Raw genomic sequence first — 232,533 nt, forward strand, 5'->3', positions numbered from 1 at the left:
TATACTACATTGAGAAAAATGAACTAATGACTCCTTATCAGAGTGGGTTTAGAAGAGGGCGGAGTACTTTAGATCCACTGCTGTGCCTGGAGTCTGAAGTCAGGAAAGCCCAAGCGAACAAGGAGTGTGTTGTAGCTGTATTCTTTGATGTGGAAAAAGCTTACGATATGATGTGGAAGGAAGGATTATTAATAAAACTGGACATTATGGGTCTGGGAGGTAATGTATATAATTGGATTATGGATTTTTTGTTTGGCCGTGCCATCAGAGTCCGAGTTGGCAAGTCATATTCTCGAAGGCATGAAGTTGAAAATGGAACCCCGCAGGGGAGTGTCATCAGTCCTCTTTTATTTTCTATCATGATCAATGATATATATACACAAGTAGGATCTGATATTGGTAAGTCACTTTTTGCAGATGATGGAGCTATTTGGAAAAGGGGCAGAAATGTAAAATATATTGTAGCTAAGATTCAGGAAGCCATTAGGGAAATTGAAAGCTGGTCTCTGACATGGGGGTTTAGATTGTCGGTGGAAAAAACTGAAACTTTATTTTTTACGAGGAAAAGGATGAGTGAGGAGGTTAGGTTAAAACTTTATGGACAAGATCTAAAGAAAGTGAAGACATTTACATTTCTGGGAATATGGTTGGACGAGAGAGTCACATGGAGTACTCACATTGATAAAGTCGTAGATAAATGTAAAAGGGTTTTAAATGTTATGAGGTGCTTGGCAGGCACTAAGTGGGGGGCTGATAAAGCTGCTTTGAGGAACGTATACACGGCCTTAATTAGATCAGCCATAGAATACGGACTAATAGTGTATGGGTCAGCTGCATACTCTTCTCTTCAAAAATTAGATAGGGATATGCTGTGGGGCAGTAAGATCTACACCAGTGTCGGCACTTCAGGTAGAGGTCGGAGAAGTACCTATTTCTTTGAGGAGAAAGCAGTTAATTGTTAATTACTGGGCAAATCTACAGGGTCATAAAGATACTCACCCTACTAAACAAACTGTACAAACAAGTTGGGAAAGTAACAAAATAAAAAAAGAAAGTTTTAGTTTTTGTGTTTCGGAAATATGTAAGGAATTCAAAGTTAAGGAATGGAATATTAGTCCGACGGTGTTGTTATCAGCTGTTCCACCATGGTTGCTACCTCAACCTATAGTAGATTTATCACTATTGAAACGGGTACATTCAATGAAAAACAAATTCAATGTACAGGCTTATGTGAACACTGTTCTACATGAACAATATGGGCACTTTATAAAAATATTTACTGATGGATCCAAAAATCCAGAAAATGGTCTAACGAGTTGTGCATTTTATGTTCCTGAGTTAAAAGTCAAAGTGGGAAAGCGTACAAGTGATCACATTGCAGTATATACAGTAGAGATGATGGCTATCTCTCTAGCACTTCAGTGGGTAGAGGAAATACAGCCAATGCGAGTGGTCATTTGCTCTGACTCCAGTGCAGCTCTGGAGAGTATAAACAACTTCTCTTCAGAATGTCGTCAGGATATTTTACATTAAATTTTACAAAGCATGTTTAGGTTAGTTCATCTGGGAATTGTTGTTCAATTTGTGTGGGTTCCAGCGCATGTGGGCATTAGAGGGAATGAAGTAGTGGATCAACTGGCAAAATGTAGTTTGAAAGCAAACCAGATTGATATTATGGTACCCATCAGTAGAGCAGAAGTCAAATCTTTTACTAAAGTGGTTATCAAGCAACAATGGCAAAAACTATGGGACAGTAACACCAAAGGAAGACATTTATATCAGATACAAAGGGAAGTAGGAACAGGAAGCACTTGGGGGAGTAGTAGAAGAGAGCAGAGCATCAACAGCAGGATAAAATTGGGACACTCTGGACTAAACTCATCACTGCATCTGATTGGAAAACATCCAAATGGCAATTGTGATGGTTGCCAACAACCAGAGACAATACATCATGTATTTTTTAGCTGCCCGGACTATAAAAGACAAAGATTCATTCTGAAAACTGCACTGGAACAACTCAACATCAAGGACATGGATTTCAAGGCAATATTTGAAAGTAAATCAAGAAATGAAGCAAACAAGCTGATCTTCAAATTCCTCAAAAGCACTGGTCTGAGGACAAGGATTTAGTATGAACATGTAATAACTCAACAGTAGGTGGCGATATAGTCTCCAAGTGGAAGCGATTCGCCATTAAATAAAAGAAGAAGAAGAAGAAGAACCGCTTCTGAAAACCAACGAAGAATAAGTGGAGGCAGATCTGCCCGCCAATTTCGAAGGATGTAAACATAACAACCTCTTTCGTCGGAAAGTCGGAGTGTGCTATGAAGGAAGAAGCGTCATATTTGACATCTTAACAGCGCGAATTAATCGTCGTCAACAATGAATTCCAGTGGAAAAGGTAGCGAACTAAACATATATTTATTAGAGTTGCAAACTAACCGCTATATTGTTTTTGCGAAATGTCAAATGTTGTTGGTAATCCTAGCAAGTAAAGTGACCTAATCCGAGACTGCTAGCATGGCTATGCTAACTCGCTTTAAAGCTAATATATTAAAAATATAGCCATTTTGAACGTGCAGTAAAACCAAAGAGTTTTCAACAACATGTAACGTCACTGTAAGCTTGTTGTGTTTAACGTTAAACGTTGTCACCAAAACGTGTACACTTGTGTATAGATTATGTTATTGTGTATACAGATCTAGGAAATCAAAAAGTCATTAAACAAACGTTAACAATCGTATCCTTTACAGGATCTGGCGATTCATCCCAACTTGTTGCCAGGTAATGTACCTTTAGGACGTTTTGCTTGGTTCATTCAAAGCATTACACAAATATCTGTTTTATAAAGATATAGTGGAGTAAAGGCTTCTGCAGCAGAACAATATGTCAACCTCCCTGTGTGTGTTGCTTAAGAAATATTTTAAATGCCAAATATATATACTTCATAATAGAAGTAGTAACTGCAGTCATATGTTTTTTGTCAGTGCTTTAATATATGTGATATTTTGGATAATTATTACTACTGCATTAGTGTTTGTGTTGCATTTCACTGCCCTAGATGTTATCATTTTTGTAATTTAAACTACTTTATTCCATGCTGTTGAGACGTTTAATCTTATTTCTGGTCCTACAGCAGTGACGGGGATTCCATCAAAGTGTTTGTGCGAGTACGACCTTTGACCTATAAGACTGGGCTGACCACAGATGGAGACCAGAAGCTTTGTCTCACAGTTACTTCAGCCAACACCATCCGCCTGCTATCAAAACCAGAACCACGAACATTCACTTATGATCATGTTGCTGACATGGAAATATCTCAGGTTGGGAGCACACAGTTTTTATATCGTTTGTCAGCCTGGAACGTAGGGCTGCAATTATACAATTATTGTTATTATCCATCAATGTGCCAATTATATTCTATGCTAATTATTGTGAATGCTATGTACAGCATTCCCCTATAGTTCTTCTGTTTCTTTAATCTTATTCTTCCTTTTCTTATTATTTCACCAAATAGTTTGGCTCTCAATAACTTTAGCATACTTTCAGCTACAGAAACCATTAAAATATTAAAAATATTCAGCCTGTTCAGCACATGATAAGAAGCGTTGAACTTTTTCTAAATATGTTATACTTTTTGAAATATTCAGCTTTTTAAACTCTTTTTTTAACATGGAACTCAATGGGAGGAACCTTCAAATCCTCTTTTACATACACCGTGCGCCAAATGCTACTCCTTCCACATACTTTCAGCTAAAGACTTCATTCCAACTTTAAAATGATCACAAGACATCCAACTTGTTCTTCAGAATGTTGATACCTTTTAAAGTTTTTGAGATATTCAACTTAGTTTGGAGCTTGGTAAAAAGGCCTTCTTTAGATTTTAACATTATAGTGTGTATTGCGCAGCTCGTTAAGGGTTAAAGTACGTGATGTCACAGCTAGAGTGGAGGAGAGCTTGAAATTCGCCTTAAATGTTTGTTTTTTTTAAACCTGCCATAATTCCCGAACCCTACACTCCTGGGACATAATGTTATGCTTGAATTGTAGGAAAACCTCTCTTATGTTGAAAAATAAAAACATTTTAACCTGTTTAGCCCTGAGCCTGTTTTTCAGGTCTCAGGCTCGAAAATGACATTTCCAGAACAAATGACCATATCTTCACTTCTAAAAGGGGTAAATTAATAATCTTTTTTCACAAAGCAATGATAAACCTATGAGTTCGATGTAGAAAAGTCAGAATTTTTATTTTAAAGCCAATTCAGATTGAACATAGTAAAAAAATGTAAATTATAGTGTCCGTCCAAAAAAAAAAAAACATTACTTATAGTGAAAACATTTAATTTAGCTGACGCTTTTATCCAAAGCGACTTACAATAAGTACATTCGACCAGGAAGATACAACCTTTAAGAAAACAGAATCGTATAAGTACATCAGGTTTCATAGAGCCAAATATTTCAAGTGCTACTCAACTGGCTATAGATAAGCCAGTCCTTTATTAGTACATAAGTGCTCTGTTAGCAGTTCTTTGTTAGTAATTCTATCGCTCGAAGTGGAGTCGAAAGAGATGAGTTTTCAGTCTGCGCCGCAAGATGTGTAAGCTATCTGCTGTCCTGATTTCAATGGGGAGCTCATTATACCATTTTGGAGCCAGGATAGCAAACCCACATGTTTTTGCTGATGGGAACTTGGGTCCCCCTCGCAGTGCGGGTGCAGCAAGTCGTTTGGCTGATGCAGAGCGAAGTGCACGTGCTGCGGTGTACGGTTTAACCATGTCCTGGATGTAGGACGGGCCAGATCCATTCGCAGCATGGTATGCAAGTACCAGTGTCTTGAAGTGGATTCTAGCAGTTACTGGAAGCCAGTGAAGGAAGCGGAGGATCGGCGTGGTGTGGGACATTTTTGGAAGGTTGAAGACCAGACGAGCCGCTGCATTCTGGATGAGCTGCAGAGGTCGGATGGCACATGCAGGTAGACCAGCCAGGAGGGAGTTGCAGTAGTCTAGGCGTGAGATGACGAGAGCCTGGACCAGAACCTGTGTTGCTTTCTGGGTCAGCTGGGGACGTATCCTCCTGATGTTGTAAAGTGTGTATCTGCAGCAGCGGGTTGTAGCAGCGATGTTTGCAGTGAAGGACAGTTTGTTATCTAGGATCACACCCAGATTCCTTGCAGTCTGAATCGGGGAAACAACAGAGGTGCCGATGTTGATTGTTAGGTCAAGAGTGGGGCAATCTTTTCCCGGAAGGAAAAGCAGTTCATTCTTGTCAAGGTTGAGCTTGAGGTGATGAGCAGACATCCACTGAGAGATGTCAGCTAGACAAGCAGAGATGTGTGCGACGACCTGGGTCTCTGAGCGGGGAAAGGACAGAATTAATTGGGTGTCGTCAGTGTAGCAGTGGTATGAAAAACCATACGGGCTAATGACTGATCCGAGCGAGTTTGTGTACAAGGAGAAGAGGAGGGGACCAAGAACAGAGCCCTGAGGGACCCTGTAGTTAATTGACAAGGGTCGAAATCGGACCCTCTCCAAGTTACCCTGTAGGTACGGTCTTTGAGGTATGAGAGGAGGAGGGAAAGTGCAGTGCCTGAAACTCCAAGTTTTTGGAGAGTGCTAAGGAGGATCTCATGGTTCATCGTGTTGAATGCAGCAGACAGGTCCAAAAGGATGATGACAGAGGAGAGGGATGCTGCTTTGGCAGTGTGCAGTTCCTCAGAGACAGCAAGGAGAGCAGTTTCTGTGGAGTGACCTGCCTTGAAACCAGAGTGGTGTGGATCCAGAAGGTTGTTCTGATGGAGATAACAGGAGAGTTGTTTAAAGACAGTGTGTTCAAGTGTTTTAGACAGGAACGGGAGGAGAGAGACAGGCCTGTAGTTTATAACATCAGACGGGTTGAGAGTGGGTTTCTTTAGGAGAGGGTTTACTCTTGCCTCCTTGAGACTGTTTGGAAAGTGACCAGAAGTTAGAGAAGTATTGATGAAATGGGTGACAAACGGTAGAATATCAGGAGCGATAGTCAGGGGTAGACATTAAGGGTAAAATGCCACTGGCCCTCCGGGCCGGTTGAATTGTGTTATCACTGGCCCCACCATTGTAACCACTGGCCCGGAGCATTCGTCCAAAAAAAATCGACTAATAATGAAGAAAATTAAAACATTTGTTGCAATAGTAATTTATGCACTAACTACATTACTACTTGTACTACAACATTTGAATAATCAGTTCTTCCTCATTTTCCTAAATTTTTTCATATTTGGTTTATTAAAATAATAATATTGTGGTCATTGTTAAAAAAAATCTGCTATTATTATGAGTATTATTATTTGTATAATGCGCTTTCTTCCTTCCTGTCATTAGGAGTTAGAAATGTAATGGCTATGTAGTAGATTAGATTACAACCTTCATTATCCTAAACTGCTGGGACATTTCCCTATAGCCAATACCTTTTATATTTTCTACTCTTCACTTACTTGTCAGCATAGGTCGGCATTGATGTACAGAGCCGACAGAAGACCTTGTTTATATTGACATCATATTGAGAGGTGCAGCCAGTGACGCGTCATAAAACCAGGAAGTAAGCCGCTGGTTCCCTCGTCAAAAAAAGCAATGGGATTTCTCCACAGGGTTTTGGAAAATAGCTGGAAATAAGGTCTGTGGAAAACAAACCTGTTTGATAAATCCACGTTTTGTTCAGCCGGATAATCTCCACATGTCTACCCTGCTTTTATAATTTTCGAATCATAAATCTAATCAATAGATTAGATTATAAAAGGGTTTTAGGACGCGTCACTCACTGCACCACTAGAAGCCAACTCCATCGATCAAGCTGTCTGAAACGTTCTCTCCCTCTTCTTCTCATGCTCCCTGTCACTCTCCTTTAACTCCCCCGGTGACTTTCTTTATTTGAAGATAGTTTTTTGCCCGGCGCTTGGCCGGTTACCGCTGGTATTAAAAACATTTTGGCGAATGGTTAGAAGGAGCGCGCTCCCGCTCACGAGAGCCTGCTCGTGCTGCGCTCCGCAGCAAACACCTGTTCGTTTTTCACCCAACAACGACAAGCGACTCACGAAACGCTATGGTGTAGCGTTAATAAACGAAACAATTTAACAAAATTGCTAGTCAAAATACCAAACCACAGGAAACATTTTTTTTTTAAACAATATTTTTAGTGGCCCGAGCGGGCAAGTGGAAAGTACGTTATGCTGGCCCGGGGTGTCTAAATAGTGCTTCCGGGCCAGCGGGCCATTTATAATGTCGAGCCCTGCGTTTGAAGGGATAGGGTCCAGAGGACAGGTGGTAGGATGGGCAGAGGTAATGAGGGTAAGAACCTCACTTGGAGAGAGAGGGGAGAAGGAGGTTAGTGTGTGGGTGAAGGGAGGGTCTGGTGACCCAGCAGGTGACCCAGCAGTGAGTAAAGGTGAGTCAGAAAAAGAAGAGCGAATATCATCAACTTTTTTTTCAAAGTAGTTAACAAAGTCGCTTGACAGAAGGGAGGAGGGGGAAGGGGCTTTGGGGGGGTCCAAATGGGTAGAAAAGATGGAAAATTGTTTTTTGGGATTGGAATAGGAAGATTGGATCTTATCTTGAAAGAAAGTGCTTTTTGCCTGAGAGATCGAAGCAGAGAAAGAGGAGAGGAGAGCCTGATAGGTTAGGAGGTCGTCATGGTGTTTGGATTTCCACTGTTTCCGCTCTGCTGCCCGAAGGATGGTTCTATTAGCACGCAGTGCATCATTTAGCCAGGGGGCAGGAGGGAACTGACGAGCCTGCCGAGATGTGAGAGGACAGAGAGAGTCCAGAGAGGATTAGAGAGGAGAGTTTCTGCAGCAGAAGTTGGAACGAGTCAGAGGAAGGGAGGGCTGAGAGCACCGATGAGGCAAAGGTAGAGGGGGAGAGGGAACGGAGGTTACGGCGGACAGGTGCAGAATTAGAAGAGATTAGTTTTTTATGTTTGGAAAGGGGTAGAGAGAATGAAATGAAGAAGTGATCGGATGTGTGGAGCGGGTTTACAGAGAGGTTAGAAGTAGTGCAGTTCCTTGAGAATAATAGATCAAGGACATTGCCAGCTTTATGAGTTGGTGGGGATGGAGACAGTGAGAAGGCAAAGGTGGTTAACAGAGATGTTAGTTCAGATATCTTCCCTGTCTGGAGGTTGAAGTCTCCGAGAAGTAGAGCGGGAGGGCCAGTTTCAGGGATGTGTGAGAGGAGATTATCTAATTCCTCCAAGAAGTCCCCCAAGGCGCCTGGTGGACGATAGAGAACAACAATGGTTAATTGTATAGGATGGGTTAATGTGACGGCATGGAATTCAAAGGTGGAAGGAGTGAAGTTAGGTAGCTTGAAGAGGGAAAAGCTCCAGTTGGGAGAGAGCAGGAGACCAGTGCCACCTCCTCTGCCAGAGGGTCTGGGTGTATGGGAGAAGGAATATGCTGTGGAGAGAGCTGCTGGGGTGGATGTGTTGGATGGTGTAATCCACGTCTCAGTGAGAGCAAGGAAATCCAGCGACTGCAGGGAAGCGTAGCCAGAAATGATGTCAGCTTTAAGAACAGCTGACTGGCAGTTCCACAGGCCACCTGCAACTAGCTGTTGGATCTCAGTGGAGCATGTGGGATAGACGAGAGCAGGCCGGTTATATAAATTAGGAGATACACGGGGCCAGTGATAATTGCGAGAAGACACATGAACAGGAATGGAGAAAATACACATGATTATAGCATGAGGGGCTAGAAAAACAAAGAAAATAAAAATACTAGAGGTACTTAGCTCAATCAAAGTAGGATGTGACTCCCGCAGGACTCCAATGTCTTTGTCAGTCTTCGCCTGTCTGACGCTGAAGCTGACGCTCCAGGAAAGAGAGGAAAAACCACCCTTGAATGATGGGATGGTAGATTAAAAGCTTTAGGAATCCAAACTATAACATATACAAGTACCCTGTATCAAGATTGATGCAAAACAATTGAAATTTGACCTTTCTAGAGAGATTTAGAAGAAAAACCCCACCTCTGGGGTCATTTGGGTGCATTTTCCTTATCTCTGGAACCCATCGATCGATTTTGATGATTGACATCTCTTTTTAATCGTTAGAGCCAATAGAATTGAGGGGAAGTTCCTAAAATCCATCTAAACATTACCCATTGGTGAATAGAGTGATGCGTAGCCAGAATGCCCAAAACCGGAAGCTGTCATACACTCGTAGCTATTATAGCAGCTAATATGAAATCTCAGTTTTTGCCATAAATATGACAATGGATTATCAGTAATCATTTCAAAGTGACACAGACACATTGGATTAACCTATGGATTAACCTTCAGCGGCGTTTTTATCGTTTGAATGCCATAATACACAAGAAAGCAGACTGAGACGCCCCTCAGGGTCCTGACATGCTTCACGCGTTGACATTTTACCGATAGCAGCTACCGTTTTTAAACTATAGTTAGAAATGTAAGAGGTCTATTTTTCATTCGAATGATGGAAAGACTCTCCTTTCACTTGACATCACCATGGTAACCTTTGATCTCTGGGCTCACACAAAGGTGTTTGATAATGTCGTTACCATGGTAACCTTTGATCTCTGGGCTCACATGCAGGTGTTTGATAATGTCTTCACCTCAAACACAAACACACAGACTGGAGTTTAACAGACTGTCTCAGCCTATTATTTTCTGTCTGATGGAGACTTCATACTGACTTCAACATGTTCCACATATTTTATACATTATTGGTGACGTATGGTTTTAGTTCAAAAGTTTGCAGTTAAAATATTCTGCTGCTTTTCAAAGCGTTTTTACTTTCTTTTCTCTTCTTAATACACATTCATTCACTACTACTTACATTTAATATCTAACTCCTTCAGCCTACTTTCAGCTACAGAAACCATTAAATTATTAAATTATTCAGCTATTATAGGACATTGAGGCTATACATGTTGTTGTTTATACCTTTTTAAAATCTTTCTTTTAAATATTAAGCTTCTTCACTATTTTTCCTACTCTTCCAGTTTAACATTTCACTTTCAAGTTTTCAACAAAGTTATTGCAATGCATTTGAGCTGTAACAATTTTGATTCAAATCATTTCACTTTTTTGCATTTCTCTGCTAAGTTCAGCAACAAACTTACTTGATTTTTGTAGCTAAAAGCAGCTACAGAGACCATTCAACTAATAACATATTCAGCTTTTTCTGCATTTTCAGCTAAATTCAGCTACAAATGTACACAGTTTACAGCATTCACAGTCATTTTCAGCAGGAAATGCATTTTCTAGTTAATGACGTGTTTGTCTATAACATGCCAGGAAAAAGGTGCATATAGTTGTATCTTAAAATGTCTTGTTTTGTCAGGCTAAAACCAAAATAGATTCAGTTCAATAGGATATCAAAAAGAAAGCAGGAAATCTCCATATTTGAGAGGCTGAAAACTGCATTTTCTGCAACTTTTGCACAAAAAATGAACTTCAATTGGATTTTAAAAATAGTTCCATATTATTTGTCTGTTGATTGACTAATAAATGCAACTTTAGTAGGATTAATTATGTATGACTCATCAAGATTGTGTGTTTAATCTTTATGTCGTTCTTTAACAGGAGTCCGTATTCTCCAGCGTGGCCAAGAATATTGTTGAATCTTGCGTAAATGGATACAATGGAACTATATTTGCCTAGTAAGTGGTTTTAACGTTGTTTATGATAACTAAAAATCTAAAATATTTTAGGGCACTTTGTCTTGGTCTTCGTGGTGTTGGGCTTCCTGTGTAACATTTAATTCCTTATCAATTTCTCTTTTGCTTCTGCAGCGGACAAACAGGCTCAGGAAAAACATTCACCATGCTTGGTGAGAATTAAATATATCATATACATCTACATATAATATCTACATGTTCTCTTAAATCCAGCAAGAGAATAATTGAAAATGACTCTATTTTTGTCTTCTGCTCTTGTCTTCTGCTCTAGGACCATCTGAGTTAGACAACTTCACAGATGAATTAAGGGGTGTTATTCCTCGATGTTTTGAGTACCTGTTCTTTCTCATCAACAGAGAGGTGGAAAGGGTGAGCTTTACATTTTCATTGCCACGAAGGTGTTATTAACCAATTTTTGCTTTTCTAATAAAGTTGGTTCTTTGTTTGTTCTTTTTTCCTAAAAGTCTGGCCAGTCCAAGAGTTTCCTTTGCAAATGTTCATTTATTGAGATCTACAATGAACAAATTTACGACCTTCTGGACACAGCCTCAGCTAGCCTGTTCCTCCGGGAGAACATCAAGAAAGGTTTGTTTGTTGAGGGAGCCGTAGAGAAGTTCGTCAACTCAGCCGCTGAAGCCTACCAGGTATACACTCTGCATGTTGTGACTCCAAAGGTTATTGTGGTTTATAATACATGTTTAGTTGAGATCACAAGAAATTGATAATTAAATGTGGGTGCCAATTCTTTCTGTTTCAAACCATTTAGGTGCTGTCTACGGGCTGGAGAAATAGACGAGTGGCCTCCACCTCCATGAACAGAGAGTCTTCCAGATCTCACGCAGTGTTCACCATGATATTGGAGTCTAAAGAGTCAATCAATGAAGTGGTGAACATTCGTATGTCTCAGTTGAACCTGGTAGACCTGGCAGGGTCTGAGAGGCAGAAAGACACAAACACAGAAGGATCCAGACTAAAGGTGAAGCTTTGTCCATGAATCCAGTCTCAAGCTGAAGTGCTAAACTATGATTGTTGCTGTTTCTAACTGCCTATACCTGCATTTCTTCTCTTTCAGGAGGCCAGCAGCATCAATCGCTCCCTCATGTGCCTCGGTCAGGTGATCATGGCCCTGGTTGATGTGTCCAATGGGAAGAACCGTCACATCTGCTACAGAGAATCTAAACTCACCTTCTTGCTGAGGGTGAGTAGCTCTAAATACTTAATATACCTTTGGTGTGGCTTTGGCACAGTACTTGTTATATCGCTGTGTATCAATGTGGAGTCAACTTCCATAGTATTATGTCCAGTGGCATGACTCAATTGCATTTATTGTGTAAAATACAAGTTTATATGATGGGAGTATTCCACTGAAATCACTATTGTAAAAGATTTTGCATAAATAAGGGTTGCATTGTGAATTGTTTTAAATGTAAACAAAGTTCAACTCTTGTGCTCTTCCAGTATTTGACTTTCCTCCACATTCATTTATTTTCTTTCCACTTTAATAGAATATAAAACGTTATAATACTGCACTAAAATATGTTATTGCACCATATCAATTGAAAATATATTCTCTGTAACAATTATTATTGTTTTTCAGGACTCTCTTGGAGGAAATGCAAAGACCTACATTATAGCCAATGTTCATCCGGGTTCAAAGTGTTTTGGAGAAACTCTGTCCACCTTGCAGTTTGCCCAGAGGGCCAAGTTGATCAAGAACAAGGTATTGTCATTCAACAAAATGTATATTGTATTACAACAAAGTTGACTTGAAGTTCTGGTTATTTCCAATAGCACTTTGTAATCTCATCCTTGTGCTTTTATTCTGTTTATTCAGGCAGTCATCAATGAAGACACACAGGGAAATGTGAGGCAGTTACTTGCTGAGGTGAAGAAGCTGAAAGAGCTGCTTGCACAGGCAGTAACTTCTCCAGGAGGGGACTATGGGAGAGATGTAGCGCCAGGAGGACCCGGACTCCCCATAGGTAACAACACGAGTACCAAACACATGTTAACCATAACACCCTCTAATAACATTGTCTTTAAACAATTAGCAAACATTTAAATGTCAGTCACTTACATGTTATACAGTTATTTGGTCAAAATCATAGAAAATCATAAATAAATAAAAAGTGTTCTGTTATGTTGCAAAAGTATAAATGAGCTTTTCCCATCAAATGCTTCCATAGATATTCAACCCGAGGGCTCATACAAAGCAAAGTTCATGGCTGCAGCTCGTCTCTGGAAGAAGTGCGAAGACGAAAGGAGGGTATGAAAATAATTATGTTTTTTGGATGGTTATTTAATTTTGTAAAGGCTGCTGTGAGGAAATACTTTTCGTGCATGAAATCTTACAGAAATGTTTGACTTCACTCAGATGCTGCTCAACAAAGTGGCTCAGCTTGAGGAGGCCTGGACTCATAAAGACAAGTTCATCCATTCCAGCCGAATGATCGTCAAGTTCAGAGAGGACCACATCTATCGCCTTGAGAAAAAACTGAAGGCGGAACCAGGCTTAGTTTCAGACAAGGAGTCTCAGGTCGTGATTGACCAGCTGAAAGACGAGATAAATATATTGAGAGATCAGGTACACCATTTAAACACTGCCTTACCCACTGCTGATGTGTGTATGTGTATGGATGTGGTTCAGATGTACAAAACATTTAAATATTGACATGATTTATTTTCTCGAGAATCCAACATCATGCTTATCCTAAAAGACCCAATAGAGTTACATTAGATCCTTTGTATATACTTTTATTTTTTTAAATAATGGCCATTAAATCCCAACATTTAACAACACAGTGTTTTCCCATGCACACATCTCTGCTTTTAGGTTGAACATCACCCAAAGATGACTCGTTATGTAGCGGAGAACTTTGCTCTCAGAGAGGAGAACCGTCAACTCCGTTCTCTTCCGTCAGTGGTGAACGCTGAAGAGGCTGCAGCCCAAGTTACTGCGGATCTGGAAGATCATTTCCAAAGGGCTATGGAGACAGAAAGACGTACAGAGGGTAAGATCATTATCAGCAGGAGAGAACAGGTCAAGTTAACGTGTTGTATCCATTTCCTGAACCACTGTCGCTCCACAACTCCAGGAGCCTCTTCGACCCCTGTGGCTGTAGACAGTGCCTCGGCTGCTGCCATTGAGAAGCTGAAGGCTCAGCTGCTCCAGAAACAGACTGACCTCACAGGCGCCCTTCAGGCCTATGAGGAGTACAAAGAAGTGACCAAGTAAGGATGTTTACTGTAGGCACACAGCGTTCAACTCTAATTTCCTAGCCTTTTTTCTTTGTCAACATCTAATGTATGTAGGAGTTTTAATTAAAAAAAGAAAAGCCTATTACTTCCCCTGACTTAAACTTAAAATATATTGTATTCATATATTTGGAGTGACAATCCATCCCTGAATGTAATATCAACTGGGTTTGATTGGTGACTGTATTGTAAGTGTTCATGCAATGTGTTAAAAGACTTAAAGTAACTTTAGATTAGAGGGTAAAATGTTTTTTGATTGGTGCTTTTGCGTTCTAGGAAGCAGATGTCTCAGCTGCAGTCTGAGAAAAGGTACCTCGACAAGTCCAACAGGCATTTGGAAAACATTTTGGAAGCCACGAACGCTTACAAGAAAAAGGAGGTGTCTGAGCTGAACAGAATTCACGTTGAAACCATAAAGGTGAGGGGACGTGGACATTTGTATTTAGATCACAGAGGCAACGTTTTCTTCTAAAATCTGTCATTGTTGTCTTGCTGACAATCACTTTGTTTTTTACCTTCAATATCTAATATACCAGATTCTCACCACGCCCACCAAAGCATACAACCTGCGGACTCGTCTCGTGCCTTTCTCTAGCCCGGAGCACCTTAATGGGTCAGACCACGGCACGGACGACCTCTGGTCAGAGCCGCCTCCTGCAGAAATGGCTGAGATGGCTGTGACTGAGGAACTGTGTCAAGTGCAGGTACGACAGTGTGGTTTATCCCGTAGATGTGTGTATAAAAACATATTCTCCATTGTCTCATACTTTCTTTAATGTCTCACCAGGAGCAAGCTAGCCACTTCCAGACACAGTTTAATGAGGAAGAGCTGAAGAACAGCAAGCTGCAGCAGCAGATTGCAAAACTTGAGGAGCAGATCACTGTGATGTCACAAGAGTCTGACCACAAGGATGAGGTAGAATCTTCTCATGTTCATTTACAGCTTTCTCATATAAATGTAAGGCTGTGTAAAAACTATATCTGTTTGATATTTCCCATGTTGCCCATTTGTTCCCCTTTACGCATTATGCAGCTGCTTTCTACTGAGCGAGCTAACAGGAACACAGATCAGCTCAACCGACAAGAAACTGCGAACGAGCTGCAACAGAGCCTTCAGTCTGAACAGCAGGCCGCAGAAGGTAAGGATCTCATGCTCCTCTTGTGTTGGAAGTGTTTGTCAGATGGAGGTGATGACTCTTTGTTTCCTCTGGTTTCAGTACTGAGGACTGAGATCCGCGATCTACGTCTGGTGCTGCAGTCGTCTGACAAGGAGCTGGCTGCTGTGAGGAGCGAGCTGAGAGAGGGTCACAGCGAGCAGCAGAGAGAGACGACTCAGCTCTCCAGCAGTCTGATCAGCACTCAGCTCCAACTTGACAAAATCCAGTAAGCATTATTTTATTACCTTTGCACTATGTCCTCCTTGATCTGATGTGTTTAAGTGACCACAAATGCAATGTGTTAACAGGCTGGAGTGGGAGCAGCTTCTGGAGCAGCATCGGACACTGCAGGATTCATTTGACCAGCTCCAAGCTGAGGCCAAGTTTGATGCGGATCAGGCCCAACAGCAGCTGCAGGACAAGCAGCAGGAGATCGATCAACTGAAGGCACAGCTCACGGTTAGTAAACTCTCCAAAAAATCGAAACAATAGGCGCTTTCACACCGGAGTACTTTTCCCAGGAATAGTTCCGATAGTTCCTGGGATTTTGCGTTCACACCAAAAAGATCTGGAACTAGAACTTTTTTTTTGAACACCTTTTCACCCCCTTTTCAGTCCCTGCTAGAGAGCAGGGACTTTCCTGGGAGAAAAAGGTTCCCATTTCTCATTGGCTGGGCGAATTGCAAACCACGCCCCGTAAACTCGGAAAAGTTTTGTGAAGCCGCCATTGTATTTGCTGGCATTAGCATTATTAGCATTAGCATTAGCCCAGCGCACCAACGAACGGAGAGAGACTAACTTATGGCAACACAAAAGAAAACATGGGAGGGGTGGAGATGAGGAGGTTTCGGCGTTCTGGCGATTTACTCGGAAGGCTTCAGCCAGTCCCCAACTCCGGGGACTTCACTCCGGGGACTTCCGGCCGGGGACTTCAGGCGGCAGTATACGCCGTGAAGTTGTTTGCGGCCTGCCAGTAAACCCGAAGAAGAAGAAGAAGTGACGTCAGCGGCTCATTTGCCTAATCCTCCCTCAGGGACTTATTCCGGTGTAAACGCGATCTGCTCTTTGGTTCTTCTTTAGTTCTTCTGAACTAAGTACTGGGAACTAAGTACGGCAAAGTACTTGGTGTGAAAGCGCCTTATCGTTTCTTTCTCCTGATATCTCTGTCTAAACTTCCTTTTGTTTTATTTCTGTTGTAGAAGCTGAATAGTTCTCTGCAGATGGAGCAAGAGCACACAAGCATCCTGATCTCCCAGTTAACAGAAAACAAAGAGAGCACATCAAAGTGAGTTTGTCCACAGCTTTCTCTTTTTTAGAGTTGTTTAATGCGTGTAACAATTCTAAATATTTTAAATTACTCTTTTTAACACAAGCAACCTTGGTGTTTCCCTTCAGAGAACTTATTGAAACGATGGAGCAAAATACACTGCTGAGAAAGCAAGTCTCAGACCTGACCGTACAGAATCAACAGCAGGTCATTCCTAAGAACAGCCTGCATGTTTTCAAAATAAAATTCAATATATGTAACTATTGTAGCAGTATTTGCTAAACCTGGTTATGTGATTTTTGGTTTGAAGGCATCCAAAATTGTCGATCTTGAGCAAAACTCCAACTCTGCCAACGAAACGATAAAAGGCTTGGAACAGAAGACTGAACAGGACAAAGTAAGCCTGAGTGAACTATTATCCAATTCCTTCCAGAAATAATGACATTGTTTAAAGCTACCCTTCTGAATCCTACCTGTGTATTTTGACAGGATGTTGTTGTGGATCTGATCAACCAAACCAGAGACCTACGCAGTGAGCTGAGCCAGAAGGACCAGACCATTGTTCACCTGTGTGAAGACATCAATGATATCACAGTAATTACCCCCCACCTATTCTACCCTTTATTTGATTTGAATAACTTCACTGTTTTTGCTTTGTTACCTATTCCTTTTGCTCTTCCACCTCTTATTGTAAATATGTTTAATGTTTGTTGAGCTTGCTGATGATAACAATGTCATTGGTCTTTCAGGCCAAGTACAATGTTGCCTGCTTTGAAAGGGAGGATCTCCAGGGGCAAAACTCTAAGATTCAGGCAGAAATCTGTGACCTGAAAGAAAATGTAGAGAGACGAGTGGCATCCAACAAAATAGAGGTACGTTTGATCATTTTTGTGTGATTTGTTTGGTATATTTACTGCAAGGGATGAATACTTTGACATGTTCAGCAAATGGAAAACAATAGGTACTGTATATAAAGCGTATGTGATTGTCCTCAGGTGGAGGTGTTGCAGGAGGAGGTGGTTTATGCCACTGAGGAGGTTGAGAGACTCACTAAGGTCTTAAAGGAGCAAAACAGCCTCCTCCAGGAGCAAACGGCCCAGAAGGACATCATGATGCAGAAGGTCACTTTTTCTAAATAATCTCAACACAGAGCAAAGACATAACTACTACGGTCAAACAAATCTAAAATATGTTCTTTTGTACCAGTTACAAAAACAGCAGGAGACAGTTGAAAGGACGATCAGAAATGGACATTTCAAGCCTCTAGTTGATCTGACAGGCACGCCTAAATCATTACCTCGGGTAAGACTTGCTTTTAGCTTTTTAGTCCTTAATTCTTCATTTAAAAATAAAACATGTGGTAAGCTTCCAGTCAGAAATGCAACTAAAAAGAAATACGTTTGTTCTGTTTCTCAGACACCCCGCACTCCAGGGAGTTTCAGCAGAGACCTGAACCACGTACTGGAGAGCCAGGAGAGGGAGCTGGAGAATCGACGCTCCTCCATGATGACCATGGAGGTACTTTTAGCAGAGCTGAACGCGGAGAGGACGGCCAAGAATGACGAGATCCAAAGGCTTAAGGTATATCTTTGTTCAAATGTTTAATACATCTATAGCCATTTATTACTGGACTGATGTACAGTGGGGCAAAAAAGTATTTAGTCAGCCACCAATTGTGCAAGTTCTCCCACTTAAAAAGATGAGAGAGAGGCCTGTAATTTTCATCCTAGGTATACCTCAACTATGAGAGACAGAATGAGAAGAAAAAAAATCCAGAAAATTACATTGTCTGATTTTTAAAGAATTTATTTGCAAATGATGGTGGAAAATAAGTATTTGGTCAATAACAAAAGTTCATCTCAATACTTTGTTATATACCCTTTGTTGGCAATGACAGAGGTCAAACGTTTTCTGTAAGTCTTCACAAGGTTTTCACACACTGTTGCTGGTATTTTGGCCCATTCCTCCATGCAGATCTCCTCTAGAGCAGTGATGTTTTGGGGCTGTCACTGGGCAACACGGACTTTCAACTCCCTCCAAAGATTTTCTATGGGGTTGAGATCTGGAGACTGGCTAGGCCACTCCAGGACCTTGAAATGCTTCTTACGAAGCCACTCCTTCGTTGCCCGGGCGGTGTGTTTGGGATCATTGTCATGCTGAAAGACCCAGCCACGTTTCATCTTCAATGCCCTTGCTGATGGAAGGAGGTTGTCACTCAAAATCTCACGATACATGGCCCCATTCATTCTTTCCTTTACACGGATCAGTCGTCCTGGTCCCTTTGCAGAAAAACAGCCCCAAAGCATGATGTTTCCACCCCCATGTTTCCCAGTAGGTATGGTGTTCTTTGGATGCAACTCAGCATTCTTTCTCCTCCAAACACGTCTAGTTGAGTTTTTACCAAAAAGTTCTATTTTGGTTTCATCTGACCATATGACATTCTCCCAATCCTCTTCTGGATCATTTAAATGCTCTCTAGGCTCTAGCAAACTTCAGACGGGCCTGGACATGTACTGGCTTAAGCAGGGGGACACGTCTGGCACTGCAGAATTTTTGCTCACCGTTCTTGTGATCATTTTCACCCCGCAGGGTGAGATCTTGCGTGGAGCCCCAGATCGAGGGAGATTATCAGTGGTCTTGTATGTCTTCCATTTTCTAATAATTGCTCCCACCGTTGATTTCTTCACACCAAGCTGCTTACCTATTGCAGATTCAGTCTTCCCAGCCTGGTGCAGGTCTACAATTTTGTTTCTGGTGTCCTTTGACAGCTCTTTGGTCTTGGCCATAGTGGAGTTTGGAGTGTGACTGTTTGAGGTTGTGGACAGGTGTCTTTTATACTGATAACGAGTTCAAACAGGTGCCATTAATACAGTTAACAAGTGGAGGACAGAGGAGGCTCTTAAAGAAGAAGTTACAGGTCTGTGAGAGCCAGAAATCTTGTTTGTTTGTAGGTGACCAAATACTTATTTTACCGAGGAATTTACCAATTAATTCTTTAAAAATCAGACAATGTGATTTCCTGGATTCTTTCCCCCCATTCTGTCTCTCATAGTTGAAGTGTACCTAGGATGAAAATTACAGGTCTCTCATCTTTTTAAGTGGGAGAACTTGCACAATTGGTGGCTGACTAAATACTTTTTTGCCCCACTGTATTTATTCCGCAAGGTTACAGCAGACTTGACTAGTATAGAGTCTTTTTCTCCACTTACATTAAATGTTTACATACAAAATAAAAGTAATTAATACATTTAATAGCCTTATGGTCCTTATGGACTTTGAAGTCCTTCAAATATGAAAATACATTGTTTCTGTCCTCAGATGCAGCTGACTGAGAAAGAGATGGTCCGGCTTCAGATCCAGGCTTTACTTGACCAGTTCTACAACAAGGAGAACCAGCTGATTCACAATGGGAATAACAAAAGGTGAGTTTATTTCTCCAGTCATTCAGCCATACACTGCCCTGAAATGCACCATATCATTTATTGTTAATGGCATAAGTAGATTAATATTGTTATCTTGTAATTTTTCAGCGATGAGTTGAATGATGCCTTCAAAAAAACTATGATTAAAGAGCTACAGGAGGAGAGAGCAGATAAGGTTTGTATTTATCTGCTGGTTTTATTTGATCTCTGTATTGAATCCTCCGATTTTAATTTGTTCCTCTCATTCATTTACAGAGCAACATAATGCAGCAGCTGTCTGAAACTCAAAAAAGGTAAGGACCTGTGCTTTAGTCAAGTAAATAAATCAGCTTTTTCATGTTATAACATTCCTTTATTTATGCTTGATGTTTCACAAGCTCTGTCTGGTTTCTTTTTATAAGACTGCAAGCTCAGGAGTCGTTGTTGGGCCAGTCTCAAACCTGCGTCCAGGAGCTGACCAATGAGCTGAGGAACCGCTGTCTAGAGTTGAGAGATGTGGGCCAGAGGACACAGGAAGATGAGAAATGTGTCCAGGTCAGAGTCTGAGTATATGAGTTTTATCTTTCCCTAAAGAAAATTCTGCATTCTGTTTTTTCAAGTATGATTAAATGGACTACTGGCAACCTAGTCAGAAGCTGAAATCTTTCCCCAGAGGAACTATCAGTTCCTGGCTGTGATTTGTTACTCTAGTCTAGAGAAGTTCATTCCAGGCCAAGTTTGTGGACAGTGTAGAATTATACTCCTTTATCTAAGAGCTGCTAAACATAACACTGATAATAACGGCCTACAAATGAAACTTATTAAAAGATATTCAGCGGGTAAAATAAAGGGTGTTGAGATCTCCATATCAGGTTGAATAATTAAAACGACAGTTAGTTATAATCAAATATAATCAATTATATTCTTGTATAACCCACAATGAAAATGCTTCATATTGTAGGTTTTTCTATATTTACAGTATAAACAAAACACAAGTGGTTTGTTAAATTGAGTGTAAGGCTTATAATGATTTATGGGTGTCACTGAAGGGAGAAGGCAGTTTCTTCCCTCTCCTCTCACAGCAGTACACAGGGAGGGGGGCTCCTGACTTAAGGAGAGAAACTAAGAGGCCCCAAAAAGGTGGTTATGTCATAGCCGAGAATAATATTTTGCAAGTCCTGTAGAGTAGGGGTCATGTCCTTTTTACACAAACATGGAAAGGTGTGTCTTATGGCATAGCCATAGAATGTCTGGTCATGTCCAGTCCTGTACATCAGAGGCCATGCCCAGTTTCCACAAATTTGGGTATGGAGGAGGTGTCTTTAGGTTTTTATATCCTTTTGTTGAACATAAAGACACTGGCTTTTTGGGAGCAAGCAGAGAGAGAGGGGGGTTCCCCTGGTATACTCTCTCCCAGTAGGCTCTGTCCCTCAGAGCTGGGTTTTTGCTCTCGGTAAGGTTCTCTCGACCTGGGTAACCATTGCTTAAATCTCTTTGTATTGAATGCTGAGCTAATGGTACCTGAATCCCATTCTTAAATGTGTCAGGATCTTAGAACTAATGGTACCTGAATCCCATTTTTAAATGTGTCAGGATCTTAGAACTAATTAGAGAACCTTCGCCACCACAAGGAAATTCCTTTTGAATTTCGTCGGAAGACTTTAATGTGTGAACTATGAATTAAGGTTTTAGATTAGAAAATGACCCCAGCATGATATGTTTAGTATGATTATAATGTTGTAAGAGAGAAGGTAAAAACCCTGTATTAGTTTGGACCTATTTTTCTTCAAATAAACTGATCCCACTTTGGGACAACTTAAAAGACATCTGCGCTCTCCTCTCCTGCTTCAAAGGTAAGATTGCACCCTGCCACACTCACACTTAGGTAGGGTCACACCTCATTTACTGATATCAAAATCCTTCGGGATCGCTTAAACAGATTTAAGAGAGTTGTCTGAATTGAAACAGCAGTTAATTGAACCTGGTTCTTCGGGGAGTTAATAGAGGTGAGATCTTGCTGACGTTGGTGGATCTTAGCCAACCAGTAAACTTACATAGACTCAATAACTTCGGTTAGGTCAATTAGTAGGTCAGAGTAATTTCCCGGAATAAATTATCAGGACCTCACCAACTCTTACAAGGGAAAATTGGGAAAACAATTCTCTAACATTATCATTATTTATTTTACAGGAGAATGAGCTTCTCCGTAAGCAGAATGTCAAGCTTTCAGAGGAGAATGGAAAACTTGTCGGACATAAGAACCACAAACAGAGGATTGAATATCTGGTGAATCTGAAGAAGGACAACACCAAACTTCAAGAGGTAAAAACATGTCTGCTGTCATCAAATAACGTTTTGTTTTTTGGTTAAAACACCACATTAATAAATGTTCTTTATGTTTCTTTTGTTTTTAAGGAAAATGAAAAACTCAAAACGGAGATGATGTTACGCAACACGGACAACGGTGGATGTCTGCCACTGGAGATAACCTAAATCCCTGGTTCATTTATTGTTTAAAATTACAGGATTTAGCATCTTTACCTGTAAAATGTTTTGGTTTTAATGGTTTCGGGTACAAAACATTTTTAAATTCATGTTTTCTGTTTCACTCAGGGAATATGCAATTGTAACTTTGCTCAGGAAATTATTTCATATTAGTTCACCCCTTTTTTTTTTGCCTGGAGGCCTACTGTACCTTTTTAATTTCATTGATCTGCTGTTACAGTAGCATGGACATATCAACTGTGACAAGACATATCAACTGTGACACAACTTCAATTATTCAAGCTCCCTCTGTCCCCGTAGGTTTCTATGGATGTCAATTATTACACTTAAACACGCTTCTCCGACTATATTGAAATTACAACAATGCTGAATTTAGTGTCAATGTGAAAACTGGACATTTGTGTTTTTATCATTTTTAGGTGCGTATGTCTTGCACTGTGATTCGAGTGACCTGATTTGTATCCATGGTAGCCTATATGGTTGGTTGTATTTTTTTACCATCACACTGAGCTATATATGCATAGTTTTTCTTTTAGCATAATAAACTTGTCCTTCAATTGTAATGCTATAATTAAAACAATTGTATTCAGATCTTGTAGTATTATTTCCTGAACTGTTATAGACTGTTTTACATGTATATGTTAGCAGTGATGGAAAGTATATTTATTGAAGTACTGTACTTTGGTAGAAAGAGAGAGCAGCTATGAGTTAATTTCCTTCGATTCTGTTGCTTTATCAACATTTTGAATGCAGGACTTTTACTCTTATATTTTTTATACTCCTACCCAGTGTTCAAATAAGTACTACAAGTAAAAGTCGTGATAAAAATTCCACTTTAGTAAAAGAACAAAATAATTAGAATCAAAATATACTTAAAGCACAAAAGGTACTCATTCTGCACAAGGACCCCTTTCAGAAAAATATAAAGTACTGTTTTATCAATTACATGTACTTGATGTAACAACAGTGATAGTACTTTTTAAGCACATTGGAACTTTTCCAAGTATTTTATTATGATTTATTTTTATTTTATACATGTAAAAACATTTTAGCATTGTAGTTTTCATATAATTTTCAATTTGCAGTGCAACCGCCAGGAGGCGATGTGTGGAACATATTCCTCACGTTCCAATCCTCACGCGCCCTAATCTCGCGGGCAGCAGGGAAGCAGGTGCATTTTGGAGAGACTCAATAGAAATATGCAATAACTAGACACCTGCAAAATGAAGAAAGTATTCACCGCAGAACAAATTTCGGATTGGTTCACCTCAGGAGCGACGTTTGCTAACATTAAACTCACGGAGGAAGTGGTTGAAGCGTCGTCGAAAGAGACCAGGTGAGAGAAACGTGCAAAGTTAACATTAGCTTAAAATTGGCTAACACCATGCTCGTTAGCATAGTGCTGGAATCCCACCTGAATTATTTCTATAACGCTAAGGCCGGTTACAAAATAAAATTCCATTCTTCGTCGTTTGGTTTATCGTATCCAAAACCCTGGATGGTTAAACTTTTTGAAAATGCAATTGTTTCGGCACCCTGCATGTGCGGAGTTTTAGCTATCATTTGATAACGATTAGCAAGCAGCATCAGTCTGAACTAGGGGAAGAAGGTCACTGGCCTGAAAGCAAGCTAATCCTAAATGGTAAAGTTAATGACTAAACTCTTCAAGCGTTCTTTGTGGATTCCACATAGACAGTAAATATAAAGGGCTACAACTTGCTTTAGATTGAGTGTTTCACCGTAAAAGAGGAGAACTGACTGGCCTAGACCACATGGGTCAAACTCAACGCCCCGGGCCAGATCAGGCCCGTGGTGGATTTCATTTCGGCCCGCAGGATAATTTCTAATTACTATTAGATCTGGCCCGCCGGTATATTGCATTAGAAATTGATGCAACTGATTATTTAATGTGTAATGTTGTTTTTATACGCAATAATTTAAGCTTTGTTAGTTCCAGGTTTAATATGTGCAATAAGTTCATTTCAATAAGTTTTGCAATAATTATTGAACCAGTCCGGCCCTCGAATAGTACCGACTTTTTAATTTTGGCCCGCTGTGTATTTCATTTTGACACCCCTGTAGACTATGAAATAAACTTGACTGAGGTTTCCAAAGTTGATAAGTGATTCTTTAATATCATTTTTAGCGTTATTCTTTTAATACAGCCCACATTTTAAAACCATCGATGAAGTGATGTAACCAAATTGAACATAAAATAAAGGCTTTCTGGTATGGGCTCAGAACAGTCTAATAATACACACATGCACACAGAAGGATTCACACTTGTATTTCATGATCCGCAAAAGGATTCACACTTATGTTGTTCAATGCACACACAAATGTGTTCCGTTTCATATACATGTAAATAAAATCCAAACACAGAACAGAGTTTTACATATGTATTTTTGATCCACACATATTTGTTTTCCGTTTAAATCCCCTGAACCTGCAAACACAACCGCTTTCTGTGCACGGATCGCTGTGCATTCGTGTGTGGGTTTTTTGAGACTCCCCTGACGCTCACCCGATTCGTACTTTTAATTTCTCTCATCTATAGCCAATCAGATATCTCCTCCACTCTAAGCCAATCACATGAGCGCGCCCCCACGAGGGTATGATTTATTGTATCCGGTAACAGGGTGTCCGCGGGGTCTTAAAAAGTATTAAAAGTTGATAAATCAATTTAGCGAAAATGAAGGCTATTAAAAAGTATTAAACGGCATTTTCCAAGGTATTAAGAAGTCCCACAGCAACGACTACATGAAACACCCTTTAATTTACTGAAACGACATGTCGGGAAACCCCCTCAAGGCGGCCCCATGCATAGCGCGCCGTAAAATGCTGCTTTTTATTTTAAGGTTCGTTGCCTTGCTCCGCTCTGTGGGGGGGGGGATCCCAAGGTGGGTAGACCGGCATACGCAACGCTCTGAGGGTCCAACGGCTCCGTGTGTAAGCCCTATATGATCATTTTCTTATAATGATGAAATAGCCCGCCTCCCTCTCCCCACGTCTCCTGCTGCTGCTGGGCTGTCAGAAGAGGGGGAGGAAAAGAGAGGCAGGCACCGTTTATTAAATATTATTATACAGAGAACAGAGTCGTTATCAATTTGTTTTAAAGCTCAATAAATAACAAGGAAGACCTCTGATCGGCACTTTTCTAATTTTGTACGGAAGATTTAAACTTTAACAGACATGTTGACCGGCGAATTTTTTTTTTAACGGAAACTCTGCCGCACGGTTCCCTCGTCCCTTGGAAGGGGCGGAGAGGTGGGTGTTTTTCATCTGCTGGTGGACTACCTGAGAGATATACAGCAGGAGAACACGCCGTCCACCGCGGAGAATAAACAGAAGGGCAACCATGCTCCGGGGTCTTCTTCGCTGCTTTTGGTGTATTTTGTGGCAGCAGCAGCGCCACTTACAGGCCTGGCATATGTACTACAGCGTTTCCAGCATTTCCAGCGGTCTAGTGTGAACGGACACGTTAATGAATCGAATGCGTGTGAACCAGGGCTCGAGCTTAAGGACGTCCCGTCGTCCCGGGGCCGAAAAAAATAGTGTCGGGGAGGATAAAAAAATATTTTGGGACGAGAGATGAACGGCGATGAAAATGAAACTGACTGCACGTTTTGTGTAGCACACAGTTATTAAACCTCCTTGTCAACATAAACGCACAAAACATTTAGCAACCCGCGAAATACACACACACACACACACACACACACACACACACACACACACACACACACACACACACACACACACACACACACACACACACACACACACAGTACGTAGCTACAGCTGTGCCGCTGGCTGTCAGCCAGTGCCCATGAATTCCTGGCCCGCAAATGTGCGTGTCTAGCTATGTACTGAGTGTGTGCAGCGCCATTTATCTATTATATGGCTCTGAGTGTGTGTATTTCACGGGTTGAGTGATGTACAATGACAATGGCATCCCGTGGAGGAATTCTGAAATGTTTTACCGTTACATCACAAAAACGCACAGAGGAACCAGACCCTGGAGCCCCGGCCTCTTTATTTACTTACTCCCCTTCATCCCCTATGGGATGTAATAACAAGGCTGAGATGAGAACCCTCCATCGTATTTAGTCCTTAGCAATATGCTGCGCCTCTCCCCATGTAGGGGTGGGTACCGAGCCCCGGTATTAAACGGTCCCCGGGCCGGAATTATTAAAGACAGTGGTAACGTTAAGCTCCGAAGTTATCTGACTTTTTATCGGTACTGGAGACATTTAAAAAATATATATCATATGTATTATTGCTACATAAACATTATATGGCAGTTTTAGTTTCGCCAACTCCGTTTCTAATATGCAATAAGACTACAACATGCGTCTATGATGTATTTTCGATCTTTCTAATCCAGACGAGATCTCTCTCTCCCGTCTGTGTGCGAGGGGGCGGGGCAGTTTGTGAAGGTCTCCTGACTGTGTTACAGACTGTCATCCTGGTTAGTGGTTACTCTGGGTTCTGTCTTCAGGACAGAGTGTTGGATTTTTTTGTTAATTGGATGGGACTTGCTTGGATTCAATATTAGAGTAATTTTCTCGTTTGTGTGTTTGTTTAAATATATTTGGCCTTTGTTTATGTGATTGACTGATTTACTCAAATAAAAAGGTTGATGAATTATCATCTAATGCAGGGGGGTGGGGAACCTCTGGCCCCCGGGCCGTATACGGCCCACGAGACCATTTGCTACGGCCCTCAAGGCAATTTATAAACACACGCAAAAAAGAAAAAAATTAAAGAGATCTAGACCGCAAAAAAATTAAACAGGCAAGTGCCTGTTTTTCCTGGCCAAGGTCAGGGTCCTTGAACACAACACGAGCCTAACGTGTCGTCACGTGGTATATGTCTCGTCTGACAGGGGAGCATGGCAGGGGAGCACCAGAACGTCGCTTCGGCACTTCCAAAAAGTGCAGTACCCATAAGGAGCCGTACACATGCCGCAGTTTCTGCGTGGCTGTGTCTTCAGTTGTAAGCCCAGTGGCGATCTGTTCATCTGTCATACTGATCATACAGTCAATAACTTTGTTGTTATTAGCATCTGGTTAGCTAGCTATGCTAACGAATATAAGAAGCTTTTTCTCCAACCAGTGAGGTAAAGGCATATCTTTATATGATCATTATAGTTCTAAAAAACAAGAGAATAAAGTAAACAGGTATAAAATACTATAATGACAGTGAATAAAAGTTGTTATTAATAAACAAGAATACAGTTTGAAAGGGGAGTTATTTGTAAAATATCTATAAAGAAAAATACATCTGCTTCCAGTTCTGTTTCATATGGATGTTGAGAGATGTATCCATAGATCTCCTAATGTTGCTCTCAAAGTGCACCAGATTGATGCTTTTAACTTCAACATTTAAAAAAAAATCTTCCCGGGGAGGTGAGGGCCCCCCTAGAGGAGGTTAGGTCTCCCCCCCACTTAAATCATGTCAACATGGATAGGAAACGAAATACATTTGCACATATCTTGTGTCCAATATCTTTCTGTTTTGGTGGTCATGCCACAACCGTGCACGTGAATGCATGCACGAGTCATGGTGAGATATCTGGATTCAGAGGTTGCTTTTTCTTTGCACGGCATGAAAGAAAGGCGAAATGAATGGGCTGTGATTTTAGTATTTTTAAGCAGAGGTCAATAATTTGTACGGCCCTCGGAGGATGTTTAAAACATTGAAATGGCCCTTGAGAGGAAAAAGGTTCCCCACCCCTGATCTAATGATTTGTATGATGTTTTATTTATGTTAAAGCTCACTTTGAATGATTCTAGCTAATGATAATGTAGAAAAACTCATATTTTAAATTTCGGGACGGTCCACATTAATTTAGGGACGGGTTAGATTGTATTTCGGGACGGTCCCGGGAGGATAGTGAAAAAAGTTAGTCGAGAGCCCTGAGTAGTAGAAGAGAGCAGAGCATTAACAGCAGGATAAAATTGGGACACTCATCACTGCATCTGATTGGAAAACATCCAAATGGCAATTTTGATGGTTGCCAACAACCAGAGACATACATCATGTATTTTTTAGCTGCCCGGATTATAACAGACAAAGATTCATTCTGAAAACTGCACTGGAACAACTCAACATCAAGGACATGGATTTCAAGGCAATATACGAAAGTAAATCAAGAAATGAAGCAAACAAGCTGATCTTCAAATTCCTCAAAAGCACTGGTCTGAGGACAAGGATTTAATATGAACATTTAATAACTCAACAGTAGGTGGCGATATATGCTCCAAGTGGAAGCGATTCGCCATTAAAGAAGAAGAAGAAGAAGAAGGTGATCATGCAGAGCTGCGTGTCTCCGTCAGACTCAGCTGCTGATCTGATTTCTCTCTCGCGTCCGGTTATACTTCACTCTTGTTTATTTCCATATCGATCAGATCCAGCTCTCCTGATCGGCCTTTATAGAGATCACCGATCAAACTATTTAGAGTGAATATCGGCCGATAATGACCGGCGGGGCTCCCCCCGTTGACAGTTCACTGTCTCGCACTGGCTTCGTAGTCCACTGATCGATTAGGCTAAGCTAACCTGTAGCTGCTCCCTCCACACTCACAACAACTTCATACAGACATAAATAAAGCAGCTGTATTCGCCATACAGGAAACACACATTTAAAACGGTTTTGCCTGCCGTTTTTGTGTACACAAGCATTCATTAACGGTTCGGAAGGTGGCGCTGTACCTTAATAATATAAAGGCTTGTATTTGCGTGCATTTCCTGTTTGGAAAGTGGCAGTGTACTGAGAGTGGAGGTGTCCTGAGATTAGCGCCTGCAGGCGGGCTGGGCTCCATGGACCTGTCAGCTCCGGACTGCACAAAATGCGTACATGAAGCGCTACGTCATGAACGCAAGAAATCTACCCTCGTGGGAGCGCGCTCATGTGATTGGCTTAGAATTGAGGAGACATCTGATTGGCTATAGATAGAAACAATTACAAGTATGAATCGGCTGACCGTCAGGGGAGTCTAAAAAAACCCACACACGAATGCACAGCGATCCATGCACAGAAAGCGGTTTGTGTTTGCAGGTTCAGGGGATTTAAACGGAAAACAAATATGTGTGGATCAAAAATACACATTTAAAATGTTTTTCTGTTTTTGGATTTTATTTAAATGTATATGAAATGGAACACATTTGTGTGTGCATTGAAAAACACAAGTGTGGATCCGGAAATACAAGTGTGAATCCTTTTGCGGATCATGAAATACAAGTGTGAGTGTGTATTATGAGACTGTTCTGAGCCCATATTCTGGTGCTTTATCCTGGCTTTTGTAGACTGTACGGAATGTATCACAAATGTATTTGTTCTAAGTTTAATAACAGCAAAATCAATTTGAACTATTAAGATTATTTTATAACCGGTAGTAGTTACCTAAAACTTTGGAATTTGCCCAAAATAACAATACTGAGGATATGGCCTTCTGGCAAATATGGGAGAGTCACAGGTTGATTAACAAGTTACAAGATAACAAAATAATCTATATAAAACTACTAAAAACTAGTCATTCTATTGAGAAAGGATTAAAAAGAGCAGGGGAAAAACTAGTTATTTTAATTTAAAAAGTGTAATACATTGTCCACTCGGCCTAATGTCTTCATTATTTGGTATCAAGCTACAACTAATACAAACGATCAAGTTTTTGCATATTTTCTCTCACAGTGTAGTGCTGCATGGTGCCTTGGGCCTGAGAGAAACTGGGTAGTTATATGGAAGGTCCCAGTCCCTGTTGGACCCTGCGAACAAACTGGAGTGCCGCATGGCCCTATCCACGCATCCCGAGATTGTTTGGATCTCCTCCCTTTGGTTGTCTCCACAGTTTGGGACTGTGGGTGTGACAAAGCCCTGCTTCATTATATAGCGGCCGGTCCATGCCTCCATTGGTCGGTTCTGTGCTGGCTTCACTGAGAGGTCATCCTCTTCATCATGTTCCATCTGGCTCAAGAAGTTGCTCAGAACCTGCTTGAAGACACATGCCAATTCCCAGGGCATGATGTTGTTAGTAGCAAGCACCTCACGAAACCTGTGGAAAACAATACAATTAATGAAACACTTGTTAAAGGCAAAAGAAAATCCACAGTGGGATTACTAGGGTTTGTTCATCAAAGTTAGCTGTAGGTGGCACCATTTCTGAATTAATACAAACTGCAGAAAAAGAGACTCAACAAAAATAACTTGTTAAGCGCCAATCAGACCTTAAACTGTGTACACAATGTAGAAAACTGGAAATATTAAAATTGTATTTTATTCATGTGAGGAAACGTACTTAAGATCTTTGTGGATCAATGTGCAGACCGTTTTAATCTGATATTTTACATATTTCAGTGGGGAAGATACTTTATTTTATGCTGAAGTCACACTCTTCACGTATGTCATAATTTATTCATAAATTGAAAATGTGCATTTTATGTTCCACATTTTCTATTGGATCTAATATCATATAATTTGACCAGGAGTCTCATGTTTTCACAAATGATATTACTAGGACAACAGCACAGCTTTTTACGTTATTCCACATTTCTTCCTAAATGTGATTCTTTGGTAAAGTGGTTATGCAAGCACTCTGTAGTGACCCAGTAGTGAATGTAATGGGAAATGAATAAGTAGGTCACAGTGTTCAACCATGTGGAACAATATTTTTTATATCATTATGGCTAACAGAGATAATGAGTGGCAGTCTGTCTCCAGTCAGGCTAACGGGGCATCCTTCACCTTCACATGTTCACACCATACTTCGCCTGCCTCTGTGACAGTACATAATGGCTTTCTTGGCAGCCTACCCTGCCTCCCTTTCCCTTTGGGCCTTTACTGCTTTGCCTGCTGTCAAGCCTTGTGTTGATGCAGAAGCAGCTAGCCACTGTTGACAATGCATTGCAAGGCCTGTACAAGCACCTGGAGAGCACAGTGGCTGCGTGGATGGGTGGGATCTGGGCACACAGAAACTCCAGCTGGTGTAACTCTGATGTGGGGATGAGGGTCCGTAACCTGGGGTATTTCTGAAACCAATGGAGACCCAGGGCGCTGTGGGACAACCTGTGCTCGCGCTCCAGCTCCCTTGCCAGATGCTCACGTTCCTCCACATGCCAAAGGAGCTCCCTGATCAACATGCGACTGGGTATGACCCCCGACACTTCATCCTGAGCCTTCACCCTCGATTCATTGGACCATTTCATCCAGCCGAACAGGGGCATGGCAGTCACTGGAGGTTGTCCTGAAAAACTGGGGAAACAAAACGTTTTTGTTGTCTTCCCCACAGCACTTTTCTAAACTTATTTTGAATATATTGGAATATGTTTCTGCAAATGTAAGTGCTTATTTCTCTAAATTACACTTACAGATAAAAAGAAATCTGACTATGAAAAAGTGAGGCAGTTAGCAAAACACTTAACCTGTTAAGCCCCAAGGTCCCCGCCGGTGGGGACCCTGTTTTTTTTTTCCAGGACACTGTGTCTCAGGGGATCTTAATATTTAAGAGCCTATTAATGTGTTATACCAGATTAACGGAAATAATCTCAGCTAACTGATAGGGCTGTACCCGAATATTCGAATATTCGTTTGTTGGCCAACTATTCGGGTTTCAATTTCATTATTCGGATATTATTATTTTTATTATTTTTCAATTATTTTTTTATTTTTTTCTTCTAAATGTATGCTATTAATAAAGGCGGATTGCCATATTCTTATACTATATTTATACTTTTGAATTGCACTGTTAAAATGCGGAAATATATAAAATCTCAGCCTGTGCTCCTGACATCGCGTTCACTCAGTCACTAACGCAAACCGCTCGCTTCACCTCGTTTCACCCACAAAATGCCAAAGACTTAAGCTGTGTGGGACCATTTTAAATTGGACGACGGTAAAAAGAATATGTGCCAAATATGCGATAAGAAACTGGCCTACCACGGTGGCACAACAACTCAGAAAAGTCACCTGGATGCTGTAAGTAGTAGCCTAGCTTAGCTTAGCTGTTGTCAAGTTGCCATGATGAAGCTGCTTTATCTGCCATTTAAACAGTAACGTTACACATGATAAAAACGTGCACTTACTTTGCTTGGAAAATAGTTGCAAGCAAGCTACCGAATTGATTTTTTATATTAGTTTTTTTAATTTTATCCAAATAGTGAAAATAGTAGGAGTAATGTGGGAACATCTGGGGCAATGGCATAAAGTTGAGTAGCTCAGCCTAATAATAACTTGTGCAACGCATGCCGGCCTTCAACAATACAGCAGACCCTACAGTTACCCTACAGAGGACACATTTAGTTTTAATGTTTGCGAGTACTGAGACAATAAATAAATATAAATCGTAATAGTATGCTCTTTCTGCGCTTCTGCTTAACAGCGTGTTGTCAGGTGTCTCGGATTCGGAGCGTGTTATGAAACCTTTTCAACAAAAAAAAAAAATACAAAAAAAAAATACAAATCTCTCCGCACCGAATATTCGAATATTCGCTGCTGATTACTACCGAATATACGGAACCCGAAAAATGGTATTCGGGACAGCCCTACTAACTGACGATATAAACCATTCTTACCAAAACAAAACACAAGTCTCATAAGAAGCATCTAAATGACCCCTTAGCGAAAAATGCTAACGGACATTGGCACAGAACTCAAGATAAAAGTACCCTTATTACTTATCGTAGCTGCACATACAAGATATCCGATTAAAGCTGAGGTTCCACAGATTATTTAGGTATATAGTATCATCACTGAATGATCCGAACTTGCGACAGGGGAAGCAAACACAGACATCACAACACGTACCTTTACGTATCTTCTAGGGCAGGGGTGCCCACACTTTTTTGGCTGGTGAGCTACTTTTGAAATGACCAGCTAACCGAGGTCTACCAACCAAAAATAAAATCCCAAATTGCAAGGGTTGCTGAATAACACGTTTTATTTTTACATGGGATAACTACAATAGGGCTGCAACAAACGACTAATTTGATTATCGATTAATCTATAGATTAATGAAACGATTAATCGACTATTCGGACTACTGCTGTGTGCCTTGCACAATTTCTCAAACGCTCTTATTTAGCCATCAACTTTTAGATTTAGTTTGAGGTTGTTTTAGGCATGTGGAAACTAACAATGAAGACAATAAAGATGAATACTTGATTCAAAAATACATATATTATTAAATTAACTGAACAAATTGTGAACAAAATTAACATTGCTTTTTATTTGAATTAAATAAATAATATTTCACATCAAAAGAAACAACAATGTTTTAACAAATCGTATTAAATAATGTGATGACAGAACTGTAAACAGAATAGCTGAAACTTTAACAAAATAAATAACTCAGTTACTAAGTCTAATCATTAACCCATGTTTGTATAATGTAGTTAACTCCGTGTGTTGCTGCTAGCATACATAACACCTGACGTGGAAACGTTACTCGTGGATGGGGCTACAGAGCTACGAGAAAGACAGTCGAACCCGGTGCATTCCTCCGTCTGAATGTGGTGCACTTTTGCTAAATGTTTAGACAAATTGCTCGTGTTACCGCCCTTACATGCTAAACACTGTTGGTGACGAGCATTGTCCACCTCAAGACGGGTAACATATAACCACACCTTGGAGCGCTTCTCTCCACCATCTCCTCCGTGTGTTGCTGCATGTAGGAGCTGCGTGTGTGTAAACTGCCCCGCCCCCTTGCAAACAGACGGGGGAGAGAGAGATCTCTTCTGGATTGGAAAGATAGAAAATACACCGACCATAGACGCATTTGTTTGTCTTTTTGCATGTTAGAAACGAGTTGGCGACACTAAGACTAAGAGATAATGTTTGTGTAGCAATAATACATGACCTTTCTCTTTCTCAACTCGCTACTCGGAGGGAAGTCGCTGTCATATGCCTTGTGAACACTCCGATAATGCCTCTCCACGTTACCTTTCTTTGGCAGAGCGACGCTTGCTTTACAAATAAGGCAAATAACCTTTGAATGTGACATCACAAAAAAAGATTCTCCCTCCCATTCTGTGTGGAAGTGGTATGTCTTTAGCTTTTTGCTCGTTCCCGCACTCATTTTGTTGTTTGTCTCTCCCGGCACTTGACTGATTTTGTATCGCTTTGCATTCTGGGTTAACAGACTGGAAAGCAATAGGTCGCTTTTTCTGTCAATCAAGTAAACTCCTGAATTAAGTGGCAGGGAGGCCAAGGGAGGAGGAATCAAAAGCTGTTTTGTCTATTTTAACGGAGCTGGATTTTTTTTTTTTATGAATGACTCGCGATCTACCAGCATTGCCCCCGCGGTCGACCGGTCGACCGCGGTCGACGTACTGGGCACCTCTGTTCTAGGGAGATTGTCTCACCGTAGCGGTTAATCTGATCAAAAGACGTGTTCAATGGCATTAAAACGATAAAGAACGCGGCTGAATCGGTTAATCAATAGGTTGATAAACTTTCTGGGCAATAATTTGAATTATTTATAATCCATAATTCCATTTTTATGTAAAAATCGCAGAGTAAAAGTTAGCTGCTAGTAGTAGCCACCAGAGTGGCTGCTGCTTCCGGTCTTGGCAATGCAGCAGCCTAACACACACACATGACCAAATAAGGACTATGTGGGAGTTCCCCTCGATTCCATTGGCTCTGACGGTTAGAAAGAGATGTCACATGTCAAAATCCAGCAAGGGGAGCCAGAGATATAAAAAATCCACCCAAATGGCCCCAGAAGAGGGTTTTTTTGTGCTAAATCTGTCTAAAAAGGTCAAATATCACTTGTTTTGCATCAATCTTGATACAGGGTACTTATTATATGTTGTACTTTGGATTCCTAAAGCTTTTAGTCTACTAACCCATCATCCAATATAGTTTTCACTATAAGTACAAAACATGTTTTGGACGGGCACTATAATTTACAGTTTTTTTACCATGTTCAATCTGAATTTTCTTTAAAATAAAAAAACCTCTATATTGAATCTGACTTTTCTACATCCAACTGACAGGTTTATCATTACTTTGAGAAAAAAGATTATTAATTTAACCCTTTTTAGAAGGGAAGATATGGTCATTTGTTCTGGGAATGTCATTTTCGAGCCTGAAACCTGAAAAACAGGCTCAGGGTTTAACAGGTTAAGAGTGAAAAGTGGAAAAACATATAATGACCCAAAAAGTTAAAATCTACATATTTTATTTCTTGGAAAAATAAATAAATGTTTCCAATACTATTTCTGATGTCTTGCACTTTAAACTTCAAAAAGTATACACTGAGAAATGTGTGAGAATATCGCAGCATAACTTTTTTGAGTAAGCCAATTTTAATTCTTACTGTGTAGCCCTATTATAATAAAAAAAAAAAAATAAGGTTGAAAGTGTAAGATGACCACCCCGTTGCCAAGCTGTTCCCTGCCTGAAGGGTGCTCTGATTGCCTTCTTTTGAAGTCAAACTTGAAAAAGTAAAATGTCCCAGGTGCGTGCATTCAGCTTTTTCTCTCAGACTGATGGATCCAATACAGCTAACCACCTGGGATTCAGATGGCTCAAACTGCCTGCAGGGTCAGGGGTCAGCCTCAATGAATACAATGTCTATAAGCAGCATTTGATTTCAGAACGTAAAGAGTTGTCAGTCTTCCAGCATGTACAGGAAGCAATTTTCAAATGAATATCATTTAAAGCATTTAAAAGAAAAATATCTATACTTACAAGTGAGAACTGGACCGCTGATGCTTTTATGAGATGTTCAGAAATTGGCCAAAGATGAGCTTTTCACAGAGTACTGCCTGCAGCTCGTTGTCTCCATGTGTCAGTCCTTGTGAACTAAATTCCTTCACTCGCTGCAAACTATGTACCGTGGTGTCAAATGCCATCAAAGAAGCACATCACTTGTGTGTCGGCAGCAATCCTTCAATGTCTTGGTTGTTGGAAGCGGTTCCCTTTTCGTGTTATTGTCTTGTCCCTATCGTACCTCCCACTGCTCCTGTCAAGCAGACTTTTTTCCAGGAGAGTTTTAGTCACACACGGCTAACTGGCTGTCACCTCTCCTCTCCTTTCCCTCCACTCTCCTCTGTGCTGTGTGCAGCTTTGTTGTAAGGTCAGCTGCTTTGTAGCTTGCATGAAATGTGTGCATTGGAGAGAAAGGAAGAGGACACGAGTGCATGTGTGTGCACAAGCCGTGGGGGGTTTGTATTTGAGCTCTTCTTAGTACTGTCAGGGTTTGTGCCTGCTGTTGCGATAAAGTCCTCCCCCCACTACAATACAGTGTGAGGGAGAGACAACTGGGAATGCTCTCTGGGCTCCAGTGCTGTGGCCCCGGTCGAGCTGACCAGAGGGAAAGACAAAAGAGGGCAGAGATTAAAATGAGCAAACTTTAAAATGTGACCAAGTAAGGGGAAGGTTAGAGCTTTACCCCCCTTACCCACTGTGAACCTACATTTTAAGTTTACTTTTAATGATGACCTGCTTATTATTCAAATGAGTGATTATTAAAACATCTTCATATCTGATATTTGCTTTTGTTAACTGCCTGTATGGCAAACAGCTTTAATTGCTGCACTACTTAGCATTTGCATCAACAAGGGGAGGCTGTGGCTCAGTGGGATTGTGCGCTGAATTTAGTGCGCTGAACTTTGAATCACGGGATAGCAAGTTTGAGTCCCACTGCAGTCAGCATGTCGTTGTGTCCCTGGGCAAGACACTTCACCCCAAATTGCTCCTGTGGGGATTGTCCACAGTACTGAATGTATGTAAGTCACTTTGGATAAAAGCGTCTAACAAGTGACATGTAAGGCAAGGCAAGTTTATTTATATAGCACTTTTCTGTACGCGACAATTCAAAGTGCTTTACAAAACAAATTAAAATACTTTTTAGGAATAAATACATTATAAACACATTATACAATTTTACAACAGACATTACAAAGCAAAGATAATACAATAATAAAAATAAACACCACAGGTATACAATACATGTTTAAAAGGCATACTGTAGTTCGAATATGAGCATCTCAATTAAAAGCAGCGGCAAAGAGATATGTTTTTAGTCTCGATTTAAAAATAGTAAAGGTTTCTGCGGACATGCATGATTTGGGTAGTTTATTCCAGAGTGTCGGGGCATAACAGCTAAATGCTGCCTCCATGTTTTGTTGTTACTCTCTGAACCGATAGCAGACCCGTCCCAGAAGACCTGAGGCACCTTGATGGCTCGTAATTATGCAGGAGTTCAACAATATACTTTGGTCCTAAGCCATGTAATGATTTAAAAACTAGCAATAGTACTTTAAAATCAATTCTTTGGCCGACTGGAAGCCAATGTAGAGATTTCAGAACCGGACTGATGTGATCCACTCTTTTAGTGTTAGTGAGGACACGTGCAGCAGCTTTCTGATGGATTTTTTTGTCAACCTTGTGAATACACTATTGCAGTAGTCGAGTCTACTGAAAATAAAAGCATAGACAAGCTTTTCTAAGTCCTGTTGTGACATTAGTTTTTGAATCCTCTATATATTATTCAGGTGATAATAAGCAGAACTAATGACTGTTGTAATGTGGCTGTTGTCCTTCTTTACTCCAAAAACAATGGTCTCAGTTTTTTGTTTGTTCAGTTGGAGAAAGAGTCATCCAGTCAGTGATGTGCTCAATGCACTTGCTCAGTGTTCTAATCGGAGAACAGTCTCCTGGTGTGATTTTAAAATAAATCTGGTGGCGTCTGCATAGATGTGATAACTTAGATCGCTCTTTTTAATAATTTCAGCAAGAGGTAGCATATAAATATTAAAAAGCAAAGGTCCTAAGATGGAGCCTTGAAGAACCCCGCATGACATATTTGTCAAAGTTGATGTGTAGTTGCCTATTGAGACAAAGTTTTTTCTGTCCTTTAAGTAGGTACTAAACCAATTTAGAGCTGTTCCTGAAACTCCCACCCAGTTTTTTAGACGGTCTAGCAATATGTTGTGGTCAACTGTGTCAAATGCAGCGCTGAGATCTAATAATACTAAAACTGATATTCTGCCACTGTCTGTGTTTTAAATGAATATCATTTAAGACCTTTACAAGTGCAGTTTCAGTGCTGTGGTTAGGTCTAAAGCCTAACTGAAACACATCAAAACCGTCAATTAAAAACATGAAATGACTCAACTGTTGGAAAAACAACTTTTTCCAATCAATTTGCTTAAAAAAGGAAGGTTTGATATTGGACTGTAATTATTCATTATGGTTGTGTCCAAGTTATGCTTTTTTAGGGGCGGTTTGATTACTGCAGTTTTCATGGCCTGTGGAAATACACCCGAGTGGAGAGACTTGTTTACTATGTGTAGTATATCTGAGGCCATACAGGGAAAAACTGTTTTGAAAAATCCTGTCGGAATAATATCGAGGCTACAGGAGGAGGATTTCAGATGTTGAATAATGTCTTCCAGGTCATTAGCATTTATCAGACGGAATTGTGTCATGATGTCTGGATTGACTTTAGGTGAACACAGGGACAAAACATTGGCTGTACGTGATACAGAGGCACTGACTGCCTGTCTAATTTGCATGATTTTGTCAGTGAAGAAGGAAGCAAAATCATTGCAGGCCCTGGTGGATAGAAATTCTGAAGCTACTGAACTTACAATGTAATGTAACAAAAGTAGCTACTGATATCACAGCTGGCACATTCTAGCATATGCACAGCGCTACACATTATTACATTCAGACATAACACGACACCAATGTTTGTGTTCTCACATTTTTTGTTTCAGTCCATCAAACGTTCCTGATGAAGGCAGCCTGCAAAATGGAAACTCTAATGGAGGCCGGCTCCAGAGACCAGAATATGCACGGGGTAAGTATATAACTTACTTCGATTTTTTTCATACTCGCTTTCACTGCTACATATACAAGAACCTACGTTTTGCCCTAAACTGTTTAACTCTGTTTGCTGCAAACTCACTTCTGTATCCTTAGGTACGGCTACTCCTCCACTTGCCAGCTACGAGTACCCAAGCTTGCCCATAACCAAAAACAGACAGAAGGTATAATGTACCATTCATACAACACATACCCCCAACCCTATAGCCTGATGGTCTGAAAGTACACTCTCGTTCTCCTGTATTATTTTCTCTTTTTGTTCTGTTGGGACTGACATGAATTAAAGTCCTCAGGACATTGGTGCACTTACTGGAGCTATTACTGTTTTCTCAAGATGAACTCAATGTCATTTAATGTTGCAGAACAGCTAACTTTAAATTCACTTGTTTAAATGTTTTTTCTGTGTCGTTCAAGCTGTCATTTGTCTCCTTAATGCAAATTATAAAGTGTTGACTGTCTGTAACTAATCAGCTTAGCACACCCATCTGCTCTACAATTTCATTTCAACTTGTTTTTTAAATGTGCGTGTGTGTTTGCTTCCAGCTGGTTTCCCTCATAGAAAACAACTCTGTGGTGATCATACGAGGAGCCACAGGCAGTGGCAAGACCACCCAGGTGCCACAGTTCATTCTGGACCACTACAATAACAGAAAATCTGCCTGCAACATTGTGGTCACCCAACCACGCAAGATTGGTGCCACCAGTATTGCCCGATGGGTAGCCAAACAGCGGAAGTGTACCCTGGGTAGTCTGGTTGGATATCAGGTTAGTGCAACTTTTAAACAGAATCAGATTAACTTAAACTGTGCCATACACCATACATACATGAACCTCTACATAACACCCGTACTAAAATTCTGTTTTAATAAAAAAAGGTGAAAAAAGAAAGGATTTTAACAGATTAAATACCTGGACTCATTAGACCTCTTTCAAAACTAAAAGAGAGTTGTAGAATGCTTATGTTAACAAGCCCTTTTTGCATTGTTGCCAGGATGTCTGGCTGTGTTATACAGAGCTCTGAAACAGCATGTTTAATAATAACTGTTGTAGACTTTGGATCATTGTTAACACTTAGTGTTAGTAAGAGGTGTAATTCTCCAGATATGCAGAATAATAAAACAGGATTGTCTTCATTTGCATACTTAAAAGATGCTGTTTAGATGTTTGCCTCATTGTCTAATATATCTTATTTGCTTTAATCAAAAACATCTTCCATGTTCCCTTTTCCTATTTCCTTTTGCGAAAGTCCTGCAGTCACTGAATGTAAAGTTCTCTTGGCAATCAAAAAAGTATTTTCCTAAGTTCATGCACAGAGTAACACTCACGGGTAATTTTTCCAACAACAACCAAAATGATGGCATTGTCGATGTATATTTTTAAAAATCATGGAAAAAGTTCAAGCCTAAGCTACTATAGAGGAAGCATACTATGGCTTCTCATGTTCCTCTTCTCAAGCAGTAGATTACAACAGTGCATGAACATTGTACAAAACACCAAAAGGTGATGGTATTTCACTGCACTGAGCTAATGTTTTCTGATGATGCAATACAAGTATCCATAATGATTTACAGTTTTATAAATAACATTTGTTATATCTGTTTTTCAGGTTGGACTGGAAAAGATGGCTACTGAGCACACCCGGCTCATCTACATGACTACAGGAGTGCTGCTGCAAAAGCTGGTTGTAGCCAAACGCCTCACAGAGTTCTCCCACATCTTTGTCGACGAGGTGCTTAAATATGTTGTTTTTGTAATTATGCTTCTGTCACATTATTTCATTTGGTTTTCCCATTCTAGTGAAAGCACTATCTCAGGAACACTGTGAGAGGATTTCTTCAAATGTTGCACAAATCTTCCCTTGGGCTCAAGTTTGAACTAATTAATGAACTAATAAGAATGTGGGTGTCCAAAAATTGAGGTCACCAAGACCTCACAAAACACCATCAATCAAGAAACCACTTAATGACACTTTCACACATATATTTAATAAGATAAAAGTATGAAGTGATTACATTTAGGACAGACATAGATGTTCACTTCAATTTGACTTTTTGGCACGCAACCCTTTCCAAGTGGTAACTCTAGTTTTTAGTTAATGATAAAAATGCAATTCCCTCATGATGCGCCGTGTTTAGTTCAAGTTTACCTCTCTATTTAGTGTGCCTTAGTTTTCAATGTTCTTGTGATGGTTTTTGGTTCTGCTGTGGTTTCATCAATATTATGTTTCCGTTAAGTTTCAGGTTTCATTAGTTCTATTATATATTCATTGATCCTTGACAGTTTGGTGCAAATTGAGCCATTTAACTACTCTGCCTTTGCCCAAGGTTCATGAGCGCACTGAGGATATGGACTTTCTCCTGCTGGTTTTGAGAAAACTCCTTCATTCCAACTCTTGTTATGTCAAGGTAATTTCAAGATCAAGTTAAATCCCCCTTTCTGTCCTCTTTTTGTCCCGTTGAACCATCATAGGCCCTGTGCTTTTTTCAGATCATCCTCATGTCAGCCACCATTAACTGCAAACAGTTTTCTGACTACTTTGGCTCCCCAATTCGTGGCAAAATGAACCCAGCCTTCGTGTTTGAGGTGGAGGGGGCACCATACGCCATTGAGGAGTTTTATCGGGATGACCTTGAACAACTGTTTAAATACAGGGTAGGTAGATGGGAAATGTTTGCAGATGCTAGCGTTATTATTGACGGCGTGTAGTTGATGGGAGAATTTTGTGTGTGTCTCTGTATCAGGTAAATGAGTCGACAAATCTGGATGACCCTTACATTTCAGTGGAGATGTACAATCTTGCCATCAGTCTCATCCAGAGCTTTGATGAGTTGGAGGGCAAAGGTTCCAGGTAAAGCCAAAATATTTTGTCACACCTGACAGCTTTAAAAATCGGGAGACACATAAAGTAAAAATCTTGTTTGTTTGAGCAGAACAGCAGAGAACAAAGGGAAGATGACTTCCTCAGAGCGGGGCAGTGTGTTGGTGTTTCTCCCTGGTTTAGGTGAGATAAGCTACATGCAGGAGGCCTTGGCCAAGCTGGTCCACAAAAGGTGAGTTATGATTATGTTTAATCTGTCTCTGTAGCTAATACAGGGATGCAAACTTGTCACCTTTCGGATAGGTAGTTTGTGTGATTCGTGTTATCGTGTTATAACAGCACTGTGGCACAGACTGGACAGCTGGTGAACGGCTGTTAAAACGGCTGTTAAAACGGCTGCTCAGGTGTTCAGAGCAGAGCTCCCTGTGGAGCGGCAGAGCGTGATGTGCACTGAAAAGTTTTTCTGTCGCAATATTATTTAAGGAATCGTTGAGCTAGCTAACTAGCATACATTGTCACTATCTGCTATCGTTAGCTTTAGCCTTAGTTTTCTAATAGTTTTTTTCATAGGCTATAAACAGAGGTCGTATAGTATAGATATTGTACTAGAGTAAAAGTAGAATTACTCAGATCTTGTACTAGAGTAAAAGTAGAAGTACACACATCTTGTACTTGAGTTAAAGTAGCAGTACCAGAGTGTAAGAATACTCTGTTACAAGTAAAAGTCCTGCTTTCAAAATGTTACTCAAGTAAAAGTACAAAAGTATTATTATCAAAATGTACTTAAAGTAGCGAAAGCAGTCATTGTGCAGATTGCTCCATTTCAGAATAATATATATGATATGTTTTATAATGATTGATCATTAATGTGTTATCAAAGCTGGTAAAGGTGCAGCTAGTTTGAATGACTTTGTATACTGGTGGAACTAAAGTCTGATTTAACACTTGATTATGTTTCACATTATTAATCCAGATCGGCTAAGTATTAAATACATGTAGTGGAGTAAAAAGTACACAATTTACCTCTGAACTGTAGTGGAGTAGAAGTACTAAGTAGCTAAACATTGAAATACTTAAAGTGGACCTATTATGCTATATTGGAAAAATATATTGTAGGGCCATACCTATACAAAACATGTCAGTGAAGTTTTTTTGCTTAAAATACAGTTCGCCCATTGTAGCTGTGAAGCTGACAATTGAGCGGCCCGACCAAGCAAGGAGGCAGAGGCAGAACGTCCAAATACAACCCGGTGTGGGCATTTATTCATCATTGACTCATGCAGGGTGTCCGCGGGGTCTTAAAAAGTATTAAAAGTTGATAAATCAATTTAGTGAAAATTAAGGCTATTAAAAAGTATTAAACGGCATTTTCCAAGGTATTAAGAAGGTCCACAGCAACGACAACATGAAACATTGAAACACCCTTTAATTTACTGAAACGACATGTCGGGAAACCCCCCAAGGCGGCCTCATGCATAGCGCGCGCCGTAAAATGCTGCTTATTATTTTAAGTTTCGTTGCCTTGCTCCGCTCTGTGGGGGGTGGGGGGGGAAACTAAGCGACTACGGTAACGGGTCCCACGGTGGGTAGACTGGCATACGCAACGCTCTGGGGGTCCAACGGCTCCGTGTGTAAGCCCTATATGATCATTTTCTGATAACGATGAAATAGCCCGCCTCCCTCTCCCCGCGTCTCCTGCTGCTGCTGGGCTGTCAGAAGAGGGGGAGGAAAAGAGGCAGGCACCGTTTATTAAATATTCTTATATTATTATACAGAGAACAGAGTCGTTATCAATTTGTTTGAAAGCTCAATAAATAACAAAGAAGACCTCTGACCGGCACTTTTCTAATTTTGTACGGAAGATTTAAACTTTAACGGACATGTTGACCGGCGGAACATTTTTTTTACGGAAACTGCCGCACGGTCCCCTTGTTCCTTGGAAGAGGCGGTGAGGTGGGTGTTTTTCATCTGCTGTGGACTACCGGAGAGATATACAGCAGGAGAACACGCCGTCCACCGCGGAGAATAAACAGAAGGGCAACCATGCTCCGGGGTCTTCTTCGCTGCTTTTGGTGTATTTCGGGAGGCAGCAGCGCCACTTAAAGGCCTCGTTTCCAGCATTTCCAGCGGTCTAGTGTGAACGGACACGTTAATGAATCGAATGCGTGTGAACGGAAGCCTTTTTTGCGCTTGCGTATGCGTCCTCGTGGGGCCGGGGTCTAAGCCAAACTATATCCGGTCACAGAGATCTGCTATTTTAAAGTAAAGTCAACACATATCGACCCTAAATATAGTCTATATTAAGAACGAAAAAAATCATAACATATATATCCTTTTTTGTAAACATATGACAAATTTGTGAGGGTGATGACGTCAGAGCATCGTCCTATGTGCCAGGGCTTAGCCCCGGACAGCCCCAGCCCAATTTAACCCCTGGGTATTTGAGAGGGTGCTCCTATATGGCATTACCCCGCTGAAGCTCACCAAAGTTTAACATATTTCATAGTTCAAAGTTTTTGTCAATTGTTTTGTTTATTGGTCAAATACTGGTTTCTAATGGTTTCTGAGGAGTTTTACTGGAATGAAAGAACACAGAGTCTACAGAAGCAAAAAAGCAGCATACTGCATTAAACCTGACCTTCACAGAGAGGTTGAAGTTCATGTGGAAAGGAGGCTTCAGTAGTCTGTCTGCACTCTGTTTAGTTTTGCTATCTTACTATCAATATAGTAAATGTGAGGTAAAGTGTGTAGCCAATGTAACCGGTTAGAACTCAAAGTTGGAATGAGGTCTTAAAATGTATGGAAAGGGTCTTAAAAAAGGTCTTAAAAGGTATTAAATTTGACTTCAGGATTCCTGCATATACCCTGTCATGATTCACAGCCTAAATATTGCTGTCCACCTGAACACAGTCAGCCGCCACAAGGATCTCACAACGCTAACAGGAAAACAGAACCTAAATACACCCAGGACTAATCAAACCAACAAGACACAGGTGAGGGGGGAGGAGACAACACACATGGTGAACACAATCACAATCACCAGCAACAGACAAGACGGGAGGGGGAACACTTTTCAAAAATAAAACAGGAAACAGAGACGGACAAACCAAAACATAGACAGATCGTGACAAACAGTTGAATAAATTACATGTATATTCACATTCTTCCTGTGCAATGTTTTATGGTAGAACACATCAATATACTTTGCCAAATATGAAGCTATATTATCCGTAATGGAGGCCGAGATCTATGGCCCCAGAGATCACCTCCGTTACAGTAGCCATGCCTCATACTGCTCAAACCCCACTTTTGCAGCCTTGTTAGAGAAATGCGGATTTTGGGTCCTTAGCTTGAAAAAAAAGAAAAGAAGAGGAGGCGGAGCTAATGCCTGATAAGAATTCTACCGGAGATAAAGTTAAATTCTGCTGTGATAAAACGCCATCCTGTTCTAAACCACATCAAAGATTATTTCTGAAACAGCATGGAGCTCAAATGCTTTTTCTCTTGCGGGTTTATCACAAGGTGAGTTCCTTTTTTTATTTTCTGCTTTTTAAACATGTGCTCTACAGTACAGGTTAGCTCTGAGTGTTAGCGAGGCTTGCTAATGTAACCAAAGACGAGATTACGTCCAAAACACGTCAGGCATTGGTTCTGATAGCAATTTTCTGTGGGTCCGCTGCCGATTTGATGTCAGATCGGCAGCAAATCTGTATCCGCTCGTTGTAAACCCGTTTTTAAAAGATTTTATTTTCTGACGCTGCATGAGTTCCCCGACGCACCGGGGACACATATTTATGTATAAAAGACATCACAAAGTGCATTTTGCATGATAGCTCCCCTTTTAAGTATAGCACAAGTATCTCAAAATTGTACCCAAGTATAGTACTAAATATCATGGAGTGTGGACTGCTACTTGGAGAGGTCCCAGGTTCACCTCCTGGGCCCTGCCGTGGTGCCCTTGAGCAATGCACCGGACACCCTCCCATAACGTTTCTGTTATTACCACTGCTGTTTCAGTTGTTCTGACTGCTAAAATCCTCTGTTATTCCTCATTTTAAAGCCAATATTCCGTGGGGGGGGGGGGTCGGGGATCTCGGATCCTTGTCCCCTTTTTCATACCTGATGAGTTTGCATCCCTGTAATACCTATTGCTTTTGTCTCGTTAACTTTCTATACTTTCTATATGTGATGAACCTTTACTCTTACAATGAATGACTTTCTCTTCAGATTGCAGGTTTATCCTCTGCACTCCTCTGTGACTCTAGAGGAGCAGAACTGCGTGTTTCTGTCACCTGTCCCTGGATACAGAAAGGTAAGAAAAAAACCATTTATCTTATTGGTCTTATGTGTTTCTGGTAAGTGCCAGTACAATTATCTCTTCATCTTTACAGGTCATCCTTTCCACCAACATTGCTGAGAGTTCGGTGACTGTCCCAGATGTCAAATACGGTGAGTTTTCTTGTCCTCAACTAGGATTTATGTATTGGCTGAATGTGTGATTAATAACAATAATATCTAAAATGTGATTGCTGCATTTTATTTGTCATCACAGTCATTGATTTCTGCCTGGTCCGTCACATGGTCTGCGATCAAGATACCAACTATCAGTCTCTGCGCCTCGCCTGGGCATCCAAAACCAACTGCAACCAGCGTCGAGGTACAGTATACCTACAGCTCAGAAGTGTACCTCTCATTTCTGTCCTTCAACACTTTGAACTCTTTCCTCTCTCTGTCAGGTAGGGCAGGTCGAGTGTCAAAGGGCTACTGCTACCCGCCTTGTGACCAAAGAGTTCTTTAAGAATGAAATCCCAGACTACATGATCCCTGAGATGCTGGTAAGAGAACGTACACATGACAGAGTTTTTGTATTCTTTATTTGATTCGACCCCTATAAGACAGCTAATCTGCGCTACTCTTTGCCTTACTCTCAGCTCGCCCGCTGTCCAACATCATGCTGAAGGTGAAGCTGCTGGACATGGGAGATCCCCGCTCCATCCTCTCCACGGCACTCTCACCCCCCAACCTTGGTGACATAGTGAGGACAGTCCTGCAGCTCAAAGAGGTCAACATGCAGATTTATCATTCTTCTCTTAGAGAGCCATTACTGTTAAGTCAAGTACTTATGAATGTGTGGCTGTAAGGATGTATTAGAGCGAACTGCTGACTACCCAGCTCTGTCACACAGTATTAGACCAGGAGTTCTCTCTAACGGGAGCTTTGTGTCAGCCAGAGTCTGCATAAATATGTAACGTGAGAGTAATGAAAGGCAGTGCTGTGTCAGTGTACTGTCTTTCAAAATTAGTTGACAAAAAAAATCAAAATCAATGACAGAAACGTAGATAAAAGTTGTTTTGATCGAAAAAACTTTCAAATGTATTTATCAAAAGAGGTAACTTTAAAAGATGTTATTGTTTTTTCAACTAATGCTGTCAAAATTATCGCGTTAACGGTGATAATTAATTTTTTGAATGAATTGCGTTAAAATATTTAACGCATTTAACGCATGTGCAGAATGGCCCGCCCCATACATCCCACCAGTGGCAGCGCCTGGGGTAGGCTACACCCATACCAAGAAATGGCTTAGTCCCACCATGAAAAATGATGTTAAAGTAAGCAAAATAAAGTCCGCCAACTCGCGCCGAGAATTGCACAGACAGCAGTTAGTAAGATTGATTTCAGTAGCCACTTCTCTGGAAATACCGAAGACCAGAAACGGTTTTGAAAACTTTTGTCACGTAGTGATCGTCTTCTCAATAGAACATCTTTGATAATGTCTTCTGTGTCTTCCGCAGGTTATCTGCGTGATCTGAAATGCGTACCGTCACTTGTGTCACAAAGCGCATTTGCGTACCGACGTACTTGTGAAGCTTTTCCAGAAGGCGGTTAGATCACCGGACGACAGAGTCGGTCTCCGTGTGCACAGACAGGGCTGCTGTTAACGTCGGTCTGTACAACGGAATTGTGCCAAAACTACGCCAACCGGCTGCGGAGGGAGACTCCCCCCCCCCCCCCCCCCCCCCCCCCCCTTCACTGGAGAACTGCGCTAAAACAGCTGATCACAACGTTCACACTCTGTGGTCACGAAGTACTCCACTAGCCCCCCCCCCCGTCGACTTTCCTGAAGTACTCCCCCGTTGATAGAAATCAACACCTAATGAATTAAGACCCCACGGTTTGATAGGTGTGTGGGCTGTCTTTCATTTTGACACACAGAAAAATGTTAGAATCAGTGATGCAAATTAGTCGCTTTTCGGTGGTGACGCTGATTTGGGTGACTTGTGTAATTCGTAGAGAACCGAAGAGTTTTCGTTTTTGGGGGGGGGGGGGGGGGGTCAGTCCGCCCGTCAGTCAACCGTCAACTTCTCACTTCAAAAAAGAAGAAGAAATCTAGATCACAAAATAATTAAACAAGCGAGTGCCTGTTTTTCCTGGCCAAGGACAGGTTCCTTGAACACAACACGAGCGTAACGTGTCTTCACGTGGTATATGTCTCGTCTGAAAGGAGTGTAGACTAGAGTGCTGACGGAGAGCACCGGAACGCCGCTCCAGCCCTTCAGATGTTGCAGTAGCCATAAGGAGCCGTACACATGCCGCAGTGTTTGCGTGGCTGTGTCTTTAGTTGTAAGCACAGTGGCGATCTGTTGTTATTAGCATCTTGTTAGCTAGCTATGCTAACGAATTTAAAGAGCTTTTCTACAACCAGGCTCAAATAACCTCAGCTCAGTAAGGTTAAGGCACACCTTGATATAATCATTATAGTTATTAATGAGACATTAGAGACTAAATGAAAAACAGATATAAAATACTGTATGACAGTAACAAAAAAGTTGTTAAAAATAACAAGAATAGAGTTTAAAAGGGGAGTGATTTGTAAAATATCCAAAAAGAAAAATCTGCTTACAGTTCTGTTTCAAATGGGTGTCGAAATATGTATCCATAGATCTCCTCATGTTGCTCTCATACTGCACAAGATTGATGCTTTTAACTTCAATATTTAAAAAAAAATCTTCCCGGGGGAGCATGCCCCCGGACCCCCCTAGAGGAGGTAAGGTCCCCCCCACTTAATGTGCACATGGATAGAATACTAAATTAGTGGTGCACGATAATTCCGATATTAGGAATTATGATGTCATCCCGATAAACCCGATAAAAGTATTAATAGCCCCGATAATATACAATATATTCTTTGGGTTAAAAAAAAGAAAAAATACTGCGGTGTGGGTGGATTGGGATGAGGGGCGCTTGTTTTTCACTCGGGTCCTCCCGTTTTGCCAGTACTGTGGTATTAGTGGTTTAGGAAGAGGGGAATTTTTCACAAATCCAGCGCTCCCTAACTCATGCCTGGCTTTGACGTAAATGGTGTGCGGCCGTGAAGCCAGGACAGTAAACAAACATGTCGTTGGTAGTATGGGACTATTTCAAAGTTTCAGAGTTAGATAGTTCGCTTGCTATTTGTATTAACAAATGCAATGCAGAAGTTCCACGAGGAGGGAAAAAGGCAACAGGTACATTTAATATATATATATTATATTATTATCGGGTATCGGTCTTGAGAACAGGAAGTTATCGGTATCGGTATCGGTTTCAAAAAACCAATATCGTGCATCCCTATACTAAATACATTTGCAAACATCATGAGTCCATATATTTTTGTTGTGGTGGTCATGCCACACCGTGCACGTGCATGCATACGCGAGTCATGGTAAGATATCTGGATTAAGAGGTTGCTTTTTCTTTGCACAGCATGAAAGAAAGGCCAAATGAATGGGCTGTGATTTTAGTTTTTTTAAGCAGAGGTTGAGTTCAATAATTTGTACGGCCCTCTGACGATGTTGTAAAAATTGAAAGGAAAAAGGTTCCCCACCCCTGGTGTAAATAATAATAAAAACCCTTGATTTATAACTTAACATCTCTGTCTCCTATTGATCTGAGTATATTATAAAGAATAGCCAGTTAATTGAAGCATTATAGCACAGGCCATTGTCAGATGGTATATTAAGCTGTTTTTTTTCTGCTTCGAATAGTTCTCTCTTTCTTCACCATATCTGTGTTTGCATCACTGTATAATAAACACACATACTGTATGTGAAATGGATTTATCCGCCTTCTTTCATTTATCTTTCTATTCCCACAACAATATACATAAAGAAATGGCATATTTTGGACATAGTTCGAATGGTGATTAATCATGATTAATTAATTTTAAAGTTGTGATTAATCTGATTAAAAATGTTAATCGTTTGACAGCCCTAATTTGAACATAACCTGATATTCTTGTACAAGGAGCTTGGACAAGCCTCAAACTGCCAACCGTAGTCCTCGTCATTACAAAACTGTTGGACCATCTCTTTCTGACAATCTGAGGCTAGACAACCTGCAATTTGGCAAATGTATAACCATGAAATGTGATTTAATATAGCAAGTCAACTTTACAATGCATTCTAAAACAAAAAAAGTCATTAAGTATCAGCCTTTTTTATGTCTAAATCCAAGCAAAGGACAAACTATTATTCTGAGATGAGGTTTTCGTGGTTGATTGGAGGTATAAATAATATAGCTGGGTGTTTCCCTCTCTAGATTGGTGCACTATCTTCGAAAAGTGATGGCACGGGTCGAAATGACGATGGCGAGCTAACGTTCCTGGGCCGAGTGCTGGCCCACCTGCCTGTGGACCTGTGCCTGGGGAAGATGATTGTCCTGGGACACGTCTTCGGCTGCCTGGACGAGTGCCTCATCATAGGTCAGTCTGTTATTATGCTACTGGAAGAGACCTCCGTTTTGGCAAATGCATGTCATGACAGCAATCTTGCTAATGGGTTTGTGAACATAACAGCAAACCATAAATAATGAGGTTGTGCTTTTCATGGGCTGTTTGCAATAACAACAACAACTTCTCTTATGCTCAGCTGCCTCGCACTCTCAGAAGAGTTTCTTTGCCATACCATCCATGCAGCAGCTGGCCGGCCACAGGTGAGTCACATCCATCAGCTGAGTCACTGACTGCCAGTCTGTCAGTCTGGATCACTTTCATGTTCCACCAAAGTGGCATTAGGTATTTTTCAACTCTATTAGTCCAATATTTTCTTGTCTAATGGGGACAACAAAGGCAATGAAAGTTGTCTGAAAACATTATAGAAAATACATATTTTCTTAAAACCTGCTTTTCACAGTAAGATAACTGAATGTTTTGGCAAATCGGAGCACAAACATACTGTATGTTCTTGCAGTTCCCATGTAGATGCCTACAAGGCCCAGGCTGCAGACCTGCAACTTGTTTTCATCAATCTCCTTACAGTCTGCAAACAGATATTTGCTCTGTGTAATGTATGTTTTTTTTCTGAACAATGAATAATATTTGTTATTCTAGGAGCAAGTTGGCCTTTGCGCAAGGCGCGCAAAGTGATTCTATAAGTTTCGTCAATGCCTTCAAGGTAATGTGCTTGTTGGCAGGTCAGCAGCAAGTCCAACCACGTTCAATGGATTTACATATTTGCCTGATGGCTGCTGTTTATAAAACCCTTTCCTGTTTTTTCTTTCTGTCAGGCATGGCACTCATCCAAAAACAAAGGACAGCTGAGACATCCAAAGGTGAAGAACACAACACCAAACATCAGCTCTGAATCAACAAATACGGAACAAAAGACGCTAGTTTATTTTCCTTTTGTGCTACTGTTGTTGTACAGAGCCAACCTTTGACAATAAGTCAATCATCCTAAATGATTTTAAAGATTAGTATCGTCGTACAGTTAATTGCCCTGACCTATTTAGTAATACATATACATAGCACTGTACAAAGGAAACTTATCACGCTTCAGCTGACAGTACTGCTAAACGCTGTGTGAGCATTGTCTCTTTTAAGATGGTTGGACAAAAGCCTATGTTAACATTTCAACTATTTACTCAAGCTTTTATTTTGGCTGTGAGAATCAGTGGCGCACTCTCTTTTGTTCTGGGTTTATCCTTGAAGTTAATGTTTTCTGTGCCCCTGCTACTTCTACTTAGGATGAGCTGGACTGGGGAAAGGAGAACTTCATTCAGATCAAGAGGATCAAGGAGGTACAGAGATCAGGCCGAGAGATGGGTCATATTACAGGAAGTCTTTGTCATCGCCATCACATTTTTGTTTGGTACAGTCAGGCTGTAAATATATATCAAACAAGGAAGGCATTATTGACAGATGATACTTGGTGTATACATTCCATGTCAGATCAGTTAATAATGCCTTTTGGAGCACAGTTGACTGTTTAACGTGTCAACTTCCAGTCTGAAGGAATTGACATTTAAAAATGGAGCTGTGTAATGTGGCGCAGACCTCAGAAGTAATTTACTGTCCAGGTTGCAGAGCTGTACGAGGACCTGAAGAAGCGTGTCTCCCAGTTCAACATACATGTGCCGCAGAGCCCTCAAACCTTGGATTACACCGGCGCACACAGGCAGAAGTTCATTCTTCAGGTAAGAGTCAGTGATACCCATTGTATGAAGCCTCTTTGCTAATGTGCAAAGAACACTATCACCTGGCTTTTGTCTGCAGTGGGAAAGTGTACAATCACCATTCATTCCAGGTACCGATAACTCTGCAGAGGTGATGAGTCGTGTGGTGCAGTGGTTTGTGTGTTGGTGTTCGGGTCAGGTTCAAACCCCACTGCAGTCAGTCGTTGTGTCCCTGGGCAAGACACTTCATCCCGAATTGCTCCTGCGGGGATTGCCCACAGTATTGAGTATGTAAGTCGCTTTGGATAAAAGCGTCTAACAAGTGACATGACATGTAATGTCTTTATCAGTTCCAGTTTATATTGGCAGTCATGAAAACATTACAGTCGGGTGCACTGGCTTACTTTCTCCCGTGTAGTATTCATCTACAACTCAATGTCAGTTTGTTTTAGGTTGCACTTCTCTTTTTCTTAGGTGGTCATTGCTGGTGCCCACTACCCTCACTACTTTGTCCAGGGAGAAATAGATGAAGACCTGGCCTCCAGAGAGTTGAGTGGTTTCAACCCCAGAACAACAGTGATGGTATGACCCATAGTGTTAAAATAATAGTTTTTTGTTCTAAACTATATTATAATTGTTATCAATTGACCCCTTTGTTGGTGTGTTATCACTATCAAATCCCTTATGGCTTTTTTATGTTCTTTAGCCTTATTATGTAGGAAAATTGGATAAACTAACACCCGAATTCCTGTTGTTTTTAGGTGAGGAACCTCCCTTCATACTCTTTCCTGTACTACAAGCAGCTGCAGTCTCTGTTCCGCCTGTGTGGACAGGTCAAAGCCATTTCCTTTGACAGCTCCAGGTAATAAAAGCCACTATAGCAAATCAGACATTATCTACTCCTCTTTTCAAAGAAACATTGAAATATGCATGGTCATTATTCCTATGTTTGTTTTCTCAGAGCATATGTGGAGTTCTACAGGACGTCCCAAGACTCGGGGGTGCTGCCTGAGGTGTCTCTGGCCCTCCTCCTGGCACAGCAGAGTGCTCCCTTTGAGCTGTCTGTCTTCCCCATCGAACAAATAGAGATCTTGGCTGAGGGTAGAAGCATAACTCACATGAAAGCTGCACGGTAAGGCACTATTCAAACATTAAACAAGTCTTTCTGTATGCGATTGAAATCAGTTGCTGCAAGAGCAGAGATGTTTTCCTGTCTGTATTTTGCAGCTGAAAAGTCAGTGCCCCTGCATTGGTCACTGCCCCTGTGCTTAGCCTTAATATAATGTGACATCCTCACACTCTGCATGACTCTGCAGCGATCACATGGACTCACAGAGGGGAGGTTTGAGGCAGAGGCAGCACCATCTTCTTCCCATCTCCCCCTGAGAGGGGCTTCACATTATTAGCTATCTAACAATAATACAGCTAACTGAGAACAAGACTGCAGTCATTTCTTTGATGCATGTTCACGACTTGCCATAAAACTCATCAGGATCATTTAGTGTGAGTGGATCATCTTACCAGTGATTTGTTAGAAAGCTTGTTGTTTTCTTATGCTTAATGATCAGATCTGAGTAAAGTTAATGTTGATCACACTAGTGCACAATAGTTAGGTAGATAGCAAATGTTTACAAAAAGACTTCTGTTAACACAATCCACAACATGACAGTCTTTTCACTTTAATATTCATAATTACATTTACATTGTTTGTTCAGGATATCGTTATACCCCAAGCACTGGCCAAGCAAATCTGTGATATATAAGGTTAAACATATAATTAATAAAAAACAAAACTATAAAGTCCGTTTCTCTATGTGCTGCTGCTGTGCAGGGTGAATGTCGACTTCCAGAACCAGACTGTCTGCCCGGTGGGATTGGTTTCTGGGTCCGTTGACCCTGAAAAGTTACCCCCCAACCACTTGTTTGTGGTCAACGTCACAGAGGTTAGTCCTTTACATTTAACTTGGTCAAACAGGTCACCTTTATTTGTTTTTCTTTTCTTTGTCTTAAACTGAATGAATGAGGGGTGTTGAAATGAATAGTTTCCAAGATGCATCATGATGTAATCAATTTGTGAGACCAGGGAAGACACACAGCCCTAGAATGAATGTATCCTCTTGTCACTGTCTGTGCTTCAGGTGGTGGAGGTGGGTCATTTCTGGGGCTTCCAGGCAGATGAAGCCAGCCTGGCCAAGCAGCGCCGCCTGACAGCAGAGATAAACTCCTGCACGCTGCAGCCGGTGACTGTGTCTCTGTACCCCAACCTGCTGTGCCTGGCTCCCTACTCTGAGAGCAATGAGCAGAACATGTACTACCGAGCCAAGATCCTGCACAGGCGCGGCACCACAGTGGAGGTGAACGTCACTCACTCGCTGCATCTCAGTTGTCAAGATGTAGTGCACCCATTCATCTTTCTCAAAACAAGTCTCCTTTACTTATCCCCTTTCTTACTTTCAATGTTTTAACTCTTTCCCATATGATTATGTCATAGTAGAAGATAACTAATGTTAAGTGATGCTGATCAAGGGGTGACCAAGGTGCAACAACTAACCGACTTAATAGATTAAAATCGATGACCAAATTAGTTGCCAACTAATTCACTCGTCGATTCGTTGGTGACGTCATCACGTGTGTTTTACGCGCAGTTAAGCTCCAACGTTATCGGTCTTTTTATCGGTACTGGAGACATTTAAAACGTATGTCTATGTATTATTGCTACCTAAACATTATATCGCAGTCTTAGTGTCGCCAACTCCGTTTCTAATAAGCAATAATACAACAAAATGCGTCTGATGTAATTTCGATCTTTCCAATCCAGACGAAAGATCTCTCCCTCCCCCGTCTGTGTGTGAGGGGGCGGGGCAGTTTACACACACGCAGCACATACATGCACGCAACACACACACGGCCGTTAAGAGTAGCCTACCATTAAAGGACCGGATCGATAAGCAATATAAGAGTAATAGTACAGTTAAAACCTTAATGATCCGATTAATCGATTATCAAATGAGTCGTTTGTTGCAGCCCTAAACTCAAGCTTATTTGATCTAGAATATTTAATATTACCGAGTTTGATATTGCCTTTTGTCCAGCGCCGGCACCTTTGTGCCACCAAATGTAGACTTGAAATGCCCTCCAGAAAAACGCGGGCTAAAATCCTTGATTATGCGATTAAACATGTGGGGTTTTAATGTGATTTTATGCGGTGAAATTGCGGGAAGTTGCGAAAAAGAATTGATTTTTTTTTTTAAATATTGGGCTGTCTTATTTATTCTCTCTCACACACAACCTGCCACTAACGTTAAACCCCTTTCCTATTCAATTAAACACATTCAATGTTTATTTATTGTAAAAGCAATTTGGCTATTTTAATCACACTCTCCCTCTCTCGCGCACACACACACACACACACACACACACACACACACACACACACACACACACACACACACACACACTTCTCCGTCTCATTCTGTTTTCATTTACTCGTTCGTTATCAGACCAGCTTCAATCTTGTAGGCTACTCACCTCGTTTCTTGTAGCCCTCGAAAGGGTTTTGGAGGTTGATCCCTCGGTGAACGTGAGTTGTTTGGCTTTCTTGTCCGCAGCAGCAGAAAGCATTTTCGAATGTTTGAATGAATCAAAGTGGGTCGTCACCGTCGATTTTGTTAGAGACTTATGCTCCAACACACGGTTGCACGGGGTGCAGAATAGTTTCCCCCCACTTTCATGAAAGACATCGGGGTACTGCTTTGCCCGGTCTTTAGCAGAAATGTTCGTGTTGTGAGTTCCACACGTTCACTCTACAGTGTTGTTTACCTTCTGTGATGCGCGAGCTGATGACGTCGCGTCATCATCATCACTACTTCACGTCAAGACGAGTTAACTTTTTGTTCCCTCAACTTTGTGTGGAAAAATGCGGGGATTATGCGGCCTTTTGATAAATATGCGGCCTTTTACAAATCTGCGCCATTTTGCTGATTATGCGGTAAATTCTGCGATCGTATAAAAACTGATTAAGTATGGACATTCACACTTTTATATGTTTAATTTACGAAGGAAAATACATTATTTAAAACAAAAGCAGAGGGACAGAGTAAATGTATTTTTAATAGAAACAAATAAAAGTCAAACATTTGTCCATTGTCTGGTTTAGTCATCTGTCAGTATTTTGTATTCATGCAGACAAGTAATTAGTATTTTATTTAAAATCTTAAAAACATATAAAGGGCTCGTTGTCACCAGAAATGAAGGCTTGTGACTTTAGAACTGACCTCAGTGTCGACCTTTGAGAGTGTTAAATAGAAGGTAGTGTCTGCAGTATGTGATAGCCGTTTCAGATGTTACTTTAGGTACCAGATTACAGGCTCTGTTGTTATCCTGCAGGTGTTCTTCTTGGACTTTGGCAACACTGGGGTTGTTTCCTGCAGCGGCCTCAGGGAACTACCTGCTAATCTTCAGTCTCACCCATTCCAGGTAGCAATATTACGAGTGGTCAGATCATTTATTCACAATTACCTGTTCCGATGTCCTGGCTGTGAACTAGCAGTAACACACACACACACACACACACACACACACACACACACACACACACACACACACACACACACACACACACACACACACACACTCACACTCTGCTCCCCGTCTCAGGCTCAGGAGTTCCAAGTTACTGCGATGCGTCCGTCAGCTCAGTCCATCATCCTGGGGAACCAGTGGAGCAGCCGAGCACGCGACCGCTTCATCACGCTGGTGAAGGGCCGCTCGCTCGTCGTGTCGCTGTACTCCATCCTGCACGGGGTCATGCGTGTACAGCTGCTCATCGACACAGAGACCTCCAACACCAGCGCTGTGGACGTCTTGGTGGAAGAAGAACATGCCATGAAGGCCGAGGAGAGCTTCGATTCAAAGGTGACACAACAGTTGGGAGCTAAGGTTCTCTCTAATGAAATGTATTAGAAAGCAATGAATCATAACAAGCTCTACTTAAAGACATATCTCAGCTAAACAACGTTTGGGACTATTAACTATTTCTTTTAGTTTTTGTCAAATTGTAATTTTACTTAGTCATTACTTTTATTTGAAGTAATGTGTCAAATGTCGTTTTTTAAATTTGATTACATTTGATCGAAGTGTTTTCTCTTTAGAGAGAGAAAGCAGTTGGTTTAGTCATAAATTAACATCACTTACATTTCACTGCTCCCACAGGGACACACCTACAAGTGTTCCTCTTTCTACTTGCAGTACTGATTGTTCCTAGCAGATGTTGTGTTTGGACGCTGTGAGCAACGTTGTGATGAAAATAAAAGCATGAATCATTGAGTTAGTTGGGTTTTTAGGACCAACCTAACTGTAAATCACTACGAGAAACACCAATGTTTCGAGAACCATGCTAGCCACGATACAGAAAGATCCAATAGCTTTGTGCCCTTTTCATTTTAGATGTCTTATTTGTGTGTTACAGCAAAACCATGAGATAATAATGTCCCTGTACAAAGACATGGAGAGAGGAACGTATGTCCCCAACGCTGCCAGCAGCTCCTGGAAAGATCGCAAAAAAGAGGAGAAGGAGATCATTGACGACCTGCTCACCCACTTCGCCAAGGGCCGCCATTCCAAGACCAAGGCACGATACACTGCACGATACACTGCACGATACACTGCACGATACACTGCACTGCATCATGCAGAATATTTTCAGGATATATTTGCACTAAAATATAAAAAATGTTTTTTGTATTTCAGGATATATTTGCACCTTTCAAAAACACTATTACAGGTACTTTAGAAATAAGTACAATCCATTAAGAGAAATATTTCAGATTAAAATGTTTTTTCAGGAGAGATAAAAAAAAAAAGGACAAAGATTTTTAGTTTCCAAGATGCTGTTTTTTGAGATGATGACGGCATCACTCCTGCAACTCTCAGTTCGTCCTGCAGATGGAGCCTCTTCAGTGACTCAGTTCCTGTGCTGTGTTCATTCGGGGCACACCCATTCTGTCTGACAAGCTGAACAATGACAATAGGGAGACTGTAACAATAATCCATGCATGAATAAGTCACATGATGTGTCTGACTGCCGCCTCATTTCTACACCACAGGTTAATCTGCACGGTCCACACAGTCCCAATAAGATAAGCTTCTACAGCTTGAGCCACAGAACCAGCTACAAGTAAGCAATTATATGGCGGCCAAATGAATTGAGGGTAGAGATTGGACAATATATGATGTGATATTAGCAACATTCACAATACGAGTAGATGCTGGATAATGTTTATTATTGGGATAATCATGAATAACCTCCCAAGTGACATTAAGCTTGATATCTTGGGTGTGTAAAAAAGGGTCTGATATTTTAATAATGTAGGGTACCATTATGATTTATAATTCCAAATATTTTGCCAGAATAGTTGTGATATGAATCGTGTGTGTGTGCTCGCTCCTGCAGGACAGTGTGTATTGAGAGAAGCAGCATCAACTCGTTGGCCCTAAATGACAGCCCTCACTACAAACATCAGAGGATGCTGGTGGCTGGGAGTGTGTCAGTCAACGCCGCAGGTACCGGATATAGCATTTCACAACAGCTTAAAGCAAGGGTGTCCAAACGACGGCCCGGGGGCCAAATTCGGCCCACGGTCCATTTGGAAATGGCCCTCAGCTAATTAAAAAAGTATAATGAAGTATGGCCCACAAATGAACTTGTGCTTGTCATATATTATACTTCTTAAATATGTATGTACAAATATATTACACCGTAGTATTCATGTATTAAAAAGCCCACTTTTCAAAATAAATTCTGTCAATTAAAGTTGGGAAAAATGTCAAATAACTCTTAGTTGATTAAAAAAAGCCCAATAACTTATTGCCATAACAAGCTTGAAATCTACCCTTCATATTTCCTCTTTTTGTAAGCAATCTGAAGCTCCTGTTTTAAGGAATGAGCTGCTAACACGTCTTATAACTAAATAAAGTAAACCCCTTTTGAGAGCTGGGACTTTGGCTGTTGTGTTTCTTAAAGCATTTTCAAGTATCAAGCATCATTTGCCTAAATTTGATTCATTTTGCTCATTTATCACTGAACTTGTGTCCCAGCCCTTCGTATAATTTTCTGTTTGTGGCCTTCAGCGAAAAAGGTTTGGACACCCCTGGCTTAAAGCTCCACTAATCAATATTTTTTAATAATTGTATCACATGATTATATGAGAGGAGTCGCTTGACGTGACAAACACAAAGTATCAACCAAAATCAGCCGACCCTCTCGCTTTTTTAGTCTATTCTCATATTTAGAAAATGACTAGAGAAAGCAGCTTATATTTATGATAAACCCACTTTACACTACATGCCTAGCACCGGACAGCAAACCAAGTTAGCAACTAGCTGGTGATCATAATGGAGCAACAGAGGCTCGTTTATCTTTTTCTTATGTATGAATATTAGACATGAAGTTGTCTGGTCTCCAAAAAAGCCAAAATACACATAAACGCTCATGTTGATCTGTTTTGGCTGAATGTGAAAACATGCTAATGTATTTATCAAATCAGCTTTATATGTAATCTTATGGTATGACCGCTTTTTTTTTCATTCTAAATGTCGATGTCAACTGTTGCAGCTTTAAATGTGTCTCTGTGTTGCAGGGACACGTATTCTACTGAGAGAAACCACCATGATGCCAGACGTCCCCGGACTGCCTGCGCTCCTCACCATGCTCTTCACACCCATCATGGAACTACGGTAGGTCAGACACAGATTTATTATTGCAGGCCTCATAATCCAAATCCAATGTTTACACCCCCTTCCCCCTTTTATTGGTAGCACTGATGAAGAGAGGACCTGCTACACCGGCGCCCTCTGTGGCTTGGGCTGGTACGGCCAGAAACAGGAGGGCATCCTAGCGGAGCATGACATCGAACTCGCCTTCGATGTCAAATTTGATGTTGAAGACATCACTGAGGTACAGCTGTGTATTGACTGAGTGGAATGCTATTTGTTTGTTATGCATTGGTTAAGTGATTAGTACCCATTTATATTTGTTCAAACTTTTTTACTTCATCTTCTGCCACATGATGTAGAATTTTCTTTAGTTTATTACTGATTGATTAGTTTCTTTCTTTCTTTTTAAGATAAATGCTTTGCGAATGGCTGTGAACCGCCTCGTCTGTGAAGGGCCCAATGGCACCATTAAGCTGGGGCCCGATAGGATCAGCCAGCTGCAGGAGGACTGCCGGGACCGCCTCATAAGGTCAATCACAGACACCCACAGAAATCAAGTGTGAAGTTCATCAATGTGAAAGCACGTATTGATCTGTGTTGATGTTATGTAATGCAGGCTGTTCACCAAGTCGCCTCCAAGAGAAGAAGGCCCTCAAGTGTTCTTCCAGAAACCAGATAAATGGAACCAGGTAAGGCACACGACAGAGCTCCTGAATCGAATTGTTTTTGTCCTCTTCTTGTCAGTCTTGTGAGCAGAATTTACCTACTTTTTTTGAAGTGTTTGTTTATTGAACCTTTAGGTGGATCCTGCTCTGAAGATGGACATCGTGGAGCCTGAAGGAGGAAAGACCAGAGGAGTCCTCTTCCAGCTGCATTCTGTCACTCTGCTCAACAGCTGAATAGTTGCTGTTCTCCTTCCATTTGTGTTCAAACAGAACTGATTCCTATGTTGTGCTTTTGACAGTTGCCTGGAATTTGTATATACTTATGTTCAGAGGAGTATATCTTTTTTTTAAGTTCAAATGAGTTTGCCTTTCATCTGCACAGGAAAATCCTCAATCCTCACTGAGTTGGAGTTGTAATCCCCCGTTTAAATACGTGTCAAGCTGCTAATAAGAAATGTAAAGCTCATTCATGTGAAAGCTCCTGTATAGCGCTTTGTTACAGCCCTTCAGCAGAGGTCTATTAAAAAGAGTTGTGTGCAACAGATGAGGCTTGTCAATCAGTGTTCATTCAAACATAGCCTCATTGTGACCTAAGACTCAAGTTAAATATATCCACACACACACACACACACACACACACACACACACACACTAAACTCCTACTACAAGGTGAACTAGTGTCTGCGCCAGATTTCATTGGCTGGTATTTTTAACTCATTCCAGGTCTCCTATCCATCCAAAGTGTTATCACATCCAACTCAGCCATGGTTTCACACACAACTCATCTTCACCCCCTTGAAGGCCTCCAATGAATGTGAACTCATCAGTAAAGTGGCCAGGAGATGTTTTACATCAAGGTACATTTATTTTTCTTATTCTTGTAATTAAATACATAGTGTAAGTGCAAATAGTTAAAGAGTCCAGGGTCTAAAGAACTACAGAGTATAGTCGAACATAGTACAAAGTTGGACAGTTATTCAAACAAGCTAAATATCACCAGATACTCCTTGTCTTCATAGTAGTTGTACAACAGTACCTTAAACATGAGTGTGTGTTGTTCCTATGGTTATACAAAAGCAAAAACCCTACGATTACCACATCTAAGACGCATATTGTTAAATTATGTTGTGCTTGGAAACACCAAAGGAAATCATTTTTGCTATTTATATATATGGACATATACTGAGAAGCCCTGTCTGCTAACTCAGAAACATGAAGCAGTTTTTAACATTGGCATCAGAGCACGTCTGTGGGCATTTAGCTTCTTTTGTGCCAGACCATACAGTTTGCCGGAGGCACTGCAAAGCAAAAATGTAGCGTGATTTTAAAAACTGCACAAAAGATATCAAATATTATTTACCCAAGGCTCGACTTCATGCACTTTAATAATAAGCAACACAAAAAAAGTCAGTTTCTTTTTTTGTTTTCGAGTTGTGTACTTGTCTACCTAGAAACAGGATATGTACGTGTGACTGTTAGTGTTAAGACCGCTATAGACAGGGTGACGGTTTCTCCAGTGGATGCTTTTAGAGAACACCAAGATGACGTAGCACTATGCCCCACAGATGACGACCAGGCTCTTCAACAGTGACCGAGCTGCCTGACTCCGAGCTGACTGTCAGCTTCATGGTGAGACAGACACTTCTACTCCTCCTTCCTCTTGGCCCCGGGGATCTTCGCTTGGATCCTACACAAAGAAAATAAGCCTTAATACCACATGTCAAACAAGGTGTTTATTATACTGCCTGCTGTTTTTGTACTCTCTTTTTATGGTAGTCCATTGAACTGGGTGTCAAGTTTGACTAAAATAGGAACATTGACAGTAGTCAGTCCTTAAAAAACTACAGGCAGACATTTTGGCATCTGTTAACCCTTTAAAAGCTCATTTTAAGTTGATCGGTTAACACGGTTAAATGATAAACCAGTCCCTTTTTGTATTAAACTGATCACCTTATCCACCATGACAACCTTAGCATCAGTAGCCTTTTTTATTTATCGTAAACAGACTTCATAGTGGACGCTGTTCATTCATGAGCACAATTGTAAAATATGAAATAACTTGTATCAATGCAATATTGGAAACCTGATAGCTTCCGATTACAACTGCACTCTTATCTGCTGGCCAATGAGGGGAGGCGAGTGAAGTCACAAAGGGAAGTCAGTGGTACATTTGATTACTTGTCTCACTTTATTTGTGTACAGGGTGCTCTGATTGATTTCTTATGCCTTGTAGCTACATGTGTTGGTATATCGTAAGTGAAGAAAATGTCTTAATGGCAAACACTCACTTTCCCACCACAGAGTTGACCTGGGTCCGTATTAATCCCACATACTGATCGATCTGTGCCTGAAAACAAAAGGAAAGGGACAAGTGTAAATACAGGACAACATTTAGTTAAATAGGGTTGACTTCAGTTATCATAAAGCTCAAATTCTTACCTGATGCTTCTCATAGACCACAGGCATGGTGAACATGGAGACCACAGCTATAGAGGCATGGGGAGAGAAATGTTAAAGTATTCTGACCTACAGTGGGGCAAGGTGGCCTCCAGCGCACACCCTGACACTTATCTAATGTAAACTGGAAAAGTAAACAGATAACGCGCACGTTCAGCAGTGCAGTAAACACTTTCAATGAAGTACATTTGATCTGGCATAATAATAAGGACATGCTGTACTTCTCACTAATGACATATTGTATAATACAAAATAGCTCTGTAGATTATTAAACTAAGTAACAAAAGGCCCAAAGACGAATGATTGTGTGTCGAGATGACCTCACCTAGGATGAGCAGTGTCAGGCCGTTGAAGAGAGCGCCCACGTAGGTCAGCAGCCACATCAGAACAGCAAACTGAAAGGAAATACCACATTTATTCTTTGTAAGCTGCATTTCTAATCGTATAAACCACCAGATTGTTTCATGAAACACGTTAATAAAGGGTAGCAGAGCTGATGTAACACTGGGATGCAGTTTGAGGCAAACCTTCAAGGAGTCGATCAGGTCTTGCACGAGGAACAGCCTGCGGAGCTCCTTCATACAGGTGTTGGAGTACAGCAGGATTTTGTCAGCATATTTACTAATCTGGTCCTGGGAGAGAGCAATTTCCATCTCCAGGTAGGATCTGGCAATAAATACAGGGTTGGGAATATAAACCTTTCAGTGAGTATATAGACTTATTCGTGAAATCCAACAATCTCCCACTCTACTCACTTGAAAGGATGTCCCTCATCGGTCTTCTGCACAGCCTGCAGCACAGACTTGTAGATCCTGAAGCTGATGGAGGCAGAGAGCGCTGCCAGGGCCAAGTACGCCCCGACGCTGACCATGCTGAACTGGGTCAGGGAGAAGAGGAGCAGGAGCACGCTGCTGAACACGGCCCCCGACTGCTTCACATTCCTCCAGTAGAGGAGGTCAATCGCTGGAAGGGAAGGACAGAAGAAGGAGAAACAGGGTTAGGACCAGGCGTTACCTGACCTGCCACAAGAAGGCCCGGTTATCCACAGGAGTATCTGTTCCTAAGTGGATTCTGCGCACTACACACCACACATTTGGGTCAAATATCTGGAAGCTCTTCACAACTTGATGTCCTCAGAGATCCTCAGCTGTCACGTGATCCTGATTTAACCCAGCTTCCTAACCTAGCTTTTCATTCGGTTATATCGAGCTGTGAACGTAGCGATAAGTGACAATTTGTCGGTTCAGTTACTTTACTCCTATATATAGAGCGACCTCTGAAGAAGATAATAGCTGACTCTCCCTTGTCGAGCAAGTGGTGCCTCTCTCCGCTGCAACACTCCGGAAAAGAAAGACCTCTTATTTACGTCTGACGTGTACTTATGGTCGGTGGCATCTGGTCTGGTCTCAAACATATACAAACATCTATGCAACCAGGAAGAAGAAACCGTATTACACCAGGGTTACTTACTGCAGAATTAATGATTGACCTATAGCGCTGTGAAGGCAGTCTCAGACATAGAAGCACTATCAGCAGTTTACAGATAACGGTTCAATGTGACCTGCAGCTCTGTGGTCAGTGAGGAAGGATGACAAAGCTTCTATGCAGTGTCTCAGTAATGCAGTGAAATGATCCCGTGTCACTTGTACAGGAACAAAGAGTTAAGCTACACAACATGCCTGCCGCAGGCGCTCGTGCATCTTACTGCACCATTTTCCTTTATATTCTAACATCTTCTTTCTCCGGGTGGCGGGGCCTGTAATTCAAAGCCTCTGACAGAGATGAGAGAGTGAAGTGATAACTGAGGATTAGCCCAGTGTACCATTACAGCCGACACGGTGCTCCTCTGGCATTCGTCTGTGTCGGCTGGAAACATGGGCCCGTTTCCATGAGAACTGTCGGCTGCTGGTTTTACCTCTGTGTGTATGACAGCACTATCAGTTAACCATTCATGTGTTTTTACCAACACCTGGAAATCCTTTGTGTAGTGTAAGGAGGCGAGGAGAGGCAGTATGTTAATGTGAACTTGTGTGCTCGTGAAGAATAGAGATTCACAGCTGAGGTCTCTTGGGGTTTTACTTTTCCTCTCTAAGCTGTCCGCCTGCCTGTCTAATTTTAGCCGTGGAGCTGTGAGCAGCATAGTGATGACCGCCATCTTTACTCTCCACTAAAAGGCATCTATGGATGCCAAAAAGGCTAAAAGCCGGGTGTCAGAAGAGCAGACATTGTGACTAAGAAAATCTCTGCCGCCCACAAACTATCCTCCCTGTACTGTGAAATAACACGTATGATCTGTGTTGTCTTAAGAAAACAATAGTGACTTACAGTACCTATCAACCCCTTGCTCCGCCCCCGCCCCCCCCCCCCCATCAAATCAAAGACTCATTCAGAAATGGTGAGGCAAAAAATCCTTATGCTGTACATTCACCACTCCCCACAGATGCCATTGTTTCTGCCATCACTGACAAAATGTCCATGTGATAATCAATCACACACACACACACACACACACACACACACACACACACACACACACACACACACACACACACACACACACACACACACACACACACACACACACACACACACACACACACACACACACACACACACACACACACACACACACACACACACACACACACACACACACACACACACACACACACACACAGCTCTGCTACAGAGACAGGTGTTGGTGCCTGGTGATGTGCTGCAGACTGAGAAAGCTTTATCTAGTGCAGTAGAAGCATGTACTGACCTGCGGCTCCCATGGCTGAACAGGGAAAGAGGCAGCTGCTTTATCCACAGACAAAAGGAGAGCAGTGGAAGGGGAGTCCCCCCTGCACAGGGGAGGAGGGGCCACAGCCACACCAGCAAATCAGCATCGGCCTGCGCAGGGGGACTGAGGAGGGGGGGTGGCGTCTACGGGGTGCGGTTGCCAAAGAATCACATTGCAATCCTGCACACATACACTAACACACACATGCAAACTCTCTCTCTCTCTCTGAGCTCTTTTATGCTCAGGCTTTAAAGCGCAGCCCCGCTGACAGAGAATGCCAGCCAGCGACTAAAATAAAAGACAGTGAATCAAAATGAAAAAAGTCCTTTTTAATTAGCAGTTTAGACCTTCAGTAGCTAAAGATGAGGCAATTACAGTCACATTGTGTGCTAATCACCCGCACAGACTGTAATCATTATTTTACTCCTCCATTAAAATGCTTTAGTGGCGAGGAACTGCTGAGCACCTGCCTGATGCAGTTACCATAGTTACCATGCTCCATTTTCTCTCCACCGCTCGCTGAGAGATGATGAGAGGCAGGAAGGGAGGGGCTGCAAGTGGAGGGGACAGGGAGGGAGGGAGGGAAAGAGCCTCCCTTCGGGAACAAGGCAAAATTCATTTGCTCCAAGTCTGGGGAATCAGCAGCACATAATGTGTCTACAGGCCGACAGAGGAACACAGCCTCTCCCTTTATTGTGCAGCACAAAAGGACAATGGCAGGTTCAACACAAAGCCAGTTAGTTGTCAAGTCTGTCTCAAGAAAATAAGAAAGACTGTGTCTATAAAGGGTTGAGTCACATTACAGCCTCGGAGCTTTACAGATTTCAGTAGAGTAAAAGATGAGAATAAAAATGCCTTTTAATGAGTGCAGCTGGTTCACATTAGGTGACAGTTGGCGTGAAAATTGATGATCTTTATATTAATGCACGCTCCAAATATAGAACATTTAGTTTTGACAGTAGCAACAACTGAACTGCATGGGTGACAGTTAAATCTTAGGATGTTGAACTAGAGTACAGAGGAGAAGCTCTGTTTCTCTATTTGACTCTTGCCTCTGGTATTAAACACATTGGCCTACACCGAGTAAAAACCAGAGCAAATGATAACCAGCAGTGACAATAATATGATTCCCCCTCCCTCTTTTCTGTAGTGAAACTAGTTTAGCCTGACCTCATTAGATTACTGAAGAAGACATCCTCGTGGCCTCGAAGCAGCCGTCAGAGTGAAACACGTAAAAAGCCTTCTGCTGTGTACAGATGAGATTCAGGTCTCAGACTTGGAACTGTAACTCATGGACGATACGTTTAGATTCGGAGGCCTCGTGACGATTATGTTTCCGTCTGTTTTGTTAGTAGGATTTCGTTATTGTAGGAATTTCTGATTTGATGCGTAGTAATCTGCCAGAGCTAATGTAGACAGAGATAACTCAGCAAAGAGAGCTTGTCCAACAGAAACCAACCAATGGGGACAGTTAACAGAAACTCTGAAAAATGTCAAGCATTACCCTGAGTGGATTTTAAGGTTTGATTCTTCTTTCAGACCTCTCTATATCATGAAACGCATTTGAATACATTAAACAACACAAACAGTGAGTAAGTCCTGCACTATGCCAGATAACAATCAAACTTTGTTTTTGAACGGCCGGAATATTAACGAAACGAAAACATACAATATGGTTAAACTGGTTCTGTAGCTGCTTTATTTTTTTTATAAAGTAAAACATATATTCTTTATCTTGTAATCTGTGTCGCTTTGTGACACATTATTCCATATATTAAAGAATATATATGTATTTGATAAAGGTAGTCACTTGATTAGGAGACACACACAGTCCGGGTTTGGCATCAGAAACCGGACTGCTGTGTCATCTTGAGTCCTGTTTAATGTTTCTACATTTTAAAGTTGTCTGCATCATTGTTTAAGAAATATTTGTAAGAAAATAATGATAATGTCATGGTCCAGAAAATCCCATTGTGTTACTTAGATAATACAGAACCACTTTTTTTTGGTGGATTGTGTAGCATGAGTTCAGCCTGAGGAGAGAAGCTGCTAGCTTGTTGGCAGTGAGTCAGTACTGTGCATGTGCAATGAGAATGACTAAACATAAAAATGCCTTCAGCTTCAAGCTAACATTCTACTGCAGCAAATAAATCAATTCTTATCCTTTGCTGTGCCTACTGACTCAGCTTGATTTGATGCGTCTGTATGTATATGATCCCATCAGATAGAATCATGTTACCCAGTCTCAGACAAATCAAATGGAAAATGCATGACTCAGTAGAATAATGCCAAATGGAGGTTTGTCAGAAAGGTTATTCTTACAGAGCTGCACATCCACGATCAGTGACTGTTGCGGCCTGTGTTGAGACAATAAGCGGACCAATGTGTTGCATTTGTACTGCTGAGCTAAACCTAAAAAGATGGCAGATAATAAACCACAGCCTTTGTGGCGGAAAGGACGCCATTTTCTGCGAGGGCCCCTCTACGAGCCCTCCGTGCTACGGAAACACACGGAGGATGCTCTCCTCCGGCCCGCTCTGCAAGGTGCCATGGCAGCCGAGGAGATAGGGCTGATGTAATCAGGATGGGTGTGCCCTGGTTACCATGGAGACAGTCTGTCACTGCCGTCCTGATACCCCGACTGCCTCGCTACACAAAAACAGAGCATACGCCATAAAAAAACAGCTCCCCTGCGCGGGTGCAGAGCGGGGAGGGCGATGACAATGACACGCCTTAGTCCACAGCACAACGCTGGCATCCATATTAACATGCACCCAAAACAGATGGTTCTAAGCACACTGGTGGGTATGCACTTACTTTCCAAAACACCCACCAGCGTCTCTCGCCCCACCCTTCTTTTTTTTTATTGTCTCACACACATCCAGCAATAAAAATAATTTGTCATCAGGGCGTGACCTGGTGGAGGTGCATAATAACCATGATGTTACATTTCCAAATACACATTTAGATGACATGATGTACACATGCAAAGCACACACAAACACACACGCGTTCAAGAATACACTGCTACAGTGTCATGAATATTTAACCCACATGCGGAGATCTCTCACAAACACAGACGGACTCATGGGTAAATCACAGTAAACACATCAGTACCCTGGCCCTTCCAGCCGCTCCAGGCGCTCTCCTTCTTCGTTACGTCTGCAGTGGCCTGCATGCTGGTGATCAGTTATGTCCCTGTTCTCTTTTTCTCTCTCTATATGGTCTCCGTGTTCTTCTTTGTCTCCCTCTTCAGTAGCACCGACTCACTCACTCATCCCAGAAAGGCATGAATGGTCGCAAAAAAAGGATGCTGGAGATAGGTTGAGATGACAGAGGGAGGAAGGGAGGGAGGGAGGAAGGAAAGGTTTCCAAGGTGCAGCCGGCTCGTGGAGCTCACAGACTGATGCTGTGGAGCAGCGTTGGCTAGAAAAGAAGGAGCGGGGAAAGTGCGTATGTGTGTATGTGCGTATGTGCGTGCGTGCGTGCTGGGGGAGGGGGTTCAAATTGTAAACACCACACCACAGTCGCTGCTGCAGCAAACCATCCATGCAATGATTAAGAGCCTCAGGGGGTGAGAGGGTGCGTGGTGATGGTCGGAGTCTAAGCTCTTGTTCTTTAAAGGGAAGGTAAAGTAGCTTTCACAATAAAAGCTCTAACAGCATCCAACAGACTGGTGATAGCCGGGTACAAGCAGTGGGAGGGTTACCCCACATACGCTTGTCATATACCTTCAAGCATGCCGCTGTGGCTTCCCTAATAGCTTGTTAGGTTTTTTCATAATAGATCCTTATTTATTAATGTTGCAATTAAGGAAATAGGCTTTGAATATGGCATGTTAGCGCATTCTGTACAACTTCAAAAGAACCGTTTTAATAATCCAATGTCATGTTTCACAGTTGAAAATAGCCAGACTTGCGGCCATGTTGCTAAGGAAAGATATGGAACACTTCCAGCTTTGTGGTTCTTTGTTTTTGCACAGGATACTGTTTAAGGTTGTAGCCAAAGATTGAAATAGATGTTTCCACTATGACTCACTGTTAATTGAAGAGACAAAGTGCTTGTACTTTAATTATTCATATTGAGAGACCCCGGTCATTACAGCACAATATTCATGGTTTAGTACTCTCAGGGTGTGTTGGTGATTTATGATGTTCTGTTTTTTAATTCAAACTGATCTGTAAAAAGACCGGGCAGTGTAAGATGCTTAAAAAAAGAATAACAAAAAAAATCTGCACAATCACTGTTTTGTCAGCACTGAGCAGAACGATTCCTTTATAGCTTACGTCATTTTTCAATCCAATCAAAGCCAATAATCCTGTCCTCTAGCACCCCCACCCTCAGCCCCCGGCAGGCAGCCACACCTCACACCTTCTGCTCACTGCAGCCATGACAGACTTCAATGCCAAAAGCAACCAAGATAAACGACAGAAAAAAAGATTTCCCTGAACCAGACTGAACACGCTCTCCCATCACTGTTGCTATGGCAACTGGCATGGGAGAGCTCGGATTGATAAAAACAATATTGCATGGTCTTCAACATAGCATCCATAACAAAGGCACAGTGCGCCCTCTAGTGGTGGAGAAAATACAGATGACCTGCTTTTTACAGTTTCCAGAAGCTTCTCACAGTCGGAGTAAACAAATCAAGGAATGCCTCTTTATTTACGATGTAATCACACCAGCTCTAAATCATTTACATTTTAAATGTGTAACTGAATCAATCATCACATTCTCCTTGACCAGTAGATGTTAGTTTTAGGAAACCAAAATCAAGCAACATGTTCTCAGCTCGAAAACAAAGTCAAATGCGAGAGAAGCCCCCGCAGCCCCTCAGTAGGAGTGTACCCCAGTTTTGAAATCATAGTATTATGTAAACCCTCTGTCTACAAGGGCAGAGACAACAGACAGTACTAGTCAAAATATGAAAATGTGCACAGCATAGACTCCTGCTGACTACGACTAGCCTGTCTGACCACGTGTTATGTAAGGAACCTGTCAAGATGCAGAACGCAGTTTTTTCCCAACATATGCAATTTGATTAATCATGCTTTGAGTTTTTTTATGAAAACACAGAATAATGTTGAAGGGTTAGATATGTTGGCAGTTGAGCTTCAGTCGTCATGCATTGTGGTAAATGTGATTCAATGCATCATCACCCTGCTTATTTCTCTCTCAAATGTACCACCAGGTGGAAGCAGACTTCAGGAAAGTACAACATTTAGTTCCCACCCACCCAGGAGCAGAAACCCCAGAACATCCCATCTCTCTGAGCAATGCTGTTTACCTTCTCAGCCCTGTCAACAAAACAAGGTCAATGCACACCATGCAGGTAGCTACCGGGAGGTAAACAAACACTACCAGCGTCAGTAATTAGATTAGAAAATATGCTTTCAAACTGTTTTTAGCCCCTTATATAATGGGAAAGGTTTAAATGCCATGCGATTGCTGTTCCATTTGAGCATGAAGGCACATCAGCATACGCAACGCTACCTGTTCCACAGCACTATTTCTGGAAAGCCAATACTGGAGATTTTAAGCCAAGGTGAAACCACTGCAACAATGAAAAGATTACAGACACATTTTGTAAAATCCTTTTTCTTAGAAGCATTACCAATATGTAAAAAGTGCTTTAGAAAATCAAGATAATTCCGACTGACCTTTTTGTTTATTGAAGCCCTGCAGGGGAGGTGAGGCGGCGGGCTTCCCCAGGTCTCCTTTGCCCTGGTCGCTGTGCATGTCGTCCTGGGGGGGCTTCTCTGTTCTCACCTCTGGGGGCACGGCAGCAGTGGGTGGCTTGGGCTTGCTGGGGCGATCCTCCTCTGTTTTCACTGGGGTCTTCACTTTTTCAGGGATCAGGGGCTCGGCAGCTACAGCCTCAGCCGGACTGCGGGGAGGGGCGGCACGAGGCACCAGGGGGGAGGGGGGGCTGGCTCCCTGTTTGGGGCCACTGAAGCCCTGCTCTCTCTTCGGGCTCTCTTCAGACGCAGACTCAATGAACAGATCACTGTCGAGCTCTGCCTCTCTCTCCTCCCTCAGAATGCTGTAGCTAGTGGGTGGAGCGTGGTTGCCTGCTTGGCCGAAAGCACCCTTAGCGACCGGGGGATTGTCGAAGGGGTTGTTAGGCTGGCTGACAGGGCTCTTGCTTTTAGGCGGCTGGGAAAATGGGTTGCTCGCGGCCTTTGGAGGCTCCTCAGACACCAGCTCTATCTCTGAGTCTCCAGACTCTGCGCTGCTGCCATCGTGCTCCCTGCTGCCGGCTTTAGTGCTGGGGCTGTTTTTGGAAGCAGTCATGTCATGGGAAGGAAAATCTTTCTCTGTTCAAAAGGAAATGCAGAGGGGACTTTCAGATCTTCATTCACATTACACATTCAGACATACGCATAAAACTTCAAGCTATTCTATGTAACTTTTAAGAAGAAATAACACAATCTTCCTATCACAAATCAAATGTTTACTTTCTCAATTCAGTGTTCCTGTTCCAACCTCACAAAGTTAGCTTATGATGACCAATAATAATAACTTTAAATAGTTGTTGTATAACGGCCAATACTTAGTCAGTTTGCCAGATGTATGACGCTACTTTTGCTACTATTTGGCAAGTAGTTGTAAAGTAGAACTGATTCTATTCATCTTAAAAATGGCATCAATTTAATCTAAATGAAATAGTTTCTTGATTTATAAGGTTTTTAATTCACTTAATTAGACAAACACATGCATTTTAATCGGATCACTCTATCCATAAACAGCTTCCTAATTTGAGCTGATACTGCAAACTTAAATTACATAAACAATTATGGGGCACTTTATCTACCTCACCAACTTCTATGTGACAGGTGTTTGTGTGTATGCTGGGCCTACGTGTTGGTGAGGCGTTGGGAGTGGAAGCAGGGCTGTCGTCCTCGGGCTCAGACAGCGTCACAGTGGGAACCCCCTGTAAGCCCACACTGAGGACGTTTTCACGCTCAGACGCGCTGACCGGGGGGGCTTTCTGCTGCGGCTCTGCTGCGGCGATTGGGGGCTGGGACTCGGTCAGCGTGATCTTCACCGGGCTGGCCGTCTGCGGGGTGCCACCAAGGTTTCGGTAGGAGCGGTAGTCTGACAGCTCCTCATCAGATGGCTCCTCGACGTAGGGGAAAGACTGGGAGCCCAGTGCTGACCCTAGGTTCTCCTCTTCTTCCTCGTCATCTCTTCCAAGGTTTTTATCCATGTAGCTGACCAATGAATCGCGACCAGATGAGCCCGTGTCCACCAGGCTTTGCTGGTCGCGGCGTTCATCTCCGTGGGTGATGTCCATGTAGTTGTAGGACTCCGTCTTATCAGAGCCGAACATAGACTTTGGCATGTCATCAGCCAGGCTGGAGGTCATCTTGGTGTTGGAGCTGAAGCTGTAGTTGTCGCTGGAGAAGGGGTCCAGGTCAGAGGAGCCGGGGGAGGGCTTGGTGGGCTTTAGGTCATCAGACAGGTAGGAGGCTTCTCGACTCTGATTTGACGTCAGGGAAGTGTAGACATCACCGTCATCATTCATAGGCTTCCTGAACAGGCCAGTCATGGGGTCATCTACAGAGAACAACAGGAACATATCAAATCAGTGAGGTTACACACAGGGAACTGATAAGAAAGAACAACAGTTACACGATCAAATAAAAATCATCCAGTTGAAGAAGTCTATGCTTCACATACACTGCTGCCAGGGAGAGGGGCTGTGGGGGGTGGGGGGGGGGGGGGGGGTGCTCGGCTGTGAAGTTCAGTGAGGCAGCAGTAACAGAGGGTTCTTGTACCCAGTGTGGGACAAAGGGGGATTGTTCAGACCCCAAAAAAACACAGTGCCACAACCAGAGTCTGTTCTAAGGCCTGCAGGCAAAGAGTTTTCTGTAGTCTCATCTCTGCTCTGTACTCCCTTACCCTGCATCTCCCCAGACAAATGAGTGTAACAAAGACAAACAGACACATACTATATTAACAAACTACTGCATGAGCAGGCTAGCCTCTTTAAAGTGTAAATGGCTTAAGCTAGGCTACTCTATGTGGACAAACCTCTTCCATGATGAATGTATAAAATAGATATTCTAAAACACATCTCGCTGAATACAGTATGCAACACTCTAATAAATACAATTACTGTGACGCAACAATAGTGCTAATTGTGTTTAAATCTGAAGTAAGGATTCAAAACCTGCAGTTGTTAGCTCTGAATTTGTATGTGCTCTGCTGTAACATATCGCTCAACCTCTCACTGAATAATTTGTTACAGTTCTGCAGGGAGGCGTAAAGGATGCTCAGATTACATATGACTTGCAAAACAGGAAGAGGCGGACTTTATAGGAATGTTGCTCTAAATAAATCGAGGTCAAGTATTCAGATGTTTGGCTTCATGTCTTTAAGTCATTCAACTCCACTAACAAATACACACTGTCTCATGTTTATACATAAGTACACAATAATAAACACAAACTATGAAGTACAGCACCACCCATCTGATGCTTATGTTTTTGTTGTGCTGTGTACAAGTCAGAGTTTATACTAACACGTACGGAGCTCCTCCTCCTGCTCTCTAGTCCTTCTTTCTCAGGGCAGCGGTGGTGCTATTTATAGGCTGAGTCCAGCTGCTGGGCTGGATGGGGGGGGACGATTACAAAAAAATCAGCCTCAGGGTTAGCTCTGGAGGATGCGGACTGACTGACAGAAGACCCAACAGGTCAGGACGTCCCTTCCCTTCCTTCACTTCCTCTAAAAAGCCCCACCACCCTTTCCTTCTGCTGTCCTTCCTTCTGCTGTCCTTCCTTCTGCTGCTGCCACAGTCATTAACAATACATCATACCGCAGTACAATGGCGTAAACACTACACACCCATGCTGGGACTAAGGGGGAGGGCTGACGTGACATGTAGGAAAAGCAAAGCAGGCTCTTGAGCTTCAGATTATTTTGTATCTTATAGACTTAAATGTTTTGTAGGTTAACATCCCAGCTGTTTGCAGTATGGACGGACACATCTGTGGGGCCAAGTTCAGTTCAGGGACACGAACGCCCTTGATGTACTGCTGTTGGAAGCAATGTTAATCCTCTTAGCGTGCTATCATCGTATAGGTCCCAACAGCCATCACCCTGGCAACACCATCATAATCTTACATTCACTGTCACTTATTCAAAGTAAAAATACCAACTGTTGTGGGAAGCACTCAGGCCACTACAAACAGCTGTGAATAGCCAGCAAGACCGCACACCCCCTCCCTTTATATCAACCTATTCAACATACCAACAGATAAAGTCAGCAGCGGTTGCGTAAGGCATCTGTAACCTAAAGAGGCCGGGGCTCGAGGGCAGCCGTTCTGGGCAGCTACTTGCTGAAGTTGGTGTGCAGAGATTAAGGGCGTTTTGAATCTGCTGATATAGCCTATGGCACCCAGACTCTAAGAAAATACCCAGAAGGCTGAAAAAAATGGTCTGCTGCACTCAGATGGGATTGGACATGACAACAGAGGAATTCTCAACTCACACTGTAGCCACAAAACATAATCATGTCACTGAAAGGATGGTGCAGTTGAATAAATAAGTCCTGGTGGATGTGCTGCGAAGGGGCAGTCCTTTTGTTGTCCTCTGTGCAGCCCCGAAACTAATGCAGCCTGACAATCTGTTCTAAGCCAAGGCATAGGCTCCTAATTATCAGGCTACAGACAGAAACATGCGAGCAAAGACAATATCTAATATATAAAGAGCCAGGGTTACAAAATGAATACATTAGCACTTTGAAATGAAAGGTTTACTGAGCTGCATGTGGGGCTCAGTGTGCGGCAGGGTTTACTCCCTTGAAGACCCTCACTGATCCTCTGCAGTTATGCAATGTGGAATAAAATGAATAAACCAATAAGAACAGAAAGGGATGTTAAAGAAAATATGCGCAAACAGCTGTGCATGGTAGTCTCGATAGGCTTTATTCTCATTGTTGTTTAATTTATCCATGATTGTTTTAACTCAACCATAATCCTTTAGTCTGTATAACATGGCCATCAAAACTAGACACATAAAAACATGATGTCTACTAATGTTTTGCTTTTCCAAATATCCCAAAAAGAGTTATATTTGGCAAATAACAGCAGTGTATCCTCTCATTTGAGGGTCAGGAGGAGTCAAGTGCAAGGACAGAGAACATATTTAGTTTGCCCAATTAAAATAAGCACCAGCACAGCCAGAGTGCTTACATTGAAGGAACAGTCGGGATAACACAATAAAACCCCAAGGCTAATTTCCATTGAGTGTATAGCTGCTGACTTCTCAAGGAACTGTTTTGGTCCGTCATTCATTTCATCACTAGCTCAACTTAACTTTGAAACATCTGTTAATGTACTGCTCTGTAACGATTCAGCCACTCTGTCCCTGACCCTCTCCACTGTGGTGTTATCTTTCAAGAGTTCTCTTTCTCTCCATGACCTTGTGGAAATCAATCCATCAACACGCCTACTGTGCTCTTCTTTCAAAGCTGTCTGTTTCTTTAATGGTAATTCATAGGCTCAGCATTATTATTTTAGGTATACATTGCCCTGTTTATTGGAAACTGTGCTGTCCTGTGTTCGGAATGGTAATAACAGAAATGGCTTTGTAGATAATAAGACAATAAGGCGTACATAAACCTTGGAGGAAGCCTTCCAGGAGAGAAAAAAAACACAAAAAACACCCAGTATTAACACAGGCTTGACCAAAAGTAAAAATGTTCATTCTCCTGTTATTTTTTGTAGACATGTTTTGGGCATTTTTGTTTTATTGGACAGTGACAGTCTGGAGAGAGACAGGTCAGGCAGGGGAGAAAGAGAGACGGGATGACATGCGAAAGGCACAGAATGGAATCAAACCCGAGCCGCTGCGGTAAGGACTCGCCCTTGATACATGGGGTGCCCCATTTGTTACAATTCATTCTGACGTGTTCCTATAAATATGTGGTTTGAAAGTACTTTGAAGTCCATATTGTGTTCTGTAAGAGTTGTATAATATAAGATTCCTATATCAATTCCCTTACTTAGTTTGCCGGAAACACCACTTCGAACGGGTGATGGTCTCCAGCTTTAAAAGCTTTGGTTATTACGTTTAAGTTTGTAATGTATTGATTACAATATCCTTGGCTGCAGGCATGCATGAATACTAGACACTTACTATCCCTCTTTAAAGAAGAAGATAATGGAGAGCACAAAAACAGTCTATACTAAGAGAGGAGTTGCAACAAAACTACTAGCAGGGGTCGATAGGAGAACAGCTGTGGCTCAGGGCTCAACAGCCCTGAGCTGCATTGATCCAAGACAATGAGGACCTACAATTACTGTAAGCAACGTCACTGTATCCACTACTCCTAAAAATTCATTTTAAGGCCACACAGGACAAATGTGTTCCAGCAGCTTTTACTGAAGATAAATAAATGTGCAGGCAGTTTAAATGAAAGCTAATCTGCCCCCATTCAGACACTGAAGCGTTGGTACGTACTGTACCTGTCTTTCACTGTATTGATCGTATTTCCCTTGCTTGGATAGAGCTTTAAGGATGAATGGAGAGGATGTGGGAGGATCCAGACTGTCCGCATGCTGTCTGCTTGGGGTAAAAGCTGTCAATTCAGTGTGACTTTGGATCGGCATTTTACTTTCTAGATGCAGACAGAATGTGGCATTAAAGAGTAACGACACGGCACGATACACAGGCTTCAATATAAAACACAAAAAAGATAAATGGACTTCCCTTTTTAAAAGCATCGACGCTGATGGGGGGGTCTAATCCCGTGAGCAGTTTTGCAATACTCCGTTCAGGGATTACTCCGGGCACGGGCTAGACATCTGGACTGGGGCAGTACGATCGTAAACATAACCTCATATTTCATACCGGCTTTGAATCGTTTTCAGGGTAAACACAGGGGATCAAAAGACATCATGATTTATGATTTATTGATATAATGAAAGCACTAATGCTTTATTGTCCCCTGCAGTGGAGCGTTTTGGGCCTGGTCTGTCATTCCTTTATCTGTCCTTTTATAACTCAGCATTAGCTAATTGCTTCTGGAGACAGATGAAGATAAAAGAGATTGGAAACCTGGCAGGTAACACAAGAGATGAGCTCTCTAAATCACTCTGGAAAGCAGACACGCTGTACAACCTTTAAGCCTTATTTAATTATGTAAGGTGCTGGACAACACATTTAAATAGCTTACATGCAGAGACACTGACTCACACCTGGGAGCTGACATCACAGAGCGTTTGTCAGAGGCAGATCATACGTGATCAAAGATTTATTAAAGACGGTTCTTCGCATTTGCTGTTTTTTCCCTTAGACTCCATCCATTTATCATTGCCTCGTCTCTCTCTCTTGCCATTAGGCTGCCCCCCCTCCCCCTCCTCCTCCATCCCTGTATTATCTTGCATCTTTATCATCTAGTCTGAAAAGACCTAGCACTGCTTGGCCCCCTGGGAAAAGAAGCTAAAGGCCGAAATGCACAGCGCTGGCTTATGCAGTCCAGCGGAGTCCACTAAGTGCTTTCTCTATCTGACAGATATGGAAAAGGCCAAGCCAGACATATGCTGTCTCATCCTTGTCGATGATGATACGCTGAAAAGTCCAGGACACCTTTCAGGCACTGGATTACGGAAGTAGGTTTATTATGACTGTTGCCCTGTCAGCAAGTGACAGTGATAATGGACTTTAAGGAGGAAAACCTTGTTGGAGAAAGTAAAAGGAATTTTAAAATGAGGTTTCACTGTTTTTATAATATCCATTTAGTTGTTTTCTTCTATGCCAGACAGCAGGGGAGGCAATAAGAATAAGGGATTTTAATAATACACTAAGACCTCATCATGATGCAGCAATATCTGCCACAGATGTATTTCGAATGCCTCTTAAAACCTTCACAGGATTGGAAACTGTGAGTCCATTGCACTGTGTTGTCCAAGGCTAAGGCTCTGTCCTGTGGTAATTGAATACAGCTGAAATCAGCATGATCCGCGTCCAGCGGGTAGATTACTGTTGTGAACATGATTCAGGACAGGCATGGGTCAATTACGTAGAGATGCAATTCTAGACATCTTGAAGGGATACTATTTCACAGTTAGCACTTTTTACTGCCTTCAGTGAAAATAGATATATTTATTTACGTTTCTTAAACTTAAAATAGTATTATGCGATTATCTAGATAGAAGCGCAGCAGAGAAGGAAAGTTTGTTATAGAGGGAGTGAGTGTCTTTGACAAAGATCAGAATAGACTCTCACATGTCTGGTAGAGGAACTGTCTGCCCTGCTAGATGTGATGAGATCTGCACTGTTCTCACCAAGAACTCAAGTGACACAGGAAATAATTTCACTGGTATGGAGACAGTTCAGCTGGAGTCCGACTAATACAAGACAGCTTTTCTTTCCATTTGTGGAAATCAAAATATATTCTGTGTTTGTACCTACACAAGCTGGACCTTGTCTGGCACACTGTTGTAAAAGTAGAGCATGTGCATTGTTTTCTTTTCTAGAAAGCATGGCAAAGCATTGACTAAGCAGTTCATTTGCTCACATACTGTATTTAACACATTGTGCTTGAAGTGAATAGCATTTAGCTTTTCAAAGTTGTGTTTGCAAAGCCTTTTTTCAACACTTTTCAATCTACATATTTTGATTATACTTTCACGCTAAATACTTTGCTTCAAAGGATTAAAGTCTAAATCATGCATTCAAAAATGCTCTTGTACTTAACGGATTTATAAAAAAAAAACATGTATTTTTTTCTTTTGCGGACCAGCACTAGCCAGATAAATGAGAATGTCTGAGCAGCAAAAAGAGAAAACTAGGCAGCTTTTCTTTTTTTTAAACATCATCTCATGAATTTTTCAGTGAATTCGTGAATGAAAGTACAGGGCTCTAGTTTTGCGAGCCAAGCTAATATTGAGTCCTGCTCCTTCAGGATTAAAAATAGCAACATTAGCCAAGCTGTGAGGAGAGTGACGGACTTAGGTCTGCATGATGTTTCCACAAAATACACTACCTTCAGCATCCAATAATATAGGTATACCATCAACAATAACAAAACAGGAATGTATGAATCCTGTCACCATGCAGGTAACTTGTTAATACAGCTAGGATGCTTTTTATATGTATCATCCCTCTACCCCAACACTATCAAGAATGCAAGTCTATTATTATACAGGCCTACATGTGGGAGCTGGTACACAGTGAACATCCATAGGCCTTAAAGTTCAACAGGCTATTTGTTAATGCATGTTGCATCCCATCTGAATCCTCCCTACAGACTCTCACCAACCAGAGAACCGTGTGTACTATTGGGGGAAACAACAGGAACAATTCATTAGGTCTCATGGCTATCTGAATAGTTTTGAAGACGTCCTATATCATTCCCTTCACCATCACTGCCGTGACAACTGCTTCACAACAATCACCCTATCTATGTCGCTTGTATCTTTTGTGTTTTCAAGCCCAGAAGTTTTAACTCGTCCGATAGACAGGCCTTCTGTCGTAACGCTCGGTCTGTGACAAATGGACTCGGCTGCATGTCTATTTACACCCTATATACCGGGGTTTTGTTAGCTAAAAGCTTGCGAAATTAAACATAACGGGGCTGAAATAGGCTACTATTAGTCACTTATTATTGATACTTAACGACAATAACAGTTTGCTTTACCTGTAGAGGCAGTTTCCATAGCAACGGGAGGCCTTTTCCCGTCGTCCTGGTGGAAAGGATGAAATTGTTGATCCAGGTCGCCCGCCACCTCGCCGCCTCTCGGCTTGAATTCGTCACGTAGGTCGTCGAACCGGGTCGGTGTGTTCCCACAGAGGCCATTCCTCTCATAGTCATCTCCAAACCACCTCCCATCTGAGCCTAGCTCCTCACCGGGCTGAGCAGACATGCTTTTTCTTCCTGTTATTGGACAAAATATATACTAGCTACAAAGCTGCTTCTTCTTCTTCTCCGTCTCTGCCGGCTGTTCCTGTAAATGAGCGGCGGTGTCCCTTTGCGCTAGAATGGCTGACGGAGACACAGTTAAAAATGCAGCTCTTAGCTGGCTGGGGTCTGTCAACTGAGAGAGCCTGCTTAAACTGTTTGTAGACGCCACAGAGGAGACGGTGCGGTCGGTCGGGGAGCAAAGAGGAGAGGAGCGAGGGTGATTGTTTTAGTTCACTGATCCAACGGTGACGTCATGGTGTCCGCTAGGCTTCAGGGTTGGCACTTTAGTTGGGACAGAGTCAAATATGAAAAAGGGTATTTTCGGTATATGTTTTCCGTCTGTGTCAAGTGTTTGACATTGATGGAGTGGATGTCTTCAAAAATGATGCTTGGTGTTGTAAAACAGACTACACTCATCCTACGTAAAGATAGTAGAAAGTATACGCATTGCCCAAAGAGAGCAGAAAGATAGCGCAAATGACAGGTCAATTACACGAAATCATGATGTAAAAACAAACAGAATTCCAAATGTTTTATAAAAGTGTGCTTACAAAGTGGATGTATGGTTGTGTGAACATGTAGCTTGCAGTGTGGCGCCATCACGTGGAAGCTCAACATATGATCTGGATCTGGACAAGCCAAAGTTTCAACATGGCTCCCTAGCAACCAGACGCTCCTGCCTGGACACAGACTGATGCCAAACAAAGCTGATGGGCCAGAGTTTGAGATTGTCTCAGTTTAAGTCTATAGATATTATGTAATTCTTCGGCAGGAAATAGTGTTCGTTTTGTCTGACTTGCAAGGTTGAGTTTTGAATAATATTTGTTCGCATTTACTGAGTTAACAACATATGCGTCTATCGTTAGCTAGCTGGTAAAGTAGCCTAACTTTAGAGGCTAGCATAGTTAGCATGAATGTTTGTTTTTTACTATCCTAATTTATTTGTTAGCATTTGCCCTATTAATATAACGGAATTAGTTTTTTGTTGTTGTTTCAAATAGACTACTAGAATAAAGCTTCATATATGAATCACAAAATCAAATTAAATACTTAATTTGGAGTAGTCTCAGCTGCAGTACATACAGCAGAAAAGTTATGATACAGAGTGAGAAACAAAAGAATCGCGGTGATGAGGAGGAGGTCAAAGAACTGGTGAGTATCAAATGCACTATTTGGCTAAAGTAATAAACAATAACCAGTTGTATTACTAAAACATTAGTTCATAATCTGAAATGTTAAAATGCAACACTTCTTCCTTTTTACTTAATCAATTTCCCTTTACTTTTTTCTTCTTCTCAAAAGTGCATGGCCAATGGGGTGTGCTATGAAAAAATTCGACAAGAAGGAAGCAATGTAAGCTCCCTGGAGATCTTCTTCTCTGGTTTTCCTCGCATGGTTGGACTTTCCTTCTTCCCAAGGCTCTGCCAGCTGACCATAGTGGGCCAGGATATAAAACACATTGAAGGACTTGAGCGCTGTCCTCTGCTTCGGGAGCTCTGGGTAGTCCAGTGCGACCTGACAGTAAGTTTGTTTTGCTTGTCACCTTTCTAATAATCACTACTGGCACTGCTGAAACAATCAAATGATATGTAATGTCTCAAATTACAGTCCACCAACGTTTTTATAGTAGTTTTCACTACGTAGTGTTTGTTGCAGGGGTAATTAAACCTTACAATTAGTAAACACAGAGTCTCCCCTCAGGCATTTAATGGCAACACATTTTACATTACGTTTTAGTGAATTTTACAACAAATGTCATGTACATACAATAATGTGTTCCATCTTCTTATTTTGCAGGGAATATCTGGACTACAGAATTGTGTACAACTAAAGAAAATCTACATTTATGATAATCATATCTGTGAAATAAATAATTTAGAATTGCTGATCAACCTAGAAGTGTTGTGGCTAAACCACAACTGCATAACTCAAATACAGGTTTGTACAAAACACTATGAGTTGTCTGTCTGTCTGTGCTCTATCGTGCTGTCATGTTTATCTGGCATGTGTGGTTGTTTGTTTTTCTATAGGGCTTGGACATGCTTCAAAACCTCAAAGAATTAAACCTAGCTGACAACGATATTGAAAAGATTGGTACGTTTTTAAATTCCTCTACAGTTTCTTTGCCATGTTTAATTGAGATTCCTTGAGCTGTTTGAAAGAAATATTAATGAAATCATTTTAAACTTCTTTTTTAAGGGCATAGCCTTGATCCCAACGTTGGCCTTCAGAATCTTAATCTGTCCGGAAACAACATCAGCTCCTTTAAAGTAAGACTAAACACAGAATTATGCTTTTGGAATGTCTTTATAAAAAAGGTGTCCCACATATTTCAGAATCTTATTAAAATCCTGGGTCTGAAAAGGGTTATTCCAAATTCTTCAAATGTCGGGGTCAGTTCAGATTTTTAATCAATACCACAATGGGCTGGCTGTGCAAGACCTTCAATAAGGTATTGAGCAGGATCGTTTCAATGTATGTTATTCAGGATTCAATGATATACATTCATGGCTACATCTAATCAAAAATACATTTTCAAAGACTATTTGGATGTTTGTGATATGCGGGTTTGTGGACATACTGTAGCTCATTCAGTCATGTTCAAGGTTATACCGATGGAAACGTTTTATGACTAGCTTTGATTTGATGATCAACAACTCAAACATCTATCTGCAAACCACCTTTGGCCCTACCCAGCTTTGCTATAAGGAATGCAATTATTCACAGCACAGCGCCCACTATATTGCAACTACTGCGGAATCAAAGAAAACAAATTTGAAGGCCTATAACCTGAAGAGAAAGAACCCTATTAATAACTATCCCGTGTGTTATGTTGCTGTTATCTGTGTATCAGGAGCTGACCCTGCTTGCCCGCTTACCCAATCTGAGAGAACTAGCCCTGAAGGACCCCACTTCAACTCCAAACCCAGTGTGTCTGCTGTGTAACTACGCCACACATGTCCTTTACTACATGCCTGGCCTCCAGCTGCTTGACACCTATGACGTCTCGAGTAAGCAAGTCAAGGATGCAGCTGAGGTACTGAGAACATGAGTTACTTTTCTGAGTTTTTTTGACTCTTGAGAGGATACTAACTCTCTTGATTCATGTACATTGTTGTTGTTATTTCTTCTGTATGGTTAGTTCTTCAGCAGAGTTACAAATCATTCTTCAAATGTGTCATTTATTTAGATTTCAAGACACTAGTTTTAGGTGTCTTATGCATCACATATGGTCCTTTCCCTTTAAGTTAGCTTCAGACATTTAATTTATTTGGAAACCTTATTGACATATTGTTTAACATAAAGTTAGGTTCTTGAGGTTTGCAAAATTGCCATCTATCAAAAAGGTATGTCAAATGTTGTTTATTTGTTGTATCAATGCCTTTGTTTACTTTTAGGCCACAGTAATGAAAAAAATGATGTACTACAACATGCGTGTACATACTGCTCAGAGAAACCTGGCAGAGATCCGGCTGAGTCTAATGGAGAGGAAGAAAACCATGTTACAGTTACCCAAAGATTGCATCAGAACACTCAATCACGCCCTCAAGAGTGTATGTACAATCCATGAAACATGCCACAAACTATTTATCAGCTGTAACAAAAAGATGTATTCTGCTCTTATCTCTATCTTCATATTGCTGTGTTTGTACAATAATAAGAAAGATGTTTTATACTTACCTAGCTTGAACGTGAGTTGCCGGCTAGTTGCAAGAAGTCCGCCTGCACCATGGAGGACGGATCCACTCACCTGGTTGAAGGTTCAATCGACAGAAGTGACATAACCACTGACATCAGTCCGGCTATGCAGCACAAAATACTCAGCAAGATTGAAGCACTGAGGGAGAGACTACAGCTATGGGCCAGGAGGCTGCAGGAGTCCGTATATATTTGAATAAAATACAAAGAGAATCTGACAGTGCTTTGCAGAATAAGGGTTCATACTGTACAGTACATATTCCTACATCCGACATTAAAAAAATCTCTCCGCTGTATTCAGGATTGAAGCCTGGTACGAGCGGGTTTGGACGCAAGCCACAAGCATGATGGAATATACAGTCCAGTTTCTGCTGATGGAGCTGGAAAGTGTTGGAAATATTCGTTTGGAAGAAGGCTGCTCTACTGACGCTTGGTACGTACTTACTTTATTATAATCAAAATGAATAACAACCATCATCAAAGTTAACATTTACAGACTACAATTCAATAAACTTCCCTTACATCCTAGTTTATTATATTCTTCACCCAACAGGTTTACTTCCTGTTGCGACCTCCTGCATTCCCGCTTTTCTCCTTCAGACTTCAAGGTTCACAGCATCACTGGCATTAAGGTCAACAGAATCATCCGCATCCACAACAGTGCTTTGAGGCTTCGCTTTGAGGACAAACTTCACACCCTTTTAGCCAGCGAAGAGTCTGCTCTCTCTTCACAGTAAGTATACTGTACTGAAGTCTGATGATGGTTGACACATTTTTACTAATTATTCACAGGCATTCTTACTATTGTGATCATTCTAACAGTAATTGGACCATGCATTATTCAAATTTGATTCTAATTTCAAACTTTTTAAGCAGGAATTCCAAACGTCGGCTGGATCACTTGTTCTACGTAGCAGACTGTGAAAACTATAGCGAGAAAGAAGACAGTTTGTGCATCGTAGAGGAAGGCTTCAGAACATCCGAACAGAATGAGGTGTGTATATCATCTTTGGCTTGTTTCACACAAACACCAAATCATGCTGACTCTTATCATGTTGACTTTAAACTAGGCGTTGGAAAAAGATGGTGCCATACCTTTATCCAACAGCTTGAGTGTGGCTGAACAGCCCAGAATTGAACACACTCTACGACAGGCCAGCCAAGATTCAAAGCTCAATGCGGACCCGATCCCCTTCAGGCACGGTGAGTTTGATTTTGAAGTCTGTCTGTAAAATAGTACTGGAAGATTTGGGCCGTCCACAACAGCCTCCCCCTGTATGTGACTTTTTGTTTTGTTGCTTACATGCTTATGTTTTTTGCCTTTAGGTCAGATTATCGTCTCCAAAGTGTTTGTGGGCCACAGCACGCCTCTCCGAGAGGGAGACCCGTTAGACAGAAGCAGATATCCAAGATTGATTTCTGTGTATCGCAATGTGGACGCTAAGCACAGAACTGCAGTCAGTCAAGGTATACGCTCTATTAAATATTAGGTGTTCAAGTATTTGTGAAATGTCATTGCAAATCTATGTGTTTTTCATTCAGAGAGACCTCGCTCCACTAAAACACACACTGGTCCCGAGTGCAGTCCCAGGCGAAGACAGTGGTACGTGTTCGACCATGAGCTTGTCCTGCCCGAGTACATCATCTACTTTGAATATATCAGCGCGGTGGGTCATTGTTTATTTTCAACATACTGTACTTTCGTTTTCAACATAAGTCTCGCTGAGGTGTCATGTGATCAAAATTCAGTAGCTACAATTCAATTGCTTTTTCAACCAAAACGTACAGACCTTAAACACAATTTGTTTTTGTTGTGTCTTCCCTAGTTTCATTCTTGATTTACAAATCATTTATTTTATTTGTGTTAGTATATTTCAATTAAGTTTTAAAAACTATTAGAAGTCAATGATTACATTCCTACTAACCAATTGGCATGCTTTAACCCTGTTGATATGTTGTTACTAGGATCAAGAACAACCACACAGCACAGGCAGAGATGAAACTCCGTCCAACGATATAGTCCTAGACAGGGAAGTCCTCAACATGGAGCCTGTGCTGCCGCCGCAGCCCAAGCTGTTGAGCTTGGATGACAAAATTCTGCTTAACGTGGCCAGAGCTAACGTTCTCAGTCAAATCACTGCAAGTATTCTCTCCTTTCAAATAACACACATTGAGTTTGGAAGTCTTTTCGTACACTCCTGATAATCTTCAAAATGTTTAACCTCCAGGTGCTGAACCTTCATGGCAACAGTCTGAGTCAAATAAAGGAGATCTCCCACCTCACAGCTCTACGGCATCTTACCATCAGCTTTAATGAGTTCACACACCTAGATGACATTTCTCACATGGTAAACATTATATTATGGAGGGTTATCTAATTAGTGTCTGAAGTCATAAAAAACAGCATTTCATGGTAACTTACCTCTGTAATATTGGATGGGATTGGTTAGTGGTTTGGCACATATTTTATAGCAGCTGTGTAGGAGAGCATAGCAAAAGGTGGACACATTTAACATCTATTTTCTCTGTGATCTACATCACAGCCCCACCTTGAGTTTTTGGACGCGAGCTACAATCGCCTTGTGACTCTCGAAGGGCTGAAGAGGTTGGGACAGCTCAAACAGCTCGACCTGCGCTGGAACAAGTTGACCAAGGCCAGAGAGGACACGGCTGTGCTGAGGAAACACACACCCGCTCTGCTGAGACTGGACACCAGATACAACCCATGGAACCGGGTGCGTGCAGTTTTCAAAAATAAATCTAATAAAACATGCTTTGGATTCTAGATTGAAGGCTTTATTGTCAGGTGCACATTAGCTGCAGTGTAGATATGGCAAGTCACAGGCTCCTCCAACAGTGCAACATGTATAGGACATAGAACAAATAAAACAGAATGCAACAGAATGTTTTGAGATGTGTAAGTAAATACACAAGGTAGAATTAAAACTGTTGTCTTCTTTCAGCCCGAAGCAGTCAGAATGACCATACTGGGCCGCCTCACGACCCTCACACACCTGGACGACATGATGGTGGCAGAGGAGGAGGCTGCTTGTGCTGTTCAGATGGCTGCTGGAGCCAAAGTCACCCAGGTTTATGAGTATTACCATTCTACAATGAAGGACCAAAGTACAGTATGTGGATATCTTCCGGTTAAAACAGGCTTCACTGTAATTCAATCAGACCTTTTGACACTCTGCTTGCAGGCATCTCTTCTGGCCCTCTCGCGTACCAGCGGCGATCGTCCCCGCAGTCTCAGCCTGCTGTCAACAGCCCAGCTCCTGTGTTCTCTCAGTCCTGCTCCATCGGGCCTCAACCGAGAGCTGGAGCCAGACTGGACTGCAAAAGTGAGCATGCTTTTTGAATGGCACTGAAACATACTTTAATTACATTACCAAATACAATTGTAGTACACTTTTCTCAACAATAATATATGTTTGTATCCGTTATATTGAGCAGATCACTTCCCTGAACTTTGACAACCAGAGGATTTCCAAACTGATCAATCTGAATAAGCTGGTCAACCTTCGCTGGGCTTCCTTTAATGATAATGACATTTCTAAAGTGGAGGGTCTGGAAAGCTGCTTGAACCTGGAGGAGCTTTCCCTCAACAACAACAACATAAGCACACTCAATGGTAAGTCACATCCTTAACTTGTCAATGACGTTGGAATAACAACATCAAGGAAAACCTAAAAACAATAAATAATACGTTCTTTCTATCTTTACCTTCTGTTTTTTAGGGATATCAAAACTGCATTGCCTTAATAAACTGAGTGTAGATGGGAATCAGCTGTCTAGTCTGGAGCCTTTAGTCCTAGAACAGCTGCCCAACTTGTCTTTCCTGTCTGTGGAGAACAACTCTATCAGTTCCCTGCATGGGATCCAGAGAGTCCGCTCCCTACTCGAGCTCTACATCGGCAACAACCAGATTTGTACATCACGAGACATCTACTTTCTAAAGGCAAGTGGGAAAGAAATAAGGACAGTAAGATTTCAATTCCATACTTGTTTTCTGAGCTTGAACTCTTCTCTTTGTCTCCTCAGGGATTGACGAACCTCATCATTCTGGACCTTTATGGGAATCCTTTACTGGAAAAGCTGGAAAACTATCGCATTTATGTGGTGTTCCACCTACCCTCCTTAAAAGCTCTAGATGGCGTTGCAGTGGTAAAAACTGACAACAACATCTACCAGTCAAACCTTTCAGATATTGAAGTGATGATGGTTTATCAAGTGTTTTGTGTTTGCTGTTGTTCCCTCCAGGAGGTAACTGAGTGTGAAAGTGCAAAGGATATGTTTGGAGGAAGACTCAACCCTGACATGGTGGGAGAGAAGCTGGGCCACTCAAACTACACAGACATCACCTACCTCACCCTGCAGTCCTGCTCCATCAGGTAATATCTTAGGTATACAGACGGATGAACACAGGTCCAAAACAATTGTAATAGTAATTTACTTACTTTGAAAAACGGGGCGAAACAGAGACATCCCAATACTTGGTCCTTTCAAGGCTAATTGAATGTGTTGTTTTTCCCTACAGGATGGTGGATCTGTCTCCAGCAGACCTGTTCTGTAGCCTACGCAGCGTCAACTTAGACCACAACAACCTCACCTCCTTCTCTGGTCTCATTTACCTGCCTAATATCAAAGTAAATATTGACCTGAATATCCAAAAATAACAAACTGGCTTGTACTGCCCCTGCGCTGTGGACAACTTCCTTATTTCCGTGTTCTTCTTTAAAAGGCTCTTTGTCTGAACTACAACCACATTGAGTCCATCCTGCCTAGACAGAAGACTCAGGCTCCTCTGACCAACAGACAGATTCTGTACAGCAAGGTTCACTCCAGTGGTTACGGCCAACCGAGCTCATCCAAAGGGAAAGGGTAACACAATTCTTATTGCAGTAATTCACATATCTTTTTTACAGTTTACAATTTACGACTACTGCCTGGTGGGAAGTATGAAGTTCAACTGAACATGAAGTGAGTGGCCATTAGGGGGCAGCACTGACCATCCTATGTCTGATCTGTTAGTATGATTTTCATCCACAAAAAAAAATCTATTTCCACAAGCATAAAACCCACATAAGACTGCAAGGTCCAAATATTGAAAATAAAAACAAGAAATAAGTTAGAACAAATCAAGACCAATGGGGTTATAAAAAACAAGTATTATCAAAATCATTTAAAAATATAAAAAAGTATAAACTTATGTTTTAGAAAAAGTAATAACTTAAATATTATAAATAGTTCAAACTAGAAGCGCATAAATGGGAATAAAATATAAATAAATACAGTTTCAAGATGTTCAGATTTTTATTAAGTCAAACATATATTCTCTCTAGGGATATTATACCTTAGAGGAAATATTTAAATCTTGGTTTGTATTCTTTGGCGTCAGTATATTGCGTGATCACATTTACCTTTTATAGAAACCAGTTTATAAGCCTTTGCCCTGACTGATTGCCTTTAGGTGGTCTGCTCCTGTGAGGTCTGACCAGCTAAATGAGGCAGTGGGAGGGAGACAGAGATGTTCATTTAACCACAGAGGTTGCAAACTGTCATTCTCCTGACTTTGTTCAAGGGAAACTGGGCCCACTGGCAGTCTGGAGCCACTGATGGGCAGCCTGGAGGTGCTGCATTTGAGTCACAATGGCATCTCCAATATGGCCAATCTGCAGCTCAGCAGGCTCACCAATCTTAAAGCACTCTTCCTTCAAGGTATGTATGGGTAACGTACAACCCCTCCCTCACAAAGCCTGTTAAAAGTGCAGTGTATAGAGCCTGTGAAAAGGCAAGCAAAGTCTCCCATAGACCGCAGGCCAGGTGGGAGATGAGACCCGAAGAAAAGAAAGACTGACTTCCTTTTGAAATGCTTTTGATAGCTTTGGATTGAGTTTTGCTTTGTCCGAGTGTTCTGTCCCACAAAGCTGACCTTACTTGTCCATTCTTCCCTTTTTGCTAGAAATCCTTTCAAAGCTGTCTCTGTCATTTCAGACTCTTTGACACCAGGGCCACCTGACGAATACCAAACACATGTTCATCTTGCATTCAAACTTTCGCTTTTATATTTTTTTAAAGGTCCCCTATTATACTGTTTTTCATCAATATATTATAGGTCTCAGATATATACAAAACATGTCTCTGAACGGTTTGGCTCCAAATACCAAACAGATCATGCATTGTAGCATCCCATAAACCCCTCTATTTCAGCCCTGTTTCAAAAGTGCTGATTCTCTATCTGTTACTTTAGATCACATGTGTCAAACTCAAGGCCCCGGGGCCAAATCAGTCCCTTGGTGGATTTAATTTCGGCCCACAGGATAATTTCTAATTTCTATTAGATCTGGCCCGCCGGTATATTGCACGCACACCTTCACTCAATCCTGAGGGTTTCCTCAGCCCAGAGCCTGAGCCCAAACATTGATGAACTTGCACCCAAGATGAGATGCCAAGTATCTGCTTGAGCATCACAGAGCAGCAAACTGAGTTTAATGGATTTCCTTCTGCACTTTTGTTCTTGCGACAACAGGGCATGTTTGTTTTTTCTTTGAGGGAAATTGTTTTTTTGAAGCTGTTGTTGGCCTGTGGAAAAATGTAATCATAAGAAATGTCTCGGGAAAATCTGCAGATAGAGCCATAACAAATTAATGCAAGTGATTATTTAATGTTGTTTTTATAGGCAATAATTTAAGCTTTGTTAGTTCCAGGTTTAATATGTGCAATAAGTTCATTTCAATAAGTTTTGCTATAAACATTGAAACAGTCCGGCCCTCGACTAGTACCCATTTTTTTTATTTTGACCCACTGTGTATTTGAGTTTGACACCCCTGCTTTAGATGAAAATAAGGAGCCCCTCCCCACCCCCCTCTGAGAGATATTTGGTTAAAAAAAACACAATGGTGCTCTAGCAGGAGATTCAGGTGATAAGGTGGCGGGGGTTACCTTGGTTGATTATTGGCTAATGTTTAAACAAGCCAAAAAATTGTTATGACATCATAAAGTGGCCAAAATCTGGTCAGCTCATTTTCAGACAGGTTTTTATATAAATGGATCAGGACAAAAAGTGAGCCAATCTTTTTTTTACCTGAAACTTTCAGAATCTCTTTACAAAGAGGGAACACATGTTGATGTATAAAAGACAGGAACAAGTGGATTTTGCATAATAGGTGACCTTTACGTTTTTAATTTAGGGCCCTTTTTTGTTAATAGACTAATGTGATAGTTTGATCTTTAGGTAACGATATCAGCCAGGTGGATGGATTGGAGGGGCTTCATCAGCTGAGAGAGCTTGTGTTAGACAGGAACCGGATCAAAGCTCTGGCCGAGAACTCTTTCATATCCCAGAATGTCCTGCTGGAGCTGCACCTAGCAGAGAACCGGATCCGGGAGCTCAACTATCTGGACCCTCTGACGGAGCTCCGCAAGCTCTTTCTTGGCATCAACAAGCTGCAGGTATTCTCCTCCAGCTGCAGGGTTCTCTCACATGCTGGGTGCCTTAAATGTTTATATTCACATTTCTTAATAAAACTGCATATTCAAATTGTATTGAATCTACCGTAATCAACACATTGAGGTGACCCACCAAGGTCACACTTTTGAGATTGGTTCATTAAAAAGAAATGTGTTGGATGTTTAAGAATGTATTTTTATTCAGTATGCAGCAGTATTACTTTGCCTGGCATTTGCAAAGTAAGACGTGAAGTATAGTAATCATGAGTCATTACCACCCCACTGTGGCATGCAAGGGTTAGCATTAAGGAGAATCAAGTTTTGATTGAAGGTCAGGGCCGTGTAGAAAGAGGGGAACAATCAGGACAACGTGTAATCAGCTGCTCAGTCTGCATCTGCTGCTCACCCAGGGCGAGTGATTTGCACTTTTGTTGCCTTTTCCTTCTTCCCTTCACATCCTTAATGTTTCTATGCATTCAATTAAGACATGAAATACAGCAATCATCCCCGCGCAACAGTTCTCACAGTGGGGGCGTCTTTGAATCACAGCCAAGTGCAACCATAAACCTGGGAATGATAGAAAACACCCCCCATGCCCTGTAGCATGCCCAAACTCTCATGAGATTAATGAGAGATCACACATGTAATCTCTCCCATCAGCTGCTTCCATCCTCCCACACCAAAATGATGAACCGTTCATGCATATCTCTCCTCTCAGCACAGAGTGGCTACAGCCAGTGGAAAAGAAACATGAATAAAAGGGGAAAGTGAATGAATAATAATGTAATATAATCTTTGTTTCCTTACTTTTTCTAGGACATCACAGAGCTTGAAAAACTCGAAGTTCTTCCTTCGCTGACAGAGCTCTCGGTTGTGGGCAATCCTGTAAGTGTTACAGGTGTTAAAACACTAAGGTGATATGAAAATGTTTTACCCCAGTGTGTTTTTCTTGTTATGAGCTTTGCCCAGAATCTATGTGAATCTACAAGGTGTCGGTCAGTGGGCTCTTTGAAACTGTTCTGCTAGAAAATATATTATCAAAAGCACACTCACAGGCTCAATTTCTCACTTGCACAATCCAAAACACTATCCCAGTGTAACTCTATGTTTCCAAATTAAGCGATTACATGATGGGCCATCTGCTGTGCCTCAAACTGGCCGGCATCAGAGACAAATCCGTTGACCAAATGGCAGCGAGCTATTGGCCCTGTTACATCACCCATCTGGAGCTCATGGATCAGGCCTGAGCAGAGCCTGCAGGGACTCTCTGCGGTCCACAGGGCCACGCTCAGCTGTGGAAGCCTCCATGCTGCCGGACCCCATCCCCCTTCTCTTCCCATAGGGGGGGTTAATCCTGCCAGGGGGTGGAGGCCAACAGCCACCCTGGAGACAATACCTCCTGCTGTTGACAGCATGAGATTGCTACCTCTCCCATGTTCCCTCGCCAGAGTCTATCTCCTCCTCTCCACTGGACATCCATTGGCACGCCGTTACAGCAGCAGTGCCCTATAGGAACATAAAGTTGGCTGAACTTGTGCCCTGGCCAGAGGCTGCCCTCAGCTGGTCACTGTAATATCGGTTGGGGACGAACCTACATTGGGTCCCACATAGCATCATATTTATCCCAGATGCCTCAGGGCAGGCTTCACTGATGCTACACAGTAACAATACTTTGACTCTATTTCTGGGTTATTTTATCAAAAAGGCGCCTTTTTGTTTTCCAGGTGGCCAAAAACTCTCTCCACAGACCAGCAATAGTGCTCCGCCTGTCCCAGCTGCAGGTGCTGGACGGGGTGATGGTCTCGCTGGAGGAAAAGACCAGGGCTGAACTCCTCAATGTTGAGCCAACAGTGAGACACACACAGCATGAATCCCCACTCAGACACATACTGTACATACTTTGAGGACACACAACTATTTGTAACATTCCTTTGTTGCTCAAGTATCGCTATTTTTAAGAGAGCCAAATAGTAAATAATCTGAGTCTTCAGCATATTTTCCTGTGGGGAGGAGGGAGCGTGACCTCAGTTTATTAATCAACTTGTAAGGTTAGTAGAAAATATTACAAAATATTCAGTTAGCAGAAAATAAACATTTGATTCCAACATTCTACTATCCTTTTAGCATGATTTACGTATGTAGATAATCTCTCCATGGTCCTTATCAGGTAAGATGCAGTCCAACTGATAGAATCAAAATGTCACCAAGCAGCCTCCGTAAAAACGGGGAAAGCCGGGATCATACTCTTTTAGTCCCACTGATTTGATGTTCATGTAATGAGAGACCAGGGCAGTAATTCTCCTGCAGCTCTGAATTAAAAGCAGCCTAAGCCTGCTGGCATCATCCTGCTGATTAGATGAAATGTGCCCGGCCGATAATGCACCAGTGGATTTACCCCCCATTAGCCAGGTCAACACGACCCCCTCTGCTTGTTAATCGTACATGTGGAATTGACAGAGCAGAGATCCTGTTTGTTTTTTGTCATTAAAAACACAACTATATCATCATAACTGCCATCGAGCTTGTCACCTTCAATTCATGCTAGGGCCTCTGCTTTTGTTTAAACTTGAACATTGTTATTGATGAGTCGTAATTAGTATTCCCCTGTAAGATGCTTATACATGTGGAACAATAAGCAATGTTATAACCAACCCCCTGCCAAGTGAGGAGTGCACACACTGCAGTGACAGTAGTGGTCATAGGGAGGTAGAGAGAAGATCAGAGAAGAGTAGGTTGAGTTGACCCTGCAGTTACGCATTATCTGAATGTTCGTTTTTTATATTTTATTTGGAAATGTTGACAGCACAAAATATAGTGAACATTAACTTAAGGTAATAGTTCCAAAAAGAAAGACTAACTACTTCACCCACTCGCCTAAAAATGAATCACCTAGAGGTGCAGAAAGAAAAAAGGAAAAAATACGAATGAGGTCATGTTTAGTCAGACCCGATGTCATTACAAGTAATACTTATCCCTTATACTCGCTTTTTAATATTTCTCTTAAAGCCTTGTGCCCAATACCCTGGAGCTTCTCTTCCTACCAATGAAATAAACCTCCCTGGACTGCTGCCCCTCATGCCTCGAAACACCGCTATCAGAGGAATGACTATAAGTGGAGGGCTGCAGAACTTCCTGCCCGGACCCGACATCCTGCAGATCAACATGGACGAGTCTCAATTCAATTTCAAGCGTGAGTGGGATATATATCCTCTATAAGGTCATTTGTTTCTGATCAGTTTGATTGTGTGTAACAACAAGCTCTAGATCCACACAAATAGTCTTTTAGACAGTTACAAAATGACTTTCTTTTATAACGATATTACTGTGTAATAAGTTGACCACTTGTTTACTTATTTTCTCTAACCAAGACCGTTGAAATGATTTCCATTACAGACAAAAAGCACAAGCACAGCAATGCCGTCCGCAGCGGCCAAAGTGACATTACCTTAAGACACATTAGAAGAGCAGGAAGCAACCTGCCAGCCGGTCAGCTTCATGACGGGAACAGAGTCCTCATCACAAGCCAGGAGCAAGACGGCAGGTTAGGAAATCAACATGCAAGGGACTTTATAATGCCTTTTAATCACGTTATAGATCTGTTTAAGACCATAGAACCAGTGTTGACTTGTACCCCCTTATTTACATTTCTTTTTAGATATCCAAATGGTGGCAAACCTCCACCCATGTAGCAGCAAGAAGAGGTGAAGCATGACGGTGAATTAAAGGAGAGCACATGGGACTTTGTAGTCATCAATAATCCTATCATATATATCTTGAAGATGGTGTTTTTGTTAGTGTGCTTTGATGTATATCTGCATGCAATTGCATATTTAATAAGTAAAAAGGCATCAGATAATTCCAGTGCCTTTTTTGAGCTAGCTATAACTTCCTGTAAACTTGTCTTGATTTATTTGTTGCTGTTTACAAATCAATAAATAGCCTTTTCTACTGTTTGAATTTTAGTTGAATAGTGAACAATTTTTAGGGTTAAAATAATTAGGCTGCTTGAAGGTTGCATGTAGCGCATCCCTTGTAAATGCATTTGTAATGACGATGACCTTGTTTTTTTATCCACATATGTGGATAACTAACCATGGTAATCTGAGGATGAGGGTTTTTGGTGTCATTTCTACTGCTATGGCCCAAAACATGAGGAAAAAAAACACCCACAGATGTAAGGGCGTGTGAGGCTGGCAGGCTGCGTCTATGGGGTCAGATGGATCCCCAACAAGTGGATAATCCAGCTTTAGCACACCTCTCTGCGGACAATAATCTGCGGTCACTCAGATAAAGATGTAATCTTGAATGAGGTCCAAATGGATTTCAGAGATTGTCAGTTTCATCATGTTAGCCTCTTTCCGAAAAGCCCACCGCAGTATCAACTAATAGGCAAAATCTTGTGTGTTGTAACTGGAAATGAACCTACTCCACTCAATATTTATGATGTCAGTTCTGCTGAACATAATAATCCTCCCTGTCTTCCTGTCAGTTTAGTGTTGCAGTCCTGTGGTTAACTAAAACTCAGTGTAAGCCTTAGATGAGGACGATACAGCCTAAATGATATGATCTAAAAACGTCTGGTACATCTAAACTGAGCAATGCATGATTGAAATCTCTGTGTGAAAATATTTAGAGGGCATCCATTTTCCGTCAATCAACCAAGGCAAAACAATTGCATAGCCGAGAAATAAAACCATTCTCACTGTCACTGTTTTATATTTCTCAATATCTTCTTGCAAATCATTAATGTATGTAACCCGAGACCCATATCCTTTTTATAATGCATGCTCCATAAACAATAGGCATCATGCACGATTAACCCTAGTTTGGTAAAGATAGGCTTAACAAATATTTCAGAGATGACCCTTTCTAAAAGGAGCTGCCTTTGAATCCATTGAAGCCAGAAGCAGCAACATTATCTTTCTCACTTCCCTGACCAGTCTGAACTGTTCATGGATCAGTGGTGTAAATGCCACCACTAGGTGTCCTTAGAGCTCCATTAGCTCTCTCTGCTAATCAGTCCTCCTCTATGAACGTACTGTATCTCTTGCCTTGTAGGTAGTCATTTATCAGGTGTGTGTGTGTGTGTGTGTGTGTGTGTGTGTGTGTGTGTGTGTGTGTGTGTGTGTGTGTGTGTGTGTGTGTGTGTGTGTGTGTGTGTGTGTGTGTGTGTGTGTGTGTGTGTGTGTGTGTGTGTGTGTGTGTGTGTGTGTGTGTGTGTGTGTGTGTGTGTGTGTGTGTGTGTGTGTGTGTGTGTGCTTTAGTTTAGTGTTCCTTGGCTGAACACAGCAGTAAAATTGAAAAGCTCTCCCCAAACAAGCTCCTCTAATGCATGTACTTAACTTTACTTAATTTGTGTTAATTCCCAGCATTAAGCAGGGCTAATGACAGTGCACTGTCATTACCTTGCTCTGCCTGACATCAAATGGCAGATGATGGACTCGTATTATGAAAGAGAAAACTAATGCACAGATTTGGAGGCTCAGGAAGAGCTCTCTAATGCATTAGGTATTTCAAAAGATAATTACACATTTGATCTGTGTGCAGTATGGATATGTTAGAATATAACAGCTTTTAATGCTATTTTCTATGTGTATGCTTATAGCACCACATACAGTATGTTTCTCTTTGCATAAAGATGGTGAATAATTCATCAGTCCTGAGTGAACCCAGTCTCTCTCTCTCTCTGTCTATATCTCTCGCTCCCTCTCTTCGCTCCTCCATGTGAGTAGACCACATGGTTCGAAGCTGGTTTAATGGGATGGAATGTGACAGGTTATGTTTTCATCTGCCTGATATGGAGCCCGGCTGGGAGAGGAGGAGAGGGGAAAGAGAGTCTCCACAGCTGTAGTCTGGATTCATAATTAGACATGTTTTTGCTGGGAATCAGTTATAGATGATGCTTCTTCTCCCATCCCCACCAACACACACACACACACACACACACACACACACACACACACACACACACACACACACACACAAAAACCCATGCTCTGTATGGGGCCATTACTTCTGGTCCACTAACTCCCTACATTTGCTCTGTCTGTGCATTCAGAGCACCATTAGTCCAAGACTCTGTGAATAATTGCTGAATGGACCATGTTTTCACCGCTATCTACTCAGGTTCCAGTGTTGCTTGATGTCGTGGGTGAAGTGAGAGGGATGAGGACATTGACTGATTTTTGATGCTGATGTAACACCGCATCTTGCGCAATGCTTATCAAAGCATTATGTCTGGTACGTGTAATGGAACATTAAACTCTTTGTGCATTACATATTTACCAGTTTGTATTAAGCTTAGAAGTGCCTCGGTTCAGGTTGCATCAACATCCTCACTTGACTTGGAATTGCTGTTGTAAAAATAAAGCATGCTATTCGCCCACACTTAAACTGCTGATGGCAACCGAATTCAGATAATGAAAATATAAATTATTTTGTCTTCAAAAGGTGCATATTATGTCCCAGAGTTCATTTTCCAGCCCGACAAATACATCCTCTTTTCAAAAACAATCTTGCCATATTGCTTCTCTTGAAATCTGTCATTGAGTTATTGTTGTCGCCTGTCATTTTCCTGTAATTTGTTTCCTGTGAGGCTCCCTAGAATAAAGAGTGAAAGGAGAGAGGAAATACAGATAAAAGAAAGACAAGTGAGAGTGACAATTAGAGTGAAAAGGGAAATGCTTTTATTTTGTGCAGATATTTTGGAGGACAGCATTAAATCTAAACTGTTTTTCACTTCTGGACGTATCCCGTTATTGAACGTGTGTGTCATTAATCACATTATTTCAATCACACAGTGGTTGAAATGGGCAAAAACAAAGTACGGATAACCAAACAACAGAACATTTTCTTGTAAATTCAAAGAGAATCCATTTTCAGAGCCCCGTCAAATGGATTGCTTTATGTAAATTGTAGCCAATTTGCTATCAGCCTTTTTTATTTCATGATATTTGCATTTGTGCTTCTCCTTTAATGACTCTTAAGTCCTAATTCAAGTTGATTATCTTCATCAGGCAGCTATAAAAAAAATGGAGCAATGATTTGAAATAAGTGGTGCTATGGGAGGATTACAGGGTGCGATACATGTTGTCGTGACTGAAGGGCTTCTCTGTTGTTATGGTTTATTGTGTTCTACGCAGAAAAGAGATTGCCTTTTCAAGATGACAAGGAAACATAACCTCCTGCTCACCCTTATCCCCTCAGCCTCACTGAAGAATAACAACAACAACAACAACAACAACATCAACAATGTAATCTCCTTGGCTCCAGATTATTATCTTTCTTTGTGTTGATATTATGGCCTTTTTAGTTGATCACTTCACGATCCTCCTCTTTGCCCTCCTTTTCTCTGAATAGATCAACGTGTTTTGAGGGGAGACACTTAAACACAACCACTTTCATTATAATAAAATAATAAAATACATAGATGTAATCTTTTAGTATTAGGAACATGATAATAAGGATTAAGAATGTAATATTCATATTTCTAATCTTATGTCAGTTGTTGAGGTCATCTAAGATTCAGGATTTAAAGATAATGATGAGTGAGAGGTTGAACAATTATTCAGGGGAAGAAGAATAAACAAGCCCTTGGGATGTGTAATTTCATGTAATTATAATTGTAAAGAGGGATGGTCTTTGTATTGTTCGGTTGAAATCCGTTGAGGAGAGGTGTATTTTCTGGTAACTGTATTCTGGTAGTTTTGGTCCATTTTTCAAACAGTATCGTTTCTAATATCTTTGTCGGTACAGTTAAATGTGATTTGCACTCACAAAGAATCGTTTATTGTGCCCTGCGTTAAGTTGCTTAAAGTAACACTTAGTTATACTTAAAATAATCTTTGACTTGCTGAAAAAATTCAATACAATCAATACATTTCTTATGTGTTTTTGGTTGTAAACCCAGTGTTACTTATTCAGTGTTCATTGGTATTTAAATAAATGCAATTCATATTCCTTTTTGAATATAATGTCTTTAGGAGTCCCAAATGACAGGGAGTAATCAAATAACTCCAAAAGCCCAAATAAATCTAATTCTGACTGAGTCCAAATTATACTGGTCATATATCACCTCTTCCTTCGTTTTTGTTTTGGTTGTCCAACAGTCGGTTATGGAAAGTAACTAAGGACATATTTATTTATTAAAATGCATTAAAAGGAGCTCCACCATTTCCAGATGCAACATTCAAGTGTTGAATACATTAACACGTCAATAATTATAATCAAATGATACACAAGCTGTACAAAATCTATACAAATCTTCCAGATTGCCAAAATATCAAAATATTTTTTCTTCCACCTATGCGAATAACAACGGTAAAAATGACAGATGGGTGCCAAATATTTTTGGGTTCGTTTTAACCCTCTGCACGCCAAGCACATGTGACTAACACGGTTATGCTATACAGTCGGTTCAACTCACAGCCTCACATCTGTACATTATAAAACAGTGTTTTACTGCTATTGTTGTTGAACACATCTGGATGATCTGAGTATCGCTCTAGTTGTCTTTGAAACCCCGACCTCCTTTAGCTTTTAAAACACAACCAACATGTGTTTGTGTTGTTTTCTTTTGTTTAAAAAAACGTGTGTAGTTGAAGGGAGGGGGGTTGTGTTGTGCAGGCGGGTCTTATACTTTTTGAGCCAATCAGAGGACGCGCTTTTCCCTACTCTCCACTCCTATTGGTTCTCAATTGGTTTGTGTATGATGTTGCTTTGCTTTCAAGCGGTTAGCTCGCAGCTTATTTTAATGCTTGCAATTTCCGCTCGTTTCATCATCATAAATCATATATCGTCAAATTTTACACAACGAGTACCTGCGGTTGGTTATTCTGCTGTTAACGGTAAGTCTTTCTCCCACCCTTGTCTTGCAAGATGCTAACCTGCTCTTATTTACCTGTAGTGGTAGCAGGCTAAAGCAGTCAAGCTGAAAAGACTTGCTGGCATCGCTAGCTAACAATAATATAGCTAGCTAACGGAAAAATATAAAAACAGACTCAGAGAGATCCAGTAAACGATTAACGTATCGCTTATTACCTGGTTTGATTATATACTAGCTTGGGGACTAGTTTGAACAGGTTAGCCCACGTTAGCGCACCTACAAGCTACTGCTTCTGTGTTTATATGGTAACCCAGCAGCTGTTGCTGTTGTATCTTATTTTGTGTTGTGCATTTTAAACAAAGGGATATGTTCGGTTCTTTAGCTATTAAAACATACATTTTCAGTTGAAACTTGTAATCTAAGGTGCTAACGACCACTTCAAGAAAACTGTTTACTAGAGTTTCAGGGATGCTCTGTCAACGTTAACTTTATGTTATCAGATTGATGAAGAAGAAAGTAGGTGTCAGTTTGGCTTTTGGTTGTCCCGCTGTCTCTGTTGTTTTGTAAATGGCTCAACAATTATTTATGTTGTTTACAAGTCAGTAATGAGATAAATGGAATATTCTTATTATTAACCTTCAGTGCTCACTTCATATGAAACACTGGTAAAGTATTCTGGGGTATTCCTTTGATATTCTGACAGCTGTATTAAGCGAGTTGGCAGATACAAAATCATCCAAGTACACTGCTAGCGTAGTTGACAGTAACGTAGTTTAAAAGTTATATTATTTGCTTTGTTGTGTCCCTTTGGCCGTAGAATGACTATCATCATATTTCTACAGATTGTATGATGTGACTACATTAGAGGCACAGACCAGGGACATGATTATATGAGGACATCTCTTGTCTGTAATAATTGTTTCTACATTGCCTAACTGAAGGTGTGCTTCATTGCAGGTACTCTCATCGTGTAGGGGACGATGAATAGACCGCCACCATCAGCTGGGTGGAGATGACCTGCCACCCCTTCGGGAATGGTCAGAATGGGGCCAGATGTGCCCCTTCTTAACGAGTACAAGCAGGAGTTCTTCTGGAAGCGCTTCCCCCAGACGGTGTTGGGGGGCCCACGCTTCAAGTTGGGCTACTGTGCCCCACCCTTTGTTTATGTCAATCAGGCAGTCTTGTTCTTGACACCATGGCTTTTTGGGGGCATCGGTACTCTGCTCTGCCAGCTAAAGCTGCTGCAGGAGCTCCACGCCACAGTGCTGGCTGGCATGCTCATGTTCGGGGCTGCGGCGGGGGTCCAGGCCCTGGCGTTCTATGCTGCCCGGAGGAGTGGCACAGTGGAGAGACTAGGTGCGCCCAACATCCTCGTAGATGAAGAGGAAGTGGAATTCACCCACTGTGTCAGCCCAGAGACTGTCCGATTTATTGCCCCAGGGAAGAGGTTTGGACTGAATGTGGTGCTGCACACGGTACTAGCTGGGGTGCTCTGTGGCTTTGGGACATGGTATGTGTTCCTTGGAAGACTGACGGCTCTCTACGGCAGCATCGGCATATCCATGGTCGTCTTTGTCCTGAGTTGGGTCACACTGTGTATAGCAGAGTACTCCCTCATTGTAAACACAGCCACAGAGACGGCCACTTTCCACGCACAGGACACTTATGAGATCACCCCACTCACCCGGCCCCTCTACATTTTTATTTTCATTGCAGTGGACTTGGCTGTCAGGTGAGCAACACCAAAATAGTTTTCTGCCTAATTTAGATGTCTTCTTATGGAATATACTTTCAGTGCTTGCTGCCATAATGAATCTCCATGCCTTGTTCTGATTCAGATTCTCAGGCCCTATTCCTGAGCTCCAACTGGCCAGCCAGGTTCTCCATGTTCTGTTCCTCTTCCTACCTCTGCTGTGGGCGCTGGGTATCCTCCCCCCTCTGGATGCTCTGCTCCTCTGGGGCATGGAGCAGACTCTGGTTTTTTGCTTAGGAGGCTCGCCAATGTCAAGCAACCTCAGGTACATATCGAAAGACCATGATTCAGCCTTAGCCTTCAGCAGCAGTTTTGCTCTGGTGTTGTTCTTTTTTGTCCATGTCATCAGCAAATATGTATTAATTCAGAAGATTTGTTGAAAACTACATCAGCAATGGCATGTTTTTATGTGATTCCTCATATGCCTTTAGATTAATATAAAATATCTAGTACAGTCTGTGAATCTGTGTTCATCATCAATATTTATTGCATTTATTATTATTTATTTTTTTTAAAGTTAGGGACCATTACAATTGTAACATTAGATTCTCCCTCTAAAGTTTATTGGTCCTCATTTTGATATAAACGTTTTGCTCTTACTTCAAATATCTAGTTTTCCATTTCTATGCATGTTATCTAGTTTTCCCCTAAATTCATATAAATGCCTGATACGTAGATATATTATGATTAAAAGCATTGGCTTTAGTAGTTTTAAAGCACACATTTGAACAAAACACAGTTTTTTTTAATTTAAATTAATAGCTCAGTGCTTGTTCAATCATGCCTGGCAGATTGCGTAATCTTCGGTATTGCTGCTTTCTGCTTTCTCGAAAGCTTTTCCTCTCATCCAAAGAACTCCACCCAGCACTTCTTTGTGTCCAGAGCAATCGACCTACCATCCCATAGTTGCATCCTCTAGCACTCTAAGTGTATGCTGCGTCATAAGGGTGCAGTTCACATGAACATCTACAAGGAGCAATCATTAAACAGCATGACATTTGCCGGGGTGTAAGAGATAAAACAGGATGTGCACATAATGCACTACTAAAAAAAACATGTCCTCTAGATTAGTTAGATGTGTGGAAGTCTAGGCCTCATTCTTATATTCTCATGCAAATGACAATTGTGACATTAGCCTGTGTATCATTTGTGTTTGCTGTCCCATAGGCTGCTGTTGATGTTCGCCATATCTGCCAGCGTAGCTGTGTCCAATTACTTCATCCCGTCAACACTGGGTGTGGTTCTCTTCTCCGTCTCCACGGGATTTCTGCTGAGCCTGGACCTCAGCCAGGTTGGCACACTCTGCAGACGTCCCAGAGCAGCCTTCGGGGACCATGGTTTTCGCAGAGGTGGGTCGCCACCTCCTCCTCCTCCCAGTTCCTTTGGCTGGAATCTGGGCTTCAGGGAGCTGCTGCTCTATCTGAGCGTGTTCCTGGTGGCGATGGCAGAGGCAGGGCTGCTGCATCACTTCCTCGGTTCCGCCCAGCCGCAGGGCCTGGTTACGGGACCCCAAGGTCCTGTCAGCTACCTCCTCCTGGGTCTGTTTGGCCTCTGTTGGACTCTCAGAGAAATCCAGGGGGCATATGTATTTGGAGGGGTGTTCCTTAATCCCCTGTACCCTAAAGGCATGAACAGTGTGCAGACTTTCAAGCAGAGGAGCAGAGGTTTATATTTTGCAGCAGCAATCAGAAGAGTCCTTCTTTATCTCGGTGAGCTCATTTCAATTAGTGTTTAAAGTCCGATGTTCTCCATGCTTTAAATCTCTGTCAGGAGAGAAAACAACATGGCTCTGAATGTGAATGTGTTTTTGATTTGAACTTACTCTGTGTTTTACTTTGCAGTGTCTCCATTTGCAATGATTGCTTTCCTGTCTATGGACAAATCTCTCCAGCTGCTCCACAGGGTGTCCCTCAGTGTGGGATTCACACGAGCCTTCAGATTGGTATGTTCCCACTTACTCATTCTCACAAGCTGTGTATTAATGTGGACATAACATGCACAAACAAATACTCACAATAAGACCTATTAAAGTATCTACAGACCAAATCCTAATTTAGCCAGCAAAGAAATTCACATACAGTGGGGCAAAAAAGTATTTAGTCAGCCACCAATTGTGCAAGTTCTCCCACTTAAAAAGATGAGAGAGGCCTGTAATTGTCATCCTAGGTATACCTCAACTATGAGAGACAAAATGAGAAAAGAAAATCCAGAAAATGACATTGTCTGATTTTTAAAGAATTTATTTGCAAATGATGGTGGAAAATAAGTATTTGGTCCCCTACAAACAAACAAGATTTCTGGCTCTCACAGACCTGTAACTTCTTCTTTAAGAGCCTCCTCTGTCCTCCACTTGTTAACTGTATTAATGGCACCTGCTTGAACTCGTTATCAGTATAAAAGACACCTGTCCACAACCTCAAACAGTCACACTCCAAACTCCACTATGGCCAAGACCAAAGAGCTGTCAAAGGACACCAGAAACAAAACTGTAGACCTGCACCAGGCTGGGAAGACTGAATCTGCAATAGGTAAGCAGCTTGGTGTGAAGAAATCAACTGTGGGAGCAATTATTAGAAAATGGAAGACATACAAGACCACTGATAATCTCCCTCGATCTGGGGCTCCACGCAAGAGCTCACCCCGTGGGGTCATAATGATCACAAGAACGGTGAGCAAAAATCCCAGAACCACACGGGGGGACCTAGTCAATGACCTGCAGAGAGCTGGGACCAAAGTAACAAAGGCTACCATCAGTAACACACTACGCCGCCAGGGACTCAAATCCTGCAGTGCCAGACGTGTCCCCCTGCTTAAGCCAGTACATGTCCAGGCCCGTCTGAAGTTTGCTAGAGAGCATTTAGATCAGGGGTGTCAAACTCATTTTAGCTCAGGGGCCACATGGAGGAAAATCTATTCCCAAGTGGGCCGGAGCGGTAAAATCATAGCATAATAACAAAAAAATGACGACAACTTCAGATTGTTTTCTTTGTTTAAGTTTAGTGAACTTTAGTGCAATAACAGTACAAGCACATTTAGACTTGGCGTATCAACAAAAAGCCATACAACAACATTAAGTCATATACTGGGAATGAACAAAATACAAAAACTCTTCTCAAATAACTAATTTGTCATTTTAACATATTAATCCTGTACTAACTCACCAAATGATTGAGACAAATTGAGGTAGAAACTTTTCAAGAGGGTTGAGTTACTTACTTCCTGCCTTGTAGGCTACATTACTTATTGATAAATAAAAGCTGTGCAATGCATGAACAATTTCAACAAACCTAACTTATGAACTGAAGTTACTGTCATTATTACAGTAAATCACACACTGTTCACTTTCTTTCAATCTGCACAGAAGACAATCATTTTTTAGATAACTATATCAGGGTGCAGTGTCTTATGCAGCATTTTAAGTTGGGTTACCCACTGTTGTTTTTGCTCCTGAAACCTGGCATCTTTTAGCTTTCACAAGTGCATCAATATCAGGGGTCAAAGCCTGAGTGGCAGCCAATTTCAGGATGTCATTTAAGTGCTTGTGCGTGAGCCTTGAGCGCAGCTTTGTTTTATTGATGCTCATTACAGAGAAAACTTGCTCACAAATATACGTGGTTCCAAACATGCACAACACTTTTGCAGCAAGGGCTGTCAAGTTGGGGTAACCTGGCAAAAGATACTGATAAAATGTGTCTAAGCCAGCTGCAGCAAATTTCCCCTTCAAATCTGAGTCACACTGCAAGTCTATTATTTCAAGTTGAATGTTGACGGGCAGATCAGAGGCATTCGCGGTGAATGGCGAGCAGAAAACTTTGAAGTCTTTCTCCAGTTCACCAAAAATCTGAAAGCGTTGCTCAAACTCCCGCAATAGTCCTATTAGTTTATCTTTGAACCGCTTCATGTCTGCGACATGTTGGGTATCGCACACATTTTTCAGACAAGGAAAGTGCGCTGCATCACCTCCCGCGAGCTGCGTCTCCCACAATGACAGCTTCAACTTGAACGCACATACGCTGTCATAATACTGCGTTACAACTTTGTTGCGCCCCTGCAGCATTGTGTTCAAGTTATTCAAGTGCTCTGTAACATCCACCATGAACGCAAGATCCTGCATCCATTCTTTGGACTTAAATTCTAACACTGGTCTGCCTTTTTGTTTCATGAATTGTTCAATTTCCTCTCGTAAATCAAAGAAACGCCTCAGCACAATGCCTCGGCTTAACCATCTTACCTCGGTGTGGTAAGGCAGGCCGTAGTTGTGGTCTTTATCTCTGAGAAGGTTGTCAAACTGACGGTGATTCAAGCCTCTTGATCGGATGAAATTAACAGTTTGGACGACCACCTTCATGACGTTATCCATCTTTAATGACTTGCAACACAATGCCTCCTGGTGCAAAATACAGTGAAAAGTCCAAAAATCACGTCCTCCATTTGCAGTCTGCACTTTTTCCCTGAATTTCGTCACAACACCTGCTTTTTTCCCGATCATTGAAGGCGCACCGTCTGTAGCCACGCTGACAGCGCGTGACCAGTCCACTCCGACTCTGTCCAGGGCACCCTCGAGTGTGTTGAAAATATCAGCCGCTGTCGTGGTATCCGTCATCGGCACCAACTCCACAAACTCCTCGGTTACGGTCAAAGTATCATCAACTCCGCGGATGAATATGGCCAGTTGCGCAACATCTGTAATGTCCGTGCTTTCATCAATTGCAACTGAAAACGCAATAAACGACTTAACTTTGCGCTTCAATTGGCTGTCCAAATCCTCCGAAAGATCAGAAATCCTGTGTGCAACTGTGTTTCTTGTCAGGCTGATATTTTCAAAAGCTTGACGCTTTTCAGGGCACACAATCTCTGCAGCTGTCAGCATGCATGTCTTCACAAATTCACCCTCGCTAAATGGTTTTGAAGCCACTGCAATTTCATTAGCAATAAGGTAGCTGGCTTTCACTGCAGCATCGCCGATTTCTCGGCTATGAGTAAACACAGACTGCGGTTTTTTCAGACCCGCCAGCAATTCCTTCACCTTTTCGCTTCTCTGTTTTCCTTTCAAGTTATCATATTTGTCGGCATGTTGAGTCTCATAGTGGCGACGAAGGTTATATTCTTTCAGCACTGAAACGTGCTGCGAACAAACCAAACACACGGGTTTCCCATTCACTTCCGTGAATAAATAGGAGGATGACCATTTTTCTTGGAAAACTCTGCACTCTGTGTCCACTTTTCTCTTTTTTGATAGCGACATTTTGGGGAGTGAGGAAGCCAAGCACGATAGACTGTAAACACAGGATTACTTCCTCAGGCCCGTTATACATAGTTTGCTCGCTTCACATAATTGCTATTGCGACACCCAGTGGACACATTTAGAACAGCAGTTTCTTTCATTGAAAAATTGCAGCTCTTTTTATTTTTTATACTTTCCAAAATCATCTCGCGGGCCGGATTAAACTTGTTCACGGGCCTGATCCGGCCCGCGGGCCGTACGTTTGACACCCCTGATTTAGATGATCCAGAAGAGGATTGGGAGAATGTCATATGGTCAGATGAAACCAAAATAGAACTTTTTGGTAAAAACTCAACTAGACGTTTTTGGAGGAGAAAGAATGCTGAGTTGCGTCCAAAGAACACCATACCCACTGTGAAACATGGGGGTGGAAACATCATGCTTTGGGGCTGTTTTTCTGCAAAGGGGCCAGGACGACTGATCCGTGTAAAGGAAAGAATGAATGGGGCCATGTATCGTGAGATTTTGAGTGACAACCTCCTTCCATCAGCAAGGGCATTGAAGATGAAACGTGGCTGGGTCTTTCAGCATGACAATGATCCCAAACACACCGCCCGGGCAACGAAGGAGTGGCTTCGTAAGAAGCATTTCAAGGTCCTGGAGTGGCCTAGCCAGTCTCCAGATCTAAACCCCATAGAAAATCTTTGGAGGGAGTTGAAAGTCCGTGTTGCCCAGTGACAGCCCCAAAACATCACTGCTCTAGAGGAGATCTGCATGGAGGAATGGGCCAAAATACCAGCAACAGTGTGTGAAAACCTTGTGAAGACTTACAGAAAACGTTTGACCTCTATCATTGCCAACAAAGGGTATATAACAAAGTATTGAGATGAACTTTTGTTATTGACCAAATACTTATTTTCCACCATAATTTGCAAATAAATTCTTTAAAAATCAGACAATGTGATTTTCTGGATTTTTTTCTTTTCTCATTTTGTCTCTCATAGCTGAGGTATACCTTGGATGAAAATTACAGGCCTCTCTCATCTTTTTAAGTGGGAGAACTTTCACAATTGTTGGCTGACTAAATACTTTTTTGCCCCACTGTATCTTATTTATTTTTTATCTGAAATTTCTTGATTTTTATGCCTGCCCTTTGTTGCCGTGCAGGTGTGGCAGAACTCAGAGGATGCTCTGGTGCAGATGGTAGTGGTGGTCTTGGTGCGTCTCGCAGCTGGAAACAGCATGCTGCCAGGTTGGGATAACCTGGGCACTGGAGTTCAGCTTCTGCTGGTGAGGTCATCATTAGTTTACCTCTTCTTTCCACACCAAATTATAATCTGCAGGCCTACATTTTCCCAGTGCCGCCACATCTCACACAACTGTAGATCTGAACAGCGCTCTTAACTGATGACATTCATTGGATTAAAAAAATTAGCAACATTTGGCATTTTGGATCTAGCTTGCTTCAAACTCAAACTTAGAAAATCACTTTTGGTACTGACACCATTTTTTTCCAACATATGCAAAACATTTTTAGGTAAGCAAAGAACAGGTATAAAGAAGCAACCCTAGCCTGAATGAAAACTAGGAAGAATAAATGAATGGTTATTAATCTATCAGCCCTACTGCAGAGTCACAAACCCTCAAAGTAAACCCTGTAGCGAGTAAAACTCTAACACAGAAAATACCTGTCTATGCTGCCCCAGAATGCCTCGTTTGAGATTTCTCTTTTTCCATTTTTTTCTTCCTGAGTAAAGTGACGTGACCATACCTAGGTCCAAATGATACAGAGATGCTGTATGAGAAAACCAATGTGATTTTGTAACATTGAACAATGTAAATCTATTCTAGTAGACCTCAACAACGGAATTATGATCAGTAGAAATGGCCATGACATGGGACCTTTAAGTATTTCCATTAAAATATCCCACACCCTTCTATATTAGAATAAAATAATGTAACCTAAATAACATAGTAAGATAAGGAATGAAGCACACAATAGCTCAAACTAAATGTATATTACACAAACCTCGGCTGACATATTGGTGGTTCAGTAGATCAGTGCTCTCCATGTTCTTCCAGGTGGGCCTGCTGCTCGACAGAGTGACCCAGTTCCTCTCCAAGCTAAAGTTCACCCTGACTGTGTTGGTGACATCTTGGACGGAGAAGAAGCAGCGGCGTCAGTCGGCTGGGACCCTCCTGGCCCTGAACGCCTCCCTGTGCCCGCTGCTGCTGCTGGTGGTGACCCTGTCTGCCCTGCTCTCCGCCCCTCTGCTGCCCCTCTTCACCCTGCCCATCTTCCTGGTGGGGTTCCCCAGACCTCAGCGCAGTTGGCCAGGCCCCGTGGGGACCGCCTGCCCCTGCCCGGACTCCATCTTCTACCAGCAGATGAGCACGAGTCTGGCGTCTGCTCTGAGGACGGCCTTCGCCAGAGGCTCCCTGGGTAATAAGCACGTTATGTCTACTTTCTATGGTGGCTTTTTTTTCTTCTGTTAAATGTTTTTGATATTTTAAGTAATCACAGTTAATTAGTTTAGTATTTATACTATACTGTTATTATTATAATAATAATAATAATAATAATAATAATAATAGTATTATTATTAATATTATACGATCTACACATCTATCTGATTTAATATTAATTAATTAACTATTGATTATCAGTGTATTTTGACTATATTTTTAAATGATAGCATTGTGTGTCGTTCTTTTTTTATTTAGCTTTAAGTTACATATTAATTAATTATTTTACATTCCACAGCAGTACAAACGCCAGTATACAGCTCCAACAACATTCACAGTACATGTTCATTTTATTATTATTATTATTATAATAACAATTATTATTTGTATACAATGTGGTTTGACGGTGCTATAATTGCAGTGACTGAATCCTCCTGTGGTTCAAGTAGGGACAGTTTGCTGTTCGGAGTGCAGTGAACCATCGTATGGTTTATTAATAAGAGGAATGTTGTTGTGAGCAGCTCTTTTTTGCTGGCAGTAATGCGAGCTTGCATGATCCAGTTGAGCTTCCTGTGAAGTGACCCAAAAAAAATAGGTCTGATCTGTATTCATTACATCCAAATGTTTCCACACCATTAACCGCGTAATACTCTGCGGCCAAACGGAGCTGCTGCTAGGATGTTGTTAGCTGTGCACCATCAGGAGAGGGAAAGAGGAATAAACGATGCAAGTAGAGAAATATTATTTATGGACTGATGATTTAAAACTGAATAAAGCTGCTGAGGTGATGTTATCACTCAATCTTGTTTTTCCCTAGCCCCCGGTGCTGTAGCTGTGATGTATAATGCAGAACAAGCGCTTGTTAGTTTGATGCTCGCAGTGTAACGATGGCAGTTTGTAGTGTTCTCTTGCTTTCCTCGCACTGGGGGCCGTGGAGCAGTGAGCGGGAAAGGAGTCTTCCCAGCTTGTCACTTCCCATCATGAGGTAGCGGCTAGGACTATTCCGAGATGTCGTTATGGGACATGACATTTTTCGTTCTTGAGCCAAGCAAACACTAGTCAACTTTAAACAAAAGCCTCCATCACCCTTTTTCATTTCTGTCCATCTGAGTTGAAATAAACGTCTGTCTTCCGCCTGCATTTTTAGAGACTAATGGAAAGCTCTGGCTAAGATAGATGTAATATTTAGATCTCTGTGCAGTCAGCCAGTTAAAACAGGATCATGGCCTTCCTGTACGACTGTGATGGTACGCGTCTCCCTGCAGCTGATCCAGTAGTAATGTTCTCCACGTATTCAGCAGAGGGACGCAGGGCTGATGCGAAATGAAAAGAATGCACCATTTCTCTGCTCTCGACTTACAGATCACATCTTAACATGTTAGCGGCATGGATGGCTGATGATGTTCTTCCCCCTCTGTAGGTTCTTTAGCCCCAGGCTCTCATTTTCTTGGGCGCTTTCAGGACCGTATGGTTTGGATAATGATCCTGGAGAGAGGATATGGCTACTGTACAGTCAACATTAAGGTACGGTGTCTTTCTCCATATCTATTTTTGTAAAACTTCAATTACTCAACCCGCGTTACTTCTACAAGATCATTTTTCTTTCTACCATGCCTCCACGGTGAACAAAGAATCTCTCAATAAACGAAAATACTTTAGTTTAATTTAAAAATGTCATCTGTGGAAGCCGTGGTGCTGTAAAAAGCACGACCAATCATCTGAGCCGGCCCAGCTAAAATAACTGGATGGCCTACCTGCCTGTCAGCCTTGTCTCGTGCTATAGTGAGTTATTTGTAAATGTGTTGATACAGTGAGGCTAGTGTTAAACTCATATTCCTCAAGATTTTGTAATAATTTGTATTATCCTTCGTTCACCGTGAAGGCATGAAAGATGTTTCCTTTAGGAATTCAGGGTAACCTTAGGTTAGTAATAGATATACAAATAATGATTTTGGGGTTGAATGTTTCCTTTAAAAATCACAGCAGTCCTTTGCAAGATTAGATGTGTTACATGTGTGCAATATTACATGTGCCATGTGGTTTGTTACAGGGTCTGGAGCTCCAGGAGACATCTTGCCACACAGTGGAGGCTCGTAGGGTTGACGAGGTGTTTGAGGCCGCTTTTGAGCGTCCTGAGCGGCTTGGCTTCACTCAGGGCTTGAACCTGCACTGGGGGAACGCCCTCACCCCTTGCGCTGCCCTTACAGTGCAAGTCTACTCTGACGCCCGAAATGTGCTCTCTGGCATCATCGACTCTCACGACAACTTGAGGAAACTTCAGGATGAATTTCTGAAAGCACTGGTCTGGTTGCTGCTCAGATACTGTGTGCAGAAACATAAAGGATTTATATGGAGCGGAGAAGAAGGGCCCGGCGCTGGAGGCAGGAAGTCCCAGTCCTCCACGTTTGCCCAGACAACTTCTAACCAACCACCTGAGGCCGTCGTGGTGGAATCCAACGTGTCTTCTCTCAGATTCAGACAGGACAGCTCCAGTCTGACGTCCTTTGGGGATTGGTCGGATGAGGATGACCTGTTTGGTCCTCAACCGGCCAGACGGACGGTGGCGTTGGTGACCGCAGAGGCCCAGCCTGGACTCGTGGCGCTACAGACGGGCGCCTCTCTGCCAGGCTCCGTGGAGATGGACAGCCTTTTTGAAAACATGGCTCTTTCTGCTCTGCAGCCTCTGCAGCCTCTGGGTCTGGGCATCGGGATGCCAGCCGTGGATAAAGGGCGTAACCCTGAGGTCTTCAGAGAGAGTCCTGGCTCTCTCCCTCAGCTGAACTTCAGCTGCCCGCAGTCGGAGGTGTTCAACTTGCCGACCGGGTGGAGGACTGCCCCTCTGCTGCCGTCCCGCCTGCTGCAGCTCAGGACTCTGTTTCCTGAGGACTGGTTTCGGTTCAGCTTGGGCCAGTTTGGGTCTGCTGTTCAGGGTGAGACCTCTGAACAAATGACCAAAGCGCTGAAGGAGGACGAAGCTTTGAAAGAGCTTCATGCACAGGTTGCACTTTCATGTCTCATATCAGTGGGGGCAGAGTCTGCCTTCACCAGCCCCAGCTACGTCTACAGACTCTATTGTGGAGACATACCGTGGACTGAAGGACTCGACTGGCTCTCCTCAAGTAAAGAACTTTACCAGCTCGCACTTCGGGCTTTCAGGTAACAGTGGCAGATACAAGTCTGGGTTTTAGTAACTAGTAACCAACATTTCAAAGAACAATAGTCATAATAACTAGTAGTTATATATTGAGTAGGTATTAAGTAAGCATGGATAATAAATTATTAAAGTAAATTTATATATTTTGTATTATGTGTTTTGTATGCCAGCTAGATTTCTATTCCTGTGACTTGTTATCTCTCTTTTATATAATCAGGTAATTGTGTTATGTCTATGTAGTGGAAAAAATATGAATACTTCATTGAATTATGGAACTATGGTTTTGTTTACCTTCAGGTTCAGTTTCAAGCTGCTGTTTGATCAAGCGAGTCTCGGGCCCATGGAGTCCCCTGAAGAATTGTTCAGCACCTTGGAGGAGTATGAAAGAGATTGGTACATCGGCCTGGTGACGGAGAAAGGCTGGCACGACAGCGTCCTTCAGGAGAAACCTTTCCTATTCTCTCTAGGACATGACCTCGCTATGGTAATTGCACACTCTAGTTATTTTTTACATTCTTTCTATGCTACAAAAATATAAAAGTACATCTATTGATACTTTACCTGCAGCTTTTTCTTATCCTGTCATTGAAAAACTATTGAGGGTATTTAAAATGGCAATTTAGAGCCAATTTTGCATTTTTAAAAATGGTATGATTGTGTGCACAGGGTACGTACACCGGGAGAGTTCTGTCCCTGCAGGAGCAGCTGGTGCAGGTGGGGCGTCTGAATGGAGAGGGGGTGCGAGGGCAGTGGGCGAACCTGTCCTGGGAGCTTCTGTACGCCACTAATGACGACGAGGAGCGCTACAGCATCCAGGCTCACCCCTTCATGCTAAGGAACCTAACTGTTCAGGCAGCTGACCCCCCTCTAGGATACCCCATTTACTCCTCAGCCCCTCTTCACTTCCCCTGCCTCTGACCTGTGGTTTTTTCTGTCTTTTCCGCCGAAAACACTCTGAAAGTAAAGAAGATGTCTATTTTTAAAGATTTTTTTCCATCTTTAAGGCGTTATTGGGTTTTAGATACAGAAAAAGGCAGCAACTTTCAGATTCAAACCCAGGCCACTGCGGTCAGAACTCAGCCTTTGTACGTGGGCCCCCCCGCTCTGTCGAGTAAGCTATTTGTACAACCGGAGGTTGCTTTTCAGTCGGTACTACCACAGCAAAATGTCCACCTTCAAAGTTAAGGGTTACGGGGTCATGTGGAAACTGCAGCAGAGCAAAGAGAAAACTTCCAACAATTTTGGAGTTTTACTTTTGAAGCTGTAGTCTTGAATAAGTTGAAAAAGTGTGGGGTTCCTTCATTTCCTGCACCACAGAGAAAGAGTCAGTGGCATCACCACTGTACTCGCCTGCAAGTTGCAAAACGTTGTGACAAAACACATTTGAACTAACAGTGTGAACTACCTCCTAGAACAGCACATTCAAAAAGAGAAGAATATCCCTTGTGGGTTTCCAGTGAAGCACATACGCTTTGTGGTTTGTTTATAGATGTTTGTGCTTTGAAAGAAAGTGAATCTATTTTCCCACCTCCCCTCTACATGACACCAGAATTTTAATGTTTTGCTAAAATATCAAGGATGTGCCTTGGGTATGTCTTGCTGTATGTAATGTGTTTAGTGCTATCGTTTTCTTTACAACCCACTTGTTTACAATTTAGAATGAAAAGTGAAATGAATTTGTCCATATTCTCTTGTACATATTGTTGATTTTTATATGTTTACCGGTATAAACTTATAATAAAATAGCTTTGCAAAACTGTTTTTGTTACTGTTTTACTAAACGACGTTGCGAGGGCAGAAAAAATGATCCAAACTTTTTTTTATTAGTCATTCAAAAGTAAAGGGTTTACTTTACATCAGAGAGCTAAGCATAATGAAAAATTTCAATTTGTTTATTACACCCTGCCTTGGCTGTGCTTAAAATCAGTTGTGCCGTGCAAAATATTTTCCTTTTAAGATGAAAGCAAAGTCCCACATTCTGCGGAAACCCCATATAATTTCAAGGTTGAATATCAGGAATGCAATAAATGTGTTTCTTCTTGACGATGTGATTCTCAGGAGGTCTTGGGCTTGGTGAAGTATGCAGAGTCTGCATCCTGCAAAACAAACGGCCAGCTGTTAGTTCAGTGTGAACAAGGTACGTGAAATCAAAACATGAAAACTATCTCTGCATTCACTGGTAACATTTTTTTATTCTAGAGTTATTGTGTGGTAGTCACAAGCGTGGCTGTGATATTGCCTAAACACCAGCGACTTCACTGTTAAGGATAAGTGTCAATTTGGTCTTATTGTGTCATGAGTACACGTCCCAGTCATACAGAAGCATGTGACGCTGCTATGTCTGGCCAGTTGGAACATGACCTTTCTTTGCGGCCCCCAGCTGTCGCTGTCCAGCAGAGGCCAACAGGCACACTGGTCAGTCAGTCGGCACCGCGGGGAGGTAGTCATGCTCACTGTTATACCCCAGCCACCGTCGTCTTCCATTTAGAGTCAAGCAAGGTCAGTAACAGCTGAGGCCCCCAGCTGTTGAGACACTGCTCTGCATAGTGTCGGCCTCCTTCTGCTTTGTTCAAGTATTTTAAGTCCTTTCACAGAGTGAGAATGCCCCGGTCCCAATTCTAACAGAGCAAGGTCAACCGTACCCAATGCAAAAGCAAGGCCCAACACACAGAAACAGCTCATCATGTGAGAGCTTCTGACCAGTCAGCTTTTGTATCTGAATTTGACCAGGTGTTAATACATCAAGAAAATTAATTATGCAGTATAACAGGGAGGTTTTTGAAGGTCATACATACGCATGGTACACACAAATGGTCTTTTTCACGCGTTTGGTGAAAATGGAAAGAAAAAAACATTATATTGACCTTGTACACAAAGGTTTCCTCAAATTAGATTAAATACCTACCAGACCCGCTTTGAAATGCTGCACTCTTTTTCTGCCCAAGAGGTTTGTGATGATCCAGGCAAATGTGGGAGCGTACTGCCAGGTGTAGTAAAACAGGAGGAAGGGCTGCTTTGCAATCCACATTTCCTTCACATTATTGGCAATCCCCACCAGCATTAGACGCACACAGCGACTGGTTGCCATCTTGTACTCCTGGTTACCAGCTGCAGCCACAGGCTTAGGAAAAAAGAAGGAAAATGTGTTACTGTAAACGCACTACTAAAATAGCTATGGTCATATTACACACAGCATTATGTTAAAAATCACAAGCTCTTTACTGAATACCCTTGTCAGTTCCTCTGTGAAGGCATTTTGGACAATTTGTGATTGCACAGGCCCGGGCAGCACGGTGCTGATGAGTATGTTTGGAAATTCAGTCAGCTCAGTCCGAAGGGAATTAAAGAAACCCTGTAAACAAAACAGTTACAATCAGCAGTAGTACACACAAAGGCCCGCACAGCGGATCAGCTGTAAAAGGTGTTTGTTTCACGTATAGAACTAATTAAGTTAAGTAGAGATCCAGATAAACTACATCTGCTGTTCTGTGATTAAGTATCCTAAATCCGTTAATACAGTCTGAAGACACTGGAGAAATTGAATTGGAAAGAAATATCATGTTTTGTGACTATTTTGGCTCTGATCCAACAGCTGCTATCTCAGAATCCTTACAGGTGCTCCATTTTAGAATCAAAAATATATATACATTGAGAAGTTAGGGTTAAAAGTAAATACTTCTGTAAAGGTGTGTGCATTGTACTACAAAATATAAAAATAATTAATAAGGAAAATAGAAATGAAAAAACGTTTTAAAAAAAAAAGTATACAAAAATCTATATCATTAGTCAATAATATAACATAGTGTATTCCCTTCACCTGAAGAGCATGTTTGCTGGCAGAGTATCCGGTTGCCAGGGGCGCCCCGGCGATGCCGACCAAGCTGCTGACGGTCACGATGCTCCCGCTGCCGCGCTGCGTCATGTGAGGCAGCACCTGCTTGGTGATGGAGACCGTACCCAGGAAGTTGAGCTCCATCAGAGCCTGATACACATCAAAACTGGTCTCCAAGCACAGAGAGCGCTGGCTTCGGCCGCCATTGTTAATTAGGACATCAATCTGAAGAGGAAAAGTGGACAAAACCAGAGAATAGCAAAACAGCATGATTTGAATTCCTTTTACATTTAAATGCATGGAGAGACTGCTTTGACTTGGTCATAGTCACATTTGAGTTTAAAGACTAATGCACAGTAAAGTGAAATGTTTAAGGATTGAATATACCTTCCTTCCAACAAGACAAGAGGATGTCTATAATAGAAGTGAAATCCAGAAACCTGAATATTATAATTTATTTTAACTCACTATTAAAAAAGAACAAAATGACAATATCACCAGCTAAAAACAACAAACTAAAGAATGTTTCTCTCCCAAATGATATCTTTGATAATTCATTAGAAATGACCCTGTTGCAGTGGAACACTTGCAGTGTGAAAACACATTGTATTATAAGAGTGATTGCAGTGGCCTTACATGTCCAAAGGACTGAATCGCAGCTTTGGTTTTTTCCTCATGTGATGTTCTCTCCAACAAATCAAGTGGAAGAACAAGTACATCTGCATCCTGGAGGTTGGAGCGCTCTTAAAGTAAATGACACAAATAATTGAGCTAGTCACAACAAAGGAAGACTGAATGAAAGTCAAATGAATACTCTGCCATAGGATTTTCTAACGAGGGGATAAAATAGCTTGAAAAAGAACTTTGAAACTTCCCTCACCTAAACAGCCACGTTTCACTCTATTCAGCTCATCCTCGCGCCGTGCAGACAGAATGAGGCGTGAGCCGCACTTTGCCAGCTGGTAGGCCAGCTCCTCTCCAATTCCACTGGAGGCTCCTGTGATCCACACCACCAGCCCCTTCAGCTTACTCTCTGGTTAACAAACGGGGGGGGGAAATTAATTTCAGCTGTAGGCTACTCAACATCAACATTAACTCCTTTTAAAAAGAAAAGGACAGACGACCACTGGATCTATTATCCTAGCATGAACATCGCAAGTAAAATAAGGACAGATATTTCTCTTTTTAACCCAATTTTACCAAAAATAATTCCAGAAGAACAAGTCATATTGCTTACACAAACCATCTTAGCTATATACAATACAATTGTATCAAGGTTTTTTATTTGGTGACCCATGTTTACCTATGTTTACCTATTACCTATGTGTGTTGACGTTAATAGTGGTGAAAAGTAACATTTACTTTCTGCTACTTTGTACATACAAATATTTGACTTTTTATTCAACAACATTTATTTGAAAGCAGTTGTAAATATTTGCAGTGAAGAATGTGTTCATTATAAAAACGTAAAGGATCTTTTCAAAAATGAGAAGCATTTCTTAAATGGCAAATTCCAAAAGTATACAAGTTAAAACTTGTGTAACCTTGGCCACCACAGAAAAAATGAATCCTACACAAACTCCAACAGGAGCAATTATAGCCCAACCGTAGCTGGAATGTTGAGGTTGATGAGATATTGACATTTGGGAGTTTAAAAAACCTTAGTAAAAAATATACTGGCAGTAGTGGTAGTATTTTAATTAATGTGGAAATGTTGGACCTTTAGGGTTTAGGGTTAGAGTCTTTGTTTTGGCTTAACAAAATAAAAAATAAATAAAGTCACACACTTGACAAAATGTATGTCATATTATGCATTAACTCGCGTTGGTATGGGAAAACATGTGAAAATGAATCCCGGATGTGTATCAGCTAAACTGGGGTGATTGAGAACACTATAAGTATATATAAAAGTGGAGTTTGATCTCTGAGGACCTCAATAGCATATGGTGAGTAACATGGGTCACACGTCAACAGCTAGCTAGTTACTCTTTAACGGCTGACATTGTGCGTGCAACGATAACTTGTTGGGAGATGTATGGAAATGAGATGCCAGCTTTGAATTTCAAACGGGTACATTTCGTTGTTTGTTAATAGGAAAAGGGACTCATTGGGAGTCATGACAGGTTATCTCACCTGGTCTGTGTCCGAACAGACTCGACCACAGCAGAGTAAAGTCTGCATCCGCGAAAATAAAACACACGAAGTGAAGAAGTGCATAAAGTGATGCAAAACTCCCCAGTGCAGTTACAATGCAACAGTCCATTGGTTGAAACTAAATGAATACAGTTATGGTTTAAATTCAGTAGCTACTACTGCATATTAAAGCTTCAGCCAAAACAATACTGCAGTTTAAGGATACAACGTCACTTCCGCTCGGATATTTTCAAAACTAAAGCTCGGCGCATGTCAGAAGCAACGGCCACCAGACAGCACCAACACTAGATACATTAACATTCTAGGTGTGAAGCCAGTCCCATGTTATTTTTTTATTCTTAATCAATAAATCATAATTATAAAGGCAATCCAGTGGATTTTGAGGTTGTATTTAGGCTACATATTAGTCTGTATTTCTTTAGCAAATTTAGTTATGACCAGATTTTCTTGCAAGAAGGACCTGGGTAAAATTAGCAGTTTTGACCCCGTCAACAACCCCGCCTTCTCCCTTCTCAGTACAACAATGTAGGTGCAGTTAACGACTGCGGTCAAGCCAGCCTCCACTCGGGAAAACCTAGTCAAGCCAGCCCGCACGTGATATTGCGGTGCGCGAATATCCTATGCATTACGGTAGAGTAAAACAAAAAAAATCATCTGTCTGTGTTTAGATGAGAATAAAACAAAAAAAGTCCAGTATCAAAGACTCATTTCACTCCAGGGTGATAGCAGGACACCCCATATATATAGCCAATATCTGAGACTTCAAAGGTATTTTATTTTGAAACTCTAGATCAGATTGTCCTGATTTTTTCTGAGTGACTAGATGGGATGTCCTGCTATCACCCTGGAGTTTGATGATTCTTTGATACTGGACAGTTTTTGTTTTATTCTCATCTAAAAACAGGGATGATAGCTCATATATGAGACTTCAAAGGTATTTTATTTTGAAACTGTACATCAGAATGTCCTGATTTTTTCTGAGTGACTAGATGGGGTGTCCTGCTATCACCCTGGAGTGAGATGATTCTTTGATACTGGACAGTTTTTGTTTTATTCTCATCTAAAAACAGGGATGATAGCTCATACAATAGAGATTTCAAAGGTCTTTTATTTTGAAACTCTACATCAGAATGTCCTGATTTTTTCTGAGTGACTAGATGGGATGTCCTGCTATCACCCTGAAGGGAAATGATTATTTGATACTGGACAGTTTTTGTTTTATTCTCATCTAAACACAGAGGGATGATTGTTTTTTTTTTTTACTCTACCGTAATGCATAGGATATTCGCGCACCGCAATATCACGTGCGGGCTGGCTTGACTAGGTTTTCCGGAGTGGAGGCTGGCTTGACCGCAGTCAATAACGGCCTATAATTATAAAATCTGCATAATTTAGAGACGGAAAATGTGTCCATTGCATCTAATGTGCACAACTTAATCTGACATATACATATTAGGAGGATCTTTTAGCAGAAAATAGCATAATACGTATTTTATATAGACAATAAATGCTAAACACTGGACCTTTAAAACGTGATGTAGGCCCTGGCTAAATATCAGAATATCAGATTTGGGAGCTCATGTTTTTCTGCATACATGCCTCCTGCGCTGCGCAGCCTGAGAAGATTCAGCTCAGGGATGATGTCATGTTTTCTAGTACGCAACCTGCAACATCCGGGTCCTCGGTTTGAAGCAACTTTATTCAAAACATATACAGTGACAAATGTAATGTTGTAAAATGAGGACAGAATATACCTTTGTTCACCTTTAACATCTGTTTAAGAGAGGAACAATATTTGACGAGGGGTTTGCAAAGTTAACGTATTATTCATGATCAAGATGATATTATCATAACCCTAACCCTTTTAACTAGAAATAAAAAAAATCTTGTTTTACACTATCCTGTTTTGAAATAGAAGGAATCTGTATGTATGGATCTGGTATGCATAAGAAATTACGTACATTAATATAGCATAGGTGACAATTATTTACTTTTAAAACTTGTTCGGAATAAATCCTTTGAATCATACATTTTGTTTATAGCTTTTAATGTATTTCTTTATATTAGGATGAATTAGAACGTTTAATAAATATGTTGTTATATTCAATGTGTCACTTTCCCCGTCGTTTTTAAGATTGTGTTTACCAAATAATGCCTCAGACATTGTTATCCCGGAAGTTGTAATGACGCAGTGCAGCCACTACACCGTCCCCGGGGCTCGCTGCTCCTCCGAAGCTAACGTTAGCTAGCAAGCTGTCAAGCTGTCTAGTGGAGAGGCTGAGACAGACGTTTCAGCTTCCCCCCTGGCTTGGCCACGCAAAGCTCCGGCCCACAAATTCCCTGAAAAATCTGTCAGAATATACTTTATATCGCCAGCTGAGATAATGTAATGCATCACGGGCATACGCAAAGAGGGACCTCCGCACTTACACCATTTATATGCACTGAATCCCGAGTGACGACTGCTCTCATTGCTAGCTAACTGGCTAGCTAGCCTAGCTAACCTCCGCAATCCCCCCAGTTTCGTCGGTGTACACTCTCAGGTGTGAACGGAGGCCATTCAGTCCTCGTCACGGTCGCAGTTTCCGTTGCTGTCAGCTTGTATTTCGGATATTTGGTAAGTCATACAATGTTTTCTTTAAAGCCAGCAGCGTTACAGGAACGTTTGGCAGTTATCTGTCCTAGCCGTGTTAGCATTTGACGCTGGCGATAATACGTTAGCAAGGCCGAGGGCTCTCCTTGCCTTAACATAACGTTAGCAAACCATGGTGGAGGGAGGCCTGTCAAAGTTAGCTGTGAGGGACAAGGGTCAAGGCCCGTATCTAGGCAAAGCTGTTTGTTTATTTGGGTTGTGGTCTGAACTTGTTAAATAGCTAACTTTTTCCGTAAATCTAAGAGCAAAATCTATCCTTAATGAGCAGGTTCATGTTGTGTATTAGCTCACCTTAACGTTAGCATTAATGTTGGATTTTGAAGAGCTCCTGAAATTGTTTTGTGGTTGTTTTTGAGTAACTGGTCAGTCGGTTAGCTGATGTTAGCTCTGCAGGCAGGTAACGATAGCTTTATCTAACATAACCCCGACTAGGTACTATGGTGAAGTGTTGTGCACCGCGAAGGTCATAGAGCTGCCCAATGGTGTATTCAAAATAACAACGTGTGTTAAATGACAGTCACAACATTACATAAGATCGATCAGGCACTGACTTAAGGGCGTTTCAATCCGACCCATAATAGCAGTGTACCCTAATATGTAGTCAGAATGTGTACACATGTCTACTATTTTTAGATTGGAGCATGGTGCTTGAACTGAGCTCTAATATACTCAAATATACTAATCTTTGCAACAATTGGTTGAAATACGTACTTTTTATTTTAACCCGGTTTAATAGAAAACTGTCCTTATTGGCACTAGATATGCAGTACTATTTGATGTAAATGTCCTTTAATAGTATGCCTTTTGCATTATTACATGATTAGAAACTGAATATTGCCAGCATTCTTAAATTATTTGCATTATTAGGAAACACTACATTTTTGTCATATCTTTTATATTGATTTATGTCTTTTCATTTGTGTCACAGTTCTTAAGAAGTACACAATGGGTGCATTTCTGGACAAACCAAAGATGGAAAAATACAATTCCCGTGGTGAAGGCAACAACATGAGATATGGGCTGAGTAGCATGCAGGGTTGGCGGGTAGAGATGGAAGATGCACACACAGCAGTAATTGGTCTGCCTCATGGTCTCGACCCCTGGTCATTCTTTGCTGTTTATGATGGGCACGCTGGCTCACAGGTGGCCAAGTACTGCTGTGAGCACCTGCTCGAGCACATCACCAGCAACCCAGACTTCCAGAGTGCTCTACAGGAAGACCCCTCTGTCGACAGCATCAAGACTGGGATCCGCACAGGCTTTCTGCAGATTGATGAGCACATGCGAAGCCTCTCTGAGAAAAAGCATGGCGTGGACCGCAGTGGTTCCACTGCAGTGGGAGTGATGATTGCTCCAAACCATACCTACTTTATCAACTGTGGCGACTCACGGGGACTCCTCAGCCGTGGTGGAGCGGTGCACTTCTTCACACAGGATCACAAACCCAGCAACCCTCTGGAGAAGGAAAGGATCCAGAATGCCGGTGGATCAGTCATGATCCAGCGAGTAAATGGGTCTCTAGCTGTGTCTCGGGCTTTGGGAGACTTCGACTACAAGTGCGTGCATGGAAAAGGCCCGACGGAGCAGCTTGTTTCTCCTGAGCCCGAAGTTTATGCAATAGAGAGATGTGAGGGTGAAGATGAATTCATTATACTAGCTTGTGATGGCATCTGGGATGTCATGGCCAATGAGGAACTGTGTGACTTTGTCAGGTCAAGGCTAGAGGTGACTGATGATCTTGAAAGAGTCAGCAATGAAATTGTTGACACCTGCTTGTACAAGGTATGGCATGTCCACAAAACTTGCATTGACATTTTGTGATGTTTTTTTTGGTAATGTTGTTGATTACCATGACCTCTGTGTTTGTTATTTATTCCCCAACAGGGAAGCAGGGACAATATGAGTGTTGTGTTGATCTGCCTTCCTGGGGCACCAAAGGTTTCTCCAGAAGCAGTGAAACGGGAGGCTGAGCTGGATAAATACCTGGAGGGCAGAGTAGAAGGTAAGAAAGAAAAAATATATTTGGGGTTAGTTTACAACATTAGAACATGGGATATTGACATAATACTTTTCCCTTTTGGTATTATATTTTCTTTGGTCAGTGTAAACCCCATGTTTTCTTTCTAGTTTAATAACGTTTTGAATAATGTTAGCCTTATTAACATCTAGGCTTATTGAAAACGATAACGTTTGCTAATGCTTTCATGCCAAAGAAACAACACTGTTGTTTCAGAGAACAAAATAAATAGGCAACTTCTTAATATGGCAGATTATTGTTATCTGTGTAATCACTGGGCATTTGTAATGCATCTTAATTAGGTCACACACAACATATGGGGTTGATCATTATGCTGGATTTTCAAAATGATCCAACAGAATAACCCATCCTAGTTGTTTTCAAATGTCTTTGTCATAGCATTTGATTGTGTCACTAAGTAAAATACCTTACATTTCATACCTGACATTTACTGTAATGTCATGTTAGAAAAAAGGAATCCCCCACACTAGATGTGTTTATGTTCAGTAGACTTTCATCAAGTACATTCAAGGTGTAACATACAAGGCCATTCATTACATTTAACTTTTTCATGCAAAGAACCTCAGTATCTATTTACCACAACAATACAAGAGTTTTTGAAAGACTGATGGTGCCATATTTAAAAATTGGAGGCCATTCTAAGAATTCAACTTACACTTATTGTTAAATGCTGACTTGACAATGTGGAAAAGGTACTTGTCTATAAAACCTTTCTGGTTAATATTTGTCTATTGTTGTTACAGTAGTTGGCAATAAGTCTCAAAAATCCTTACCACTCCATTTAATTGTTACACTACTATTCCTTTATGGTTTCTCACTGGAGCTAGAGAAAAAGAAAAGGGAAGTCAATTTATTTCTTATAGGCTACAAATGTGAATCACAACATCACCTCAAATAGCTTTACAATCAATATAGCATTCAGAAGTCACTATCATTAGGCTGTCAATTCAAACACGCGTGCTATACTGTAGATGTTGTGTGTGTATATAGAAACTTTTATTAAGAAGCAGTCGGGCACTTAAGTTTAACCTTGGTTTCTCCACACTTTATGCCCTGTCCTGCATTCAAACGACACTAGAGAAAGAAAACACCTTGTAAATACCACGGCACATGCAAACTTTGATGCTCTCAAGACAACTACCATTTGAAAATGGCCGAGGCCCGGTTTAAGTGGAATTCACATGTTTAAAAATGACTTTGTCGGTATAAGAGACCAAATGATTGGCCCCAGCGCGTATGTGGGCGAGGATTGTAAATCTGCGATGTAGAGAAGAAATTTGCTGTAAAGTTGTCTTATGTTATTAAATATAGTGTTTTTTAAGACCTAGTAGTAATAGTAATAGTAATAATAATAATAATGGTATTATTTTAGTATTATCAACCAAGCACCAACTTCTATGCTTAAATCTAAGCGTGATAATATTGACCTTTTTAAGAAAGAGATGTTTCAACCATAATTATTCTCTAACTCTCTAATCTTATTCTTCCAACAGAGATCATCAAAAAGCAGGGGGATGAAGGTGTCCCGGATTTGGTCCATGTTATGCGCACGTTAGCATCTGAGAGCGTCCCTAACCTCCCTCCTGGAGGGGAGCTGGCCAGCAAGTGAGTGAGCTTTGTTCTTAGAATAGATGAAAATGATGGTATCAATAACCTCTAACATTTTTGTACTTTTTTCTTGCCCTCAGACGAAGTGTTATTGAAGCAGTGTACAACAAACTCAACCCCTACCGAAGTGATGACACAGTAAGTATCCCAACTCTTCTTCTAACTCCCTGAAGGTGGGCTTGGCGTGTAGCATGCATGCTTTTTGACGTGTGACCAGCTAAATCTTAACCAATTTATGCATGTCACATTAGTATTCAACAAGATGGAACAAAGAAATAGGCCTGTTGCCAGGTCTAATTAAAAAAAAAAACGTTACAGACCAGCATAGCGACCTTGCTACGGTTGTCTCATTGCCTTTTGTCCCGTTCATGTGAATCTGAAACATTTTATTAATATTCTGTTAGTTTTGTAATACAATTTTTTTTAATTCATTCAATTTTTACAATGGAACACAATTGCATTGCGGCCCTACGCCAAAAAGGCTGACTTTCATTCCACATGAGCTGATTTCACTAATTAGAGCTCTTTTAATTCAAAGAGGGAAGAACTAATAAGCAAACATGTCTGGTATTTGTGTGGATGGGCTAACAAATCTGGACTCTCTTTCAACATGGTTTTGAAGAGGAACATTCCATATCATTCCTTTATATACAAACGGACCAGGAAACGGTCACCTCTTCCACTCAGATATCATGCTTTTGAATTTACCTCACTGCGTCAGCTCATTTGAATTCGGCATATTTGATCTTGTCCTTGACTGTGCAAATTAGGACTTTGTTTCAGTGTTTCATGTTTGCGTAACGATAGACTTTAGGAATTGAACACAATTCAGTTTTTTGGGGAATGAAGGTACCTTCAGAAAGCGTTCGAGCACCTTGACCTCCTCTGTATTATGTGGTGCAGCCTGAATACGCAATGGGCTAAATAGACACAAAGCTTTCTATGGAGTAGGTGGAATTAGTTTCTTTTAAATGTTTTCAAATTATCTATTAAACACTTAATACGGTATTTCTTACCATATTTAACCTTTTTTGGAGATAGTAGTCATTTGAACCACCTTTTAACAGCATTTGCACTTTCAGTTCTTCTTGGACAACTATTTATAATCTTTGCACACAAAGTTATTTAAAACAATATAATTGAAATTCAAATGTGATGTTTTGAAAAGCCCCCAAAAGAGTTAAACGTTATTGTTCTGAAGCCATTCTGGTCTTAATGTATGTTTAATAGCGTGTGCCCACATAGCGTCTTTTCTGAGCCCAAGTTTCTTTTTTGAATTGTTCCTAATGATGAAAGGGCGTTATGAGAGGCCATGAGAAAAAGCTGCTGCAACCAGCCGCTCTATCCTAAGCTCTATATGTCAGACAGACAGTATAATAACAAAAAACCCATTTGTTGTAGGAGTTGTCTTTCAACTGATCATCCTCTTGGCTCTACAGCTGTCAGATTGAGCAGTGACAAGCACATTTATACTGAAGTAAAACTAAGAATGCAATCATCCTCTGGTTGCTTGATATGGGAAAAAGTCAAACGATAGGATAATAAAAAGAAAGAAGGTGAAGCTTGTCTTATACCATGACAGTCAATGTGGGGACTGCTGTCAAAAATATTGTCAGAGAAATATTAAAAGAAATTCCCAAATGTACTCTTGGTATTTCCTAGCAGTTTGTCCTTAAGAATATATCTGTATTTAGCCTGCTTTATTGTTAGAACCTTTACCTTAGTGAAACTATGTGGTGTACGATGCTCAGCAGAGAGACAACAGGACCCTGCGGCCGTAATACGAGTGTCTGAAGAGTTCGGTGGTCTTTTCATTAGACCACACAGCTCTTTTTGCCTTGTGCTGTCAGTCTAACTTGCCTCCTTTCAAACCTCAGACATGATGTCATGCAGCCCTTTGTTGTTGTTTATTCCATCTATTTTTTTAATTCCTCTAGTGTCATCTCTTATCCTCCCTTTCACATGTTGCTCTGAACAGATAGTGTCTTGTTGCTTGGTTTGGATTTATCGATCTAGCTCGTTCTGGCTCTCAGTTGTTCAGGAAAGACCTTTACATGAACAGGTAATATTTTGGAGAGTATGTCATTATGAAGACAGAGGGTTAGAGCAGTGACAACAAATCCTAATAGCCCCTTATAAACTCTGGTAGCACCACACAATACAGAAAAGGTTGGGGGATATGTCAATAAGGCTGTTGCAATTGTATCGCATTAATTAGTAAAAGTGTCAGTGTAAAAGAACAAGTGTAAAAAAAACACCATCTTATCATAAATCCTTCGAAGAGAGGATGCCAGATGTAGACCTGAACACATTAGGTGTCAAAAATCAGCCAAGCTCAATATACTTTGTCTGTTCTATTGTGTGTAATCTGTGACTAACCTTGGACATTTTGTGCTAGGTATTTCTTCTTACCTCTGAGGAAAATGGCAATGCCTGAAATAATAATAACTAGAACAACTTCCAGTATTATGTACCTACATTCAGATTCAGACCGGGCTACTGCTCTTCTCTATCTTTTGTTATACAATGACAATAACAGAACAGAAGCTACTATAATGATAATATTATTGATATTTGAAACAGGAGCATTGTTTTGTTTTTCTGCTAAATTCTCTAAACATCGCAATCAAGCAATTCCATGTTTGGCAGTTTTCTTTGTTTGTAATAAGGGAAAGTAACAAGTCAAAACAATTCCTTTCCATACAAGTCACAGCAGTATTAGAGGCTTTTTAACAAGGTAGAAGTTTAAGGAACAATAGATAATATGAACAATATTTATTTTATCCATAAAGAAAGATAACAAAAAGGTTACTTTGAAAATAATTATTAACTGAAGTACGGACCTGTACCGCTATATCTGTGTACTAATACTTTGGTACATAGCATAACAATTAGACTTAAGTACAACAACCAAATGAATAATAATAATATTTTATTCCCAATCCCAAGTCCTCTAGGATCGGTTATTTGCCCGGTACCAAGTCCTTTTCAAAACTTATATTAACTGTAGTGGGATAGATGCCTAGTGCACAATCAAACTACAACATCAACATTTGATGATGTAGAATTTAACTTACCCCTTACAAAAGAAAATGCTCTGTATGAAATAAACATGGTTAAATAGCAGCAAAGATAATAAGTGTTTGTGTTATTATGTATCTGGCACATTCAAAGCAAGCGTAGCATAAAACATCTCTTTTGGATTTATGCTTCAATTTCCAGTTCTAAACTAAATATTACTTTTAATTTTAACACTTGGTAAAATGTTCTCACTGTAGAGCCCAGCTGTAACGAAGAGAACCGATTTACCGTCAAATTACGGAAGTTTGTCTGGTCTAATTTTTTGCTGGTACTCTATTCAAATCAGCCCAGATCAGTCCTGATACTAATCTTAAGGATTGGCTTTTGAATACCAGTGGCCTATCATGCAGGTAGAGCTGAAACAACATGGCAGTTACAACAGTCATGAGAATAATGCCAGTCATTGTGACCATGTGCTGTTCCAGCCCAAATGATTGATGCCAAGTCTATGCCTGAACATGCAGTGGAAGGTCATTAGGTTTATGTGAAAAATAAGTCTGAACAAGTTCGCACAAACTCGTTATTCACCATCAAACCGACCGAACACCTGTGGCAACTTCCAAGAGTTGCCTAACAAAAATACATCAGGAAAAAGTCTGAAGAAGCAATACAGTCTGCTCTATCATTGGTTGCATACATCTTATGTTTGTGTGAATAATTAATATAAATGAATAATAATTAATTGTTAAAACATATAAACAAATATAAAAATAGCAACCAATTTAAGTGATCTCTTGACTGGTAGATTTGGATAGATGAAAGGATGCTAAAATAATATTAATACTGCTTAACGGCTTTTTATATCTTGTTGAAAAAGAGATATTTGAAACAACAAACATGCTAATATTGTGTCAGATATTGCTAATATAGCTTCAGACCCTACTTGTGGCGTATTAGATAAACAATGAAACACGGCACGCTGACCTTATACACAGTTGCTGAGTAATGAGTGTTTTAAATAGCAATGGTATATAGATGTGTTACACATTTGAGAAGTTGATTACCGCAGCATTTAAAAAAAAGCCTCTAGGATATTTGGGGAAATACCGTTGTTGAATCTGAACCCCTGGATGATTTGTGTTCTGTCAGTGTGTGTCATACATGCTTAAAGCTCTCCAGCTGTTGGTAGAGATGTGATGGTTTTTAGAGCCAGTCTGAAGGGTTTCTCCTTCCTCTCCTCTCTCATCAAGGACTCTGCGTCCACAGACGACATGTGGTAACACAACCTCCCACCACTAACACAGCATAGAGTTTACAACCACCATCCTCTCCAGACCCACAGCAGCTCAGCAGTCTATCTCCGTCACTCGGAGCTTTTGGTTTCTAAGAAGGGAATTTCATGGGAGGAGGAAGAAGAGGAGTTGCATGCTCGCAAACCTGGAATAGTGCAGCACCAGTCCACTCTGGAGTTCAGGATCCCCACGTCTTGTCGCCCCCCTTTATGTTCACCCCTCCCCTTGATACTCTCCTCTAAAGTAACCCATAACAAGTGAGTCCCCAAGGTTTTCTTTCTTTTTGTTAAATAATCAGCTTAAGTAGTAAGATTTTTTTGTTGTTGCTGTAATTAATTTGATTCACATTTCCTTGTGTGTGTTTGTATATTTCTGTTTTTTGTGAAGTGCAATTGTCCTGTACAAACAGCCTGTATTTAATGCAGCTTGATTTTAAGTTAAAAAATGAAAGAAATGAAAAAGAGAACCTTTTATGCACTATCTGCCTTTTCCTGCTCTTCTGGAATTGTATCAAATGTCTATTCAGTGAATATTACTGCTTGTCCTCCAGGCACAATGTCTCTGCGCTTTTACAGTACTTTCCTTTTCCCCCCCTTTCAGTTAGTTTATGCTCCTTTTTAAGAAACGGGTAAATTGTATAGTTGACAGCACACTAAGCTCTATATCAAACCATTTCAATCCTAATTATTTTTCCCCTGTGCTTTTTTATTGTATTTTATTTTTGTAAGTGGTTTTCTGTACATGCTCAAATAATAATGGCAAAGTGTTTCTCGAGTCATTTTGGAAGTTTGTAATGAAACTTTATTTTGAGGCATCTGAAAAAATAAGACCCCGGTTAACACATTTGTCTGTGCAAATAGATACTAGCAAGCGTGCGTGGGTGCTTGTGTGTATGTATGTGCGCACGTGTGTCAGTGTAAAGGCAGATCTGTGTGTGCAACTCTAATTTAAATCTAAGTAGGGTGGATTGGTCAGACCAGGCTGGAGTTTAAGGGAATCTCCTCCCAATGCTTTCCCTCCGTCTGCCCTTTCTCAGCCAGTGTTCCACTTCCACCCAGCAGAGGCTTTCACTACTTCCTATTCCAAAACGTTTGGGATAACAGAGTTTACATGCTGTAACGCTATCTGAACAACATCAAGCTATATATCAGAACCATACAGTAACCTGAGATGACACAAGTAGTTCAATTTACCCAACGTGTATAATGCATTGCAGTTAGTCAAGTCTAGACTAGTTTACACATCTATTGTGTCATATTGAAATATCAGTTTCTTAACATACATTGTTACCAGTACCCACTGTGGGTGCCATATGATTTATATCACTTTTTTCAGCTTTATGACAGCCTATGCCAAGTTTCTTTTTCACGAGATTCAGATTGTGCATGTGGTACAGATACCTTTTTACCTTTTAACAACATTTTACAGGAATACCAGTCAGATAATAGGACAAACAACAAGGCTACTTTTATTCTTCACAGGGGTTTTAGTCAGACATATAAACCAAGAACAAATCTGCCTACTGCGATGAGTTCTCATGGTTGTACAGCACCTTTTTATTCCCCCCCCCCAGCACCACAAGCCAGAGCACAACAGTTTGCTGCTACAGTGCGTGATCTGCAGGTTGATTTGTTCTCGCTAGTTGATTTACCCCTCTGAAAAGATAAATAGTCTGACTAAATCTGTTTTTAACACACAGTAGATATATTTCTTGAAGAGAAATGCTTTTATTTCAGATTTATTTTCTGCCATTTTTGTCTAAAATTGCATTGTTGGAAATTAATGTATGTATATATTTTTGACTTAAACTTTCAAGGAATAAATCATGTCGCTTGAGTTAGTTTTTTGCCATGGACAAAATGTGATTCTGGTTTGTTTTGGGATGGACTAACGGTTCCCTCTAGTCACTCTGGTGTCCCTCTGATCAACACTGAGGGTTTTACCGTTTATAAAATACACAATAATAATGTACTAAATGTGCAACTCCTCGTTTATTAAAAAGACAATCCTAACACTTCCACCGCATTTAGGTTTGTGGTGGTAGCTCTTTTTCAAATCTTTAATATGCTTTTGTGGCAAAACGGCCAAAGACACTCACTTTTTTTTTTTAATAAAGCTATTTAAATTTTTTAAGTTATCTAAATCACAAGACGTTACAATATAAAGTAGATCCCTTTTTAAAGAATAGGTTTAAGGGTACTCTGTGGATGCATTTTGGGAAGAAGTGTTGAATGTAAACCTAAGTGTGTTTACACTGACCTCCACAGGGTTTCTTTTAAACAGCCGTAAATAAATAAATATTAAACTAGTCATAATTGAGCAGATTGCTTTCTATTTATTTGCATGGAAATGTGGTTTCCTCAATACTGCCTCCCCTTCAAAATAAACTCAAATGCAATAAAAAAAAAAACAGCAGTAAAAACATTGTTCAATTATATACAAATTGCAGTATTGATTATCTACTACAATACTCACAAAACCTATTGTGCTCTTGTAAAAGATAAACTCTTCAAGCCAGTTGATTCAGTAGGTTTGAGAGAAGACTAAATTTAATCAAAATGCCTTTGTGTGTTTCGATGAGTTTGATTTTGCGATACATTGCTTGTATTTGTATTAAGTGAGTGCATTAATCGTCTCTTGTCAAACAGTTATCAGCACCCATTGTTGATGATGCTTGAAGCAACATTTCATGCCGTTGTTCTTCACGCTTAATGAGGAACAAACTATATTTATATTCATCTCAAGGCCATCGATACCCCCCCCCAGCCCCCCCCCCCCCCCCACGCCCCTGGATAGTCCCGCGTTGCCATAGAGATTTTAAATTCAGGCTGTTTCCCCTAAACGATGCTGGTTAATTATCCATTTCTATAACAACCCACAGGATGAAAAATGTAGAAATAAGCTTTTCAATATTCAAGATTGCTGTAGCTGAAGTGTTAGTCCATACTGAGAGTTGCTTGGGTGTGATTTATTACATATGTGCATTTTGTTGAAATCATGTAAAATATCACATCCCTATTTGTCCCACATCCCCCTAAAAACATCTTCCATACATTTATTCTCCTTGTTTTTATTTTGTCTTGAACTGAAATACCTCATAACATGTATAGGAAGTGTTTGTCTTGTGTTATGTAGATCCAAACTGTTCAGAGAGAGGGAGAAAGCATTTGTTGTTGTGGCCCTAAGACTTTTTGATTTGAACACTGATCTATTTGAGTGGAATAAGCCTGTGCTCGTGTACAGTATTTGATTGAATTGTGCTGATGTTAACAAAAACGATTTAAGTGGCTACTGCAAATACAACTTACTTTATAAGCTCGTATAAGCTACCCCCCCCCCTAAAAAACAACCTAAAAAAACAACGCCCTACACGCTCACCACCTTGTCTACTTGTGTGAAGCTCACTTAGTTTACAATCTAGAATTGTATCGAGAGTTCAGGGTTTTAGAAATGTGGGAAGTGACAAAATGACAAAAATCATATGCACTGATCATGTATAATAATCTTTTTTGTTTTTTTAGAAAATTGTTATTGTAGAAAAAAAGATGATAAAGCTATTAACAGAGTTACCTTTGGTTGCCTGGAATGCATCCTGTATATTCTTGTACGGAGGACAACCTGGCAGACGTTGAAGAGATTTGAAATTCTTGCGCCCACTTGTACATATCGATGTACCTCGCTTGTGGCGTTTACTGTGTGACCCTTAGCAGTTGAGGTTTATTCGTCCCCTCACAGGGCGACCTGAGCCTCACTTGGCTGACCTTTTTCAGCTCGTAAATAAGCTCACCGATTTGCCTTACCCAATCTCATGTTGCCCCGCTAAAGTACTTGTTCAATAAAACACTATGAAGAGGAATTCTGCTCTCCTAGATTCAAAACCCCCATGTTAGGGAACGTCAGCGATCAACAAAGTGACTTTGTTCTGGTTGTCACATGGTACAACTTTACAACCATCGCTGGTTTGTATGCTATTCACCCCCCCCCCCCCCCCCCATGTTACCTTTTTCAAATCTCGGTCTTGAAAGCTTATTTATTTTTTCACTGCATATGATGTCATACTTTTAACCAATGCAAGTGTTTTGACATGGTAACCTCGTAAGCATTCAAAATGTGCATACATACATTCATGTCTGCTATATTTATGATTACATTCAAGAATAGCTTTAGAGTGCTGTAGATAAGTATTGTCAATGTTGATTCAAATGCTTCTCAGAGGCCTCTGTGAGTGATTTTACAAAGTTCAATAATTGTATATTTTGTATTATGTTCTAGCTCCAAAGGAATGGCAGAACAAAAGAAAATGTTTAAAAAAGCTTTGTTCCCTGAACTAAATTGTACTATTTGTGTTGTCGATTGAACAAATTGCATTCCTTGCTTGTGAATTGATGCATTTCTCTCCCTGCTCCTTACATTTTCTCCCCTTCTTCCCCTCCTTTCTTTCATTTTTTAGCCTTTGAAGTTTGAATAAAATTTCTAGTTTGCAGAATGTATTACTAAATAAATGGGTTGTCATCTTGTACCTCTCAATTCATCACTTTCTTTTTGGGCCTGTTGCACAAGCAACACCTTCTTTCATTGTAAAGAAAAACAACTTGAAAGAAATTCTCACAGTTTCTACAGAAAAAGTTACATTATATTACTAAATGGTATGCGTAAATAGTTGAAAACAGGATTGAATAGAACACAGTTCAGTGTTGCTTTTTCAAATCAGTTTTGTAATGTAATCTGTTACTAGCTTTGCACCATCCTAACACTTGAACATGCATTAGAGTAAGTTTAGGGCTTGAGTGCAAACGTAAATCTTCAAAATGATGATACTATTTACAAAGTATGACATGTAACACAGGCTTCTTTTCTTATAATCACACGACTCTAGAGACAACTTGAAGGTTAAAATGTAGAAGTTTACTGTAAATGAATGGTGTTCTCATGTTAGCGCTGGTTTGTGCCTCCCATGTATTGCCATTAGATTCTAGTTAAAGAGCTAAGTATATAGGATCTTCAAAAAAAAAGAAACACCTGTCAAGTTCATATAACAGCATTTATATGTTATGAAAGTATCCTCAAAGGCGAACAATACATAAATAATTGCAATATTTCATTTACATGATCAAGTTCACAGTTGTATGAGTCTCAAACGTGCGGTTTCCTCAAATGTAAAGTCTGTATCAGCTCCACATGAAAAGAGACTGATTTTGTGAACCCACACAAAGTTAGTTTTCAATATGCCCAAATCCTCTTTATTCTATCAGTGTTCTCTGTTTTTAAACAGAAAATGGCACATATACACAGAACAGACCCCTTGGTTTCTCTGTCATAACCGGTTTACAGATTAATTCAGTTTTGGAACCCTAGTTTTGGGATTTGGGAGAAAGTTGTTCATGTATGCAAATGTTTTTAGTTTTAGAGTGTAGGAATAATCTAAAAAAAAAAAATCAAGATTTGTCCCACATCTGGATGAAAATGTATTTCATCCATAGCATGATACAAAACTTTTAACCCATTCTTTAACTTGCGCCTTTTTCCTAATCTAAAGATGTTTGCCAAAAATGAAATGTCCTGGATCAATTTGTGAAATCAAAAGGAAAAAAAAAGTCATTGGTATATTTTGTATGTAATGAATGAAAATGTTAGCAAGGACAGATTTTATTTGTATCACTTAAGAAATGGGTTAAAAATGGTAGAATATTTTTTCACCCATTTGTGGGTCTTTAAATTATATTTAAATGAACTGTGTTTTTTCAAAGATTGCCAGTTCATTGTTTTTTGGGAAAAATATAATGGTAAACATGAGAGGAACAATCAGGGGCTGTCCTTCAAATGTCTGTGCTCGCAGTGTGTGTAAAAACGAACACGCCCTGTACGCAGCGTGTTCCTGAGCCCCATGTGCTCCTGAAGCTCAGTGCTGTTGTTGACTGGTCTCCCTGCCTTTTCTGTCAGTGTGTGCTGAGTGCATTTCAGGGGTTTGAGCTCAGACGGTGGGTCATGGCGGTCCACGGCCACCGGGATTAAGAACCGTGGGAGGGATTACTTCAAATGTCAACATAATGTCATGAGCTGTGTTAGAAGGTCAAATGTTCAAACGGTGCTCAGTGGCGAGCAGTTAATAGATCAGGTACAATTTGGATTGTTGTGGCTCCTGTGAGGAATTGACTGGCATGCTAAAACAAGCTTTATTAGGAGATATTTTCTGTATTCTTGTAATTAAAGTTTTTTATTTATGAAAATACATGGTACATTGCACATGGTACAGCATACAGAAAGAGGAAGGTCAGGCTACAAAACATGTTAGTTAAGTGTTCCTGGTTAAAAGAAAACAGAAAAATACAAAGGTGTAAGATTACCAATCAGACACTACAGCAATCATAAAATAAAATAATAACCACAAATGCTTGATTAGAATAATTGTACAAAGACCCTTTTGTGAGAGTCCTACAGTCAGGCTACTAGTTAGAGGTCAGGTATTCCACAAAGTAATCCCAACTTCCTAGAACCACAGGTCATTGTTCTTTATTCTTTAACCCTTCTATTGTCTTAGTTCCCCCCCCCCCCCCTTACTTTGGTGTTCGCGGTCAAATTTGACCGGTCCTGTTTTAACTGCTATTACATTAACACAAAAACATTAATCATCACCAAATGTCATTTAACACCCTTTCAAACTGTAAATATTGTATCAGACTACTGGTATACATGAACAACTGCAGTGAATATACAAAGAATAGACACTGAACATGTATTGCGTGTGCCAGGTCTGATCCATGTGGGGGGATTGGGCACATAAGGGGGGGGGGGAACACATCTAGAGTATGTGTGTGTGTGTTTTATCTGATCCGGATGGTTACTAATTCCCATTCTTTATGGCGGTCATTTTTGACCGGGAACACCATGGATGTTACAAAGTTGACTAAATCATCCAAAATGTAATGAAAGTGGTGATCAGCAATTTGATATGTTCAAATGTCTACTGTGAAGGATATCATAAAGCCTTAATGCAATCGAATGTAAAACAAAAAAGTTATGATTGGTGAAAGTAGTAAATAGGTCAGATTTGACCTGAAGACAACAGGAGGGTTAAAGAAACTGAAGACAGATTAGATGCAGTATGCAGTTTAGAGTTTGCAAATATTTATGTATTCAGGAGAATATATAAAAAAAAAAAAAGTGTTCTCAGTCAGAGGATATCAATGATTAGATACAACCTTTACAAATGTCTCCCAGCTTTCTTTTTTATGACTCAATGTCTGACTGATCAATACTCTAACAGGATCCTAATCCAGGAGCCAGTAAACCAGAGGGGGGCAGTGTTAATAGCTGAGACTGCTCAGGAACACCAGCTGCAGCATTCACACTCAGAAAGGCCTCTGAAAGTTAATTGATGGAAACAGTCATTGTTTCTTTTATTAAGTAGATGTTGCTGACATCTTTGAATGAAATAACAGCACTTTAACACTCGACTTTAAGTCATATCACACTGAACATCCGGTATGTTAGGTCATTGCCCTCGTTTTGTTGCCTTTTTAGCCTCTTCTTATTAAATGTGTCCTCTGTTGCTTTGGAAACATTTTAGCTACTAGATTAATGTGCTAAAAAAACAAGTACCATTTTCCCAACTAAATTGAGAAAAATAATAACTGATCTAAAACAAGCTTGTTATTTCTGACCTGTACATAACTCTGGGAACCATTTGCCCGTTAGAACTGAACAAAATGTGGCTCATTAGATCCCGGGCCACCTGTGCACCCCTAATGAATCACTCTGCCCTTATATTCCCCACAAAAAACAAAAAAGAAGCCTCCACGTCGGCAGAGGCCATCATCAAATGGAGCTGGCTCGTCATCTGCCTGCCTGCCATTGTTTAGCGCATGTCATGCTCTGCTTCTCATGGCGGAAAAAACCCATTTGAGCCTGACTAATGCAGCCATGCAGACGCAGCAGTACGAGGTGGGGGTGGGGGGGGCACACCGCGTACTATGCGTGGATGGTCTCTGCACTGAGGTCACTGAGCTCCACATTTGCTAATTTGCTTTGGTGTGCACTGGGAGCCAGATTTTTCAGGGTTGATCTGTACAAAAAAAAGGAGAAATATATATTTAGATTGAGTTAAGGCAAAGAAGGGACGACTGGTAGTTTGTGTTCGACATAGCTAGGATCAAACCCAACATTTGCCCTGCTGTCTTTATATGGTTTCTTCTTCTTCTTCTTCTTCTTCTTCTTCTTCTTCTTCTTCTTCTTCTTCTTCTTCTTCTTCTTCTTCTTCTTCTTCTTCTTCTTCTTCTTCTTCCCCCTCCACTATGCTGCTTTCCTTCTCCATTTCTTCTTCATGTGAGTGTTCTTGTTGCCCGAGGTCAGTTTGTCACAGAGAACACAAGCTTTTCTCACTTGGTTGCAGCGATTCAATGATTGGTGTGTACAAACAAGCATATCAAGCAGAGATGACATGTGCCCCCCCTCCCCCTCACGCCCTCCTCTCTCCTGCGGACATGTCCTTCCTGCTCTCTTTCTCTCTCTCTCTCTCTCTCTCTCTCTCTCTCTCTCTCTCTCTCTCTCTCTCTCTCTCCCTCTCTCTGTCTCTGTCTCTGTCTCTCACTTACACTTGGTGGGAATGAGCGTCCCCTTGCATGAGGTGTGTTACACAAGCTGCTGCCCTGGGAATCCCGGGCCAGCTCATTACCCCGTACCCCTGAGACACAGCTCACTGTAAATTAGGACATCAAACGCTGCAGACTTGTTAGAGAGCCACAGATAAAGTCATTAGCATCAGCACCTCTCCTTGTTAGGGCCTGTATCAGCGCTGGCTCCCACCACCACGTTGCGTCCTGTCATTCCTCCACACTGACGGAGAGCTTTAGAATGAATGTCAGCCGTAGCCAGCAGGTCAGCCCTGTTGTGGTTCTGATGGATCAGTGGTGGCGGAAAGCTGTGGTATCTGTTGACAGCTGCCCACTATCCCCACCGCTCGTATCCATATTTCATTGTGTGGAGAAGGGGGAGAGAAATCTCGTCTGGCAAGTGGCTAGCTATGCGTCACAGCTGCAGGGGGTAGACAACATGACTGAAACCCTGTTCACTGCAACATGGTTGTTTATAGTAAAGCAATTTCATTCATTATCATAACGTATTTTTATTGATAATGTTTATTTTTCTACTTCTTTTTTTGTTGTTCTTAGGTGATAGACATGTAATGGTGGAAACTGAGTAAATGTAATCGTTAGACAGACCTGCATTTATAGGGCACTCAATAGTTAAAAGTACAACTCAGCCTTTTATTCATGTTTAAATAACTACTTAAAATCAGTATTACTACACTGTAGAAATCATGAAATGTTACTTTAGTTAAAGTAGGAGCATCAAAATATACTTGAAGCACAAAAAGTAAAACTCAGAATTAATTAATTATAATGTTAATGTTAAATACAATGCTAGGCAGCTTATCAATTTCACTAAAAGAACAATAATGTTGTATAGGAGTACACCAATAATACACCCTCCTTTTTCTTTCAATTATATTTTGTAACATGATTCTGAATCTATATAGATAGATGTTGTGGAAAGATTATTACATACAAAGGAGCAGTAAATAGAAATATTCAAATCAAGTACCTCAAAGGGGAGTAATGTATTAAAAGTACTCGGTCACATTCCACCACTGTCTATAATTAATGTTTGTCTTAATTCATTATGGAGGAGCTTCACAAAGTCTTAATTCAAATCCCGATAGAAGCTGCTAATCCAGTTGCATTCTTGGAAATCTAGGATCAAGTGTTTTCAATCCTGTCTCCTAGAAAACACTGCTTAATAGTTTCCCAAATGATGTCGAGCTTGTAAATGTAATCGCTTGGATTATGTTCACGGGCTATATTGTTTTTGAATGAATGACAGGGTATACAAAAGCATCCTGTATCTTTTTTTGTGGTTAACTTTAAACAATGCAAACACTTCAAGGTAAAGCTTGTAGTTGTGCTAAATGTTTATAATCGCACCGTTATGAGATTTATGATTTACTTTCTCTGAAAACCACAATGTTTCCTATACCATAACTAAGTGAGAGCCTAAACATAACCATACAAAAGTTTAAAATATGCTGTAGTCATAAGAAGTGCTGTATACAAATATATTATTAGTTAGTATTGTTTAGATATGTTGGAGAAAAAATAAAATACCTTGTCAACAAAATGTTTACATATATGTTCAGTACCAACCTTTTCGCCACATGACAGGTATATGATGAACAACATATTTTCATGAATTTGCAATGCCAAATTAATTCTTTAAAAAACATTTTCAGTCACGGGTTTGGTGTTTTTGGTGGGTGTCTGAGTATCTCCTCCTCCGCTGCTTTAGTTTGGATCCTTCTGCCTAATGCAAGTCCCCAAACTTTAAGGAGGTGCAATATTAAAATCACTGGAGTGTCCTTTTAAATTTGACAAAATCATGTTTGTTATTATTCAACGTTATATCTGTGTCATTATGATTTACACATGAAAGCTGTTTCATCACTTCAAAACGGCACCATTATGTAATGTGGCTAGAGGAAAGTCTTAAAATACATGGCTGGACTGCATTAGGAAAGATGAGCAACAGATCCTCAGAAACATTGAGTGGAAAACACTTCATGTGTATTTTTTAAGCAAACCACAAAGTGCAGCCTCAACAAAACCTGAACAACTCACCGCGAGCGGGAAGACACAGATGTAATTCCATTTTTTGTGTAAGGCAAGGGTTAAATACGCAGTTGATATTTATTTTTCAATAGTTAAGCACTGCTTAAGGCGTGTAGTGTTTTTCAAGTATCGTCATTGCTGCATTCTGTCAATCTATACTAGCAATTTTCTTCATTACCCTGTTGTGTAAGACCATCTATTGTGCTTTACTGAGAACATGTATTGATGCGACCACTAGAAAATAGTTTTTCTTTTGTACCTACGCAGCCCTTTTCTCGCTTGCAGCATTCTCTCCTGTCTGTCAATAGGCGGTGAGATTGAAACTGTCTGTAGGCGTCTTGTCATCACGCTTTGGGCCCTTGTAAAAAACAAGTCATAATGCTTAAAGACTAGTCAATTATACAGTTTTTCTCATTTTCTTTGGCTCAGTTATTGAGTGAATTCATATTTTTTCGTGTAAGTTGAAATATCTGAACAATTATTTTGTTGTTCACAAAAGATTAGAGTTTTCATTTTATTCAAGCAAATTGCTTCTGTTTGGGCATGTGTGCAAAAGAATAGGTACAATTGTCTACGATACATGTATATTACATAAATATCTATGATTTGCTGTGAGGAGATTTGTTCTTTTTACTATGCTATCGCTGCCATTTCAAGAAATTCGGCATGGAAGTCATTTTTACAGCAAATGTTTTCTGTTCACCATGTCTATACATTCAAATGTAAAGATCCCTTCTCTCCAGGATTGTACAGCAGTGACTTGTGAATCTAAAAAGCTCAGTGAAACACAAAAAAGCGTTGAGCTATACAGAACTCACATTCTTGTCTAGTACAGTAGGTTGTCAGTGTCAACCCAAGCTATATATATGGGAATCTTTTCCAGGGTTGAATGCCATGGTAAAAAAAAACCTGGAAACATTTTGACCAGTAGGGCTCACATGCTGACAAAGCAACTGTTGAAGGTTTAAGCATGTGTGAAATGTTTTGGGAGAGTTACTGCCTTTTGCAGACAATATAACAAATCACATATAATCAAAACCTTTAACGTGCAAAAAGACTATACGAAACTTCAGTCATTCCTGAGTTGGGATCCCTTTCCGTATCTGCAGACGTGTCGTTTGAACAGAAGAAACCACAAGACGTCGGTCTCATTTCTTTTTGACTCGTCTGTCTTTTTCATCTCTTATGCATGCCGTCTGACATCTGGAAGCATGCGGCCTGTGGGTGTAATTCCTCCTGCATGCCGTCACTTCTCTCCATCTGTATCTTCAAACTTCATCCCCATCCTGCTCTTCTCCTCCCCAGGACCCAGACATCCTCTTCTTCCGTGGTTTCAGCTAAAACAAGAACTAATCAGAGGATGTCAAGCAAGCATTTGTTGCCTTGTATTACCATAATGAAGTATCTCCTCTCCTTTCATCGTTTATTTAATGTAGTTTTCATTTGTGTGCACATCTTATATGCCCCAACCAGTCATTCAACACTTGATCTCCATGCAGTTTAACCCATTCAAAGAGGAACTTATCCACACCTGTCTTGGTCACTATAACACCATTCCAAAAGGGGGTTAACGACTAATTAAATACTATTATATACTGTGCAGGGAATTCACCCCTCTTTATGTTTAGTTTATCTGATCATACTATGATAGATCGTTAGGAAGGTCAAAATGAATTTGAGAAAAGTTCTAGCCATATAAATCACAGCACTGTGTACATCTTTAAACCTCAGTAAAGAAGAAGAAAATGAGAAAGATGGTGTACATATAAAGGTGTGCCGACTTCATTAATTACTCAGGCCACTTGCTAAATATGAGAAAAACGTATTTATTTATCCAATTCAAAATATGCTCTATGTGTGGTTTCCTGAATAGGAGAAATGATATCTGTTAAATATTATGTTTTATTAGAAGTTATAAAGAGAAGAGAATATTTAAATCTCCAAATAATCTAGTGTATGCATGTTTAGGGGTGTCTTTTCATTTGGAAATCTTATATTTGACTTTATCAGGGCTTCAAAGTAGTTCCTTGGGTTTCTCCGATGGCTGTCTTTTAAGGGTTTCATTTGTTTCTGATCAGATTGTGTACATTTCCATGCCTTTACACACATCAGGAGCAGTGAATCCCTTCAAATGCCAGTAAATGTAGTTGTAACGTATATATTTGGACATATATTCGTGTCATTAACAACTGCAGCTTTGTTTGCAAAACTCTTTACTGTAGCTTTCCTTTCAGGGACACAGTGTATAATCTCCGCCTCTATGGATTTTGGAGGCCGTTTAAAAATGCTTTGGATGAAAGCGTCTAACAAGTGACATGTAATTTAAAAATGTTTTAATCACGTTATACTATATGTTAACAGACATAAAGCAAAGTTTGAGCCTAACAGCAGCCTTGTATTTATGCTGTCGGTGTTTGACTCAAGAGGAATCAAGAGGGTTGTGCTGCTCTTCAGTTTCCCTGCTCCACCAAAAAACAAGCAGTGCTTTTGTCACTTCCTGACCTCATCTTACGTGTCTTATATGAACAGTATGAGTTATACAATGGTGCTGAGCTAAGGCTGAATCTCCAAAAGGAACAGGTAAATGTATTCCTGCTCTATGACCACAGATTGTTTCACAGCCTGCGGATCAGCATTTGTGTCCAAAGGTTGACCCTGGTATGTGCTGTACTGTATATCTGCATTGATTGGCACATCTCAAGTATCTTGCTTGAATAAACATGGCTCTTTGTGAAATTCATGTCCACCAATAAAACCTTGAACACAGCTGCCACTCTATTGTTTGTTATGTGAATGCCATTGTGTTGCCTTGTGTTTCAGGTCAACCAGCGTGTGAAGAGGAATCCAAGACGTTAAGTGCCTTCGGTGTCTTTGTCATTATCTGCTTCTATGTTTTCCTTCCCACTTTACTTAAATACAGCCATACAACACATTGCAATTAGCTTAAACTATTAAGTAGACAACAAGAAAAGACAAGGTCAGAGTCTAGCAATTTAGCTGCAACCTCAGTTTTCTAGAAGAATATTTAGTTCATGTATGATTTTATTGTGTATATGTACTGAGTGAATAATAGGTGACGGCGAATGTCAGCATGAAATAATTTCTGCTCCATTTCAGTGAGCTCAATTGTCATTCATTAAGGTTTTAATTTCTACACTCGTACGCTTTACTATTTAAGCATTTCCACATAAACCATCACAGCGATTAAGGGTTGCACTTTTTACACAGTTTTATGTCTCTTCCTGTTTGTATTTCAAAACTGTCACTGCATTTATTTAGTTCAGTTTAAGGTGAGTTTTCTGTTGTTGTTCTTTGTTTAAATACTGTATTTTGGGCAGGGTTTTCTTTGATGTTTAGAATGAGAAGATTTACCCTTAACAAATAGTAGAAATAAGTGATTTGATCAAATACATACAGTATTTACAGTATTTATTTCTGACCAAATGCATTATCGAGGTTTGAGGTTTACCGAGCGACATATTTTCTTTTCTCATTGCGACAGAAGTGACATTCATTGATTGAGGATTTTGTGGCCTCTTCTGCATCAAATTGTCTTTAGATCCATAGTACAAGGGTTTGCTTGGTAGAAATAAATTGGCTTTTTAACTTTTTAACAGATCTCCATAACTTCACTATTCAGTGCAAAAGTGTGTGCCTGCAGACAATGCTGTGGGAAATGAAAAATGTATATATATATTTTGTTCATCATCAGTCTAATTCTAAGTACTATATAGACTTAAACTACAACTTTATTTTTAAAATATGTTCCTTACTTACATCCAACGGAATCAACACATATTCTAATGCTAACAAAATCAGACACAGAATGATATAAGTTTTAAAACCTGATCCAAAGGCGCTAAACGTTAAAACAGTACTCTATTTGTCAGCATTTGTACATTTTGAATAAAAGTAGAAGTACCAGAGTTTAGGAATACTGTGTTACAAGTAAATGTCCTGCATTCAGAGTAAAAGTTAAAGTCCCAAAAGTAAATGTACTAATTATGCAGATTGGTCCATTTCAGAAATATATATATTATATGTTGTAATTATAATTATTGATCCAATAAAGTGTTTATCAAAGCTGGTAAAGGTGCAGCTAGTTTCAATGACGTTGTATATGCAGAGAAGCTTGTGAATTTACTCCAGGTTTAAATAAAGTCTTATTTAAGTGTTGATTATATTTCACATCATTAATCCAAATCTGCAAAGTAACTAAAGGTATTACATTTACCGTAGTAAATCGTAGTCTCTCAAAATCATACTAGTACTTCAGTAAATGTACTTGGTTACTTTACACCACTGCATAAAACAAACCCAAGGTGATGGAACAAAGGTGCAACATTTCAAAAATAATTAAATTTAAACATGTTTTGAATCTTTGATTGTGTGAATATTATAAAGACCTATAGAGATAATTCTCATACACTGTGTATAGCAACATAACTGTCTGATTTGAGGTTTTACTTTAACAAATAGTTCAAATTCAATTTAAAAGTTTGGATGTGGTTGTAAACCTGTATTGTTCCACTATATTTTTGGTATAATAAAACTGCATGGGTTAATTGGTGTGTGGCGGCCTGTATTGGAGAGAAATGTGTCAGCATTGAGCCCCCCCACACAGACACACAGCACAAACAGACCTTTCTCCCTCTAAAGCAGCAGTCATTAAGACATCATGACTTTCTAGCCAAATTGGGCATTATTTTCCGCTTGTGAATGACGACCACTATAATTTGGCCACAAGCTTGTCTTCTTATGAAAGGGTTTCCTCATTCACCACTATCCATGAGGGGAGACCACTATTTTGGGACTGTGCCCCAGTTGTATAAAGTCACATGACTTATTGCCCTGTCTGAGCCTCACACACAAACACATTTCATCAACAGGTGTGGGAGGAAACATTTTTTTCTCTGCAGAAGGATGTTACGTTTGGAGTGTGTGGGGTAAGTGTGAGAGAACAAAGATGCTGGGCTTTCAGCCCGCAGGAGGATTTCCTCGCTCCGCAGAGGAAAGAAGAGAGCCTTGATACAGCTGGTTGTGCAGAAGCATTTATAAAGCTGAATTAACTGCACATCTTTGCTCTTTGATAGATATTGAGATTTGACAATTATCAGTAAAGTCATTCAGCAGAATCATTTTGAATTAAACCTTATTTTGTATTCACCTTCACTGCCGGTTTTGTATGTAGTAAGAAACCTATAGGAAGTATAACGTTTGTCTTTCTTTAACTTTTACAGCAATTAGCACCTACTGGCAGTTTCCTAAAGGCTACCAAACTTGTCTTCACCAATTGTGGCTTCAAAAGCAGAACTTGTTAAAATGCTGTGTGTGCAATAAATTCCATTGATGAGAAATCCTAAAATCTACTTTGAGGGAAGATTAAAGATACAGCTTTGGATTGTTAAAGTGTGACTTTAAATTTTGAGGAAGATAATGGGAAATGCAGATGAAGCCATAATAGTGGTCTCTGGATTTGTAATAGATTTTTCTTTATTCTCTTTGATACCTTTCATTTGAGAGGTGTGATGCTTGGCCTTGCCATCAGCAATATTTTTATTTAATCTTTTTCCCAACATCATGCTTCAATCCCCTTGAAGGATGTTTTATGTAAAATATGCTTTTTGTTCCCTGTGAAGACATTTAATCAAGATTAACCTTGGTATTTTAGTAGCCAGTGGTCTAGCTTTGTGAGGGTTCATAATGGATGACAATTAAGCCCTATACCTTCAGTGCTGCGGATCGGCTCTTGTGTGAAAAAAGGGAGTTTTGGCAGATTTTTAAAAGGACTTGTAAGTTTAGTTTTTTACTGTGTTGCATGTTGAATAGCCTGATATATTTCCTTTAAATTGAATCTTCTGCTACATTAAAGATATGAATATTGCTTTTACAGTAAAAAAAATAATAATATCCCTTTTGCCTAAGTAATGTGCAAAACTTTCCAAACTTTTATAGATCGTAATTGTGTTACTTTAATAAGTCTTTTTGGGATATTTATTTTTATTGTAGGCTACAGTGTTTTCCTTTTACTATTAAGATTTTTCAACCTCAATTTCTAACTTTTTTGTCACATGCTCCGCGTTTAGACTAGATTAAGCGAGACCAATTTCGACCAATATATGGACCTATATTTTGTTCCCAGATTACTTCACTTCAAAAAAAGAAAAATAACTGTAATCAGTGGGCCTACTTGTGGCAGCCCTTCGCCTGCTGGAGCTGTGGCAGCAGGGGAGCACTGCTCTTGTGAATGTTCATTCATGGTTTTCAGAGCATGGCAGACTCGAGTATCCTCACATTGTCCGCTAAGAAAGTGCAGAGAAAATAGTTTTCCTGGGTGGTCCGACTCATTAATACACTCCGCACTTCTTGATTTACGGCTCACAGTTCAACTGCTGCCAATTAACGTGAAAACACGTGAAAAAAAGAGTAGTGGAAAATACACAGAGGGGGAGGAGGAGGCCAGTGAGTTTTACTCCACTAAAGTCAGAATGAACCTGCCCTCCACACCAAGGTAGGACACCAGGAACTATTACAACTTACAGAGCTGGACCCCAAAAGTGTGTTGTTATTATTAGTTTAGCATGTAGCATGTTAGCACCTGCTGTGTAAAGCTAATGCTACTTTAGCTCTGGTTGGGCCTGCTTGAAGAGCTTTAAGTGATGTATTAGAATTTTGCATTAATCTATTTTATTGACGTGACACCATTTTAATACTGACTTTGGAAAAACTATGAACATATTTACCACGTTTTAATTTGATTAGCTTAATTATTGAGACGATAAAAGGAGAAAAAGTGCAAATCAGGCCTATGCAGATTCACTCAAAGCGACGCAGCAAACATTTCGTTGAGGATTTAATTGTATTTAAATCAAACCTGGCCTTTCAAATAATAGCCATCCGCTTCAGTTTATATTTCGTTTAGTTGGATATTCTGCAGACTTATAATGTACAAATTAATGCATGTGTGCTGAAATGCACAGCGTCTGTTTTTGTATCATATAGGACCGCTTCCTGAAAAGTGTAAAAATACTCGTTAACTATAAAAGGGTTCAAGTACGTCATGGAAGTGATAGGCCTTTCTAACATTAAATAAAAAGGGTCACCATGATTTGTTGTTTGAATAAACCAGATAAAGAACAGTTTTCTTTCTCTTCCTGAAATACATTTTGATTGATTTTAAGTTTCATTCAGTATCTTATGCCCTTTCGATTTCAAGTGTTGTATTTCAAGGCTGTAGGCCTAATGTGTGTAAATTACATTGTCAAACTACTACTTCAGTTACTCTGAAGACAGGCATCCACTGAAATTATCCTAAATTAAATCTGAGAAAATTAAATATTTTTTTTTATACAAGATCAATTAAAAAAAACTGCAATGTTGACTTAATGTAGGACAGGCCATTTTGGAGGAGAGCTGCAGCTAAATGTGGACGGTGTTAATTATAGGTCATTTTTTCCTTATATCCTGCTACTCACTGGCAGAAGGTGCATCTGTCTGCACTGGTTTTATATTTTAGTGAAGGGCCTCAGTGTCTGTAATTGGACTATTTCTTTGTATTTGCTTTTTATCCCAGTATGATCTGCAGCTCCCTGTGGAGGTCACGCACTGTGGCACGGTACCCTGTGACCTTGTCAAAAGCTATCACAGTGGTAACACACGGCTATAGTTTCCCTCTCATCTTAAGACATAATCTCTTTAATTGGTGTCAAAGTTGGGATCCTTATGGTGAAAGTCCTGAAAATACCCACACGCTCACTTGTTGACACTTGTTGTTGAGAGACCGAATGAAACAGGCTCTTGTCAATGTGGTGCTGAAACTTGTTAATCCATAGTGGGAGGGGGGGGTGTTACCGCGGGCCCTCTAGCAACTCCAGTCTGACAGGATCCCTCCTCTGAAGTCAGTCCCATCTGACCTCTCCGACTATTCAACCCTTCTCTCTCTTTACACCTGCTCAACAACGCACACCAAGTCACGCTGACACATTTCTGCTTTTAATCGCTTAAAACTTGAGAAATATATTTGTCCTTGGGTGAAATATTTTGGGTCAATCTTTTGGGGGCTACAACTACCATTTATTTCCATTGTTATTTCATATACCTTATTTATTTATAATATGTTCCTTAAAGGACTGATTGATCTTTGAGGGAAACAGTATCTCCTAATCATCTCTTATAGACATGTGATTTCTTTATTTGTCCTTATTTTGTCTGACGAGTAGTTCAAAACCAAATTTTAAAAATAATAGAAAACAGGACTTCCTATTATTAATGGGCCCAGATAATGCATATTATTAAAAAGTTTCTGCTTGAAATTGTTTTTTAATTGTTTATAGTGATATGACGATGTATGCATTTTGGCTACTGAGAGATTATTTGTGATGTTGACCTTTTTATTTTACATCAAGGTGGTTATCTTTGATTAATATCTCTGATTAAATACAATACAACAATTGTGGGTAATGTTGCAAATCCAAGAGCAAGACTGCTTTTTTGATGCTATTTGATTTAAAGGGTATTGGTTTGAACATAATCAAGTATTTTATTTTTCATTTATTTACTGAAAAAGCAAAAATAAAGCTCAAGTTAAATTGTAAAAAGTCCCACCTTCATGAAGGTTTTGTTAAAAGAATGTTAGAGAAGTGTTGATTCAACTGATGTTGGTTATTGTGTTATTTTATTGAGTGTTTTTAATATGAAATCCTTCCTCACTGATTTAAATGCAGTGGGTATAATATTAGCAACACCTCTCAGTTTATTAGAATGCAATTGTTCAGCAGCACAAACAGCAGCCTCCAAAATGACCATCAAATTGAATCGACGCCTCTCGACAGTTTCGCATTATAACATTCATTCATTTGATGCAGGACTGTTGTATTAGACTGGATAACTTTAGGCTAATAAACTGGCTTTGTTTATTTAAAATTGAATATACAATGATAGTATTACATCCATTTAGGCCTTAGTTTGAATGTTTGAAACTAATCAGGACAGCAGTGAATGGGTCGGACGTTAAGCCTGTTGTGATGGTGAAAGGTTCAGGCTTTTATTAGTCATACGTACAAAGCTACAGTGTAGTTATGACGATGAGAATCTTAGGTCCCAGGCTCCTCCAACAGTGCAACACAATAAAACTGAAAAAATAGTGCAAGTAAATACATGCAGTTTGATGCTATCACATTTATATGATTCTATAAATACTGTGAGATTCAGTAACACGAGCAAGGATCATGACTCTGACATTAAACCTTGGATTCAATTGTTTGTTAGGAAAGCTACCGATCGCCATCAAGGTCAAATGACTCGACCTTGTTTCTCGGCCTCAAAGCCAGAAACCTAGAGAGTACGTTTGAATATCTGGGAGCGGAGGTCAGCCCAGTTTCTCCTCACCTGTGACTTCTCAGCAGACTCGTGCTTTATCACAGGGTTTCCCGGGGGTGACAGGGAAAAAGGGACCCAGACGTAAACCAATGAAATCACTGAATAGGTGTCCATAGGCAGGGTGACAGGAAACCGTGTCTGATTCAGCGACGCATCAACTTCTGACATAAATCATATAGAACATGACAGAAATCACTGAAGAAATGTGACATATAAATTATTAAAGGAAGGTCCTTGTAGGCAGTTTTGACAAAGACACAAAATGTGGCAAACAGTGCAACCTTTTAATGAAAGCAAACTTGTCCCCCGCTTGGACGTGTTTAAATGTTCTCTTTTCCAGGCGTAGACTTTCACCGGAAGGCCCCTCACCTTTGCCACAGAAGAGCAGAGAGGAGAAAAAGGGGGATGGCTAGATGAATGTGGAAAACACACATTAATAAAAAGTGGAAATTGGGTGGGCTAAAAGTGCAAATAATCACTGGATGTGAATGTGTCCATTGAAGCACTCTCTTCGGGTGCTAGCCCGATGCTCCCACTAATGGTCTGTTTCACTGAAGTAGCACCAGGAATGCTAACCTTCTCAATGCTTCACGACTCAGGGCAAGCATGGCAGCACTCCTGTGTGTGTGTGTGTGTGTGTGTGTGTGTGTGTGTGTGTGTGTGTGTGTGTGTGTGTGTGTGTGTGTGTGTGTGTGTGTGTGTGTGTGTGTGTGTGTGTGTGTGTGTGTGTGTGTGTGTGTGTGTGTGTGTGTGTGTGTGTGTGTGTGTGTGTGTGTGTGTGTGTGTGTGTGTGTGTGTGTGTGTGTGTGTGTGTGTGTGTGTGTCATTATCCTTTCTCAAGGGAAGAAGAAAAAAAAAACCTCATTCTCGCGTACTCTCCCATCCTGTAATGAACAGAGTCTACATATTTATGTTTTTACCAGAGAACACTTGAAACACAAGAGGGGTTAAAGTAAAGAGGGAGGAGGTCTTTGGACCATTTTCAATATTTCCCCCCTCAGCGCCCCATAGGGCAAGTGAGGGGTTGCTTCTTTACAATAATCAGGTGACCAGAGGAAAATAGTGTGGCCTTAACAAGCCCAAATTAAAAAAGAACATCATTTTCATTATGCAGTCAAACACAATTACAAGCAAATGTTTTCTCTGTGGAGCTGCCCCTGCTTTCAAGGTCTTTGTCCCTCGCTCCTTAGTGTGTGCAGAGAAAGGCCCCGGTGGTCAATGGGCAGCTGAGTGGCGTGTTCAGCGGAGGCCCACATCCTTAGCCCCCAGCGCAGAATGCGTTTTGTTAGAAGAGCAGCCATACATTCTGAGCAGATTTGTTGAATTAGAGAGCGCAGCGGGAGACGGGGAAGCGGGGGGTAAGTGATGGGGAGGACTTGTTGCTAGGTGACTGACATAAACCTGCAGCATGCCAGTTTTCAGAGCTTGGCACTCCTTGTCTGTTTTATTTTTTTATTTTGTTTTCTTCCTTATCAACAGCCCCCCCTTCCCCTCCCCTCCCTGCTCCACCCAACCATCAATTCACTTGTCCTGCTCTCCTCGGTGCTGAAGTGTAATAAAATGAAGAGAAAATAAACAAAACACGGTGAATCACGGAGTATTCTACAGTACACATCTAGCACCCACTAGGAACCTAGTCATCAGCTTTTCAACCGCGTCGACGCTTAAAAACCTCACCCCCGCTAAGTGTGGTGGGAAAAGAGGAATGCTTTTATAGGAAAAGTGAAGGTGGATTCCCTCTTTCTAATGCGGGAGTTGGTATAGAATCTGACATAAAGCATTAGCCTCATGGAGACACTTTGCGCTATCAGCAAATTAAAAAAAAAAAATTTCCTTGGGCTGATAAGTGACACACAAGGACAGGCAGGAGATCTCCAAACCCCCGCCTCCCTGCAGGCATCGCTACGTGGGAGATTGCCGTTTGAAGTTCAGTTTTTTCATATATAATCTGAGATGCAGTGATCGCTGTATCCCACCTCTTTATTCCAATGGAAATACAGTTAATAAATAGAGTCCACGTTAGGCTTATTTCAATTTTTCTGACACTCATTGAATTTTCCTGAGCAGACACTTCCTTCAGCGCTCTCCTCATTCCATAAGTGTGTGTCCATCTCCTTCCTGCCTGAGTTAGCAGTCTGTTCACTTACCCTGTCAGCCCCGTCACTGCATGTCAAGCCTCTCAGCCCCATGCGCCACACTGACCCTTTCAGAGCGACATCGGAGACACAAGTTGAGAGTGAGGTGGATACGGAGAAAACGACTTTCAAGGAGTGACATTTCCATACATATTTATATATACTGATTTAAAGGTGGATGGGTTTTCTTCTGCTCTGTAGACTAATGAATGTACTTCCCAGAGGTTGCTTGAACAGCAGTAGTGTTCACATTAAATCGACACAGGTGTTTTTTATTCATTCACATTCGTAGTGTTTATTGATTGCCATGTATAAGTGTGCAGCTCCTCTGTCTTTGAGAGGGACGACTGCGCTGCTGGTTCTGAGAGGCATTACTTTGTCTCTCTGCTTGTCAAAAAAAAAAAATGGTATTACACTTTCTGAATTAGATTTTTTTTCTTTCTTCCCAAGTCATCTCTGTACATCACATATTTATTCAATGCAAGCGCAGGGTGTAGAGATTCAGGGTCAGTGGGATTCTTGATTTCCCCCCTCGGTGTTGCATTTATTTGACGCTCTGTCTGAAGGTCAACACCAAAATACACCCAAACGAAACACCATTGTTGATCCATCTCGTGCCTCCCTATTCATTTTCACCAAGAAAGCATCGTTCTTTCTTTGTGCTGCCGGGGCTTATGAGACTATCAGGGCACACCTGCACCCTGAGGAACATTCCCCTGCTCTCTCTAAAGCTGTATTATTCAGCACAAGGCCGTGACAGTCAGTGTTTCTAAGCATTTGGAAGATTGTAAAAGGTGATGCTAAATTCTGTAGGAACCTACCAAGGTACAACAAGAAAGAAAGATACTGTACAATAGCTTCCTTTCATATGTGTTCAGCCGACAAATTGTGTGGAACAATATTCCCGCTTCATATTTGATAGTTAAAATAGTCTCCTTGATATAGCTTCCATAAGAAACAAAGTAGCTTGTGCTTTCCTCAGAAAAGAATATGTGTTGTTTTTGATATAAGTAGTCAAGACACTAGTAATTCATCTGATTTAAAATATATTTAGTGGCTCTTTGTCTCTGTTTTGGCTCATGTATTTAAAACACCTTTTTCACATTTCAGGTCACACGTAAATGCTCGACCTCTTTTATTTCGAGATGTCCAACATTAAGTGATTAAAGCTACAGCCATTGTCATCATTATTTCTTTTTTTTATGTACGATCATTTTTAGCAATTTATTATATTTTTGATGGCAGTTAAATATTCACAACATTGCAATTACTAGCAATATACACAATATCTAATAAATAATTTATTTGATTTTAGACCTGTGAAATTTTAACAAATTAGACTTAAATATTACAATTGGATACAATATTGTTTTATTCCCATGATTTTCTATTTTGTTTATTTTCATTGATATTAACAACAGTTACTCTTGCAGCTTAAACCGGATTTTGAAATACTTTGTTTACAATTGTTTGTGGTGTTATAACTGGTGCCATAACTAACTAGTTTAATTGTGAGTGGCTTTGTATTGGTCAGTTCCTGCCTCTCCACCTGTGTATAATTGGTGTTTGTTTGTGGAAAAGAAAGCAACCGATCGATCCTCTCACATAGTGGCTTTGAGGACGTGTGTTTGTTTATCCGATTGGTTTAGCGGCATCATCTCTTTGGCCGGGCTCCATACAACTTCCAAGCAGAGATAGCTTTATCGCTGTCTCCAGTTCTCCTGGCTCAGCCTCCCTGCTGCTGTCTGTGTCCATGTGCTGCAGTGTGCCAAGATATGTGGCAAGATTGAAATGTAACTAGATGCCACAAACAAACTTGTATCACATCCTTCATCCTTGGCTAGTGTGCTATGTTCTTTTGATAGTGTGTCTCCCTTTTCTTATAGTGGATTTCAATATGGATTTTCTTGGCAGGACTGAAAGTGAAAGGTTAATTGCACCTAACTGCTTGTGGTTGGTTCAGCATCTGAATGAGATCTTCCATGTCAACACATCTGGTTTTGACACAGGCGCACAGCCAGGACTTTTATTGATCCGATTTCCTTCTGTGCTATATTATTATGTTTGCCTCATTAGATAATCCACTGCTGACTTTGTTTTCCTATAGCTTGCTCATTTACATTGACCTGAATTCCCAGCATATCTGTTAAGTAGGATGATTTAATCTTCCCTGGCAGGAGCACCCAGAACACCCCTCTGCTTACCCTCCAAACATGCATTTTTAATCAGTATATTAAGATGTCACATAACAGTCTGAGCTCATCACCAGTGCCTCTGGCCATAGCAGATAGGAATTCAGCTGTTTAGAGTAACATTAGATCATGGCTGCTGGCTATAGAGTATAATCCCTGAATGAGGATGTGTAAATGTATTTCTCCCATACAACGCCAATACCAAAAGTGACAGTCCAGGTGCAAATAAAATGCAATTTTCGTGTCTTTTTTTAAAGGGAAACGCAGGATGTTACCGTGCGACAGAGAAGAGCAGGGAGCAGCGAGGAAATCGTTTGACTCATCTTCTCAAGGTCCCCGAAGTCTCTACATGGCCATGTCCTTGTAGCACAAGACTGCTGATGCCACACAGTGCACTGAGAGGGCTGTGCACGGATACATATTTGAGTATGTGTGAGTGGCGAAAGCGAGATGACTCTCAGCCTGTCAGTTGTGTTTGGCGTTGTGGCATCAAGCAGAGACCTGCTCAGTGACACCGGGTAACTCAAGCAATGACATGAACACATACACATATACTTTCTCTCTCTGCACTCCATCAGCCTCCCTCACCCTGTGCTGAGTCACACACACACACACACACACACACACACACACACACACACACACACACACACACACACACACACACACACACACACACACACACACACACACACACACACACACACATATCCCTGTCAGCTAACTCCTGTCAGAGGCATCACCCTCTAGGTCCAGTGGTGAGCCCCGTGCACACAGTGATCCGGCAGCTCGCCAGCTCTGCCTTCTCCTGCCTCTACCTAGACGACTCCCTTCATCCTAATGAGCTCTGTCAGAATGGCATTTGACATAAGCCATCAATAAAGCACAGCTGACAGACATTAAGAGTCCGGAAATCCGTGATATCCCTCACTGCTGCCCCTTGTAGTGGAAACAACTCCCACATTCTGAGTGTGTGCTCCATTTGCAATCAGAATACATTATTATTATGTTAAAGTCTGGATCTGGCCTTTGGGATATCTCACATTATCCTTAAGGCTCCCCTATTATACTGTTTTTCATTACTTTATTATAGTTCTCAGATATATACAAAACATGTCTCTGAAGCTTTTGGCTCCAAATACCAAACAGATCACGCATTGTAGTTTCCTATAATCCCCTCTGTTTCAGCCCTGTTTCAAAAGTGCTGATTCTCTGTCTGTTACTTTAGATGAAAATAAGGAGCCACTCCCCACGCCCCTCTGAGAGATATTTGGGTAAAAAGAACCCTAGGAGGATTCAGGTGATAAGGGGGGGGGTAACTTTGACTGGTGATTGGCTAATAGTTACACAAGCCAAAAAAATCGTTATGACATCATAAAGTGGCCAAAATCGGATCAGCTCATTTTCAGACAGGTTTTTATATATAAATGGATCAGGACACAAAATGAGAGAATCTTTTTTCCTGAAACTTTCAGAATTGCTTTACACAGAGGGGACACATGTTCATGTATAAAAGACAGGAAAAAGTGGATTTTGCATAATAAATGACCTTTAATTTATTTTGTCAAATGTAATAATTTCACACACAGCTGTTGACAATTCTCAGAATATTTGAAAAGAAGCTCTATTTGCAGATATGAATAATTGGTAACATTGATAACTTGAATCTAAACTGCATTTTCTAACCTTAACCTTTAACCTTGCTGTAGAGGCAGTGACATTGGCCATTGAAAACATTTCTATTTCCAAAAGCAAGTGTGTTATTGTGCTGCATTGTATGCGAAGGCTCTTCTCGCAGTGAACCTCGGTTTAGCTCACAGATTGCTGCCATCTGGGATTGTCTCGAATACATTTCTAAGTCCAAGAAACGTTTCTGTTTTATTGAAAGAAATGCACTTAAAGGAGTCTTTTTCATTCTCATAGTAAAGAAGAGTAGTGCAGCGATGAGTGTATCATTTACTCCAAAGTATTCTGAGCTCAGGGTGAAGTTGCAGCTCCGTATGAATCCTTCCTCCTAAGCTAATGGACACAATTCAGGCTTCCGTGTTGTTTCCCTCTCAATTCGTCTGAAGATATATAAGTGGTAATGGGGGGTTAACAAACACATAAATACATTAAAACGAATCTGGCTTGTCCTTTATTTTCCAGTTCAAGAAAGAAATATTGCTTGCTTTTTTTTTATTCATACAACCTTCTTTTCTACTCACATGAAACACATTAAATCGCACACATCCTAAAGAGACTATGTGTAAAGGTCACTGTTGAAAAAGCTGCGATAGTGCAGACAAAAGAGCAAAGTCTGTTGCTAGAAGAGGTGTGTGTGTGTGTGTGTGTGTGTGTGTGTGTGTGTGTGTGTGTGTGTGTGTGTGTGTGTGTGTGTGTGTGTGTGTGTGTGTGTGTGGGGGGGGTGTGTGTGTGTGTGGGCTCTTAGACAATGTGAAGTGGAGGTGAGGGCCCAGGCTGCAAGGCTGCGGCGTTGTGACCTGTGCCCCGACTCACGCGTCATGTAGCTCCATGGTGCCAAAGGACCTTCTGACCATAATGAGTTTTGACTCCTGTCACCTTTGGGTGTCGTCAAGATTCTCTGACATGGATTTCTTTCTTTTTCTTTTTTTTTTATTGTAAAGGGTGTTTTTCTGCAGCCTAAAATGCTCTACGGGTGACCACTGTCCACACCAGAGGAGAGGAGACATCGAGGAGGCTTTCTGGAAAGCAACACAACAAAGGAGGGTTGCTGTTGTCACACAGGCAGAATAATCGGAAAAAAAACTTCATAAAGGCTAAAGATTATTATGATACAAACTCTGTCTCAAACGGTATTATAATCTAGCATAATAGAGGTAAACATGTATCTTTGAGGTGTTATGTTGCAGGCCCGCAGCATTGTAAAGTGTATTGTTAGGATGGCAAAAGGGAAAGAGGTAGTGTGTGGGTGGCTGCAGAGGGAGGTGTAAAGACCAAGCATTTATTCAACCCACCTTTTTTGATTCTAGCTGTGGCAACACAATACATAAACTGAAAAGGTTTTACAATTTCTTTCCAACATTCTACCTCATACAGTACAGTAGTATTGACAACTGGAACATTGTGTTGGATTATAAAAAGAAAACTGTTTACATCCTATTACACTGCGCTTCACAGCTGCAGCTCAGCAGGACTGAAAACAAGAGTGATTTTTAAAATAAAAGCAAGGCACTGGATGCCAATTTCCTGTACGTTTTTATGTGGAAAATCCCTTATTTCTGTGTTCAATTTCCAGCATGCTGTATATGACTGTGCCTGAACACATTACTGTTCGTAATTACTAGGTTGGCATTTTAGCTCCAACAGCGATATGCTGCCTCGCATACACAATCGTTTTGTTGTGCAAGCGCTATAGGTGATGCATGCATTTGTTCAATTGGAATGTCTCCTTTCATGCTTTGCCTCTTAGACAAACACTCACAAGCATCGGTAATGTATAGCCCGCCGTGTGCTACATGCACTCTCCCTAGTTTCATTTCAATTGACTGTATTCATGAATAGAATGGATGAAATCATTGCATGTCTTCTATAACATGTTCCGCAAATGTGGGATGAATGAAGAAAGAGGTAGGTTTCAAGGTATTCCTAATAGCTTTCTTCCAAGGACTCGAGGGACACTTGTACTGTATTGTTTGTTTGAGACATCCCAGCCTAGTTCTCTTGCTTATTTGTTAAAGGCATTGTAGAAGAAACCTTCAATATAAGATCTCACTGCTATGCTGCCGGACAATAGCAGGATTCAACGAAGTTACATTTACATTTACAAGACACTGAGGGTTGATAAAGCCTGTTGTAATACGCAGGGGAACTGCAGAGATCTTCACCACAGAAAATGTCTTTTATATAAGTGTAATGGGCCCCCCGTTTTTGTATGGCCTTACTGTGTATGTTCTAAAAATAGGTAAAATTACTTTATTCATAGCAGCTTTGAGAATGGGCTCTTCAGTACAAATAGAGCGCTGCTGTCAATTTCAGTTTTTAAGTGAGCATTATTACGGTATTACATATTTACCATACTATTGTGAATTGGCTTAGTGGAAAAGGTCAAATATCATGTTCACTGATTATAATAACAGTAGCCTGTGCTGTGTAGTGTATGCCCTGTGAAACAAAAGCTTGGGGGAGGAGAATGTGTGTCAGGGCTGGCAGGCTGTGTGTGTGTGTGTGTGTGTGTGTGTGTGTGTGTGTGTGTGTGTGTGTGTGTGTGTGTGTGTGTGTGTGTGTGTGTGTGTGTGTGTGTGTGTGTGTGTGTGTCACCCCCCCCACACTGAATGCGGCAATGTATTGGCTCTCCTCGATCCGTGTCAGCAGGGCTGTGTGAAAGGCACTGGATTACGTACACTAGGGGCCAATGGGTCAGTGGATAAGAAGTCTTCTCTGTTACCACAAATCCACAGATTAAACACAGTGTCGAGAGCCACTGCTGCCCCCAGGGTAAATGGGTCTGAAAACACAACTCCGAGAGAGCTTTGCCGCAACCCTCCTGTCACCGTTTAGCCACGAGGCAACGTACGAGTCTTCTCTTTAAATCCCTCTGCGTAAACCATACCCTTTAAATACATCCGGGTCGAAGTTAATCCTACCGGGATATACGACTAGTTAAAACACACTGTCATGCACAAGTCAACAAGCACTGAAGTCGAGCAGCTATAGCGAATGTACAAAGCAATGCACCCTCCATCTTTTGCTAAGCAGAAGTGCCTTACTGCCCCGGGCAAACGGCATACATTGGCATTGTGTGCCACTGTTTTTACATCACTGCCGCCTTCTCTTGATGCTGTTTAAGTACTTTAAACAGGCTCTGTGCCACACACATAGGCCAGGGGATGTTTACAGTATCAGAGCATGTGGAGATGATATTTTTTGTTACAGATTAGCAGTGATGTTCAGTGAGCCCTCTTCGCTGTGCCTGCATGTTTCTGAATAGCAGCAGTGATGGGGCTGTAGGTCTGTTTGTGATAGTGGCAGCATGGCTGTTGGTGACGGGCTCTTGTAGCGTCTCGTCTGCTCCAGTGATCCTAGGGAATCTGGGTCATTTCCAGCCTGTTCACATGTAACTATTCCCCACTCCTTCCCTCCCTCTCCCCAGGGCCAGCCACAGCCCCGCTACATGCTAATGATGACACAAAGTAAACGCACTCGTCTCCTATCATAAATAGTGAAGCGACTGAGCGGTGTTCTGCAGCAGGGTGCACCACACCTCTCTGCTGCTGTATCAATGCTCTCTTCACCTTGTAGTTGTCCTCGTCACTGAGCTTTAGAAAGAAACGTGTATCAAGCATTTTCTCTTTGGCAATTATCTTCCGCTGTTGGATGCAGTTAATGATCTGTATCAGTTGGCATAACAGCCACAGCAGCCTTCAATATTCCTGATAGTATTATAGCTACTGTCATTAAGTTGATTTACCTTGGTACATAATGATAAACATGGAATTTATATTATTTAACTCTAACTTGAAAGCTCATTAATGTTTTGAACTTTAAGTTTGATACTGTTCAGCTGTTGAGTAAACACTAACTTGCTATAGCACCATTTTAATTATGTTCTGGGCTTTCAGTCTTATCCGGTAGGGCTGGGCATTATGATAACATCAAATAACTCTATCAATACTGCAATGTTCTGGTAGTGCTGACTTTTGCAAAAACATTCAAGCAATGGGATTTCTCATAGATGATCATAATTATTAGAACCGGAAGATTAGTCTGCCTTTAACCCAGGAAAAGACAAGAATTATACAACACTCATGCATTATTGTGAAACAATTCTAAGATTATATCTTGTCCCTGTATATCAATAATATATTGGTATATTGCCTAAAATACCATGATCTCTACAATGGATGTAGCCAGTGCATATGCAATTGAATATTTCAAATCCTCTGGCCATTTAAAAAAAACCTTGTAGTTAATATTTAGATTTTAAAGGATGAAACCATCTTGTATCTCACATCTACAGAGGCCCGAGGGTTTACTAAATACCAGTAAAGCCACTTTAGACGCATTTACAGGAACAATTACTGACATGTTTTGCAGCTCTTTCGAACTAGATAATTGTAAAATACCTTTCTAGTCAGTGTCTTTTATTTCCTTGTGTTCAAACTATTTTGTCCACCCCCTCTAGTTTTGAATCTCCACAACAATCCTCCACGGATTTTGGATTTGGTTTAAACTGTATGTAAAGTAGAGAATCTTAAAAAAAAAAAAAAAAAAAAGAAGATCAAAACAGACAGCAGAAATAAAAAATGAACAGAGGACTGGCTGCGGGGATGCCATAATGCCAAATAGACAAAGGAGAAAAAAATAGTAGATGTATTTGAATGAGATCCAGTGTGTGTGGGGCTGAATGTGGGGAGATATTGGTGTCAGGAGGCCTACTATCTGCTCACACAGTGACATAAGCCTGGATGTTAGAGGAAGTAGCCTATAGTCTGCCACTTCAGTCTGATTAAAGATGGCAAAAATATAAAAAATGTACTGGAAGGTTAAATAATATGGGGAAACATGTAATGAATAAAAATTAGGCTGACACGTGAGCAATTAAAAACCAACTTTAAGCGAATCAAAAGGGAATATTTGTGGTGTTTTGCTTGATGTTAACTGTTTATTAGCGCAGTAATGGCAAAACGAGATTTTTCACACTGAAAAAAAAAAATCGTGTCCTTCTTTTTCACCCTTTCCATTAATGTTTTAACAGTGCCTATGAGCTAGACGTGTTGCTTACAGAGCGTAGTCTACAATTGTTATTTCCAGCCCTCCGTTTAAGAGATCCAAAACTCGCCCATATTTTATTGATGTGCACTTCCTAGAGAAAGTATTGCAGTCCTTGTAAATTTGGCTTAGGACGTGCTGCCTGCATGGATGAAATATTTACAGGCGGCTAAATATTTCAGAGCAGCACCTTGTCAGTCGCCCTCGGAGTTTACTTCCACTGCTGCATCTGATGGAGGCCTATCCTTTATTTACCAATATTTACTGGTTGGTGTAATAATATGGGTGAATGAATGACCATGCTTCTTAATCTGTTTATAGAGTCTCTTTGATCCAATATAAAATGGTAATTTCCTAATTATGATGCAGACTATGTGTCAAATCAGACCTATTTCTGAGAGACATTAACATGAACATTATTATTAAATTCTTAAATATAGCATTTTTTGTTATTGTTATAATGATGCTGTAAACCAGCTAGAGAATGAACAGCTTCCTCTGCAGAAGGCATTTCATAACCCCGCATCAAGAGTCTATAATTCATGCAAAAAAAGCCCGAAGGGGATTCGGCTCTAGTGCGTGCGTGAGTGCGTGAGCGTGCATGGAAGAGAGAGACAGCGAGGGGAAGAGAGAGAGCGAGAGTGAGTCTGTATCCTATGTGTGTGCGGGAGGGGGCGATCTGTGAAAAATAATATCAGGCTTTTCCGTCAGAATGAACTTTACTACTGTATCCAGCCATGAAATAATCTGACCCGACACTTCAAACCATCTGCGCTATCTATCCGCCCTCTTATTTACCAAATCAGCCTGTGCACAAAACGGAGTGTGTCTGATACTAAAGCAGAGTAGCCTGGCAGGGCCTTGATAATCCTATATAAACAAGTATCACGTTTATTCCCTGCTATGTTTCACTTCACAGAAGCAGCCTCCCTGTGCATGCTGTCGGCCCTGGAACGAGCTACAGTAAATAAAGGCAGATTGAAAGTGAATGAGCTGCAGTCTGCTGCGATCACCATCACACACATATATGCCAGTACAACAAAAAACTTAAATTAGCCTGTAGTTTCAAAAAGAGCATTTATTCACGCCCCAATTAAAAGAGCATGCATCATCATAACCGTAATATGATTTATTATGCTTTATAAATGTGCAGTTTTGTGAGGTTCAATAATGCAGGAAGCCTCAACTAACTCTGGTCAAGGTTGCAAATCTGAGTTTACTACAAATTCAGAGTCCTGTTGAAATAAAAACCATATTGACCTCTTTTTGTATATTAACAATTCAACATCGATAAAAGCCTTGAGGGTGTAAACGATTATTAAACATTACCAATAATCTTAAAAAAAGAGAATAATTCTAGCTAGGCCTACCTAATCCAGCTAGCGTGAGTTTACGATATAGGCTATCATTAGATAGGCCTAATAGGAGAGTTCAAATAAAACCAGAAATGTAAAAGGCCATACTTAACACTGTATAATTATCATCTGTTTGTTATTGTCTTACATTTAATAGCCTGTGAGTTTAGGGCAGCCTATAGTCAGCCGGGATGTCTTTTTGCTGTAAAGCCTGTTTCAAGAGCTCTGAAGGGAGACTGAGCTGAGCGTGTTTGCCTGCTTTGCCACTTGACTATATAGACTGAAGAGTCTTTCTTTAACACAAAGGCAGAGGGTGTTTGGAAAGCACGGTGGGGCAGCTAAACGTTTGAAGACGCGAAGCAAAAAGGTCAAAATGTTTATATTATTTTTGAAAAGGGAGGTGCTGAGATCTCCTTTCCGCCTGATTGGCCGAACTTGACAGTGATTGACGTGCATCCATGGCAACCGGACAGCCAATCTGCCAAGTCCAATAGGAAATCATCGGAGGGGGCTTGACTGTCTTTTTCTCCCCTCTTAAAAAATAGCTCTCCGCTCCGGCTTTAATTCTTTCGTACTTTCAATCCCAGACTACCTTGAAAAATACACCGCGGCTCCGGCTCTAATTCGCTCGCACCTTCAGCCCTTTGCCTGCCAAGTTTGCCGAGCGGAGGATGCGGTAGCTGGCCCCCACGCAGCGTCGGTCCTCCACCCCTGGTGTCTGCGTGTTTCACGGCTGCTCACACGGTTGGTTTGGTAACTTTGGGATTGCCTCGTTTTTTCAGACCGCATCGGCGCACGGAAGGCAGAAGCAGGAGGACTCGACGCAGAGGAGACGGGGAGAGAAAGGAGGGGGAGAGGGAAGCACCGGAGAAGAAGCCTCCATGTTTCAGCTGCCCATCTTGAATTTCAGCCCCCAGCAGGTCGCCGGGGTCTGCGAGACTCTGGAGGAGAGCGGGGACGTGGAGCGCCTCGGCCGCTTCCTCTGGTCTCTGCCCGTGGCGCCGGCGGCCTGCGAGGTCCTCAACAAGAACGAGTCGGTGCTGAGGGCCCGGGCCGTCGTCGCCTTTCACACGGGCAATTACCGTGAACTGTACCACATCCTGGAGAACCACAAGTTCACCAAAGAGTCGCACACGAAGCTGCAGGCGCTGTGGCTGGAGGCGCACTACCAGGAGGCGGAGAAGCTGCGGGGACGCCCGCTGGGGCCGGTGGACAAATACCGGGTTCGGAAGAAGTTCCCCCTTCCCAGAACCATATGGGATGGAGAGCAGAAAACCCACTGCTTCAAGGAGAGGACCCGGCACTTGTTAAGAGAATGGTATTTGCAGGATCCCTACCCGAACCCCAGTAAAAAGAGGGAGCTTGCACAGGCTACAGGACTTACACCCACACAAGTAGGAAACTGGTTCAAAAACCGCAGACAAAGAGACAGAGCAGCGGCTGCGAAGAACAGGTGAGCTACACCAATATATTTTGAGGTTTTCGGATCATAATAACTCCAGCAGAAAAACAAAGATATTAGGAAAATAGCAGCATGAGTCGTCTTTCAGTTCAATGTAGCAAAGCAGGCCGTGACCCTCGCTAATTGAGCAATTCAGAACAGATATGTTTCGGATAGATTGAACATCGTAATCCTAAAACCAGGGGGATTTTCTTTTGTAACATACCACCGATTTGAAGTGTATATGATGCCAGCAGTGGGGACAAATACAAACATTGTGTGTGTAATTTTAGATTACTGAGAGAACAAAGCTCTGGATAAATGGTTCTACTTTTAAGACTAAGAAAAAATTGCAAAACCTCATTTTGTATTGCAATACAACAACAACAACAACAACAACAACAACAACAACATTCACGTGTTTTATTCTTAAATTGCAATGTAGTAGTAGTAGTAGTAGTAGTAGTATAGTAGTAAGCTAGTATTTGCTATAAAGCAGTTAAATAGATCATGTTGTGTAACTTCCAATTACAATATAGCCAATCTGTTTAAAGGCCCGGGAGGTCACACTGCTGTTTTCCATTTTTGTTGCATGCAGCTAAAACCGCCCATTATTGTTTAGTGAGAGGTATAATCTGTGAGCTACATCAATTAGTGACATATTTGTGAAATTATATAGCTCATGTAATTATCCTGCTTTAACCCATAAGAAGGTTTTGCAAATAACTGATCTTGCTATATTTCTGTAAAATATAAGCTACCATGCACTGTCATTGGTTTTTATAAGGCATGTTTTCAACCATGCACAAAGTAAAAATGCCAGTTTTACATAATATAATTTCATGTTGTGTGTTTTTTTAAAGGAGAACAATAGGACTAAGCTGTTGTTTTTAAGATATGCCATTTGTTTTACTCTTAAAAAAATACACAGAAAATAAATAGAATAGGCCTATAAAATACAAATATTCTTAGTTTAATGTCATCCTCAGAAATAACTACACATCGGTCGTTTTTTCAATCATTTATTCGTTCCCCTAATTTTTTTCATAAGGAAATAATAATTGTGAATACACTCTGCATAGACACGTGTATGTGATGTTGTCCCGTCCCTCCTGTCCAGGCTCCAGCAGCGGGTCCTGTCCGACGGCTCGGTCCGCTCCCTGGCGGATGATGACGGCACCGTGGACCGGCTGGGGAACTCTTCCAGTCCGGAGGCCAGTCTGTCCAGCAAAGCAGCCGCCTCGGCCATCTCCATCACCTCCAGCGACAGTGAATGTGACATCTGACGGGCAGATCCGCGGTGATGAAGAATTAAACGGGGAGAGGAGTGAGAGACAATCTAATAAAACAAGTCATAGTGCCTGCGTTGAGTTAAAAAACAAACACAAACTGATTTTTGACGGGTGCCAAACATGAGGAGATCTGCGGCGGACTGTCCGTCCTTTTCTCTTTAGGCCTACATTTTTTTTTTTGTGTGGATAACTGAACTTAATTACGGACGAAACATATTTGACGGACTAATAAACCAACGCCCTGAGATGAAAAGTTAAAAAAGAAGAAAAAAAAGTACAAAAGAAAAAGGGATGATCGCCTAGCCTGCTGTTCTCTGTGGGTATTTCATGTTGAAAAAGAACTGTGATATTTTTACTTTACTTTCAAAGTTTTATAAATAATGTTTATTTGCCTATTTAAAAACGATCTGCTCTGTCTCTTTGAATTTCATATTCATTTGCTTGGTGTTTTTAATACTTCCCTTGTACACAGGTCAACCTGTTGAGCATGCGCGCTTTAGTGAAAATGTGTTTCAGTAAAAGAAAAAAAACCGTTAAGATAACTTAATAAAATAATTGTTGATCAAGCGAGAATACAGTTTATTCTTTTTTTATAGATGTGTTTGGGGAAAAACAGAGATGAGCCTTATTATAAAATATGAATCATTTTTATATTCTTATATAAAGCCTTTTTGATGTTGTCATGAAGGAGACTTTATAACGCCAGTGCTATATCCCTGACACGTTTTATAGCAGGGTCTAATTGGCCAACATGCTTTGCGTCGTGTAATGCAGGGTGACAGCGAGAGGTCACCGAGAGGCCGACTCACTAACCCGGATGATCTGCGAGAGAGATCATGGAGATCAAAACACAGCAGATTGTGGAAACGGTTTTTATCCTGCCCGTGGAGAAAAGCAGACAATATAGAAGCAAGCTTCTTAAATCTTTGCAAGTGTCCATTTACCCAAGACAGGATTTAATTTAGCATAGTAAATATGCCGTGTAGCTGTAGTGCAAATACAACCCTTTCAAAACGACCTAACATTTAAATAATGTAGCATCAACGCAAACATATGTGATTGTTTATCTGTTGGAAAGAATAGGTTATTTCTTAATCAAGTTGACATTGTAATTGACTGCATGCTTTATTAATATATTGATTATAAATCCAGCTTCAAGTTTATCCTTAAACACATCGACACAATATTCCTAAAATAGTTTTAATCGTAGCTACAATACAGAAACTGTTTATTTTGTTGCCGCTCAATTTATTCTTTGATTTCCACAGAAAAAATAGAGTAGCAACAAAATACACCGTTTAATTGTCAGCTACATCCCTCACTGATATCTGGAATAACAATCTTGTATTCCACGTTGAAAACAATATCAGTAAAAAAATATAGGCTATATCTGCACAGCATTACAACTATTATTTTAACAAGACTCTATAGACTTTAGAAGTTGCCTACAGCTTTGGTGAGAAGAGCAAAGTGAGCAGAGCAGAAGTTAAAGTCGAGCTTTTCCAACCGATGGGACAGACACCTGGTTTCTTCCAATTTGCGATTAATTAGGCTACACTACAGTAACTTCTGCAACAGACAAAAGCCTTTCAGCTCGAACAACACAGAAGCTACATCTATGGAAAGAGAGGAAACGAGTGAAGGGAAATAAATGGGGTTGGGGGGGATTTTTTCTTCCTTTTTTATGTTTTTTTTTTTTGCTGCTCCTCTTTTCAAACCACAGGGACAAAATGGCTGAATATTTCCGTTTCTATTGAAAATAAGGAGGACCGGGGACTCGATGAAAAAGTCTTTTTCGCAGTCAATAAGGTTGTCAAACTGGTCAGCGGTAATCAGTGCTAATGATGGGTCTGGGGTCCCTGCTCGGACAAAAGGGGCCCTGCCGCTGTTTTGTAAAGGGAAGCGACCGCGGGTCCCTCTCCAAAGAAAAGACTCCTGTGAGGGGAGTCTGGGGCACGGAAATCACAACTTCTTTAGTGTGTGTGTGTGTCTGTTGAGCTCATGGCTTGGCCTATTATAAAGGGATTTTAATTACCAGTTAAATGTTTTCTGACCTGCCTAGTAGGCACCGCACAGCTCATGCGTAATTTAGGCTACTAGATTATTAAATATAGTGTGCTCAAATCTGATCAAGGCCTTGAAGAGACAATTTATAACACTCAGTTGATCCGGTGGGCAGAGCTGCAGCAAGTATTTCAGCTTCAGAGCCTTTCGACAAGTTAAGGGTTGTCAGTGAGGTTAACCTGCCTATAAGGACAGGCTCTTTGAGCTGGGGCTGTGATATGTGTTGAAGGGCAGGCTGCAGCCTCGACTATACATAACGTCTTTGTTGTTATTTAATCTGTCAACCACGTTCAGTGTGCAGACACTCTGCAGCGCAGTCAGTCAGCAGAGTGACTGCAGTGACATGACAGCCGGGTATCACTGCAGAGACATTTATTTATTTATCTGAATGGGTTCGATCCGTATTTTAACCAAGAGTAGTCGTTTTTTTAAATTTCTATAAAGCTTCAAACTTAAGAGGCAATTGTATTTGTATTTTTACCATAACGTTATCAATGTAAAAGCCTTTAAGGCTATTAATAAAGTAGCCCTACAAGTCGTAATAATACAACTGATAAAAAGACAAGGATATATTTGTATTATATTGAAACTGCTTTGGAGAAGCCCAATTGATATGAGAATAATTATAAATAGGATTGAAATCAAATATAAAAAATGCTTAAACATATAATGCAAACAGAAGACCTTTAGGTGCCACATTAACATCTGATAGACTGCATGATTATTTTCTTAGCAAATATGACCGTCGGATTCAAAACTGTATTTTTATTTAAAAGGCGAGAAGCCCTGCCGGGCAGACTTTAAGCAGAGAGGAATACAAAAAAACGGTATAGGCTGACATACAGTATAACCTTATTATCCACAATATCCTACAGGGAAAAATACACAGAAATCAGGTCACAGAGAGATGCTGTATGAAATTCTCTCTTCTTCTATAAACTGTGAGGATTTGAGGTGAAGACACTTTGCACACCGGTGCATCGTCGCTTATTTAGTCCTATTAACACACAGGAAACTGTTTACGTTCAGCTTTGGTATTGAAATCAAGCATTCTTGCAGCTTCCAACCTCATGTCTTCTCTCCAACTTTCCACAGAATTATCCACCACGTTTTGCTGATGTTCAAAGCCATATTGTTGCGTTTTAACGCAGTTTGTTTGCTGCTTTCTATACACCCTGCTTTATCCCTAACCTGTAGACTGCAATACAAAAATGTAAACGTGTCCTGCTTCACGATTGGTTGGCCGTGTGATTGTGAACACATGTCATCGTATTCTCTGACCAATACTGTACTTTCGAGGTGCAATGTGATATAGGCTATACATGAAGATAGTTTTCCCATTTGAAATGTGCATTTAGTGTCTTGGTGTGGCAGCAGACATATGGACGTGCTATGCAAACATTTCAACCTTACCTCATCAAAAAAGCTTTGCATTGATCACATTCAGGCAGACTCTTTAAAATCTTCAGAAAGAAAAACCCCACTTGATTAATTTGGGAGTAGAGGGGAATTTACAAAGATTTGTTTGTTCATATTATCTGCGATTATAGTATATTTGATAAATAACTGCAATTAATGCATGCTTTGAGTGTATATATAGTATAGCATATTCCACTGTATCTGGACGCAATTTCTTTTACTTTTCTGTCACATACAGTAGTCAGGTTTAGTTGCTTTGCAGATTAAGATTATTAATGGAAAGTACCCCCAGCACTTGGGGCAAACACCTGCACAGTCTGATGCAATCCAATAGCACTGTTTAACCAGAAGGTCACTGAATTTAAGCCTATAACAAGTCATAATGTGTTCTACTGGATTGCATTATATTGAGATGTGCTAATATTCTGACCTCCTCATTTATATGAATAGGGAGACACACATTTAGAAACATCTCTTAAAATATAATTCAGTTCAACATTACCATTATAAATACACCACCATGAAGCATACGAAATGTATAAACACTTAATAGATCGGGAGTTCATCAGGCTACTTGACAATAAGGTAAAAACTCTATAATGTATTTTTATGAAAGGGAAAGTTCTGCATATGTTCATTCTTGGTACTTTATTTGGATAAACATAATGTATTTGATTGCAGAACCTCTACCTGTAACAGAGTATTTTTACACTTTGATAGATACACTTTGAAGTAAACTATTATATAATTTAGCTTGCTTTGCTTTGACTTTATAATCTGACAGCCTTATACACTGAACAAAAATATAAACGCAACACTTTTGTTTTTGCTCCCATTTTCTCATTTCATGAGATGAACTCAAAGATTTAAAACATTTTCTATATACAAAAAATAACCATTTCTCTCAAATATTGTTCACAAATCTGAAAAAATCTGTGATAGTGACCACTTCTCCTTTGCCGAGATAATCCATCTCACCTCACAGGTGTGGCATATCAAGATGCTGATTAGACAGCATGATTATTGCACAGGTGTGCCTTAGGCTGGCCACAATAAAAGGCCACTCTGAAACGTGCAGTTTTGCTTTATTGGGGGGGTCTGGGGGGAGGGTTAGGGTAATGTTGTGAATCGAGTGGCCTGTGTTCATCGTCCATAACATACGCCTGCCCATACCATAACCCCACCACCACCATGGGCCACTCGATTCACAACATTACCCTAACCCTAACCCTAATTCTAACCCTCACACCAGATACTGACTGGTTTTCGGACCCCCCCCAGACCCCCCAATAAAGCAAAACTGCACATTTCAGAGTGGCCTTTTATTGTGGCCAGCCTAAGGCACACCTGTGCAATAATCATGCTGTCTAATCAGCATCTTGATATGCCACATCTGTGAGGTGGGATGGATTATCTCGGCAAAGGAGAAGTGCTCACTAAACTATTTGAGAGAAATGGTTATTTTGTGTATGTAGAAAATGTTTTAGATCTTTGAGTTCATCTCATGAAAAATGGGAGCAAAAACAAAAGTGTTGCGTTTATATTTTTGTTCAGTGTAGTTCCCCGGGCTTTGATAGCCTACATTTTATGTATTTTCACAAAGAAAATAAATGGACTTTAAAAAATACTGTTGCATAATAAGGACGAGTATAATATTAATAATACAAATGATAACTGCAGCAATAACCTTCTCTATCCCATCCCACTCCAACTATGTTCTATATCTTTTAAAACCATTGCTTGCTGTTTCCAAGGTAAAATAATGAACTCCGTTATTTTCTGATAAATCAACAAAAACCTAGCTATCAAAAATGTTTGTGCGGAGGGCCAGATGAAATCTACAGCGAACATTTGTTCAGCTCATTGTGCGCAAAGCCATGAATTCATATACATATATGTTCAAATTTGAAAACCGCTATTCCACCATCAGTGTTTCCAAACCTTGGAAATGGCCTACTGCTGTTTCGGTGCTTGTGAGTGTTATTGTAACCTATTATTTCCTTTACCATAAGAACTGTTGTTTCTTCTCAAATGTTTAAGAACTCTCATGTATCGTGTTGCTGCTTCATCCTCTGAAGGCTCCACAGGGAACATGGAAACCGCAGACCAGTGACGCCCCCTGGTGGCCGGGATGGGATGTTACATCGACCTGCATGATGGTTGGCACTTTTTAAGTGTACCAAACTACTGTATATACATCCATAAAAAACGTAGAGGAAGTTAGATATTATATGCACGATATTAAACTTCAAACCCGCAATTCATTCCTCCCTGTCGCCTGAAATTGCTGTGAAATAGGTTCATGCCGATTCTGACAATTAGTTTTATCCAACATACAACTATACTGCCAAAATACAATAATTGAACCAATAGTGCACATTACGCTTGCCATCTAAAGAAGTTCAACCAAACACCAACAAATGTAAAGTAATAATAAAGATTATACACGCTGTGTAAAACTATCCTCCATACAATTCTCTCACAGAAAAATAAATAAAACAAAAATATAAAACCTTACTTATTTTACTTTAAATTCATGACTTTTCCACCTTTTTTTAAATAGTCCCCATTTGATTCATAGACTCTAAGGATTCTCAGAATTAGTTAAGTCAAACACCAAATGTGTAGTTTATGTAATTTGGAAATGTTTCTTTAGAAATCCACACATTTCCTGAAAACAATACTAACGGACATGGCATACATATCCTCCTAATGGTGTCCTGATAAGATGTAAAGATGGCAGATGAATAATGCATGCCCAAGGCTTCAGGTAAAATCCAGGTAGGCATATTCCATAGAATATAATATGTGGGTCAGTAATATAAATACAGAGTCCAGATTAACATTGAAACACTGCATGAGACTTTCAGCACCACGGACAGAGACACTGTTCACCTAATTAATCAATCCGTGCACAATTTATCATACCAAATGATATCATGTTTTTACAGGTGCACCTCCTTTGATTTCTACACAAAAACACCTGGGCACATTTTCCTTAGCTTAACCCTCCTATTTTCTTCGTTTCCCCCGCTTACTTTGGTGTTCGCAGTCAAATTTGACCGGTCCTGTTTTAACTGCTAATACATTAACACAAAAAACATTAATCATCACCGAATTTCATCTAACACCCTTTGAAACTGTAAATATTGTATCAGACTACTGGTATACATGAACAACTGCGGTAAATATACAGAGAGTAGACACTGAACATGTAATGCGTGTGCCAGGTGTGATCCATGTGGGGGGATGGGCACATAAGAGCGGGAAATGTGTCAAATTGTTGTGTGTGTGTTTGTGTGTGCCAGGTGTGATTCACATGGGGGAATGGGCACATAAGGGGGTTTTATCTGATCCGGATGGTTACTAATTCCTTTTCTTCATGGCGGTCATCTTTGACCGGGAACACCATGGGTGTTACAAAGTTGACTAAATCATCCAATGTTCAATGAAAAGTGGTGATCAGCAATTTGATATGTTCAAATGTCTACTGTGAAGGATATCATAAAGCCTTAATGCAATCGAATGAAAAACAAAAAAGTTATGATTGATGAAAGTAGTAAATCAGTCAGATTTGACCCGAAGACAACAGGAGGGTTAATCATGTGTTTAGTATCTTCTACAGAGATACCCCCCCCCCCCCCATTATTATTTCAGAAAGAATGTCTTTCCAATTATGTGGCAAAAGTTTGCACAAAATTGTGCAATTTATGCATATAAAAATATAGACTTTTAATAGCAATGAAATGGGTATATATAATTGACAGTTACAAAAATATCCAACATTTTAGGGAAAGAACATCAAATATTGTTATAATAATCCCACAGCAACATTGTTTTAGAGAGGTCTACTCTATAAATTGTTATTATAATTCCACATCTTTTTAAAGTGTAAACCCACAAAGACTCAGATAATTGCCCCACATGTAAGTCAGTCTCATAGGGTTACGTATTGATTATATTGAACCATAAGACAACAGACTGATGTTCTGCAGTTTTTTAATTCAGAAACCTTTGAGAGTTTGCCTTCACAGACATTGATTGGCTCTGTTTGGTTCTGCTTTTAAACGTTTCCATGTACAGGCTCCAAGTAGCGCTTTGTACTTTTTGGCAGGCAGATCAATTGATAAATTCGCTCTTCCAACCTTGCTCGTCTGCTCCGCTCACAAATCCGCTGTTTGTTAGCACATACAATGCAGACAATGTGAGGCAATTATGTGAAGTCAGCCAGCATTCACATCATCAGGCTGCTCTGCTCGCACAAAGAGCACTAATGTCAGCCACAGTCCTCGCCTGCTAGTGGAGCTGTAAGTGGCCTTTGTTTTGACTGGAGCTGGTGACAAAACATCAGAGGAAAATATGATCCAGTGCTGAGGTTGTGTGAACACGAATATTGACAAAGAAGATATTAGAGGAAGATGGAGGGCAGATGTCCTGCAGCATTATGGAAACGATAGACTCTTAAAGCAAACGAAAGTAGACTTTTGATAAAAATGTAAATACACAAATTCTCCAAATACCTTGTTATGTAAAAGGTATTTGAGCACCTTCTTAAACCGACATATTAATCATGTTGTTATTAAGAGTGTCTTTTTTCAATAATAAAATATTAATGTATGTTATCATTCTAAAGAAATGTAGTTCATCCAGCATCATGGCATCATGTTTAATCCACATGGGGCCCAGAATGTAAAGGTTGTGGGGCTCTATAGCTTCCTCCTCCATCCCCAAGTTAGAAATAATTTAATAAAACCATTTATTTATTTTGTTCTCTAATGACAATTTGAAGAAATGAACAGGTGCAAATTGCATTATTCCTTTTCTGTCACACTGTCATGTCTGACTGGGTCACCTGCATACAAAATAAATAGTTAATGTTTTTAGTTACACCTGTACTTGTCCCATATGCGTGAAGGCCTTTATTATGCCATAGTGGTGCATATCATCAAACAAATCTGCAATTAATTAAATCGCAACAAATTGATTTCCAGAAAAGTAACCTTGGTGATGTGGATTATAAATTACATTTTACATTGAGGGGAAATTATAACATAAACAGGCCAAGAAATAATAATCTCCCAGCTCAGTGAGTGAATTGCAGAGTTTGGACACTAGATGGAGACAGTGACCACAGAAAGAGAATATTCAAGAAGTCTTAAAAGACTGACAGATCTCCCATTAATATTCAGATTTGTTTCTTTTGAACCAAAACACCAAGGATACCCAATGGGAGGTTTACACAAAAATAAAATCATACAAATACTCATTATAATTAGAAACATTTTTGTTTTTAAACTCTATAACTAACATTTTAATGAAAATGTTTGATCTCAAATGAAATGTTTTTTGTCAGTAATATTACAAATAGGAAATACTTTACTAAAGTGCTGTGAGGCTATTTCAAATGGTTTTCTTGTTTTTTCAGTGGTTGTTTTAATTTATTATTTGGAATATTATTTATTAATTGGTTTTTACATTTTAAATATATATTAAATAACATCATTTATATACATCATACGTATGTGTTCATTAATCTTTTCCTATTTAAAGGTAGGGTATGTAAATTTGAGAAACCGGCTCGAGATACACTTTTTGTTATATTCCATGGAATGCTCTTAACATCCCGAAAGCAATGAATAGTTTAAGTGCTTTGACAAAAAATCCATACAAAAATGTAATCTGTGGAAGCCGTAGTCCTGTAAAAAGTACGACCAATCATCTGAGCCGGCCCGGCTAAAATAACTGGATGGCCTACCTGCCTGTCAGCCTTCCATCTTTGCACAAACTTATCTCGTGCCCTCATTGGTCATGTGCGCGTTCGTTTGTGTTGGAGGAGGGGCTCTGTAAGGAAGTGGCAGATTTTCTCCCGTCGTGTATTTTCAAATTCTAGCGATCTTGAGCCGGTTTCTCAAATGTACATACCCTACCTTTAAATGTACGGTTTTCTTTGCATGTCAGATATGTCTGTTCCTGCAGTACTGACTTTTGACCACAAGATGGTGGACAAGATCCACAACAGAGATGAAACCACTCAGCAGTGCTGCAGCTGAAGGTTTTTTATCATGCATTAATGTATTAATAAAAGTCTTAACATAGTTAACAAACACTTTAAGGACTTCCTCACCAAAAAAAACCTCTGTCCAGGGACAAAGGCCTGAGAGGAGGACATAGTACATATTTTGGATTAATTCTGCATATCTTTTAAACGTTTGCTTATTTCAGGGGTCCAGTTGGGCTCCATTTAATGATAGAATACTTAACTCACAATACGATTATAATTTACTGTACAAAGAGTTTTAAAATACACTGTGAATGTAGGCTACTCATTTACAAACAAACTACAGGTACACCAGCAGTAAACACGGATCTGGTGTAAATGAGCGTACAGCATTACTGAGTGCAGGGTGTGAACGTATGTGTAAGAAAGTGTTGAGGCAGGGCGAGGGCACCAGTTGGGATTTTTAACGGTCTAAATTTAAACTCTCTGGTCTCCAGTTTCTGCAGCTGTCGCCAAGTTTAAGTTCAGCACCTTGAGCCTTTCTCAGTCATGCTCCTGGGTCACAGTTATAAACCTGCCAAACTGTGAGACAGAGAGAGTGAAGCAGAGACCCTCGTCTGCCCTTCATGGGATCTCATGGAGCTCAGAAAGTCCAAAATGTCCCAGTGTCATTGAACTGAAATACCTGCACAATTATCAGCTCATCCTCATGTTACACACCGCCTCTCCTCGGAATACACTTCTACTACACTGCACCTCTTCTGAAATGGTTAACAGACTCTTATTGTTAAACATTTTCTGTGAGAGCAAGCAGCGGAAACTATCTGTTTTGGTTTGCTCCTATTTCCCCTAATCATTTATCATAGAATCAAATTAGTATTTTAATAGAACAAGAATTTGTGAGTTCCCCTAAAGGTTTAACAGGGGCAAGCATTTATTTGTGTTTTGTCAAAACTGGTTATGACAAGTAGAACAAAACACTGGATACACCTGAAATCATCATATTTATTTCAACAATACATGTTAGTTAAAACTTCACTGGGGCATTTACCCTTTAGATATTAAATAGATAAAGTCAGAAGACTCAATCATGTATCTCATTTGTCATAATTTGGGACAGATCATTGTGAAAATACACTTAACTTAAGGTGGTTTCTAAATACTAGTGTTCTATCCTCCATGTATCATGCAATGTTATGCAAAACACTGAATCATGTTTTATGCTGTTTGCATTTTTCTTTTTGTTTGTGCATGTTGTGCGTCTACATGACCTTGTCTTTGTTTGTTTTAATCTCTGTCCTTTTTTCCCTTTTCTTTTTATGAGTATTTTATTATGAGTATTAAAAGTGTGTATGGTATTTCTGGACAGAAACCCAAAGTGTGATAATTGTGCTAACTGTAATGACTGACATTGAGCTACATTTGACAATTTCACACGGTTTTGAGAATGATGATTTCCATTAGACATTTAAACCAAAGCAACTAGAAAAAAACATTTAAATTGAACCTAAACTGATTGAAATGTGGCTTTTTGAAAATGTTATTCAGTACTATTCCACATTATTTATGAATTCAACATGACATTGCTTAATCACGATTGTTTTCTTTCTTTCTAATCTTCAAAATATCTATGAGTGATTGTTTGAAATCTTCTTTGTGTGTGTTACTTAGAAAATCACATACTTAAAATGAAGTATAACAAAGGTATTCATTGGATGTAACTTTTAGAACGTCTACTACTCTAAGTATCTCACTAACTGATTTTCTTCTTCTCTCCAGGTTGCTCTAAAAAACAAGTCTGCATGCAGCAGCAGGAGGATGATGAGAAGGCTTCTTCATCTCTGCTGCGTCTTTGATGGGTGAGTGGATTTACATAAATGTTTTTCCAAAGTGCAGCCTTAATAAAGACGACTCAGTCATTGTGGTGGAGTGAGATGACAGCTCTGTTCTGCGTAATTATAGCTGCCACATATGATAAACATGTTTCCCACATGACAACAAAGATCCTACTAATTTAGCACTCCAGCCTGTGCTGCATAAACAATCATCACCTCTGCAGAAACACAAGACAGATGGATACATAGATGCAGTAGGTACAGAGACTGACTCTGCTGCATTGAGCCTACTGTCCAGTGGCAGCTCTGGGCCTAATAACAGAGCTTAGCTGGCATACCAGAGCCGGTGGCACATTGGTGTAGCGGTAACTCAGAGAGAGCCTGGTAATTACCACCGGCCGCTGACACCATGCTGCAAATGCACCAGCCAGCACTGAGGGGACCAGCATTTCCCCCCCCCCCCTCCCTCACACTGCCAGGGTGCCCCACTGACCAACCATGGCACAAGACTTATTAGTGGGAATAAAGTGCTTGCCAAACAGCAGACAGACAAAGAAGTATTCTCTCTTTCTGCTCCATTAATACCAATCTGGAGCAGTTAGAATTTGTTATTTTACCCCGATCTTTCTCTCTGTTTTTTGTCTTGGACATACTCGACTTGGCCATGAGTGTTGAATGAGCAGCCCAGGAGGATTCCTCTCGGGAGAGGCCCGCTGGAAAACATACTGCAGTGCCGGAATGGGAAGTTTATTTTGCTTGGTGCATGAATATCTGTGGGATGTGGGGCTCTGAGCACAGAGGGCTGCAGCAGCAATCCAGTTTCATCACTGCAGCAGCCTCCTGCTCTTTCACTGTCTGAGGAAATAACTTCAGTACATCCCCCCACTGCATCTCAAATGATTCCTAATTTCATGTCTTAATTGCATGCCTTCTCTTCTCCACTTTCCCTCCCTGTTCTTATATCATCTGCAGGCTAAAATGGGCCCAGCAGCAGCTTTTCTCTGGGCCTTTTGTCCCTGCTCAGGGAGACGTTTGGCACTCAGAGGATCGTGTTACAACTTTCATTTCCTGAATATTTTTCTTTCCTTTTTTTTTTTTCTGCGTGGAAACCTAGAAGGGTATTTTATCCTCCTGCTCTGCGGCCTGGAGATGAAGGTCGAGGGGAGCGAGATGGCAGCTCAGATTCGGGCTGCTGTCACTCCAACGTCGGCAAACAAATAAAGTACAAACTGCTCATAGCTACAGGGTCCTGGCGGAGGGGAGCTGTGGTGTAGTTTTGGCACAGCGGGGTGTGGATCATGTCTGTGAAGTAGGTGGCTTGGTTACTTGAGCTATTTGTGAGCCCCAGGATAGGTGAGGTGATGCCCTTTGGGAGTGTGAGGTGTATTTCATTATCCCATATCCCATACCACTTCCTCTTGTTGTGTCTGCCACCCCAGCCCCTCCCAAAATGCCCTTGAGCCTGATCACTGCTGTGTCTGTGTTTAGACTCGTGAGTCTTTCTTGGCTGAATATTGAAGCAGAACATCAAGCCGTATCGTGCTAACAGTCAGCAGAAGTATCAATTATTAATCTTGTTGCAAAAAAGAATGCCCATGATATGATACCAAACCCGGTCGTTATGGCTCTAGTTATGTCTGGCTCCTTAAAAGACTCCATCAAGGCTGTTTTATGTTCGGTTCATACCGCCTGTACATAACACATCTCTGGATGTGAAGAGATGTTCAAAAGAAAGAAAGAGAAACTTTTAACAAATTCCTTTTTCTTTTTTTTTTGGGATATCACCTGTTTATTCAAAGTACATTTCCTTTTAGTGTTAAGGCGGATTTCATCTATATTTCTTTCCTAATAAAGGACCATTTCTCCCTTTGTAATTGTGAGGCTCAAGGATGTATTTTAATAGTTTATTGTCAACAATTACGCTATATGGCATGTATATGTACGGTACATAATTGGTTCTGAGTACATCTTGAAATTCATCCTCAGATCAAACAACACACCTCTCTAAATCAGCTATCTGTTTTCTGAGTTGAGTTCAAATAAACAAACGTTTTTAAACCTGTGCTTTTAAAACAAAATATTTTAAATAAACTATCGATACTTCAATTTATGTAGCACTCTGTTTCGGCCTCCTGCTACACTTTTCTGTCACCAAAAATACTCACTAATCAAGAAATGTGTTTTAATCCACATAATACAAGTCATTGTAAATGCACTATTTATTCTTGTTTTGGTATCTTTTGCTAAGAACTACAATGACTTGCTGTTTAGGGAAATGAAAGGGTCTGAAGGAATAAACAACACATTGTTGTTTTTTTCCTATCATTGTATTTTTTAACAATAACAACTGTATAGACTAACACCAGCTTTAATGATTAAAGACTGCAAAACAGGATCATTTGAGGACAATTTAAAAAGGTTCTTACTTAGATTACATATTTTCATTTTTGATACACATATGAGAGTAAACTAACGATAATCTATTAAATCTAGTGTCTACCTCTAAATACGTCTTTTTTTGCCTCATTTATTGGCCACCTTCATATCTCACCACTCACTGGAATAAACATATACAGTTAAATAATCATATATTCATTTTAGATATATTATATCTCTTTATAATTTGGCTTTGAAAACTGCAACTCACTGAGAAAATCTGTTTAGTCCTCACAAAAGTATCCCTAAAAAACCTCCCAGACTGAAGTCACTTTCCTGATCAAACCTAGACTAATGCCACTATCGTCTTTCTCTCCGAGCTCCAAAAATATACATATCTGATTCTCAGCAACTAGAGCCGGGTTTTGTCTCTGGAAGAGTTTGTTATATGAGCTGAGCCTTCTGGCAATTTCTTTTTTCTTTCGTAGACATTACACACACGTCTTATCTTGTCCTTTTGTCTTTTCCTCCTGTAACATATTAAAAAACTCCCCCCTTTCATCAGGTAATATATGATGCTGTCCTTCATTTGACATACAACATTCTACTTAACACCCTAATAGTTAGGAATCGACTCCAGAGTCTCTTCCTCCTCCTCCTCCTCCTCCTCCTCTTCCTCCTCGTGTCTGAACCCAGGGTCATGCATCACTCATCCCACTGGAAGAAAGAGATAAATATTTCTTTCAGCTCTGTCACATAAGAGCTTCCTGTTGGACGAAAGGCTTCCTACTTTTTGGCTCGCAGCTCCCACATCAGCATAATTAACATTTCTTAGTGCGGAGTAGCATAAGCTCTCTGGTCTCTGTACACTTATGTCATAGAAACACAGCAGACGCCTGCCACTGCCATCCAGATAATGTTTTATTTGAATCAGTTATATATTCTAAGACACACACACACACACACACACACACACACACACACACACACACACACACACACACACACACACACACACACATACACACACATACACACACACACACACACACACACACACACACACACACACACACACACACACACACACACACACACACACACACACACACACACACACACATACACACACACACACACTCTGCCTCTGGCTACGTCCAGGCAGGAACATTGTCAGATCCATGCATCATTGGTAAGAAAATCTCTCTACCCCACCGCCACCCCCGCCCCTCTGAGGCAGACCTGAAAAGATCCTTTTGTCCCTCATCACCCGCCTGCCCCCCGCTCCCTTCTCACCCCCGTCTCCCCCCTTCTCTGACACACACCCCTCATACAGCCTGTGGTTATGGATACCTGGCTCACACCCTCCTCCCATGTGGGGCAACGCTACCTGCATGCATCAGACCATGAAAGGCAACTCGAGCAAAAGTTCCTCATCTTCTGATGTTGTCCTTATACGAGATGCACACTCACTCTGATGCCAGAGAAAACATGAAGTCAGCTGAGGCTCATGCAGGCTACTCTCCATGTTTATTTGCACACGTCAGGGCCCTTCCTGCTGTTGATTTAGAGCCACTGCCACTTACGACTGTGAGAAATGAAATGCCCTTTCGATGACTCGGACTCTGTTTGCCATCAGCAGCTGTTGTTGCTAGCCTGCTTTTTATACTGACGTTTACCTCCAGCTTTTGTCATGTTGTCTATAGGCCGCAGCACGCCTACCACTTGCACTTGTTGCATCTCTGAGAGGCTGATGCAGCAGACAGTTTGTGGTTGCAGACGCTGTCCCTCCGGATTCGGAAGCAAGGGATTCAAACGTGATTAAAGGCAATGTCAGAGTTTCCGTGTTGGATTGATTTGAGTCTCTTGCACATCCTGAAGGTGACTCTAGTAGCCTCCTTCTGTCGTGTGGCACAGAGCCGGTTTAATCCTCGCTGTGTGTGTGTACCCTGCCGGAAATGTTGTCATTAGATTAACAGGTATGAGGAGTCGCTCCGGTGGCTTTGTGATCACCTGTTTGTTAATTTGTGAATATTTAGCCACACAGTGTGCCAGGGACATGTTGTGATTGGTCAGAATGATATCTCATCTGCGGGACATTTTGCTCTCTGCTGACCTCTGCTCTATGGGTATTACTGAAGGCTTTTATAATACACATTTATATCTTAATATACTACAACAAAGACCATTAGTGTATTCAATTCATCCACTTTTCTGTGACTGCTTTTAAAGTAAAGTTAAATATAAATTATTATTTTTATCTATATAGTTTGTTTTATAATTTTTTCTTTACCCAGGAATCATTTTGTAAGAACACACGTCACATTAAAGTTGACATTTTAAAATTAAATTCTAGATATTGTCAGTGACGTTTAAATATAATCTATTGTAGTAACTACGCACATTTCTTAGTAGCAAACCTAAAAGCCCTAAAAACACCTCGCACTCTGAGTGATGATTCGTACATGAGAACTATTTTTTGCTTTAGTTGAATTTTTTTGTTCTCGTGACTCAGGATTATTTTTGTTTTTGTCTCAAGGTTTGAAGTGGCTGGGATTGTGTGGAAAAAAATGATGTCACATATTAATTTTTCCAATCAAGATTCAGCAACATTTAAATCAACTTCTGATTTAGTTGTTTACTTTGGTTTGCAGGTCGCTGTCATTCACATCTGATCAAACCACACGTTCCTGGTGATGCAAATAAGAGGAGCTTTTGAGTTTGAAATGCTTTATAAATAATACCAACTGAAATGTTTGTAACTTTAATTTATTTTGGCAAGACACATATTTGTAACTTTCCATACATTTAAAAAAAACTGCTTTAAAAACACATTTTCAGGGGCTTTCAGTGAAATGTTCAGATTATGGTGTTTTTTTGTTGTTTTAGTGTTTTCATTTTATGCTACTTTACAATCTGACTGCGCTACAGTTTTAAGGGAAATCTGACCATACTGCACTACATACATCTTACTCTTTTCAGAACATAATTAAAGGATTGCTCAATATGAACATAAATAAGCTTACATTTGCTTTAATTTGCCTTAATGGTCCACTAGCATGATAATAAATAAAGACAGATTTTCTGTGTAATACTGTAAATGTATTTGGCTGAGAATACATCTGGACTATTTTAAGGTAAAATGTTGAAGGCAGAACTTTTTCTTTTGACAAGAATATGTGGCATTTCTAATTGTACTCAAGTAAATTAACTCCATGCTTTTCTCATCACATATTAGAATACAAATGTAAAAAGGAGAAACACTGACCAAAGAGCCTGATGATGGAAGGTCTGCTGAGGACATTCAGACAGACACATCGCTCAAGCACAACCATATGGATCTCTGTAGGTGATATATGGGGAGCACAGCCCCGGTGTTGTTAGTAGACCTGAGGGGATCAGAGGGGGAGAGACAGGCAGAGGGAGGGAGGCCTCCGGGATGCAGAATACCTCAAGGTCCCTCCATGAAGCCGGGCGTTGCAGCCCTGCAGCCCTGCAATCTTCGCAATCAGGCAGTAATGCTAGCAGCGACTGTTTCAGATTATGCTCAGGAAATCCTCTGTGCTCTCTGCTCAAAACAATTTACCCTGACATGAGCCCAAAGAGGAGTGCAGGGTGGAGGGTGGGGGGACAGGAGAGCTGCCCTCACCAGATTCCTGCTCTCAGGCCAACATATCCTCATATTGCTACAAATATAGTCCCTTTTATTTATTATTATGAGTAGAACATTGTTGTTGTTTATTATGGAAATTATTATTATGACCCCTATATGAGTGGGAGTGTCTACTAATAGTCTTATTTTATTTAAGAAATTAAATGTCTCTTATTTGAGCCACTAATATTTGTTTTGTTTATAGGGTATCTATATTGATTTCATCAGGCAATGACGTTTTTCATATGGGATGTTTGAACATCCAGAGCTTGTATAAGAGGTTGAGTGGTGGCTCTTTCCCATGGCCCAGAACCGACAGAGCAAACTCTCGTAGAGTGTAAAGAAAACACGGCAACAAAAAGCCAATGATCCGCAGCACTCGGGCTAGAAATGACGAAAAAAAAAAAAAAAAAAGAATCCTTTCTCCTTCAGTCATCATATTACAGAGCAGACAATCAAAGGGACCAACGCTGGTTCCTGCGCACAACAGCCTCCTGACAGACAGCTGCTCATGATGACTCACGTTTGTATAATTACATTTCCCTTTATGACTCTGTGTTTGAAATATATGATTTGAATTAGCATTATTATTGTTAAAAGCCCAAAGAACCCGTGGAGCAGGTTTTAATATTTGACACAAAATTAGTCACATTATGTTTGATATCTCTCCAGCGCATTATATATTGTTGATTGTTTGTCATTTTCCATGTATTTACTCATTCTAAGCAGCAGGCATAAATAAAGCCTAATTTTACAGGTTAACAACAATTGTGAAACAAATATTTAACCTGATTTTCACCACTTCCCAAATAGTTACAATAAAGATAGTCCAGATTAATTTGTTTTGCATATGCTGAAACACTATAATATAGAATTAAATTAATATCTATTTTTTCTCTAAATACACAAATAACACAGAGACAATTGTATTACTTTTGTTTTATTGGAAACTAATTACCACGACTAATGAAAACGTTACCTCTTAGTTTCCATCGCAGGATGTTGCTATAATCCTTTTATATCAACAAAATATCATAAATTAAGCAAATGGGCAGTCCAGTTAAGTGTCTCGTCGAGTTAAGAGTTTCAGACAGGTCCTGTTTGTGTGTTTTCGTGTGCAGGAGACGAAAATGCTCCTGTCAGTGGGGATATACAGTTTAAGCGCATAAAAGGAATTTTGTCCTAACCAAATTGAACGACAGACAAGTCAGTCTATATTATAAGGTAGCTACTATAGTGTTATTTCATACATCAATCTGATACACTTATCAGTCCTCTTTCTTTCTGTTGTTGTAAAATAAAATAATCTGGCAGCCTCTTTAAGAGCCCAAATCCACAAGGCTGGAGGTTAGAGGTCCCAACAAGGAGTCCTGCAGTTGGTGCGGGTGTCCGTGCATGCTGTGCACCGGCTGTGGGGGGCCCAGGCCGGACATGGGGTAGGCGGAGGCCCCGGGGTGGTTCATGTTGCCCTGAAGCATAAGCGCTGAGTTCGGGTCGGGGCTCTGGGGTGGAGAAAACTCGTCCTCTGAACTGGACATGAGAGACTTTCCTCCGTCCAGTGGGGACAGCTGGTTCTGTTTGTTGCCGCCTGCGTTGCTGTTTTCACTGTTCTCCCTGAATATGACAACAAGGAGAAATTAGAAAAATAAAATATGCTCAGTTTTGGAAAATAGCATTAAATCCGTTGATGACAACAAAACAAAAAATAATTCCTAATTGTTGTTGTATTCACACCAAAACATAGTAGGCGTAACCATTGAAGTTAAACTAATAAAGGAGGAAGTTTAGTTATTGAACTTCTCTGTAAATGTGTTTTGAACACGTTTATTTCTCTTCCTGTTGATGTTCCCGGCAACTTTAAATCACGTGTTGTGTGCCTTAATTTACTCCACTGTAACCTAGTTTAACCTTTCAAACGTGAAAAGTTCACAAAATGTCACGTAAATAGATTATTGTATTTTTAAAACATTATCACACGCAATGTTATCCCCTTTCCTAGTGTTTTTAAAATGTTTATGTTATAATTCAGACTGAAATCAGGAGAAAGCCAAACATTTGTCAACAACAAGCTTCTGTTTACTCACAATTATTGTCATCAGGAAAAATCAAATTTAAGCAATATATAGGCGTAACAACCACATTTAAAAAAAGTTCCAATTTACTTGGAAAGATGTTGTTATTATCAGAAATACAATCGTTTGCCTTTCTTGCGTCAGAAATATGAACACTGCGATTCCTGCACTTTCTGAACCTGTTGCTGCTTTAAGACATATTTTGTAAATATTTAATTCCAGCTCAAACCTTATTTTTTGTCTTAAAACATGCAAACAATGATAATATTTGTGTCTATTTATTCCAGGCAGCACGGAGGCTGTATCACGTACCTCTCTTTCGCCTCTGCGGCTCTGTCTCGCTGCCGTCTGTTTTTGAACCAGTTGCTGACCTGCGTGGTGGTCAGTCCTGTGGCCTCGGCCAGCTCTCTCTTTTCCCGCGGGGAAGGGTAGGGGTTGTGCGTGTACCACTCTCTCAGGACTCCCCGGGACTTCTCTTTAAAGCAGTAGCTGGTCTCCTCGCCGTCCCATATCGTGCGGGGCAGCGGGAATTTCCTCCGCACCCGGTACTTCCCTACAGCTCCGAGCGGCCGTCCGCGCAGCTTCTCCGCCTCCACGTAGTGCGCCTTGAGCCAGAGCTGCTGCAGCTTTGGGTGGTTGTGCGGAGAAAACTGGTGGCTTTCTAGGAGCTTGTAAAGCTCTCTGAAGTTCCCCCGATGAAAAGCCACCACTGCCTTGGCTTTGAGGACGCTTTCGTTCTTGTGGAGGTGATCGCAAGCCGGCAGGGACCACAGGAAGCGGCCGAGCCTCTCCAGGTTCCCTCCCTGCTGCAACACCTCGCAAACGCACGCCACTTGCTCCTGCGTAAACCCGAATGACGGCAATATAGACATGATGTCCGAGCTTGCGCCTCCGCCCAAAACGTTGGTATCCAACACGATAGCTGTCGTTTAATTCTCAGTGTTTATAGTTTCTGGTCGCGATGCAATCCAGCGCGATCCGTCCGCGCAGCTCAGGCCTATAGGCGATCCTCTCCACTCCAGCCCCTGATGCGCGCAGCAGATTGGGATGTTGATTGTTGGGACAATTTGTTCCTGTTGGAGATATGTCAGGCTTAAAGGGAGCCTGTGCGTTTCGGTGATTGGCTCTCCCTCTGCCCTGCACCGTGTACAGCAGAGCAGGACTGAGTTTGCAGCTCCGTTTCCTCCCCAGAGGCAGTGCGTCAGGGGCTGAAATAGGAGCGCTCCCACCTCCCGCCCCCACAGTCCCTCTGCCGCTGCAGCTCAGGGAGCACAGCACCTAAACACTAATCAATTATTACAGACCTCTTAAAAAGCCTTATTAACATGTTCTGAATATACATCCTCTGTAATGCTGGCAACTATGCTTCCAGATTTCCCTGGTGGTTCAAAACCACATACTGCATCTCCAAACGTTATCAGTAATCACAGCCAGTGGAGGGTGAAGCCACAACAACACAACGCTTTTTATCTGTAAAGGAAAGTGTATCCAGTTTATGGGCTGAAACACTTAAAAGCAATGACATAATCAATCCATGATTGTTGTCTGCAGAATTCTTTAATTTAAACATAACAAAAATATGAATCTTGATTTATTTTTTCTTCTTTAAACTGGAGGTTTATTTACCGTCACAGCTGATCAGGGTTGACGCCCCCCACCTTAATTACATGCAGATTGAACACTTTTGTTGTATCCTCACCTTTCATACTCTATTAATTACCGAGGCCGTTTATTTTATGAGGTGATATAATCTAATAAGTGCCCATGTTTGTTGGGTCCATTTGTGCCATTACGCACGCCTTTTTATACGAGAAAATCTAAACTACCTGCCAAACGTGCTACGGGACATAGACCACCAGTAGGAAACGGAAATCAGCACTTAAAGTGTGTGTGCTTGTGTGCGCGTGTGAGTGCGTGCTTTTGTGTGTTTAAGATTGTAAATAACAGACAAACGTGCACATATTCAGCACCCTTCACACTCGTTTTAATGCGTAAAATAAAAAAAAGAGATATGTCAAGCTGGAATTTAATAAGTGAGAGTTTTGATTTTATACAGACACTTTTCTTTATTTTTGTTTGCAGATTTTTAAATGAATATTACATACTGGACATATTTCACAGACCTCCTTCCTCCTTTAATTTGTTGTTGTAGGTTTATTTTTTTATTTTTTTTCGTCACGTGTTTTTGAAGCGCTCCTTCCAGCCTGTAGTCTACATTTATATTTCAGGGATTAGACGGGCACCGCACTGGCTCCAGTGTTTTCTGTGGGGTGAAACACTAAACCAATCCATTAGTAAATGAGTTCTCTGCCACACTGGTTCTTGGTGGTGCAGTTGTTGGTTCGAGCCGTATAGATCACATTTCTTTATCTGCAGCGTCTGAAACTAGACTCCCTTAGTTTATGGAACACGATTTGACCTAGAAAATATTATTTAACTTAGACAAACTCACTTAAAACGTTTTGAGAAGATGATCTTCTTTAAAAAAAAGTTTTATTATAAAGCTAAAATGCTTTGAACTTGTTTTTGTGGCGACAGACAGCTGAAATAACAGAGATCAGTTGTAAACAGCTCCACTCTTGAAAACCTTTTATTCCCTATACATTATCTTGCGAAAAAACAGGAATGGTTTCCCAAATAGGCTACGACATAATCACAACATATTCTCCCATATTAGAGAATGTTGGCATATGTTGAAAAATAAGGTTTAATTAATAATGACTGAATCAGGTTGGGTCAGGCCGTTGAGTATGCTTATTTTTGTAAGTGTAAATTAAAACAACACTGCAGTTTAACGTTATCACCACCATAATTTTTTGCATGGTTTATTTGAGTATTTATCAGATAGACTGCAAACTATTTTTTGCCTGAATGAATGCACTGTAATTACAGTTTGTCTGGAGGAAATATCACATTATTGGATCCATCACACTTAAAGCTTTAGTTGCATCCTACAATGCCTGAAGTTTTAGAGTTATTTTAATGATTTTCAGCAATATCTTTAACAGTGTCATCAGCCTGCAATAAACGCAATAAATAGATTTTTTTTGTATAACACTGAATACAAATATAATTTATGTTTGATGAAAAAATATATAATTTAAAATGAATGAAAGTAGATTTTAAAACAGCTAATTCTCATGTTATTGTGCGGCAAGGCCATCGTGCCATATTGCCTAAACATGACGAATCTGCTGTGATTGACTGCTGGACTGTCTTCAGTGGACACACAGGCTCTCAGGCCACTTGAGGCTGGGGTCCAGCAGCACTCGGCTGTGTGTAAAACCTCAGAGCTTCAGTAAATGAGCTGTCTGATGAGCGGCTCTCGGGTTTCTCTAATATATCTACCACATTGCGCCGCGCCTCCTCCTTTAACCCGAGCAGCCCGGGGGGCGAGATTATTTCAAGATGTGGACTCTACGCCTCTTACACGGCCAGGGCTGCATGGGCTCCTCAAACCCCGAGAAGTAATGCAATACTTAGGTAGGCTATCACTCGTTACTCCTCTCATAGTGGGCCAGGGAGTCTTTATTCTCGCTATTTTCTTTACGTGAAACTCGTCTTTTACCCTATAAAACGCATTGAATCTGCCTGCCTCTCCTGGACGCTCTGGGCTGTTAAATATCACGGATGGATGCTCCAAGTTTTAGTCATTGCCTTTCCGGAAAACCAAAATGAGTCACACTGTATTCAGGAGAAAATAAACTTTTTGCCATTTCTCATTAAACCGATTTAATGGAGGTAGGCCTCAGAGAAATGTGGCCCTCTGCTTGTTAAGTTATCCTACCTCATGATGATAGCAGTTTTGAGGTGAAAACGATTTATTGATTACTGATTTATGAAAATAGCTGTATTATAGGAATTTGTTACACCCTATATTACTGGGAAAACGAATGAAAAGTCACGGTGACTCCGGTCATGTGGGACAAAAAGAGAGAAAAGAAAAGTCCCAACTCAAAAACACCAGAAAACACTTCATAAAAATGTCATCATCAGAAAAGCCAGTGTTTCCTATTGGAGCGAGTTTATTTTTTTGAGAAGTGAACCGACCACTGGCTCAATGAACAGATGGTTTTCACTCTATCTAAATCCAAAGTGCTATTTCAGCTGTATCGACTGGAACAAAGCCGATACTGTTTAAATTAAGTGAAAAATGTCTGATTTGGTCCCCAGGGTTTTTTTCCGGGAGGGATTTTGGTGACATCTTAAGGGTGTCCTCTTACTGCACTGAAACAACATAGCCTACAGTGAACATTTATTTATTTATCCAATCAACAAAATGAACAACGCAGCGTCTTCCTTTAAGTCAAGATTGTTTAAAGCATTTGTAGAAGAGGTACATTTATTTTATTTTTGTTTCCTTATAGACATAATTAAATCACAAACATAATAATTTGACTAACTGCACATTTATTGACAGATTGTAAAATCGTATCAATAGTAAACGATTGGTGTTACGTTTCTGGTTATTCCAAGATGTCCTAAATGTGTGCATTTAATTAAGAACTAAAGCGCTTTATTCTGTGAGGTGAAAGGCAGTGAGAAAAAAAGCAGCTCCTTCTCTCAAAACAAAACACAACTGTTGACATGAGTGAGTTAAATGAAATTGGAGCTGCAATTATCAGCTTAACAGAGTTTCCTGTCATGTTGGAAAATTAGACCTGGTACAAGTGCACTGGGGTTAGCCCCCCATCAAAATCATTACGCATTTCCTCAGAGGACCACCTTCACAAATATGCAATTACGGCCTCGGCTTTTACAGTGCTCTGCTCAGTAAACACGCCCCGGGCATACAGATGATTAGGACAATTCTCTCTTTTTTTAAGCTGCAGGGCTGTAAGTAAACAAACAAGGCGGTGAAACAAACACATAAACAAACAAAAGGAAGGATTAAAATGGGATGTGTCGCTATACCATGTGAGCCTTCTGGCAGGGAGGGGGCGCCATGACAGTGCTATCATACAAGTCAGGATGTTACTTCTCGGAGGATGCATGTGTTTTAGCAAATGAAAAGGTTATAGCAGGCCGTTGAGCAGCAGGTGTGTGTGCGTGATCTCCACTGATCATGGCAGGCCTCATCTGCTGCTGCTCCTGTTACAAAGTGCTGTTTTTCTCTTTGGGAAATGCTGTGGTGTGGACCTGATGCTGCCCCCCAGCTGCTGCCTCTGTGTGAGTGTCACATTCACCAATGCACTCTGAAAACTGACTTGTACTTTCTTTCCTTGCAGTCCTGAAGAAACCAGTGAATCATGCTGGTTGCATCTTTCCCACACTGGGTGATGAAGTGCACATACCTTTTACCCTGCCAAGCAACAACCCAATTATTTTAAGTGGAGGTAAGAGAAAAAGCAACAAGGCTTGAGGACATGTATTCCTAGTTCATAAACACCAGTATACTTTCCACAACCCAACAAGAGCCAGGGACAGATTTAGTTTCTGCCAGGAGGGAGAAGTCCTCTCATGCCTTGGCCAGTAGTGGTGGTTCTTTGCAGCAGGCTGGTACCCGCTGACCCCTGCCCTCTCATTAGTGGGACGTGGAGCAGTGGAGTACCGTGCTCCCCAGGTCATGTTACATATGGCTTGCAGTCTGCTGCGCCGCATTAAATGTCAGCTTTGAAACCATCTGAAAGATCATAGGTCAGTGTTTTTAATAAGGCCAGAGTTCTGGGGGAGTTCCCCCATTTTTTACTGCACACCCAAGTAAGTTTTACATTACATATTTGAAATTGTGGACAAAATGATCCACTACTATTTAGATACGGGGATCCTGATATTCCCACATGAAGGGGAGCAGTTAAAATGTACAATTCAACAACCAGCAGTCCTCATGAAAAATGCACAACACATCTTCTGTGAGGGAACAATTGTGCTCCTTTCCTGTCTAATTTATAGGCACAATACAAAAGGTGGAATTTGGAGTTTTCTGTGGCCCCCTCCCCGTGAGACCCACGGACCATGCTGCGAATGGGATATTGTTCTGGGCTCCAACAAAGCTGTTTTCACCCTCTTCAATATTACAGGAGGAGTTACCTGATACCTAACAATCAGCTAATCCACTGCCCATGGCGACGAGGTCACCTGTGCACAGGTAACTTTATCCCGGGTAGCTACCTCTCCCTCCCTTTCCCGCTAGACTCTCCCATTTTTCTTCTCTCTCTCTGTGCCTCAACAGTGAGCACAGACAAACAGCCTCTGTTTATTTAGGTCATCACTTAGATCATATATAACTTCTCCATCCAGGATCCGCTGAGAGGACAACAACTATAATCCACCACAGACACGCTGTGAATAAAATAAAATCCCCTGCTGTTCAGCCATTTGTCAAACCTTGTCTCCATCTTATCTCTCGTTGCTGGTTTGGTCGGGTGCCCACTGAGTGAACAAGCATAGGGTTGAAAATTCATGAATTTAGGGAGAATCCCCTCAAGCCTTGAGAGGAGTTCAGGCTCTTTTTTTTTGGATAGAGGCTCAGTGTCTATGAGTGACAGCTACTTAGATTCATTCTTCCACATGTTAAAGTAGTGGGGGGGTTGTTCGGCCTTCGTTCGGGGAAAAGGCCATTGGACTGAGCTGTGGGGAGCTGCAGACCCCCCACCCAAAAGGAGCTTTACCTCTGGAAATCTCATTGCTGTTTATTTGAATTACAGGGGCTGAGATGAGAAAAGGAGGGCTAATGAACTCCAGGTTGCCAGGCATGTGCAAACGATCACCGCAGGTTTGCAGAGAGCAGCACCAGGCCCGCTGGATTACTGCATGCCACTTTCCCCCCCCCACCCGATCCGCAGTTTGGCTACATAGGACTCTTAAACGTTGGGAGGACATATGCTTTCTGTCTGGCGTGAACTTACATTTATTACAGACATATTGCGAGCCTAAAATATTCAAAACTCTGAGATTATTCCTTAATTTTAACATCTTGAAGATACATCTGTACAAAAAAATCTGTTTTATGTTTTTATAAATATAAACTTTTATTGCAGTATGTAGATTTAGAAAAATACATTCACATAATTTCAGATAACAAACATATAATTCAAACTAGGATTAAAAAAAACAAATGACCATCAGTTGAACTATTTGCCCACAACTCATTTTTGGTATATGACATTAAAGCACTGAGGATACTTTCATTGAAAAGTCCATTCAAATTGATGGGATTGTGTCATAGATCTTGATGGAGAAAAGGTATTTCTAGTCCACTTGAATAAAGATGTGTGATGCACTGATAGATGTGCATGGTCTGAGTTGGCTATGAGGCTGAAATGTGCTGTTATGGTCACGTATGACAGCGAGGAATTAGGCCCCTGTTGTGAAAAGCACTGGACACACTTGACAAATGGGCTGCACATTCTCTTGTCTTTCCCGCGACTGACACCCAACAAATGTGCCAGTGACAGCGGCGGCGGTGGTAAATCTCTGAGGCTGCAATGTCACTGTCGGCACGCCAACGCAAGAGCTACGACCGAGCTCACTTTCAGTGTTTTTCAGGAAACAAAAGTAAAAGGCACTAGTGTCCAAAACATTATGACGCCATGCAAAGAGAGATTATTACAATCCCTTTATAGAAAAATATCATTAGTGATTACTGACATTTGGAGAGACACATCAAATGAAACAGGATATAGTATAGCATCATCACATCTAGTTAACATACAATGAGTTGCAGCATTATAAACAACATATGATGAACAACCTCGAGATCATAATTCACATCATGGTCTCACAGGTTGACGACGAGGCTTGAAATATGAGTCATTACTGAAATAGTGTGCATTTGTTGAGGTGTTCAAACCCTCCAACATGAAGGCTGTTTGAAACGTGTTACATTGTAATGCCATCATGGTAGTGCAAATGCCAAAACAGACCTATGCCATTGTTTATATTTAAGTAGCAGAAAGGCACATGTGTTTTAACTCTAGTCCAACACTCCTAGTTCATTTGGTATGGTATAAAGCACAAAAACAAGGGTTTGAAGGGGACATAAGAGGCATTAAGAGAAGTGATAATTGAAGGACACTTTTCTCCTTAATCAGTAGCTTTATGTGTTTATTGACCTATTCTCTGTATGTGTGCAGTCCTTAAGTGAAGCTGTTTAACTGAGCGTTTTCACAGAGGCTCTCTCCCTCTTCCCCCTACTGAATGACCTTTTTGGTTTGACCCATATGACGCATTTAGTTTGGAGGAGCATCCCGGTCACATGACTCGAGGCATTCCAGCACCTGCTTCTGCAGATCAAATCCACTCAACAGGAAGTAGCAGGTGTTGTCTATAAAAAATGAACATTTAAACACGGCTCCAACACATACAACCACTTCTTCTTCTTCTGTTAGCACGTAACAGTCATAATGTTTCATCTTATGAATGGGGCTTTTAATGTCCTAGACTTTTATTTTATTTTAATGATCAACTCAAAAAGCCCACCCACAGGGATAAGCTCTCACTAGAGTGCGTTGTAAAAGTTCAATGAACACAAATAATTTAACATTTAAAGGAAATGAATGGTAAAAAAAAAAAAAAAAAGGAACTCACACACTCACTCGCACACAAAAGTAAAAAGTTTCACCATATCACTGTTTGGGCAGAGTGCTCCTGCGAGAGGTCAAAGGTCAGCCATGTCCTCCTCCATCTGCACTGTCTGTAGTTTGGCTAGCTCCTTCCCTTCCACAGCCTCCATCTCCCCACACATCGCCCGCACCATCTCACTCACACCTCCCGAGCCCACCTTGTTATCGGAAAGGTTCATGTAGTTGTTGTTCATGCCGGAGCCCATCAGGTGGCCCCGGATCTCATGGCCCCCGAGGTACTCTGAGGGGTGGAGGTGGTGGCTGCTGTGGTCCGTTTGGTGGGCCATCAGCGGCGTGCTGACGGTGAGGGTGGTGTACACCTCTGGCTCAGGGCTGGACGAGCTGACTGCGGAGACGTCGGTGCTGGAGGCGGGACCTCGGCTGGACGGAACCTCCTCTGAGTTTGGGGTGGTGTAGCTGAGCTGACCGCTGGCGTCCAGGTGGAGGCCGTGGTGATAGGAGGAGTACACACCTCCCTCCAGAGGCTCCTTCTTGATGGACGTCTGGCCGGCGTTGCCCATGCTGTAGAGGACTGTGCTGTGGTGCAGGGACGTCATGGCCAGCTTGTCCTGCTGCTGGAAGGAGTCGTTGCTGGGGGAACGCACCGCTACATTGTTCAGAGACATGGTACCTGTGGAAATACAACACTGTATCAATACATGCAGTTCCTCTGTTTGGATCCCATTCCCAGTCCCCTCCCCATTCCTCACAGAATTATACGTTTCATTTACAGCAGGCCTTGGCCCCAAAATTGCTGTTGTGTGTCTCACACACTTTGTGCTCCTTAAGCTCGACCCCGCGGTGCCCCAGGGAACGAGTGCAAAAGCCTGCCAGGGCTCAACAGCAAGCTGCAATTTTCTGTTTTCCTTATTATTCATCCTGCTGTAGATTCTCTGCTTTTTGTCAAACTAAGTGCTGTAATGGCGTATTCCCTGTTAGCGCGTTTCATGGCCTCTGATTGTGTGAAACATATTTCCCCTCCTCCCTGCTCTGCAGATCAAGAGTGCAATGATGATGAGTGATGGTGACTTCAGAGCTTGTTTTTATTCATCTCTTGGGTTTTCAAAGGACCACCTTCTTCTATGTGTGTGTGTGTGTGTGTGTGTGTGTGTGTGTGTGTGTGTGTGTGTGTGTGTGTGTGTGTGTGTGTGTGTGTGTGTGTGTGTGTGTGGCCCTGCCCTGTTTCTTCTGCTCTGTGTTATGTGTAGTATCGGCCCTTCAGGCTACAGTCCAAAAACAGACAAGCCAAGAATAAAATAGCTCAGATATATTGGGTGGACGTAGTGGGAAAACCTGTTGACAAACTACCAGGGACGTGCAGCATGCACTGGAACATTTAAGGAGGTCAAATGGCCCCACATATCGGCTATCAAGCTGTAAGCTTATAAGTGTATAACATCTACTGTATATTTGATATAATAGTTAAGGAGACTATGGTTGGATTTTGGTTTTATAGATCTCAATTCTGTCTTTTCCTGGCGCTCAACGCTTCTACATACCGGCATTACATTATAGCGAAGAATGAATTAACTTAACTGCTTAAAAAAGACGAAACACAATGAAAGCCTCTGACTCATTAAATGGTAAGACTCCATTTCAGACCATAAAATGATTTCCAATTGACAAAATGAACGAGTCATATCCCAATAATTGTCATGTATGCCATTTCTGTTCAGAACCCACCTTGTGTGATTGCTGAGGAAGATGAGCCGGAAGAGAGCTGCAGTGGAGGAAGACCTACGTCGTTGTTGAGTAATGAGCTGCCATCGCTGTCAGAGACTCCACTTGGTACCTGGATCAGGCTGTAGCCCCCCAGCTGCAGCGCCCCTGACGAGGAGCTGTACGTAAGCACGGAGGAGCCCCCGTTCTGAGCAGCCATGGTGTGGACCCCCTCCAGCTTCACCTCTGATCCGTTCACACAGCCCGAGTAGGAGGCGTACTGCAGGGCCGAGTCCTCCGCAGAGCTGCCCAGTCCCTTCCCCTGCCCAGTCTGCATCTGCATGTCCATACCCGAGCCCCCCAGCAGCACCCCCCCAGATGGCCTCAGAGGGTTGAAGGCCAGCGGCTGGATGCCCAGATTGAGCCCGTTGAAGAGGATGTTTCCAGGCGTGTGAAGGTAAGACGAGCCACCGTTGTGAAACACGCCGTTGTTACTGGTGACCAGACTTCCGTTGTAGAGACTGCCACCGTTTGATCCAGCAGGCAGCTTGATGTCCCCGATCTGTTGGATGACCACCCCACTGTCCATAGGCCCTGATTGAATGGGCAGGGTCCCATGGGTGATTACCCCATCTGAGGAGTTAGAGAGGGGCCGGGGAGACAACTCATCCTGGCCTTTGCTTGACTCATCCTCTGTGCTGTGGTTTCCATCAGATTCACTGGAAAGAAAATGACAAATGGAGTGTCAGAAAACAAAGGAAACAAAATAAGGAATGGTGGTACACTATTGGTATAATGTGACTTTATGATGACATTTTCAGAATACCTTTTTTCCTTAGATTGGAAAATATACATAAAATGACATAAATAGTTTTTGTCCGATGAGTTCACATTCTTAAGCACTTAATTTAATAAGATGTAAAGGCATATTGGGATTTATTTCCATCCCACCCAGTCACATTTGTTGCTGTGTTATTGCACAGCTTTGAAGAGCAGGCTGTGTTTGTGAATGTGTAGCCCTCTCTTACCTCATGGAGAGCTGCACTGACAACAACCCACCAACGTCAACAACCGTGCAACCATTTGGCACAATAAATTCTGGCGTGACAAACTGCCAGCACTGGTGACGTGACAAAACAAATGGCATGGAGGATTTATTTCAATTTCTTTCCCAATCTAAAAAATGGTGCTCTGATTGACCATCCTTATTGTTGCTGTTTCCATGAAGTCTTAAACTATACAGAAGGAGTTGGTAATACTTGTTCATGAAGGACTGTTTAAAAAAGAAAAAAAGAAAGAAGATTGATTCAAACAGCTGCACCCCTACCATCACACACACACACACACACACACACACACACACACACACACACACACACACACACACACACACACACACACACACACACACACACACACACACACACACACACACACACACACACACACACACACACACACACACACACACTCTCTTTCATGGAAAGATAATATCTAAATATCCACAGGTTGTTAATTTATAGAATACTAAAATGCTGTTTGTATTTTAGTAGCTACTAAAAGGGAATCTATAATAGTGTAGTTGTGTGTGTGTCGTGCGTGTGCGTGTGCACGAGAGAGGGGTCACCTCCACCAGGTGTGCGTCAGCTTTGTTCGCAGAGAAAGAGAAACATGAAAGAACTACGTATCTGCCTGTTTGTGTGAAGGATTATAAAATGAAACGCAGGAGCTGAGGAAGGCTCTGAGATCTGCTTTGGTCTGAGAGGGAAAAAAGTGAAAAATGATTTATGTGCTGGGACGTGTACGCACTGTGTTTGTGTGTATTAATCTCTGACACACACAAATACTAAAAATACATTAAAACAAATTATAAAAGTAACTTGTTAATTGTTTCCTCCAAGTCAGCAGCTGCGTCTCGTGTCTGTCCAGTCAGTGTGGAGGTTACTATGTTATTTAGTCGCTTATGGTTTCCATGCCCCTAAGCACCAACACACTGGAAACCGGATCTGAATGGCAACCGCTTCATATTTCAAAACACTAAAAGCGTGCTCCAAAACCTTTTATGCACATTTTGTGGTTTATTATCCATTATTATTTGTGGTAATGTCTCACATTTTCAAGTCCTTGAAATATGTGCGACGCGAAATTATTAAATACTCTGACTATTGTCAGTCAATGTGTGTGAAGAGTGGTGGTACACTAGGCGCCATTCCCCCCAAAAGCTTTCCTATAATTATTAAAATACTGTTGAAATTAAAATTGTATTAAAGCGTACTTTACGCACACTCGGAACCCATTTTAATAATTTCCTTTCTGTAAAGTTTGGGAATTAAATGTGTTCCTTTTGTTTCCTCACCTTTTTGACTGTGCCTCGGACGGGTTTCTGTCTCTCTGTCTCCTGTTTTTGAACCAGTTGCTGACCTGGGTCAAGGAGAGTCCTGTAATCTTGGCGAGATTTCTTTTCTCGGCGGGCGAGGGGTACCTATTCTGGGTATACAGATCCTTCAGCGCGTTCCGGGACCTCTCCTTGAAACAATACACAGTCTCCTCGCCGTCCCAGATAGTCCTGGGGAGAGGGTATTTTCTCCGGATCCTGTACTTGTCCACGGCGCCCAGGGGTCTCCCCCTCGCCTTCTCCGCCTCGGTGTACCGGGCTTTGTACCACAGATCTTGGAGAAAGGTGTGGTTGGACGGACTGAAACTGTGGTTCTCCAGAATACTGTAAAGCTCCTGGTACCGAGCCTGGTGGTACGCAACGAGGGCTTGGGCTTTCAGGATGCTTTCGTTGCCGCGGAGCAGGTCACTTTGCGGCAGGGACCACAAGAACCTGGCCAGCCGGTCCACATTGCCTCCCTGCTGCAGAGCCTCGCAGACACACGCCACTTGCTCCGGGGAGAAAGCCAGAGAGGAAGCCGCGCTCACCAACAGCTCCGTGCGCACGGCGTCCGTGTTGCGCTCCATGGACAAATCCGCCGCGTCCAGCGCCACAAGCTTGATGCACTCCCGCTTCTCCAACTCCTTCACATTTTCCCTCTTGATGTCATTAGCTGTTGTGACTTCTCCAGCAGAAGAAGAAGACATTTTTTTTGTTCAAGCCTTCCCTGGTAAAGTCACTCCTCCCAGCTCGATCAGGTTACCTCCTCGCCATGCGAATGCGATCGGATATCTGACAGCAGCTGTAAGTAGATATCTCTCTCCCCTTTTCCTTCCAACGTGACTTTTACTCTGCGGGGACTGGAGCTGGAAAGAGACGCACTCGGGTCTATCTGCAGGAGAGCCATGCTATTGGCCGTCGAGGGCCTCATAGGGGAGGAGCGAGCGGGATTCAGGCACGAATGTTAGGTTTCCAGCTGTCAGTCATATAATGCAGCGTATTCCCGTGGCTCACCTGTGCAAGGTGAGTGCTATTGGGATCGTGGGAACGGGATATCCTTGTTGTCTCTTTTGTCAGGAGCTGACTTGGCTGAATGCGGACACATCAACACATGTGTATTATCATATATCGAGGAAAATCAAAGGGAAATAAATCCCGGGACTACTGTCAGTCATTGTATCACACTAAAATGATTTTGACAATTTAAAATTACTCATAATAACATATAACAGACTTTGACACTGGGGCTGGATTTGTTGGATATCAATAGTTGAACGTGCTGATTGTAAATGAGATAAAGTGTAAATACTGCCAGTTTGTCTGTCAGAAGCCCCTCAAACATCATCATAATGATTTTAATAGAAAAGTCTGGTGAAATTACATGAACATAGAATATACATGATAAACCAACATCTCTGCAATAATGCAAATCAAGAGCATTTTCTGAATTACCCATTTTGTTGTTTATCCCAAATACAAGTTTGAATCACAGTTATTTGAACACCAAAGAAAACCTCACTAATTTCCATGAATGTAATTTCAAATAAAAGGATTTTCATTTCTCCTTTTTCTTTAATTAAAGGTGTGTTTTTTTTAAATCTCACTTTCAGTTTACTGCAATAGTAAGAATTTGTATCACTTGGCTAATGCCTGAATCACGATTCTGCTATCTTTTATGTCGATAGAGACTCAACAGAAATGTATTCAAAATGATTACATTAATTCGAAAGCTGGAATATTGTTAATTTATGTATTCTACAAATTATAAACTCCAGTGTTGTATGGCACTGGAACCTAATTTGGTGATCAATAACTGACATTTAGACATAGGCAATAAATCAATATAGCACATGGCTTTTAATGATTGTAATATAATATAAGTGTTCAGAGCTATAACCTTTGAAAAAAACGCCTGTTAGTGTTACTCTTTTATCACTATAATTTGAATTTGCAGTCTCCATCATGCATTGTTTATTTAAGATAATAAATCATGGTATAGTTATCCACCATTCTTGTTGACTTATTTCCCCAAACCGTTACACATACACCCAGAAACGACATGATGTCAGAAGCCCTGGGGAGCAACATCTGGAGAGATTTTTGGTTTTAATTATGTGTCAGTCCAGGCTTACATTAGATCATGGAATATATGGGAGTGTAAGCTATAGGAAACTGCACAGAGAAGGCGGTGAGACTTTTAATAAAAAACATCCACTTTTTTTACACTCTCTCTAAATACAAGTGAAAATAAACCACTCAGCTTTTTACCTCATAACCCCTGTGAGTCCTTAGGGACCCCTGGGTGGGCCGGCACCACAGTGTGACCACTGCTGCTGTAGAGGTTATCATTAAAGAGGAACTTCTCTTCTTAATGGCGTTTCTCGTCGGACCGCATTCTGTGTAACACAGCGGTTCGCCGCCGAGAAACTGACAGGAGATATTCTAATTGTAGACACTTTTTGCTCAATCTTTTTATCTAAATTTGTGTTGAAGTAACAGAAATGGACGACCAGGGGTGTCCGAGATGCAAAACAACCAAGTACAGGAACCCGTCGCTGAAGCTGATGGTGAATGTCTGCGGCCACACGCTGTGAGTATTTACATCTGACAGCTAGAGGAAGGCACAGAGTGAAGCTAAAACCCCCAGTGTTTGCCTCAAACTGTGCGAAAACACATGCACTAACACAAGAAAGTCCTAAAGCAAGCGGTAAAGCCTTATTTATTCAAACTATTCAAGCTTTATAACCTCTCTTAAATCTTAATGGTTGGCCGTTAACTTGCAAAATACTTTGAGCTAAGAGCTAACGCTTTGTTTTGCTCCTTTATAATTGGAGTGATTAAGATGGGGGGGGGGGGGGAAGAAGTGTTGAAGAAGTACTCAGATCCTTTACCTAAGTAAAAGTACAATCATTATTGTCTTAAAATACTCTATTACAAATAAAAGCCCTGATTCAAAGATGTTACTTAAGTACAAGTACAAAAGTATTAGCATCAAAATATATTTAGAATACAGAAAGTAAAAGTACTCATTCTGCACAATGACCCATTTCAGAATATTATAAAGAAGTATTATGTATGTTAATTATCAAAAGCAAAAGTACACGTTATGCAGAATGGATCTTTTCAAAGTATTATATTATTATTATAGTTATTATTTCATCCTGTTTTTAAACATGCAAAAGCATTGTTGTATTGTAGTTGGTCTATGTGGTCACAATGTAGTTACTAGAAAAACTGTAGATTAGTAGTACATCACTGCATTATATCCTCTTTTATTATTGGATTGATTAAGGTGGTACGAAGGAGTGTTGAAGAAGTACTCAGATACTTAACTTCAGTAAGAGTACAATTATTATTGTCTTAAAATACTCCATTACAAGTAAAAGTCCTAATTTCAAAATGTTACTTACAAGTACAAAAGTGTTAGCATCAACATATAGAGTACATCAAGTAAAAGTACTCATTCTGCACATTGACCCATTTCACAATATTCCAAAATGAGTATTATCAGCTAAAGTATTTTAAGTATCAAAAGCAAAAGTACACGTTATGCAGAATGGATCTTTTCAAAGTATTATATTATTATGGTTTTTATTTTCAACCTATTTTTAAACAGGCAAAAACATTTTAGTATTGTAGTTGGTCAATGTGGACCAAATTCAGTTACTTGAAATACTGTGTAGATTAGTACAGTGCTGCATTATGCCAGATCAGCATATCATGTGTTTATATGTGTACAGAGTAACTGTAAGCATCAAAGAAATGTAGTGGAGTAGAAGTATAAAGTACAAATACCAGCTTTAAAAGGCAAGATGACACAGTGTAGATGTTGGATTATGACCTCTTCCATACTCGATAGTGTTGCATGACAACTGTCAATCTAGTTAGTCATCAGTTTGATAATACACGTATGACACTGTATTGGTACATGTTTACACCTGTCCTGCACTGCTTATTCCAAGCCCTCAGAGGTCTTCAAAAAGATACTGGTGATTGAATCATTCATGAGTTTCACTTGAAAGAGAAGTCAGTCTTTTGAAATATCCCCTTTTATAGAAACTACACAGAGCTCAAGATGGCAGAGAGAAGAGTAACTGAGGATGAGTTTTATTCCACATACGGAGCACACAATTATACAGAGGTCTATCTTAAAGGGACAAACACAATCTCATTATCTGCACTAATACTGAACCACACAATCATATTGTGACTAATTTTAGTTTTGTGCTAAACTGATTACTCATCTTAGATGTTTAGGCTGGTTCTAATGGATCCTATCATCGTCACAAGCAGAGACACAAGTCAGTCCAAGAGCATAATCTGATGCCCAAGCCATTCAAATGCAACGTAAACATAATCGTTTCAACCTCCATACATAAACTTAAACATAACCAAAATGCCAATCAAAAGTTTCCAGAGGCCAACATTTTAAACTTGTATTGATTTCCTTCTTCTTTTATCTGATTTACAAAACTTAAAAAGAAATCCAGCACTAGTCACCCTCCTGTCAGTACTCTGTTAACTTGTCTGCTGTGCATTTTCCAATATTTAAGCTTGTCATCTCTTTCTAAACCTGGTCATTAAAACGAAGGGGACATGTTCTCTATGAGCCCCATGCAGTGACGCTGGTTTCCTGATGAGAGCATCTTTTTGACCCTGTCTGTTTATTGACCGTACCATCAGGAAGTGGTCGCGCTTTGTCATCAGGTCAGCGAGCTCATAACTCAGCCCTCTATCTAGATGCGGGTCTATACACAGAAAATTAAAAATGATTCTGCAATGAAGCAATTTGGAGAGATGTCCTCCTAGCCCGGGTCACCTTGGAGTTGTTCCTCAGAGCCGGTGCAATGGTGAATTAATGCACTGCTTGGAAACTGCTGTTCTCTCAAACTGTATCAATATTTTCATCACTGATGTCATTTGGCGGGTTTCCTGAGAGGTTGATACAATGGGAACCTGTACTGTAGCTTGAGCGCTGTGTTTCAATTTCACAGTTACTGATTTCCAATTGTTGGTTTCATCAACAATTCTGTCAGAAAAAAGTAAATAAGAAAGAAAGGGAAGCCTGACCAATCTGAGATTATGAAGGCAAATATATAGAAGCACATACATCACAGTACCAACTGCAGGGCTTGGTTTCTGACTAACTAGTGTGAGTTTCTATTTCCAATGTAATACTATTTCATATTTACAGTTGTTTATTAGGCAGACAGATCTCATACATTATGTCCCTATAGATTCTTCTCACTACATATTATTACCATCTCTTGAGTACATTTAAAAGACACACATCTTTAATGGTTGAGGATGTGAATGCCAGTCATCCTTTCTATTTACTTTGAGGTTGTTGGTTAATGTCGAACTTTGTGTTGAAGCGACACCATTTTTTACCATGTAATCAAAAATGCCCACATCGGATCCGTCCTAAATGTTTTTGTATTATAATCATAACATTTGTATTCCTTTACGTTTCTGGCTGGCTTTGACCGAACAATACATTTGTCACCTTGGGCTCTGGTAAACTGAGATGGGAATTATTCTCTGTATCTTCTAAAATAATAAACTAACCCTTAATTAGATTTATTAATAATGCCATTCATTAGAAATCAATAGAATAATGAAAGCTGAATGTAATCGTTAGCTCCTCAACTCACTCTACCTTGGCTTGGTTGAGCGGCTGTTGCGATGCAGTGTTGAGCTTCTCCACCTTTAGCATGCATCTATATTTAAACCCCACCACAGCACATTTTGTATCGCTGTCACTGGGGGCATTTGATGTCTGTTATTTATTACTTTTGCACAATGACACCATATCCATGTCCTTTGGCATTTGACACTGAGCTCAGGCACAGATGATAGTAGCTTGGTCATCCAGTGGGGGTTTAGAGGGGTCCACCATCTGCAGAGAGGATAGACACACCTCATTAAGTAGAAGCTGGTTCCTGTAGCCTGGTACATGGTTTTTCAGGCATCTTATATTTCTCCATAGTTACTTTTAAGACACAGAAGGGCATAGGATAGCCATGGCTGAGTAAACAGCATACACAGCTGTGTACTTGAAACATTTATACTAATACATAACAAATTGGGAAATAACCTTCGATTGGTTTTTCAATGCTGAGATCTAGATGAGAAGGAGGATACCACCTTAGCTAAAGCCAGGCTAGTTTAGCATAGACTGGAAAAAGGCCTTTACGGCTAGCCTGGCTTTAGCTAAAGGTCTAACCTTCTGCCTATCAGCACCTCTAACTCTCTGTAACTCCCTACTTGTTTTTTCAATTTGGTTTGCTACACAAATAAAAAAGGTATACAATATATAAATGAATGAACTTTAGGGCTGCTATGAGGCATACTTCTTTACCCATTTGACAGAACAGGCTAGCTGTTTCCAGGTTTTTTTGCTAAACTGGCTGTAGCTTTATATCTTGAACACAGACACCAGAAAGTGGTATTGATCTTCTCTTCTTAGTCTGGGAAAAAAAATGCTTATGTAGAGCTTTTTATTTGAGATAGAAGTCAAGTACAAGTTCTTTTGGGCATTGCTGTAAAAGACATCCAAATATCACGCTTTAAATTGTGTTGCAATGGCTGCCTATACAAAGCTTCACATCGTCCCTCAGCTTCTGGTCTACTAACTTGTGGTTCTTATTATTAGGCAGTTTTTGTCCATGGTTACATTTTTCAGACCCATATTTTTTCTGAGAGAAATTGTAAATGATTATTTTATTTACGAAGCTGTTTAATTCAAATTGACTCTGGGAAAAACGTTCTGAAACATGGGTCCCTGCCCACTGCGCTTCTCTATAAAGTACACCAAATCTAAGCTTTATTTGTACAAGATCACACAGGCCTTTGCTAGCTTCCTGTGTAAGCAACCAGACTCCTGGGCCTCAGCATTTTCTGACTGTGCTGCTGCAGGTACTGTAGGTCACAGGGCAGGACAGAATGTCGGAGCAGGTTTGAATTTGACACAAAGCCAGCTCTGTCCAGCCGTTTCTCTGCGAAGATCATAAGGCTTGGTGGTGAATCCAGATCCTTTTTGTTCATAGTCCTGCATTGTTTTTGCTCTGTCTTGCATAAGAAGGAGGCAGAGATGCAGGCAGCGTCACCAAGGGGCAGTGGGGGTGGTGGTGGTTGAGAGGTCTATTTGCTGAGCCAGGGCCCTGTTCACCCTCCTCTAACCACCCCCCTTCTTTGACCTGCTGACAGCTGCAGATGGGAAAGATATAGGAGCCTGGAGCTGTGAGCAGGACAGGTGAGAGAGGGAGGAGTCAGGAGCACTCAGTCAGCGACTACAGCCCTGGGACACAGAAAAGGCAAGCTGCTGGAGATCTGTCGGCTCACTTAAACGCCTGTTCAGTTTGCCCAGCGAGCAGCGTAGCCTTGGCAATAAATGTTCTTTTTAAAATACAAATTGCAACAGGCAAAAAAATCCAAAAGCTGTCACTAAGAGAGGGCACATTTCAGAAGAAAGATGGCAAATTGACTCTTAAATCTCCTCCCTCCCTCTTAGCTGTTCACCTCTTTGCTCTGTAGTTACACAGGATTTCCCCTTTGGAGAGCTCTGTTGTGTGGTCCATTTATGGGGCAGGGGGCAAGCTACGCCCCACTCCTCGCCCCGTGTTGATGAATGGGTTCTTTGTGGGCCTGTGGAAACAAGCTGAATCCCTCCATCTACCTCCATATGGCCAGGCCTATAGATCTCCTGTAGCCCGGGGGCCCAGCGAACATCTGCCTCTTCCAGGGTGCACTTGAGGTCCTCATGCTCCGAAACACCAACTGGACAACGCAGATGTTTCTGTCTGTCGTCCAGCTTTCATTTTCATTTTGAGGCTTCATCTGGAGCCAAGCTACACTGGCAATGCTTGTAAGAAAGTCGCCTGCGATGCACGTTTTATCTGTTGGTTGCTTGGCTGCGAAAGCATGGTGTCACACTTGGCAGGTTGGGCTTGTTTGACCCATATCTGAGATGCTAGATGTAAACAACCAAACTCCATGGCTCTGCAGTTTCTCTTCAACTGCTTTTTATTTGTTTGTAATCCTGCTGATGGAGTGAAATGCCTTGTATGATGACTCTGTCATGATTGTTCTAATAGGCTTCACCCCCAGAGAGTTTTTCACTAGGCACCAGTTTCTCCTTGACTTTGGAAAGAAATGACTCAACCATACCATCAATGACGTATGGTGAGAAATCTGACTTTTCCCATCAACTTTTATATACTTTAATATGAAAACTATCTGCGCCTAAAAGCAGATAGTGACATTGGGAAACCAGATGTTGTCCATTTTCCTGAAGGTGGTCACTAGCAGGAAGGTACATTCCTGGGGTTATAAAGCTCCGCAGAGACTCAATTAAGAGAGCGCACTGTGCAAACGTTTATCCAGGCCCTCCACCCATCAGAGGAGATTTAGGAACATTCCCATTGTCTTCAGTGTCCACTCCTCACTTGAGTGTGACTGATAGGTAAACGCCTACCTGCATAAAGGTGTGATTGATGGCTAAGCTCAGTTGTGCCCTTAGCTAGCTCTGACAGCTGCCGTGGAACGCATGAAGTAACCCTTCCTGTTTGAACCTGGGCTTCACTTCTCATCTGAAAAGTATTTCTGTTTTTTAGCTCAGAATTGGTCACAGGTGAAGATACTTGCTCTTTACTGAATAGATTTAAATGAGGAAACGAAGCCTGCCTGAGAAACTCATCATGACCGCGCTGTGCAGCTACATAGTTTGTCTTGAAAAGTAATTGTATCCATTAAAACGATTTAAAGAATATGCTGTAATCAATAACTGTCTATATTTCCACAGTATTTAATAATATGGCTTAAAGCTTGCCATTATACAGCTTCCTTTCATTTAGGCATCGTCAGGATTAATAATGACATTTTCTGGCAGAAAGGTTGGAATTGCATGAGAAAATACTGATCTTCCATTTAGATATTAAAGTAACATTTTTAAATAAATGAAAGCCTTAAGCATATGAAAATTAAAACACTATAAGTTACCAAAGAAGTAAGGCATACACAAAACACCGCAGTTGTCCAGCTGGACTTTTCTGCCCAAAATGATGTATTCCATTCTTATAATGATAGACTACACTGAGAGCTGGGTTTTATCATATTATGCAACGTGGCATGACTGAGGTCTGTTGAAATAACAATAAAGCAAATCTTTTTCCAGTGCAGACAGACACGCCACTGATGGGGTGTCAGACTAATTTCCTCTTGTCTGAGAGTAGGAGGCAGCCTAATCGACATTCCAATAATAATCCCGGCCATCTTTGAGCACTCAGAGGAAATATTCATATGCCCCATTATCACCCGCCTGATCATTTACAGACATGAAAAAAACAACACAATTTAGCTTTGCTGTGAGGAAAATGGTACTTCAGCAGCCACACACGCTTACAACTGTAACTCTGGGAGAGTCACCTCTGGAAACGTTCAACCCAGGCTGGTTTTATTTTCTGTTTTATTGACCCCCCCCCCCCCTCAGATGCGAGAACTGCGTGGAGATGCTGTTTGTCCGCGGCTCCGGTAACTGCGTCCAGTGTGACACGCCCCTGAGGAAGAGCAACTTCCGTGTGCAGCTCTTCGAAGACCCGGCTGTAGATAAAGAGGTGGAGATTCGCAAGAAGGTGCTGAAGATGTGAGTGGGGGGGGAACCAGGAGGGTGTGGCCCTGCGTGTTTATGTGTCATCTCGTGCCTCCACCCACTTCTTAAGCCACCTTTGTCTTTCTCATTACACTGTTTGTTTTGTAGACAATGAGTCTCCCCGGGGGGACTCCAACGGGAAGGCTCTTTCCCTGCCAGGTTTTTACTTCTCAGCCCCTCCCCGCCTCCCTCTCTCCCTCATCTGCTCTTTAATAGCCCCTTAATTGACATCTAATGTGTGTCTATTAGGCAGTATGCAGACATGGTATTTTACAATGGTTGATTTAATGGAGGCTATTAATGTCGGAGCATATTTGCTTTCATCAGGTTTTACTATTTGTCTCATCAGTTCTGTTCTTTGTCTGCAGATATAACAAGAGAGATTTTGACTTCCCCGGCCTGAGAGAATATAATGACTTCCTGGAGCAAGTGGAAGACATAGGTAGGACTCTCTCCTGCTTAAACAGAGATTTAAGGGGATGCTCAATAGTAAAACGCTTACACGTCTTGACTGTTACCCTAACATGGGCTATGCATCTGGGAAACAGGGGTATCACTTAAAACACGGGGATTACCGTGCACTGCTCAAGACAGTATGTCCTGAAACACGTTGCATTAGATTTTTTACATGAAAAGTGAGCTGAGAGAAAAAGTTTAAATCTTCTCTCCTTTCTCACCTGCCCACAGCTGGCCGATGTGAATGTCCGATAGTCATTTTTTCCATATGTTAGAGAAGATTAGGGACATACCCGCCCTGATCCGATGTTAAAAAAATGTAGGGCTCTGAAGCAGTGACACACCGACAAGCACTTCTATATATATTAAAATGTTTTTATTGGGTTTTATACATTTTACAGTATGCCAACATCTGCATCACACCCACCACTGTCCAACAAACCAAGAGTGAAAACAACTTTTTAAATAATACTAGTTAAAAATATAATAAATAATAAGTAAGAAAAAAACCCTCATGCTAAATGAATAACATTAACCCAAATGAATCTGCGGTGACTGTAGGATGTTACCACTGACAGCTCTTGTAGTGGAGACATTATTATATATTTCCAGTAAGGGTTGAAATACATGTTGGCTACCTAAAATACCTTCTTATCAACAAGCACTTCTGATAGATTACACCTTCCCCTTAAATCACTTTTTTGTTACCTCGGTGCAGTCTTTAACCTGACAAACAACATAGATGTGGAGAACACTAAGCTGCGGATGGAGCAGTACCAGAAGGAGAACAGAGACCTCATCCAGAGGAATAAAGTTAAACTGGTAAATATTTTAACTCACAGTATTTTTTCCTTGCTCCCCACCTCGGAGAAGTCAGATTGTCGGATCAAGTTCAAATTCAGCCTTTTGGTAAAATATTTGTTTTTGCATCATCCCTGTTGTCCTCAGTCGCGAGAGCACGAGGATCTGGAGGAGCTGCTGTTACAGGAGCAGCAGGGCAACGAGCAGCGGCGCCTGGACCTGCTGCAGGAGGAGCAGAGGCAGCTGCAGGCCAAGAGGAAGAACAAGCAGGCTCTGCTGGATGAACTGGTGAGAAACACACACGATGCACATTCATGCAGCCGCTGCAGTCAAGCAGTCGCATCATGACAGATGTTTCATATTTGACTCTCACACATAAGTACACACACACCTCAGCCCCAGGGTTCATGACAGTGAGATCATTAAGAGATTATTACCAGTCATTGTGCCGCGGGCTGCATTGTTCTCATTCTGTGATTCCAAAGCCTCCTGGTTCCATTGTGTTGAGCGGCCGGCTTTGGAAGTGATTGTTCCTGCAGAGCGGCTGCTGAAGGACCATCGCAGATAGCAGGCTAAGCTGTGTGTTTGTTTGTTTAAGGCACGGGGCCTGTTGACTGTAGGCAGATGAGATCAGCACCGACCCCCCCCCAGGGGGAACCATCCTGAGCTTTGACATCTGTACATCCCTGTGGTCTGAGAGCTCACTGTTCTCCCACATACACTAACATTGAGATTCTTCCTTACTGTTTGGGAAGCTGTGGTTCACTTATCAATATTACACATCTCTGTGAGCTTCTTACTCATCCTTGAATCTTCTTCTCTAATGTAAATAAGGCTGTGCCAATCTGATCTTCACTACACCATTATCACGGCCAAAGTATTCATGATCACGCTGTTATCACAATATCTAAAAGAAAATGGTTCTAACTAAATTTATATTGTTATCACTCAAATTCATCTTCAAATTAGTTTGTGTGTTTCTCTCTTTAGACAAAATTATACTGCTTATTTATGTGTTTTTTTAATTTATTTACACAATATCATTATATTTGTATTATTAATGATAGCAATATTTAAATATATTTTAAAGTCACAGTTAATGTCAATACCCATATGTAGCATCACCTTGACCTTGATTTTACATCATTTCACTTCAGGTTTATTATTTCCTGGAATGCATTATCTTTTTTTTTCTTAAAATGATTTCGAAACAGGCAACTTCTTAACCATGGGATGTCATCGTAATAAAACATAAGTGACTGTGTTTAAATGTTTGCAGTCAGACCAGGACTTATAAGTGTTTGAAGACACTTGGTTTACCGTTTAATGCTAAGACACCTCCAGACTTTCCTACCGTTGCTGTCCACCCCATCAAAATCTGTCCTACGTCTTCAGTGAACAAAGTGTTCAGGCTTGTGTTCTTAGACCTCTGTGCTTGGCAACACTCCACTGGAGAAATTGAAATGTCCGACCTTGCATTTAATGGAGGTGAAGGCGGCGCAGTGCACTTGAAGCAGCGTCCCCTGCACTGTCACAGTTTGGTTGATATGGCTTGCATCAATATTGTGGTCTGAAAGGACCCTATGCATGCTGATAGGGGAGGGGGGGGGGCTGCTGTTTATTTATCTCTTCTCAACATGCAACAGTTACAAAGGGAGCTGTCCTCAACATTTAGAAGTGTCAGCTGCATGAGCAGTTCCCCATTAAGCACTTTGCTAAACATCCTCATAAATCTTTAATCCCATCTGTTTCTGCAGGAGAAGTCTCAACTTCCTGCCACCATCTTGCTCGCTCAACACAAAGTCCGTGCTGCCAAGCTGGAGACGCAGATCGAGCAGCAGAAACTGGCCGTCAAACCTACAAACCTATTTTCAACTGGAATTCATATGGTGAGTGTGACACTTCAGACTCATTATCTCTTCAACCCCATTCCATACGTACAAACCCAAAGGTGTGTGTGTGTGTGTGTGTGTGTGTGTGTGTGTGTGTGTGTGTGTGTGTGTGTGTGTGTGTGTGTGTGTGTGTGTGTGTGTGTGTGTGTGTGTGTGTGTGTGTGTGTGTGTGTGTGTGTGTGTGTGTGTGTGTGTGTGTGTGTGTGTGTGTGTGTGTGTGTGTGTGTGTGTGTGTGTGTGTGTGTGTGTGTGTGTGTGACCTTCCAGCATGTGTTTGAAAGCTTATCAGATGCACAATTATGAGGAAGTATTTCACCACTCTTCGAAGTTATCAAGACATAAATCTTTTTTTCACTTTGTTAATAAAGAGGCTAACAGTCGAAATACAGATTTAACTCTACAAAGACATATTTCGTAACACCTTGTCATGAACACCGGATCTATCGATCCAAAATCATTTCTTGCCATGATTATTTATAAATGTTCACTGTCCTTTCTCTGGAATAATCTAAACCAAATCTCTCAAATGTGCAGGTTTGATTGTTTTTTGTAGAGTCTCTCTGCACTGGGACCCCATCAGCAGAGAGTGGCCTCATTTAAATGAATGAGGGCGCTACATGTTTTCACGCAGGGGTAATGTCGGTCTGAACACGACCTTGCATGCATTTGTCAGTGGGCTTTGCTGCTTCGAGTGAAAGCAGGGTGAGCACGGTGAAACATGAGACCTTGGAGAATCTATATGTATCATAAATAACAAATGGCCACTATATTTACAATGCGCCCATGCAGGTTAAGGTTGCATGGTTGTATACCTCGCTCTGTCTGTGGGTCTGCAAAGTTAAATACTCAGCGTGACTTTAGTTCAGTACTAATTTAAACTTCACGTGGACTGCTTGTTGACAATACAGCGGTGATAAGAGCTCAGACCTTCAAAGGGAGGATGTTCCTTGGTGGGGGGCTTCTTCCTATTGAACAGGGCCCTTCAGTCCTGTCATCACATTCCTGTGGGCGATCAGCGGGACACACAGAGAGAGAGAGAGAGAGCATGGGGGCTCACAGCTCTTGGCTCACCGTGTCAGGAGAGACATTATATTTGGCCCTCATTCAAGTTTTCAGTCGTTTATTTTCATTTTACTGTGATGAGATAGGCTGTGTCATCAACCCCACCTCTTCCCAAACAACCCTCATGAGGCATGGTTGTCTTCCCACAGTTCACTGATGCGTGGGAGAAATATCTGCTTAGCACTCACCGTAGGCTCAAACTGGAGCACGGTTTTTGGTTTACTCTGATACAACCCAAATATCTCCTTTCCCCTTCTTTGTTTGCCTATCCTGCCTATCCTGCCTATTTCAATGTGTGTTCCACTGGTTTGGCTCGTTCGAAGGTCTTGGTTAAATAATATGATGCAGTAATAAAGTCAGACTTTACAAAAACATTAATTTAATCATTACACCCCAAAGGAGCAGCTGGCTCATCCAGCACAAGTGGAAAAGCATTGAATCGGTCCAAAAGGAGGATTTGGTACTCTGACTCTCACCCCTGATATACAGCATGAAGTTAAACTTGCTGATGGAGAGAGAAACAGCACGATTGTGTTGCTCTTGGCTTCCTCCGCGGCTGTTTTTCCTCGCTTCTTTCTTCCCATTTCTCTTCATCCTCCCGTCCCAGAGCTCCTGTTGGTGTAGCAGAGCTCCCACCATGCATCTGCTGCGTTGGACCCAGAGACTAGAGTCGAGGGAACGTGTGGGTTTTGGATTTCCCTTCACTTCAGAGTCCATAAGAATGACTCCTGTTTGACTTGGTGGGGTTTCAGCACAGAGCGGTGGATTCCTGCAGCTCGCTGGAATTCATTTATCTGCTAACTTGCGGTCCCTAGTTCCAAGCAAGGCTTCGGTTTTTCCTCAGCAGAAATTAGGGGAGGCAAATGTAAAAGCACATTTCTAAAGCAGGGCCACATTTCCATGATGTGCCTCTTTTAACATTTCAGATGAATTGTGCTCCTCGCTTCACTTACAGGAATATCAATTAGTGCTGACATTGATCGATTAATCATTTAGATGGAAAATGCATCACATAATTGCTTTTGATAATCAGTCATTTAGTTTAGTAAAAATGCCAAAAAGTTGTTCGAGTGTGAGGTGTGGCCTTTTTCTCCGTTTCGCAGCCTTTGCATCAACAATAACTTTGGCAGACGCATTATGTTTTTAGGTTAAAATAGGATACAATTATATTGTGAGGATATACGACAGCGAGGTGGTCATTTAAGTTGGGCATATTAAAGTAATTTCTGATTTTTTTTTTGTTGACAAAACTGGCGATTTTACATTGCGTCATAACGGCTCTCGGAAGTTGTGATACAGTTTTAATGAACAAATAATAGATTCATTTTAAAATGAGAATATAATAAGTTATATTGACAATACAAATACTCTCTACTAGAAGCTGCTATCCATACTTTGTTGTGACGCACATTCTCAAAGCAGGACCGGCTGTGACAGTGATGAATGGTCAGAGGCCTGATGCATGACCTCTTGTTTTTTCATCTGGATGTTTTTTGGTGATGTTCAAGTTCTCCCAGTCAGGGCAAACAGAAATTCATGGTGCCCCTAACAACCCCTCACCCGCCACCAGCTGCCCTGACATCACTTCAGCCAGCTGCCTCACCCCGGGCCAAGGTGAGCCGTCACCGGTGGAATGACATATCTGCCTCTTTGAGCCGTACGATCCCTGGAACGTGAGGATGCCAATTCTTCCTCAGCTTCCCCAGGCTTGATTTGAAGTGTGATCCAACATTGCATCTAGTTGTGTCATGTTGTTTACTGCGAACATGCAAGGGGACATCTCGGCTATTCTGGCACTACTCTCCTCCTGGGTGATATTCCAGGAGAGGGTGAAGGGGACCCTGATTCTTCAGTTTGCCTGTATGGATGGTTAAAAGCAGTTAGCCGATCCTGAGGGAAAGTAGTCTTGGTCCAGGTGTGATGTGAGGTGGGATGGGCCTGGTCTTGCCTCAGGAATGGTCTTGAATCACTCACTAATCCCTCACTTTGTAGGTACTCTATTGAACCGAGACACGCACACACATACCCTTGTGCGGATGAACACACACACATAAATGCACACCCCCCCTCACCCAGTCTGAGTATACATCCTTTGAAGAATAAAGTGTCTTTTTAAAATAGACGTCCGCTGATATCAAAAGAGACTGTCTGTGTGGGAGGGAGGCAACTATCCGCTGTTTAAACAGGTTGCTTGTTGTTGTCTGACACATAAGACCAGCCCCAGTGCCAGGCACGATGACAAGAGTCCTGCTGACGTGAAGAGTCATCACATTTGGCACCTTTTTAAAGGTTTGTTGTTCTATAAATGTGTTTTGATTTAAGCCTCCAATGAGTAATTGTGTTTTATTTAGTATGTAAGCATGCTGGCTTTGTTTTTGCCAGTAATTGTACTGTGTTTCCTAGTTAAGTGAGGTCGGGGATGTTCTCAGCTGCTACAGTATCCCATTCCTGAAAGCGGTGACCGATGGGGAATCTCTCCACCTTGGGGCAGCTTTCAGCGCCATCTTAGATGAAAGGTCCCAGGTTCCTGCACTGCATGGCCCCAATCCACTCCTCATAAGCGGCTGAGCAGCTGACATACCTGACGAGGCCGGCATGGGCACCTAATGAAAGCATAAAACGCACACACATAAACAAAGAGCAGCTTGCGCACACAGTCAGCCAAATGTGGGTGGAAAGTTTATCCCTAAACATAGATGTGTGGCCAACTGAAATAACCCTGGGTTCTCTCTGGCTTTAATCCATTCTACACTTAGGCCGGTGGTATTTGACTACCATAGAAAATACAAACACAAGTGCACACTCTTACACTCACGCTCATGCTGTGAGTTTGTTTGCTAAGTCCTGATTTACTTGGTTAAGTTGTCCTCTACAGTGACCTCTCTTCGGCAGACGCACTCCCTCTGCTTTAATTTTCTCTAGCAGGCTTGCCTAACCTGTTTTACCTGTGAGGTTTACGCTACATACTCCCCCCCCCAACCCCCACTCACTCCTTTACTATCTTCAGTGTTATCTATTTTTCATTTCCTGTATTCACACTCTTATGCAAATAGTACCAGACATATTTGTGTTATTTATTTAAAATTGCTGTATAAAACATTCACAAACCAATAGGTGTGACCAGTAGGTGGGAAAGGCCATAACCCTTTAACCTTTCACTTTTTATTGGATTGCTGGTATGTAGGTTGATAGCTGCAGAGGCTTGGTGAGAGGGGGTCAGCTCGGGGGGTAAAGTGAACCCTGATTGGCACCAGCACATGTGGGCATTCACACTTCTGCCCCTAGCTTGGCCCTGTTGGGTTGGCCTCAGCAACCCTCGCCCAGGCCTAGCCCAGCCCGGCGGAAAAAGGAGTTGTCGGCTTTAGGGGCTTTGCACTGGGGCAGCTGCCACTGGACAGGCAGTTATATTTAAACTTGTGAGGCGAGGGGAGGCCCAGTGTGGGCAGCAGCGTTTACACTTGCTACTTGCTGCTCACCGGGCCAGTGGGAAGCCCAAAGCTCTTTATCCAGACAGAAGCACGGGCAGTGCCAGGGCAGAAGATGGAAGTGAGGGCTGAGGATGGGATGGCCCCTAACTACCCTTATTAAATGTAACCCCCAATACAATGCTGACCACTGTTCTAATTATCACTTTGTATATTAGCGACAAGGGCCCTGCTGCCTCTGGAGCTCTGCTGGAGGCCCCCGAACCCTCAGGAACCACCACAGAAGTGTGTGTGGTTATGTGTGCATGTGTGTATGTGGTCTGGAGGTGCTGATGGAGGGGTTAGTCTATGCGACCTTGATGTGTCCTGCTGATCTGCAAATTCAGAGGAGAGTTGGGGGGCCTGGAGAGTGCTGATGGTCGTGCAGTGTGTGCGTGTTTGTATGTGTTTTTCCAGCACGTGTCTTAGTGCTGACCCATGATTTGAGCTGTTGACCAATGAGAATTTAGACAACATTGGCATCGTGAGCATTGGATAAGACCTCCTTCACCACAGTGTCATGTTCTGTCATAAACAAAGTTAGTACACATGGTGAAAGAATTAAAGGAGAAGTTTTACTTAAGAACATTGGGAATCGTTGACGGGTAACAAAATAAATAATGTGGCTTAAAAAATACTACCGGTACTTTAAAAGTGAATTTTTAGGACTGATCGAGGAAATCTACTTTATTTAAAAAATGTAGCAGCACCTTTGACCACAAGGCTCTTGTTTTTAATGAAGACTTAGGTACATTGGATGCTATGCCCCAGGCACAGACCTGTCAAACATTTTTAAGTAATGTGACTTTTATGAGACCCCTGTCCCGTAAAAGTCACATGCATGTCTGCCATATCACTCTGTCAGATGTGTTAACCCTCTTGCTTTCCCAGAAGGGATTGTGAAGAAGGACAGCGGAGTTGAGAAAGAGTAATGTGACAGCACAGCACGAGTCAAATGAACCCCCCCGCCAAAGACGCGTAGAGCGCTAAACAGTTTTCCAAGCCAGCACACCTGTCCCCTACACGAGGACAGGCGACAATGACGGCTTCTCTTGACCTTTTTAAAACGAGTCCACTACTAGAAATTGATGCTGGTATTGCCCCATCACTATAACTCAACCTGGAAGTTAGATGTAGGAGGATCACAACCCCAGAAGAAGCAGGACGACGACGACTCCCTCTGGCACGATGGTGATTTCCTCAAATCATCCTCCCCTGCTGTTTTTATTAAGATTGATGACCTCCAGAGTTTCATTTTAGAGTCACAGGGGTACCATGAGACTCTGAAATATCAGTTATACACAAACTTGAAAGCATTTTGAGGGCACACATGATCTTGTATAGGTAGTAAGGCGGGCCTCTGAGATGTGAAAAGCAGATGTTTGTGTTGGCTCTTCAGTGGTGTTGTTCAAGCGGCCCCTCGTCCCTTAGCCCTTTCTGCTTTGCTGGGCCTGGGTGAGGGTCACCTTTCTCTCCCCCTCTGTTGCCTTCTTTCACCGGGGCATTTCCAAAACAACATTCACATGCTGCAATTCACACACGCTTTTAATAGGACATGATGAGTTCCTGACTGAAAGTTTCAGCAGAGGAGGTGGAGTGGAGACAGGCCGCTCTGTTAGACGGACAGCATGACTTGCATTGGAGCCGCTAAGATGTACTCCAAACTTTACATTTGCCATTTTTGGTCAATATATTCAGAGGAGCAGAGCCTGTCCATGTGTATGCATGTCTGTGTTTGTTCCTGATGAAGTGTCCTTGCCAGTTTTCAAGGTGCCCTTACAGAGGAATGCAACAGAAATCTCCCAGACTCCCTGGCTCTGTTCTGTCTGTCGCTCAAAAATCTGATTTGCTGCCCTTTAGCTATCTGCAACTCCTAATTTGCCTCTCTTTCACTACCGCTCCAACATTGTACACTTTTCTTCTCCCTCCACCCCTTCATCCCAGCGCGTCTCTTTGATTGGCGCAGCAGGGGAGTTAACCAGTGCTGAAAGTCTGAAAGAAGATGGATGGAGAGACTGAAGGAGTGTGAAAGTGAGGGAGAGTGACTGAGTTTGAGTTGGTTTGTCTGGGTTTCATTAGTCTGTGGTGGGGCTCCACTGTGTTGGATGAATGGATAGGACAGGATTGGGGATCCCTGGCACCCTGGGGTTAAAGGTTGAATGAAAAAAACAGAGACGCCTGTGTCTAGCATTTGTGTTTTTTAAAGGAAGAAATGAACAATGTAAAGCTTTTAAATCCTATTTTAAAAATACGGGCGATATGTATCTGTTCTTGGTCCATTATTTGATCGGCTTTTGTGGGTAGTTCTTATTATTTTGTACACTGTAAGGGAAACATCTTGGATACATGTTAAATGATCCATTGAAGCCAAGAAGCAAGAGTTTGATGTTGCTTACGTGAGTTAATTTATAGTATGAAAAATAATGATTTATTATAGCAAATTGTGGTTTCATAAGCATAAGGTTTTGATGCCAAAAGACATGTTGTGTTTTGAGCAGATGTTCCCTCACTATTTCTTTGTTAAAGAAACGCACTCTTCTACTGTAAATGTAACTGTCGCTACCCCCGCTGCTCCCCCTCCTGCATGTTTAAACCGCTGAACGCAACAGGTTGAGGCTCGTTCTGCTAAAATACTTTAAAGTCATTCTGCGAAGTGGGATTAGAGGGTATGGGTAAAATCCTAAATCAGAGTGAATGTCATTTTATATTGCAGTGTTGGTATATATCGTGATATAGTACATAAATATCAAAGTGTTAATGTCTTACATATGTAGACAGGCGTGTCTTTTGTTTAGCTCATATAATAAGTGAATTACCTGACATATGGAAGTACTTTGGTATGATATTGTTAACATTGTCTAAAAATGCAATCCTGCTGTAAAATAGTCGTGGTCATTGATTTGCACCATCGCATACAATGACTTTTAAATTTTAAATGACTAACCTAAGCTATTACTGACTTAAATAAACGATGATTATGTTCTCGGTGCTACATAATCTGTGAAAGTATACACATTTATTTTGTATTAGAATTATGTCATGTCGCACAAAAGGCACTTAGAAGAAAAGTGTAGAAAAAGAAATACCACAAAATCCTGGATTGCTTTAACAATACATATTGATCTTGTATAACATTGTAATGATACAGTATGAGATTTCTGCCTTGTCGGTAATTGTTTGGTTCACTATCCGACTCGCTGGCCTGGTTTGAACAATTACCACGGTGTTGTGTTTGGCTCAGAAACTCTGCATCCACTGTTCATCCCTCAGTGCTTTTGTAACTTCCAGCTCAGCTTTGGTTGCTTTACTTCCCCGTGTGTGTGCTCGCAGGGCGGGCAGTTTGAGGCCGCTGGGCACATGTTACTCGTTTAGTTTGGTTTTCATCAGCTCCCCTCTGTGTTGTGTTGTTCTTACTCCCCCACTTCTCTTTTCTTTTCTTTTTGTTCTTATCTTTTTATCTCTCCTTTGTCTCCAAGTTCCTTTGCTCTCCTCTAAAATAGTTGGTGTTTGTTTAGACATCATCATCTTAATTCCAGGTTTGTTTCATGATCCTGGCTTGTGTTCTGAGTCTCTTTACCTTAATGCTGGAGAAAACAAAGTGGTCTGACGTGGTGCGGAAATTCCCCTTTAATGGCAGAGCCCCAAATCGAACAATTCTACACTGTCCTTAAGAAGTATTGTGTTTCTCACTCAATCACCATGGTCAAGAGCATTAGGAACTGGAGTACCCCGACTGAAATCTCAACCTTGACTACTTATGGATCGAGTTTTTTATAAAACAGAATACATTTTCTGTGCTTGCCACTGCAGGTCTTAAGGCTTATGTTTTTGCAAACAGTTTTTAGTTGAATAATCCTGAGTATTTGCTTAACTTCAGTAACACCTGATTTACCTTGATTGTATCAACCACATTTTTTTTTATCTCTGAAAACACAATGCAAATAACAAACAATCTCAGCTAAACCCACACAAATGTACTTCCTGCACAGTGAGCCTAGCGTGCCGATGTTAAGTTAATATATTACCTTTCTATTCTTAAAAGTTGATTTGTCTTTTTTTGGTTTCATGTAAACAAGCAATTTTTTTTATCCAAAGTACATTTTCTGTTATCTGGATTTATGTTTCCTCACCAGCCCCTTCAGTTCTCCTGCGTGATGTTGTGTTAGTTTCTTCTAAATCAGAATCAGATTCCTATCAGAAATAGCTGTTGAGTTGCCAGCAGTGTGTTGACCACTAAAAACATGCTCAGGGATTGTCATAGTGAGGTCTGTCCACTAAACAACAGTGCCTGGGGAAAGTTAAAATGTTGTCAGACAAAACTCCCATTGCCAAACCAGTCCGTCAAGAACTGGTTGTTGTTAATGCTGCGGTTGGATTGACATTCAGCCTTTTCCAAATAGTTTTTTCCTGTTTCCTTCATTGTGATTGTGCCATAACTGTAGTTTCCAGTTTTGCTGCACACTAAGCTAAGACAATGAAGATTATTGTTCTTTGTTGATTGTGGATTTTCTGTTGTTTTTTTATTTTCAGCGACAGACGGTGTCTCTTCAGCCTGTTCCCAAGATAGAGGAAGTTCTGTACCAGTACAAGGCCCTTCACGTTGAAACCTACGGACCCCTAGTGCCTGAACTGGAGCAGCTGGGCAGACTCGGGTACAAACTTATTGACACACTCACACATCTGCCGCACCCATTAACTATGAGTTTTCACCTTTGTAGATGAGCAGAGTTGTCATGTTGAATGATAGAAGATAAACCAATAACAAGTCCATCATGTCCTCATTAATTCTTTGGAAGTCTCCTTGAAAGAACTATGTCATTTTGCTGCCAAGTAGGCTTTAGAATAATAGAGACATGCGTTTGAGACTGTTCACATTCATTAGTAGGGTCGGATTTCTAAGCAGCTGTATAGTGAAATTTCCTTGAAAGAATTGGTCCATTAAGACGCAAGTAATTGTAATTAATTAAGAACCTCTCAAATTTCCTTGAAATTGATACCAAATTAAAAAGATATTTCCAGGACCTACCTAGGAAATTAAAGTTATTTTCTAGGAAGTTACAGGACTAGTAAAATAAATAAAAAGGTTTTATCAAATAAATTTAAATTGTGGAGTTTTGAATTTCTCCACATAGTGTTTGTATTATAAAGGTTTTGGTTTTGGCTTTGGGCTAGAGAGCTGCTGGGAAATCCTGGCTCATCTCACTTGACTATCCTCTGATTAACTGGGAGGGTGAGAGCAAATGAAGGGGGGGAGGGCTGGGAGAACGAGAGAGAGAGAGAGAGAGAGAGAGGGAGTAACAACCATCGCCCTGCCACAAGCCGCTACAGTGCCTCTGTAGGAGTGTCCATTAACACACACAGGAAGTGCTTTCCCCGACGGCCCCATTGGGCCAATCAATCCAAGACGCCATTGGTCCAGTCCTTGCCGAATGTAAGCTATCCATCAGACAGCCCAGCGCCCCGCCATCTGCACTGCAACCGGCTGGCACTGAGACCTGCCCACACACTGAGAGCGCCCCACTTTTATTGGGTGACAGGAGCAAAACGGGGTCATATTCTTAATTCTTTTTGGCCGAGCACGTTGACTCTCAGCGCTGCTTCACCCTGACCATAACCTTCATTTGGCTGAGATGTGCGGATTTGTACATAATGTCAGCATGTTTGAGATGAGGGTTCTATTCTTCTTTATTCTACAGATAAAAGTAGCTATTGACTTTTGTTGTACAGCCACATTTACCTAATTACCTTGAAAATCACCTACTTAAGGTGAAACGTTTTCCTTAAAGGATTGCGGTGGAGTTTAAGCAGAATAACTGGTACTTATTTACATTATGTATTCAATGAAGTGCTGAGGTCCTACTTCTTTTGGCCAGGCTGATCAATATGCAGATGAAACGCATCTCACAAATTTTGCTGCATGGCTGGAGCTCGGGGGGGGGGGGGGGGGGAAGAGGAGGTGGGCGGTGTCAGCAGTTCAGGGGTCCAGGAGGACCGATGCTGGAGAGGAAGGGCTCTGCCACTGAGATAAATGAGGTTCAGTGAGGAGCACCAGTCCCATTGGTGAAGGCAGCGACACAGACAGGTCCGTTCAGACAAACCACAACTCCCAACATGCAATGTGCTGTTAAGTAAAACCAAAGAATAATGCTGACACTCTCGCGCTGTAGGCAGTTTGTGATTCAGCTAAGTTTGAGGTTTTCTGCATGCAAGCGCAGATATACAAAGATGATCAAGCTTCAACATACAAGTGCATACCAACACTGTCCCTTAAACCTGCTGTACATTTAGTGTCATGCACACTCACACTCACCCCCGTTATTGCAATCCCAGCATTTTGGTCACAATGGAAGTTGTGTGATGTAGTAGGTATTCACGAGTGTGTGTGCAGTGGAAAGAGTATGCAAACAGCATTCAGAGGGTGAAAAGTGAGTCCCCTGTGTAGAGCGTTGCACTACAGCTCGGGCCCTATGAGCTGTGAAGGGAATATGCCTGTACGTGTGAGGAGATGTGCATGTGCCTGAGCGTGGATGAGGTAAAAGGGGCCGTGAGGGGGCAGGTACTTATTTTAAAACACGCCTGTTTGTCTTGGTCAAGTCCCACAGTGACAGCAGCACCACCGGTGATTTGTCTTGCACCCAGCCATCAGGAGAGACTGGAGAGCCGAGCTCACACACCCCCTCTCTAGTGGCCCCGGGGCCTCTGGGGCCGGTCTCTTGCACAGGAAGTCCAGTCAACACAGGACTGACTGGAGCCGTGCTTTTCCAATTTAAACCCTTTCTTTTCTGCTACACAGCTCTCATTCTCGCTCTGTCTCAGTGTCTTTTTCGCCTTGTCCCTTTGCCCCCCAAAAACCGCAGGAGTACTGCAAAGGCTGCCAGGAAAAAGAAGGGCCACGCCTCTTTCACTGTCTCCCCCTCTCTGTCAGCTGTACCTGAATAAATATGGACTGAGCTGAGCTCCTATATTAAAGACAGCTGCCTCAATACTGGAGTGGAGTAAAGCCTGCATGCTTAGGCAACAGGGGCCTTTCAAAAGTGCCCATTCAGCTTCTACCTCAATGTCTACCTCCTCTTCAGGCACACACATATAACCAAATGCTCCTCCCCTGATGTGCATAGGTGCATGTGATTTGCCAGAGGATAGGACCCCTGCTCTGTGAGGTTATAGGGCTGTCGATCTCATCGAGATACCCAGAACCATGCGTGAGCGGTGAGAATTATGAGGCAGCTATGAATTCAACATCACTGCCTGTAATCCAAATGTCCTGCCATGGCTCCTTGCTTTTATGTTGAACAGTAAAAACCTCTAATAAACAAAATCAAAGTAGAAGTAAATACTGCGCTTGGGACGCAAACTAAAACATATGATGTTTACGTGGACATGGCTGTGATATGAATCCCAGCACACAGCAGCCAGGGAATGAAGCGGTAGCTGTTTTAACTCCTGCCTGCTGATGGACATTACCCGAATGGAAGCACTACATCAAAATGCACAGCACCATTGAAGTCACGCATGCATTATAATTCAAATATATCTTGTTTTTCGTACACGTGCTCAGTAAACACACGCTCATGACCTTAAAGTTGTATTTAGTTCCAATTTTGTTTGTGTGTATATATGTGTGTGTGTAGATGAGCATCTGGGTTTGAGTTTGTTGCCTACAAGAAAAAAGCTCTACTGCGTAGGCGATGAAAGACTTACTGGGATCTTGGACAAGGACAAATCATATGTGGGGAAAAAAATGGGGGAAAGAGAAATTGGCTTCGGAGCGTTGAAAAATTTGACTTAAACCTCAAGTGCTGACAATGAAAGCTAGCCAGAACAGTTGTTTGTGTTGGCACAGGTCGCCCTGAAATTAGCCCATCTCTTTCTGACAGAGGTTGCTCAATGCGCTTTGCAAAATGCCAGTGTGTGTATAATATTATAAAGTTCTGCCTCCTCCCCCACTCCGCATTGCTTTCTATAATTGGTGGAAAAAGTGAGTTTTTTTTGTTGGGAGCGCTTGTCAAGCATCATTCTCTTGTCGGCAGGGTGAAGGAGAGCAGCTGAATGAGCAGAGTGTTTAGTCTGGAGATGGTCTCCTGGGGATACACTTCTGTGCACGAGGAAGTAGTCCTCAGAGCACTTTCTCTCCCTAGAACAGACTTGCGACTGGCGGAGGGGTTAAATAGCGATGGATAGTTTTCTTTCTCCTTCATTCACAAACACAGAGGACAACCAATTGTATTCATCCCCTGGAAACTCCCCCCCCAAGTCTTCTTTAAAGTGACTCGATCTTTGTATGCACATGCACATGGACCCACAGAAGTACATAAATCACTTGTGCACACACAAACATAGGCTGGCTATGTTTAACGTGTACTTAAAGGTAGCCTGCTCACTGTTCTGGTTGAGAGCCAAGGGTTAATGGGTCTCTGAGTGATGCTCTCCTTCTGACTGTGTTCTCTCGCTTTCCAAGCATCCCTCGGCGTCTGCGTGTTTATGCTAATGGTGTGTGTATCTGTTTGTTTGTTTGTTTGTGTGTTGGCTTATACTGCATGTTAAGTGCTTTGGAGGAAGGGAGATATCCAGAATAGTCGTTGGTGCTATCACAGCCTTCACTTCCTGGCAGCGGGCTTTGCTAGCCTCTCCCTGCCTGGTTGGCCTGACTCCAGGTCTGAGCTCTCCATCTTTCCAGCTCTGGTCTAGCTGTCCAAAAGCACTGCCAGTGACCCTGGATTTGGCTCATAGACTCAGCAGGACCACTAAACATGGTCCATAGAGTACTCATGAATCCATTTCTGCCATCACTAAATTGGTGTATATGAGGTTTAAATTGCATACAAATCATTCTTTCCTTCCCCCGCGTTCCCCTCTGACTCTGTGATGAAAGTGGAAGTCAACCATGATATTCTTCTTTTTCACTCAATAGAGAACAGCAACTCCAGAGGAATTTCGAGAGACGGCCATGAGTAGTTTTTTCCATGCATCCCAGGTTCTCTGATCCCTGCAGGGCGCATATCTATCTGACGGGCCTGGAAGGGTGGGGAGGAGGGGGTTCGGGGTCAGAGGGCACTGACCACGGGGGAGCTGAGGTGCAGCACCGGGATGTCAGAGTGCCCAGACTGACGGGAGCAGAGTGATGGCACCTTGGAGAGACGGGACTCCTATTCTTGGCCTCAAGTAGTCCTCCACTCTCACACTCTGTCTCGCACAAACATAGCTTTGATGCTAAGTTATGAGCTGAAGAACGAGGCGCCGGTTAACATGACCTCAGATGAACTCACTCAAGAGCAGCATGCTTTGATCTACTTTTACTACTATTAGATAATGTCTCAAGGCACATATTCTGCTCTGAATCAACCAATTAAAAGATTCAATGAAATTGCCAAATAGTGCCTTTTTATAGGAAACGTTTTTGTTTGGCTTTTGTATAACAATAGACCATTTCCTGAGAAACCTTGAGCTTTCTCCCAAAACCAAGACCTGAAGCTGAACTTGGTTTTCCAGATATTTGATATCTTCTTTTGTTCCACTGTACACACTCATTGCGCATGTCACTGTATGTCTTAGTAGATCCAGCATTGCCAGAAGCTATAGGAGTCAACGCAGTGCTTCTATGGCCATTTAAGTTCTTCCATAGCAGCTGAACATCTCTCAGATTTATTATTTGCATAACCAAAAGAGAGTGCAGGCACAATACAAGTGTGGAGGTTTAAGCTCAGCTATTTGACTTGCAAACCTGTCTGTGTCAACACAATGCCCCATCTTCCACCTTGCTTTGATACTGAGCTTCTTGTACAGTAGGCGCTCGTCTGTCTTCGTTTCTAACTAGATCAGAAACGGAGTGGAGCGTGGCCACGGTCCGACTCTCCACCAGCCCCCACCCAGGCCATTATCCCGTCTGCCTCAGTAAACAGACCATTAACAGACAGAGCTGGTGGAGGCCAGATCACTATTGTTTCCCATCCCATAGATCTGTGCAAATATTGATCCTCTCTTGAAGTACGAGTCAAAATAAGCATGCGCTGTAGTCGACTGGAGGCTTTTTACTTGTGTGAGTCATTCCTGACCCAGAGAGCGGGCGGAAACAGGGGGAGCATTACAAAATGTCAGAGCGGGAGAAACATTTGTCTTGTGTGTATTCTGGTCATCTGTAAGAGGTCTGCTTTTAGTGTTATTGTTTTCCCTCTGTGGGCTGTGTGCCAGACAGACAAGCAGTCTCCTCCCAGGACGAACGCAGGCCAGGCCAAACCAGGCCAGTGCCAGCGAAGGAGACACCAGCGAACAGGGAACTCTGACTATAACAGCGCCTCTTGCCTGCAGGTTTATTTGTGTCGAATCCCAGATGCGACAGGGTCAACCCCCAGCAGAGGGTGAGGTGATGTCTCCTGACTATTTTAACACACGCTGACCTGTGTCGGGGTTTTGCAAAGCGGCCGCACACTTTCTAAGCATGATGCGGCTCATAACTCTCTGCACACACCCTCGAGTTGTATGTGGTTTTTCCACACAAACACCAACAGACCTGAACTTTGCCTCTCTCTTTCTTTTTCACCCCCGGGGCAAAGGGCCTAGTAATGTACAGGGGGATTAGCTGGCTCATTTTCCCTCTTAAGAGCTGAAGAAAGAAAACAAACTCCCGTCATGTGGGGGTTTTGACTGTGGGGACTTGCCACGCACAGTGGTAGGATTTACTTCTCCACTATGACGTATGAGTTATCACCCTCCCCCTGCTGCTGTAGCTTTCCCTGTTTACTTTTTTCCCATCTTTCTTCCTAATTGAAATACTCTTGTGCTCGCCACGGTGCTTGAGGTGCTTCAGTAACTGATACCTGTGGAGGCGACTCGCCCCCCTCGGGAAAACTCTATTCTTCCTCTCCGTATCGCTGCTCTATTCCCAGGATGTTACATCTAACTGTCATGGCTCCTTTGCTGTGCATGTATGGGTGTGCCTTGTGCTAGCGGCCATTCACTGCACAGCATATGTCCTTCCATTGTTTACGGCCCCATTTGGTTAACGATGACACTGATGTCATGTCATTATCCTCCCTCTCCAGTCTGCTTTGCCTCCCTCCTCCTTCCTCTAAACTCTCCAGGGGGCAAAGTTATCAAGTGGCAGCTCAGGAGACGAAAGAAAGATGCTCTCTGTATCAAGTGGCCAGCGGGATGTCTGATGCCTCTCCAAGCCCCATGGCTGCTGCGGTTAGGTGCAGTCAGTCGGCCTCTACTGCCCCCATCAGGCCACACAGAGGAGGTGCAGGCCGACACACATAAGAGCCCTGGATGAGTAGTGACAGGTGACGCTGGGACCAGGAAGTGGAATTTGGGCACAATAGGCTTTTATCGTGGGCACCTCCACAATGCTGTCTTTCATAGACACAAAACAAGTGTACCTCTTAGTCTTTATCACTGATACAACGAGCTGCCTTCCTGACATCTTACAGATTGTCAGTCCCCTAAATGAGTGTATTCCTATAAGTGTTTAAGTCAAGTGTCACCCAAAGCTTCTGTTAACACTCTAAACATGTTCTCCTCTTAACTAAGTGTTAGCTACACCCATGTCCCGCTCCTCCTTGCTTTCTGGATGCAGAGTCTGTCGGTGGTAATGATAAGAAGCACGATAATGGATAAGGGGTCTGTAGGCTCGTGAGGATATGATGTAACCGCACCGAGCTCCCCTCAGACGCACTCACAACTTGAGATAATCTGGTGGACAGTGGGTAGGCTGATGGCTGAGGATCTGTCTCACACACTCGCACGTCCCAGAGGAAGCTGCACTCAATGGAAAGGAGTGTGACCTTTGACCTGTGGTGATGAAAGACCGCTGTTGATAGATATAGTATACCTGTGAGAGTCCTCTGTGTTTGGCTTGTCTGCGGGGGGTTTTGTTTCTGGACTGCAGCCTGGACCAATTCACACGTCCCGTGCTGGTAAAATTCTGCTCCGTCTGTTTCACCATCAGTATCGATACAAACAGCTTTGCCCTTACAAAAACATGTATTCACACACTTGGAATTGTGTAGACACACATGGGGGGGCATAAGCACACATCGCACATCCACACAATGTGCTCAGTGTGCTGTGTCTCTCACAGGGGTACATTTTCTCTCAGGGCAGAGTGTAGGAAGGAGGGGCAGCAGTGCTGTGAGTGTAACCGGATCTGCCTTAGGAATGCAGGGGGTGTTTTTGGAGGACTGGAGTGGAGTTTGGGGGGTAAAGGGGGGCTGACTTAAGGGGTAGGATGGGTGATTAGGGGGTGACAGCTGAGTGCTGACCCCTCTATAATGACAAATCATCTGGCAGGTGTGTGGCTCTGCCCCCCCCCCCCCCCTTCAGCCCCCATCATTTCCAGGCCAGGAATCCTCAACCGCTGCTGGAGCATAGCGTTAAAGGAAGACTTCCGGACATTCACGCTGCCATCCAGCAGCCTCATGACTGGCCTCACAGAAGCATGGGGCAGCTCTGCTCAGATATTGCCTGCCCTGTGCTTGTCAGCTGCCCTCGTTTGTGCACTCAACACTACAGTCTAAGCTCCTTCACTTTAATAAACAATGACTAACTAATGAGGCTTCAGTCCTTGGAGCGCTCTCAGGTAGGTTTGGATTTATTGATTTATCTTTCCAGTGTTGATTGAACTGAATCCAGAGTTCATCTCAACAACTGCCTGGAAGTCAGCTTACACTGCGTGGGTCATGAATCATGCTGACGACAAGCTGAATTAAAACAGCCTCTCATCTTATGTGAAGTAAAACAAATGCTGACCCTGGATCAGTAAGGGTTATAAGAGTGGACAGGTGTCAAGCTTAGGCCCAGTCTCAGGTCAGGGTTTTGAAGGAAAACGTAAGAGCAGCATGGAGCTTATAAATTCCACTCATTCAGATAGTAATGTTTCTGTTGAAGCAGCCAGTTTAGCATCTTTGAGCTAAGTCTAAGCCAAACCACATCCAGTTATTCTACAGTTAGTGTTGTTTAGGACTGATTCAGATTGCTCCATTGTCCCGTGCGCCTGCTCTGTGGTTTGCATGTTGATTAAGTGTCTGCTTGCTGCAATAGACTTTTAGAATTACAGACCTCTTTTCTTTTCCATCAAGCCTGCGCTTCCACAGCTCTTCTTAATCCAATTCCAGCCAACACATGGAGTCTAGACAAGAGGCCCAACAAAGCCTGCACCTCCCTCTGATATCGGCCGTTTTCCCTCCAGAGTCCCAACCTCACAGCTATTTCCCTGAAGAGCCCAAACACCCGCCGTTCCGCAGCAGCATCGTCGATCCAAACACAGAGGAGCCACACATTCTCAGCTGGAAATCACGCAGAACCCCGCTGGAACATTTCGCCACTTATCTTTTCACTTTGAATTAGGGATGCGGCTGCGCTGCGTTTTCCAGGCAGCCGGAGTGGGGAATACTCCTGGGGTCCAGTCAGGAAAATCTCTGACCGTTATTAGCATTAGCAGGAGACATTGCGCAGGTATTCAGAGCTCTAGACACAAGTGGAAAAATGCTGCTGGCTCTGAAAAATGTTGATCCACATGACTTTTTTTTTAAAAAGACAGCGTTAACAGCAGATGGTAGAAGTTGAAGAATATTGCAAGTACTTTATCATCTATTATGCGTTTGGGAATATCTAAATTTGAGATTTATGCTGAGATGTTCATGTGAGAAAAAAATCTGGCAAAACATATATCACTCCTTTTGGGTGTGTATACTCATGGAAAACCCCTGTCCTATTCCCTTGTGGCAACTGCAGTCCGACACGCACACTGTCATAGTGTCATACTATGTCATTCAGTTGTCTTCATCACCTGCACTCGTCTTTTCCCACTCCCCCCCCCCCCCCCCCCCCAAGCGACATAATGGGCCAGTCCAAAGTGACCCATATTTACCCAATAATACGAGGCTTTGAAAAGACCCATATCGAGTTGCAGCTAATGCTCTGGTGGGGCCCGGAGAGTGAAAGATGTTACCGGCCGACACGGCTTGGGTTTCAGGGCCCTGCGAACAAAAGGCAGTCCAGTCCTTTGAGAGAAAGGGAGAGAGAGGGGGGGGGGGGAGGGTGTGGAGACGGGGAGTGCACACTGAAACAGTAGCGTCAGAGGGTCTCGAAGCATTTCGGGGAGGTTTCATGTGTGTTGCATCTCGTTTTATGATTGAAGGCAGTGTCAAGTGACTTCGTGTTGCAGCAGACTAGTGTGCTCCAAATGTAAACGCAGTTCATGCTGTTGCACGTCTAGTGTGTTGTCAGTCCACTCTTAATGTTTCAGCATTGTCAAGTACAGTCATGTGAAAGGAGTCAAGTTTATCTATCCGCTTCCTCTACAGCCGGTCCTGTGCTTGTACATGTACGCGGCCGGCCCTTACAGGAAGATGCGGATATGACCGCTGAGTTAATGGAGCAGAACTGAACTAACCTCGGGTGTTAGGGGTGAGCAGAGGGCAGACAGGGTTGGTTTAAGAGAAGAGGGTTTGTGATGATGATACCCAAAGGTGATTTCACCTCATATCCTCCCTCCTTTCCACTTCCCACTCCCCTCCACCCCTCCCCCTCTCCTCCTCCTCCTCCTCCTCCCCCCTCTCCTTCATGTTCTCTTTTTTGCTCCCTCTCTCTGGCTCCTTAGGGGCAGGCAGGTATAAAGTTACACAGAGCTCTCAGCTTTCTTGGAAGGAATGACCACATGAGTAGCTTGGGGATTAGATTAGCAGGAAGAGCAGACTTAGCCGGGCTGTAAATAGCCCACTTTTTTCACCATTAAAAAGGCCCAGTACAATATAATCAATAGATAGCACTCATCTGATGCAGGAAGCCATATGAGAAGACCTCCCTCAAGTGCTCTGAAGGACAGGCTACAGCAGCTTGGGCCTAATGAAGTTATTATTAATCACTGGGCCTCCTGTTTTGAACTTGTGTGTCGTTTCTCTAGTGGGTGATGAGTGGCCTGATTGACATCTCGTGCTGCTCTTCCTCTCACTTTCACTGTCTGTTGTAAGACAAGACAAGGTCATCCTTCTGATACTCGCAAATGTTCGACTTTATGTCACAGTCATGCCAGTGAATATGTTTAACTTTTATTTTCAGTGAAGGCTTTATTGTGTAGCAAAGCACCTCGTAGAATCATAAAACACCAAAGCAAAATATGATCTATTCAGCATGTAGTCTCCCTGACACCTTTTTTTCTCCCTGTCCATCTCTCATTCACACACACTCACACACATATGCCTCAACCCGCTCCATCTCTCTCTGCCTCCCCACAGGTGTTGGGTTACTCTGTAAAGCAGCTTGAATGGGCACAGAAATCACAGAGGGCTGTCTGTGCTCTTGATTCTCGTTTTACTTTGAAGTTTCTCCGGCTCACAGGAACAGGGGCCACAAAGCCAGACTCGTGTGAGGGCTTTAGTCCTTTTTGCCAGGACTCTGATTTCTGTAGGGTGGTGTTGGGGGGGGGGTCGGGTGGTCGGCAGTATTGACAGGCAAGGCTACGTGTTGTTTCCGTTGTTAGAGGACTTAGCTGTCGTTTTAGCTTTGTAGTCAAGATGCTGGAGAACAGAACATGTGTGCGGGTTTCTCTGACAATGCCCACTTTTTGACGGCACAACAGTAGAGGAAGGATTAGAGTGGGTGGGGGGGACACAGATCAACCCCTCCTTATACTAACACAGCGAAGAAGTAGAGGGGCATCTATCAATGTGAGGACTAAATTAACAGCTCGACTGTTTTTCTGTCTGTGCACGAATGTGAAAATAAACAGTGGCTTTGCTTAAGAACCTGAAAAGGGGCTTTTGGCAGGATACATCTGTAAGCACTTAAAAAATAGAAGACACCCATAGTACTTTAATAGAGCAATGTCGGAGAGGCTTTTAGGCACAAGGTGTTCCAGTGTTTGTGTATGGGTACGTCTGTCTTCGTTGATTTCATCAAAAGGGCCAAAGGGTCGCGGAAAGCCAGAAAAAATAACTTCAAGTGTGGATTTAATGAAGAAAAAACGTATGCTCGGGTTACACTCACAGGAACTACTTTTTGAAAACCGCTCTCAGGCTGCCAGTCAGTCACATTATTGACAAAATACCTCACTGCTGTTACTGACCAGAGCTCTGTGTGTGTTCTCAGGTATCTGAACCACGTGCGGGCTGCCATGCCTCAGGACACAGCTGGAGGATACACCTCAGCTTTGGCCTGTCACCGAGCTGTTCAGGACGCTTTCAGTGGGATGTTCGTCTTTAAACGCTGAGAACATCCAGAGCCCGAAGATACATGTGACCAAAAGGACAATAAAAGCCACTCGCTGCCACCCTAAAGAGGCCAGCGCTGCTGAGCTGAATGCTGCTCTGACTGATTTTTGTAGGGTGTAATGACCTATTTTTATATTTTGTTTTTATCTTTTATTTAAATAAATCAGTCAACAACTGTCAATTTTGTGAATTTTATTTAAAAGTGAAACAACTCCTGACGTATGGTCAAGCTTTGAATAATAATAGCTCCAATATATTAAAGTAGAAACAAAATATGATGTATTGAAGTACAGATTGGACATGATTTCCTATGACAACATGCAACATAATCTGTTATTAAGCATCAGTTAAACTCCGATTAAAAACAAAAAGCAAAGAAAAGTAAAATGTCTTAACTAAAAAGTTGTTTTTTATTCCTAATATTGGTAGGTCGATCATCACGTTGAATCCGTGGCTTCTTCACACTTCGGTCTCTTTGGAGCAGGTTCTTCTGAAGGATCTGTAGATAAACAAAATCAGTTTATAGTTTTTTTTTCTCCACATAATATTCTTTGCCCCATATGCAGCACATATAAGATACATACATGCTCTTCAATGAGAGCTGCAAATAAAGATGAATTTCATCATTGATTTATTGTAAATCAGAACCAGAAACGGGTTTCAATTTTGAGTTGAAAAAAGGAAATTGCTCACATTTGACAAGCTGGAAACATAATTTCCGGCATTTTTGCTAGAAAAATGTGTCAAACCATAAACCGATTATCAAATGAGTTGCCATGTGATGTTGTTTATTGAGTAACTGACACTGTTTCAGCTTTTCTTTGGGAGTATTTTTATCAAGATATATACAGATTAAGCGAACAGACAATCCAATGGAAAATCTTATTGGCTTTTTATGGAGCGAATTAGGGCCTAAGAAATACGTCGTCCTTGCATCTCTCTATCGACACTTGGAGAACTGGGGATGCACATTGTTCTCTCTCATTCTATGTTTATAAGTTTGAATGTGTTTTTTCCCCTGAAGTGATCACCAATGTTGGTCATTACTTCACCTGTCTTTTCTTGATCACCGCTGAAGAGGACTTCTTTAGGGATGGTGAAACTCACGCAGAGCATATCTTTGTTGGGGGCTACATACGCACAAAATGCACAGAACACTTGTCCTTCAGGGGCAACCCGAGGCTACAGGAGGCCCTCTTCACCACATCCGTATCAGGGTTGTCTTCTTTAGAGAAGCCGTAGCAATGCACTGTGGGAAGGTTCTCGTCACAGGAAAGCTCCTGGGGCAACAGACCTCTGAAAGCATCAGGAAGTCCAGAGCAAGGGCAGGCAGGTTCATCACTATGTGAACCTTGGCCCTTCCCTTCAGCAGCACAGGCAACTCCTGCTTCACGGGCCCCTGGATGAAGGCTCTGCCATCAGGTTAAAGGTGCAGACTTTCTTCTCCACCTTGTTGAGCTTGCAGTTGTGCTGCAGCCACTTGTGGGATTCTGGGTTCAGATCGTTGGCCAAAACATTGGCTCCGGACGCGGGCAGCCGGGACGGCAAAAGGTCCGACGCCGGCGAACACATCGAACACAGTGTCCCCGCGTTTCACGAGCTGCACCACGCGCTGGTGCTCTGTGCTCAGCCGGGAATTCCAGTAGACACAGTGAAAAATCAAACTCGTATGTCACCCCGTTTTCTTTTATCTGCAGCAGAGACAACGATGTGTCAACTGTCAGTCAATTGTCTCATATCAGAGTATTATTGTAAAAA

General features: G+C 41.4%; 13 protein-coding genes across 24 annotated transcripts in view; 7 read left to right on the forward strand and 6 right to left on the reverse strand.

Moving 5' to 3' along the window:
- The first annotated feature begins 2,231 nt into the window (after nt 1-2,231).
- On the forward strand, nt 2,232-22,848 carry kif15 (kinesin family member 15). Of its 3 annotated transcripts, none has more exons than XM_079691419.1 (35): nt 2,233-2,401; nt 2,754-2,784; nt 3,137-3,323; nt 10,578-10,654; nt 10,787-10,824; nt 10,944-11,041; nt 11,137-11,316; nt 11,439-11,648; nt 11,745-11,870; nt 12,270-12,392; nt 12,507-12,654; nt 12,859-12,938; nt 13,047-13,256; nt 13,506-13,683; nt 13,768-13,903; nt 14,204-14,345; nt 14,464-14,631; nt 14,715-14,843; nt 14,961-15,066; nt 15,145-15,310; nt 15,393-15,543; nt 16,284-16,369; nt 16,480-16,558; nt 16,662-16,748; nt 16,841-16,945; nt 17,101-17,223; nt 17,347-17,472; nt 17,558-17,653; nt 17,768-17,932; nt 19,670-19,773; nt 19,882-19,948; nt 20,029-20,066; nt 20,175-20,307; nt 21,943-22,074; nt 22,168-22,848. In XM_079691419.1, exons 1-35 carry the CDS (start codon nt 2,383-2,385, stop codon nt 22,243-22,245), a joined length of 4,122 nt encoding a protein of 1,373 aa, XP_079547545.1. In that variant the 5' UTR covers nt 2,233-2,382; the 3' UTR covers nt 22,246-22,848. The 3 variants fall into 3 exon arrangements, 2 of the variants coding, with proteins under 2 accessions (XP_079547545.1, XP_079547546.1); XM_079691420.1 differs by having other exon boundaries at nt 3,140-3,323; XR_013809965.1 differs by lacking the exon at nt 22,168-22,848 and having other exon boundaries at nt 2,232-2,401; nt 20,029-20,064; nt 20,172-20,307.
- Nucleotides 22,849-23,380: 532 nt separating this feature from the next.
- tdrd9 (tudor domain containing 9) lies at nt 23,381-61,263 on the forward strand. Its single transcript, XM_079691975.1, is given in 36 exon segments — nt 23,381-23,593; nt 38,986-39,068; nt 39,191-39,258; nt 39,638-39,859; nt 40,701-40,823; nt 41,419-41,499; nt 41,582-41,746; nt 41,836-41,942; nt 42,025-42,144; nt 46,140-46,224; nt 46,304-46,361; nt 46,465-46,569; nt 46,649-46,683; nt 46,685-46,757; nt 46,844-46,974; nt 50,490-50,652; nt 50,819-50,882; nt 51,280-51,343; nt 51,456-51,500; nt 51,915-51,968; nt 52,248-52,364; nt 52,818-52,925; nt 53,105-53,205; nt 53,305-53,475; nt 54,175-54,286; nt 54,482-54,697; nt 56,730-56,819; nt 57,000-57,257; nt 57,811-57,972; nt 58,448-58,518; nt 58,795-58,904; nt 59,981-60,077; nt 60,159-60,297; nt 60,467-60,585; nt 60,673-60,745; nt 60,857-61,263. Coding segments are annotated over 36 exon segments (4,002 nt in total). The 5' UTR covers nt 23,381-23,480; the 3' UTR covers nt 60,956-61,263.
- rd3l (RD3 like) lies at nt 29,467-36,323 on the reverse strand. The gene is made up of 3 exons (XM_079691974.1): nt 35,951-36,323; nt 31,184-31,510; nt 29,467-30,314 (listed from the first exon to the last, which is right to left on the reverse strand). Exons 2-3 carry the CDS (start codon nt 31,480-31,482, stop codon nt 29,948-29,950), a joined length of 666 nt encoding a protein of 221 aa, XP_079548100.1. The 5' UTR covers nt 31,483-31,510; nt 35,951-36,323; the 3' UTR covers nt 29,467-29,947.
- A 303-nt stretch (nt 61,264-61,566) lies between the features above and the next one.
- rtn1a (reticulon 1a) lies at nt 61,567-81,051 on the reverse strand. Of its 3 annotated transcripts, XM_079691971.1 has the most exons (9): nt 80,614-81,051; nt 72,825-73,523; nt 71,624-72,280; nt 63,934-64,141; nt 63,706-63,844; nt 63,504-63,573; nt 63,161-63,207; nt 63,010-63,068; nt 61,567-62,408 (listed from the first exon to the last, which is right to left on the reverse strand). In XM_079691971.1, the coding sequence occupies exons 1-9, from the start codon at nt 80,837-80,839 to the stop codon at nt 62,366-62,368; spliced, it is 2,148 nt and encodes a 715-aa protein (XP_079548097.1). In that variant the 5' UTR covers nt 80,840-81,051; the 3' UTR covers nt 61,567-62,365. The 3 variants fall into 3 exon arrangements, with proteins under 3 accessions (XP_079548097.1, XP_079548098.1, XP_079548099.1); XM_079691972.1 differs by lacking the exons at nt 71,624-72,280; nt 72,825-73,523; nt 80,614-81,051 and adding an exon at nt 69,081-69,495; XM_079691973.1 differs by lacking the exons at nt 71,624-72,280; nt 72,825-73,523; nt 80,614-81,051 and adding an exon at nt 65,943-66,154.
- Nucleotides 81,052-81,228: 177 nt separating this feature from the next.
- On the forward strand, nt 81,229-95,981 carry lrrc9 (leucine rich repeat containing 9). 3 transcript variants are annotated; one of them, XM_079691969.1, is made up of 33 exons: nt 81,229-81,361; nt 81,460-82,029; nt 82,180-82,398; nt 82,675-82,815; nt 82,908-82,971; nt 83,077-83,147; nt 83,732-83,914; nt 84,276-84,431; nt 84,563-84,756; nt 84,878-85,009; nt 85,130-85,309; nt 85,450-85,570; nt 85,647-85,779; nt 85,903-86,043; nt 86,119-86,243; nt 86,542-86,715; nt 86,805-86,924; nt 87,120-87,311; nt 87,540-87,665; nt 87,780-87,920; nt 88,033-88,210; nt 88,317-88,537; nt 88,621-88,743; nt 88,840-88,970; nt 89,117-89,225; nt 89,321-89,460; nt 90,161-90,297; nt 91,814-92,031; nt 92,845-92,913; nt 93,753-93,878; nt 95,035-95,218; nt 95,422-95,569; nt 95,684-95,981. In XM_079691969.1, the coding sequence occupies exons 2-33, from the start codon at nt 81,973-81,975 to the stop codon at nt 95,715-95,717; spliced, it is 4,488 nt and encodes a 1,495-aa protein (XP_079548095.1). In that variant the 5' UTR covers nt 81,229-81,361; nt 81,460-81,972; the 3' UTR covers nt 95,718-95,981. The 3 variants fall into 3 exon arrangements, with proteins under 3 accessions (XP_079548095.1, XP_079548094.1, XP_079548096.1); XM_079691968.1 differs by having other exon boundaries at nt 81,269-82,029; XM_079691970.1 differs by having other exon boundaries at nt 81,269-82,029; nt 85,453-85,570.
- Nucleotides 95,982-98,182: 2,201 nt separating this feature from the next.
- Nucleotides 98,183-115,208, forward strand: pcnx4 (pecanex 4). 2 transcript variants are annotated; one of them, XM_079693801.1, is made up of 11 exons: nt 98,183-98,268; nt 101,810-102,584; nt 102,691-102,870; nt 103,773-104,314; nt 104,447-104,547; nt 108,997-109,119; nt 109,912-110,272; nt 111,716-111,819; nt 112,346-113,451; nt 113,747-113,933; nt 114,116-115,208. In XM_079693801.1, exons 2-11 carry the CDS (start codon nt 101,887-101,889, stop codon nt 114,365-114,367), a joined length of 3,654 nt encoding a protein of 1,217 aa, XP_079549927.1. In that variant the 5' UTR covers nt 98,183-98,268; nt 101,810-101,886; the 3' UTR covers nt 114,368-115,208. The 2 variants fall into 2 exon arrangements, with proteins under 2 accessions (XP_079549927.1, XP_079549926.1); XM_079693800.1 differs by lacking the exon at nt 98,183-98,268 and adding an exon at nt 100,568-100,874.
- A 43-nt stretch (nt 115,209-115,251) lies between these two features.
- On the reverse strand, nt 115,252-119,672 carry dhrs7 (dehydrogenase/reductase (SDR family) member 7). Its single transcript, XM_079693804.1, has 7 exons — nt 119,415-119,672; nt 118,162-118,314; nt 117,918-118,024; nt 117,267-117,506; nt 116,679-116,801; nt 116,355-116,570; nt 115,252-115,545 (listed from the first exon to the last, which is right to left on the reverse strand). Exons 1-7 carry the CDS (start codon nt 119,542-119,544, stop codon nt 115,504-115,506), a joined length of 1,011 nt encoding a protein of 336 aa, XP_079549930.1. The 5' UTR covers nt 119,545-119,672; the 3' UTR covers nt 115,252-115,503.
- Nucleotides 119,673-121,639: 1,967 nt separating this feature from the next.
- ppm1aa (protein phosphatase, Mg2+/Mn2+ dependent, 1Aa) lies at nt 121,640-145,273 on the forward strand. 3 transcript variants are annotated; one of them, XM_079693818.1, is made up of 6 exons: nt 121,640-122,052; nt 123,017-123,870; nt 123,973-124,090; nt 125,620-125,731; nt 125,815-125,872; nt 143,529-145,273. In XM_079693818.1, the coding sequence occupies exons 2-6, from the start codon at nt 123,034-123,036 to the stop codon at nt 143,562-143,564; spliced, it is 1,161 nt and encodes a 386-aa protein (XP_079549944.1). In that variant the 5' UTR covers nt 121,640-122,052; nt 123,017-123,033; the 3' UTR covers nt 143,565-145,273. The 3 variants fall into 3 exon arrangements, with proteins under 3 accessions (XP_079549944.1, XP_079549945.1, XP_079549946.1); XM_079693819.1 differs by lacking the exon at nt 143,529-145,273 and adding an exon at nt 142,014-143,477; XM_079693820.1 differs by lacking the exon at nt 143,529-145,273 and adding an exon at nt 130,006-134,566 and having other exon boundaries at nt 121,642-122,052.
- A 1,665-nt stretch (nt 145,274-146,938) lies between these two features.
- Nucleotides 146,939-165,798, forward strand: LOC307047088 (homeobox protein SIX6). Of its 2 annotated transcripts, none has more exons than XR_013810332.1 (3): nt 146,939-147,219; nt 154,671-154,931; nt 157,041-157,628. XR_013810332.1 is itself a non-coding variant. In XM_079693831.1 (3 exons), the coding sequence occupies exons 2-3, from the start codon at nt 163,382-163,384 to the stop codon at nt 165,225-165,227; spliced, it is 738 nt and encodes a 245-aa protein (XP_079549957.1). In that variant the 5' UTR covers nt 146,939-147,219; nt 163,283-163,381; the 3' UTR covers nt 165,228-165,798. The 2 variants fall into 2 exon arrangements, 1 of the variants encoding a protein (XP_079549957.1); XM_079693831.1 differs by lacking the exons at nt 154,671-154,931; nt 157,041-157,628 and adding exons at nt 163,283-163,953; nt 165,062-165,798.
- A 17,703-nt stretch (nt 165,799-183,501) lies between these two features.
- On the reverse strand, nt 183,502-185,837 carry LOC307047087 (homeobox protein six1b). Its single transcript, XM_079693830.1, has 2 exons — nt 184,962-185,837; nt 183,502-184,191 (listed from the first exon to the last, which is right to left on the reverse strand). Exons 1-2 carry the CDS (start codon nt 185,519-185,521, stop codon nt 183,897-183,899), a joined length of 855 nt encoding a protein of 284 aa, XP_079549956.1. The 5' UTR covers nt 185,522-185,837; the 3' UTR covers nt 183,502-183,896.
- Nucleotides 185,838-191,594: 5,757 nt separating this feature from the next.
- Nucleotides 191,595-198,099, reverse strand: six4a (SIX homeobox 4a). Its single transcript, XM_079693815.1, has 3 exons — nt 197,229-198,099; nt 194,897-195,591; nt 191,595-193,844 (listed from the first exon to the last, which is right to left on the reverse strand). Exons 1-3 carry the CDS (start codon nt 197,951-197,953, stop codon nt 193,249-193,251), a joined length of 2,016 nt encoding a protein of 671 aa, XP_079549941.1. The 5' UTR covers nt 197,954-198,099; the 3' UTR covers nt 191,595-193,248.
- Nucleotides 198,100-198,138: 39 nt separating this feature from the next.
- mnat1 (MNAT1 component of CDK activating kinase) lies at nt 198,139-230,956 on the forward strand. 2 transcript variants are annotated; one of them, XM_079693829.1, is made up of 9 exons: nt 198,139-198,269; nt 199,740-199,836; nt 206,737-206,889; nt 207,264-207,337; nt 208,070-208,173; nt 208,300-208,440; nt 209,910-210,041; nt 219,101-219,222; nt 230,654-230,956. In XM_079693829.1, the coding sequence occupies exons 2-9, from the start codon at nt 199,748-199,750 to the stop codon at nt 230,772-230,774; spliced, it is 936 nt and encodes a 311-aa protein (XP_079549955.1). In that variant the 5' UTR covers nt 198,139-198,269; nt 199,740-199,747; the 3' UTR covers nt 230,775-230,956. The 2 variants fall into 2 exon arrangements, with proteins under 2 accessions (XP_079549955.1, XP_079549954.1); XM_079693828.1 differs by lacking the exon at nt 198,139-198,269 and having other exon boundaries at nt 199,629-199,836.
- The window catches only part of trmt5 (tRNA methyltransferase 5), a gene marked incomplete at its 5' end in the record, with an annotated part of 2,017 nt that continues 436 nt past the window's right edge, over nt 230,953-232,533 (reverse strand). The window contains 7 exon segments of the mRNA XM_079692839.1: nt 230,953-231,274; nt 231,828-231,911; nt 231,914-232,084; nt 232,087-232,197; nt 232,200-232,302; nt 232,304-232,423; nt 232,425-232,466. Of these exon segments, the coding sequence (XP_079548965.1) occupies nt 231,213-231,274; nt 231,828-231,911; nt 231,914-232,084; nt 232,087-232,197; nt 232,200-232,302; nt 232,304-232,423; nt 232,425-232,466 (693 nt within the window). The 3' untranslated portion in view covers nt 230,953-231,212.

The sequence above is a fragment of the Notothenia rossii genome, assembly GCF_949606895.1.
Source record: "Notothenia rossii genome assembly, chromosome: 7".
NCBI lineage: Eukaryota > Metazoa > Chordata > Actinopteri > Perciformes > Nototheniidae > Notothenia > Notothenia rossii.

Coding starts and splice junctions, on each gene's coding strand:
- kif15 (XM_079691419.1), top strand. Junction 11,317..11,438: donor CAGCCGCTGAAGCCTACCAG/GTATACACTCTG, acceptor CAAACCATTTAG/GTGCTGTCTACGGGCTGGAG. Junction 13,904..14,203: donor GAGTACAAAGAAGTGACCAA/GTAAGGATGTTT, acceptor TTTGCGTTCTAG/GAAGCAGATGTCTCAGCTGC.
- rd3l (XM_079691974.1), bottom strand. CDS start 31,482: ATGCCCCTGTTCGGCTGGATGAAATGGTCCAATGAATCGAGGGTGAAG. Junction 30,315..31,183: donor GCAGCCACTGTGCTCTCCAG/GTGCTTGTACAG, acceptor TGTTTTCCACAG/GTTTCGTGAGGTGCTTGCTA.
- rtn1a (XM_079691971.1), bottom strand. CDS start 80,839: ATGTCTGCTCAGCCCGGTGAGGAGCTAGGCTCAGATGGGAGGTGGTTT. Junction 63,208..63,503: donor CCTGACACTGCTCATCCTAG/GTGAGGTCATCT, acceptor ATGCCTCTATAG/CTGTGGTCTCCATGTTCACC. Junction 62,409..63,009: donor GTCAACTCTGTGGTGGGAAA/GTGAGTGTTTGC, acceptor TTCTTTGTGTAG/GATCCAAGCGAAGATCCCCG.
- lrrc9 (XM_079691969.1), top strand. CDS start 81,973: ATGATACAGAGTGAGAAACAAAAGAATCGCGGTGATGAGGAGGAGGTC. Junction 89,226..89,320: donor TTTACCTGCCTAATATCAAA/GTAAATATTGAC, acceptor CTTCTTTAAAAG/GCTCTTTGTCTGAACTACAA. Junction 90,298..91,813: donor TAAAGCACTCTTCCTTCAAG/GTATGTATGGGT, acceptor TTTGATCTTTAG/GTAACGATATCAGCCAGGTG.
- pcnx4 (XM_079693801.1), top strand. CDS start 101,887: ATGGTCAGAATGGGGCCAGATGTGCCCCTTCTTAACGAGTACAAGCAG. Junction 104,315..104,446: donor AAGAGTCCTTCTTTATCTCG/GTGAGCTCATTT, acceptor TTTACTTTGCAG/TGTCTCCATTTGCAATGATT. Junction 110,273..111,715: donor CTTCGCCAGAGGCTCCCTGG/GTAATAAGCACG, acceptor CCCCCTCTGTAG/GTTCTTTAGCCCCAGGCTCT.
- dhrs7 (XM_079693804.1), bottom strand. CDS start 119,544: ATGGACTGTTGCATTGTAACTGCACTGGGGAGTTTTGCATCACTTTAT. Junction 117,507..117,917: donor CGATTCAGTCCTTTGGACAT/GTAAGGCCACTG, acceptor TTTCCTCTTCAG/ATTGATGTCCTAATTAACAA. Junction 115,546..116,354: donor AGCATTTCAAAGCGGGTCTG/GTAGGTATTTAA, acceptor TTTGTTTTGCAG/GATGCAGACTCTGCATACTT.
- ppm1aa (XM_079693818.1), top strand. CDS start 123,034: ATGGGTGCATTTCTGGACAAACCAAAGATGGAAAAATACAATTCCCGT. Junction 124,091..125,619: donor CCTGGAGGGCAGAGTAGAAG/GTAAGAAAGAAA, acceptor TTCTTCCAACAG/AGATCATCAAAAAGCAGGGG. Junction 125,873..143,528: donor CCTACCGAAGTGATGACACA/GTAAGTATCCCA, acceptor CTTGTGTTTCAG/GTCAACCAGCGTGTGAAGAG.
- LOC307047088 (XM_079693831.1), top strand. CDS start 163,382: ATGTTTCAGCTGCCCATCTTGAATTTCAGCCCCCAGCAGGTCGCCGGG. Junction 163,954..165,061: donor GCAGCGGCTGCGAAGAACAG/GTGAGCTACACC, acceptor CCTCCTGTCCAG/GCTCCAGCAGCGGGTCCTGT.
- LOC307047087 (XM_079693830.1), bottom strand. CDS start 185,521: ATGTCTATATTGCCGTCATTCGGGTTTACGCAGGAGCAAGTGGCGTGC. Junction 184,192..184,961: donor GCCGCAGAGGCGAAAGAGAG/GTACGTGATACA, acceptor TGTCATATTCAG/GGAGAACAGTGAAAACAGCA.
- six4a (XM_079693815.1), bottom strand. CDS start 197,953: ATGTCTTCTTCTTCTGCTGGAGAAGTCACAACAGCTAATGACATCAAG. Junction 195,592..197,228: donor TCCGAGGCACAGTCAAAAAG/GTGAGGAAACAA, acceptor TTTTCTTTCCAG/TGAATCTGATGGAAACCACA. Junction 193,845..194,896: donor TTCCTCAGCAATCACACAAG/GTGGGTTCTGAA, acceptor GTATTTCCACAG/GTACCATGTCTCTGAACAAT.
- mnat1 (XM_079693829.1), top strand. CDS start 199,748: ATGGACGACCAGGGGTGTCCGAGATGCAAAACAACCAAGTACAGGAAC. Junction 207,338..208,069: donor GGAGCAAGTGGAAGACATAG/GTAGGACTCTCT, acceptor ACCTCGGTGCAG/TCTTTAACCTGACAAACAAC. Junction 219,223..230,653: donor GAGCAGCTGGGCAGACTCGG/GTACAAACTTAT, acceptor GTGTGTTCTCAG/GTATCTGAACCACGTGCGGG.